Source organism: Pan paniscus, chromosome 20 (assembly GCF_029289425.2).
Source record: "Pan paniscus chromosome 20, NHGRI_mPanPan1-v2.0_pri, whole genome shotgun sequence".
In the NCBI taxonomy this organism is placed as follows: domain Eukaryota; kingdom Metazoa; phylum Chordata; class Mammalia; order Primates; family Hominidae; genus Pan; species Pan paniscus.
This window is the reverse complement of record NC_073269.2, coordinates 41,392,611-41,623,640: the sequence shown is the minus strand read 5'-3', so window position 1 is coordinate 41,623,640 and position 231,030 is coordinate 41,392,611. Positions and strand designations below refer to the sequence as shown.

Sequence of the window (231,030 nt, the reverse complement as noted above, 5' to 3'; positions counted from 1 at the left end):
GAGGCCAGGCGAGGTGGCTCACACCTGTAATCCCAGCACTTTGGGAGGCCAAGGCGGGTGAATCACGAGGTCAGGAGTTCAAGACCAGCCTGGCTAACATGGTGAAACCCCGTCTCTACTAAAAATACAAACATTAGCTGGGTGTGGTGGCGAGCGCCTGTAATCTGAGCTACTTGGGAGGCTGAGGCAGGAGAATCGCTTGAACCTGGGAGGCGGAGGTTGCAGTGAGCCAAGATTGCGCCACTGCACTCCAGTGACAGTGCGAGACTCCGTGTCAAAAAAAAAAAAAAAGAAAATTTAATTTTATTGGCTGCCTTGGTTTCTTGAAGCTGCAGTATGAATCAGTACAAATGAATACCTGCCTGCCTGCCATCTTTCTTTCCTTCCTTCCTCCCTTCTTCCCTCCCTCCCTTTCTTCTTTCTTTCTCCATTCCCCCTTTTGCCTTCTCTTTATTGAAGAAACTGGATCATTTATCCTATAGGGTGTCACACATTTTGAATTTAACTAATTACATCCTTTTTGTTTCACTTGTTTCTGACTGCCTCCTGCCCCTTTCCCATATGCTTGTAGTGAGAGCTAAGGCTAGATGAGATTTAGGTTTAATTTGGTAAAAGCACACTTCATAGATAATATTGTATGGTATCATATCCCTTGTATCCTATTGGATCCCATCAGAAGCACAAGATGTCTGGTTGCCTTCCTTTGGCATCAGGATTGATCAGTGGTGTCATCCTGGTCTACCTATTTTAAGAAGCCCAATCAACCTTTCCCCTAATAGTTTTAGTAGCCCTTGATCATCATTACCTGTATCCATCACTAGATTAATTAATAGCAAATAGTGGTTTTTGAATTCTAGTATTTTCTCTGAAGTTATTAGTTGTGATTCTTCCATAAATAACCTCTTCATCAGAAATTTGGTTACTTAGGCTGGGCACAGTGGCTCACACCTATAATCCCAGCACTTTGGGAGGCTGAGGCAGGCAGATTACCTGAAGTCAGAAGTTTGAGACCAGCCTGGCCAACATGGCAAAACCCCGCCTCTAATAAAAATACAAAAATTAGCCTGGCATGGTGGCGCACACCTGTAATCCCAGCTACTCAGGAGGCTGAAGCATGAGAATCACTTGAACCCAGGAGGCGGAGGTTGCAGTGAGCCAAAATCTCACCATTGCACTCCAGCCTGGGTGACAGCACAAGACCCTGTCTCAAAAAAAAAAAAAAAAAAAAAAAAAGTTGGTTACTTGTTCACATATAAGAAAAATAGAGAACATGCTTCTTTTATTTTATATATAAAAATTTTTTCAAAATAATGAGTGGGTTCCTAGTACTCTTCAAAGGTGATTTCAATGAGGTATATGAGTATCAACATGAACTTACACATTCAGGCGTATTTGATGTGCTTCAAACCACTGTGGTTCTTTTTGCTGCTCAACATGTCCCACCTTTGGTGAGTGACAGCCCTTCAGACTGGCTCCTGAGTTCCTTTGACTTGGCCACAGTAGTCTTGGAGGACTTCTTTGCTTCCTGGCACAAAATATCCTGGACACATTTTGCACATTTCTTGCCCCAGACCTGGAATCAGCTGTTTTCACAAAAGTCCCTAGTTCTTAGTCAGAAATGGCACTTAGAGACCACAGTCTGTATACTAGTGCTGCTCAGTGTTACTGGGGTGTCATTATATTTAGACCTTTTCAGGGGACTTAACTAGGGAAATACATATTTTTTAGAAAGAGAAAAATCATGACTTTATTCTGATATTTCCAATTCATGTGAAAGACTACAGGGTGTTTACTTGAGTTTATATTTGTTATCTTTTTTCATTTACACTAAAAATCTTGGTCCCCAATGACATTACATCACTACTTATTTGCTTTAGTATATAATTCAAAAAATATAAGGTAGAATCTCAAAAATTTAAACGGTCTATTTTATCAAAATAAAAATGCCAGTGTTATTACTAACAATGGGACTACTGTATGAAGTTGAAGATTTTGTTAAGTTCAGTTGAAGGTGGGGGCTGGGAACTGTGATGAGGAGAGAGAGGAGGAGCAGACACACTAAGGACTGCATTGGAAAGCCAATGTGGAAAGGCTGGGAAACAGCAGCCAGGGGCAGGAGGAAAGCTGGGAGAGTAAAGGGACTCTGGAGGCCAAGAGAGGAGTTGTGTGAGAGATGGATTGCAAGGTTCAAGATCATAAAGCTGCCAAACTTCCAAATTTGAAAACTTACTGCAACACCAGTAAAACTACCATCTGTGCATGTTTTTCTTCTGGGGCCAGCCAAATTAAATCTAATGTTCACTTAGTTTGGGAAAAAAAATTTACTGAGACAGGGGAAACTAATCCCAGGTGAAGATTTGGGAGGCAGAGGCAATAGAATCACTTGAGGCCAGGAGTTGGAGAGCAGCCTGACCAACATGGTAAAGCTCCGACTCTACAAAAAATACAAATATTAGCCAGACATGGTGGTGGGTGCCTGTAATCCCAGCTATTCAGGAGGCTGAGACATGAGAATTGTTTGAATCCAGGAGGCAGAGGTTGCAGTGAGCTGAGTTCATGCCACTGCACTTCAGCCTGGGAAACAGCCAGATTCTGTCTCAAAAAAAGAAAGAAAGAAAGAAAAAGAAAAAGAAAAGCACCTAAGAGAATCCAGCCATTTCAGATATGGCAATGTGGTCAGGCGCGGTGGCTCATGCCTGTAATCCTAGCACTTTGGGAGGCCGAGGCAGGCAGATCACTTGAGGTCAGGAGTTCGAGACCAGTCTGGCCAACATGATGAAACCCTGTCCCTACTAAAAGTACAAAAATGAGCTGGGCGTGGTGGTGCGTACCTGTAATCCTAGCTACTGGGGAAGCTGAGGCATGAGAATGGCTTGAACCTGGGAGGCGGAGGTTGCAGTGAGCTGAGATCATGCCACTGCACTCCAACTTGGGCAACAGAATGAGACTGCATCTCAAAAAAAAAAAAAAAGAAAACAAGAACAGATATGACAATGTGTCACAAGCCTTTCTATTAAGCTACTGTAGGAATGACACATGGAGAGTTAAATACAAAGCAGGTCTGGAGAGAAGCCAGATATAACCCAATTAAACATGGAAATTTAGTGCATAAAAAGGTGGCATCTCAAAAGTGTAAGGGCTTTGCTTTATAAATTGAGTAACCCACGCAGTGAAATGCACAGGCCTTAAGACTACAACTACATGAGCTCTGACAAATCTCTACACCTGCATCACCGCTGCTGCTCTCGACACAGCACATTCCCATCAGCTAGGACATTTCTGTGTCTCCTCCTCAGTTGATCCCTGCCACCCACCTTCCCTCAGAGGCAACTGCCACTCTGACTGGGAATTTCAGTAAGTGCTACTAGGATATATGTAAAATAAGACAAAATTGGATCCATGTGCTAGGATAAATTCCAAATGGCTGATTTACATGTAAAAAAAGAAACTATACAAACTAGAAGGCAATCTCATCTTTTAATACATTCCTCATCCCCAACCTATACTGTCCCCCTCAATGGCCCTTATTGCAGCACATCCTGGCTCAGGGCCTTTGCATGTGCTGTTGCCTCGAGCTGCAAGCCCTTACTCAGCCACCCCCGTTGCTCCTGCTCACCCCTTGACGGAGCACGACCTGGGCAGTGTGGCCCTCAATTCAAATCACACATCCCACCCCCTGCTGGATTTCCCACACAGCAGTTAACTTGCAGCATACTACATATGTATTTTCCTTATCTTGTAAACTCTGTCTCCCTGCCCTAGAACTCAACTGCTGGAAGACAGGGTTTTCTGTTTCTTTTGTTCAGTGTGGACTCCCCAGCGCCTAGAGGAAGTGCTCAATTACTTTTTGCTGAGAATGAAAGTGATGAAGGGGTTTCAGGGGGTGCTTTAGCGGGATGAAAGGACAGGGTCCAGGAGCTGAGTGGGGCAGCAGAACAGCACATGAGGGGACTGCAGGTGCGGGTGGGGACGACTGCCGAGGAATCCTGGCGCTGCTTTCTTCCAAATGTCCTGGGGGAGGTGAGGTGTTGGGGTGAACAGTGTCAAGTTCTCGGCTTCCGTTTGAAGCCTCTCTTCAGCTGCACAGCTTCTGCAGGGCCCCCTGGGCCTGAACCCAGCGCAGCCGCCACTGGGGCAGGGACAGGCCCTGGCAGAGCTCCTCAGAGAGGGCGGCCTGGCCTGGTTGCTCCCACCTGGGGAATGGCATGGCGTCAACGAGGAAAGGACTGACCCTCCAGACCCTCCCTGCAAAACCATGGCCTGCTCCTTCTCATCAGGCCCCCAGCTTGAGTCCTGACTTTTCTGTTTCCCACCCGCGGCACGTTCCCCTCACCAGTCCCCCACGATCCCCTGCAGCTCAGGGATTCGCTCCAGCGCCTGTTTCAGTAGCTTCTCCAGCCTCTTCAGAGCCTGCCCCAGGTTCTCTTTCTGCTGTTTTTCCTGGGATGCCTGGATCTGCAGCAGCTCTGAGGGTGAGAAAGCCAGGAGGCAGCTTTGAGTCCTCTGGCTCACTGGTACCTTACAGCAATGAGTCCCCAATTCTCCAGTCCCCTAGTCTTGACCTCAGCAGCTCCCGCAAACCAATGATGAGTCTGTCTCCTTCTCTTCCCAGCCTGGAAGTCCCCTTCTGAGGGACTGCCCTTGAGATGAGGACCTGTCCCTCCTCCCAGGTCCTCATCTCAAGGGCAGCCCACCACCCCCAGCCCCGTCCAGGCCTCCTTCTGGATGCCTTCCTCCCTCCCCGTGAAAGCCCATCAATCTCCATGGCCTGTCCGCTCAGTCTCCTGAGCATTTCTTCCTCTCCTCTGCTCCAGGCCTCAGTCTCCTGCTCTGGTTCACCCTCCGCACTACACCACAGTGATCTTCCTGAAGCCTAAATTTGATGCTCTCCCTCCTGTCTAGAACCCTCCAAGGTTCTCCAGTGCCCCCAAGGCAGAGTCCAAGCCCTTCAGCAGGTATTTGAGTTTCATGATGTGGCAAAGCCTGGCCGATTCCCAGGGCCCACAGTAGAGAGTATCTTTCCTCCTGGAGGCCCCTCCAACACTCTCGCCCCAAGGCTTCCTCCTCCGCCTGCTCTAGCTTCACCCTAGCGGTGCTTTCCTCTGGGACTGGGACTGGGCCTACCTCTCCATGTGCACAGAACAGGCCCAGCTCAGCAAGTGCAGTCGAGCAGCGTGATCAGACAAGCTGGGCCTGAATCCTGACCCCATCCCATCCCTGCCCTGTGACCTTGATCACGACACTGGCTCTTTGTTCAGCTCCGTCTGCTGTCAGGTGGAATTACTGGGGCAGGGGACCGATGGGAGAACTCTGGGGATGGGACCCTTAGGGCTTGCTGAGAGGCTGAAGCTGGTGAGGGTGGGGGGATTAGGGTGATGGAGAAATTCAGGATGACTCCTGGGTTTCTGGGTGCAGCACTTGGATGAGGAGGGTGAGATAATTTAACAAGGAAGGAAACCAAGAAGAAGAGGAACAAAATTGTTTTTTGGAGTAGAGAGAACCAGGAGTTCCATGATAGATGTGTACAGTTCAAGATGCCCATGATTACAAGAAATATAAAATTAGCTGGGCGTGGGGTGCATGCCTGTGGTCCCAGCTACTCGGGAGGCTGAGGCAGGAGGATGGCTTGAGCCCAGGAGGTTGAGGCTGCAGTAAGCCAGGATGGCACCACTGCACTCCAGCCTGGGTGACAGAATGAGACCTTGTCTCAAAAAAAACAAAAGCAAAAACAAAAAACACATGAGGTGGGCAGAGGGTGTGGTAGGCAGAGGCTGAGGTGGGCAGAGGCCGTGTGGGGTCTGGGGCTGCTCTCATTGCTCCTGCACACTGCTCCCTCCCCTTGTGAAGAAGTGGAGGGCAGGGAGCCCCAAACTCAGAGGCTTGAACCGTCTCTTCCTCCAGTGCTGCTGGCACTGCCGGTTCATTTCTCATCAATTCTCCTCTTCCATGTATTTATCCTTTCATTCTTTACTTCCATCTGGGGAAACCCCTGGGGTGGGGACCTTTCTCCTCACTCCCCATCAAGCCATCTGGGCTGGCACCTGGTAGACACCCAGTATTTGGTGAGTGAATCCAGGAATGAATGACTTCTCTGACCTTCAGTTTCCTCATCTGTAAACTGGGGTTCTTAAAAGTCCCTTTCCTCATCGTCATGACTCCAAGAGACTGTGTGTGTACACAGACAATGATGCTAATCACATTGGAGACACAGGGTGCTTACTGCATAGCAGGCAGTGTTCAGTGCCCTGTGTGGGTCCCCTGCCTCAATCTGCCCAGCACCTCGGTGAGATATTGCTTCATGCTTACTCCACTGAGGAGGAAGCTAAGGCACGGGGAGGCCACACAGCTAGGAAGAGACAGCGGAGAGGATTCCCAGGCTTTGAACTGCTGAGGTATACTATGTGACGGTGATGAATGAACACGTGGAAAGTCGACGGCAGTGTAGCTTAGTGGTTGGGAGCACAGACCCATTTCAGACCACCTGGATTCAAATTCCAGCTTTGCCATTTGGGCAACCTACTAACCTCTGCGTCTCAGTTCCCTTCTCTGTAGAATGGAGAGAACAGCAGCACTTACCTTATGGGACTGCCGTGCAGATGAAACAAGGGAGAATGTTTAAAGCCCTTAGCACACAATGGGCACTGCGTAAACAACGGGGTTGCTGGTAAGGACTCGTGGAGGCTGCTGGTAGTGGGAATGGGCGGGGAGGCTGGATGGGGTGGCAGGGCAGACCTACCCTGGGTGGGAGGGCCTGGCGGCAGGCTGGTCTTCATGTGGAGTAGATCCCAGCACCAGAGGCTCCGCTGGTCCTGCAGGAACAGAAGGTCCTGGCGAAGAGAGGCAGCCGCCGGCAGGAGCAGCTCCGAGGCCTGGAGGAGGAGGGAAGGACGGTCACCTGGGGCGGGGCTGGGGAGACAAGTCACAGGAGACGGGCACTCACCTTCCCTGGAGGCAGCCCCAGCTTGTGGCTCAGCGCTATGAAGCTGGAGCCCCTTGGGGACGCGGGGTGCAGCTGGTGGATGGATGGGAGGACCGTGGGCAGGGGCTTCAACCTACGGGCAGGGAGAAGTCTGGGTTGGGTGGGGACTGAGAGGAGGCCTTGGGTTCTGGAGGCTCTCGGGGCCCAGGAACTTCAAGGTGGGTCTGGGGACTAGGATGCCAAGACCAGGGCTGCTGACCCAAGGGTGAGGTCTGGCAGCCTGGGAACACTGGGGGTCTGGGGTTATCTTTTTTGAGGAGGTTCAGGGAGTGACAGTCACCCATGGCAGGGGATGCAGGGCAGGGGTGGGGCAGCCCCAGTCTCACTCTCCCGGCCTGTGCCGCAGCAGCGTGCCCAACAGAATGTGGGGCAAATGCCGGACTTCCTCCTCCAGACAGCGCAGCAGCTCCCGGCTCTGTGGTGCCACTGCCTCAGATGTAGGGACCACCTTTCTCTGGACCAGAGCTAGCACCTGTGGGGAAGGGGAGGGGTGGGTGGGGCATCACAAGTCCACCCAGCCCCATCCTGGCAGATCCAGCCCTACCCAGACCTCACCCCAACTGCCATCTCACCTCCCCTGGGCTCCGGCACAGGCGGGTCTTGCTGGCCGAGTTTCCCTTGATGAGCAGGCGGACCTGTTCCTGGGTCTCCTCCTGAGGAACCAGGATACCCTGAGACCCACTCCTCCCAGCTCCCAGCCTCAGTGCGCCTCTCTGCTTAGGTCCTGCTTCTGCCCGGGAGTCTCACCTGGGCTCTTGCCTAGGAGGCCCAGTTCTTAATTTTTAAGTGACAGCATTCTTTTTTTTTAAGTGATAGCATCTTGCTCTGTCACCCAGCCTGGAGTGCAGTGGTGTGATCATACCTCACTTCAGCCTTGAACTCCTGGGCTCAGATCCTCCCACCTCAGCCTCCCAAAGTGCTGGAACCACAGGCATGTGCTACCACACTGGGCTCAGGCCCAGTTCTTAGCCATAGTTTTCAAGCCTCCCCTCTGGCCCTCCACAAGGCCCTGGGCCTAGCCTCTCACCACCAGCTGGCGCCAGTGCAGGATCCGCTGCTGTTTGGCCTGTAGCTCCCTCAGCAGGAGCTGCCGATGCCCGGCTGCATCCTGCAGCTCCTGGCTCTGATCGTGCAGGGCCTTGAGCTCCGTCCACAGGCCACAGCGCCGAAGCCCCAGTATCAGCACCTGCCTGCAGGGCAAGTGGAGGAGAGCAAAGGAGAGAAGGGTGACTGAGCCACACAAGGGACCATAAACCAGGGAGAGACACTGCAGGGAGAGGAGGCAGAGATAGGAGCCACAGAGGCTGAAAAAGTCCAATGGGCTGAGACACTCAGAAGCGAGATGGCCTAGAGACCTCTGCTCGGAGAGCCCCCCACCTCTCACTGGATCCCAGGACGCGTCTCTCCACCTCCTCCACCAGGCCCTGGAGGCGCTGGGTCAAGACTTGCCGCTCCTTCAGGAGGGCGCTCCGCTGGGAGACCAGCACACCCACAGTCCGCCAGCCCTCCTGCAAGCGGGGTACAGAATCAGGGTACACCCAGGGCATGATCCATGGGTGAGGGGATTAAGGAAGTCTTGGAATGTGGTGGGGAGGCGAGCCCTGGGGTCACCTGGATGAGATGAACCATGGACGGCAGGGTCTGGCTGGAGTCTGACTGGTCCGGGGCCTGGGGTCTGGGGTGGGGGAAGAGCTGCTGAGGGAGCCGTGCTGTGGCCTTGCCTTGGTACTCGAGGGTGGCCAGTATCAGTCCTGCCACCCCACCAGGCAGTGGGTTTCAGTTCTACCCCATCAGCAGGTGGCTGGGCCAGGTCCTGAGGCTGTCCCAGCTCACCCACTCACATGGCCTTCCCCAACTGTGAGAATACCCTGCCCCACACCTGGATATCTCTGTATCGCCAAGCCCATCCCCACTGCACAGGGATCGAATCTCTGCCTCCCGCTCTGCAGCCAGGTGCTCCAAGGCAGCCAGGACGTGGCCTGGGGGGTGATTTGTCAGCAGCGTCTAGGGGGAGGGAGGGTGAAGTCAGGGCAGGATCGGGGCAGGGCTGTGAGCTGAGACCCCATGGGAATAGGGCTGTCATCAAGAGTTAGGTCCTGGCACCCTAAGTTTTGATCATGGGGCGGGAGGGTGTGGCTTTCCTGAGAGCCCTGCCCTCTCACCTCCACTGAGCTCAGCCACTGCTGGTACGAAGTGCCAAAGTGGTCATCATGAGGGGTTCTGTGGGGTTGGGTAAGCGGACAGAGAACGTTACAAGACACGTCAATTATCCTCTAGTTATCACCACCACCCTATAAGGTAGGGGCTGTCATCTTCCCTATGCCTGTTAGACTTGAGTTCCCCAATTATACCAACCTGCTGGCTTTGGGGCCTTTACATGGGTTGTTCATCTGGGACACTCTCTGGACCCTTCACCCCAGCTAAGCCTCCTCACCAGAGAACCTCTCCCCTCCCTGCCTTCTTAGCTGGGAAAGGCACTGCCTCTGGGTGCCCAGAGCCTCTCAGGCCTCCTCACTCCCGCAACAGCCCTGACCACCTGGCTGTCACTGTTTGTGATGAGAGACTGTCTCCTTCTATTCCCAGCCTGGAAGTCCCCTTCTACAGAACGTAGCCCAGAAGCTCAGTGTCTGAGGAATTAATAAATAAGAGACCCCCACTTAAAACCCAGGTTCTTTGCAGGGTCTCTGGGAGCTAGGGACACTCACGGGAGGCTGCCCCTCTTGGCCTGGGGAAGCAGGAGGTTCTGCAGGAACTGGGCCCGGAGGGTGCAGGCTGTTCGGACATCACGCTAGGGAGAAGAGGAGGAAGGGACCTGAGGGGGACCCTGGCATCTGCCTGACTCCAGGCTCCCTGCCCCTTCTCCCATGACCAGGACTCTTACCAGGACCACGGGCTCCAGGCCCAGAGCTGCCGACGTGAGGGATCCAAAGGTCACATCTACTTTGGCTTTCCTGGAGGGAGAAGTGCAGCTGGGGCTGGGGTCCCCGGGAGAACAGATGTCTGTGCCCCATCTCCTCTCACTGCCAGCAAGGCCGGTCAGAGGAATCACTAAGCCTAGATCTCAGGAGCTGTCTCCAGATTAGGCCACTGTCACCTCCCAGCTGGAATATTGCATTAGCCTCCCCACTGCTTTTGCTCCACGAGACTGTTTGCCACCCAGAAGTCAGTGATTCTGTTAAAACTGTAGGAAGATCATGTCCCTGCTCAGATCTGTCCAAAATAAGGTAATGTTTCCCCAGCGCATTCAGAATAACAATGGGCCCAGCGTGGTGGCTCATGCCTGTACCCCAGCGCTTTGGGAGGCTGAGGTAGGTGGATCACTTGAGGTCAGGAGTTCAAGGCCAGCCTGGACAACATGGTGAAACCCCATCTCTACTAAAAATACAAAAATTAGTCGAGCACAGTGGCATGCGCCTATAATCCCAGCTACTGGGGAGGCTGAGGCAGGAGAATCGCTTGAACCCCAGAGGCAGAGGTTGCAGTGAGCCAAGATCATGCCACTGCACTCCAGCCTGGGCAACAGAGCCAGACTCTGTCTCAAAAAAACAAAACAAAACAAAACAAAAAAACCAAACCCAGAATAACAATGGTTAACAGGCACTTCTCTAAGCACTTCACATGATTTATTCCACCTAACGATCATGCCTACCCTATAAGCTTGGTATTAATATTATCCCCATTCCACAGATCTTAGAATCTGAGGCACATAGAAAGAAGTTAAATACCTTGCCCAAGGTCACCCAATTTTTTTTTTTTTTAAACAGAGTTTTGCTCTTGTCACCCAGGCTGGAGTGCAGTGGTGCAATCTAGGCTCACTGCAACCTCCTTTTCCTGGGTTCAAGTGATTCTCCTGCCTCAGCTTCCTGAGTAGCTGGGACTACAGGCATGTGCCACCACACTCGACTAATTTTTGTATCTTTTAGTAGGGACGGGGTTTCACTATGTTGGCCAGGCTGGTCTCGAACTCCTGACCTCAAGTAATCCGCCTGCCTCGGCCTCCCAAAGTGCTGGGATTACAGGTGTGGGCCACCATGCCCAGCCTAAGGTCACCCAATTTTAAGTGGCCAAGCCAGGGCATGAACCAGTGTCAGGGTAAAATCGCAACGCATCATCCACAGTTCTCTGTCCACTCCTTCGACCTCACCTCCTCAGGTTCTCGGTCTTGCCTGAGAAACTCGAGCTGACATTGGCCTCCTGGCTGCTCTTCCTGCATGCTGAGCACACCACCTCTGCTCTTGCTATTCCTTCTCCACAGAAATTCCTCTTCCAACTCAATGTCCCCTCCTCAGAGGCCTTCGCTGACCACCCTCGCTAGGGCAGCATCTCCCTCTCCCTTCTATGATAGGCTTTTCTTCACAGCACTCATCTCTACCAGAAATGATAGGGTCTGTTTGGTTCCTACTTTACTATCTGTCTTCTCTGTGTCACAGCATAAGCTCCAGGAGGGCAGGGACATGTTCTCTGTTTGTGGCTGTTTCCCCAGGGCTGGTGTTCTAGGTATACAGGTGGTATCATTCTAGGCACTGAAAATACAGGTGACTGAGATGACAAAACCTCCTGGCCTCATGGACATTCCATCCTAATGGTTCCAGAATTCTGGAACCCAAGAAGGGATCAGGGCAGAGCCCTGAGGTCTCTAAGAGAATGTCTGGCCACCCAGCCTGGTGAGGGTGGGTCCCTGAGGCCCACCTCTCCATGTCCTGCAGGCGCCTCAGTTGATTCTGCAGCCGCTGCATGGGATCTCGGAGCCTATGCTGCTGTCTTTGCATGGCCCCAGCTTGGGCCCGGAGGAGGAGAGCTCGACGCTGGGTGTCTTGAGTGTGCTGACGTGCCTGCTCCATGGCCGTGTCTGTGGGAGGAACAGGGGTGGCCATCAGCACCTTTCCCGCCCCACATTCTGGTGCCCATCTTCTGGCCCCATGGCTCACCCTGAGCCTCAGTATCTCGCTCCATCAGCTCCAGGCTCTGGTCGAGTTCCTGGATTTCTGCCCGCAGGCGGGTCACAGCAGCTTCCAGCTCTAACTTCTGACGGACCTGGGAGGATCAGATTCAGGGTCAGATGGTCTGATCGGGGCTCAGCCTGGCCTGTCTTTTGGGGGTACCAGGCTCCTCAACTGGTGGCAGAGGGTTTTTGCTCAGCAGTTTCTGTGTCTGACACAGAAGCATTAGGGTATTGGCTCCCTCCCTCCTTCCTCCTAGGATTGTCTTACCCACACTTCCAGCCTGTTTCCTGTCTGTGCTGGTGACAACCACATCTTTGTCCCAGTACTGAGCTCTTCCCGGAGCCCTGCACCTAGAAGTCCCAAGGCCTCCTGGAAGCCTCCCCTTAGGTGTCATATGAGCCCCTTGCACCCATTGGGTCCCACACTGGCCTCAGCATCTCTCCCATACCTGTCCCATCATCTCTTCTCACCAGCTTTGATGCCACATATCCATGTCCCACCTCTCTGCGCCCAGCTAATTAATGCTCTTTATTTTTTTTTTCTTTTTTTGAGATAGAGTCTCGCTCTATTGCCCAGGCTGGAGTGCAGTGGTGCGATCTCAGCTCACTGCAACCTCTGCCTCCCAGGTTCAAGCGATTCTCCTGCCTCAGCCTCCCAAGTAGCTAGGATTACAGGCGTGTGCCACCACGCCTGGCTAATTTTTTATTTTTATTAGAGACAGGGCTTCACCATGTTGGCCAGGCTGGTCTCGAACTCCTGACCTCAGGTGATCCGCCTCCCAAACCACATCTTTGTCCCAGTACTGATCTCTTCCTGGAGCCCTCAGGTGATCTCATCACCTGAGATGAGGCCTCAGGTGAGCCTCCCAAAGTGCTGGGATTACAGGTGTGAGCCACTGCACCTGGCTGAGCTAATGCTGTCTCCACTGGACTTTAAGCCCTATGAAGATGGAGATCAAGGCTGTCTTGTGACCCATTGTCCCCAGCATCACCCAGCACCTGGTTGGGCTTAGAGCAGAAGATCTACAAGTCATTTTTCGGATGAAAGAGAATCTTGTAGCATATGCTTCTCACCTGTGGACTGTCCTGGTGGCCATACCTAGGAAAACGAGGCCAGAGTCAGCGGATGAGTGGGGCTTCCAGGGGGGAGGGCAATAGGTGTGATGCTGTGGTGGGGACAGGGCTAAATGGGAGTGGGGAAGACAGGAGGGGATAGCTTTAAGAAGCAGTTACCAGAGTAAGTTTCCCCGGATCTTCTTGACAGTCCTACAGTGCAGAGGCAGAAAGAGGGGTTACTATGGGCCTCACCTGTGCCCCCTCCCCTGCTCTAGCCCAGCTTACCTCTGACTGTGCACATGCTGCAAGATGTAGGCCCAGATGTCAGCCCCCTGGCCCAGACACAACCTGTGGGGACAGTGTGTAAGCATATGCCTGGGGCAGCACACAGGGTGTGGGATCCTCATTCCTAGGGTGATGGTGGTAGGGAGTTTTTACTAGGGAGTTCTCACTTCTTGAGGAGGGAAGGCCCAAACTTTTTTTTTTTTTTTTTTTTTAAGAGACAGTCTCGCTCTGTCGCAGTGGTACGATCATAGCTCCTTGCAGCCTCAACCTCCTGGGCTCATGCGATCCTCCCACCTCAGCCTCCAGAGTAGCTAGGACTACAGGCAGGCACCACTACACCCGGCTAATTGGTAAAACATTTTTTTTGTAGGGACTGGATGTTTGCACGAAGTGTGGTGTTATTCTCATTCCCTGGGAAGGCGGGTGGTGGGGGAGAGCGGGAGAGGCGGGTGCTCCCTTTCTCCTGGGAGAGGGTTATCCCGTCACATCCAGAGGTGGAGGTGGGGGATGTACTGCCAGGAAGTGCCATCCCATGACCAGACGTGGGGCATCACTCCTACAGCTTCAATCCCCGATGGGGTGGCCACGGCTAACTCCTGAGTGTCCTTCTTGGTTAGGTTAAGGGGGGGAGGGGAGGTGCTGCGGGGACAGCCTCACTCTGGAGATCCTATTTCCATAAGGAGCGAGGTCTTAGCTAACTCGTGGAGGAATCTCACCAGTGCTAGGGACCTCACTCTGGGGAGCCTCCCAGGGTAGGGAGCCCTCAGTAACTCGGGTCACTCTCGATGGGGAATGGGGGGGGTCGAGTCCTCAATGAGGGGTGGAGTTCTCACTCCCGGAGACTCAATCTCCAGGGTGGGGAGTCCTCACTCCAGGAGCGGTCCTCACCTGCGCAGCGTCGATTCCGGGGCCCGGGCCGCCACGGGCACCCCCATCTCTTCGACCGCCCAGCAACCCAGTTCCCGCGCTTCCTGCGCTAGCTCCATGACAGCGCCGCGGCGGCGACACCGCCTCCCTCAGCCTCTTCAAGTGTGGCGCCCGCCTCTGACGTCACGGGCGCGCCAACAGTGACGTCATCGGTTGCCGGGCAGACAGCGGGCTCCGGCGCTGCATAGTAATCTTAGCGCGGTCAGGCTGGGTCTTGCAGCGCTCACTCTTCCCAGGTGGGTCTCCTTGAGTGGAAATGAAAAGGGCGTGGAGAGACTGCAGCCCCGCCCGCCTTCCCTCGTTCTCCCGCTCACTACCAGCTAAACCGAAAGAGGCAAAACAGTCCTTGATGCTTCCATTTATTTTCTTTTTCTTCTTTTAACTAAACACTTTTATTTTAATAGAGATGGGATCTCACTTGTTGCCCAGGCTAGTCTCAGCTTCTGGGCTCTTGAACTCCTGGGCTCAAGCGATCCTCCTGCCTCGGCTTCCCAAAATGTTGGGATTACAGGCGTGAGCCACCACGCTCACCCCCTTTATTTTCTTGACAAAATGGGACTTGCGTCCTAGGAGGACTGGAACCAGGCAATGAGATCCTGGACTTACTGCTCTTTGATTTCAGAAACAGGTGTCTCATGTCTGAGTGGAGGGTAGGGGCAGAGAGCATGACCCTAACATTTCCCTGGCATGCGTTTTCCCATTCATTCGTGCTTACCATTCCATAAACTCAGGGAGCTGACCCTGTGCTGGGTGATGCTGGGGACACCATGGTGACCACGACAGCCCTGGTCCCTATTGTACGGAGCTCACAGTTGAGTGGGGAGACAGACGCACCACCAGGTAGGGATGGTAAAAATAAGCAGCAGGGGTGGGGTCAATTTGGGACACAGCAGGTGTGAGAGGTCTGCGGGATGCCCCAGAAAGTAGTAGGGCTGGAGTTCTGGAGAGCCCACTGGGCCAAGACAGAGAGCTGGATGCGCTGTGGGCGTCAGTATGAGACCCAGAGGAGAGGAAGACAGGCCCTGAGGAATGGCAGCATTTAGGGACCTTTCACTCAATGTGTTTGCCTAGGCCACCACTTTGTCCTTGGTGTCTGGTTCAGAGCCTGGCTTTCGAAATAGTTGTTGAATTAGGCCAGGCATGGTGGCTCATGCCTGTAATCCCAGCAATGGGGAGGCTGAGGTGGACGAATCATTTGAGGTCAGGAGTTCGAGACCAGCCTGGCCAACATGGTGAAACTCTGTGTCTACTAAAAATACAAAAATTAGCTGGGCATGGTGGCTTGCGCCTGTAGTCCCAGCTACTCAGGAGGCTGAGGCAGGAGAATCACTTGAACCCAGGAGGTAGAGGTTGCAGTGAGCCAAGGTCATGCCACTGCATTCCAGCCTGGGTGACAGAGCAAGACTCTGTCTCAAAAATAAATAAATAAATAGTTTTTGAGTCAGCAAATGGGGGAAAGATGGTGGGGTGAGACTAGAGCTGGGTACCCAGGGAGGAGGCTGGAGCAGGATGAGGGGTAGAGGGTGAGGACAGGGCTGGGCCAGAGTGGGGCTGTGGGGCAGGGAGGAGGAGGCTGAGTAAATGGGTCATAAGTTTGATGAACTGCAGGGAGGGAGGGGATTCAGGGTGACGCTCAGGACTCTGGCCTGGGGATTGGATGGGGTGGACTTTGAAACAGGGACCTCTGAGGAAGAGCTGTTTTGGGAGAAATGCTGAGGACAGTGTGGAGTCTCGGGAGTGTGAGAAGCCAGGGAGACATCCAAGGGGCAGCTCAGGTCTCTGACCTAGGGGACAATGATCACCACTGAGATAGGTTTGCAGGAGAAGCTGAAGCCAGCTTCAAACACCTCTCGAGGATTGAGAGGCAGAAGAAAGTGCCATGGGCTGATGCGATCCAGGTGGGCTTCCTGGAGGAAGGATTGCCAGCTGTGACTTCTGGATGTCTGGTTTCTCAACAGCCGCCATTTCCCCCAAATATGCCCATTCTTCTGCCTGTGTAGAGATTTTTTTGCTATTTAAAAAAAAAATCAATTAGACACCACATCTGCCATGGGTCTATGAGCTTTTCAGGGGGCTCCGAACATTTTTTTTTTTTTTTTTTTGAGACGGAGTCTCGCTCTGTCGCCCAGGCTGGAGTGCAGTGGCGCGATCTCGGCTCACTGCAAGCTCCGCCTCCCGGGTTCACGCCATTCTCCTGCCTCAGCCTCCCGAGTAGCTGGGACTACGGGCGCCCGCTACCACGCCCGGCTAATTTTTTGTATTTTTAGTAGAGACGGGGTTTCACCGTGTTAGCCAGGATGGTCTCGATCTCCTGACCTCGTGATCCACCCGCCTCGGCCTCCCAAAGTGCTGGGATTACAGGCGTGAGCCACCGCGCCCGGCCGGCTCTGAACATTTTTGAGACCTTTAAAACATATTAAGAGAATGAGGTTGGGTGCAGTGGCCTGTGCCTATAATCCCATCACTTTGGCAGGCTGAGGCGGGAGGATTGCTCGAGCCTAGGAGTTTGAAACCAGTCTGGGCAACATAGAGAGACCTCATCTCTAAAAAAAAAAAATTTTTTTAAAGTTAGGTGGGTGTGGTGGCACATGCTCGTGGTCCCAGTTACTTGGGAGGCTGAGGCTGATGTGGGAAGACTGCTTGAGCCAAGGAGTTCAGAGGCTACAGTGAGCTAGGATTCTGCCACTGCACTCCAGCCTGGGCAACAGAGCAAGACCCTGTCTAAAAAAAAAACAAAGAATGAAAAGATGAGTCACAGACTAGGAGAAAATATTTGCAAAACACTTAGAAAGGAATATCTGAAATACATAAATAACTCTTAAAACAACAATAATTGGTTGACCACAGTGGCTCACACCTATAATTCCAGCACTTTGGGAGACCCGGGTGGGAGGATTGTTTGAGCTCAGGAGTTTGAGACCAGCCTGGGCAATACAGCAAGACCCCATCTTTACACAAGAAAAAGAAATTAGCTAGGCATGGTGGTGTCTGCCTGTAGTCCCAGGTTCTCGGGAGGCTGAGGCGGGAGGATGGCTTGAGTGCAGAAGTTTGAGGCTGCAGTGAGCTGTGATTATGCCACTGCACTCCAGCCTGGGTGACACAGCAAGACCTTGTCTCAAAAAACAAAGCAGGAAAAAAAACAAAACAAAAAAACAAACAAACAAAAAGCAGGCCGGGCACGGTGGCTCATGCCTGTAATCCCAGCACTTTGGGAGGCCGAGGCAGGTGGATTACTTGAGGTCAGGAGTTGGAGACCAGCCTGGCCAACATGGTGAAACCCTGTCTTTACTAAAAATACAAAAATTAGCTGAGTATGGTGGCGGGCACCTGTAATCACAGCTATTCAGAAGGCTGAGGCATGAGAATCGCTTGAACCTGGGAGGCAGAGGTTGCAGTAAGCCAAGATCGCGCCACCGCAACCCCAGCCTGGGCAACAGAGTGAGACTCAGTCTCAAAGAAAAGAAAAAACAAAACGAAACAAAGAAAAGAAACCAGCTATGTAAGCATTCTACTTTTAAAGGGTATGAGCTCTTCTTTTCCACACACTTTATGAACTGGCATACTTTTGTTACTTTTTTGGTTCATTACCAGCATGTTAGTAAGCTTTGGCAGAAACATAAGATCAGTTTTCCTAAGAAACTGTTTTTAACCTATTGGCTATCCACATTTTTTTTTTTTTAGACAGAGCCTTGCTCTGTTGCCCAGGCTGGAGGGCGGTGGTGCAATCTCGGCTCACTGCAACCTCTACCTCCCAGGTTCAAGCAATTCTTCTGCCTCAGCCTCCCGAGTAGCTGGGATGACAGGCGTGTGCCACTACGCCTGGCTAATTTTTGTACTTTTAGTAGAGATGCAGTTTCACCATGTTGGCCAGGCTGGTCTCAAACTCTTGATCTCAGGTGATCTGCCTGCCTTGGCCTCCCAAAGTGTTGGGATTATAGGTGTGAGCCACCACACCTGGCCTGGCTATCTACATTCTATTTCATGTATGATGTGGTTGTATATTTATACGTTTGAACCAATGGTAGTAGGTTATCAGAACATATTAGTGCCACTAAGTTGGTATACAACCCCCACTGCTAAATTTGACTGGCTTAAAAAAATGTGTGATGGGCAATGTATTAACCCATTTTCATACTGCTATGAAGAAATACCCAAGAATGGGTAATTTATAAAGAAAACGAGGTTTAATGGACTCACAGTGGAGCATAGGTACGTCTTACATGGCTGCAGGCAAGAAAGCATGTGCGTGGAACTGCCCTTTATAAAAATCAGATCTCATGAGACTTATTCAAGATCACGAGAACGGCATGGGAAAAACCCACCCCCATGCTGGGGGTCCTTCCCACGACACGTGAGGATTATGGGAGCTACAGTTCAAGATGAGATTTGGGTGGCGACACAGCCAAACCGTATCGGGCAAAGAGTGTGGTCATGGTGGGCTGTTGTGGGTCTTGGGTGCCTGGCATCTGAGTTCTCTCTCTCTGTCTGGGAGGCCATCATCTCTCCAGATAAAACTCTCCTCACACTCTCAAGGGAGATGGCAGTCACAGAATCTCACAGCCTCCCTTGTAGCCAGGGCTCCAGCCCAGCCTATCTGGTTTTTCTTTTCTTTTTCTTTTTTTTTTTTTTTTGGAGATGGAGTTTCACTCTGTTGCCAAGGCTGGAGTACAGTGGCGCAATCTCAGCTCACTGCAACCTCCGCCTCCTGGGTTCAAGCAATTCTCCTGCCTCAGCCTCTCTAGTAGCTGGGACTACAGGCATGTGCCACCATGCCCAGCTGATTTTTGTATTTTTAGTAGACACAGGATTTCGCCATGTTGGCCAGGCTGGTCTTGAACTCCTGACCTTAAGTGATCCACCCGCCTCGGCCTCCCAAAGTGCTGGGATTACAGATGTGGGCCACCGTGCCTGCCCTGTTTTAACCTAGTTGTTCCTACACCTGATTCATTCTTATTTCTTTTTTCGGTAAGTGGACACATTTTATCGAAAGACTCAAATACCTCTTAAATTATCAAGAATATAATTGCAGACCAGAAAACAATAAAGATTGGATAATAAAGACTTGTAAAAAAAATAATGGCCACTTCCACTTCTAAAAATGGAGGAATAGGGACCAGATGAAATATCCTGAAACAATGTAAAAATGGGACAAAGTGTAGGCAACATTAGACTTGAAGACATTGGTTCTTAGGCAACAAAAGACCATGGTCTCTTAGAAAAGGAAAATGAGGTGAGCCCTAAGATTGCCCTAGCTTACTGCCTGGAAAAAGTTTCCAGGCCTAGGGCAAGGAGGGGGGACCTGGTTGGAGCCCGCAGTCTCACCAGGTTGGGGTAATGGAGCTAAGAGTCCAGAGAAGCTGAGGCAGGGTTCACAGGGCAGGGTACTGGAGAGGAGGGAACAGTACAGGGAGAGAACTCCAGAGATCTGCAGAGGATCCCCTCAAGTGGTCAGTGGAGTGCTGACAAATACATAAATAGATGTGGGTGAGGAAATTATCTGAGGGTGGAGAAAGTGCCATCAGAAAATATTAGAGGGAACAATCTCCAGAGCCCACAGAGGGCCACGGAAAGTGGATGTTCATAATCCTGTGGGCACTGGGTAGAGGAGCTGGCCTCAGCAGCAGCAAAAGGTGAGCGCTAGACCAGCAGTCCCCAACCTTTTGCGCATCAGGGACTGGTTTCATGGAAGACAATTTTTCCACAGTCTGGGGGATGGAGGGTGGGAGCAGTGGATGGTTTCGGGATGAAACTGTTCCACTTCAGGTCGTGAGGCATTATATTCTCTGTCTCTCTCTCTCTCTTTTTTTTTCTTCCCTGTTTTTTTTTTTTTGAGGTGAAGTCTCCCTCTTTCACCCAGGCTGGAGTGCAGTGGCCCGATCTCGGCTCAGCACAATCTTTGCCTCCGGGGTTCAAGCGATTCTACTGCCTCAGCCTCCTGAGTAGCTGGGATTACAGGCGCCCGCTACCATGCCCAGCTAATTTTTGTATTTTTAGTAGAGACGGGGTTTCACCATGTTGGCCAGGCTGGTCTTGAACTCCTGACCTTAAGTGATCAGCCCATCTCAGCCTCCCAAAGTGCTAGGATTACAGGTGTGAGCCACCATGCCCCACCTAAGCATTAGATTCTCATAAGGAGTGCGCAATCTAGATCCTTCATATGCACAGTTCACAATAGGGTTTGCGCTCCTGTAAGAATCTAATGCCGCTCCTGATCTGGCAGGAGGTGGAGCTCAGGCAGTGATGCTCACCCATGCGCCACTCACCTCCTGCTGTGCAGCCTGGTTTCTAACAGGCCATGGACTTGTATTGGTTCACGGCTTGGGGTTTGGAGACCCCTGCCCCTGCCCTAGATGAAATACTTCTCTGATGCTGACTAACCAACCATGCTTAAAAGCAAGGCCCAAAAGGATCAAGCTATTATTTAGCTGCATTCCAGAACAAAATTCAAGAATATTTATAGAGATTTAAAAAATCCAGCATCCAACACTGTAAAATTAACAATATCTGACATCAGTAAAAAATTATAAGGCAATGGCCGGGCGCGGTGGCTCATGCCTGTAATCCCAGCACTTTGGGCGGTTGAGGTGGGAGGAATGTTTGAGGCTAGGAATTTGAGACCAACCTGGGCACCACAGCAAGACCTTGTCTCTATTAAAAATTAAAAAAAATTAGCCAGGCATGGTGGTGCACGCTTGTAGTCCCATCTACTTGGGGGGTTGAAACAGGAGGATCAGTTGAGCCTGGGAGGTTGAGGCTTCAGTGAGCTATGATGGCACCACTGCACTCCAGACTGGGTGACCCTGTCTCAAAGCCAAAACAAAACCAAACCAAAATAAAATAATCATCTGTATTCATGTTTCATAATATCCTCAATGGGTTTGTGCCTTTTTGGTACAGCTGTTAAGCAGCTCAAGTAAGTCGTGGGCTTTATCCGCTTAATGTAAGTGGCCGCTCTTGACTCTGGTTCCCAGGAAGACCTTCAACCTGGCCCCAGCCAAAAAGGCTACAAGCTGGCCCCCAAGAACTCACACAGCTTTTCCCAGTTCAGATGGCCCCAGGATAGCATGCCCACCAGCTTCCAGGAATCACTGTGGTTACTGTGCCCAGGTGCCTGAACCTCACAGTGCTGTGCATGGGGAGAAGCCTCTGCTGGGTGCTGACCTACCAGACAAGGATGGGCCAATTTAGGTAAATGGGAATGAGGAAGGAATGCCCAGCCCCAGAAAACCTCCCTCGAAGTTCAGATGACCATAGGAAACTCCCTGATAATGCAACTGCTGTGCCTGTCACCTGCGTCTCAGTAGCTCACTGCAGGCACCTGGTCTCACTTCCTCCAGTCTGGCACAGCTTGTTACATCACCCAAGACAATGAAGGAAAAAGTGACCCCTTCAGAGGAAGGCCCTGAGCACTTAGGGTGCTTTCTGCCCCAGGGACCCAGGGTGAATCCCACGAAAGCCAGTTGTCTGGTTAGTGATAACAGCATAGTGCAGGTGGACAGTCCCAATGTCCCATTGTTATGCTGGTGCTCAGCAGATGGTGAAGAACCTCCAGGCATGCCCCACAGCGGTCTGTGCTGCCTGCTTCCTGGCTGGGGTAGGACACACCTCTGTGACTTCCTTTCCTGCTATGTCTCTGCCCATCCTGCCCCAAACACACATGTAGATATGACCGGGTCTCAGACTGCAAAGTCAAGAGAGAGGAGGAAGTTCTCAGTAACATGCAAGGCGTGCCCTACCGCCATGATTTGGAAAGTTTCACCAGTCTCTGCTTTGAGAAGACTTGATCTGTCCCTGTGATTTGGTCACAATTGCCTTTGGACTGAGACGCCACCAAAGGACAATGGATGGCCTGCACCCCCAGGAGCAGTCACCCGGGGTGCCTGTCTGGGCGAGTCTCATTCTCATTGCTACCTGGGCTTTCTCGTTTGTTTGTTTGTTTGTTTGTTTGTGAGATGGGATCTCACTCTGTTGCCCAGGCTGGAGCCATGGCCCGATCACGGCTCATCACATGCTGGAACTCCTGGGCTTAAGTGATCCTCCTGCCTCAGCCTCCTTAGTAGCTGGGACTTGAGCCAATTCTCCCAGCTAGATTTTTTCAGTTTTAATTTTTTGTAGAGATGGGGTCTTGCTATGTTGCCCAGGCTGGTCTCAAACTTCTGGCCTCAAGCAGTCCTCTCACCTTGGCCTCCCAAAGCACTGGGATTACAGGCATGAGCCATTATACCTGGCCACTTTCTGCTTTTATTTATTTATTTTTTTTGTGACAGAGTCTCCCTCTGTCGCCCAGGCTGGAGTGCAGTGGCACAATCTCGGCTCACTGCAACCTCTACCTCTTGGGTTCAAGCAATTCTCTGCCTCAGCCTCCCAAGTAGCTAGGATTACAGGCATGCACCATCATACCCGGCTAATTTTTGTATTTTTAGTAGAGATGGGGTTTCACCATGTTGGCCAGGCTGGTCTCAAACTCCTGACCTCAAGTGATCCACTTGCCTCAGCCTCCCAAAGTGCTGGGATTACAGGTGTGAGCCACTGCACCTGGCCTCACTTTCTGCTTCTTATGCTCAATGTCTCCTTGTTTTGGAGACATGTCACCATTTGTCCTTTTCTTGGTTCCTTTCTCATGGTGCCTGTTCTGTTGGCCTTGGTGGGAGGTACTGGTGCCTTCCTGCTCTTCTTAGATCCTGAAGGAGCAGAGCCCCTGTGGCCTCTTGGTCTTCTTCTGTCAGCATCTCTCTCCCTTTGCTTTATCTGAAATCTCTTTTCTGTTTTTCTGGATAATTTCAGGATGCTTTTCGGAACCCATCCACCATCTGAGAGATAACAAGAAGCTTCTCTAGGACTTGTGATTTTGGTTTCAGCAGCTCCTTCCACGTTTGAGAAGAGTCTTCTCATTTCTTACTCATAGAACATCCCATCAGACATTTCTCCTGATCCACATAGTAATTCAGGGATCCAGGCTTCTTCCACAAGGTGATTCAACCATCTTCTATGGGCTCAGAGTCTTTTGAATCCAGGCAGAAGAGAGAATAAGGAACTCGCACCTGCTTCTTGAAAGTCTTCACCCTAAAGTGATATACATCACTTCTGCTCTCAGTCCATTGAACAGAACTTGTCTTATGTCTTCAACTAGCTGCAAGGGCCTCTGGGAAATGTAGTCCTGGTCTAGGCAGTCAATAAACATCCTGCTGCTGGCCACAGAAGGCCTTTCTAAGATGTTCTTTGAGCTGAGACGTGAGAGCCAAAGTGTGAGAGCTACTTGAAAACTGTGAAAATGGAGTTACCAAAGTGGGAACAGCAAGTGGAAAGACCCTGATGCTGGAATGTGCTCAAAGGAACAGTAAGAAATGAGCTTCTGGCTGGGCGTGATGGCTCACGCCTGTAATCCCAGCACTTTGGGAGGCTGAGGCAGGTGGATCACCTGAGGTTAGGAGTTTGAGACTAGCCTGACCAACATGGAGAAACCCCGTCTCTACTAAAAATACAAAAAAATCAGCCAGGTGTGGTGGTGCATGCCTGTAATCTCAGCTACTTGGGAGGCTGGGGCAGGAGAATCACTTGAACCCAGGGGGCAGGGGTTGTCGTGAGCTGAGATCGTGCCATTGCACTCCAGCCTGGGCAACAAAAGTGAAACTCGGTCTCAAAAAAAAAAAAAAAAGAGCTTTTATTTTGTGAGCTACTGAAATGGTGGGGTTTATTTGTTATAGCAGCTAGCATGACTCTAAATAATATACCTTGTAGACATCATTGCCCACTAGCTCAGTGTATCTCAAACTACTTGTAACTATGGAGAAGGATCATTTGTTTGATGTTTCCAATCTGTCATGGACCAATCCTTTTGGTCTCTACCCTGTTCAACAAGAAAGTCCATTGATCCTATACTTGGATGTCATGGATATGTCAAATTGCTGTGTTTCTAAACACTTGCTGGCAATTTCCGTACTTATCTGGTGGCAGACCATTGCAGAGACCAGCTTGGTTGGGAAGCCCCTAACCCACTGGTGCTAGAGCAATTAAAGACACACACACAGAAATATAGAGGTGTGAAGTGGGAAATCAGGGGTCTCACAGCCTTCAGAGCTGAGAGCCCTGAACAGAGATTTACCCACATATTTAGTAACAGCAAACCAGTCATTAGCATTGTTTCTATAGATATTAAATTAAAAGTATCCCTTATGGGAAACGAAGGGATGGGCCGAATTAAAGGAATAGGTTGGGCTAGTTAACTGCAGCAGGAACACGTCCTTAAGACAGATCGCTCATGCTATTGTTTGTGGCTTAAGAATGCCTTTAAGTGGTTTTCCACCCTGGGCGGGCCAGGTGTTCCTTGCCCTCATTCCCGTAAACCCACAACCTTCCAGCTTGGGCGTTAGGGCCATTATGAACATGTCACAGTGTTGTGGAGATTTTGTTTGTGGCCAGTCTTGGGGTCAGTTTATGGCCAGATTTTGGGGGGCTTGCTCCCAACACCATAATAGTTGCTGGACCAGTCCTGGCACCACTTTAGCTTCTTATTCTGTTTTATTTTTCTCTATAGCATTTACCATTCCCTGTAATTATCTTGTTTATTTTTGGGTATACTTGTTTATAGTTTTCTTTCCCACTAGAATGTAAGCTCCATCAGAGAAGAAGTTGGCCTTACTTCTCTTGCTCTGTTGTGTTCCTAGTTCCCAAGACAATGCCTGGGACACAGTAGGTGCTCAGAAAGTATTTGTTAAATAATGAGTATTTGTTAAATAAAAATCATGGCTGGGAACAGTGGCTCACGCCTATAATCCCAGCACTTTGGGAGGCTGAGGCAGACAGATTGGTTGAGCTCAGGAGTTTGAGACCAGTCTGGGCAACATGGCAAAACCCTGTCTCTACAAAAAATATAAAAATTCGCTGGGCATGGTGGCATGCACCTGTAGTCCTAGCTACTCAGGAGGCTGAGGCATGAGAATCACTTGAACCTGGGAGGCAGAAGTTGCAGTGAGCTGAGATTGTGCCACTGCATTCCAGTCTGGGTGACATAGTGTGACCCTGTCTCAAAAAAAAAATTTAATAAAATGAAATAAAAATAACAAGGAGGGTGGGGGGAAGGAGGCAATCCATATCTGTTACAGAAGCTCTCTACAATCAGAACCTGACCAGAACTCTAACCAGTTTGCTAACAGCCATTGAGATCCCCTCAAGAGCTGTGGTTTTTTGATAGACCATGGTAGCTCAGATTAGATGTCAACTGAAGAATCATGAGGTTTTGATATGGTTTGGCTGTCCCCACCCAAATCTCATCTTGAATTGTAGTTCCCAAAATCCCCATGTGTTGTGGGAGGGACCTAGTGGGAGGTAATTGAATCATGGGGGTGGTTACCCCCGTGCTGCTGTTCTTGAGATAGTGAGTTCTCAGGAGATCTGATGGTTTTATAAGGGGCTTTTCCCTCTTTGCTTGGCACTTCTCCTTCCTGCTGCCATCTGAGGAAGGACGTTTTTGCTTTCTTTTCCACCATGATTTTAAGTTCCCTGAGGCCTCCCCAACCCTGCGGAACTGTGAGTCAATTAAACCTCTTTCCTTTATAAATTACCCAGTCTTGGGAAGTTCTTTTCAGCAGCGTGAGAACAGACTAATACAGGTTTACAAATTTGGAAAGGAGAGCTTTATTTCTCATAAAGAGTCGCAGCCTGCAGCCGGGCCATCTCACAGGCCGAGAAGTGTAGCCTCCGGTAGAAGCTGAGAGCAGGCACCTCCAGTAAGGGAAGGATAAGGTCAGAGTTAATGCTGAATGGCTTGGCTCAGTATACATATTCAACAGGTTATAGGAGGAGCTGTGAATATTCATGAAGGGAAGGTACAGCACATGTGTAGTAACATCCCATATTCACTTTTTTTTTTTTTTTGAGATGGAGTCTTACTCTGTCACGCAGGCTGTAGTGTAGTGGTGCGATCTCAGCTCACTGCAACCTCTCTTTCCCAGGGTTCAAGCAATTCTCCTGCCTCAGCCTCATGAGTAGCTGGGATTACAGGCACCCGTCACCACGCCTGGCTAATTTTTTTAATTTTTAGTAGAGACGGGGTTTCATCATGTTGGCCAGGCTGGTCTCAAACTCCTGACCTCAGGTGATCTGCCCACCTTGGCCTCCCAAAGTGCTGGGATTACAGGCGTGAGCCACCGTGCCAGGCCCCATGTTCACTTTGGAGTGGAGACTTAACACTTAAATGTATTACAATTAGGCCCTATACATCAAAAGGTGATGCAGAGGACACAAAGGCCCTTTGTGTGCAGCCTCTGTAGACTGGCCAGAGCCACACCCCGTGGTTAGGTGGCCTCTGATCAGGAAGGAATGCTGGTCAGTTGTTATGTTGAAACCACAAAAGGGAGGAGCAGCCATGTATTTCAGGCCATTGGTTGAAATTAGCAGTGAATGAGTCTTTCAATAGGGCTGGTTTCTGTTTAACCCTTAGGGAAGAAAGCTTCATGGCAGTCAGCAAGGGAGGAGGTAGAATGAGGTGTGCCCAACCACCCGTTCAGTCACGGCTAGGAACTCAGCTTTTAGTGTTTCTCTGTAGGCCCCTTGGCCAAGACAGTGTCCATTCAGCCAGTTGGGGGACTTAGGATTTTATTTTTGTCACGTGCGTCTGTGTGAAGAGACCATCAAACAGGCTTTGTGTGAACAATAAAAGTTTTTTAATCACCTGGGTGCAGGTGGACTGAGTCCGAAAAAGGAGTCAGCAAAGGGAGATAGGAGTGGGGCAGTTTTATAGGATTTGGGTAGGTAGTGGAAAATTACAGTTAAAGGGGGTTGTTCTCTTGCAGGCAGGGGCGGGGGTCACAAGGTGCTCGGTGGGGAGCTCCGGAGACTTATTGTCCAGGAGAAGGAATGTCACAAGGTAATGTCATCAGTTAAGGCAGGAACTGGCCATTTTCACTTGTTTTTGTGGTTCTTCAGTTGCCTCAGGCCATCTGGATGCAGGCTTGGGCTCAGACACCTGACAATTTTTATTTCTCACAGGTCTCTTATTTACAGCCTCCTGACAAGGATTCTTTGCTTGGCCAAACTTTAGTCAGGCTTCTGAACCTGGGCCGGGAACAGTGGCTCATGCCTGTAATCCCAGGACTTTGGGAGGCTGAGGCAGGTGGATCACCTGATCTCAGGAGTTTGAGACCAGCCTGGCCAACATGGAGAAACCCCATCTCTACTAAAAATATAAAAATTAGCCGGGCGGCCAGGCGTGGTGGCTCATGCCTGTAATCCCTACACTTTGGGAGGCCAAGGCAGGTGGATCACCTGGGGTCAGGAGTTTAAGACCAGCCTGGCCAACATGATGAAATCCCATCTCTACTAAAAATAAAAAAATTAGCCAGGCGTGGCGGCAGGCGCATGTAATCCCAGCTACTCAGGAGGTGGAGGCAGGAGAATCACTTGAACCTGGGAGGCAGAGGTTGCAGTGAGCCGAGATCGGGCCACTGCACTCCAGCCTGAGAGAGCGAGACCCCGTCTCAAAAAAAAAAAAGAAAAAAAAAAGAAAGGCTAGGCACAGTGGCTCACCCCTGTAATCCCAGCACTTTCAGAGGCCGAGGCGGGCATATCACGAAGTCAGGAGTTTAAGACCAGCCTCACCAACATGGTGAAACCCTATCTCTATTAAAACTATAAAAAAAAAATTAGCTGGGCGAGGTGGTGAGCACCTGTAATCCTAGCTACTCAGGAGGCTGAGGCAGGAAAATGGCTTGAATACGGGAGGCGGAGGCTGTAGTGAGCCAAGATTGCACCACTGCATTCCAGCCTGGGTGACAGAGTGAGACTCTGTCTCAAAAAAAAAAAAAAAAAGATATCTGAACCTTCTCCTAGGCCCATCTGTGCACTTCTTTGTAAAATCCAGCTGTAGCAAAAGAACCCTTCTATGTCAGTTTAGCTAGAAACCCTCATCCTCTGTATCTGATAAACCTTGGCATCTGATCAGGTTCCTCATCCTCCACCATCCCCCTGGTGATGTCTGGTCACCCTGGCCTGTCTTCAACTAGAATCCTATTAGGTTGGTTTAGTCAGAATCCCCCTTACCCTCAATGTTTTCTGTTACTAATTTTCCATCCACTGACCCCTACCCTGCTCCTTGGCTAGGACTTCCCACTTGCTCATGCTGTATTCAGTGTTGAGCCCCATCTTTCTCCCCCAGTGCGAGCCCCTGTCTCGGTGTTCCCTCTGCATATTGCAATGGTCCTGAATAAAGTCTGCCTTACTGTCTTTTTTTTTTTTTTTGAGATGGAGTCAGTCTTGCTCTGTCCCACAGGTTGGAGTGCAGTGGCACGATCTCGACCCACTGCAACCTCTGCCTCCCAGGTTCAAGTGATTCTCATGCCTCAGCCTCCTGAGTAGCTGGCATTACAGGTGCCCACCACCACGCCTGGCTAATTTTGTATTTTTAGTAGAGACAAGGTTTCACCATGTTGGCCAGGCTGGTCTCGAACTCCCGAGCTCAAGTGATCCGCCCGCCTCGGCCTCCCAAAGTGCTGAGATTACAGGCATGAGCCACTGTGCCTGGCCCGCCTTACTGTCTGTAACGAGTGTCATTAAACAAGTGTTTCTTTAGTAACCCTTCCCAAGTTTTCTTCCATTATATATTGGACCACTCCGATTGTCACTGTCTGGTGGCATGTCTGTCTCTCACCCCAATTTGTATGTTCTGAGGGGGTTGAGTTGAATTTGAAGTAGTCACTGCTACGTCTCCAGAGTCAGGTAGCACAGCCAAGGCCCTTGGTGGGCAGAACTAGACTTGCGATGTGAATACATGAATCTGGGCAGGCTGTCCTCGAGCAATGGGGTCCTCCTCTCTCTCCCATGTCCCCCACGCCATAGCAGGGTCCCGGAGTTGGTCTTGAGTTCTGGTCGAGTGGGCTGCTGGCGCTACCACTTCCTTCCCTTCAAGCTGCTGACCCAGGCTGGCAACACTTGTGTGATACTGTGAAATATATATTTGGTCTAGGTCCCATTTTGTGGCCCAGAGCTCCTAAAACCCTTGGAATCGCTGGAGTGATAATAGTGTTTTGTTTTGTTTTTTGACGGAGTCTCGCTGTGTTGCCCAGGCTGGAGTGCAGTGGCATGATCTCGGCTCTCTGCAACCTCCACCTCCTGGGTTCAAGCGATTCTCCTGCCTCAGCCTCCTGAGTAGCTGGGATTATAGGCGTGTGCCATCACACCTGTCTAATTTTTGTATTTTTAGTAGAGACGGGGTTTTGCCATGTTGGCCAGGCTGGTCTCAAACTCCTGGCTTCAAGCGATCTTCCTGCCTCAGCCGCCCAAAGTGCTGGGATTACAGGCCTGAGCTACTGCACCTGGCCAGCTGGAACAAATTAATCAGGCTTGAGGAGAGGGGTCATGGGAACACCTGATTTATAGCTTGTCAGTCACAAGTCTAGGTGACAACTTACCACTTGTGGCTGACATCCAAATTTGGGGTCAGTCTTGTGGGACTGAGCCTTCAACCTGTGGGATCTGATGCCATCTCCAGGTAGATAGTGTCAGAATTGAATTAAATTACAGGACACCCAGTTGGTGTCTGCTGGAGAATCTGGTTGATTGGTAGGTGGGGAAAATACCCCTGCCCCTGGCTCTAACATTTGGTGTTAGAAGTGTTACGCTGAGGCCCGGTACGGTGGCTCACACCTGTAATCCCAGCACTTTGGGAAGCTAAGGTGAGTGGATCACCTGAGGTCAGGAGTTTGAGACCAGCCTGGCCAACACGGTGAAACCCCGTCTCTACTAAAAATACAAAATTAGCTGGGCATGGTGGTACGCACCTGTAATCCCAGCTACTCTGGAGGCTGAGGCAGAAGAATCACTTAAACCTTGGGGGCAGAGGTTGCAGTGAGCCGACATCGTGGCACTGCACTCCAGCCTGGACAGAGGAAGACTCTGTCAAAAAAAAAAAAAGAAGTGTTACTTTGAGGGGCATGTAAGAATAGGAAGAACACTTTGCATTTTGTTTTTCTAATCTTAGATAGCTTGGCACTCCAGACATTGAGGAACAGGTGTTCCATTCAGCCCAAATAGATGCTTAGAGCCAGGGTAAATTGCACTGTGGTGTATATTTGGTGGTTTGTTCAAGAGCTGGGAAGCAGTTTACAATCTAAGTAAGTATATCAGGTAGGTGTACAAGATGGTACCTAAGATTCCCACAGTGATGCTCGCGATGGCCCAGTAGTAGGCTTGTTTGGAGGTCTTGGCTGCCAGCTCATAGTCACTGGATTTATTGTAGTTCTTTGTCTACAATACAAACTTTGTCTGAGTTTTAGGAGAGAGGGAACAGGGAAAGATGAGTATAAACGAGTTATTGCGTGGCCGGGCATGGTGGCTCATGCCTGTAATCCCAGCACTTTGGGAAGCTGAGGTGGGCAGATCACCTGAGGTCAGGTGTTCAAGACCAGCCTGGCCAACATGGTGAAACCCAGCTCCAGCAAAAATACGAAAATTAGCCAGGCGTGGTGGTGGGCGCCTCTAATCCCAGCTACTCAGGAAGCTGAGGCAGGATAATTGTTTGAACCTGCGAGACGGAGATTGCGGTGAGCTGAGATCGCACCACTGCACTCCAGCTTGGGTGACAGAGCGAGACTCTGTTTCAAAAAAAAAACAAAAACAGTTATTGGGTGAGGGTGGGCTGTGGAACTGTAAGGACTCAGGGTGGGGGTCTGAACCCACAGGAAGTGCTGGTGTTGCTCAGGCTCCTAGTTCAGAAGGGAGAACAAGGAAGAAGTTGAGTCAGGGTCAGGGGCAAGATGGAGAGGGAGGGTGAAGGATTGGCATGATGCAGGTGCCCACCAGGCAAGAAAAGATCACGGCTGGGATGGCTAGGGGAAGGCAACAGAAGAGGCCCAGGATGGACAGGCAGAGGTAGTTGCTGGATTCATCCTCATCAGACATCAGTTCAAACACCTGGGGGGCAGAGAGTTGGTTATGTCTCACTATGGCTTCTGAACTCTAACAATCCTTTCTCACTCTCTCCCTACTTACCCTAACACATCTCTCCTTGGCAGCTATACGATCTTCATTGACCCCATTTAAAATTCTCATTGACTTTCTCTAACCCCCACCATGTCTCCTCTAACCTCTCTCTATCCCTTTTATTTTTTTATTTTTTATTTTATTTATTTATTTTTTTGAGACGGAATCTCGCTCTGTCATCCAGGCTAGAGTGCAGTGGTGCGATCTCGGCTCACTGCAAGCTCTGCCTCCCAGGTTCATGCCATTCTCCTGCCTCAGCCTCCCTAGTAGCTGGGACTACAGGCGCCCGCTACCACGCCCGGCTAATTTTTTTGTATTTTTAGTAGAGATGGGGTTTTACCGTGTTAGCCAGGATGGTCTCGATCTCCTGACCTCGTGATCCACCCGCCTTGGCCTCCCAAAGTGCTGGGATTATAGGCGTGAACCACCATGCCTGGCCTCATGTCTTCTCTTTTTAGACCATATAGGGTAACTTCCTGATGTTGCCATGGCATTTGTAAGCTGCCATGGCACTGGTGGGAGTATCTCTTAGCATGCTAATGCATTCTAATTAGTGTATAATGAGCAGTGGGGATGACCAGAGGTTACTCTCATCGCCACTTTTTGTTTTTGGTGGGTTTTAGCTGGCTTCTTTACTGTAACCTGTTTTATCAGCAAGGTCTTTATGATCTGTATTTTGTGCCAACCTCCTATCTCATCATGTGACTTAGAATGCCTTAACCGTCTGGGAATGCAGCCCAGTAGACGTCAGCCTCATTTTACTCAGCCCCTTTCAAGATGGAGTTGCTCTGGTTCACATGCCTCTGACGCTAGCAAATGCTTTCAATTTGATTCGAAGACTCAATGTCTGTTTTTGGGTTACATGAAACTATTTTATTTTTTCCCATTGTTCCTTTTGCTATTTTCAGAGCTGGTTTCTCTTTCGTGCTTTCTTGAAACTCTCTTGGTTTCTGCCATTGGCCTTCACATAGCTCCCTGTTTCTTCTCTACCAGCCCCCAAAAGCCACGGCTCCTGGATCTCAGGGGTCCTGGTGGGGCCCAGGCAGGAGAGGAGCATCCAAGTATGCAGGAGCACACAGCCAATGGCTGTGCGAAATGTGGTAAGAGCCCCACCAGAAAAACAGCGAAGGAGCCAGACTGGAGTTAAAACTCAAGGAAAGTGTTCCCTGTTCACTCCATCCATGCCAATATCTATTATTTTTTGATTTTTTGATTATGGCCATTCTTGCAGGAATAAGGTGGTATCGCATTGTGGTTTTGATTTGCATTTCCCTGATTGCTGGTGGGAATGTAAACTAGTACAACTATGGAAAACAGTGTGGAGATTCCTTAAAGAACTAAAAGTAGAACTACCATTTGATCCAGCAATCCCACTACTGGGTATCTACTCAAAGGAAAAGAAGTCATTATATGAAAAAGATACTTGTACACACATGTTTATAGCAGCACAAATGTACACACGTTTATAGCAGCACAATTTGCAATTGCAAAAATGTGGAGCCAACCCAGATGCCCATCAATGAATGAGTGGATAAAGAAACTTTATATATATATATATATATATATATATATATATATATATATATATATATGGTGGAATACTACTCAGCCATAAAAAGGAATGAATTAATGGCATTCACAGCAACCTGGATGGGATTAGAGACTATTATTCTATCTGAGTTATGGTCTTGTCTGCCTTAGTTACCATGTGGCCCTCAGGGGCCAGCCTGGGCCTAATGTACAGTAGCCTCCTAATAGTGATAAATCTGCCCATTACACTTATATTCAATCTGGATGTGAGATCCACACACTATATATTGAACCCATCAGGCGTTCAAACTGGCAACAACAACAAAAAGGAGGAATGGCCGGGCACAGTGATTCAAGCCTGTAATCCCAACATTTTGGGAGGCCGAGGCAGGAGGATTGCTTGAGGCCAGGAGTTCAAGACCAGACTGGGCAACATAGTGAGACCTCTACAAAAAATAAATAAATAGGCCGGGCGCAGTGGCTCATGCCTGTAATTCCAGCACTTTGGGAGGCTGAGAAAACAGTCGGGGTGTGTGAGTTTTGGGGGCAAGGAGGGGTAGGGAGAGTTTAGAGGAGGAAAGTGCAACAGCCAGAGGGGAGCAGGGAGGGGGTTGTGAGAGGCTAGAGGAGGGTGGCATGGGTGTTCCAGAGCCAGCAAGGCTACTCTACAGGAGCACGGGGCTGTGGTGGGTTCTGGCTTGGGGCGCTGTCTCCTGGCTTGGGACAGTGTCAACTTTCAGTACCTTTCTAGCCAGAGGGGTTGGTTTGGGTGGTCTCAATTGCTTGGGGACTCAGATGTCCCCTTCCCGGACCCCATGACCCCTGTCTGCAGATTCCACTCACCCAGCATCTCCTCCTCAGGCCAAGGCCCATGGCTACTGCAATGAGCCCCAGGGACTTGAAGTCCCTGGTCACCCCAATGCAGCCACTCATCCCCATGCAGCCCTTCATCCCAGTGCAGCTGCTCGCCCCAATGCAACCAGTCACCCTGATGCCCTTGTGTCCTCCAGAAAGAGACTATTTACTGCTCGCCGTCGTATCCTTCTTCTGTGTCCTGCTGGCAATCCCCGCTCTGGTGTTCTCCCTCAGGGTGGGCACCACCCAGCTACCAACTCTCTTTGTCCCCAGATCTTCTTTCTCTTTCCTGCCGATGCCCTGCTTCTCCCCAGGGACCTCTTCGTGTTTCTCGGGGATTTGCCTCCTCCCTCTTCACCATCTGCTTGCCCTTGCACCTCTCCAGGGCCACCTCTCTGCTCCTCCCTCTGTATTCTGCCTAGATCTACTCCCTCATCCTGGCTCCCTGGTTTCTTCCTTTTTCCTCTGGGAGACTGAGCCCTGCCCTGACCTCCATCATGCCACCATCCTGATCTTGCCCTCTTCACCTCTCCCCAGGGATTTTCTTCCCCCTCCCCATCTTGGAAACATTCACACCAGCTTGCCTTTACCCCCACAGACCCAGGAAGCCAACTTCCTTGGGAATCAGAGAAAAGCATAGATCAATTCCAGACTACTTTTGGGCTTCAGCATCACCAGCATCCTGGTGGGCTGCATTGTGATCATTTGCTCCATTGTGATCAAAAGCTTGAAACAGAAAATATGAAAGCCTGCCTCTCTCAGTGAGTAATGGACTGTTCCCCCTGGAGCATTTGAACTAGGACATCAGTAACTGCCTGCATTGGAGGAAGTCCCCCCTCCTGTCCAGGAGACAGGATTGCTCAGTTATTACTCCTGCCTTATATTAAGGTTGGAAATAGTAAGATAAAAAGAATAGGAGGGTTTGGAAGCACTGATCCGACAGGAAAGGCTGCATATTAGGCAAGTCAGGTCTCAGAAAACAGACCTGTGTGTAAGGCCATTATTCAAGGAAAACAGTTTGAAGGGTTAGTAGACACTGAAGCAGATGTCTCTATCATTGCTTTCAATCAGTGGCCAAAAAATTGGCCTAAACAAAAGGCTGTTATAGGACTTATCGGCGTAGGCACAGCCTCAGAAGTGTATCAAAGTACTAAGATTTTACATTGTTTAGGGCCAGATAATCAAGAAAGTACTGTTCAGCCAATGACTACTTCGATTCCTCTTAATCTGTGGGGTCGAGATTTATTACAACAATGGGGTGTGGAAATCACTATGCCTGCTCCATTATACAGCCCCACAAATCAAAAAATCACGACTGAGATGGGATATATACCAGGAAAGGGACTAGGAAAAAATGAAAATGGCATTAAAGTCCCAGTTGAGACTAAAAGAAATCAAGAAAGAGAAGGAATAGGGTATCCTTTTTAGGGGCAACCCACCTCTTCATCTGGCACCCAGCATGGGGCACAAATCCACAACCCTGAGATTAAGAGTCTTATGCTCTACCGACTGAGCTAGCTGGGCTTCTTGCCCATTTAAAGTTTGAGAATAGGTTGAGATCGTTTCGGCCCCAAGACCTCTAAGGCACTCGCATTCCATTGACTGCTGGCGATGGCCGGGTATGGGCCTGACGCTCCAGTGCCATCCATTTTCAGGGCTAGTTGATTCAGCAGGTGAGTTGTTACATGCTCCTTAGCGGATTCTGACTTCCATGGCCACCATCCTGCTGTCTATATCAACCAACACCTTTTCTGGGGTCTGATGAGCGAGTAATCAAAACTCAATATCAATTGACTCAAAGAGCAGAGTTGGTTGCAGTCATTACAGTGTTACAAGATTTTGATCAACCTATCAATATTGTATCAGATTCTGCATATGTAGTACAGGCTACAAGGGATGTTGAGACAGCTCTAATCAAATATAGCATGGATGATCAGTTAAACCAGCTATTCAATTTATTACAACAAACTGTAAGAAAAAGAAATTTCCCATTTTATATTACTCATATTTGAGCACACACTAATTTACCAGGGCCTTTGACTAAAGCAAATGAACAAGCTGACTTACTGGTATCATCTGCATTCATAAAAGCACAAGAACTTCATGCTTTGACTCATGTAAATGCAGCAGGATTAAAAAACAAATTTGATGTCACACGGAAACAGGCAAAAGATACTGTACCACATTGCACCCAGTGTCAAGTCCTACACCTGCCCACTCAAGAGGCAGGAGTTAATCCCAGAGGTCTGTGTCCTAATGCGTTATGGCAAATGGATGTCACACATGTACCTTCATTTGGAAGATTATCATATGTTCATGTAACAGTTGATACTTATTCACATTTCATATGGACAACCTGCCAGACAGGAGAAAGTACTTCTCATGTTAAAAAACATTTATTATCTTGTTTTGCTGTAATGGGAGTTCCAGAAAAAATCAAAACTAACAGTGGACCAGGATATTGTAGTAAAGCTTTCCAAAAATTCTTAAGTCAGTGGAAAATTTCACATACAACAGGAATTCCCTATAATTCCCAAGTACAGGCCATAGTTGAAAGAACTAATAGAACACCCAAAACTCAATTAGTTAAACAAAAAGAAGGGGGAGACAGTAAGGAGTGTACCACTCCTCAGATGCAACTTAATCTAGCACTCTATACTTTAAATTTTTTAAACATTTATAGAAATCAGACTACTACTTCTGCAGAACATCTTACTGGTAAAAAGAACAGCCCACATGAAGGAAAACTGATTTGGTGGAAAGATAATAAAAATAAGACATGGGAAATATGGAAGGTGGTAACGTGGGGGAGAGGTTTTGCTTGCGTTTCACCAGGAGAAAATCAGCTTCCTGTTTGGATACCCACTAGACATTTGAAGTTCTACAATGAACCCATCAGAGATGCAAAGAAAAGCACCTCCACGGAGACGGAGACACTGCAATCGAGCACCGTCATCGAGCACCGTCAACTCAGAAGATGAACAGAATGGTGATGTCAGAAGAACAGATGAAGTTGCCATCCACCAAGAAGGCAGAGCTGCTGACTTGGGCACAATTAAAGAAGCTGACACAGTTAGCTACAAAATATCTAGAGAACACAAAGGTGACACAAACTCCAGAGAGTATGCTGCTTGCAGCTTTGATGTTTGTATCAATGGTGGTAAGTCTCCCCATGCCTGCAGGAGCAGCTGCAGCTAATTATAATTACTGGGCCTATGTGCCTTTCCCGCCCTTAATTCGGGCAGTCACATGGATGGATAATCCTATGGAAGTATATGTTAATAATAGTGTATGGGTACCTGGCCCAACAGATGATCGTTGCCCTGCCAAACCTGAGGAAGAAGGGATGATGATAAATATTTTCACTGGGTATCATTATCCTCCTATTTGCCTGGGGAGAGCACCAGGATGTTTAATGCCTGCAGTCCAAAATTGGTTGGTAGAAGTACCTACCGTCAGTCCCATCAGAAGATTCACTTATCACATGGTAAGCGGGATGTCGCTCAGGCCATAGGTAAATTATTTACAAGACTTTTCTTATCAAAGATCATTAAAATTTAGACCTAAAGGGAAACCTTGCCCCGAGGAAATTTCCAAAGGATCAAAAAATGTAGAAGCTTTAGTTTGGGAAGAATGTGTGGCCAATAGTGCAGTGATATTACAAAACAGTGAATTCCGAACTATTATAGATTGGGCACCTCGAGGTCAATTCTACCACAATTGCACAGGACAAACTCAGTCGTGTTCCAGTGCACAAGTGAGTCCAACTGTTGATAGCGACTTCACAGAAAGTTTAGACGAACATAAGCATAAAAAATTACAGTCTTTCTACCCTTGGAAATGGGGAGAAAAAGGAATCTCTACCCCATGACAAAAAATAATAAGTCCTGTTTCTGGTCCTGAACATCCAGAATTGTGGAGGCTTAGTGTAGCCTCATACTGCATTAGAATTTGGTCTGGAAATCAAACTTTAGAAACGAGATCATAAGCCATTTTATACTATCGACCTAAATTCCAGTCTAACAGTTCCTTTACAAAACTGTGTAAAGTCCCTTTATATGCTAGTTATAGGAAATATAGTTATTAAACCAGACTCTCAAACTATAACCTGTGAAAACTGCAGATTGTTTACTTGCATTGATTCAACTTTTAATTGGCAACACTGTATTCTGCTGGTGAGAGCAAGGGAAGGCGTGTGGATCCTTGTGTCCATGGACCGACCGTGGGAGTCCTCACCATCCGTTCATATTTTGACTGAAGTATTAAAAGGCGTTTTAAATAGATCCAAAAGATTCATTTTTACTTTAATTACAGTGATTATGGGATTAATTGCAGTCACAGCTATGGCTGCTGTGGCAGGAGTTGCATTGCACTCTTCTGTTCAGTCAGTAAACTTTGTTAATGATTGGCAAAAAAATTCTACAAGATTGTGGAATTCACAATCTAGTATTGATCAAAAATTGGCAAACCAAATTAATGATCTTAGACAAACTGTCATTTGGATGGGAGACAGGCTCATGAGCTTAGAACATCGTTTCCGGTTACAGTGTGACTGGAATACGTCAGATTTTTGTATTACACCCCAAGTTTATAATGAGTCTGAGCATCACTGGGACATGGTTAGACGCCATCTACAGGGAAGAGAAGATAATCTCACTTTAGACATTTCCAAATTAAAAGAACAAATTTTCAAAACATCAAAAGCCCATTTAAATTTGGTGCCAGGAACTGAGGCAATTGCAGGAGTTGCTGATGGCCTCGTAAATCTTAACCCTGTCACTTGGGTTAAGACCATTGGAAGTACTACAATTATAAATTTCATATTAATCCTTGTGTGCCTGTTCTGTCTGTTGTTAGTCTGCAGGTGTACCCAACAGCTCCGAAGAGACAGCGACCATCGAGAAAGAGCCATGATGACGATGGCGGTTTTGTTGAAAAGAAAAGGGGGAAATATGGGGAAAAGAAAGAGAGATCAGATTGTTACTGTGTCTGTGTAGAAAGAAGTAGACACAGGAGACTCCATTTTGTTCTGTACTAAGAAAAATTCTTCTGCCTTGAGATGCTATTAATCTGTAACCCACCCCTTCATCCATCAGCATTTTTAAGAGCAGTAAAGTTTATGAGGAGGTTTCCACTTTCTGATTCATCTGTTGCATGCACGTATGTGTGCCCACATGTTCACATCTCCTGTGTGTCCACGTTGCCAGATACCATGGGACTCTCATATATTCAATGAACATTTATTGGGTAACAGTGCCAGGCACTGTTTTAAGCCTCAGTTGTTCAGCACTGATTCAGGCAGATGAGGTACAATTCAAGATGAGATTTGGGTGGGGACACAGCAAATCATATCAGATGTATACCACTTTTATCTTTTATACTGTACTTTTACTGTATCTTTTCTATGTTCAGATATGTATAGATACACAAATACTTACCATTGTGTTATAAGTTGCCTACAGTATTCAGTACAGTAAGGTGCTGTGCAGGTTTGTAGCCTAGGAGCAACAGGCTATCCCATATAGCCTAGGTGTGCAGTAGGCTCTCCATTTAGGTTTGTGTGAGTACATGCTATGATGTTCAAACAATGATGACATCACCTAACAATGCATTTCTCGGAACTTATCCCCATTGAGTGACTGGATTAAAGCAATGAGTGACTGGATTTAAAATTCAAACTGAGCATTTTTTAGACTGAAAGGGGAGTTCAGAATAACTTGCTAGGACCAGACCTAACTGGAAGCACTGGCAAACCAAGAGGTAGTGCTTCCTGGAGAACAGGGATGGGTTTAGGGAGACAGAAGAAGACAACAGGGGTTGGGCACGGTGGCTCATGCCTGTAATCCCAGTACTTTGGGAGACCAAGGTGGGTGATTTACTTGAGGTCAGGAGTTTGAGACCAGCCTAGCCAACATGGTGAAACCCTGTCTCTATTAAAAATACAAAAATTAGCTGGGCATGGTGGTGCATGCCTGTAATCCCAGCTACTCAAGAAGCTGAGGTAGGAGGATCCCAACCTAGGAGGTGGAGGTTGTCGTGAGCTGAGATCACACCGCTGCACTCCAGCCTGGGTGACAGAGTGAGACTCCATCTCAAAAAAAAAAAAAAAAAAAAAAAAAAAAGCAGCCAACAGGATACTTTGAGGGCTAGCAAGGGTATCATAGAGGTCAGTGGGGGCATTGCAGGGTTCTTTTCCCACAACAAAGGCCAAGTTCACTGTGGGTTGAGTGTTCCCAGCACATTCCTGTTGATGGGGTTGATTCTGTTGGTCCCCATTCCTTGGCATCTGCTGATCCTTCTCAGTCCTTCTGCAGACCCTGCCCCTCCCTCCACCAGGGTTCATGCCTGTGTGACTGACCTCCGGAGCCCAGAGGTCAAAGTCATGGAGATGACCATCTACAAAATGCCTTTAAGTGTTCCTGTGAATGACTGCCTGCCTCTCTGCATCTTTTTCATCTTTTGTTTCTTCCTGCTAGGAATACTTGCCATTGTGCCATCCTGCTTGGTGGGTGGAGAGTGACCCTCTGTCCCCCATGGTGAAACATCCCCTGACCCACCTTATACCCCTTTCCATGGATGCCTCGGAAGCTTCCCCTCTTCTCTAGATACCAGCACCAACCCCTTCTCCATCCCACCCTTCCTGCTGCCCTGGGACTTGTCCCCACTTTGTTCACAGTCCTGCCAACCCCACTTCTTCCCAAGGTCTCCCAGCATGCTCTCCTACCTGGGTGTGCCCAGGACCCCTGCACTGTCTTCCTGCATTGCCTCCTCTCCTCTGCTGAATCCTCCCTCCCCCAACCCTGATCATGGCCTTCAGTTTCACTCCAGGTGGCCCTTCTGCAATTTCACCCCTTCTTAGAAAAACACCCCCATCGGCCTGTCTTCATCTCCATAGGCACGGATAGTGAGCCGTTTGGAAAACGAGGTCAGCACAAACAGAAATTCCAGGCTAGCTTTGGGCTTCAGCATCAGGGTCATCGTTCTGAGCTTGTTAATGATCCTGCAGGTTCTTGTGACAGCAGACAGCCCAGAAGCAGGAGACTCACGAGCCAGAAGCCCTCTTGCAATCGCCCTGTACCCTTCACAGTTCTAGGAACCACAAGGCCTCCTTGCTCCCCTGGGAATCTTTGAGCTTGGATTTGGACATCAGCGCTCTGCCCTTGCCCCATCCCATGGAGGAAGTCTCTCCACCAGTACCCTTATTTTTTTTATTTTTATTTTTTTTTTGAGCTGGAGTCTCATTCTGTCGCCCAGGCTGGAGTGCAGTGGCACAATCTCGGCTCACTGCCACCTCCGCCTCCCAGGTTCCAGTGATTCTCCTGCCTCAGCCTCCCGAGTATCTGGGATTATAGGCGTCCGCCACCATGCCTGGCTGATTTTTGTATTTTTAGCAGAGACGGGGTTTCACCATATTGGCCAGGCTGGTCTCAAACTCCTGATCTCAGGTGATCTGCCCACCTCGGCCTCACAAAGTGCTGGGATTACAGGCGTGAGCCACCGTGCCCGGCCCTGAATATGATTTTTTAAAATCCCAGAGCAAGTACAGCCTGGAAATTTCCTGAAGAAGTGAAGGGCTCTGCACCCAGCCCAGGATGGCTGACCTTTCCAATCTGCACAAAGATGGGAGAGGGACAGAACGCAGGGACCTGGCTGCCAGCTTAGCTGGGCTGGGGGCCAACTCCTTGACTCCTAGACAATTTTTTCAATTCTGACCACCTGCCCCTGCATCTGGCCTGGAGAGGCGGGAGAAGCAAGGTCCCTGCATGCCCAGCCCCTTGCTTTCATCCTCCCAGGGTCGAGGGGGCGGGGTGACCTGCTCAGGAGGTGAAGGGCATTGCTGGGCCCATTATCTTATCAGGGAGACGCAAACACTGTACCCAAAGTCACAGTCACAATGACTCCTGTCACTTGGCAAACATTCCCCAAGGCCAGCCCGGGCCAGGCAATGCAGGGCACACAGTGGTGACTGAGACATCCTGGGTCCTGCCCTCATGGATCTGGAGGGGGAGATGAAATGTCACCAAAGCATGACAGCCCAGAGCGGTCAGGGCTGTGATGGAGGAATTATAGGGTCAGAGTCGTCAGGACTGGGATGGGGGAAGCACAGGCAGGGAGGTGGGGGCTGTGATGGGGACCCCAGGGGTCTGTGGAAGCCCAGGGAGGTGCCTGACTCAGCCTGGTGGGTAGTCCAAGGCTTCCCGGAGGAAGGATCATCTGTGCTTAACAGGAAAGGTGAGGAGTGGTTAAACATGGGGAGGAGGTAGGGTGCACACTTCAGGTAGAGGAAATTGCATGTGCCGAGGTTTTGAAATGATCCTTTGGAAAAGCAGAAGGCCTGGGCGGGCAGGATCCCAAAGCATGAAAGGGAAAAGTAGAACATGGGAAGGAGGAGGAATAGCCAGGGGTCTGATCCCATCAAGGTTTACAGGGCGCTGGGTTCTTAAGAGTGTGTATGGCTACAATTCTAGGACATTATTGTTCAAATTCCCCTTCAAACCCAAGTAATGTTCACCATCCACATTTTTTTTTTTTTTTTTTTTGAGACGGAGTTTTGTTCTGTCGCCCAGGCTGGAGTGCAGTGGTGCAATCTCGGCTCACTGCAACCTGCGCCTCCCAGATTCAAGAGGTTCTCCTGCCTCAGCCTCCCAAGTTGCTGGGACTACAGGCACCCGCCACTGCACTTGGCAAATTTTTTAATTTTTTTTGAGACGCAGTCTCACTCTGTCACCCAGGCTGGAGTGCAATGGCGCAATCTTGGCTCACTGCAACCTCCACCTCCCAGGTTCAAGCGATTCTCTTGCCACAGCCTCCTGAGTAGCTGGGATTACAGGCATGCGCCACCATGCCCAGCTGATTTTTGTATTTTTAGTAGAGACGGGGTTTTACCCTGTTGGTCAGGCTGGTCTTGAACTCCTGACCTCGTGATCCACCCACCTTGGCTTCCCAAAGTGCTGGGATTACAGGCATGAGCCACTGCGCCCGGCCAGATTTTTGTATTTTTAGTAGAGGCAGGGTTTCACCATGCTGGCCAGGCTGGTCTCGAACTCCTGACCTCCAGTGATATGCCTGCCTCAGCCTCCTAGTGCTGGGATTACAGGTATGAGCCACTGCTCCTGGACCACCGTCCATTTAATAGTCTGTCCTCTGCCCCTCTTTCTCAAGAAAAGAAAATTTTTTTCAATTCTGACCACTAATTGTTCTCAAAAAAGTTTCCAACGTTCTGTGTGCCCCAGGCTCAGAGAAACTTGCACTACTGTGGACCATGTCACACTTGCAACATTCTTGTGAGAAGTTTCTTTGCCCCTGAGTTGTGCTAGGGGTTGTCCATCCGCCTGAAATGGCATCGTGCGGTCCACCCAGGCTGCATTCCAGGGTGCCAAAGACTTGGAACACTTCCCAACTTATCCAGATCCTGCCTGTGGACTAAGGCCTCTGTGTTCACCTCCCAGAGACAGGGGTTAGTATTGCTTAGACACACGGTGAAATAATAAATGACCCAAGCAAAGACCTTCCCCACAAAAACACACAACTTGCATACCATCTGAAGACTGCAAAATTAGGGGAGTAGGTAAAAGTATTTACCCATGAACCTAGCTGAGCAGGGGATGGTCAGAATGGACAAGGGTGGCTGGGCGTGGTGGCTCACACCTGTTATCCCAGCATTTTGGGAGGCTGAAGTGGGCAGATTACTTGAGGTAAGAAGTTGGAGACCAGCCTGGCCAACATGGCAAAACCCCATCTCTACTAAAAATACAAAAATTAGCTGGGCATGGTGGTACGTGCCTGTAGTCCCAGCTACTTGGGAGGCTGAGGCAGGAGAATCGCTTGAACCTAGGAGGTGGAGGTTGCAGTAAGCCAAGATCATGCCACTGCACTTCAGCCTAGGTGACAGAGCCAGACTCCGTCTCAAAAAAAAAAAAAAAAAAAAAAAAAAGGACAAGGCCTTGGGACTGGCACAGGCATCCACTTTAAGGGGTTGGGTGTGGGAGGTCTGGAGTCTTAGGGGAAGTGCTGGGGGCTCAGGCAGTGGCTGTATTTCTTTCAATTACTTTAACTACCAGGGCAGCTGGGTACCAGCCCTGGCTGTGGCACTGTTTTGAGTAAAAATTAAAGAGGGCATAGAATGGTTTCCTGATCACTCCCTAAGGCTCTTGAGACCCCTCCCCACCATGTCCACCCTGCTGTAGACAAGTTACAGACTCCAAAATGGGGCATGGCCTGACACGATGATGCTCTGGGGCAGGGGACGGGGGGGACACACATCCCTTCTGTGTTCCTGCCAGCACACAACCCGAACCTAATCACGAAGAACCAGCAGCAAAGCCACACTGAGCGAAGTCTACAAAATCACTGAATCATACTCTTCCAAAATGCCCAGGTCATGAAAGACAAGGAAAGATGGAGGAATTGTTACGCAATGGAGGAAGCCAAAATGTGAGGTGTGGTCCCGGACTGGATCCCCGACTAGGAAAAGGACATTAGTGGGAAAACTGGGGAAATTCAAATAAATGCTCCAAATCATGGGTGTCCAATCTTTTGGCTTCCCTGGGCCACATTGGAAGAAGAATTGTCCTGGGTCACACATAAAATACATTAACACTATCAATAGCTGATGAGCTAAAAAAAAAAAAAAAAAATCGCAAACAAATCTCATAATGTTTTAAGAAAGTTTACGAATTTGTATTGGGCAGCATTCAAAGCAGTCCTGGGCCACGTGTGGCCTGCAGGCCATGGGTTGGACAAGCTTGCTCTAGATTATTTACTAGTGTTTTATTAATGTTAATTTCCTGAATTTGATTATTAGACTGTGATTATGTAAGAAAATGTCCTTATTCATAGAAGACACATGCCTAAGTATGGATAAAGGGGATCCTGTCTCCAACTTGCTTCCAAATGATTCAGCCAAAAATTTAAAAAATTCTGGCCAGGCATGGTGGCTCACACCTGTAATCCCAGCACTTTGGGAGGCCAAGGCGGGTGGATCACTTGAGACCAGGAGTTCTAGACCATCCTGGCCAACATGGTGAAACCCCGTCTCTACTAAAAATACAGAAATTAGCTGGGCATGGTGGCGGGTGCCTGTAATCCCAGCTGCTTGGGAGGCTGAGGCACAAGAATTGTTTGAATCCAGGAGACAGAGGTTGCAGTGAGCCGAGATCATGACACTGCACTACAGCCTGGGCGATAAAGGCTCTGTCTCAAAAAGAAAAAAAAAAAAATCTATCAATCATCTATCATTTATGTATCCATCTATCTGTCTAACATCTCTTATCTATCTATTTTTCTCTTTTTTTTTTTTTATTTTGAGACAGAGTCTCACTCTGTCACCCAGGCTGGAGTGCAGTGGCATGATCTCGGCTCACTGCAACTTTCACCTCCCAGGTTCAAGTGATTCTCCTGCCTCGGCCTCCCTGGTAGCTGGGATTACAGGCACACACCACCACATCCAGCTAATTTTTGTATTTTTAGTAGAGACAGGGTTTCACCATGTTGACCAGGCTGGTCTCGAACTCCTGACCTCATGATCCGTCCACCTCAGCCTTCCAGAGTGCTGGGATTACAGATGTGAGTCACAGTGCCCGGCCCAGTCCTCCTTCTAATGAACACCAAACAAATAAAAAGAAAACACAGTGTCAGGTTGGAGTAAGAGGTGTAAATACAGTGGGGTAAAGGAACAGAACGCAGTGTGCAGTATTACAGAAGGGACTCTCTGAAGAGGTGACATTTGAGCTGAGACCTGAAAGAGGTGAGAAAGCCAGTGCAGACATCTAAGGAAGGGGGCCCAGGCACAAGGAGCTGTAAGTACCAAGGTCCTGAAGCAGGAACGACCTTGGTCTGTGCAAAGTGTAGCAGAGAGGCCAGTGCCCCTGGAAACCTAGCAGCAACAGAGGCAGGACAGGTGACCAGGGCCAGATGTTGCAGGAAGGAGTGCAGAGTTTATTCTGAGTGGGAAGGGAAGGCTTTGGAGGGTTGTAAGCAGGGGGTGACACAAGCTGTTTGACACACATGGCTCAGAGCTGACGGGAGCCCAGTGAGCGAGTAGATTCACTACAAGGACAGCATGTGGCCCCACGCCGCCTCTTCTTTGGAGGTTTCTTCTAGCAGGCTGGGGATGACCAGCCGTGTGGGTGCGGGGAGGAGCTCCGGCTGCCCAACAGCTTTGAGTTTCCCAGGTGACCTGCCCCAGTGGAGAAGGACATTGCCAGGGCAGTTATCTTATCAGGTGCACGCTCACCTGCTCCTGGAGACACGCTCACCCCATAACATACCAAGGTCCCCACCATTCCACTGGCCCAGCCCCTCGCTGCTGCTGCCCATGGAGGTCCCTACCTGAGGGATGAGGAGGGAGTCCCCAGGCCTCCTGGCATCTGTCACCAAACACCAAGATCAAGCCAAGACCCTTGGACACATCCTTTCCCCATGTTGCACCTTGGTTTCCCCATCTAGGGTAGGGACGGGGAATGGTTGAGAGCTGTAAAGTCTCTAGCTGGATATGTGAGTCCCTGTGAGCCTCAGTTTCCCCCTCTGCACAACAGGAATGATAGTTCTGCCTGCACAGGGTTTTTTGCAAAGACCCGTGGGTCACACGTGCAGAGCCTGGCATGTGTGTGGTGCTGCTGCAGTGAAGTTTGGGTTTTTCCATTGGTGGTGCCATAGAAGAGCTAGGCTCTGGGGTCAAGCCCGGGCTGGAACCCTGTCCCTAATTCTTAGACGTTGAAATCTTCTGCAAAGTCCCTGATGGGGGCTAAGAAGAGAATATTGCTTTACAGGGCTGCTGTTAGATGCTAAGGAAACCATTCGAGTGACACACAGAGCACACCCAGCCCATAGTGAATAGTCAGAGTTCAGTAAACATTCAGCCACCATAGAGAGTGTTGTAAGCATGGCAGGGCGTGGTGGCTCACGCCTGTAATCCCAGCACTTTGGGAGGCCAAGGCGGGTGGATCACCTGAGGTCAGGAGTTCAAGACCAGCCTGGCCAACATGGTGAAACCCCGTCTCTACTAAAAGTACAAAAATTAGCTGGGTGTGGTGGCGTGTGCCTGTAGTCCCAGCTACTCAAGAGGCTGAGGCAGGAGAATCACTTGAACCCGGGAGGCGGAGGTTGCAGTGAGCTGAGATTGCACCACTGCACTCCAGCCTGGGTGACAGAGTAAGACTCCATCTCAAAAAAAAAAAGAAAAAAAAAAAAGAGTGTAGGAGCACCCTCCTCTTCCAGTTGATCAGGCACCTGCTATTTAGACTGAAAGAGGACACTCTGCAGCCAGCTGATCTGGTTCTCACTCCATTATGTCCTAGCCTGTGATGGAGCCATAGGAGAATGACTCAACCCCTCCATGCCTCAGTTTCCCCATCTGTAAAGGGTCTTGTCCCCTCAAAGGGTTATTGGAAGGTTAAATAAGTTAGCACATGGAAGCCGTCAGCACAATGCCCAGCGCATAATGAGCACCTTATGTTTGCTCTTCTTGTTGCTGCGGCGGTTCCCAGGGGCTCCCTGATCTCAGGACAGGTTGACATAGGGGGATCTGGGCAGGGGAGGGGGGGGCCAGCCCAGGAGGGAATGCCTGAGGTGCCCAGGCCTAGAGGTCACCCCAAGGAGCCTGTAATCAGCTGTGGTCGGGCGGTTCTGCTCCACCCCCCTCCCTCCCTGGGTATATCAGGACTGGTCCGGGCCCAGGCTCTGTTGGGTGGGAGCACAGGCACCGGGCACCATGGGGAAGGCCGTGAGTGGGGCCCAGGGGTCCGGGGTGCAGTGGGGACAGGGGTTGCAGTGGAATCTGAGTTCTCCCTCCCTCCATCCTGTCCATTCCCAGGAGAACTACGAGCTCTACTCGGTGGAGCTGGGTCCTGGCCCTGGCGGGGACATGGCTGCCAAGATGAGCAAGAAGAAGAAGGCGGGTGGCGGGGGTGGCAAGAGGAAGGAGAAGCTGGAGAACATGAAGAAGGAGATGGAGATTGTGAGCTCTGACTGGGGAGGGGAGGGAGCTGGAGGGTAGGCTGGGAACCAGGCAGTGGGCGGGGAGGGGGCCAGGAGAGCCCAGAGCAAGCACCCTGCCCCACCCCACCACACAGAACGACCACCAGCTGTCAGTGGCGGAGCTGGAACAGAAATACCAGACCAGTGCCACCAAGGTGAGCTGGAGACTGGGAGCGTACAGAAAGGGGAGGAGGAGAGAGGGAGGAGAGAGGGAGGGAGAGGGAGATGGAAGGAGGGAGATGGAGAGAGGGAGAGAGAGGGAGAGATGAAGAGAGGAAGATATGGAGAAATAGAGAGAGGGAGGGAGGCAGAAAAGGAAAGAGGGAGGGAGGGAGAGAGGAAAGGATGGAGGGAGGGGAGGAGAGAGGGAGGGAGATGGAGAGAGGGAGAGAGAGGGAGAGGGAGAGAAGGGAGAAAGCATTAGAGAGAAAGGGTGACACACAGAGACGGAGAGAGGAGTAGATGAAAAGAGACAGCAAGACAGAGAAGGCAGAGACAAATAAGGAGAGAGCAGCAGGAGAGAGACACACAGAAAGGGGAGCGAGGAGAGAGAGACAAAGGGAGAGATGAAGGAGGGAGGGAGAGATGGGGTGGGGGCAGGAACCAAGAGACAAAGAGATGAGAAGGAGCAGGACAGACCAAGCTGGGGAAGGGAAACTGAAGCAGGGGGCTTTCCACGGGGTGTGCATGTGGAGGAAAGCCCCCAGGACCGCCTCGCCCTGCCCCTCTGTCCCAGGGCCTCTCTGCGAGCCTGGCTGCTGAGCTGCTGCTGCGGGATGGGCCCAACGCACTGCGGCCACCACGGGGCACCCCAGAGTACGTCAAGTTCGCGAGGCAGCTGGCCGGGGGCCTGCAGTGCCTCATGTGGGTTGCCGCCGCCATCTGCCTCATCGCCTTTGCCATCCAGGCTAGTGAGGGGGACCTCACCACCGATGACAATGTGAGCCATGTTGTGGGGACAGGCTCAGGACATGGGGACCTGGGGATGGAAGACATTGAGCCTGGGACTTGGGACAAGAGGGGCAGAGAAGGATGGGGATAGACGAACACGAAAGGCAGTCTCAAGACAGGGGTCATGGAGGGTGAAGGACATTGGGATATGGATGGGGCAGACCCAAGGACACAGGACACAGGGACACTGGGGTGAATCTCGGGTATGGGGACATAGGTGGGGGCATAAAGAGTATGGCAATGTGATACGTAAGAGATGGGATTTGGAGGCCGGGCGTGTAATCCCATGCCTGTAATCCCAGCACTTTGGGAGGCCGAGGCGGGCAGATCACCTGAGGTCAGGAGTTCGAGACCAGCCTGGCCAACATGGCAAAACCCCATCTCTACTAAAATTACAAAAATTAGCCAGACATGGTGGCGGGCACCTGTAATCCCAGTTACTTGGGAGGCTGAGGCAGGAGAATCATTTGAACCCAGGAGGTGGATGTTGCAGTGAGCCAAGACCATGCCACTGCACTCCAGCCTGGGCGACAGAGCGAGACTGCATCTTAAAAAAAAAAAAAAAAAGAGATGGGACTTGGAAGCAGAGGACATGCAGTGCAGACACAGGACAGACTGAGGCACGGGGAATAGGAGACCCTGGGACTCAGACATAGGACACCAGGGCAGGGACCCAAGCCTCAGGACACAGCACATAGAGAGACACAAAACATGAGACATAGAAGCACAGAGACAGAGAGGAAATGGAGGTGCAGGGCAAGGGACATTGGACATACGGCAGAGATGAGGGCAAGGGACATGGGGACTCAGGGACATGGGACAGAGGCTCGAAAAGTCATGGCCATGGGACACAGGATGGGAACTCGGAGATACACAGACATGGGAGACACGGGACACAGTGACTGGGGAGCTAGAACATGGGGGCCGTGGCCACGGAGGACATAGACCATGACGCACAAGGTCTGCAGCACACGCAGGGACGGGGATGTGAGGATGCAGGGACAAGGGGGCCCAGGGGACACACAGAGGGTGGCAGCAGATTATGGAAAACCCAGGATGTGAAACTGGAGACATGGGGAATACAGGCCATGGGGACAGGAGGAGACATGGGACAGTGGACATGGGGAATGCAAGGCTTGGGGACACAGGAGAAGGGAACATGTCAGACCAAGGCACACAGTGATTTGGGGCACAAGTCACAGATATGGGGACATGGAAGATTGAGGATTCAGGGCCAGAGGATATGAAATATACACAGAAACACAAGACACTGAGAAGACAGGGCAGGCGAGTGTGGGATATGAGGGACATGGGAGGGGGCTAAAGGCTACAGGGAATGGTGCATGGAGCTTCCTAGTAGGTGGGGAAAAGCATGGGGAAAACCAAGAAAACCAGGGCACCAGGGAGCAGGTGGGTGGCCTCAGGCAGGCAGCTTCCGGCCCCTCTGAATAACCCCACCCTTTCCCTGTCCCCAGCTGTACCTGGCAATCGCTCTCATTGCTGTGGTTGTCGTCACCGGCTGCTTTGGCTACTACCAGGAATTCAAGAGCACCAACATCATCGCCAGCTTTAAGAACCTTGTGCCACAGGTGGGTTCCCCAGCACCCAGCCACTCCAGATCCCAGAGACTCCAAACTGCTCCTGTAGCCTCCTTCCATCAGGCCCAACCTGTCCCTCATCTGTGGCCTCCATCTCTCCCCATGGGTCCCAGTTCTCCTCATCCTTTACCTCCCCACATGCAGCAGCTCCCACCCCCACCCCCGTCCACCTCAACTTTGGCGCCCCTGCCCCGCAGCAAGCCACTGTCATCCGCGATGGAGACAAATTCCAGATCAATGCTGACCAGCTGGTGGTGGGCGACCTGGTGGAGATGAAAGGTGGGGACAGAGTGCCTGCCGACATCCGCATCCTGGCGGCCCAGGGCTGCAAGGTGGACAACTCCTCGCTGACAGGGGAGTCTGAGCCACAGACCCGCTCACCCGAGTGCACGCACGAGAGCCCTCTGGAGACCCGCAACATCGCCTTCTTCTCCACCATGTGCCTTGAGGGTCTGTGAAGCCCCCGCCTGCCTGCCCAGTAACCGCTGCCTCCACTGGCCTCTCTCCTGCTATCTTCTAGGACAGGGGGCTTCGGCCTCCCTGTCTCTCCCCCGCATGACTGCCACCTCCCCATGACTGCCACCTCCCCAGGGCACACTGCTTCTCTGTCTCCCACTGTCACTACCCTCTCCCAGGTCACATCCTCCACTGGCAGTGACTGGCTGTCCTTCAGCTCACACGGCAGTGCACACCCCACTGCCGCCCCCTATCCCTGAGTCGCGCCTTGGCCCCCCTGCAGGCACCGCGCAGGGCCTGGTGGTGAACACGGGCGACCGCACCATCATTGGGCGCATCGCATCGCTGGCGTCGGGGGTGGAAAACGAGAAGACACCCATCGCTATCGAGATCGAGCATTTTGTGGACATCATCGCGGGCCTGGCCATTCTCTTCGGTGCCACATTTTTTATCGTGGCCATGTGCATTGGCTACACCTTCCTGCGGGCCATGGTCTTCTTCATGGCCATCGTGGTGGCCTATGTGCCTGAGGGGCTGCTGGCCACTGTCACAGTAAGTGGGGGCAGGCGGGGATGCAGGGAGCTGAGGGGCCTGCTCAACCATCTGTTCTTTCCTCCACATTTCCCCCATCACCTCCCTGCCTGTCTATCTGTCCACTTAGCTCCCATCCATTCTCCTGCCTTCCCATCATCCACTCATTCAGCAAGTCCTTCCCGAGGCAACCCTGGGCCAAGTCCTGTGCCACACATTGAGGGCGCAGAGATGACGAGGCCGGGTCCTTGACTGGAAGAGGCTGATGTCCTGTGCAGGCAGCCAGCATGTCACCAGACCTTCCACAGTCAGCACCCAGCTCCAGACCAGTCCCCAGGGAGGTGCGGGGAAGGTTCCTCTTCTCATTTTGATTGTGTGAAGAGAATTTTCAGAACCTCGGCTGGGACAGCTCAGAGAGGGGCCTCATTACTGTATCTGGCCAGACTGGGGAAGGAGTCCCAAACAAAGCATTGGCTGAACAAAAGCTGGGGCCAAGAAAACACCTGGTGTTTGCAGAAGCACGTTGCACACGCAGCCCCGCGGCTGGGGTAAAGCCTTCCCGGTTCTTTGAGGCGGGGAAGAGGACTGGAAGCCAGGGTGGGTCCCCAGCCTGCGGTGCTCCCCCCTTCCCCAGGTCTGCCTGTCCCTGACAGCCAAGCGCCTGGCCAGTAAGAACTGCGTGGTCAAGAACCTGGAGGCGGTGGAGACATTGGGCTCCACTTCGGTGATCTGCTCGGACAAGACAGGGACTCTCACTCAGAACCGCATGACTGTGTCCCATCTGTGGTTTGACAACCACATCCACACAGCTGACACCACGGAAGACCAGTCAGGTGTGGGGGAGGGAGAGCACAGGCGCCAGGGCAGGATCTGGTGGATGGTGGAGACCTGAAGAGGGATAGGGAGGTAGGGAGGGCTTTGTACGAAGGCGGGGCGGCTCGGCTCCAGGTCTCAAAGGAGACTCGCTACTGGGTCTAGAGGGAAGGGTCATCCGGGGGCTGGGTCCCTCAGGGTTGGGTGGAACCCAATTCCACCCAGGTCTGGGGAGGGGGCCCGCGATATGAGCCTAGGAGGAGGGGGCTCGGTTCTGGTCCGGGAGAGCCGCCGTGCGGGACCCAGCCTGGACGCCTGGTCTGCAGGGCAGACGTTTGACCAGTCCTCGGAGACGTGGCGGGCGCTGTGCCGGGTGCTCACCCTGTGCAACCGCGCCGCCTTCAAGTCCGGCCAGGATGCAGTGCCTGTGCCCAAGGTGAGAGCCAGGGGGCCTCCAGGGAATCCCGGGAGGCTGGTGTAGCCGGCTTCGCCCCTGACCCCGGTCCCCGCTCCCAGCGCATCGTGATTGGAGACGCATCGGAGACGGCGCTGCTCAAGTTCTCGGAGCTGACGCTGGGCAACGCCATGGGCTACCGGGACCGCTTCCCAAAAGTCTGCGAGATACCCTTCAACTCCACCAACAAGTTCCAGGTGCGCAGCCGGCCCCGCCCACGGCCTGGGCCCGCCCACCTCGGGCCCCGCCCCAGGCCACACCCACATCAGCGGGCCACGAGGGGCTTCGCTCCCTGCCCCTTCTCTCCGCAGCCAAACCCCACCCCATCTCCCGCTCCGCCTAAGGCCCCGTCCACCAGAGGCAAGGCCCCGCCCACCACCCAGCCCCGCCCACAGCTTCTCCTCGGCGGGACTGTCCATGGCGAGCACCCAGCTCTCCAAATCCCGCCCCCAGCCCAACTCCGCACCCTAATTCTGTTCATTCCCTGCGTCCAGGACTCCAAATCTGCACCTAGCCCCGCCTTAACGCTTACCTTCTACCAAGGACCCCTCCACACAAGGCCTCCATCTTCCACCTTCACCCTTCCCCGCAGCTCTCAGAGCCCGCACCGAGCTCTCGGCCCCGCCCCTCTCCTCAGCCCCGCCCCGTTCCCCCGTCCACAGCCCCGCCCCTCCCCGCCCACAGCTGTCCATCCATACGCTGGAGGACCCGCGGGACCCGCGACACTTGCTGGTGATGAAGGGCGCCCCCGAGCGCGTGCTGGAGCGCTGCAGCTCCATCCTTATCAAGGGCCAGGAGCTGCCGCTGGACGAGCAGTGGCGCGAGGCCTTCCAGACCGCCTACCTCAGCCTGGGAGGCCTGGGCGAACGCGTGCTCGGTGAGACCCCTGGGCAGGGGAGGAGACTCCAGGTGCGAGGAGGAGCTAGCACAGACCCTGCCCACCACTCCCGGCCCAGCCCTGACCGTCCTCATCCCTGGCTGCTGGCTGATTTGTCTCAGTCCACAGCCTCACCCTTGACTTTCCCTGTACCAGTCCTGACCCCTGTCTGTCCTCACTTTCTACCTTGACCCCAGTCCTCACCTGGACTTTTATCCGTATCCTGACCTCTAACCTCTCCCAATTTTTGTCCTGACGCCTTAAACTTCGCTGCCTCTACCCTAGAAAGCAGATCTGTGGTCCAATTCTGGGCCTTTTACTTGCTGTGTGACCTCTGGCAAGAAATGTACCCTCTCTGAGCCTCAGTTTCCTCATCTGTAAGATGAGAATGGGCCTCACAGGGTGGTTGTGAGGGTAGATTCAGATAATGTGAGTGAAGGGGTCAGCACAAGGTCAGGCATCCATAGGTGTTTGGTGCAAGGGGCCTGGTTATTTTACCCATTTCCTGGCCCTGCTAAGAAAGGGTCTGCCCAGGGCTCATCCCTGACTTCCCCGTTTCCGGTCAGGCTTCTGCCAGCTCTACCTGAATGAGAAGGACTACCCGCCTGGCTATGCCTTCGACGTAGAGGCCATGAACTTTCCATCTAGCGGCCTCTGCTTTGCGGGACTTGTATCCATGATTGACCCACCCCGGGCCACCGTCCCTGATGCTGTGCTCAAGTGTCGCACCGCAGGCATCCGGGTATGCCACTGTGGGGAGGAACAAGTGGAGTGAGGACAGAAGATGGCAGCAGGATTTGGGTTGAAGAACCCCATGACAAACCCACCTGAAACTGGCTTGAACCAAAATGCATTGGTTTATGATACTGAAAAATTCTGGGGAATTAAGCTTCAGGTCTAGCCAGATCCAGGAGCTCAGTGTCATTAGGAATTTTCCTTTCTCCATGTCTCAGCTCTGCTGTTCTCTCTGCTGGCTTTATTTGCAGGCACTCCCTTCACTTGGGGACACACACACCCCTGCTCCAGCAGCTCAAACTTAACTCCCACCTGCTTAGCCACCCCACAAAAAGAGAGTGCCTCTTTTGCAGTAGCACCGGATTGGGTCACTCATTTATCCCTGAGCCTGTCACTGGGGCTGGGGGATGGAAGACCTTGATTGGCCAGGTCTGGGCTTACTTACCCAATCTTAGCCAGGGACCTCACTGCAACTGATGGTCTAGGGGAGAGGAGTGGTTCCCCAAACACAAAACAAGGGTGGGAAAGCCAAGGCCAGGCAGGCAATGCCCAAGCCCTTCCCGTGTCTCTACGGCCCTGTTAGATCAGGGCCTTGTTACCTTTCTAAGCTTGTTCGTTAGCCCTCTTTCCTTGTTCACTCCTCTGCAGTTATGGTGTCCTCCCTGCTGTTCCTCCGACAGTTCGGGCCTGTCCTCACCTCAGGGCCTTTGCACCTGCTGTTCTCTCTGCCAGGAGCACTCTTCTCCCAGCTTTCCACGTGGCTGACTCTCTCACCTCTTACAGGTCTCTGCTCAGATATCACCTTCTCAATAAGCCCTTCCCTGGGTACACTTAAAATCGAGTCACCATTTCCTTCACCAAGCTTAATATGTTTTTTTCCACTTTCTAACACACTATATAATTCGTTTCTTTATTTTCTGTCACCCTCACTAGAATGTCAGCTCCTCAAGGACAGGGATTTTTGTCTCTTTTGTCTCTGCTATATCCCGGGCATGTAGGAGGTGGTCACGCTTGGTCAAGTAAATGAACACGTGTATCAGCAGATGTCTCCCAGGGAGGACAGGGAGATTGGGCTGATCTGAAGGGGTCAGTGATCCACTGGTTCCCCCTACAGGTGATCATGGTAACGGGTGACCACCCCATCACCGCCAAGGCCATTGCAGCCAGTGTGGGCATCATCTCGGAAGGCAGCGAGACAGTGGAGGACATCGCTGCCCGCCTCCGTGTGCCCGTAGACCAGGTTAATCGCAAGTAAGCCCCCCCAGACCTCCCCGGGGTTCTCCCCACATCTGGCACAGACCGAGGTCCCAGCGAGGTCCTCCCATCTCCTCCCCAGCGATGCCCGTGCCTGTGTGATCAATGGCATGCAGCTGAAGGACATGGACCCATCGGAACTGGTCGAGGCCCTGCGCACCCACCCCGAGATGGTGTTTGCGCGCACCAGCCCCCAGCAGAAGCTGGTGATCGTGGAGAGCTGCCAGCGGCTGGTGAGCCCTGCTGATGAGGGTGGGCAGGCGGGCAGACAGGCGGGGCTGGTCTTGGACCGGCCTCTCACTGACCACCCACCCACCACCTGCACCCACTGCCTGCAGGGTGCGATTGTGGCCGTCACGGGGGATGGTGTGAATGACTCCCCAGCTCTGAAGAAGGCAGACATCGGAGTAGCCATGGGCATCGCTGGCTCAGATGCTGCCAAAAATGCAGCTGACATGATCCTGCTGGATGACAACTTTGCCTCCATTGTGACAGGCGTGGAGCAGGGTCCGAGCCACGCCAGGGGGAGGGCAGGCAGTGTGGGCACAGGAGGGAGAGGGCTGTGAGGAGGCTGAGGTGCCCACCCTACCCCACAGGTCGACTGATCTTCGACAACCTGAAGAAGTCTATTGCCTACACATTGACCAAGAACATCCCAGAGCTGACACCCTACCTCATCTACATCACCGTCAGCGTGCCCCTGCCCCTCGGGTGCATCACCATCCTCTTCATCGAACTCTGCACTGACATTGTAAGTCCACAGTCCAGGGTACCCATCCACAGGGTGCCCAGAGACACTTGCCTGCAGATGGACAGGAGGGACAGAGACCACCACAGACACTCTTGGGCACAGAGTGACAGACAAGACCTGTGTGTGCAATGACAGCCAGTGCAGGACACATGGGTGGCAGGCAGGTGGACAGACCTAAATGGACAGACCTATAGCCATGCACACACAGGCGAACACTCAGGTAGGCCCGGGCCGACCCATGCACACACAGGGACTCAGATACAGATACTCAGACAGAGATGGAAACAGAACAGGTATCTGGCCAAACTTGAATCACAGACACGTGCCCCTAAACAGACACGGACAAATAAACGCCCTCAGATAGACCCCATGGCAGACAGACAGAAAAGAACCACAGATACAGTCACGAATGCAGCCAGAGGCGCGGCTGTGTTGACAGGTATTTATTCGGTAACATTTACACGGTGCTTTCTCTGGGCCAGACACACGATCATTTCCTTAATTTTGTACTCATAACCACGCTATGAGATGAGTTTTGTTACTATCACCCCTACTTTACTGATGAGCTCATCGAGGCATAGACAGGTAGAGTGGCTTGTCCCAGGTCACTGGGCAAATAAGTGGCCCGGCTGTGACTTGAGCTTGGGCAGTCACAGGTCCCACAGCCTGTGGTCGTGGTCAGTATGCTCTGCTGCCACTCTAGGCACAAGCAGATGAAGGGGCACGGCGACACTGAGAGACTGAAGATACACAGAGATAGGGAGTGACACAGAAATACACAAGAGCAGATACAGTCACAGAGAATTACACTGGAGACAGGGACAGAGAAACAGAGTGAGGAACAGAGAAAGAGAGGGAGGGAGACAGAGGGAGAAGATAAAAGCAGATGTTCTTACGAAGATGGTCACCAGGATGCCAACACCCAGGGGCCAGTGGGGCCCAGGCTGTCCAGGCTGGTGTGGCTGTGCCGTCCCTGCAGGTCCTGCCTGCTAACCTCAGTCCTGTTCCTGCTTACAAGTGGGGGAAGGGGGACCCAAAGTGGAGGGGACAAGGGCCCAGCCAAACCCTCAGTCCCAGTTCCTTCCACTCCTGGCCAGTTCCCATCTGTGTCCCTGGCATATGAAAAGGCCGAGAGTGACATCATGCACCTGCGTCCACGCAACCCAAAGCGTGACAGATTGGTCAACGAGCCCCTGGCTGCCTACTCCTACTTCCAGATTGGTGGGTGCCCGTGGGCCGGGGAGCCTGGAGGTGGGGGGCTCTGCGCTGGGCTGCTCGCCTGCCCCAGGCCCTGCCTTGGGCTCTGGCTGGTTCTGGACCTCAGTGTCTGCATTTGGTCCTGGGTCTCCGTTGTCCTCCGTGTCCCTCTCTGTTTGTGACAGTCTCTCTGGTTCCGCTGTGTCCCTGCTCTCTCTCTGACCTTGCTCTCCATGACCCTGTCTCTGAGTTGTTGCCTATTTCTGTCTTTTTGGGTCCTGGATGTGTCTTTTCTCTCTGTCCCTGCCTCTGTCTCTCTGTCCCTGCTTCTCTCTCTGCCTCTGTGTCTCTGTCACTGTTTCTGTGTCCCTGGCTCTGTGTCTCCTTGACCTTGTGTATCTGTGTCCCTGTCTCTCTTCCCATGTCCCTGTGTGTCCTTGACCTTTGTGTATCTGTGTCCCTGTTTCTCCATGTCCCTCTCTTCCTGTGTCCCTGTCTCTGTGTCCATCTCTGTCTCCCTGTGTCCCCTTGCCTCTCTCCAGGTGCCATTCAGTCCTTTGCTGGCTTCACTGACTACTTCACGGCAATGGCCCAGGAGGGCTGGTTCCCACTGCTGTGCGTGGGGCTGCGGGCGCAGTGGGAGGACCACCATCTACAAGATCTGCAGGACAGCTACGGCCAGGAGTGGGTGAGCCCTGCCCCACCCCATCCCATCCCTGGGCTCCCTCCTTCCCAGGGCAACTTGCCTTGTGTGTGGCCCACTTGTTCCTCCACGTGTGACTGAGTTCAGCCAGAGCATCCCGGACCCCCAGACTCCCTGCCAGTTCGGGGGGCAAGGGCCTTTCCCACCATCTCCAGCTCCAAACTCCTGCTTCTGATGATTGCAACTGCAGATGGGTGTCTCTGCCCTGACACTAATGCATCATCTCAGATGTGGAACCAGGCCCCTATTCTGCTATTTTACCTACAGCATCACTCCCCCAGGGTATTTGCACATGTGGTCTATTTTAATGAAGGTTTGGAGCACAGTGAGGCTAGATCTGGCCAGCAGATGTATTTAGTTCACCTGTAGAGTTACATACAGATGAGGATACTTCCCTTAAACATTTACTATCATGGTTAAGGTAGACATTGAAGCCAGACTGCCTGGACTTATGGTCTGGTACTGCTTCTCACAAGCTGTGTAACCCTGGGCAGGTTGCTTTGCCTCTCTGTGCCTGTTTTCTCACCTGCAAAGTGGAGAGAATATCAAAGTCTACCTCAGTGGTTTTCAGTTTGCTCCCAGACCAGCAGCATCAGCATCTCCTGGGAACATGTTTGCAGTGCAAATTCTCAGGCTCTATCCCAGCCCTCTGGGAGCCCTTGCTGGGATTCTCATGCATGTTCAAGTTCCAGCACCACTGATTTACCTCCTAGGGTTACCCAGAGGATTAAATGAGCGAATGCACGTGCAACACTCGGCACCTGGAGCAGTCAGTGATCCCCACAGTTAGCTGGTATTAGGAGTTGTGTTGCCAGGCATGGTGGCGCATGCTTGTAATTCCAGCTACTTGGGAGGCTAAGGCAGGAGAATCTCCTGAACCCGGGATTCGGAAGTTGCAGTGAGCTGAGATCGCACCACTGCACTCCAGCCTGGGTGACAGAGCGAGATTCCATCTCAAAAAAAAAAGTAGCTGTGTTGAAGAAATGGGCTGCATAGTGGCTGCCCCCTTTAAATGGGGCATCTGCCCTCTTTTCCCAAAGGCCCGCGGTGACTGCCTCACCTATTTTTGCCATCTGCCTGGTCCCTGGAGTCACTGGACTTTGCAAATCCCATCTGAGGATTTCAATTCCCCTTTCCCAGGCCCTTTCTTTTGGGTGACTCCCCCCTTTCACTATGAAAGCAGTCAGCCCAGCCTACAGTTTTCCCGGCCACTGTCATCCAAGCTCTGCTAGGCTGAGGTTTCTGGGCCCCACGTTCTGGGGTCCTGCACACCTGGCAGACCCTGCCTCTCTCCTTCCCCCCACCCCCACACTCTGATGCAAGGCAGAGAGAGCATTTAGGGGTTCACGGCCCTGGGACCCTATGCCCAGTGGGCTGCAGAGACTCTCCGCCGGGACTCAGGCTGGACTCAGGCTGTTTCCGTTTGCCCCTGGCCTGCAGACATTCGGGCAGCGCCTGTACCAGCAGTACACCTGCTACACCGTGTTCTTCATCAGCATTGAGGTGTGCCAGATCGCCGACGTCCTCATCCGCAAGACGCGCCGCCTCTCTGCCTTCCAGCAAGGCTTCTTCAGGTGTCCCTGGCTGGCCCTCTTCCTGCCCTCCAACCCCTGGTCCCAACTCCCATCAGATCCTGACTGTGGTTTAGAACAGCCGGCAAATGCCAGCGGGTGCCAGTGCCAGATGGTGACATGCCAAAAAACCTTTCTAACTGACCAATAACTCCCCCCACGGCCCCCTCCACATTTCACTAAAGGGGTGGTGCTGAGAGGCCCGGGCCACTCCAGTGTTCAGTGTGTAGAACACCTCCCTGCTGCTGCTGACATCTGACCTACTTTGACCCACAGTATCCTGATTTCCATCATGTCCCCAATTCCTAATGGCCTGTCCCATTCTGCCCACCCCCAGGAATAAGATCCTGGTGATCGCCATCGTGTTCCAGGTCTGCATCGGCTGCTTCCTGTGCTACTGCCCCGGCATGCCCAACATCTTCAACTTCATGCCCATTCGGTGAGAGGCTGTGAGGGGCAAGGACAGGGAGGGGGCTGTAGGGCACAGGCCTGGGATGGCCTTCACCTTGCCATGTGCCTTCAGGTTCCAGTGGTGGCTGGTCCCCCTGCCCTACGGCATCCTCATCTTCGTCTATGATGAGATCCGGAAGCTTGGAGTTCGCTGTTGCCCAGGGAGTGAGTGTGGAGACTGGGGGCCTGGGGGAAGGGGACTGAAACGTTTGAGCAGCTGCACCCACCTTTGATCCTCAACAGTTGGCCTCTAAGCCCTTGACCCTCCATAGCAACCAGCACTGACCTCTGAGCCCCTGGCCCTGCCTAAGTGGCACCCCCAGCACTGAGTCTCCTTTCTCCCTCTCTCTCCCAGGCTGGTGGGACCAGGAACTTTACTATTAGAGGGACGACTGCCTTCAAGCATCCCTGCAACTGCCACAGCAGGTGGGGGCAGGGCTCGTGGGACCCTTTGGACAGCCACCAAGATATCTGAGCAACCAAGAGTCCCAGCCCCACCAGTATCTGCTTCTGCAGCCCACGGCACCCCAAACTTGGAGAGACCTGCCCACTCCCCTCCCCCATTCCCAAGGTTCGCACCTCCTGGAGCAGCAGCGCCTGGGCAGTCCTCTGGGCTGGCCTCGGGAAAGCCCCCACCTGTGGTGGCGGTGGGGCTCTGACAGGGAATACAGCTGGCCTCTTCTGGAGGGTGTTTCTGTCCTTAGGACTCCAGTCCAGGTTGGAGGGCTGCCTGAGGGCCCTTCGTTAAAGACACGCTTGTGTCCTGGGCGATGGTAATAAAACCAACTCATGCTGACTGTGCTGTATCTGGTGCCAGGCACTGTCCTCAGCGTCTCTCATTAGTGCTTGTGATCTCCCACAGTCCTATACATGGGGGCTGTTTATCCAGGGCTGCACCTCCAGTGCCTAGTACACAGCCTGGCACATAGTAGGTCCTCAATAAACCTGCCTTGGGGAAATGATTCCTATTCCTTTGCCCAGGGTCATGGCATCTAAAGGCAAGCTGGGCCGTGGCCATAGGCACCCCCTACCACCTCTGGGCTTTCTCTGTTCTCAGCACCCTTCTCCCTCCTGGAGGCTCCCAGACACAAGGGGGCCCAAGTCATTTCCACATCAAGCATCCCCCACCCCCCACCGGTGTCTCCTTTCTGAGCCTACCTGCTTACTCCTCTGTCCCGGCAATGGCCAGTTCCCGAACAACTCCTGGAGGTCCCCTCCTCACACCCCTCACCTGAAAGGTTAACCCCATCCCCCTACCTCCCACCTCTGCCGCTCCTTTCCCAGCCCCTCTGTTCACCTCTCTTCCTCTTTCTTATGTGGCTTTCTCTGGCTAGGGCCGGGGCTTCTCCTTCCTTGTGACCACAGCCCCCCAGTCCCCCATGGCTTCAGTTGTTTCTGCAGTGAGACCCACCTCTGTCCCCAGCTTCCCCCAGTGTTGGTGACCTACACTGGCCTCTTCATCACCCCCCATACCTGTACCCATGCACTGACCCAATCTGATAGTCCCACTGTCCCATCAGTGTGATCCCTTCTCCCTTGGAAACATGGTGAGCCCTTGGGCTTACAAGCCCCAAACTCCAGTTATCCTGGAACTCTTTGCTCCTCCCTTACCTGTTAGCGCCCCCTGCCGGTAAATAAATACACACAGCCCACTGATCACCAACGCCTGGGCTTGGCTTCTAGTCACTCCCCTAACCCCACCAAGCCCTGCCCTGGTCCAGCCCTGGCCTCGTGGCCTCAGCTTTCCCATTTCAGACAACAGCCATGCAGAGCTTCCTAAAGCCAAATCTGACCCTGTCCTTCCTTTGCCTAGAGTTCTCCTTGGTTCCCAAAGCCTTCTGTGATCTGACCCCTGCCAGCTTCTGTAGTCTTACAAGTCCCCTTGAACTCATTCCAACCAGTTATGTTCCCTTGGGAAAAACAGGCCCCCTCTCTGACCTCAAGACCATTACCTCTGCCTTGCCCCAATCACTCATTCTTTAGGTCTCAGCTCACATGTCCTCTGCTCAGGGGAGCCCGCACTGCTTCCACGGCAGGCCAGGCGGCTCCTCTGGGTCCCCATAACCCGGGGTTTTCCCATCATAACCCCGATCACCTGAAGCCTGGCTCCCCACAGTGTAACCGCCCAGGCTTCACCGTCCTCTGCCAGCTCAGCCCCAGCCACTCCAGTCTCTCTCCCTGAACCCCATGTAAGCTGGGATTATTCCAGTTGGTAATTTTGCAACCTACACTTGTCTCAATATGTGTGAAGAACTATGTGGGGCATGGAAGTGTGGGAGAAAGTGACCTTGTCACAAGTCCACCCAGATAGACTGCCCCATCTACTTCCTTTCTACATCAAAGTCAAGGTGATCAATCACTTCCAGCTCCCAAGAGACCCACGGACCCTGTCTTTACTCCAAACAATGAGGAAGAGTGGCCTAGATGGCAGCTGCCATCTGAGGGCAAATGCTCCCTCTGGAAACACCGAGATGGTCATAGTGAGCTTTCCTAGGCCTAAGCTTAAAAAAAATCATGTGGAACTTCAACAGCCTGGTGGAGGAGGAGGGGCAATGGCGCTATCCTACTCCCTGGGGTACCCCACTGGGAACACCAAGGATGGGGAGCATCTTCCTGAGTCGGGAGGGTGTACATCAAAGTGGAGCTTAAACATGACATTCAAAGCTTCTGACACATCCCCCTCAGAGAGAGGCGGGGAGCCGGCTTCAGTGGACCAAGGAAGGCTGAGGGTGGAGGGGGGCATCCAGGACAATGTCCAAGCTGGGGGCCCCACTGCTCTGCTTCTTGGCTGCAGCTGTCTCTCCACTCCACCCTGAGAAGGCTCAGGCTGGGATCTGATCTGAGGGCCACAGAACTGAGGAGCTCACAGTCACAACTCTCCCCCCAGCCCCATGCTGACCCCATGGCTTGAACGATGTTAAGAATCTGGCTGGACAAATTATTCTAGGGAGCAGTTTCAGAAAAGCTGGTTTTGCTGGTTGGGTAAAACCAAAGGCCAAGCAATTGGACTGTCCACTGTGTAACAAGGGGCCGCAAGCGGCTGCAAGTGGGAGGATGACCTGGTTAGACGGGTTTCAGATAGATCCCCTGGCTGCCATACAGAGGATGGATTGGAGGGGGACACTGGGGCCAGGAGCCTCAGAGGCAACCAGCCCGGGAAGGGCCCATGTGAGGAGGCCCAGGTTGGGGCTGTGAGGAGAGGAAGAGCCCCCCAAGGGCCTTCTCTTGGATTCTAGCTCCCCTCTATCACCTGTTCCCTGAGGGCCCTGGCCTCTGCCACTGCTCAAAGATCATCCAAACCTTCTGTCTACTCCTGGCAAACCAGGAGCCTGAGGAACAAGACATGGGACAATTCAGTGACTGGCTAGCTTCTGGCTTGTCTCCCTGGCTCCTGAGACAGAACCAGGACCTCTGAGACCCAGGTGGACACGGTATTGGGAGACAGTTCCCAAGAGAGAGAAATGGAGGCAGCAACAACTTTCCAAATACTGTTTACTTCACTAAAACCTGGAGCGAGGCAGGGAAAAGGTACATCAATGTTTGAGACACCCAGCCTAGGAGTGCACATTGACAACGGCGACATACAGGGCCAAAGTGCTGAGGGCCAGCAGCCCCGTTACCACTGCTCGGGCCAGTAGAGCTGTCCAACTGCCCAGCGAGCAGAGGTGGACGAAGGTCCTGCAGGAAAATGTCACAATAAGGGAGGGAGACTAGATAACCCACCCCACTTTGGACCCAGCCCTAAACCCCACCCAACTCACTCCATAACGAAGGCCTTGTAGACACTGAGGAACATCAGCAGGAGGACAGCTGGCCGGAAGGTGTGGTACAGATCATAGCGTGTTATCATCCAGACCTGAGCAGACGCGACGATGTAATGGACCTGGAGGGAGGCAGAAAGTCGGGGCCAGGCCTCGGGGAGGAGTATGGCCGCCAGCAGAAATGTGTATGTGGGAAAGCACGACTGCCTACCAGACTGATGTTGGAGTCTATGCTCATCTGGATGTACTTCCAGTCAAACTCAATGCCCCGGGCTCCGACCCATAGGGGAATGCAGCTGAGGAAGGCAAAGGATGGGATTCTCCAGTACTCAGACACCTTCAGCACCAGGCTTTGAGCCCCTGCCCTCCAGCACCCCCGTGGAACCCAGGTGTCCCTTCTCAGGGGTCTGGGCTCCAGGCTGCTGTACGCACCGGGACATAATAAGCTCGGCAGTGGCCCAGCCCAGGGCAGCAACCATGATCTTGTACTCCCCCTTGCCGGCATTCCGGGACATGACAAGGTTTAGACCTATCAGGTCTGCCACATCCACGCTGGCCTTCATGAACTCCTGCGGGTCAGGTTGAGGCTTAAGTAAGCACAGGGGGACAGGGAGCCCCATTCCTGAACTCCCTGCCCTTCCCTGGCCCCTCTCACCCCAATGAAGTCATAGATGCCGCCTTCCCAGGTGGGAAAGAAAGTGGCCAAGAACAGCATCTGAGAACAGAAAGTAGAAAGAGGTCACTTCAAGGTGAGGGGATCAAGATAAACCACGTGGGATTTGTGGGAAGTTCGTGGGTATGAGGAGGGCAGGACAGGTTCTGGGGGCCCATCTGGAAGAGGAACCACCAGATGGTGGCAAAATTACAGGAATCGGGGAGATAGAGGATAGGTCCCCGGGTCCCCGAGGGGGCTGGAAGTTTGAGTTCTGGGTGATCACAGGGCATCTGAGTCAGGTCTGAAGGTGCTGCTCCTTGGGCAGTGTTAGCAGCACGTACGGAATCAGTGATCACTCTTAACCGCACCAAAAAAAACCTGTTAGCCAACCACACTACTGAGGTTTTCTCAGTTTTACTAAGTGCTACGCAAAAGTTGCTTCTAGGTCTCTTCTCAGGTCGTGCCCTCTTTAAAGTCCATCCTCTCTAGGTATCCTGACGCCTCCCAATGCGAAGTCCCGAGGGCGGTCCCACCGTGGGGCGGCGGGGGCGCGGATAGGCAACGGGGGCGGGTCCCTGGGTCTGCAGAGCCTGGGGGCCAGAACACGTGGCTTCCCGGTGGCCCTCACCTTGCAGAGTTGGACAAAGAGGTAGGTGACTCCAGCCTGGACGCATTTCCAGAAGGCGTTGTACTCGGACCTGGAGAAGCGGGAGGTGAGGGTCGGCCCGGGCCCCGCGCCCTCTCCGCCCCGCGCCCTTCCCGCACTCACAGGCCGCTGCACTTGTAGGTGATGAAGTAGGGGAAGTAGGCAAGAGCGAAGCAGTTCCCGAAGTGAAACAGGGTCATGACGCCGGCCGCCCGGTCCCGCCCGCGCGGGGATCGCGAGGCGGCGTCTCCGGGAGCGGGCCTCCGGCTCTGCCGGCACTTTCGCCACGGCCAGGGCCTGGCACCCACCTGACTGGCGGGGGCCCGCGCGCGACCTTCTGGGAGCGGTAGTCCCGGAGCGGGGCGTCGCGCCCAGTGACGTCAGAGCGCCCGTGGCCGGCCCTGGTTCCCACCGCTGCCGGCCCAGAGCTTTGGGGAGTGACTTCCAGCCATGCGGGGCCTCTACCGCTGCCATCGCGGTCCCGGTCTCCTGAAGTGGAACCCGGCTTGGAGTCGAGCGCGACCCCTCGCCCGTGGGCGCAGGCGATCGAGTAAGGGTGGGGCGGGCCTCAAACCCGGATCAGAACCCGCCCTGACCGGCGCAGAGATACGGGACGCAGCCGTGAGCACTGTTTTTTATTTCACCATGGACCCATCGGCGTGGGGCGCCCGCCCCGGGTGCCCTTCCTCCCTCGGGCAGCCAGATGCTGGAACGGGAGGCACATGTTCCGGCCCCGGCCCCTGGGAAGGAAAGAAAGGACCTTCCCCTTTCACTTGTCTCGGCTGAACATGTAGCGGAGGAGGTCGACCACCCGGTGACTGTAGCCATATTCATTGTCGTACCTGTGGAGGAGGGGTCGGGAGGTTCAAGGGGGTTCCTTCTGACCACTCCTTAGTTCCCCTCCCTCTGAGTCTCCAGCTCCTTCCCCCTTACCATGAAATGAGCTTCACGAAATTGTCATTGAGCGCAATGCCGGCCTTAGCATCGAAGATGGACGAGTGGGTATCACCGAGGAAGTCCATAGAGACGACCTGGAAGTCAGAATTTCAAAGATAAGTGTGTCCGGCAGAGCAAGGACCTCCGGGAGCTGAGGCCCCGACTCTTAGCTCTATCGCCCATCCATGCATTCATCTATAATATTTGACGTAGCCCTACTGTGTCCAGTCTCTGGACTGGAGGGTATGACCAAGTGCAGGGTATGACCAAGGCACTGTGTCAGGGTCTGGCCAAAGGGCACAGGTCACAAACACCCTCATGCTGTACCAGTACATCCCTTTCCTAGGAATAATGCAAGCATTTGGAATGGGCCAGCATGGAGGGCCTCTCTGAGGGGTGGCCATGAGCCTGGGTCTAGATGACTAGAAAGATCTGACCAGCTGGGGCCCTCAGCACAGTGTCTGAGGTAGAAGGAGCTGCAGGAATGGAGGACCTGAGGGTTTTAGCCCTAGTGTCATGAAAGGCCACAGGAGTGTTTTCAATCCTGAAAACGGGTGATGCAATGTGATTGTATTAAAACAAAAGATCCCGGTGACTGTGGGAAAGTGGACCTGCAGGAGTTAATGCAGGGAGACAACACCAAGGTGGACGTATAGGGGTCCACCATGACCATGGCATCCACTCCTCACAGAGAAGGCATCTGGCCATGGCCTGGCCCTGAGCTAGTATTGAAAAAAATGGGAGCTGTTGTCTTTTGTTCACTAAGCATGTATTAGTCACCTGCTGTATGCCAGGTTGGAGCCACAAAAGTGAAAATGCAGCCCCTAAATCCCTGTTTTCTTGGAATGCACACACCACTGGGGCCAACATTGACTAAGAAATGAAATTTCAGATGAGGAATATGGCCACAAAAACAACATCTTTTGATGGGGTGCCTTGCTGAAGAGGGAGGTTCCTCCAGAGACTTGGAGGAAGTAAGGACAGACTGTATGGTCACCTGGCAAGGGAAGCATTCCAGACTAAAGGAACAGCAAGTGCAAAGGCCCTGAGGCAGGGAGATCTCCCTTCCTGCCCTGCAGTTTCTGTCTTGGCACATTGAGAGTAGCTCCCTGGCAAGTGGAAATCATGTCCTTTCCCAGAGGGCTCCTCCCAGGGTCTCCTCTCCTCAGCCCCTACCTCATCCTCGGTGTAGGCAAGGATGCCAGCCATGGGCCCCTTGGCTGCTGCTTTTACAGCCTCCTTGATGGCTGAGTAGGGGGCAGGCTGGGCGAGGCGGCAGGTCAGGTCCACGACAGACACATCCGGGGTTGGTACCCGGAACGCCATCCCTGTCAGCTTCCTGGAGAATCCCCCATGAGGAACAGGAGTCAGGACTTAGGGACGTTGCCCTCCATTCCCCCTTGCCCTGTGGCTGGGCCAGGCCCCTGCTTTCCTCTTAAGGACTGAGGGCCAGGCCAGTCCAGTCCTCCCGGCGTATGCCCCCACCCTGGTTGCAGCTTCTTTTCCTCATACCCTTTGAGCTCTGGGATGACTTTGGTCACAGCTTTTGCAGCCCCAGTGGAGGCTGGGATGATGTTCTGGTGGGCACCCCGCCCATCTCGCCAGGCCTTCCTTGATGGCCCGTCCACCGTCTTCTGGGTGGCCGTGTAGGAATGGATTGTGGTCTTGGGGAAGAGAAGGACCAAAATGAGGCCTTCATGCTCCTAAGCTCCCATGCCTCTTTTTTCCAGGACTAAGTTGGTGGCCTAGGTGTGGAGGCTGGTGGGGCCACCACCACAGACCACAGGAGGGGATGTGTGCAGGCCAGGGTCCAGCCTTGCCTGAGGGTTGCACAGTGTTTTAAATGACTTCTGCACTGGCGGGCCTCTCCTCCCGAAACCAGTCTCTCCCTCTTAACTCCATACAGTAAGCAAGGCCCGGTAAGAAGTTGGGTTTCCCTGCCATCCTTCCTGCCCCAGCCCCTCATCCTCAACTCACCATCAACCCTTCCACGATCCCAAATTGCTCGTGGATGACTTTGGCGAGGGGAGCCAAACAGTTGGTGGTGCAGGACGCGTTGCTGAAACAGCCAAGGTGTGCACGGACACTGTGAGGTGAGTCGCAGAGCCACCCCTCCACCCTTACCCCTCTTGGGGTATGCACGCAGACTTGGTTTTATGAAACGTCAGGATGAGGGTGAGACGGATCTGTGGGGACGCTGTCAGACTGAAGGAGGCACTGAGGTGCAGCTGGGGAGGCTCCCCAAGCTTGTCCTCTGGAAGTCATGCGTTTTTAGCAGATAGTTTCGGGAAGGAGAAGCAGAAGCCAAGCGACCAGGAATCCAGTGGGGCTGAGGGTGGGGAGGACGAGTCTACCCTCCCTTCCACACATTGCAGGATGTCACTGCCCACATTACCTCACAATGTTCATGGAGCCAGGGTTATAGTCATTTTCATTCACACCCATGACGAACGTTGGTGCGTCCGGTGAGGGCGCGGAGATGACCACACGTTGAGCACCTGCCGAGATGTGGTCCTGGGGAGGAAGCGCAGGTGTCAGGGGCTTCTGGCACCATCATCCCCCCAGCTAGCCCTGGACACCTCTCCCCAGCTTACCGAAGCTGCCTGTATGGAGAGGTACACGCCTGTGGACTCCACCACGTAGGGGCTCCCGACAGCCCTCCAGGGGATCTGTTTGGGCTCTTTGCTGTGGGGAAGTGGCAGGGCTGAGTCAGTCTCCCCTGCTTGAGCCCCACCTTCATAGTCCATGGCTTTCACCATTTGACAGGCTGAGCAGGTACCGGCCCACCTGCAACCACCTGCGTCCCCTACCCCACACACCTACTTGCTCCAGATGGGCTCCACCCCGCTGGCCTAGCTTTTCACCACTGCCCCACTTCACACCACTTTCCCTTTGCTGATTGCACCACCCCTGTTATGCCTGGGTACAGGTGGTGACCTCCCCAACTCAGCCCTCAACCTCCTCAGAGGCGCCAACGCTGACTGCTGTCAGCCAGCCCAGACCCTTTCTCCATATGCTGCCCGGGACGTGGACTCTGACTGTGAGGCCTGCCCGGCTGCTTTCTGCTTCCCAGCCCTGACAACCTCGCCACGAACCCTCCTAGACCCTCAGCTCCTACAATAGGAAGCTGGCTGCCAAAGGCCAGGAGAGTCCCTGAAGACAGACACTGCATTAAAGAAAAAGCTCCTGGAGGACTCCTGAAGCCTGAGGCAGCCTTGGGGCGGCAGTGGCTCATGGTTTACATTAGAAAGGTAAGGGAGGTTTCTGGTTTCCTGTTTTATAAATTTATGTTTTTACTTGGTATTTTGACAAACATTTGTATTTGAAGCACATTAAACATCTAGTATTGCCGTTTTTCTACTTGGCTTTAGCAAACAAGCATTAAGTGAATAAACTGTTCCACTTTCTTCCTTCCCAGGTTTATCATGAGTAACCAGGTGCTTTGCTTCTGTGATTCTCGGCCAGTGTAGGTCTGTTTCCTTTGCCATTGAGCCTGCTCCTCTCAATGGGGGTTCAATCAATGTTTGTGGGGTTTGTTTGTTTTGAGACAGGGTCTTCCTCTGTCGCCCAGGCTGGAGTGCAGTGGTGCAATCAGAGCTCACCGCAGCCTTGATCTTCCTGGCTCCGGCCATCCTCCTGCCTTGGCCTCCCGAGTAGCTGGGAATACAGGCGCACGCCACCATGCCCAGCTAATTTTTTAATTTTTTTGTAGAGATGGGGTCTCACTTTTGTTGCCCAGGGTGCTTTAGAACCCCTGGGCTCAAGTGATCCTTGGCCTCCCACAGTGCTGGGATTACAGGTGTGAGCCACCGTGCCTGGCCTCATGGGTTTTCTTTGTTTGTTTTGTTTTGTTTTGTTTTTGAGACAGAGTCTCACTCTGTCACTCAGGCTGGAGTGCAGTGGCACGATTTTGGCTCACTGCAACCTCCACCTTCCGGGTTCAAGCGATTCTCCTGCCTCTGCCTCCTGAGTAGTTGGGGTTACAGGCATGCGCTACCACACCTGGCTAGTTTTTTATTGTTGTTGTTTTTTGTATTTTTAGTGGTGACGGGGTTTTGCTCTGTTGGCCAGGCTGGTCTCAAACTCCTGACCTCAGGTGATCCCCACTGCAGCCTCCCAAAGTGCTGGGATGACAGGCATGAGCCGCTGCACCTGGCCTCGTGTTTTTTTTTTTTTAGTTAGCCATTTTATACATCTTTACTGAACACCTGTCCTGTGCCCATATTCTAAGTGCCTTACCTGTATTAAACTCATGTAACCTTCACAACCCAATGAGGAGTGCTACCGCTGTCATTTTTTGCATTTTTTTACTGCTGTCAGGGCAGAGGGGAGGGGAGTGAGAGGGAGAGCCTGCTGGAGTGCAGGTGGCTGGTCCCACCTCAGGTCTGCACTCCTGTTTCCACTGCCTGAATGAGTGAATGAATGGGCTGCCCTGCAAAGCCATCACACATGGTTATCCTCTTCCTGTCTCCTGCTCTGTCCACTTTCCATCATCTGGCCCAACTAGCTCTTCTCAGATACCCCCCATTTCCTGCCTTCCAAATTAGGGACACTTGTGATTCCTCTGCAACAATTGCTGAGTTGGCCTGAGGCAAAGACTGTGCCCCCAGAAGACCCTCCCCAAGGCTCCTGCCCACCAGGCTGTTTTGAGGATTCCATTCATTCATTCAAAGGAAGTTCTGAATGGCTACCAGGGCCTGTACCTGCTAATGCCAGAGCAACAGTGGTGGTACCAGTTGACAGAGCCCTCCGTGGAAGGCCATGGCCTTGTGGGAAGTGCCCGTTTAAGTGTCCACAAACACATGTTCACTCCATTCGTGCTCCCAGCTACCGCTGTGGTGGGTTTGCTCATCATCCCCATCAGATACAGCGGGGAACTGAGGCTCAGGCAAGTTTGGTTCCTTGTCCAAGGTCACCCAGCTAGCTAGCGGAGGTGCAGGGCAGAGTGCAGGCACACAGCCTGGCTTGTGCAGCCCAACAGTGCGGGGATGGAGAGGGGGCTGGAGGGGCGGGGAACTGCATTGCACAAGTGACCAGAGAAGGCAACACCTGAGTCGGGGCCGTGGACAGAGGGGGCAGCTAGGCGGGGAAGAGGGATGACTCCAAGTGGCGGTAATGGTGGTGGCCACGTTGAAGTCTGCGTGATAACTATTGGCGCTGGAGTTGTTTCTAGTGTCATGATTTCAAACTTGGGTTAAGCAGCTTTCTTCAATTTTCACTGACTCTCCAGTCTCTGCCCCCTGCCCACAAACTTCCTGCACCCATTCCTGCCCCTTTATCACTCACCCTACCCCCAGTAAGTACAAGGAGAAGGGCTGAGATTAGATCTGTGGGGAGGGGCGCTGGGGAGGCTGCAGACCCTGCCTGGGCCCGGACAGGGTTCACTAGTGTGCCTGTGTGTGCATGTGTGTGGGCCTGTGGGTGTGTGTGTGTGTGTAAAAGCCCCAGGCAGCCACAGAGCCAGGAGTTGCTAATAGTTTACATTAGAAAGGTGAATGTCAGCCAAAAATAAAATTCTAAGCTCCCCCAACTAACTGAATGTAGCCCTTCTCTCCGCCCAGGGCATTCTAAAGTAAAACTGAAACACTGGTTCAGGCCATGATGGGAACGGATGTTCGGATGTTCGCACAAGCCTCATTATACCTTCCTCCCTTTGGAATTCAGGCATAGTTGACCAGCAGTGGTCAATGGGAGCTGAATAGGTGTGAGTTGAAGGGGAATCAAGAGTTGAGTTCTGGACATGTTGATATGCCCACGAGAAAACATGCAAATTGTGCGTCAAAGCAAAATGCAGTGGCTCCTGCCTGTAATCCCAGCACTCTGGGAGGCCAAGGTGGGAGGATTGCTTGGGGCCAGGAGTTTGAGACCAGCCTGGGCCAGATGGCAAGACCTCGTCTCTACAAAAAATTTGCCAGGTGTGGTGGCTGGTGCCAACTACTTGGGAGGCCGAGGTGGGAGGATCACTTGAGCCCGGGAGGTCAAGGCTGCGGTGAGCTATGATTACACCACTGCACTCCAGACTGGGCAAGAGAGTGATACCCCGTCCCTAAAAAAAATAAAAAGAAAAAGCATTCTTCAGTACAGTGAGGCATCTTTTTAGATTAGTGCTTCTTAATCATTTTAGGGGTGAAGGACCTGAGACTCCCCTCTTCAAATTAGTACCTAGAGGCATGCACATGCATTCCAGCCCCCATGTGAGAGGCTGGAATCCCATTTTAGCCACCTCCACATCCCCTGCCTCAATATGTCACAGCCGTGCATCAGACAGATGCTTTCCTTACCACTGGTAGACAGAGATCTCATGGTTGTCCACGACCAGTTGTCCATTCCTGAATTCCACACTTCCCTTGTATCGGCCGTGGGTGGAGTCATACTTAAACATGTACACCTGTGGGGGATGGAATGGCTCCTAGTCTTGGGGTGGCAGGGTGAGGATCCCTAGAGAGTCCCCTCTTTGGTGAAGGTCTCGCATTACAGCTGAGAGCCTTCCATACAGCTTCCCTGAGTCCCTTTCCCACCCCAGTCCCACCCTGCTGTTCCTGCCCTCTGCCAGCTACTGACCATGTATTCCGGGTCAATGAATGGATCATTCACAGCCACCACCTTAACACCCTTCTCCATGCAGGCGCGCAGGACCAGGCGACCGATGCGTCCAAATCTGGCCAGGGACAGACAGGAAGGGATGGGAGAGAAGGGGGTAATGGAGAGGAGGCTCCCTCAAGGAGCCTGGTTCCGAATCCTTAATCCAGGGGAAGAAGGCAACAACCTCTGTGCCGGCCATGGGCATCTCTTGCCAAGATGACCTCACCAGCCCCTTTAACTGCTTTTTCAGCTCCCTCTCCCAATCCATTCCCTAACCCATGTATACATATACATATACATATATATATACATATATATATATATATTTTTTTTTTTTTTTGAGATGGAATCTAGCTCTTTTGCCCAGGCTGGAGTGCAGTGGCGCTATCTGGGCTCATTGCAACCTCTGCCTCCTGGGTTCAAGTGATTCTCCTGCCTCAGCCTCCCAAGTAGCTGGGACTACAGGCGCGTACCACCACACCTGCCTAATTTTTGTATTTTTAATAGAGACGGGGTTTCGCCATGTTGGCCAGGCTGGTCTCGAACTCCTGACCTCAAGTTGATAGACCCGCCTTGGCCTCCCAAAGTGCTGGGATTACAGGCGTGAGCCACTGCGCCTGGCTCCTAACCCCTATGCTTAACCTTGTAGCTGGATGGATCTTTTATTTTTTCATTAAACAATTAAAACAATTTTTTTTTGTAGAGACAGAGTCTCGCTATGTTGCCTACGCTGGTCTCAAACTCCTGGTCTCAAAGGATTCTCCCACCTCGGCCTCCCAAAGTGCTGGGTTTACAGGTGTGAGAGCCTGGATGGATCTTTTAAAACTTCAAGACAGATTACGTCTCTTGGCATGAAAACATCCACGACTGTCCATCAGTAAAACAAGATCCACACTCCTTACCGTGGTGTAGCAGCCCCCTCCGGGCTTCTCGGGCCGGCCTCCCTCCTTTTCCCTTTGCTTGGTGGACACCAGCCACTCTGACTTCCTGGCTGTCCCTGAACATACTGAGCTCGCCTCTGCCCCAGAATCATTGCTTGTCCCGCTGCCTGGAAGACTCCTTCCCCAGCAAGGTGCCCTGGGAGCTGGCTGCGTCTCATCACTCTGGTCCCGCTCCAATGACACCTTCTCTCCAAGGCCTTCCCTGATCACTGGCAAAGGCTGCCCTCTCCAGCCTGACTTTTCCACTGGATTCTACACTGTTCCCAGCACACTCTACTGAACAATCTAATTTCTTTATTTGATTACTGTCTTCCCCACCAGAATGCTGCTGAGCATGGGGCCCTGTCTGCCTTGCTCCGGGCTATTTCTCCAGGGTCGTCGGAATGAAAGCATTGATGGGGGGAAATGTGGAGGTGTCCCCAGTTAGCAGCCAGAGGAGGGGCTGGGCTCTAAGGCTTCAGACTGATCAGGGGCTGGAGTAGACTCACCCATTGATGCCCACAGTCAGCTCCCGGGCCACAGACACCATCTTAGGAGGAGGAGTAGCAGGGCGAGGAGGCAGTGGTGGCGGTGGTGGCTTTATTTCCTCCCTGACTGGTGTGGGCTCTGGTTGTGGCTGGGGCTCTACTTCAGCCTTAGGCTCAGGTGGGGGCGGTGCTCTGGTCACTATGCGGGGGAAGGGAGGGAATGGGTTGCATGACCACCAAAGTGAAAGAGAACAAACTGTCTTTGCTGCCCAGAATCTGTTGCTGGCTCCTGGCCCCTCGTGACCAACCATTTAGCCCAGTGTTTCCCAAACCCACTTTCTCTACAGAATGAACTTGTTTAAAATGTCAATCCCAAGGGCTCTTTCCTGGAGATTCTAATTCACTGGGTATGTACTTTCGTTGTTTTTTTTTTCCCGAGACAGAGTATTGCTCTGTCACCCAGGCTGGAGTGCAGTGGACTGATCTTGGCTCACTGCAACCTCCGCCTCCTGGGTTCAAGCGATTCTCCTGCCTCAGCCTCACGAGTAGCTGGGATTATAGGCACCCGCCAAGGTGCCTGGCTAATTTTTGTATTTTTAATAGAGACAGGGTTTCACCATGTTGGCCAGGCTGGTCTCGAACTCCTGACCTTAGGTGATCCACCCGCCTCAGCCTCCCAAAGTGCTGGGATTACAGGCGTGAGCCACTGCGCCTGGCTGGGGTATGTACTTTCAACATAGATCGCTTGGGGTGACATTCTCTGTGCCTCAGTTTCCTCCTCTGTAAGGGGAGATAATAGTACTTTTCTTAGAGGGTTGTTGTGAGGATTAAATGAGGTGATACATGGATTGCTTATGACCAAGCCGAGGAAATGTTTGACATGCATTAGTATTTTGTAGATTGTTCCCCGAATTTGTCCAATAATTGATTTAGCCCAATGGCCCCCAAACTGTTCCATGATAGGAGTCGTCGGAGTGGCCAGGCGTGGTGGCTCACACTTGTAATCCTGGCACTTTGGGAGGCCAAGGTGGGTGGATCACTTGAGGTCAGGAGTTCAAGACCAGCTTGGCCAACATGGAGAAACCTGTTCTCTACTAAAAATACTGTAATCCCAGCTCCTCAGGGGGCTGAGGCAAGAGAATCTCTTGAACCTGGGAGGCGGAGGGTGCAGTGAGCTGAGATTGCGCCACTGCACTCCAGCCTGGGCGACAGAGTGAGACTCTGTCTCCAAAAAAAAAAAAAAAAAAAAAAAAAAAAATCACCTGAGGAGGGCTCTTCCTAGAAAAATCGGACTCAGTAGGTCTGTATGGAGGCCCAGAAATCCTGTTTTTAATAAGCACTCCAGGCCGGGAGCGGTGGCTCACGCCTGTAATCCCAGCACTTTGGGAGGCCGAGGCAGGCAGATCACCTGAGGTTGGGAGTTTGAGACCAGTCTGACCAACATGCAGAAACCCCGTCTCTACTAAAAATACAAAAAAATTAGCCAGGCGTGGTGGCACATGCTTGTAATCCCAGCTACTCAGGAGGCTGAAGCAGGAGAATCGCTTGAACCCGGGAGGCGGAGGTTGCGGTGAGCCGAGATTGTACCATTGCACTCCAGCCTGGGCAACAAGAGCGAAACTCCATCTCCCAAAAAAAATAAAAAATAAAATATAAAATAAGCACTCCAGGCATTTCTTATCCTCAGGGAAGCTTAGAGAGTACCGTGTATCATACTCTGTGAAACCCATGGAAGCTCACACTGGCTCCCACCTCTCCACACACACTCCTGCTCCCAGACTGCACTTAAAAACACCTGCGCCTGGAGGTAGCAGCCGCCTGAGCTACAGAGGAGGGCTTGAGAAGAGGGGAGAAGTGGAGACTCAGGGGACCTGGTGGCAGAGAGTTTCAGGCTGGAAAGTCAAGCCTGGCTCGGTCCACACAGACCTGCTGCTCTGTGGACTTGAGCAAGTTAATGAACCTCTCGGGGCTGATCCCCCACCTGGGGGCTGCTGTGAGGGCACAGTGAGATCTCGAGGCCCACACATAGGAGCTGATTTTAATAGAGGAGGGAAGTCTGATCCTACACAGATTCCTGAGGAAAGGGAGACAGCAGGGGGTGGAGAAGGGCTGGAAGGGGGTAGTGGGAGTCCAAGTTTTTGGCACCAAATCAAAGGCACCTGGGAGGTGGTGGGGCTGGGAGCCGGGGGCCAGCTGGCCTGTCTGTCTCCCTGACCTCTCCCTGTTGCCACAGACCTTGTGGCCTGAGGCTGGACTATAGGTGTTTCCAGTGGCCGTCCAAGTTCATGAAGGTTTATTGGTGAACCTGAGGATGTTTGCATCCTTGGGGGTTGTTTCTGCTATGGGAGAAAGGGGATTTGTCCACCTGGTTCAGGTGGGAATCTGAGCCCAATGGGTGACCCTTCCGAAGAAAACTCAGATGGTCCTCCTCTCCCAGCACTCCCAGCCTTGCACTCTCTTCCCCTCCACTGTAGGGGTGGGGTCCCCGGTTGGAGAAAAGCCTGGGGGCTAGCTGGGTGCTGCCCCCAGCTCCTCACTGCATCCTCCCACTGAATCCCGAGAGGCATGCGCTATAAACCCACTTTACAGAGGGGAAAATGAAGCCTGAGGCCACGGAGCAGTGATGCGCAGGGCAGGGGTTCAAGTCTCATGAGGCTGGTAAGCCTGTCTGCTCCTGTGTCTTCCAGGGTCTCCTGGACCCAAGCCCCAGCCCCACCTACCCCTGCGGCCCCCGCCCTTGGGAAGTGAGGGAACAGTGTGGGAATGGAGGCAGCCCACCGGAAGACCTGGTTCCTCCGGCTAGAGTGAGTGAGTGAGAGTGTGTGTGTGTGTGCGCGCGGGCGCGCCGCCCTTGTTGAGAGACTAAGGAAGTAGTTTGCCCTCTCTTAACCTCTGTTGGCCGCTCTGTAAACTGCGGGCACACTCTGGCCTTCTCAGGTGGTGGTAAGGCTTCCCTGAGCTCTCGCCTGCGAAGTGGTCAGCACGTCCCCGGCAAGGTTGCAAGTGTCCTTGTTTTGTGCATCACAGGGAGGGCAAAGCTCACCTCACGCGAAGCGCCATGAACATCACTTTTACATGGAAGCCCAGCACCCCTGGGTTCTCCCTAAGCCCCTCCTAAGCCCGCCCACTTCCCGCCACTTTCAGGCTGCAGCCTCCGATGGCCCTCGTTTCTGCTCTTTCTACCGCGTGATAGCGGCGCGAAGCCCACCCAGCCCTGGGGGCGGAGGCCCGGGCTCCCCGCCATGGCTGTAAACCCCACTCTACCAGCACACTGGCGGGTGTGGAGGGAGGGAGAGCGGCTGATCCCCTGGTCCCTAGATGGTGCACACGCCAGGAAGGGCGGTAGGGATACGGCACAGGTGTGAGGGTGCAGACGCTCCCCACTACCCTTTCCACCCCTCCCCCGCGCCCTCCGCTGCCTCCCTCACCCGGGCACGGCTGTCGCAGCAACTGGACAACGGTGACATTGGTGAGGACGATGTCGCGCTTCGACATGGCCTCTTATAAGGTTATCATTGGCCTGGACCTGCTGTGATGTTACCGAGGTGCGTGCGGAGCGCCAGGGCTGTGGGTCCTGGGCTAATTGCCCTGATGTCACAGCACCCAGTGACGTCACAGTACCCAGTGACGTCGCCGAGGGGCGGCGCCCAAGCCAGAGGCCTGATACCACCGCATCCCATCCCCGTAGAGGCATGGGACGTCAGCACGCTATGCATCACCGTTCCACGGCCACGCACTGCCGTCTGGAATGGAATCCCACTTTTTAAAATTATCATTTGTTTATTTATTTTGAGACGCGGTGTCACTCTTTCTCCTAGGCTGGAGTGCAGTGGTGCAATCATGGCTCACTGCAGCCTTGAACTCCCGGGCTCAAGCGATCCTCCCGCCTCGGCCTCCTGAGTAGCTGGGACTACATGTGCAGCCACCACTGCAGGCTATTTTTACTTTTTATTTTTTTGTAGAGAGAGGGTCTCACTCTTTTGCTCAGGCTGGTCTAGAACCCTTGGGCATAAGCGATCCTCCCACCTCGGCCTTCCAAAATGCCGGGATTACAGGAGCGAGCCACCACACCCGGCCTGGAATCCCACCTTTTACACTGTTCCTGAAAGCCCTTTCCTCTTCTCTGTCTCTTGAAGCACACAGGTTCCATGCTGTCCCTTGGCTTCTCTGGTGGAGTGACTCTTGCTGCCTCCGTATGCCTGGAAGGCCCACCCAGGGCTTCCCTTGGCTGCCTCTTGGTTTCCCACCCTTTAAGAGAGGCTTTCTACACTCTGCATCTAAGTTCCCTCCTTTCTCTGTCACTGTCAGCCGTCACCCCCTTCCCCCCAATTTCTGCCCATCTTCCAGGAAGCCTTGTCTGACTTCTCCATTCTGAGTTATGCTTCAGTGTGCAAAATTTCTCTAGGGCTACACTGTCTATGTTTTTATTTTCCTTAGAGCACATGTCTCTCTAAAAATTGTTTGTTTTTTTGCCAACTGTCTCTGTCCACCAGACTGTAAGCTCTGAGAGGACAGGGACGTCATCTATGTCACTTCTGTATCCCATTGACAAGAAAAGTGTTTGGCACTTGAAAGGTGTTTGTGGGCTGGACGCAGTGGCTTATGCCTGTAATCCCAACACTTTGGGAGGCTGAGGTGGGAGGATCATTTGAGTCCAGGAGTTTGAGAGCAACATGGGCAATGTGGCAAAACCCTGTATCTACAAAAAATTTTAAAAGTAGCCAGGTGTGGTGGTGCACGCCTGTTGTCCCAATTATTAGGGAGGCTGAGGTGGGAGGATCACTTGAGCCTAGGAGGTCAAGGCTGCAGTGAGCTATGATGGTGTCACTGCACTCCAGCTGGGCGATAGAGCAAGACCCTGTCTGAAAAAGGCGTTAGCCCAATAAACTATACCTGAATGAATAAATGTCAATTCCTCAGGTTTCATCTGATCGCTAATCTTTTCTTTTTTTTTTTTTTTGAGACAGAGTTTTGTTCTTGTTGCCTAGGCTGGAGTGCAATGGTGCGATCTCAGCTGACTGCAACCTCTGCCTCCTGGGTTCAAGCGATTCTTCCGCCTCAGCCTCCTGAGTAGCTGGGACTACAGGCATGCGCCACTACACCTGGCTAATTTTTTTTTTTTTTTGTATTTTTGGTAGAGACGGGGTTTCACCATGTTGGCCAGGCTGATCTCAAACTCCTGACCTCAGGTGATCCATCTGCCTCAGTGTGGGATTACAGGCGTGAGCCACCTCGCCCGGCCCTGATCGCCAATCTTATCAAACTCTCCACGTTATATCTTCTCGCAGCACCCATTCTTTTCCTTGTAGCTTTTCATGTAGTTTGTCATGATCTATTGATTGGTTTATTTGTTCGATGTCTCCCCCTTGGGCTCCAAGCCCCTCACAGGGCTCCTGTTCTTGTTTGTTTGTTCACGACTGTGCCTCCAGCACTTAGAACAATACAAAGCAGGTTTTTAGTAAACGTCTGACAAAGAACAAGTGGACAAACAGCTCCCTCCCCTGCAGCCCCGGGGTAGGGGTTTGCTTGCACCTCAGTGACTCACAGGCAGGCACCATCACCTGCACAGCAGGTTGACACGCAGCTGTGACCAAGGTTCAGGGGGAGTGGGGGTTTGTGCCAGGAAGGAGTCACCATCCCAGAGAGGGATGGATGCAAGAAGGGGCAGAATGACATAACCTCTTCCTTCCGCCAACATCCATGAGAAATTCATTTGCCAAACACCTGCCATGGGACCAGGGCAGGGTGAGCCTCTCCTGCTTTGATGGCCTGGGAGAAGAAAGTAAACCAAGTGTACAGGTGAGGAGGTTTTAATGAACCGAGACCAAAACACAGATGATTAATTAAACAAAGGGAGCTACATTTTGGTGTACAATCAAGGAGGTGAAAAATATAACCTCAACAAAACCAGGATTAAAAAGGGGCTGATTCTGGCTGGGTGCAGTGGCTCACACTTGTAATCCCAGCACTTTGGGAGGCCGAGGCAGGTAGACCACCTGAGGTCAGGAGTTTGAGACCAGCCTGGCCAACATGGTGAAACTCCATCTCTACTAAAAATACAAAAATTAGCCAGGTGTAGTGGCATGCATCTGTAATCCTAGCTACTCGGGAGGCTGAGGCAGGCGAATCACTTGAACCTGGGAGGCGGAGGTTGCAGTCAGCCAAGATTGCCACTGCACTCCAACCTGGGCAACAGAGTGATACTTCATAAAAAAAATAAATAAAATAAAGAAAGGACAACTCCAGGCCATTCTCAGTTATGGAGCCAGATGCTGAAGTCCTGAATCAAATCGTGCCACATGGGAATAGAGAGACAGAGGAGAGGGACTGAGGCTGGCAGAAGATGAAAGGATGGGGTGGAGAGGGATAGAGAAGATGGAACACAGTTCAGGCCAGGCACAGTGGCTCATGCCTGTAATCCCTGCCCTTGGGGAGGCCGAGGTGGGCGGATCACCTGAGGTCAGGGGTTCGAGACCAGCCTGGCCAACATGGTGAAACCCTGTCTCTACTGAAAGTACAAAAATTAGCTGGGCATCATGGCAGGTGCCCGGCTAATCCCAGCTACTTGGGAGGCTGAGGCAGGAGAATCACTTAAACCCAGGAGGCGGAGGTTGCAGTGAGCCGAGATCATGCCACTGCATGCCAGCCTGGGGGATAGAGTGAGACTCTCCCTCCAAAAACACAAAAAGAAGATGGAACACAGTTCAAAGTGGGAGAAACCCCACCTCTTGATCTCTGGGTGGGTTAGGATTCTGACACTCATCACCCACTCTTCTCTGCCCAGCCACCTCCTGGTATGGGAAACTCCATCATTTCGGCCCTGGACCAGGGCAGAAAAACCACACCTGAGTTTGCCCAGGAATTTGGCTTTGTCCCTGGAGTGTGAAACCGGGAAACAGATTTGATGAGCTCAAGCTTGGAGAGGTGGCACACTTAGTCACCCTCTATAGGCAGAGCCCAGAGAAGGCAGAAGCTTCTGGATATCTGTCCTGGGATGCCTGTCTTTGGGTGGAGTCAAGTGTCCAGGAGCTGGAGAGGAACCCCAGGTCCTCTGAGGGGAGTGGGCCTTGGCACCCTTGTTTGAGCAAAGCCTGAAAACACGTGCAGATTCTCGCCACACCTGGGCACCCACACACATAGCTCTGCCACCTCCAGCTGCTCACACCCTGCACATTCCTTCCTGCCTGGCCTTCCCACCAGCAATCCCACCTCCACCCCTCTCTCAGTCTCTCCCCTTGGCACCAAAACCCAAATATCTTTCACCCCTGCACCCACCATACCCACCCACTGGCTCTCGTTCTGGTCTTAGCCTCCCTCCCAACTGGCTTCTAGATGCATCTGCTACCCCAAGCCTGCCCACCACCACCTGCCCTTCCTTCCGATGCCCTTTTCACGCCTGAGGCCAGACTCTCAGCTGTTTCCCCTCCAACCCGAGCCAATATGTCAACACTTGGGGCTTCAGGTTGGGGCTTAGGAGGCCCCATGTGGGGAGGGCAGGAAGGATGAGGGCCTGGCCCCAGCCCAGGTTCTGGCTCACAGGCTCCTGCTGCCCTGGGTCTTCGGCCCCTCCCGTGGCTGCCTCAACCGGCTTTTCAGGAGACACTGCGTCCTGTTCCAGCTCATGGCAATCAGCCCCCTGCCCTTGCCCAAGGGCTGGGAGGCAGGAGGTCTGGGTTCTGCGACAGGAATGGGATCCTGCCTCCAAAATCTGCGACACTCCACAAGGGACTCTATGCTGCCCTGGCGACCCAGGCGCCCTTCCCTCCAGCACCCTGTGAGACCCAGACTCGGGCTCGGAGTCTCTTTCCTCGGCCTGTTCGAATCCATCCATTTGTCCAGTCAATAAATATTTACTGAACCCCAGGCAGTGTTCAAGAAGCTAGGAATACAGCAGTGACCAACACGACCAATTTACATTGCTAGTAGGTGAGACAGGCAATAAAAAATAAAGGTAATTTCAGATTTTTTTTTTTCTGTGAAAACAAAAGGGTGATACTACAGAGTATAATTAATGCCATGTTATGGTCAGGAGAGGTTTTCTTGCGAAGTTGGCATTTAAGTCAAGTACGGATGAGGAGGAGCCAGCCACGTGAAGATCTGGGTTCTGCATTCCAGGCAGAGAGAGGAGCATGTACAAAGGCCCTGCAGCAGGAATGAGCTTGGTGTGTTTGTGGAACAGGGAGAAGGCCTGTGTGGCTGGAATGGAATGAGTGAGGGCAGGGGCTGGCCCACAAGAATGAGGTCTGATGACTCCTTCAACCCATCTAGTGTTCTCCCCTCTCCAGACGGTGCCTCCCATCATTCTAGCCCCTCACTGCCTGGGGAGCTGGAGGCTTAGATGCCTGAGAGGAGTGAGGTGTTGAAGAATTGCCTGCATCCAAGGGATGGAGCGTGGTGGAAGGTGGGTTTGAGAGAGAGGAGGCCTGGACAGTGGGTGAGGAATGAAAGAGGAGGTGGTTGGAAGGGCAGACACCCATCTCTGGGGTGGAGGGCAAGGAGCAAAGATGCCAGAGTTCTTCTCCATCCATGACTCACCCTCTCTTCCTCCTCCTCTCCATTGCTCAACTCCAAATCTCCCTGGGAAACACCTCCTTGACTGAAGACCAACTCAGTGCCTCACAGGGGTAATTGAGTCATGAGGGGTGGAGAAGAGAGCGAGAGCGAGAGAGGATAAATAGCAGCGTGGCTTCCCTGGCTCCTCTCTGCATCCTCCCCGACCTTCCCAGCAATATGCATCTTGCACGTCTGGTTGGCTCCTGCTCCCTCCTTCTGCTACTGGGGGCCCTGTCTGGATGGGCGGCCAGCGATGACCCCATTGAGAAGGTCATTGAAGGGATCAACCGAGGGCTGAGCAATGCAGAGAGAGAGGTGGGCAAGGCCCTGGATGGCATCAACAGTGGAATCACGCATGCCGGAAGGGAAGTGGAGAAGGTTTTCAACGGACTTAGCAACATGGGGAGCCACACCGGCAAGGAGTTGGACAAAGGCGTCCAGGGGCTCAACCACGGCATGGACAAGGTTGCCCATGAGATCAACCATGGTATTGGACAAGCAGGAAAGGAAGCAGAGAAGCTTGGCCATGGGGTCAACAACGCTGCTGGACAGGTTGGGAAGGAGGCAGACAAACTGATCCATCATGGGGTCCATCACGGGGCCAACCAGGCGGGAAGTGAGGCAGGGAAGTTTGGCCAGGGAGTCGACCATGCTGCAGGGCAGGCCGGAAATGAGGCTGGGAGGTTTGGCCAGGGAGTCCACCATGCTGCAGGGCAGGCTGGAAATGAGGCTGGGAGGTTTGGTCAGGGAGTCCACCATGCTGCAGGGCAGGCCGGAAATGAGGCTGGGAGATTTGGCCAGGGGGTCCACCATGGTCTCAGTGAGGGCTGGAAGGAGACAGAGAAGTTTGGCCAGGGGGTCCACCATACTGCTGGTCAGGTTGGGAAGGAGGCAGAGAAGTTTGGCCAGGGGGTCCACCATACTGCTGGTCAGGTTGGGAAGGAGGCAGAGAAGTTTGGCCAGGGGGCCCACCATGCTGCGGGGCAGGCCGGAAATGAGGCTGGGAGGTTTGGCCAGGGGGTCCACCATGGTCTCAGTGAGGGCTGGAAGGAGACAGAGAAGTTTGGCCAGGGGGTCCACCATGCTGCCAGTCAGTTTGGGAAGGAAACAGAGAAGCTCGGCCATGGGGTCCACCATGGGGTTAATGAGGCCTGGAAGGAAGCAGAGAAGTTTGGCCAGGGCGTCCACCATGCTGCCTCGCAGGTGGGGAAGGAGGAAGACAGAGTGGTCCAAGGCCTCCATCATGGCGTTAGTCAGGCTGGAAGGGAGGCGGGGCAGTTTGGCCACGACATTCACCACACAGCAGGGCAGGCTGGGAAAGAGGGAGACATAGCAGTTCATGGTGTCCAACCTGGGGTCCACGAGGCTGGGAAGGAGGCAGGGCAGTTTGGCCAGGGAGTTCACCATACCCTTGAACAGGCCGGGAAGGAAGCAGACAAAGCAGTCCAAGGGTTCCACACTGGGGTCCACCAGGCTGGGAAGGAAGCAGAGAAACTTGGCCAAGGGGTCAACCATGCTGCTGACCAGGCTGGAAAGGAAGTGGAGAAGCTTGGCCAAGGTGCCCACCATGCTGCTGGCCAGGCCGGGAAGGAGCTGCAGAATGCTCATAATGGGGTCAACCAAGCCAGCAAGGAGGCCAACCAGCTGCTGAATGTAGGTGAACAGGGATGGGGAGATGGGGGATGGGGGGTTGGGGGAGGGAAAGGTTAAACCCCTGGGACATTTGGCGGGGGGGGGGCGGTCCGCATAGCCTTCGTTTGGTGAAAGAAGCTTGGGCAGCTATATCACTGTGTTCCTCCCCCTTCCCCATCTCCCTTACAAAGGAGCTGGTGGCAGCTGGTCAGATGGGGTGAGCCACCTTATCTGCAAAGCACATATCAGACAGGGTGGCGGGCACCCTGTCCCACCTTCTGGGAGCTGCCCTCCTGGTTAAGGGGGCCTCAAGTGGGGCCCGTGAAGCCCTTCCTGGGGAATGGGAAACAGTTCCTGAGATCAAGATCTAGTATAGTGCAAAGGGACTGAGTGTTGAGAAAACCTGGTTAGGAGAGTGAGCATGAGGAATAGCTTTTGGAGATGAGCCTTGGCCTGTGTAATCTTTGTAACTACCCTCTGATGTGGTCAAGATGAGGCTGCTGACGCCCTGATTCTCAGATAAGGAAACAAAGGCTCAGAGAGGTTAGGGGACGTGCCAAAGTCCTGTGGCTAGTGCCCAGCTTTGGCGGAGGGCAGGCCAGGGTTCTCTTCCCCTACACTGCCCAGCCAGGAGAGGTTTTCTGGAAGGTTTCTCTTACCCATTTATGTAGAAGGAACAGAGGCCAGGTTCAGTGGCTCATGCCTGTTAACCCCAGCACTTTGGGAGGCCAAGGCAGGCGGATCACTTGAGCTCAGGAGTTCAAGAGCAGCCTGGCCAACATGGTGAAACCCTATCTCTACTAAAAATACAAAAATTAGCCGGGTGTGGTGGCTGGCGCCTCTAATCCCAGCTACTCAGAAGGCTGAGGCAGGAGAATCCCTTGAACCCGAGAAGCGGGGTTTGCAGTGAGCTGAGATTGCACCATTGCACTCCAGCCTGGGCAACAGAGTGAGACTCTGTCTCAAAAAAAATAATAATAAAATAAAATATGTAGAGGGAACAGAGACTGGAGGCAGGCAAATAGCACCACTCACAACAGAACAGGCACCAAGAAGGGAGCGTGGGGAGCAGGAGAGGGTGGACTTCTGTGCGCCCTCACTCTCCAGGCTCCATGAGGGGTCCTGGATCTGCAAGATGTGACTGGCTCAGACGTCAAAGTCCAGAGCCACATCTGCCGCCAGACAGAGCCAGGGATGGGTGGGTGGGGAGGAACAGTGCAGCAGAGGAGCGGGCACGGCAGGCTGCAGGGTGCCGCGAGCAGAGGACGGTGCACTGTGGGATTTGGGGCTGGCAACAGCAGCCGGGGTTGGGGGCACTGCTGGGGTGCATGGCTGAGTGTCTGGGGCCGGGTTAAGGACAAGGATCAGCGGAGTTAGGGATGCAGCTAGACAGGGCATAGAAGGGTAGATTTGAGGTCAGGGCTGAGGTTAAACTAGGTCCTGATATTGTTTGTCACGGGTCTTCTACCTTCCCTTTCTACCAGCCCCTCCTCCATGACTGAGGGCACTTCATTAAGGAAATTAAAAAGGGCTTTGGGGAGGAAAAGGCAGCAGGAGGCAGAATGCCCATGAGAGCATGGGCTTTGGGTTTTCTTTGGGGACAGTGAGGAGGCAGTGGGTTAAGCTGTGCCTCCCACCGCAGCCCCAGTCACCCTGGAGGGGACCAGGTCCCTGGGGAAAAGGAACTGGGAGACCCTCCCCAGTTGAGGGGTTGTAACAAGAGTCTGGGCTTTGTCCACAGGGCAACCATCAAGGCGGATCTTCTGGCCATCAAGGAGGGGCCACAACCACGCCGTTAGCCTCTGGGGTAAGCGCGGACTCTGGGGTAGGGGAGAGGAGGCCCCTGGGAGTTCCCTAGCATGGCTGTGGGTCAGACGCTGGAGACTGACCTTCTTGTCCTTGGAATTGCAGGCCTCGGTCAACACGCCTTTCATCAACCTTCCCGCCCTGTGGAGGGTGAGTGCCCCATGGTGTCTCTTTTCTGCTCTGCGTCCTGATAGATACGCTCACCCCGACCCCTTCCCGGTGTCTGTTTGGACAGCTCCCCGGGCGGGCGGGCAGACCTGCAGCCTCTGCAAGGACCCTCCAACATGATACCCAGTCCTGGGCTTCCCTCTCTCCACCCACTCCCTCCCCTTTGCACCCTGCCCTCATCTTTTGGGTGCCTTTCATTTCCACCAAGGCAAACACAAGCTGGCAGAAGAGACCTCCCAGGCCCTGGTGCCCCTGGGAGCCAGGGAGGGAGGAGGGGCTGCTGACTCTTCTCATTCCCTCTCTCTCCTTGTCCTCATTCCTCGATTCCCATTTGCTGACTGGCTTCCCTCCTGTCCCCACCCTCCTGCAAATGCCTTTGCTTCATGCTGGGAGGGGGAGCCTGTGTCTTTGTCCTCTCCCTGGTGCAAGGTCACCCCAGTGCAGAGGCTCCTGTGGAATCCTGGTTCCCAGTTGGGGCTCAAACTAAACTCCTGACTCTCTTTCTTTATTTTAATTTTTTGAGACGGAGTCTCACTCTATCTCCCAGGCTGGAGTGCAGTGGTGCAATCTCAGCTCGCTGCAACCTCCGTCTTCTGGGTTCAAGTGATTCTCCTATCTCAGTCTCCTGAGTGGCTGGGATTACAGGTGTGCGCCAACATGCCCAGCTAATTTTTGTATTTTTAGTACAGACAGGGGTTTCACCATATTGGCCAGGCTGGTCTCGAACTCCTGATCTCAAGTGATCCCCTCCTTCCTCAGCCTCCCAAAGTGCTGGGATTACAGGCGTAAGCCACTGCACCCAGCCTCTTTTTGCACTTATTATATCTGCTGCCTGAGACCTGGTGCAGGCCAGGGTGAGGGTGTGTCACGGAGGAGGAAGGCCCACCCTTGTGTATCCCGGGCTATGGGGGCGGCAGAGCATCCTCTCAGGCTAAACACACGAGGCTTGTTGGTTCCTGCAGAGGCCCCAGCCTGCGGGGACTGGCTTCCTTGTGTTCTTAAGTTTAGATGCTACCTTCCTGAAACTTCCCCAGAACGTAACTCCAGGGCCAGAGCAGCCAGTCCCCTTGTGCTTCTCCCGAGGGGCGGGGCTGAGGTCTCGGGTCCCGTCATGACTGTGGACCCTACATTCACCCCTGCTCTCCTTCTCTCTTCCAGAGCGTCACCAACACCATGCCCTAAACTGGCATCCGGCCTTGCTGGGAGAATAATGTTGCCGTTGTCACATCAGCTGACATGACCTGGAGGGGTTGGGGGTGGGGGACAGGTTTCTGAAGTCCCTGAAGGGGGTTGTACTGGGATTTGTGAATAAACTTGATACACTATGCTGTCTCATTGTGGTCCCCTGGGCTCCCTAAGGAGGGATGGACAGGGAGGCAGGAGGGCCTTGTCTTTTCTTGTTACTTTGCTGAAGGAGTCGGAGTGTCTGAGGCATAGGGTGGGTTGAGCTGGAGATTTCAGGCTGATTAGCTGTAAGAGGGCAGGTAATGGGGACAAACCACGCTTTGCTGGGGTGCAAAATTCGTGCTGGCTACTGGCAGGAGGACTCATGCAGGGAAAACCACTGCAGGCCACTCGTGGGGACAGACACACCGGGAGAGAATGGTCTGGGCCCAGGAGGTAGCATCCTCAGTCAAGGGGGTGGGGCGCCAAGAGAATAACAACAATAACTTGTATTTATTGTGCAGTTAAGACCTGCCAGGCTGCCTGCCAGGTGCGTTACCTGCGTGACATCATTGACTCCTCCCAACCCCCCAGTTAGGTGAAAGGGACTGTTATTGCCCCATTTTATAGAGAAGCACGTGGGCGCTTGCACACATTAAGAAACATGACCAAGTTTACACAGTCAGTAAGTGGAAGGAGAGAAACAGTGAAGAGCTACAAAGGATATTCTGGAAAAACAGAGGTCTTTGCCCTTTGGCGTCAGCAGAGAAGGAGAATTGGTGAATAAGAAAAGTGAGACACGGGATGGGGCTGGGGATCCTCTCAGGGGAAGGAGGGAGAAGGATGGAAGGCTCAGGTGGAAGACATGCTGGTGACAGGAGCCACCTGAGTAGGGGCACAGAAGGCCCCATTTTCAGATCTGTGGACCATTCAAAGCCCAGAGGAACAATGATTACAATTACTGAGCATAGAGCACTTGCTAGACTCAAGGTACCGTGTCCAGAGTTGTTCATATTCTTTTTTTTTTTTTTTTTGAGACAGAATCTTGCTCTTTCGCCCAGGCCAGAGTGCAGAGATGCGATCATGGCTCACTGCTGCCTCGACCTCCTGGGCTCAAGAAATCCTCCCACCTCAGCCTCTTGAGTAGCTGGAATTACTACAGGTACGCGCCACCACACTTGGCTCATCAAATTTTCTTTTTCTTTCTTTCTTTTTTTTTTTTTTAAGAGATGGGGTCTCACTATATTGCCCAGGCTGTTCTCAAACTCCTGGGCTCAAGGGATTCTCCCACCTCAGCCTCTTGAGTAGCTGGAACTACAGGCACACACCACCACACTTGGCTAATTAAAAATTATTTTTTTGGCCGGGCACAGTGGCTCACGCCTGTAATCCCAGTACTTTGGGAGGCCGAGGCTGGCAGATCATGAGGTCAGGAGTTCGAGACTAGCCTGACCAACATGGTGAAACCCTGTCTCTACTAAAAATACAAAAAAAGAAATTAGCTGGGTGTGGTGGCACGTGCCTGTAATCCCAGCTGCTCAGGAGGTTGAGGCAGGAGAATCACTTGAACCTGGGAAGTGGAGGTTACAGTGAGCCGAGATTGCACCTCTGCACTCCAGCCTGGGTGACAGGGTGAGACCCTGTCTCAAAAAAAAATTTTTTTTTTCTTTTTTTGGTAGAGACAGGGCCTCACTATATTGCCCACGCTGTTCTCAAACTCCTGGGCTCAAGGGATTCTCCCGCCTCGGCCTCCCAAAGTGGTGGGATTACAGGCATGAGCCACTTCATCTGGCCTGTTCATGTTCTTTAACTCTTTAAGTCTCCCACAACCCAAAGGCAGAAGCTCTCTTATCGTCACCGTTGTATGGATGAGGATGCTGCGGCTCAGTGGGACAAGGGCGCCCACAGAGAAAGCAGCAGGCCTGGGTCTGGCTCCTTCTGTCGCCAGCACCTGACTTCTCATGGTTCCCGGTGAAGTCTCTGTAACACTCCCAGGCACTAGCCTGGGTGCTGGGAGACTTGCGTTCCAATCGGGAGCAAGATGCCTGAAGGCCGCCTACTTCCCCTCTAGGGGCCACGATTTCCTCCTGTATAAAGGGAGGCAGGGATTCGACAACTGTTGCTTCCAGCTACAAAATTCCATCAATGGGGGACTGAAAATAATAGACAGTGTTCTTGCCCTTGGGGAATTCACAGCCTTCCTGGGAGGCAAGGCCTATAAACAGAATGTGAATGCAAACACACAAAGCCACGCATCAATAAGAGCTCGATGACCGGCAAGGGGAGGGGCCTGCATTTGTGCAAAAAATGGGACGTTCCTCACTTTATAGTCACTGCGTTTTCCCTTATTTTGTGGAATACCATCATTTCATTACACATGCTCCTTCCCTCCCCCTGCGATATTTTATTTTGAAAACATTTCAAGCATCATGAAAAGATGAAAGAATTTTATAGTGAACACCAGCATTCTCACCACTTAGATTTTACCATACTTGCTTGGTCACACATCTGTCCATTTAGCCCCATATCAAACATTTCTGATGCATTTCAAAGTAAACTGTAAGCATTAAATTTGCTGCATTTTGTCTTATTTATTTTTTGAGACAGAGTCTTGGTCTGTCGTTCAGGCTGGAGTGCAGTGGCAGGGTCATGGCTAACTGCAGCCTCAATCTCCTGGGCTCAAGCAATCCTCTCACCTCAGCCTCCCAAGTAGCTGGGACTACAAGCACACACCACCATGCCTGGCTAATTTTGTAATTTTTTTTTTGTAGAGACGGGGGTCTCATAATGTTGCCCAGGCTGGTCTTGAACTCCTGAGCTCAAGCAATCCTCCTGCCTCAGGCTCCCAAAGTGCTGGGAATACAGGTGTGAGCCACAGCACCCAGCTGCTTGCTGCGCTGATATAAATAGAACCTTCCATTCGTGTCAGATACTGATTGAGGGTCTGCTCTGTGCTGGACATCATTTCACAGGTATTGGGGGAGGCCCTACTTAAAAGAATCCTATAGTGGCGGCTTTTGAAAAGGCAACATTCAAGGGACTCTTTCTTTTGTGAAGTAAAAGCTTTCATTGCCTTTATTTTTATTTAAAAAAATATTTTATATATATATATATATATATTTTTTTTTTTTTTTTGAGACAGAGTCTTGCTCTGTCATCCAGGCTGGATTGCAGTGGGATGATATCGGCTCACTGCAACCTCTGCTTCCCGGGCTCAAGCAATTCTCCTGCCTCAGCCTCCCTTACAGGTTTGCGCCACCACACCCAGCTAATTTTTGTATTTTCAGTAGAGACGGGGTTTCACCATGTTGGCCAGGCTGGTCTCGAACTCCTGACCTCAGTTGATTTGCCCGCCTTGGCCTCCCAAAGTATTGGGATTACAGGTGTGAGCCACCGCACCTGGCCATCACCTGGCTGACTGACTATTTTTTAGGCACATTTTCTTGCTGGGTTTGCTTGGATGGGGGTCCTGAAAATACCGAAGAGATACAAGATAATTGATAGGCACTGAGTCAGTCCTGGGAGGCTTCTGAAAAAGGAGAGCTTTGAGTCGGTTTTGAGGGTAACAGAGGCCTGGCTCTCTCCTGCCTGGAGGTCTTGTGTGCTGTTCCCTCTACTAGGAACACTCTCCATGACCCTCGGCCCCTCATACTGGCTCTTCCCTACCCTTTGCATCTCAGCTACCTTGACCGCTCAACCTGAGCTACGGCCATCCTGTCACTCTCTCTCATAGCCCTGATCTTGTTTTTCCTGTTGGTTATGACAATCTGTAATCATATTACAAATATCGTATCCATTTCCCCCCAGACAAAGAGGTTCAAGCAGTGATGTCAAGGCCAGGCATGAATGTCTGGCAAGGAGCAGAAGGGAAGCCACTGTCTTGAGCAGGTTGGGAAGGGCCATGGAACGAGTGTGAGCAAGACACAGGCTGCTTTGCCTGAGATGGGTGGAGCCAGGCTAGGGAGAAACACGGAGAGGAAGGGCCGGTTTCTGAGGATGTTGAAGAACAGGGAGAGGAGTTTGGGTGTGGCTCTCACCGGGCATCTTTTACAGGGTCTGTGCTAAGCACTTACAGGCATGATTCATTTCATCCCCACAACCATCCGGGAGGCAAGTACCATGATCATTGCCCTCACAGATGTTGAAGAAGAGGTGCACGGAACGGAGCGTGTTGCCTGAGGCCACCCTGCTAGTCAGTGGTGATGGCCAGGCTCTAGTTCAAGGGCACTTCCCTGCTGAACATCTCTAGCAGTGAGGTGGCATGCTGCCCTTGCGACCCCCAGGAAGGGGGAGGGGGCTACATCCAAATGAGTGTTTTTTGTTTGTTTGTTTTTTGACAGAGTCTTGTTCTGTTGCCCAGGCTGGAGTGCAGTGGTGCGATCTTGGCTCACTGCAACCTCCGAATCCCGGGTTCAGGAGATTCTCCTGCCTCAGCCTCCTAAGTAGCTGGGATTACAGGCGCACACCACGCCTGGCTAATTTTTGTATTTTTAGTAGCCATGAGGTTTCACCATGTTGGCCAGGCTGGTCTCGAACTCCTGACTTTAGGTGATCTGCCTGCCTTGGCCTCCCAAAGTGCTGGGATTACAGGTGAGAGCTACCCTCTCCTGGCTCCAAATGAGTGTTCTTTAAAAGTAAGTTTCTGCATCTGGCATTTTTTTTTTTAATTGAGGCAGGGTCTCACCCTGTTGTCCAGGCTGGAGTGCAGTGGCATAATCATGGCTCACTGCAACCTCAGCCTCCTGGATTCAAGCGATCCGTGTGCCTCAGCTTCCCAAGTGGCTGGGACTATGGGCACACGTCACTACACCCTGGCAATTTTTGTATTTTTTGTAGAGACAGAGTCTCACCATGTTGCCCAGCTTGGTCGGGAACTCTTGGGCTCAAGCAATCTTCCCTCCTTGGCCTCCCACGGTTTTGGGATTACAGGCATGAGCCATGCATCTGGCATTTTCAGGATGTGTGCATGTGTGTGTCACAAGATTAAACAACTGCCAAGAAAGCATTCCAGCCACAGCAATGTGACCAGCACTGCCGAGAACATATATTGAGTGCTTCTGAGTGGCAGACACTTCTCTAAGCAATTTACATGTATTACTTCACTTAATCCTCACATTCACCCCTCTTTACAGATGAGAAAACTGTTGCACAGATGGGTTAAGATCATGGTTAGTAAGCGGTGGAGCTAGGGTTTGAATGTAGGCTCTGGGATAGGCACCGTGGAAGAGGTAAGACTGTAGGTGCCAGTTTGAGATCTGGGACCCCCCAGAAGGGAGCAGAGACATCACCCACCCCCAAAGCCTCATCTTCCCACTAGACTGAGTCCAGCCTCCAATCTCCCTCCTCCCTGGTCTCTCTACTCCACAACCCCCAACAATCAGTTCCCTAGGGGAACTCTGTTAGCACCCTTGGCAGCCCAGAACCCTTGGCTGGTTCTACCTCATTCAGAGTAAAAATAAAAGTCAAAGTTGGCCAGGTGTGGTGGCTGACGCCTGTAATCCCAGCACTTTGGGAGGCCTAGGCGGGTGGATCACTTGAGGTCAGGAGTTCCAGACCAGCCTAGACAACATGGTGAAACCCCGTTTCTACTAAAAATACAAAAATTAGCCAGGCGTGGTGGCAGGCGCCTATAATCCCAGCTACTCGGGAGGCTAAGGCAGGAGAATCACTTGTACGCTGGAGGCGGAGGTTGTGGTCAGCTGAGATTGCGCCATTGACCTTCAGCCTGAGCAACAGAGCAAGACCCAGTCTCAAAAAAAAAAAAAAAAAAAAAAAAAAAGCCAGTCTTCATAATAGTCCGCAAGACCCCAGGATCTTTCCCTCTTTGACTTTAGCTTCTCCCATCCCAACACTGCTCCAGCCACAATGGTTCTCAAATACAGTAGGCAGGCTCCTGCCTCCAGGCCTTTGCATGGCTGTTCCCGCTGCTTGGAATCCACTAGCCCCAGCTAATCCCCATGGCTCACTCTTCCACTCCCTGCAGGGGTCAGCTCACAGGCCACATCTCAAAGAGCCTTTCCCGAGTACCCTATTTAAAACACCTCTCTGTCACCTATTGCCCAACTTCCCCCACCATGAATGTAAGTTCTGCAAGGAGAATGCTTTTTTTGAGACAAGGTCTCACTCTGTCACCCAGACTGGAGTGCAGTGGTGTGATCATAGCAGCCTCAACCTCCAGAGCTCAAGCGATCCTCTCACCTCAGCCTCTGGAGTAGCTAGAACTACAGGTGTGCACCACCACATCCAACTACTTTTTCAAAAACATTTTTTATAGTTGGGGTCTCTCTGTGTTGCCCAGGCTGGTCTCGAACTTTTGACCTCAAGTGATCCACTTGCCTCGGCCTCCCAAAGTGCTGGGCTTGCAGGCATGAGCTGGGATTATGAGGTGTCACTCAGCTGGAGAATGGTTTCTAGGCTGTATCCCCAGTGTCTGGAATAGGCGTGTCACGGAGCAGGTAGTCATAAATATTTGCTGAATGAATGATGTGGTGAATTAGAGAGAAGAGCTGAGACCAGAGGGCCTTGGACATGACATAGGCATATCAGATTTGTGGGTGCCATCACGCATAAGAACATGGGTGGCATGGTGATGGAGGAGAGAAAGCTGTTTGGAGTCAGACTGACCTGGCTCAAGTTTTTTGTTGTTGTTGTTGTTGTTTTGAGACGGAGTTTCGCTCTGTTGTCCAGGCTGGAGTGCAATGGTGCAATCTCGGCTCACTGCAACCTCCACTTTCCAGGTTCAAACAATTTTCCTGCTTCAGCCTCCTGAGTAGCTGGGATTATAGGTGCCTGTCACCACACTCGGCTAATTTTTGTATTTTTAGTAGAGAGGGGGTTTTCACCATGTTGGCCAGGCTGGTCTTGAACTCCTGACCTCAGATGATCCACCTGCCTTAGCCTCCCAAAGTGCCTGGCTCAAGTTTTGACAACTCTATTTTACCACAGTCTTTTCACATATGATTTTGTGTGTGATGCTGAGCCACTTGGGCCTCAGTTACCTCATCTGTATAATGGGAATAATATTAACCTCTTGTGGTCATATTGAGGATTCAATGAGATCATGTATGTGAAGGCACCTAATATTTTATTTGGTTCACACTAGTTATTTAATAAGGATGCCCTAGGGCTGATCTGAGGTGGCTCCTCAGGCCCAGCGATGTCTGAGGGGCAATTTTTTCCTAGCAGGTAGAACACAGGCCTGTTGGTGGCATGGGAGAATTGAGGTGATCCATGGACACGGCTTTGAATAACTGAATCACACAGGGAGAAACTTACTTTCTTCTCAATTTTCTTTTAAGCTCTCTGACTATGTTAAAGAGAAAGACTTCATTTTAGTTTTTGAAAAAATTTATTATTAGTGTTATTTTCTTGAGGCCTGGACCTACCTTTGAGAAAGACCCCATGTCCGGCTGTGCTGGTGAGTCAGAACACCTCTTTCATACTTGCTAATCTTCCTTCTTAACAAAAAGGGCACATGGCCGGGCGTGGTGGCTCATGCCTGTAATCCCAGCGCTTTGGGAGGCCGAGGCAGGCAGATCACTTGAGGTCAGGAGTTCGAGACCAGCTTGTCCAACATGGTCAAACCCCGTCTCTACTAAAAATACAAAAATTAACTGGGCATGGTGGTGTGCATCTGCAATCCCAGCTATTTGGGAGGCTGAGGAAGGAGAATTGCTTGAACTCTGGAGGTGGAGGTTGCAGTGAGCCGAGATTGCGCCATTGCACTCCAGCCTGGGCAACAGAGGGAGACTCCATCTCGAAACAAAACAAATAAACAAACAAAAAACAAAGAGAGTGCAGGAGCTGCAGCAAGCATAATGTAATACCACTATTTGCTCATGCCTGTCATCCCAGCACTTTGGGAGGCTAAGGCAGGAGGATCGTATGAGCCCAGGGGTTCGAGATCAGCCTGGGCAACACAACAAGATCTCATCTCCACAAAAATAAAAATTAAAAAATTAGCTGGAGCCTAGGTGTGGTGGCTCATGCCTGTAATCCCAGCACTTTGGGAGGCCGAGGCAGGCAGATCACGAGGTCAGGAGTTCGAGACCAGCCTGGCCAACATGGTGAAACCCTGTCTCTACTAAAAACACAAAAATTAGCTCAGCATGGGATTACAGGCCCAGCATGTGCCTGTAATCCCAGCTACTTGGGAGGCTGAGGCAGGATAATCACTTGAACCTGGGAGGCAGAGGTTGCAGTGAGCCAAGATTGCGCCATTGCACTCCAGCCTGGGCAATAGAGTAAGACTCTGTCTCAAAAAGAAAAAAAAAATTAGCTGGGTGTGGTGGTGTGCATCTATAGTCCCAGCTACTTGGGAGGCTGAGACGGGAGGATTGCTTGAGCCCAGGAGGTCGATGCTGCAGTGAGCTATAATTGTGCCACTGTACTCCAGCCTGGGCAAGACCCTGTCTCTAGAAAAAAAGAACTATCTCCCAGAGTTGTATAATTCTTAAACTGCTTGTGCTTAGTCCAATGCTGGGTACATACAGAACCGCTGATAAGCTGGAGCTGTAATTATTATTATTATTATTATTACCACCATCGCTATTATCATCATTAACGAGTTAGAGATGGAATAACAGGGAAGTAGGAGCTGAGGAGGACAGATGGGGATAGTGTTTACAAGGTAAGAAGTGTTGGATGTTATAAGCTGGGGTGCGGATATTGGGGTGGAGAGAAGAGAGAGACTGACTGAGAGACATTGAGAAAGGCTGATGGAAACTGGCCCCTCCTAACTGGGCGATGAACCCCAGTGATACAAAACAGTGGGAGGCCCTGTGGCCCCTGGGAATAGAGAAGCAGCCACACTTGCTGGGCAGGGGTGAGGCGGGGGGAGGCTCCCAGGTTCTGTATCCCGAGCTGGGACTGGGTAGAGGGCCGTGGTGCTCACGGATGGCTCCTGACCTTGCGCTACCCTCTTCTCGCTTGCCATTGCTGCCCTGGCCCCTGGCCTGGGGGATGGGTGGGGTGAGCTGGCCCAGTCCCGCCCCTCATAGGCGCTTATACTCACACGTGCCCCTCTAGGGCTGCGTAAACAGGATGGGCGCCTGGGTCAGCGGCTCCCTCCCTTGGCCTTCCCTCCCACTCGTTCCCCGGGGGTGGCTGGCGTGCCCGGCTGCCCTGCTCCGCGCCCAGCTTTCTCAGCCGGGAGCAGCCTGAACGCTGAGACACCCTGCTGACCACTCAAAGGGCTACAGCCACCTCCTTCCCCAACACCGAGGGTTCCCCCGGGGGCTCTCCCCAGAACCTCAGAAGCTGACACGCAGCCCCGCGACTGCCAGTCTCTCTCTGCAGGCTGGAAGGGGTGGAGGAACAAGAGGGCAGTCACCTGTAGGTGGCAATGCGGGAGGGGAGAGGGAGAGGAGAGGCTAAGGTGCTGAAACTGAGAAAGGCCGAGGACGGGCAGTGCCTGTCACTCTGGAGCCCCTGAGCCAGGCTGGCTGAGCCTGGGTGGGTCCTGTCCCCTGGGGCTTCCCTGTCCTTACTCCCTTGGTGGGGTTCTGCCAGTAACTCCTCTCTTCTAAGTCTGCCCCCACCCCACCGCCTCCAGGAGCCAACGACAACCTGTCTCCTTGGATGCCCCTGCCCCCACCCAGTGCCCCGAATGCCTGGGGTTGGGAAATGGGAGCACTTTTGCATCACCTCATCCGTTTATCCCTCCCTCCCTCCCTGATGCAGCTCACTCTCTGTTTCGACAGAGACTCTCAGACTCACAATAACAGCTGATTACCCTATCGGTGGCTGGGCCCTGAGTCACTGCGGGGAGGGACCTCAGGTTGCCCAGCCCTGTCACCTTCTCCCAACCTAGAGTATAAGGAGTAGTGACAGGGAGGTGGACTCTGAGAAGCCCGGGCAGTTGAGGACAGGAGAGAGAAGGCTGCAGACCCAGAGGGAGGGAGGACAGGGAGTCCGAAGGAGGAGGAAAGAGGAGGGCACACAGACGCAGAGCAAGGGCAGCAAGGAGGAGACCCTGGTGGGAGGAAGACACTCTGGAGAGAGAGGGGGCTGGGCAGAGATGAAGTTCCAGGGGTCCCTGGCCTGCCTCCTGCTGGCCCTCTGCCTGGGCAGTGGGGAGGCTGGCCCCCTGCAGAGCGGAGGGGAAAGCACTGGGACAAATATTGGGGAGGCCATCGGACATGGCATGGGAGACGCCCTGAGCCAAGGGGTGGGAAAGGCCATTGGCAAAGAGGCCGGAGGGGCAGCCGGCTCTAAAGTCAGTGAGGCCCTTGGCCAAGGGACCAGAGAAGCAGTTGGCACTGGAGTCAGGCAGGTTCCAGGCTTTGGCGCAGCAGATGCTTTGGGCAACAGGGTCGGGGAAGCAGCCCATGCTCTGGGAAACACTGGGCATGAGATTGGCAGACAGGCGGAAGACGTCATTCGACACAGAGCAGATGCTGTCCGCAGCTCCTGGCAGGGGGTGCCTGACCACAGTGGTGCTTGGGTGAGTGGCTGTGGGGCTGCGTGTGGAAATGGGAGGCTGTGGGCTGCTGGGCTGAGATTCTTGGGAAATGGTTGAAAGGATGGATGGATCTCTTACTTGCAGTTCTGGGGCAGCTTCCTTCTATGTTCCGCCCCCATCCTATGCCACCCTGGAGTCCCTCTGCCTGTCTCTCTCCCGGTCTCTCTATGATTTGCCCTGGCTCTTCTCTACCAGGGTCAGAGATGGTCCCACTAAGTGCAGGTATGTTGTTCTTGCAGGAAACTTCTGGAGGCCATGGCATCTTTGGCTCTCAAGGTGGCCTTGGAGGCCAGGGCCAGGGCAATCCTGGAGGTCTGGGGACTCCGTGGGTCCACGGATACCCCGGAAACTCAGCAGGCAGCTTTGGAATCAACCCTCAGGGAGCTCCCTGGGGTCAAGGAGGCAATGGAGGGCCACCAAACTTTGGGACCAACACTCAGGTAAAGTCACCCCCAGACCTGCTACCTGCCACCTCCCTCCCTCCAAGCTCACATGCTCCGCGTGCCTCCCTGGTCCCTCTGGATCCTACTCTCAGTCTCACCCTCTCTGCAGGGAGCTGTGGCCCAGCCTGGCTACGGTGCAGTGAGAGCCAGCAACCAGAATGAAGGGGTAAGAGGAAGGGGCTGGGAACAAATGAAGAAGCCACTGGGTGCAGGCTACGGAGAGCTGGGGAAAGACAAAGAGGAAAGCAAGATGGGGGAGTGGAGGGATTGGGGTGAGAGGAAGAGATGGGGCTGGGCGAGGTGGCTCACGCCTGTAATCCCAGCACTTTGGGAGGCCAAGGCACGTGGATCACCTGAGGTCAGGAGTTCAAGACCAGCCTGGTCAACATGGTGAAACTCTGTCTTCACTAAAAATACAAAAATCAGCCGGTCATGGTGGCATGCGCCTGTAATCGCAGCCACTTGGGAGGCGGAGGCAGGAGAATCACTTGAACCTGGGAGATGGAGGTTGCAGTGAGCCGAGATCGCATCACTGCACTCCAGCCTGAGCAACAGAGTGAGACCCTGTCTCAAAAAAAAAAAAAAAAAAAAAAAAAGGAAGAGACGGGCCTGGGCCTGGGGAGGAGGCAAATGGGAAGGGGAGGTGGGAGAAACACATTAGGAGAAAGGAAGCCAAGCCCTAAAGAATGGGAGAGGCCTGGCCTGTGTCCATGGCCGAGGCCAAAGTCTCCAAACTCACCGTCCCCAAACTCACCATCCCTTTCCCTCGACAGTGCACTAACCCCCCACCATCTGGCTCAGGCGGAGGCTCCAGCAACTCTGGGGTGAGTGGAGAGGGGCAACCCAGGAGTTGTGCACCAGGAGGAATTGGAGAAGTTCTGCTCCCCTTAGACTGGGCATCATGGAATATGGCCTGGGTGGAGAGGGAGGGAGGAGGGGCCCGTCTTGGTGCTCTGTCTTTAATCCCAGCCCTGCTCCCTTCCTGCCCCTCAGGGAGGCAGCGGCTCACAGTCAGGCAGCAGTGGCAGTGGCAGCAGTGGCAGTGGCAGCAATGGTGACAACAACAATGGCAGCAGCAGTGGTGGCAGCAGCAGTGGTGGCAGCAGTGGCAACAGCGGTGGCGGCAACAGCGGTGGCAACAGCAGTGGCAGCAGCAGTGGTGGCAGCAGTGGCAACAGTGGTGGCAGCAGCAGCAACAATGGTGGCAGCAGAGGTGACAGCGGCAGTGAGTCCTCCTGGGTGAGTTTGGCACCTCTGTGGAAGGCTGAGATGGGGTGAGGCCCTAGTGGTCCCTGCCGGGAGAGGGCTCCAAGTTTCTCTGAAAGCTGCCGCTGCCCCAGGATAGGCAGCCTCGCTGATAGTCGTCACCCTGAGGCTCCCTCAGCCTCCTGTTCCCCACCCATGCTGTGCCCCTGATGCGTGCACTATCGTTTCTGCCAGAGCCACCCCACAGCTTCTGACTCTGTATCCCTATTTTCCACTCTGTGATGGTGGGGACGTTATCCCGCCTGTCTAAGCTCTTGCAGTCAAGTCCACTTGGCAAGTCTCAGGAGACCGTTGGGTGGCGGAGAAAGAGGGGGACATGGGAGAATATGACACTTGTCTGGGAAGCTCCCAGGAGAATGGGGGCAGGACTGTGATCCGGGAGACCTACGGACGCTGACAGAGCGACGGGTGCAGACGACATTCACACATGGGGCCCCTGCACGATGGGTGTGAGGGCAGGAAGGGGCGCTGTGACCCCGCAGCTGCCACCCCAGGGCCCCGGGCCTCACTGACTCCAGAGCCGGCAGTCTCTCCAGCCTCCTGGTCAATGGCCTGTCCAACCCCTTGGCTGACGGCCTCTCCCATCCCGTGTCTTGGAGTCGAGCTGGAGAGGGAGCCACATCTGGCTTCCTCGGGGGTCGGGAAAAGTGTCAGACAGGAGGAGGTGCGTGGACACAATAAGCCGAATAACCTGAGCTGCTCTCATGCGCCGCTCCCCGTATGATCCTCCTCTCCCCCATCTAGGGCAGTTCTGGGAATGGTGACCAAGGCAGCTACGGCCGCTCCCAGGTGAGGGCTCTAGGGTCCCTTCCACTTGCTGCCCTCTGGTGGCAGGATCGCGGCTACTGCGCGGCCGGGCTCCAGGGGTTCCCACCCCCGGCCTGCGGTGGGCAGCAGCTCAGGTTCTCCAAATACCCTCGGCCACACCTGGCCTTCTCCATGCTCGGAATAACTTCCTGCAGCGACCAACAGGCTAAAGAGGGGGAAGGTCTGGAGGTTGGAAAGAGGACTGGAATCTGATTGGGGTTCCAACAAATCTGTAACACCGCTGGGAACGACTGGGTCCCCTTTAGGTCCTTTAGGACAGCGTTTGAAATCTTGCTTTCCCCTGCAGGGATCCAGCACCGGCTCCTCCTCCGGCAACCACGGTGGGAGCGGCGGAGGAAATGGACATAAACCCGGGGTGAGTGGCTGGCGTGAATCTCCCACCAACCGCGGGAAGGAAAAGAAGAGCAGCTGGTTTCACTCGCAGGATCGGGGAGCCAAGGCTCCGCGGAGATGGGGCTGGATGGCCGCGGAGGTGGAGCGGAAGCGGCTCGCCCCAGGGTTAAAATGCTGCCATTTTGGGGCTGGGACTGGTCTGGGAGGGGACTGAGGGAAAGTCTCCCCTTTCTCTCCTCGGCAGTGTGAAAAGCCAGGGAATGAAGCCCGCGGGAGCGGGGAATCTGGGATTCAGGTGAGAGCCAAAGTCTCTTAAGTCTCCTGGGGACTGCAGTTCCTGCCCAGGACTGTGCCCGCTCCTCCTAACTCAACTCTGCTCAACCCCCTCCTGCCTTGTCTGCAGGGAACTGACTATTTCGGCAGAAGAAACCAAATGCACTCCTAAAAATGCTAACGATTTCCAAAGTACTAATTAATTGCAAATCTTGCTGTGATATACCTCACCTTATACCACAGATGGGGCTGGGAGAAATTCCATGTAAACCGGTCCTTTTAGAAGCACAATTGTCTTAAGTGTCCTCTATCCAGCCGGGGAACAGACTGTGGTGAACTCTGGGGGATTCAGAGTGCTTCGGAAAAACATTCCCCCCAGTTTTGCTGGAAATGTGGGCTTTATGTCAGCACCTGTGGTGCTGAGAGTTAGTGTCACGGAGATCTTGTGAAAGTGCAGGTTGCTCTAACAGGGCTGGGTCGGGCTGAGCCGGTTAGCCGCGTTGCTAACAAGCTCCTGGGTGAGGCGTTGGTGGGAAAGGACCCACGTGGCCAGGGGCAAGGCCAGACCGGAGGTGCTGGGGCTGAGTAGAGACATCTCTTTTTGGATAATCTATGAGGGATACTAACCTTTTATGGGAACAAACTGGTTTTTTAAAAAAAATTTCTTCCCATTTGTAACCCTCTTTCTAGTTTGTGTTTTTTTCCTTTTTGAGATGGAGTCCCGCTCTGTTACCCAGGCTGGAGGGCAGTGGTGCGATCTGAGCTCACTGGAAACTCCACCTCCTGGGTTCAAGCGATTCTCTTACCTCAGCCTCCCGAGTAGCTGGGATTACAGACGCCAGCCACCACCTCTGGCTATTTTTTTTTTGTATTTTTAGTAGAGACGGGGTTTCACCATGTTGGCCAGGCTGGTCTCAAACTCCTGATCTCAGGTGATCTGTCCGCCTCTGCCTCTCAAAGTGCTGGGATTACAGGCATGAGCTACTGCACCCGGACTTTTCTTGTTTTTTAATATACCGCAGTTTTAAGTATATAAGTAGTCAAAAAGCAGCCATCTTTTCCTCTATGGTTTTTGCTCTTGGTGTACCGCTTTAAGGTAATTTTCTTCTAGCACTATGCATACTCCTGCAATTTCACTTTTTCAATTTAACTGGGATGCATCTGGACTTTGTTTTCCTATATGCTGTCTAGTCCCACCCCTCCATCTAACCAGACTTACCCTGTGCTTTGTATCTGAGCTGTGTCCTCCTTTATGAGGGGAAAACTGGTTAAAAACAGAGAGGAGGAAATTGATGAGCTAGAACTAAAATTTTCCCCCAAAATACTTCACTGATATTCCCAGTCCCATGTATTCAATCACTTCAACCACTGATTTAAAATGCCTCTTGTAAATACCTTAGTATTTTGGGGAGTTTCTGGGAATTCTGTCGGACAGGACTGCTTTATTTATGGTAGCTTTAGAGTTATGTTACAATCTACCTCTTATCTTCACTTACCATTTATCTTTTCCAGTGTTTTCTTACCTATTCTTAGACTTTCATCCTCCTAAAAAAATGTCAGTGTTCGGACCAGTTCCAAAAGAGAGTGCCATTAGGATTCTTAATCATATTAAATCAATACATTAATTTTCGGGGGTGGCCTCAGGATCTTCAGCAGGGGTCTGTGTTTCTTTGTCTCACCCTGCAGGGCTTCAGAGGACAGGGAGTTTCCAGCAACATGAGGGTAAGAGGATGGTAGATGTGGGGTCAGAGACTGTGCCGGTAGTAAGTGGGGTTGAGGTCTGTTCTCCAGGAGCAATACTGGCAGACAGGTGGTCCCACATCCCTGCCAGGTCTACCTGAGAGCTCTGGGAACGAGGAAGTACTGATGGGTCTGGGAATTCGCCATGTTTCACAGCAGATAAAGCAGGACTCCAGAGGAGCCCACCTCTCCCTTAAGAGGGGACCAGCCAGTCTACTCTATGCCGCCTCAGCCCCCACTGGCTCTCCAGCTAGCATCCCCTTTTTTTACTAATGCCAATCAGCCCAGACAGGGTCCTTCAGTTTGAGTCAATTTAGTGTAACAGCCTGGATCACTCCAGCTCCAAAGCCAGGAGAGAATTCGGATGCTTTGCTGGCAAAGCCCTCCCTGATGGATTTTGGGCGGCTTGCAGAAATGAACATAAACAGAGATGGCGATGTTATCTATGCACATCGTAAGTGAGCAGCCACCCGACCCACAGGAGCTTGAAACGAGATCTCAGGGCAGATGGAACTTCCCTCAGAGAAGGACCTCTTTCTCAGGCCTCTGGGAAGTCCTCTGTCATGCTCATGTCTCAGTCCCCCGATTCAGGAATCCCTCACCGACACCCTACTTCCCTGCCCTCTCGTCCCCCTGCCCGCCTGCCTCCCCATCAACTCCTCTCCTTTTTCTCTCTCCCTAGGAAACAAGCAAAGAGGGCAATCGCCTCCTTGGAGGCTCTGGAGACAATTATCGGGTGAGCCTAGGGGCAGACAGGGTTGGCTTTAGGAGAAGGGATGGTGAAGCATGCTAAGATCCTGGGAAGAGAAACAAAAATATCAGTTTCTTCTTGCAAGCTGCTCTGAATCTGTGTCCAGTGACCATCAAGAGACCAAAACAGGGGTCTGGGATCCCCATCTCCATCTTTGGTTCATTCATTCCTTCCTTCCTTTTGATTTGGATCGGAGCCATGTTACTTTCGTAAGGGGAAAAAACAGATAAAAGTAACAGAAGAATGGTCAAGGGGATTTCCATACTTAGGGAGGCAGTGTTGAGAAGGAGAAAGTCACTGAGCTTTGAGGTAGAAGATGAGGTTTCGAAAGCCAGCTCTGGCCAGGCACCAGCATGACTGTAATCCCAGCACTTTGGGAGGCTGAGGTGTGGGGATCATTTGAGTCCAGAAGTTTGAGACCAGCCTGAGCAACATAGGAAGACCCTGTCTCTACTTTTTAAAAAGAAAATAATAGGCCATGTGCAGTGGCTCACACCTGTAATGTGATCCTGTAATGTAATCCTAGGTAGCTAGGATTACATGCCTCAGCCTCCCAAGTAGCTGGGATTACAGGCATGTGCCACCATGCCTGACTAATTTTGTATTTTTAGTAGAGATGGGGTTTCACTATGTTGGCCAGGCTGTTTTCGAACTCCTGACCTCAGGTGATCCACCCGCCTCGGCCTCTCAAAGTGCTGGGATTACAGGCGTGACCCACCATGCCCAGCCTCAAAAAAATTTAAGATATATATTAAAAACACCACCAGCTCTATCATGTCATCTGTGTATCTTCAGGCAAGTCAGCTAACCTCTCCGAGCCTGAGCTTCCTCCAGTAAAATGAGGACAGTGAAGCCTGACTCACGCAGCCTTCAGTTACTGTACAGCTTTCCATGTCACCACCAGACCAAAGTGTTGTGGAGTCCAGACTCTGGAGACAGATGCTACATAAGGCATGGTGCTTGGCGTGCCGTGGGACTACACGTTAGCTAATCTCATTTACTTGAGGTGTTTTGGGGACAGACCAGGATGGAGGCAAGAGTCTGAATATTGAGATTCAGGGGACTGGGTGGGGTTCCATGGGAGCAAGCCATTCTAAGAAGGCTTTCCCAGGTGAATTTTTGGTGCTGTGTAAGGAAGAGAAGGCAGCTTTATAGAGAGGAGGACAGGAAGCCTGGACCGAGGTGGGGATGAAGCAATCCGGGGCAGGTTGACAGGTGGCAGGCATGATAGGAAGCATAAGCCTTGGACATCGGTCCCCCTTTTCCCCACCCAGGGGCAAGGGTCGAGCTGGGGCAGTGGAGGAGGTGACGCTGTTGGTGGAGTCAATACTGTGGTGAGTGGAGGCAACACTCCACCGTGGGCTGGGACCACGGTGTCACGCAATCCTCGCCTCCCCTCCTGCCACTCAGATCTCCCGACTCGGGCTCACAAAGTGGGTTCTTCTCTCATCCCATATCTCCTTGGTTTCATAGAACTCTGAGACGTCTCCTGGGATGTTTAACTTTGACACTTTCTGGAAGGTGAGTTCTGTGAGATGGCTCTGTTCACTCGCATTTGGAAAACCAACCCCTGCCCTTGGCCCCACAGTCTGGGGTCCTCTTTCTAAACCAACAGTCAGCAGTGGCCCTTGACCTCTCTCGGCCAATTACCTTATGACTCAATTTGGCCATTCTTCTTTTTGTTTCCTCCATAGAATTTTAAATCCAAGCTGGGTTTCATCAACTGGGATGCCATAAACAAGGTAAGGGCTGGACATCTTCGTCGGAGAGGGCTATAGGGAAGAAAGCTAAACCTCCGCTCTGTGAGCTGGGGAAACAGTGATGCTGGCCACTGAGGAAGCATTTAGGCCGGTGCTAAAAACAAAAACTAAACACACTGGGGGTGGAGGAGGGAGGACAGAGGAGACCTGAAAAGAGGGGGAGAATCTGGAGCAGCTGAGATTGAGGTTGAGCAGAGGGGACGGGCTTCTTTGCTGTTTCAACATATAGACCCGAGCAGGTCCTGAACCTCACTTTCCCCTTTGAGATGGGGAAGGTTAAGGGGAGAGTAGATTGACTCCTAGAGGGCACATGGAATGAGGAGTGAGGTGGAGCTAAGAGGTCCCAAGAGGAAGGGCACCCAGAGAAAGGAACCAGCACTGGCCGAGAGCCTCAGGGGTGACAGGCATTAGTCTCTCCCGCACAAACAAAAACACAGCTGGGGCGCAGAACCCCTCCCTCCTTCCTCCCTGCCTACCCTTCCCTCTTGCAGGGGAACCCCTGGCCAGGCTGCTTGGATACCTGAGTAGCACAGGCACCTCTAGAGTAGAGGGGGCTGGACTGGAAGGGAGGGGAGGAAGGACAGGTGGACAACCCATGCAGACACACCCCCGGCAGAAGCTGCGATTGGTGATTGGAGGATGGGTTTTTGAGACACTCTATTTTTTTTTTTTTTAAGAGTATGAATTAATTGTCAAAGTTTAAACATGGGGAGACTTCACATAATGATTTGGATTTCTGGTTTCTTTCAAAAACTTTGGTAACACTGGGTTCCATTTCCATGGGGTGGGGTTAGGCTAGAGCTGAGAAACAGCTGCTGCTTGGCCCAGGTGGGGGGTGTTGGGAATGGGTGGGGGGGTCACTCCCTAGTGGCCAGACTGTCCCTACCTGTCACAGTCATTTTAGCCACCTGACTGGCCCCTGTGAGCAGTGGAGTTTCTGGCCTTTAATGTAAAAGAGAGAAGACTGGGCTCAGGAAAATCTAAGTCTGACCTTTTAGGAAGGAGATTGAGGAGACAGGAGAGTACAGATGTTCCCACCCAGCTACAGTGGATTCATGTTCTCTGTTTCTTTTCTTTTTTCTTTTTCTTTCTTTTTCTTTCTTTTTTTTTTTTTTTTTGGTGAGACAGAGTCTCGCTCTGTCACCCAGGTTGGAGTGTAGTGGTTCGATCTCAGCTCAATGCAGCCTCTGCCTCCTGGGTTCAAAATGATTCTCCTGCCTCAGCCGCTCCACTAGCTGGGTTTACAGGTGCCCGCCACCACGCCCGGGTAATGTTTGTATTTTTAGTAGAGATGGGCTTTCACTATGTTGGCCAGGCTGGTCTCGAACTCCTGACCTCCAGTGATCTGCCCACCTTGGCTTCCCAAAATGTTGGGATTACAGGCGTGAGTCACTGCATCTGGCCTCTCTGTTTCACAGAGAACAGTTTCTGGTAGGAGCAAGACTCTTTCCTGGGTCACAGGGAACTTAGGGTCTGATGGGAGAGCCGGGGCACATACAGACACTTCCCAGAGAGCCAGGACAGACACCCTGCCAGTTTTGCCCATCTAGGGCGGCAGTCGAGGGAGTGATCGCAGTGAGGCAGGATCCATCTGGGCCAGCTCCTCAAGGGGCAGATCTCCTAGAAAGCAGGGCAGGGCAGAGGTGGGCAGGGGAGAGAATGGAGCCCCATTCTTCACAGTGGGGTGAGGGAGCTGAGGACTTCAGCCAGAGTGAGGAGGGAGCAGAGGGGAACGCAGTGTAATGTTCCTGACGATGCAGGGGGTTCTTAAGCCCAAGCCAGGATATCTGGGTTTGTTTGGATAGCAGTGGTGGGCAAAAAGGTCCCTGTAGGTTTCTGGAGCAGGGGTCTCTTATACCCTTGTGCTGGCTCACGATGCCCTGGAATTCCTATTTCTCAAGCTCTCTCTTAGAACCTATTTCTGGCCAGGCGCGGTGGCTCACGCCTGTAATCCTAGCACTTTGGGAGGCCAAGGCTGGCAGATCACTTGAGGTCAGGAGTCTGAAACCAGCCTGGCCAGTGTGGTGAAACCCCATCTCTACTAAAAATACAAAAATTAGCCAGGCGTGGTGGTGTGCGCCTGTAGTCCCAGCTACTTGGGAGGCTGAGGCAGGAGAATCGCTTGAACCTGGGAGGTGGAGGTTGCGGTGAGCTGATATCGTGCCACTGCACTCCAGCCTGGGCGACAGAGCGAGACTCCATCTCAAAAAAAAAAAAAAAAAAAAACCTGTTTCTTTGCCCAGGACCAGAGAAGCTCTCGCATCCCGTGACCTCCAGACAAGGAGCCACCAGATTGGATGGGAGCCCCCACACTCCCTCCTTAAAACACCACCCTCTCATCACTAATCTCAGCCCTTGCCCTTGAAATAAACCTTAGCTTCCCCACACTCCTGGCCTCTGCTCCTTTCTTACGTCTCTGCTGTTGTCCAGGGTGGTGTGGAAGGGGTGGCTGCAGCCCCACAGCTTCGGGAAACGGGCTGGAGGAGGCCCGGCAGGTGGAAAGGGGACACTCTGAGGCAGGTCCTAGTCTTGAGGTTTTGCTAGAATTAGGTTCTGCTGGAGGCTGGGGAACTTGGGATAGAAAACATTGTATGCTCTGGGACAGGGAGAGTTGGTTAGTACCTCTCTCTCTCCCTGTGTTTCCCAAAATGGTTTCCTGGTGTCCCTAAAGACTCTCAGCTCCTCCCATCCCCAACCTTAGTCACAATGACATTCTGAAGGCTGAGATAGGGCAGTAGCAGGAGGAGGGGTGGGTGAGTGGGCCCAGGCTCTCTGCTAACCTGCTCCCCGCCTTTCATCCACAGAACCAGGTCCCGCCCCCCAGCACCCGAGCCCTCCTCTACTTCAGCCGACTCTGGGAGGTAGGAGAATTCTTGCTGTTTGAAGAACTGGGGGCCTGGCCCTCCTGACTCTCCCCAAGCCTCCCTCAAGGCAGCCACCCTCTGCTCCAACCACCTGTTTCAAAACTCCCCCCCTTTTTTTTTTGAGACAGAGTCTCGCTCTATCACCCAGGCTGAAGTACAGTGGCGCTATCTCGGCTGACTGCAAACTCCTGCCTCCCAGGTTCACTCCATTCTCCTGCCTCAGCCTCCCGAGTAGCTGGGACTACAGGCGCCTGCCACCGTGCCCGGCTAATTTTTTTTTGTATTTTTAGTAGAGACGGGGTTTATACCATGTTAGCCAGGATAGTCTCAATCTCTTGACCTCATGATCCACCTGCCTCGGCCTCCCAAAATGCTGGGATTACAGGCGTGAGCCACCGCGCCCAGCCAACTCCCCCTCTTCATTTTTGAGACAGCTCATCCAAATCTTATCACCCAAATCTTATCACCAATACTATCTCAAGTGCTGACACCCTCAATCTCCCACGTGCTTACCTTCCTCCAACCCCAAACCACACCCAAAAGCTCCTTCCTACCCGAGATCTGGAAACCCCCCCAATTTGCTGCATAGACCACCCCGTGGGTTCTGCCTCCCCGGCCCACTCTGCCCTCCTTCTCCCTGCAGGATTTCAAACAGAACACTCCTTTCCTCAACTGGAAAGCAATTATTGAGGTAAGGGGGGCAGGACTTCTCAGCTCTGGGACACAGGGTTCGGGGCCCTGGGCGAGCCACTGACCCAGGTGTCTGTCCCAGTTTCTTCCCCTCCCTTCCCACTTTCCCAGGCTTTGTGCAATCCCGAGTGGGGGCGGGGTGAGAGGGAGAAGCCATGAGTCACTGAGGAGCAGGGTGGGAGGACCTCCCTAGCATAAAAGCCGAGGCCGAGGGCTGGGGCCTCCACAGGCACATGAACATGAAGCCGGCCACTGCCTCTGCTCTGCTCCTGCTCCTGCTGGGCCTGGCCTGGACCCAGGGGAGCCACGGCTGGGTGGGTACCGCAGGGTGCGCAGGTGCGGGGAGACCGTGTTCAGGGGAAGAAGGGGCCTAGGCTGGGGCATGGGGAGGACAGCTGAGGTGGAACGGGAGGGCGGTGTGCAGGGGTCAGGTCCCTGTCTAGTGGAGGCAGCTGCTGAGGGTCTGAAGACCTGGGTCAGGGAGGTTGGGGAGAACCTCTGGGCGGTGCCAAAGACCACACTCCAATTCTGCATGGCCAGTAGCCTTTGAGAAACAGGACCCGTGGGCACTGAGACAAGGGCTGCCTGCTCCCGTGTCTACGTGTGCCAAGTATATGAGGCCGGACAGGTGGGGCCCTGCAAAGGGGGAGGTCGAGGCGCTCCAGCTAAGTGCGGTCATGCATGCGTGTGTGAACAGGGTGGCGTGTTGTCTGATGTTTCACGAAGAACCAGGATGCTGATCTCTAATTGTAACTAATTTAATTTTTAAGTAGACCAAGCAAAAAATATCTGGAGGCCCATGGTCAAGCAGTTTGTGACCTCAGGGTTAGGGCTTGCAGTGGGGTTTAGGTTCAAGGTCAGGTATGGATAAGGTAGAATTAATGCTGGAGTCAGGACTTCACTGTCACTCTGTGTGTGTCTGTGGCAGGGCGGACGGTCCAAGTGGAGAAGCCGTGATGGCAGGAACTGAACCTCTTTTCAACGCTTAGAGTTTCTCCTCCTGCGCTGGGGCTGGGGGGGGCGGGGGTTGTCCGGTGCATCTGCAGTGTCTTAAGTTGCTTTATCTGTTTTCTTGTATTTCTCTTCTTTTGCTTCCTGTGGTCCAGAGCTAACCTAAGCACGCAGCTTCTGCAGATAACAACCCCTCCTTCAAGCACCCGGTGGGGCATGGCGTCGGTGTGCAGGGACTAAGGGCCTAAGGGCGTAGGAGCAGGACTTGGTGCAGGCAGAAGGCGGGCTGGGCTGCGGTGCCTGCGTCTGCCCCGGAGGAGCCTGCATGGCTGCAGCTCACTTGTTCTAGCTCAGTCTTAGGCTGGGGCTGCCAACTCTCCCACGGCATGGGTGGGGAAGGTGTTGCCAAACCTGGTTCTCTCCCTGGCTCCCAATGCTGAGTGTGGATATCTGTCTTCTATCTATCTGGGCCATCAGCTCCTCCAGGCTCACTGCCTTCTCTATAGGTAGCACGTGGAAAGGGGTGGGGTGAGGGAGAAACTGGAGCTCTGAAAGCCTGGCAATGCCCGTACGACTGCGGAGGCACGAACTGTGGCCCCTTCTTCCTTTCAGGGTGCGGACGCGTCATCACTGCAGAAACGTGCAGGCAGAGCCGATCAGGTGAGTCTCTGTCCTCAGGTTACCCTGCAGGGTCCTTGGTCCCCCTTGGCCTTGCTCCCGGGTCTGGGCAATCTGAAATTCTCTTTCACTCCTCCATTCAATGGCTTTCTCAGCCGGGTGCAGGATGGCAGGAGGTGGCAGCTGTAACTTCCAAGGTGAGACATCTACCATGGACCTGCTGGGTTACGTCCTGGCACTTCTTTTCTTGGTCTCCTACCCTCACCTCCCAAGTAACACTTGAAGAGTTGGGAGAGGTCTTGAGGGCAGGAGGAGGAGTAGGAGGAGGAGGCGGTGGCCATTTGGGCTAGGACAGTAAAGGCAGGTGAGGGTGGGGGCCCTGGCTGGCTGAAGGAGATTGTATAAAAGAAAACATGTGACACAAGGAGGGGAGAAGGCAGGTGTTTTAGGAAAGGTCTGGTCCAGGCAGGAAGGTGGGATGTTTATTCCAGAGCAAAATGGCCTTCGTCCGTCTGTTCTAACCGCCATGCCCACTTCTTCCACAGAACTACAATTACAACCAGCATGCGTATCCCACTGCCTATGGTGGGCAGTACTCAGTCAAGACCCCTGCAAAGGTGAGACCGGCAACCGCCCTGTCTTCCCGCTGGGGGCTCTGCATGAGGGATGGGGAGAGAGGCTTTCACTGCCGGGGTCCTCTGGGTTGGTTGCCTGAGGCCGGATCCCACTATCTTTGAGTCCAGGCCTCCCCACCCCTTTGCAAGGGAGACTCGGGTTCCCTGAGACAGTTTGGAAGTGGAGGGCAGGAGGGTTCAATGCGCCTCACACCCACCCAGTCAGAAAAGGTTAAAAAGGAGCAGCAGCAACAGAGAAAACTGAGAACCAACACCCTCTCCAAGAAGAATATAGGCTTTAAAAAATCATGACACCTGCAAAACACGCAAGCAGCTCTTCCTCACAGGTTCCCTCTCTGTGGACCTTTTTTTCGGGGGAAGATGGAATGGAGGGCGAGGAAAGCAGACTAGCACTTAGGGGAGGCTGGCCTGGGGATGCCTGGTTGGCGGTGAAATGAATGCTTTATTCCACAAAGGAAATGAAAAGAAAAAATACGTGAGAATTTGGTTTCATCCCGTTGCAAAGAAGGCAATCTCATAACATCAGTAAATGAATATGCTAAGTACAAATTTGGCTGACAAAGCAACAGCAGGCTGTGTATTTCCATCTCTCATGACAATAAAGTCCCCGCCCTTGGGGAGAGGACCTTCCACTGAGAGACGAGAAACTACAGGCCGGTGAGAGGAGGGACATGCAGCTTCTACTGCCTGTGGCTTCCACTCTGCTGAGTTATCTGTGGCTTCCACTCTGCCGGGTTGTCTGTGGTCAATGTCTCCCTACCTGGCAGGCCAAAGCGAGGCCTATCCTCTTTTGACCCCCTTGGTCAGTACGTGCCCAGGAACCATGTTCAATATCATCTTGGATCAAGTGCACTCAGGATGATAAATGTGCTGTGAAACCAACTCCACAGCCTGAATGTCCACAGTCAGACTGGAAAACCTTGGTGATAGCCCTGGTGTGAGCCTGCCCTTGCTGCTGGGCCCTTCATGAGCGCAGAGGCCATGGCAGAGTACAGGGAGGCCATGAGCCCCACATCACTTTCCTTTGATCTTTTTGCAGGGGGGAGTCTCACCTTCTTCCTCGGTGAGTATGGGGGCCTGATCTTCATCTGGCTGGAGAGAGAAGGGGCCTGAGGCCAGAGGGTATGGAAGGGACCCTGTGGTGGCCACTCAGACTTTCTCTTTTTCCGGCAGGCTTCCCGGGTGCAACCTGGCCTGCTGCAGTGGGTGAAGTTTTGGTAGGTGAGTGTCAGAGTGAGCCGACCCAGGCCACATCCTGGGAGTGGAGGCACAGTCACCCGGGGCAGGGCCAGGATCTTGGTATATCCTCAGATCTCAGTGGGCAGCGACATGAAGTCAGGTATGCTCTGGGTGCGTGCTCTAAAGGTGTTAAGGAAGAGGGGACCTCATGGTGGGGTGTGGAGAAAGACCCATAATAAAGTGATCTAGGGCTGGGTGCAGTGGCTCATGCCTGTACTCTCTGTGCTTTGGGAGGCTGGGGTGGGAGGATCACTTGAGTCTGGGAGTTTGAGACCAGACTGGGCAATATAGCAAGACCCCATCTCTAAAAGAACAAAACAAACCAAACCAAAACAAAACAAACCAAACCAAAACAAAACAAACCATTCCAGCCTGGGAAACATGGCAAAACCCCGTCTACTAAAAATACAAAAAATTAGCCAGGTGAGGTGGTGCATGATTGTAAACCCAGCTACTCTGGAGGCTGAGGTGAGAGAATCACCTGAGCTTGGGAGGTTGAGGCTGCTGTGAATTGCGATTGCACCGCTGCACTCCAGCCTGGGCAATCACAGTGAGACCTTGTCTCAAAACAAACAAACAAACAAATGAAAAACATTAGCCAGGCATGGTGACACATGCCTGTAGTTCTAGCTACTTGGAAGGCAGAGGCAGGAAGATCACTTGAGCCCAGGAGTTCAAAACTGCAGTGAGCTATGATCACACCATTGCACTCCAGTCTGGGCCACAGAGGGAGGCCCTGTCTGGAAAGAAAGAGAGAAAGAGAGAGAGAGAAAGAGGGAAAGAAAGCAAGCAAGAGAGAAAGAAGAAAGAAAATGACCTAGGACCCTCGGAAAGCACCTTAAGGTGGGACCACATAGGCACAGCTCTGAGAAGATGGTGTTCTAGATGGAGCACAGGGACCGGGATAGAGATGTTACAGGGGAACTGTGGAGGAAAGAGCCTCCTGGTGGAAGGGTTCAGAGGTGGGACGCAGCGAGGCTGCATGGGCGAGAGGTGATAGCTTAGCTCGGCAGAACCACAAACTCTGTTTTAGGCGGAGCAAAAGTGAGGGGCACCACAGGCGAACAGGTAGGACAGCAAAAGAATGGTGGGTGCCCAGACACTGGGTGAAAAGATGCCCCGTTTCCGCAGGTTTAGGAGTGGCCACGTGCTACCATTTGATTTTCTTTCTTCTAGGCAATTTCTTGCAACCACCACCGAGGCCCCGAAAAGCACTGGTCGTCAGGGAGCTCCTCCCCTTGGCCCCCAGCCTGTGCCAGCCCTGGCCCGGCTGCCACACCTCTGTTTCCTAGGCTGGGGACCCAGCTTGTCTCTCCTTGTTTCTTCCCACTGCACTGTGGTGCTTCAGTGGCCACCAGCCTCGTCAGATACACCAGCATCTTTCTGTACCTCCTCCCTTTGGTGACCTGAAGTCACTGTGACAGTTCTCCAGGAAGGAGGAGCTTCCTACTTTTGAGTTTCTCTGTGGAAATAAAACATGAATCTTGTTTCCCTACGACTTTCTCAAATTTTATTCTTTAATGCTATGTTGATGGCCTGGCTCAGGGAGGATGGAAGAGTGATTCAGGGGCAGCTAATCTGCCTTCTGCCTGAAACTGGTATAAAGCACAGAGGCTGAGAGAGATGAGACCTGGGTTTTATTTCTGACAAGAAGCCTGCATTGTGCCTCAGTTTCCTCATCTGTAAAAAAATAATCATTGCCCAACCTCTATCTGAATACCATTCTTTTTTTTAGAGACTGAATCTCACTCTGTGGCCCAGGCTAGAGTGCAGTGGCACGATCTCGGCTCACTGCAACCTCCGCCTCCTGGGTTCATGCAATTCTCCTGCTTCAGCCTCCTGAATAGCTAGGATTACACGCATGCACCACCACACCTGGCTAATTTTTGTATCTTTAGTACAAATGGGGTTTCACCATGTTGGCCAGGGTGTTCTCGAACTCCTGACCTCAGGTGATCTACCCGCCTCGGCCTCCCAAAGTTGCTGGGATTACAGGCGTAAGCCACCATGCCCGGCTTGAATACTGTTCTTCTTCTTTTTTTTTCTTGAGACGGAGTCTCAGCTCTGTCACCCAGGCTGGAGAGCAGTGGCGCGATCTCCGCTCACTGCAAGCTCCGCCTCCCAGGTTCACATCATTCTCCTGCCTCAGCCTCCCGAGTAGCTGGGACTACAGGCGCCCGCCACCACGCCCGGCTAATTTTTTGTATTTTTTAGTAGAGACGGGTTTCACCGTGTTAGCCAGGATGATCTCCATCTCCTGACCTCGTGATCCGCCCGCCTCGCCCTCCCAAAGTGCTGGGATTACAGGCGTGAGCCACTGCGCCCGGCCTGAATACTGTTCTTTTTGCACTTGAAGCAGCCACAGGTGTTTTGTTGGCCTGAAAAAGCGACAATGGAAATATTCAAGTCAGGAGCAGGGGGAAAGAGGTTGTTCAAAACGGGAGGTCAGTCCCAGAAGGTCAGGGAGAGGGCAGGAAACAGGAGCGAGGTGCTGATAGAGACTGTGCTTCTCCACATGGACAGGCTGCCGTGGGGATGGGGGCGTGGTTGGGGAGACGCGCTTAGGAAGTTGGGGGCACTGGATCTAACCCAGGGCCTTATCACAGGCACTGACTGCCCTGTGTTTCCAGGATACAGAGGGAGGGAGGCAGAACACTTCCACCCCATCACTGTACCAATGAAACAGGAGAGGCTGCGGCGCAGGCTGAGCCAGGCTTATCCCACGCTGAAGAGCCCTTGGGACTGGGCTGGGGGGTCTGCAGTAGGAGCCCCTAAGTCCCACCAAGCTGGTCCAACATGCCCAGATTAAGGATCCCCCACCCCTTTGTCCCCCTGGCATCCCTGCAGGGGACAAGAAGTAAAAGGTGGACAGGAGGCGCCCTGCCAGCCTAAGTGACTCCCTCCAGGTTTGAGTTCCCTGAGGGCATGGCCCCCATCTGCCTAGGTCACTCTCCACCCACAGGACAGGCACAGGGCCTCAAACAGTGCATGTATACGTGAAAGAAACCCGGCCCAAAACTGACTTGAGGAGACCAAGCTGACCCAATCGGCCTGCCTGGGAGGGCCGCTTCTCTGCTCGGCCTCCCTTCTCTCCTGTGTCCTGAAATCCTGATGCTGGTTTGCACTTGTCCTCCGGAATTCAACGCCATAGGAGGGCCTTGCAGTACCTCATAGAGGCCACAGGGGGGAGAGCGCGGGGCCCTCCCAGGGAGGACGCTCCGTCCTCGCTGCACAGAGAGCTTCCCGGAGCGTGGGTGGGGGTGGAAACCCGTGGGGAGCTGAAGTCTCCTCAGCCCAGTCACTGAGGCACTGGGGGAGACGCGGAGGTGAGCAACACGGTTCTTGGCTCGTGAGATGTTCTTGGCCCAAAGAGCTGAAAGCGGCTCTTGAAAGCTTAGAGTGACACCCGAGGCAGGCTAAGGTCCCCTGGCATGAGGGGCCCTCCAGTGAAGGGTGGGTACCCCTTTCTCCCTTCAGGGCTCCTCCAGTGACCTCCTGAATCCCCAACTTCCATCTTATTCTTTAGATCCCGTTCTTCCACAACGCCCAAGAAGGAGCCCCTGCTCGGAACCTACCACCAGCTTCTCATTAGCCCTGGAATAAAATCCCCATTCCTCACTACGGCTCTATGCGATGGGCCTGGCCTCCCTCTCTAACGTCCCTCTGGGCCTACTGGCACAGGCCATCAGGGGACATGGGCGGCTGTTACCAAGGTCTTCAGAAAGCCAGAGCTTCATCTGCTTTTAGGACTAATTTCAAGTGTCCCTCCCTGGGCCACCTTTTAAAATTTGTATTTTAATAGAGACGGGGTCTTGCCATGTTGCCCAGGCTGGTCTGGAACTCCTGGGCTTGAGTGATCCTCCTGCCTCAGCCTCCTAAAGTGCTGGGACTACAGGTGCGAGCCACCGCACTCGGCCCTCAGGCCATCGACCAAGGAAACCCTGTCAGCATCATATGGCCCCGTTTTCTTCGCAGCACCTGTCCTTCTCTGAAGTCATCTTGTTTGCGTATCTATTTTTTGTTACATTATGATGTCTCCTTCGCTAGGACATGGGATCTGTAGGGCAGGTCTTTTGTCCATCTACAGCCCCCAGTACCAAGAGCCAAATAAATATTTACAAATTAGCCAATGGAGAGAGGGATTGGAATTAAGTGGGACCAATCCAGGAAGACTTCCTGGGAGAGGTTTAAGCACCGGGCACATAGGGTGGGCGGCAAAGGAAGAAACCACACCTGCTGGTGGATGAGGCTGCTTTCTTGGTTGTGACAACACCGACGGAGGGAGGAAGGGATGGGACAGGGATGCCCTGAGTTCTGCCCCCTAATACTCCACATCCCAGTCGCCTCTCTCTCCCAGGATTCCTGGCTTCCCACCTAGTGTTCGCCAAGGCCCCAAAAACCCAGTGTCTATCTCTTGGAATCCCCACTCCCTCCCTAGACCCAGGAGGCTGGCTGCCAGGCCCTAGGTGTGTCTCACAATGGGGCAATCCAGGCTGGGCCTCGCCTCCTACCCACACTCAAGTTCTGGCAGATTTGGGGTGGGGTGGGGGCAGGCCTGTGGGAAAACAGAGGCTTACTGGTATTCTCAGTGAGGGAGCTAGGAAGTCAAGCCGACCTGGAGATGTGATGTTGCAGAGCCAGTCTCTGCGGCTGCCTGACTCCATTAACCCTCCGTGATTCACCCAAAGCTGAGCTGCATATCGGGCAGATTTTCCTGCCGCCCATCACCTGAACTGCTGGGACCCTCTCCCAGGGAGAACCCGCTGCCCCTCTCTTTCCCCATCTGCCCAACCCAACTCAGGGAACACAAACTACTCAGGCAGCGTAGATGGAGGAAAAGGGAGGAGTTTGGAGAGAGACACTGGCTTCTAAAGCTGGCGCTTACAGCAAAAATCACGTCAAGATGGAACTAGCTGGGCGCCATGGCTCACTCCTGTGATCCCAGCACTTTGGGAGGCCGAGGCGGGAGGATCACTTGAGGTCAGGAATTTGAGACGATCCTGGCCAACATGGTGAAACCCCGTCTCTGCTAAAAATACAAAAATTAGCTGGGTGTGGTGGCGCACGCCTGTCATCCCAGCTACTCGGGAGACTGAGACAGGAGAATCACTCCTCCTGGGAGGTGGAGGTTGCAGTGAGCCGAGATCATACCACTGCACTCTAGCCTGGGCAACAGAGCAAGACTCTGTCTCAAAAACAAAAAACAGCAAACAAACAAAACCCCAAAAAACAACCCTCAGAAGGTGCCAGGAAGATGCCAAGTGGAAACAAATCATGAGTCCAACACAGACAGCTTTTTTTCCAGCATAGGAACAGAATTTCTTTGGTTGAGCACACAAAGTAGTTGGCCTGTGTTTACAGGCATGATACAAAAAGTACCTATTTTTAAACAGAATGTTGAACACTAGATCCAGAAACGGAAGCCTATCTGTAAACACATACTTGGTGTGGCAAGATGATTATACTACTGGAGGCATCTGGAAACTGAGGCAATCACAGGTTCATTCGGGGGCTGATGCCACTAACCTTAGTTCTTCGTTTTCATTTTGTCAAGAGTGTGCAGTTTGATTCATTTAAATGAATGCACCTATGCTTGGGGCTGCCACCTCTGATGGTGCGGGCTATGCACCACAATGGACACTGTAAAGGGGACCTGTGGGGGTTCGATGCAGTCTGCCCCCCACTCTCAGGACATGGGTCTAATTCACACAGGGTGTTACATGTGCTGTAACATAGCCTGTCCAGCATAGAGAGGAGCAATATAGGTTCAGGCTCTGGAAGCCCAGCGTTCTAATGCTGGTCCTGTCACATTCTGGCTGTGTGACCTGGGGTGAGTTATTTAACCTCTATATGCTGTGGTTCCCCCGCCTATAGAATGTGAGTAATTATAGTACCCACCTGTGTCAGAATCACTGGGACATTTCAATGAGATCACGTATTTGGAGCTCTTAGTACAAGGTCTGCCATATAGTAAGCCTCAGTAACTCAGCTAACATTGTTATCAATACCAACAGGTGGAGAGAAAAACATAGGGAGGGCAATTTATTGTCAAAGGAAAATCACAGATTAGACTCTAGAGCCAAACAGAAGACAGCATTGGATTGACCGATGCTCTAGATCACCCAGGCCAAAACTGGCACTGGGTCCCCTCACCCACCTGTCAAATCGTAGCTGGTTATACAACATCAGTTCTCTTTTGTCTGATTCTTCACTCCCTGGAGTCGACCCTATGCAGATGGAATGGTGGCTAATGAGCTTTTTCAGTCACTGTTCATTAATTAGCAAGGATTCATTACACAGAACTTGTGTCCTCCAGAAAACCTTTTGGGAGGTGCTCCACCCACCTCAGTCATTCTCTAACTCGTCCCCTCCAGGAGCACCAACTCTGTGACATCCACTACTGTGTGGCCATCTGGGCTAAGGGAGTGTTCTCTAAGCAGTGTTCCCTCAGGTAGCTCTGCAAAGGGGAAGCTGCCATTATAAAATCAGAGGAGGCTGAAGAGGATGTCTGGGACTGGGGTGTGGGGGCAGCGTGAGGATGGAGCTGAGGTGCCCAGCTTCTGGGGTTCATAAAGGTTGTTCATGGATGCCGTCCAGCCCTCCCACCCAGGGCCACCGCCACCGTGCATTGCATCAGGTTGTGTTGATAAGGTCTTGCTTTGCCCTGACAGCGCCGGTCCATGTCCCAGCCCCTCCCTGTTACAGCAGGAGCCGGTTTGGCCACCTGAACCTCACTGTGGAGAAGGCTGCTTGACTAGGACATTGTGTCACAGTGAGGTGATCCAGCTTCCAAACTGGGGGTGGGGCAGGGTGGGTTAGGGCAATGACATGGAATGGGCACTCCAAGTTCAGGGTACCTGGATCCCATCTCCAACTGGGCACCCTAAGAGCTGTTTTTTGTTTCCCTGTTCCTTGCCATCTTAGCTCAAGACAGTCATTTCTCTGAAGACCCAAGAGTAAAAGATGGGCAGTTGGAAAATGGAAGGGTTTAGCCCCATGAAAGGAAAATGTACACTGTGGCAGAATGATGCTTGAATACTAAGTCTAACATATCGTATCTGACCAATGCTGACTCCACCTGGGTTCTGTGTGAGCCATGGTTCTAGGGGGATGTAAAGCTGATCAAGATACAGCTCCTGACCTCAAGGAACTTGATGTTCTAAAAGGGAAACAAGGCGAGAACATGACTTACTTAGATACAATGCCAGAGACATACAAACGAATGAATATGGGAATTCTGTGAAAGGAAAGGTGTGGAGAGAAGGACTGGGCATTGCAGGAAAAATCTGGGAAGCTTCATCCAAGATGAGTGTTGGGTTCTGAGAACTGGAGATGAGAGAAGGCCATGTTAGGAATAAGGAACAGCATGGCCGGATGCTTTGAAGAGGGAAAAAGAAGGATATAGTTGGTAAGGGGTCTAATTTGGCCAGAATGTGAGGTATGTACAAAGCTAGTAAAGGAAGAAGTTATAAAGGTGGGTTGAGTTCAGAGCATGGACCACCTTCAATGCCAAGCTAAAGAGTTTACATAGATTTTGGTAGGGTGGAAGAAAAGGCCTGAATGAGCATGGAGCGCAGGCTCACACCTATAATCCCAGCACTTTGGGAGGTCAAGGCAGGCAGACCACTTGAGTCCAGGAGTTTGAGGCCAGCTTGGGCAACATGGCGAGACATCTTCATCTCTACAAGAAAAAAAAAAAAAAAAAAAAGCTGCAACATCTCTACAAGAAAATAAAAAAGTTAGCTAGGTGAGGTGATGCGTGCCTCTAGTCCCAGCTGCTAGGGAGACTGAGGTGGGAGGATTGCTTGAGCCTGGGAGGTCAAGGCTGCAGTGAGCTGTGATCACACCACTGCACTCCAGTCTGGGCAACGAGTGAGAGCCTGTCAAAAAAAAAAAAAGAAAAAAAAAAGCCTGAATTCTAAGAGAGGAATGAGGGATATAACGAAAAGAGACAAAGACAAAAGGAGAGGTTGCTTGGGTACCACTGCCAATCCCTTGGAGGGACAGGTCCAACCTGTCTCTGTCCCAGCCCCATCTGCATGAAGAGACCCATTGCAGTGTTACCTTCCACGTGCCTGGGGCAGAATGCGAATTGAGAAATCCGAGGCAAATGAGGAACAGTCCATGCCTCCCCCTCCCAGAGCCCCGGGGGTGGGCGACAGGATCTGGGGGTGAGTCAGTGGGGTGGGGACCCCATTTCTGTGCTCATCTGCCTCCTTGGCAATATAAAGAGCAAGCACTGAGGCCCCGCCTCAGAGCACCCCAAACTTGACGCCATGAAGATCCCGGTCCTTCCTGCCGTGGTGCTCTTCTCCCTCCTGGTGCTCCACTCTGCCCAGGGAGCCACCCTGGGTGGTCCTGAGGTGAGCACGTCACCTGCATTTTTATTCTTATACATGTTTCCCACCTACCCCTCCATCTCTCTACCTCCTGTCCATTCCTGGATAAGTGGCTCTTAGTTTTGGATTCTGATGGGGGCTGAAGAAACTGGGGCTCTGAGGAAGGGAGGAGGGAACAGAGCATCCCTGGGGAGACATTTGGGACAGAGATGCTCCTCTTTCTGGAAGAGATGGTGAAGTGTGTTGGGGAGGCTCGTGTACTGAACCTTGGGACTGAGTGGGTGGTCTGGGTTCAGACGATCTCCACCATGGGCTCTCAGAGTGTTCACCCATTCCGTTCCAGCTGCACACATGCCTGGGGACGTGCAGGGGAAGAGGGGGAACTGGAGAACGGCAATGTGAGGCAGAGCAGCTCCAAACCCAGGCCTGCATCCACATGGGCAGCAGGCGGAGAGGGTGGAGCAAAGCAAAAAACTAGCTAGTTCTGCCTGCAGCTGACTTAACTCAAAGAGGAGTGGGGCTGGGGTGTTCTGGAGACACCCCTGCTTAGCTCCTCTTTGCTTCATTTGTGCCCCTGGGAGTGGTGCCCAGGTGACGGGTGGCTCCCTGCTGTATCTGGAGCATAGGCCACAGTGAGAATCTTTACCATCCAGTCCTCAGCCAGAGAGGAATCCTGATGCCTACTCCGGATTTAAAAGTCTAAGACAGGGGCACAGGCTCAGCTGCTAAGGACCAAGCCAGTGGTGTCACTGAGCTGGGGGGCTGTCAGGGCCTGAGGTGAAATGGGGCCAACCTTCCCAGTCTGAAAGGGCAGCTTTCACCCCACCTGACGCCATGGAGTGGGAAGATGTGCCTAGAGTTTTAAATTTTTCAGGGGAAACTAGAAATCTGGATGAATTTATGAATTCTTACTAATTCAAAATGTCTAATTCAAACCAAAAAAAAAAAAAATGAGCCAAATTTTTATGAGATCTAAGCATCTGGATCCAGCCTGCGGGCTCCGTGTTGGGCTCTGTCATGGGGAGGACACGATGGGACACATCGTGATGAGGCCTGGGGTGGGGTCCCCATGGAGGGGGATAATGGAACCTCCAACAGTGGTGGCAATAAATCCACAAAGCAAAGCAACCTCGATCAGTGAGAGGCAGGCGGGTCACCTCAGCAGCTGGGCTCCCACCTGCAGGCAAATCTTTCCCATCCAGCTATACGGACTGAGCGTGGGTGTCTCCAGAACACCCCACCTCTTAGACTTAAGTCAACTGCAGGACAGCACTAGCTAGCTTTTCCGGAGAGGAATGCTCGGCTCCAGGCTTTCTGCCTGCTGCCCATGGTGACACTGCTTACATGTACCGTTCTCCAATTCCCCCTCCTCACCCTGCACATCCGCCAACCATGTGCGCGACTGGAACGGAGACCATGGTGGGGAACGGGTTGCGTTCTTTCGGGGACTGGGCTGTGGATGAAGGCAGAGCTGGCAGACAGGGATGTGGGCAAGGGCCCTGGCATCACGTGACCGCCTGCCTCCTTTTCTCCCTCTCCTTTTCCAGGAAGAAAGCACCATTGAGAATTATGCGTCACGACCCGAGGTAAGCCGTCTGTTTTCCCCGGCCTCCAGCCATGAGTCTGTCCTCTCTCTCTTTTTGCTTCTTAGCAACTTTCCTAACACCCTGCGTTTCTGCCTAGGCCTTTAACACCCCGTTCCTGAACATCGACAAATTGCGATCTGTGAGTACGCTTCTCTGGTGCTACCCCCACGAATACCCTCATCACAGAGGGGATAAACGCCTTGGTAGAGAGCTTGCAAAGCTGCCACGGTTCCTTCACCTTCTCCAGAGGGCTGGGGGCTAAGCTCTGGCCTCCCCTGGAGCTGACCTGCTTCTGCTGTCTCTCTTCCTCCTCAGGCTTTTAAGGCTGATGAGTTCCTGAACTGGCACGCCCTCTTTGAGGTGAGTGCTCCGGCGCCCCTTGCCCTCCTCGGTTGTCTGCAGTCATCCCAGGGTAGTGGCCACACATTTTGGCTTTAAATGTATGGGTTGGTTCCTGATCTCTGGGAGGGAGTGACTGTCCTGCCTGGATGCTGCCCCATGGGCTGTCAACGGAAGAAAGCTTCCCCCGGCGCCAGTCCTGGCTACCCGTGTTTTCCTAAGATGGCGGTGGAGGAGCAGGGCCCCAAGGACAATTGCAGAAGAGGAAGAGGCTAATCGGTCAAGATTTTATTTGAATCCCCTCATCCTCTATGGAAAAACTGAGGCCCACCCGCACTTAGAAGGCAAAGTCAGCGACAGAGCTGGGGCCCGCGTCTCCTGACTCTGCTCTGACTTCTCACATGGCCTCATGCGAACGCCTTCAGCTCCCTCAGCCTCCGCTTCCTCTGTGATGTGGGGATGATGCCAATTCCCACCATAAAAGGTTGCTGTAAAAACCCACTGAAATCATGCTTGTAGAGCAGCCCATGCAAGGCAGACACAGACTAAGGCCTCAGGAAATATTAGCTCTTGATAAAGTAATGACAAAATAATGACATTATTGTTACTATGGTTACTGTGGGAGTTCATTAAGGGAATGCTTACCCATCCATGCCCGGCTGACCTGCAACACATCACTCTATTTCTCTTTCTTTCTTTTAGTCTATCAAAAGAAAACTTCCTTTCCTCAACTGGGATGCCTTTCCTAAGGTAAGAGGTGTGGGCATTAGGAGGATATGGAGCTTGGGGGTAAGGGAAGAAGCAGAGGATACGGGAGAGAGAGTGGGGACAGGGAAAGGAGGATCAGCCTTCTCACCAAACTGAAGGGAGGTCTTAGCTACTACATATAGAGGAGAACGGGAACTCACACCGAGGCAGAAATTCCTTTCCATCCATGCCATCCTATACTGGGCACCCAGGGGTTCCCCATCTAACCCCGACCCCTCTCCCTCTAGCTGAAAGGACTGAGGAGTGCAACTCCTGATGCCCAGTGACCATGACCTCCACTGGAAGAGGGGGCTAGCGTGAGCGCTGATTCTCAACCTACCATAACTCTTTCCTGCCTCAGGAACTCCAATAAAACATTTTCCATCCAACAGCTCCTGTATCTGCGTCTCTGTCCTCCTACTGGGCTTTACAAAGGAATTAAGATGGAATGAGCCCCAAGGCTGATAGGTAGAAATCTTGACTTCCAAGAGGAGAGTAAGTAGGGAGACAGGAGGAAATAGAAAGGACACACCAAGATGGCAAGAGACCCCCTTGTGTCTTAGCTCCTTAGTGTTGGCTGGGATCCTTGAGGAGCACGAAGCTATGACTTGCTTAGTAAGATGCTCAGGGAATCTCTAAACCAAAAGGTATCTGAGACAGGTCTCATTCTCTTAAGGGGCAGCTCCTGGACGCAGAAAACTGTCCTGTTGGTTTGAGCAATAAAGACAGCTCAAACCAGTACCAAGCACCGATAGCTTTGTCAGAGGTCAGGACCACCTCCATTCAGAGGCCATTCACGGGTTGCCAATTTGTAACCCAAAAAGTATCTGAGACAGGTCTCAATCAATTGAGAAGTTTATTTTGCCAAGGTTAAGGACAATGCCGGGGAGAAAAAATACAGAATCAGAGGAACAGTCTGTGGTCTGTGCCTTTTTCCAAAGATGATTTTGAGAGCTTCAGTATTTAAAGGGGAAAAGCGGGGAAAGAGGGAGGGAGAGGTCACATCACTGAATCCACATGTTATAAGAGAAAAGGAGCAGGTAGGGGAATAGTCCATTATATATTTGTCTCATGCTCAGTAAATCCAGCACTTTACATAAGATATGGTGAACATAGAATAGCTATCTGTTGAGATAGTTAACCTTTTACCTGTAGCTATCTGTTTAGGAACAAAAGGAAAGGCAGCTTCTGGCATGTCTCAGCTTTCAGCTTGTCTTTTTTCCTTTCGACAGAGTGAATTGGGGTCCCAAGTTTTTATTTTCCTTTCACAAATCAAACCTACTCCCTGACCTGTTGGCATTCCCCCTCTACCTACCTTCTGAAAACCTGATTCCCTTTGTAGTGGCGATTTTGTGTAACAGAGCTATCTGAAATCCAAAGTTCAGGACCCAGCTTAAATCACATGAGCCCATCTGAAATCCTTTTTTTTTTTTTGGAATTAGGTGGGCTCTAAATAAAGAAAACTAGCAGTGTGACCTTGAGTCTTCCTAAGCCTCTGTTTCTTTATCCGTGAAATGAGTATGGAGATAAATAAGAATGATAACCACTGTGTGGTGTTATTATGAAGGTCAAATGACATAAGTATATAAAGCCCCTTGCACACGGCCAGGCATATAGTAGATAGTGTATCTCTACTCCCCCAGTTTCAACCAGAGAGCAGCCGCAATGATCCAGATTCACTCATTCACTCGTGCATGCATCCATCCATCCAGCCATCCACCCACCCATCCACCCATCCACCCACCCACCCATCCCTCCATCCACCCACCCATCCATCCACCCACCCATCCATCCATCCATCCATCCATCCATCCATCCATCCATCCATCCACTGCAAAGATCTTGAAACATGAAATGGATTTAGTTTTGCTTCCTGTAGATGTATTTTCTCTGACCCAATTTGTGTACTTAAAATACTAAACTAGTTGGAATTGTTTCTGGTTTCTCTTGAAAACTGGGAAGATTAGAGAACAGTGGACCTGCAACTGGCTTAAAGCCAAGTAGCAGCTGCCCTCTTTACACAGGACATGGCTTCCAGGGAAGTTTCTACTTGGCAAGCTTCACTTGTTTACATTGCCTTTGGCCTTTATAAGCAACTGCGTTTGTAAACCATCAACTGCAGTTTAACTGAGGAAGTGGACTACAAGGGAAATTAAACTTGGTTCCTACTTTCAAGGCGCTTACAGACCAGGTGAATAAGACATGTAAATGTTCCTGGCTGGGCATGGTGGCTCACACCTGCAATCCCAGCACTTTGGGAGGCCGAGGTGGGTGTATCACTTGAGGTCAGGAGTTCGAGACCAGCCTGGGCAACATGGCAAAACCCCATCTCTACTAAAAACACAAAATTAGGTGGGCAGATCACATGAGGTCAGGAGTTCGAGACCAGCCTAGCCAACATGGTGAAACCCCATCTCTACTAAAAATACAAAACTGAGCTGGGTGTGGTGACGCATGTCTTTAATCCCAGCTACTCAGGAGGCTGAGGCACGAGAATCGCTTGAATCCAGGAGGCGGAGGTTGCAGTGAGCCAAAATTGTACCACTACACTCCAGCCTCAGTGAGAGAGCAAGACTCTGTCAAAAAAAAAAAAAAAATGTTGCTTATGCTCTTCCTTCCAATACACACAAAGGAGAGGAAAGCTATAAATGGGATAACCAACAGAGAAGAAAACTATGGACACTGGTGAAATGCCACAATCAGTTGAAATGCTTAGTGAAGATTGTGCACTCACAAACTAGGTGATAGGAAATGGAGTACAGGAAGAAGAGGGGAGGTGCTTAAGGGACACCCATCGAGTGACTAGGTTTTAGGGGAGGAGTAAAGCATCTCCAGGGGACTAGGAGTCACGATACACAAGTTAAGAGTATCTCTGAGATAAGACGGTAGTTCTCAAAGTGTGGTCCCCAGGCTGGCAGCACCAGGATCCCCTGGGAACTGAAAATAAATGCAAATTCTTGGGCCCCACTTCAGATCTACTAAGTGCGAAACGAGGGGTGGGGCCCAGCAATCTGTGTTTTGACAAGCCCTCTAATCAAGTCTGATTCACTAAAGTCTGAGAACCACTTCAAAAAGGAACGTCAGAGAACTTAAGATTAACCCAGAATCAGGATAGTAGTTGCCCCTTAGATGGAGAGATCCCATGTGATAGGAGAGTGGCACATAGGAGATAAGGGGGGACGGTGCGTGACAGAAGCCACTTCTATATCATGTTTCATTTCTTCTTTAAATATGTACATTTTATACACACCTATGCATGTTGTATTTCACAATAACATATTATTAAAGCCAGAGAACACCAGATCAATTTGCAAGTGCTGACAGAATACACAGTCAAGAAACAATTGGAGTCTAGAGAGACTGCAATCTGAACCAAAAAGAAAAAGACAAAGTGAAGTGTAGACAAGCTGTGCACATGAGTGACAGATGTATGCTAGCTAGATCATGTGAAATTGACAAAATGCACAAACATGGGTCAGGCCATTCAGAGGATTCAAAGAATGGAAGACATAGCACCTATTCTCCATGGGGATGACCTGTACATTTCCCATCAGGTAGAGGAGATAACTCAACACTGGAGACTTGAATCTGCATAAGCAAATCTTATTAAATAACCTTTATTTAATAAAAGGCAGGAAGTAGTCACTCTTCATTTTATACTTTATAAAAACAATAACAAATGCATTTTTTTTTTTTTTGAGATGGAGTTTCACTCTTGCTCAGGCTGGAGTGCAGTGGTGCAATCTCGGCTCACTGCAACCTCTGCCTCCCAGGTTCAAACGATTCTCCTGCCTCAGCCTCCTGAGAAGATGGGATTACATCTTCTACATGGGTGCCCGCCATCATGTCCGGCTAATTTTTGTATTTTTAGTAGAGATGGGGTTTTGCCACGTCGGCCAGGCTGGTCTTGAACTCCTGACTTCAGGTGATCCGCCTGCATTGGCCTCCCAAAGTGCAGGGATTACAGGTGTGAACCACCATGCCTGGCCAACAAATGCATCTTGTGTGGATACTATACCATCTGTTCAACAAGATGTAGAGATATACACTGAGCTAAGAAACAATCTCCAAGATAGAGTAAAATGAAAAAAAGAAAGTGGCAGATCATTATGCTGCCATGTGGTTAAAATAAAGATATGGTACAAAATATATGCTATTATCTGCTATTATCTGGAATAAAACTTGAGAAGTAACAGCGATCACTTTTGGAAAGTTAGATACTTTCACTGTGTACCCTTTTGGATTTTATGAACAAAAACATTTTACCATGTGCAAATTACATATTCAAAAGAATAAATTAAAATCAAAACTTTCTAGTAAAGCAAACAAACACCAAAAAACGCTTTGCACTGTAAAGTGGTAGGGCCTAGTCCATGCAGTGACCTTAACATGTAGGTGCCTCTTAACTGAATGAATGAAACTGATTTCTCACATTTACCACACCCTTTTGCTACTCAGAGTGTGGTCCCTGAGCCAGCGGCATCAGCATCACTTGGTGCTTGCTTGCTAGAAATGCAGAAGCTCTGCTCACCCAGAGCTAATGCATCAGAATTTTAACAAGACCCCTGCCCCTGGATGATTCACATGTGGAATAACGTTTGAGAAGCACGGCCTTGGGCATGATGTTGAACGCTATGCAGAAGGCCTTCAAGGAGTTATGATCCAGTTGATAGTTACGATAAAGGAAGCATACAGGGAGAAGGCACTAGATACCTTAGAACGATATGTTTAAATCTGACAGAAGGGAGGAGATAGTTTTGCACCAGGGTAAGAAAACTGGGGAAAGTAACTTTGAATTTGGCATTCATAAATGAACTTAAAAAAAAAAAAGTCCCTGTCATACTCAGCCAGGATATAAAGGGACTAAAAACCAAAGCCAAACTAAGTGATTACTTTGGGAGGCTTCTGGGAATCAACTCATTTAAAAAACTGGTAAATAAGGGAAATGAATCAAGGATTCATCCTTACTTTCCTCTATGAACTATATACTTCAGGGTAAACAGTTTCTCTCTCTCTCTTTTTTGTTTTTTTTTGTTTGTTTGTTTGTTTGTTTTTTTGAGACAGCATCTTGCTCTTTCACCCAGGCTGGAGTGCAGTGGCATGATCTTGGCTGGAGGCAGCCTTCACCTCCCTGGCTCAAGCAATCCTCCTGCCTCAGCCTCCTGAGTAGTTGGAACTACAGGCACAAGCCACCACACCTCGTATATTTTTAAATTTTTTGTAGGATGGGTGTCTTGCCATGTTGCCCAGGGTGGTCTTCAACTCCTGACCTCAAGTGATCCTCTGGCCTTGGCCTCCCAAAGTGTTGAAATTACAGGCATGCGCCGCCATGCCCAGCTGGCACAATTTTTCTTTATACGAGAATTTGAAGCTAATAAATGCAAAAGAAATAATAGAATATTTTCGTTTTTCAAAATTTAATAAAATAATGAATGTATGCTAGCATCTGTAGGGAAGGAAAAAAACATTTTTTTCTACTGTCTTAGGTTCAGTGGCTGTGGCATGCTAATTACATTAACAAAAGAGGCCAGGCGCAGTGGCTCATGCCTGTAATCCTAGCACTTTGGGGGGCCGAAGCAGGTGGATCACCTGAGGTCAAGAGTTCGAGACCAGCCAGACCAACATGGTGAAACCCCATCTCTACTGAAAATACAAAAATTAGCTGGCATGGTGGCGCATGCCTGTAGTCCCAGCTACTCAGGAGGCTGAGACAGGAGAATTGCTTGAACCTGGGAGGCAGAAGTAGCATTAAGCCGAGATCACACAACTGTACTCCAGCCTGGGTGACAGAGTGAGACTCCATCTTAAAAAAAAAAAATTAACAAAAGATAGATTAGCAGGAGAAAAGGCTTATTATGCATGCATCCAGGAGCTTCACAGAAAAGAAGTGAAAACCTAAAGAAGTGGCCAGGCTTGAGGCTCATATACCATTTTAACAAAGGGTGATAAATCGTGGAAAAGTAAGCTGGGCATGGTGGCTCATGCCTGCAATCCCAGCACTTTGGGAGGCTGAGGAAAGCGGATCACTTGAGGTCAGGAGTTCGAGACCAGCCTGGCCAACATGGTGAAACCCCATCTCTACTAAAAATACCAAAACATTAGCCAGGTGTGGTGGTGCACACCTGTAATCCCAACTACCCAGGAGCTGAGGCATGAAAATCCCTTGAACCTGGGAGGTAGAGGTTGCAGTGAGCCCAGATCGTGCCACTGTACTCCAGCATGGGCGACAGAGTGAGACTCTGTCTAAAATAAAAAAAAAAAAATGTGGAAAAGTGACAAAACGATGAAAAAGGGATTTGGACATCCAGGTGACGTAAATTGTGGGAAGGTAAGTAAAATATACAGGGGAAATTAATGGAAGATAAAGGGTTATTTAGCAAGATTTGCTTATGCAGATTCAAGTCTCCAGCGTTGAGTTATCTCCTCTACCTGATGGGAAATGTATACCCTGATTTAGGCAGAAAGGGAGAGGACAGAGAGTTCCTCTTCTGTCTGCTGCTTCTTAATTGCCTTCTACTCAAAATAATCCTTATGCTAAAGCAGCATACTTTGGAGTGGCACATGCGAATCCCTTCACATTAATGACTGCCAAACCCGGCAGGTGAAATGCTGATGGGGAACTTTATGGTGGTGGATCAGGCTCACAACCAGTGAACCCATGGATCTATCCAACACCCAGAGAGAGAAGAGACAAGCTTCTGCAGACCTTATGCAACAGAAAGCACAGGGCCCCACATAGGAAGCATTCTTGCCAAAAATCAACTCCAAACCTGATTAAAACTCTAGACTCTAGATCTAACTACCAGTTTGCAGGGGGATGAAAAGGCACAGAGGAACACAGTAAAGGATTCTACAGGAAAGACGTTAATAACTCCCCCCAACCTTGGCATTTCCTGTGAGAAATTCTAGAAAACTGATAATCCAGTTTCTTCAACGAAAACACTGTAGAAAAGTCGGGCATGGTGGCTCATGCCTGTAATCCCAGCACTTTGGGAGACTGAGGTGGGCAGATCACCTGAGGTCAGGAGTTCGAGACCAGCCTGACCAACATGGAGAAACCCTGTCTCTACTAAAAATACAAAATTAGCCAGGTGTGGTGGTACATGCCTGTAATCCCAGCTACTTGGGAGGCTGAGGCAGGAGAATTGCTTGAACCCAGGAGGAGGCGGAGGTTGCAGTGAGCCGAGATTGCGCCATTGCACTCCAGCCTGGGCAACAAGAGCGAAACTCCGTCCAAAAAAAAAAAAAAAAAAAAAAAAAAACCACTGTAGAAAAAAAGAGAAAGGGGAAAAAAAGATAAAAATTGATGAGGCCGGGCATGGTGGCTCACGCCTGTATTCCCACCACTTCGGGAGGCCGAGGGGGGTGGATCACCTGAGGTCAAGAGTTCAAGACCAGCTTGGCCTACATGGTGAAGCCCTGTCTCTACTAAAAATACAAAAATTAGTCGGGCGTGGGGGTGCACGCCTGTTATTCCCAGCTATTCGGGAGGATGAGGCAGGAGAATGTCTTGAACCTGGGAGGCAGAGGTTGCAGTGAGCCAAGATTGTGCCACTGCATGCCAGCCTGGGTGACAGAATGAGACTCAGTCTCAAAAAAAAGTTGATTGAAGGGACCCATCACTTAAATGCAACATATGAATCTTGTCTATATCCTAATTTGAACAAACCAACTGGGAGAGAAAAAGATTTAGGAGACAATGAAGGAAACCTGAACACGGACATATTGATAATAAGAAATTATCATCTTTGGTCTGGGCATGGCGGCTCACGCCTGTAATCTCAGCTCTTTGATTTGGGAGGCCGAGCTGGGTGGATTGCTTGAGTCCAAGAGTTCAAGACCAGCCTGGGCAACATAGTGAGATTCCGTCTCTAAAAAAATAATTAAAAAAAAGAAACAATCAAAAAATAAATAAAAAGAAATTATATTTTTAGATGTGAAAATATTATTGTAGTTATGTTAAAAAAGAGTCTTTACCTTGCAGATACCTAATGATGAATCTATGTTTGAAGTAATAAACTCTTTAGGATTTGCTTCAAAATAATCCAGTGTGGGGAACAGGTTGGGGTACACAGGAAATAAGGTAGGTAATTACCTAATAAAAAACGAGGTTCATTATACTAGCTTTTTATTTTTGCAAATTTTGAAATATTCTACAATAACAGTTTCTTAAAATATTCAAAAAATTTCAAGAGTATGCTTTTAGAGGAGGGAGGGGGGAAGAGGGCCCTCCAGTGGGCAGAGCACGAAGAACTGGTAGTGCGGGATTCTGGACTGGGAACGCTGTCATTCAGCCTGGCTATCCTGTAGGCGTGGAGGCCTGGAAATGCAGGTTGGGTCAGATGATGGGGGGCTGGAAAATTTCCACTCAATCCCGTCATCAGTAAAGACAGTCCCGAAGGTGGTAACAACCACAGCCACAATTCAATAGCAGCCATTCTTAATTTGGTTCTTATCATGCGCCAGGCTTTATGCCAAGTGCTTTGCATATATTATCTCAGTTGATCCGCAAAACAAACCTATTAGGTTGGCATCATTATCCCCATCTTACAAACAAAGAAATTGAATCTCAGAGAGATAAGTACAGTCATGCTCTGTATAATGACGTTTCGGTCAACAACAGACGGCATAAACAACAGTGGTCCCAAAAGATTATATCATATTTGTACTGTACCTTTTCTATGTTTAGAAACACAAATGCTTATTGTGTTACAGTTGCCTGCAGCATTCAGTCCAGTGACATGCTGGGCAGGTTTGCAGCCTAAGAGCCATAAGCTATACCACACAGCCTAGGTGTGGAGTAGGCGATACTATAAAGGTTTGTGTAAGTGCACTCTGCTGTTCTTCATTTCTCAAAATGTATCTCCATCATTAAGTGATGATGGAGACTGTAAGCTGTTCAAGCTCACACAGCCAGGACCCGGCAGAGCCAGGATTGCAGGGATACCTGCATTATCCCTGCTTTAACTGGTGTAATTTGGCCTTCACTTGCTTCATAACCTACTGTTTCATTTAAGACTTTGCTTGAAAAAAAAAATGCTTCCATTCCTTAAAAAATGTTTGGAAACCACTGCTAAGTATCCGCTGGAGGCATTTAAGGTGGTACAACTTAGCGGTTAGAATATGAGTTATAAAATCAGTCAGACCTGATTTCAAATTCTGTTCCTACCACTTTACTAGCTACGTGACCTCTGGGTGGCTACTCTGTCAGGGCCAAAGTTTCATCATTTGTAAAGTGGGAATAATAGCAATACTTCACGAGGGTTAAGAAAATCTCAGTAAATGTTAGCCTAGTTTTTTTATGTTAATAAAAGGTAGCTGTTATTATTATGCTATAAAACTCCACTTAGATAATGACTCAGATAGAGTCATACTTAGAGAAATAATATTTGCAACTGTATTCACTTGCTCTCTTCTGACAGATGAGGAAACTGAGGCCCATAAAGATGAAGTGACTTTCCCAAGAGCACCCACAGAAGAAATAGCAGAGCCAGGCTTTCAACTCAGGTTCTATTAGACTTCAGAGCCCTAGAATTTTTAACTATTTTAGTTTCTTGTGTTGGCTGGGTGCAGTGGTTCACATCTATAATCCTAGTGCTTTGGGAGGCCAAGGCAGGTGGATCATTTGAGGCCAAGAGTTCAAGACCAGCCTCTGCAAGATAGTGAGACCCCTGTTTCTCCAAAAAATCATTAAAAAATTAGCCAGGCATGGTGGTGCATGCTTGTAGCCCCAGCTACTTGGGAGGCTGAGGTGAGAGGATCACTTAGCCCAAGGAGTTCAAGGCTACAATGAGCTATGATGGCAACACTACACTCCAGTCTGAACCAGACCCTGGCTTAAAAAAAAAACAAAAAAAGCCGGGGGGGTGGGGAGGGGCAGGGGTGGGCATGGTGGCTCATGCCTGTAATCCCAGCACTTTGGGAGGCTGAGGCAGGTGGATCACGAGGTCAGGTGTCCAAGACCAGCCTGGCCAACATAGTGAAACCCTGTGTCTACTAAAAATACAAAAAATTAGCTGGGCGTGGTGGCAGGCACCTGTAATCGCAGCTACTCAGGAGGCTGAGGCAGGAGAATCGCTTGAACCCGGTGGAGGTTGCAGTGAGCTGAGAGCCAAGATCATGCTACTGAACTCCAGCCTGGGCGATAGAGCGAGACTCTGTCTCAAAAAAAAAAAACAATGGATGTGTAAAATAGGGTGGACCGCATGGTGGAATGGTAGCTGTCCAGCAATAAAATAAGAGCGCAGGCCGGGTGTGGTGGCTCACACCTGAAATCCCAGCACTTTGGGAGGCTGAGGTGGGCAGATCAAGAGGTCAGGAGTTCAAGACCAGCCTGACCAACATGGTAAAACCCTGTCTCTACTAAAAATACAAAAATTAGCTGGGCGTGGTGGCATGTGTCTGTAATCTCAGCTACTCAGGGGGCTAATGTAGGAGAATGGCATGAACCCAGGAGGCGGAGGTTTCAGTGAGCCGAGATTACACCACTGCACTCCAGCCTGGGCAACAGAGCAAGGCTCCGTCTTAAATAATAAAAAAAAACAACAACTGAGGGATGTGTACACAGGAGTTTGTTAATATGGTTTCTCATATCTTTATGTGTGTTTGAAATACTTCATGGCATAATATTTTATTTTATTTTATTTTATTTATTTTTGACACTGAATCTCACACTGTCACTCAGGCCAGAGTGCAGGGACACAAACATAGCTCACTGTAGCTTCGACCTCCTGGGCTCAAGCAATCCTCCTGCCTCAGCCTTCTGTGTAGCTGGGACTTCAAGTGCACACCAACACGCCTGACTAATTTTTAAAATTTTTTGTAGAGATGGGGTCTCACTATATTGTCCAGGCTGGCCCTGAACTCCTGGGCTCAACTCATCCTCCTGCCTCAGCCTTCCAAAGTGTTGGGATTATAGTAGTGAGCCACCATGCCCAGCCTAACATAATATTTTAAGGCAACCACAATAAAGACACCTTAACTTCAATCTGTCCAAAGCCATTCAGCTGTGAAGGACAAGGTTGAGAATTCTGGTGGCTGACGGGGTGCTCTTCATGTTACCTCCTAAACACAGTCCCTCCTGAGAGCCTGATTTACTTCATTACAAACCCCAACAATGGTGGCACTGTGGAGGCGGCCCGAGAACTTCAACAGGGTGAAATGGCCTCAGATGCTCCTGAGAAATGAGCACAGCACCCCGCCCTTGATGACTATCATCCCATTAAGACCTCCCACTACATTTTCTGACACCCAACAGACCAACCGACCACAACATTCCTGGGTTCTCCTCCCCTAAATCAGTGACAACCCAAACAAACAAAAATCCCCAGGCCTCTCCCATGGAAAGACGCCTCATTTCCCTCACCTGCACCTGAGTCTCCTTCCCAGGATGGTGACCTGAGGTAATGCTCCTTAGCGCCCCCTACAGCAAGTGACCGCTTTTGTATTTACCCTCCTACTGAGCCTCTATCACCCCTCCCCGAAAGCCCTTTTTATGTTAAATCAGTTCATGCTCTCTCTCTATTCTCTACTCTCTACCCTCCCATGATTTCCCATTACTTCGTAATAAAACCCCATAGATTTTACTATGGGCTTCATCTCCTACCTCTGCCTCCCATCTTGATCACTTTGCTCCAGCCCTCCGCACCCCATTCCAGCCTCCTCAAGGGCTCTTCAAAAGGCCATGTGCCCTCTGCCTGCATGACTCATTCCCTTCTTCCCTTGCTCCCTCACTTCATCCAGGTCTCTGTGGCAATGACACCTTCTCCAAGAGGCCTTGCCAGTCTGATTATTCAACCTAATCTTGCTTTATTTGTTGTTCTAGCCAGAAACCCTCGCACATTATGAAAAAACCTCACTCCCCATACAGAACACCCCTCATCACTCATTCCCGATGTAGCATCAGGGATGGAGCCTGGATGTCCCTCCAGCACTGGTGATCTGATGAGAAAATCTCTCAGGACGTCCAGTTATCACAGATTCCTCTTGTGGCTTATTCTCAGGGTCATCCTGCTTACTAATTCCTAACAGAACATCTGGGGCCCCTCTCCAATAGGGGCAGAAACTAGGAAGACTTTCAATTTTCACTCCTTAAGTTATCTCGAAATGAGATTTTTCAGAGTCACAGAGGTAGGCTAACTGGATTGGGACCACGAAGTGTCATTCACTGTACAACTTAAAAACTGTGTCTCATTGGCCGGGTGCAGTGGCTCACACCTGTAATCCCAGCACTTTGGGAGGCCGAGGTGGGTGGATCACCTGAGGTCAGGAGTTCGACACCAGCCTGGCCAACATGAGGAAACCCTGTCTCTACTAAAAACACAAAAATTAGCTCAGCATGGTGGCACGTGCCTGGAGCTACTCAGGAGGCTGAGATAGGAGAATCGCTTGAATCCAAGAGGCGGAGGTTGCAGTGAGCCGAGATCGTGCCACTACACTCCAATGTGGGCGACAGAGCAAGACGCCATCTCAAAAAAAAAAAATTGTCTCTCATTAACAGGTCACCTCGTTATTTCTTATAAATCCGATCATCTGCACAACTGTATTGACCTGAGTATATTTTTGTATCATTCATTCAATGTAAATATTTACAACACAGCACAATTTTTGGAAAAAATTTTGCTGTTGCATCTGTTCATTTCTCAGCATTTCATTCTCAGTATTCAGTTTCTCAATGAAACCTCCCAAGACCTTACTGGACTTCAGAGAAGCCTTGTCCAGCTGCCTTTCCAAGAAGACCCTGCCTAGGAATAAAATTTCCTCTCCTTGAGGCCCAAATTCACAGTTCTTACTATTTGTGGATAAGTCAATTTTCAGTTCCAACTTGATTTCCAGTTCAATGCTGACTCCTCTGGTCCTCTTGGCTCCATGGTGTGGGCAGGATCCCGAGCTTCAAAATTTGCATCCATCACTCTTCTCAGCAGGAACACCTCAGCCCCAACTTCTGCTTCCCTTCTGTCCTCATGCACTTCCAGTCGGGGCTAACGTGCGCATGCGTCCTGGTTCTGGACGCTCTTTTTTTTTTTGAGATGGAATTTCACTCTTGTTGCCCAGGCTGGAGTGCAATGGTGCAATCTCAGCTCCCGGGTTCAAGCGATTCTCCTGCCTCAGCCTCCTGAGTAGCTGGGATTACAGGCATGCACCACCACGCCTGGCTAATTTTGTATTTTTAGTAGAGACAGGGTTTTTCCATGTTGGTCAGGCTGGTCTCGAACTCCTGACCTCAAGTGATCCACTCACCTCGGCCTCCCAAAGTGTTGGGATTACAGGCATGAGCCACCGCTCCTGGCCCGGACGCTCTCTTTTTACCATCCACTTCTTCTAACACGCTCCCTGAGGTGCCTCAGCCCCTGGGAGGCATTCCTGGCCTTTTGTCACACCTGTTTTGTTTGAGCCACTGCACTGATAGGCACCTTGAGGCCTCGCGGGAGGACGGCCCTCCCTTCTCTGTGTGCAGGCCCTGAAGGGCGCACCACATGGAGACAGGTACAGAAAAGGCGGGAAAGCCGAGATGCAGTGTCTGGGGCTTTGAGGCTGGGTCTTGAAGGGCAAGCCCTTGAGTCCCCGAATAGCGACGAAGCCGCTGAGCTTCTCAGAACCCAGAAAAGGTATAGAGGAGGAGCTCACATGCACACATACGCACCCCAATCCATCCATCTGTCATCTATTCATATCTTTATTAATCAATTACATGTTGGGATGATAATCCTCTGAACATGTTGGTTTAAATAAAATATATTAATTTCATCTGTTTATTTTTACTTCTTTTAATTTGATTATTAGACAATTAAAACTTTTTAAATGGCGCCTGGAGCTACTTGGGAGGCTGAGGCAGGAGAATCGCTTGAATCCAAGAAGCTTGGATTTTTAAAAAAATAGCTTACATTACATTTCTTTCTTTTAATTTTTTAAAGTTATTTTAATTTTTTTTATTTTTTTGAGACAGAGTTTCGCTCTTGACACCCAGGCTGGAGTGCAATGGTACAATCTCTGCTCACTGCAACCTCCGCCTCCTGGGTTCAAGTGATTCTCCTGTCTCAGCCTCCTGAGTAGCTGGGATTACGAGCGCCAGCCACCATGCCCAGCTAATGTTTGTATTTTTAGTAAAGATGGGGTTTCACCATGTTGGTCAGGCTGGTCTCAAACTCCTGACTTCAGGTGATCCACCTGCTTTGGCTTCCCAGATTGCTGGGATTACAGGCGTGAGCCGCCACCCCTGGCCCCTTTTAATTTTTGTAGAGACAGAGTCTTGCTATGTTGTCCAGGCTGATCTCGAACTGGTGACCTCAAGGGTCATTCTTGCCTCAACCTCCCAAATTGCTGGGATTACAGGCATGAGCCACTGTGCCTGGCCTTGGCTTATATTGTATATCTATTGGACAATGTTGGGGTTGATAAAAAGGATTCATTGCAAAGCTCCTAACCCAGTGACTGGCTCATAATAGATATCTGATGGATTCTCTAAACATATTTTTACAGATTGCTTCCCTGTGAAAAGGTTTCTGCCCCATGGAGCTCAGCCTTAACTTGGGAGACACACAACAGTTGAGTGAACAAGCAAAGGTACTTTCAGATTATGATAAATAAGTGCCATAAAGGAAATAAAACAGCAGGAATTGGCAGCATTTAATTCAGGTGGCCGAGAGGGCCCCTCTGAGCTGGTGGTCTTTGAACTGAGCCCTGAATGACTGACAAAAGGAGCAGGCTCTGGATGGCTTGGGCAGGGCTCAAGGTTGTGGGAACAACCCCTGCAAAAGCTCTAAGGCAGCAATGAGACTTCTATGATTGAGGTAGGGAGAAGAGGTCTTGTGCTTGGGAAAAGAGTAGTTGGAAATGTACCTGCAGAGGTCAAGGTGTGGTGGGTGGCAGGTCACAGGGGCCTTGTAGGCCATGGTCACTGGTATTTGAAATGTGACAGGAAACTTTTGCAGCTGTCTCCACCCAGTTTCCGGTAGACTTAAGCCCTAAGACTCTAAGGCATCCATTGCATGTAATGAATTAAGTTATCTCCTACTGTAGTAAGTAATGGTATTAGCTAGTAGCATCCTTGGGAAAATCAAGAAAACAATCACTCAAACCATTCTCTGCAGAGCTTAATTGTCTCCCAAAACCCTAAGAAAGGTTGCAGGAGAGATATTTAGCAAAAGAGTTGAAAAAGATCACTCTGCCTGCAATGTAGAGAGTGGATGGGGTGGGGGCAAGAGGCAGGAATGGAGGGAGGGTGTTCAGTAGGAAGTCTTTCAAACTGGCCTGGAAGAGAGACAGCGGTGGCTTCCGTGGGGCCTGCAGTAGTCAGATAGTGAGAAGTGAACATGTATTTTGAAAACTGAAGCCAACTAGAACCAATGGATTAGATATGGAGGAAGAAGAAGGAGGAGTCAAGGATGGCTACTGAGATTTTGGCCTGAGCCACTGGATGGATGCCGGTGGTTTGGGTTCTAGTCTCAATTCTGCTGGATGACCCTGGGCAAACAAGTGACTTCTCTCTGCTGATGCTCAGTTTCCTCATCTGTAAAACGGGGATTGCCATGGAGATGTGATGAGATTATACATGAAATGCACAGGGCTGCCACATAGCAAGCATGTAAACTGCTGTTATTATCATTGTCATCATTCCTGCGCCGCTAACATACTGATGTAGCTACACGCATGGGCTCAGGAACCAGTCAGGCCTAAGTTGAGTTCCTAAGTTGTTATGTGACCTTAGGGAGGTCACTTCACATTCCTGAGCCTCAGGGTCCTCCTCTGTGAAGGGAGTTAATGAAAATACCCTCCCTCCAGACCCAGTTGTGAGGATTCAGTGACATCTTGGACGTGAAGTGCTTAGCCCTCAGTGTAGCTCACAGTAGTTGGTCAGTTAACAGGACCTAAATGCTAGAGTAATTTGAGTTTTCTTCTCTGTGTATGTTTGGTGAGCAGTGTTGATGAAAAGAGTCAAACTGTAAAATATTTTGAAGAGATTTATTATGAGTGACCATGGCCCCGTGACACAGCCCCCAGGAGGTCCTGAGAACATTTGCCCAAGGTGGTCAGGGTGCAGCTTGGTTTTATAATTTTAGGTAGGCATGAAACATCAATCAAATACATTGTTTTTTTCTTTTGAGACGGAGTCTCGCTCTGTCCCCCAGGCTGGAGTGCAGTGGCGCGATCTCGGCTCACTGCAAGCCTCGCCTCCTAGGTTCACACCATTCTCCTGCCCCAGCGTCCCGAATAGCTGGGACTACAGGCGCCCGCCACCACACCTGGCTAATTTTTTTTTTTTTTTTTGTATTTTTAGTAGAGACGGGGTTTTGCCATGTTAGCCAGGATGATCTCAATCTCCTGACCTCGTGATCTGCCCGCCTCGGCCTCGCAAAGTGCTGGGATTACAGGCGTGAGCCATAATGCCTGGCCTCAAATACATTTAAGAAATTAATTGGTTTGGTCCAGAAAGATGGGACAATTCAAAGTGGGGCAGGGCTTCCAGGCTATAGGTAAATTTAAACATTTGCTGGTTGACAATTGATTGAGTTTGTCTAAAGACCTGGGATTGACAGAAAGGATATGTTCAGGTTAAAAGATTGTGGAGACCAAGGTTCTTTTGAAGTCTTACAGTGGCTGCCCTTAGAGACAATAGATGACAAATGTTTCCTATTCAGATCTTTAAAAGGTGCTAGACTCTTAGTTAATCTCTTCAGGATTGGGAGGGCCTGGAAGAAAAAGATCTAGCTATGTTGATAGAGATTCTTTACAGATGCAAATTTTCCCCACAAAGGACAGCTTTGCAGGCCCATTTCAAAATATGATTTTGGAGTAAAATATTTTGACTTTCTTCTTTATCAAGTAACGTTATGCCACAGTAAGACTGGAAAGTAAGTCACGATATATAGGGTTAAATAAAACCCAACTGATGAGAATTTATGGTTTTTAGGGCATGATTCTCTGGGCCCCTTAGATAGGAATTTGGGCAGGATAAAAAATCAGAGCTTAGTCCTCAGCAGAATCAACTTAAAACCAGGCTTTATGTGTTTATTATGAAATAATATATGCTCATGGGAAAAATGTAAACAGTACAGAATTATGTAAAGCAGAAAATGAGGCCGGGTGCAGGGGCTCATGCCTGTAATCCCAGCATTTTGGGAGGCTGAGGCGAAACAATTGCTTGAGGTCAAGAGTTCCAGGCTGCAGTAAGGTATGATTGTGCCACTGCACTCCAGACTGTTTTTTAGTGACAGTCTCACTCTGTCACTAAAAAACAAATTTTTTATTGAAAAAAAAAAAAAGAAAATTGACCTACCTTCCCTCCTCCCAATTTCCTAAGTAACCATTGTTGACTGTCAAGTAGGCTTTGAGAATTTCACGTACAAGTGTACACATCCATGCTTTCCTAGCAGAGGCTGAGAATTCAGACTCCGGAGTCATACAGATCCAGGTTCTAGTCCTGCCCTGCCACTTATTTGCTGCGAGATATAGGACAAGTTATTCCACAATCACTCTAAGTCTCAGTTCCTTTTTTTGTTTGTTTGTTTTGTTTTTTGGAGACAAAGTCTCACTCTGCTGCCCAGGCTGGAGTGCAGTGACTCGATCTCAACTCGCTGTAGCCTCCATACTCCCACCTTAGTCTTCTGAGTAGCTGGGACCACAGGTACATGCCACCATGCCTGGCTAATCTTTTTTATATTTTGTAGAGACAGGGTTTCACCATGTTGCCCAAGCTGGTCTTGAACTCCTGGGCTCGAGTGATCCTCCCCAAGTGTTGGGATTACAGGTGTGAGCCATGTGCCCGGCCAATTTCCCTTTTTGTAAAAAGAAAAGTCATGGCAATACCTATGTCCCTGTGCTTTGGTAAGAATTCATTGAACGGTGCATGCAGAGAGGTTAGCTCTGTGCTCACATGTATGAAGGTCTCAAAAACACTCAGCTGCTATTATTATATATATATATAGTCATGCACCACATAACAACGTTCTGGTCATTGACAGACTGCGTATATATGCAATGGTGGTCCCATATGATTAGAATGGAGCTGAAAAATTCCTATCACCTACTGACATTGTAGCTGCTGTAACATCATAGCACAATGCATTACCTTTTCTATGTTGAGATACAAAAATACTGTTGTGCTCCAGTTGCCTGCAATATTCAGTATAGTACCACGGTTTGTAGCGTAGGAGCAATAGGCCATACCATTATAGCCTAGGTGTGCAGTAGGCCATCTCATCTAGGTGTGTGTAAGTACACTCTATGATGTTTGCATAATGACAAAATTGCCTGTATTTGTCAGAACATATCCCCATTGTTAAGTGACACATAACTATACTGATTTTAAGATTATAGACAGTACTGTTTTATTTATTCTCTTCTACAACTGCTATTGTAGCTTCATAAGATGTCTCAGACCTCTTTCCGTACCAAGACTCATACTGAAGGCCAGGCGCAGTGGCTCACACCTGTAATTCCAGCACTTTGGGAGGCAGAGGAGGGTGGATCACTTGAGCTCAGGAGTTTGAGACCAGCCTGGCCAACATGGTGAAACCCTGTCTCTACTAAAAATGCAAAAATGAGCTGGGTGTGGTGGCGGGCACCTGTAATCCTAGCTACTTGGTAGGCTGAGGCAGGAGAATCTCTTGAACCTGGGAGGCAGAGGTTGCAGTGAGCCGAGACTGTGCCATTGCACTCCAGCCTGGGCAACAGAGCAAGACTCTGTCTCAAAAAAACAAAAAACAAAGACTCATCTTGATTTAATGCAGGGTTAAAAGACCCCCCCTTGCCAACTTCCTCATCCTTAAGTTTCTGCTTCTGGGCAATTTCCAGTGTCTGGGTGTGGATCACAGAGGCACAGCAGCCTGAGTGGTGCTTGGACCTGCCAGGGTTTGCAGGCGGGTAGTAGCCTTATCTGCCCAGGAGGTGGCAGGCAGAATCTGAGGAGGATGGTAGGTAGCACAATGAGAAAGTGTGGGGTGCTTTACAGCCTTTATCTCTGTGACCTATACCCTTGGGACCTGGTGTGACTTTTGAGTCACATCTTGCTTCCCTGGAAGGGGCCATGCATCCTACTTTCACTTTTCCCTGGGGTCTTAGGGCAGAGTTCAGGCTATCCAGAAACTAAGCTGATCCCAGGAGCTGATGTTATGGTTTTATAGAACCTGCTGTCTAGAATTTTTTATTTTTATTTTTGGTGAGACAGGGTGTCACTCTGTCACCCAGGTTGGAGTGCAGTGGCACAATCTTGGCTCACTGCAACCTCCGCCTCCCAGGCTCAAGTGATCCTCCCACCTTAGCCTCCCGAGTAGCTGGGACCACAGGCTCGCCACCACACCTGGCTAATATTTTGTATTTTTTGGTAGAGATGGGGTTTTGCCATGTGAAACTTCTGAGATCGGGTGGTTCTCCCGCCTCGGCCTCCCAAAGTGCTGGGATCACAGGCATGAGCCATCCAGCCCGGCCTGTCTAGAATATTTTTTAACTGGCTTTGTGATTATATTCTAGGATATTTTTCATTTCATTTTAAAAAAAGGGAATCTATGGTTATGATAAATGGTTATTTTCATCCCACCTCTCTCCCCACTGTATACATACCGCTCTTAGTTCTGGGACTTATTCTCTCTCCTTCCAGGATCTAAGCCCCTTCTCCTTCCTTCTCCATCCAGCTCTTCTTTAAGGTGCTACTGATCTGACAGTTCCACTTTTCTTCTTTTTTCTGCTCCTGTAATATCACAAAACTCAGATGTCTTCTTTGCTCCAAGGACCTTATATGACTTACCCCTGTCTGTACCCGTTTCCCTCTTTATGAAGGAGCTAGTCCTGGATTCTTGGGGACCAAGTCCTTGAGAGGTGACAAGCCTTAACAGTCCTGTCTGCAGAGGAGGTGATGGAAGGGCCCAGATAAATGACAGTGGACATGGGTAAGAGGTCAGGAGCAGCGACGGTGATTTCTTTGGTACAGGATAGTTCCTGTCAGGGATCATTGCTATATTAGGGCCAATAATAATTCTTTTACCATCTGGCCCATGGGCTTTTGTCAGGATCAAATGAGATAAGATTTCTGAAACCATTTTGTACCAGGTGAAGCACTTTATAATCTGTCTGATATCATTAATTAGCAAAATTACCCATACCCCAACCATGCTGTGGTAGGAAGGACACTGCCTGGAAAGTTAGGAGACCTGAGTCTGCTACCACCTCCCTGATGGTGAGTAGTACGTTTCTTTTGCTAGCAAATTGGTTCATTCATTTGTTTAACACTGACTCTGTGTCAAACATGGTTCTGACTGCTGGGGATGGATAGGTGTACAAAATGGGGCCGGGCATAGTGGCTCAGGTCTATGATCCCAGCACTTTGGGAGGCTGAGATGGAAGGATTACTTGAGGCCAGGCAGGGGTTCGAGACTAGCCTGAGCAACATAGCATGACCCTGTCTCTACCAAAAAAAAAAAAAAAAAAAAAAAGCCAGGCTTGATGGTGTGCACCAATAGACCCAGCTACTTGAGAGGTTGAGGCAGGCAGGAGGATCACTTAAGCCCAGGAGTTTGCAGCTGCAGTGAGCCGTGATTGCGACATTGCATTCCTGCCTGGGCAAAAGAGTAAGACCTCATCTCCAAAAAAGAAACAAAAACATGCCGGGCCCGGTGGCTCACGCCTGTAATCCCAGCACTTTGGGAGCCAAGGCAAGCGAATCACCTGAGGTCAGGAGTTTGAGAGCAGCCTGGCCAACATGGCGAACCCCGTCTCTATTAAAAATACAAAAATTACGCAGGTGTGGTGGCGGACCCCTGCAATCCCAGCTATTCAGGAGGCTGAGGCAGGAGAATTGCTTGAACCCAGGAGGCGGAGGTTGCAGTGAGCCGAGATCGTGCCATTGCACTCCAGCCTGGGTGACAAGAGTGAAACTACGTCTCAAAAAAAGAAAAAAAAAAACAAAAAAAAAAAAAACCTAAGCAAAATAACCGAAGTAGATGAGTTATCCTGGAACTTACATTCAAGAGGGGAAGACAGACAATTAGCAGGCAAACAAACAATAACAATAAAGAGGAAATACTTGGGGCTAATAACGGTGGGTGAAATCCATGAATCTCCTTTTGCTGCCTCCTGAAGTCACACTGTAATGACAGTAAAGAGATCTTTTAGAAAGGAGTCCCCGTAAGTACAGGGAGAACATAAGAGGATACAATACCACCAAAATTTTGCCAGCTGGACAGCAGATGAATGAGTGGTAACTGGTGACTGACTTAGCAGACCTGTGAAAGTTGGATCATAAGCCAACAGTGGGAAAAACCAAGATTCAATGAAGTTTCTACTGCAGAATCCACATAAAGCTCATGAACTAGTGGCAACAGGTTCCTCTGGAAATGGGACAAAGGACAAGCTAACATAAGGAAAATAGGCTGAAAGTCTTATTATTCTTAGAGACAGCATCTTGCTTTGTTGCCCAGGCTGGAGTGCAGTGGTGTGATCATAGCTCACTGTAGCCTTGACCTCCTGGGCTAAGTGATCCTCCTGCCTCAGCCTCCCGAGTAGCTGGGACTGCCGAGTAGGCAGGCACCACTATGCCACCATGCCAGGCTATTTAAATTTTTTTTTTTTTGGCCAGGCACAGTGGCTCACGTCTGTAATCCCAGCACTTTGGGAGGCCGAGGCAGGCAGATCACCTGAGGTTGGGAGTGGGAGACCAGCCTGACCAACATGGAGAAATCCCATCTCTACTAAAAATACAAAATTAGCTGGGCATGGTGGTGCATGCCTGTAATCCCAGCTACTTGGGAGGCTAAGGCAGGAGATCGCTTGAACCCGGGAGGCAGAGGTTGCGGTGAGCCGAGATTGCGTCGTCATTGCCCTCCATCCTGGGCAACAAGAGCAAAACTCCCTCTCAAAAAAAAAAAATTTTTTTTTTTTTTTTAGATACAGGGTCTCACTATGTTGCCCAGACTAGTATGGATCTCCTGGGCTCAAGCAGTCTTTCAGCTTTGGCCTCCCAAAGTGCTGAGATTACAGGTGTGAGCCATGGCACTCAACCATTCTTTTCTGGTTTAGACATCATGTCATAGTGCCTTTATATACTTTTTATGTATCTAAAAAAAAAAGTAGTCCCTTCCCTTCTCTTCAATATGAGCAGACAACTAAGAATTACCATATATATGATGACAACTTCTAACATAAAATATAGCAACTGACACCAAAAAAGGCAACTTAGAGGAGGGAGATGAAGATTCCTCAGAGAAATCAGAGTGGACATAGCAATCATGAAACAAGGTCAGCATGCTAAGAAGGAATAAAAACGTGCTCAGAAATGAAAAGTGATAGCAAAAATGAAAAATAGAAGGGCTGGAAGATAAGAAAATCTCACAGAAAGTAAAGCAAAACAATGGGGAGAGAAAAAATGGGAAAAAAGGGAAAATTAGAGGGCCGTGTAAGAAGTGCAGTGTCCCCCAAATAACAGGGATTCCAGAAGGAGAGAATAGAGAAAATGAAGGCAAGGAAACCATCACAAAGTGTTTCAAGAGAATCTTCCCAAATGGAAGGAAATTATTTTGTAGACTGGAAGAGTCCATTGAATGCCCAATGGATGGAATTTTAGATACCTTGTGAGAAAGGTAAGGATCCTGCAGGCTTCCAGAGAGAAAAAGACAGGCCATGGACAAAGGATAGGAGTCAGGATGTCTTGGGAATTTTCAGCATTGCCGCATTGTCTTCAAGTTCTGAAGAAGAATGATTGCCAACCCAGAATATTCCATACATAGCCCAATATCAACTACGCATGAGAGTGGGATAAAGACATTTTCTGACATGCAGGATTTCAAAGCATTTACTTTCTAAAGAAGCTGTGTCAGGGTTGGGCATGGTGGCTCATGCCTGTAATCCCAGCAATTTGGGAGGCCGAGGCAGAAGGATGACTTGAGCCCAGGAGTTTGAGAACAGCCCTGGGCAGGATAGTGAGACCCTCCCCTTTCTATAAACGAACAAACAAAATAGCCAGGTGTGGTGACACCTGTGATCCCAATGCTTTGAGGGGATTGGGCAGGAGGATTGTTTGGGCCCAGGAGATGGAGGCCACAGTGAGCCATGATTGTACCACCACACTCCAGCCTGGGCAACAGAGCGAGACTCTGTCTCCAAAAAAATTAATAAATAATAAAAATAAGTAAATGTGGGATATGATGAGGTTTCTCTTCAAATAGCCGATCAATCCTTTATTCTTTAATTCATAGTATCGCCCCACCCCTTTTTCCTTTTTCTCCTTCTTTTTCCTTTCTGCCTTTGTTCCATGCCCAGACACGCCACAGTACCAGGCGTTATTACTACCAGTTCACATTCTTTTCCTTATTTGGAAAGAAGACTAGCTGTCTAGCTCATTGCAGACACCCCTTCCCCTTTCCCCTCTCTCCCTTACGTGCCCACCTTATCTAAAGAAAGTTCAAATGTTTAGCCAACTGGGACTAGTTTAGATTGTATGGCCCGACTCCGGCCAATGGGGAAAGGGTACAGGGGCAGGACTTGCATTAGGAATAAAGGCTCTCGTGCCCCTTTGTTCAGGTGTGCTCTCATGGCAACTGGCCAAGGAGAAGCACCCCTCTGCGCAAGTAAAATTGCTTGGCTAAGAATCCTTTGTTTGAGTGTTCAATTTCCTTAGGATTTGGAGCGTTATTCCCAACAGTAAATAAAGAAGCTGCTTAAGGATGTAAACCAAGGAAGAGGAAGACAAGAGCAGAGAAGCAAAGAGGCTTTCCACTTAAGAGCTTCAGGTGTGAGCTGGCTGGGCATGGTGGCTCAATGCCCGTAATCCCAGCACTTTGGGAGGCCGAGGTGGGTGGATCACATGGGGCCAGGAGTTCAAGACCAACATGGTGAAACACTGTCTCTACTAAAAATACAAGAAAAATTAGCTGGGCATGAAGGCACGCACCTGTAATCCCAGCTACTCGGGAAGCTGAGGCAAGAGAATTGCTTGAACCCAGGAGGCAGAGGTTGCAGTGAGCCAAGATCAAACCACTGCACTCCAGCCTGGGCAACAGAGCGAGACTCCATCTAAAAGAAAAAAAAAAAAAGAGCTTCAAGCGTGAGCTATACACCTGGCATAAACCACCACCCAGGCAGACTGGAACAGGTCAGAAAGTTCCAAGGCACATTTCTTCAGGGAGATGAAATCTGTATCCTCCTAAAACCCCTGAAGTTCTTGAGAGGAGACAAGAACATTGACAAAGAGTTTGGGGTTGAATTCGTGGTAAACATGTAGACTAAACACATGAAAAAATAAGGTGATTATTAATTCCAGGGGATTTGGGAGGAAAGTTGTGCAGGATAAAAAAGGAACTGGCTGGGCGCGGTGGCTCACACCTGTAATCCCAGCACTTTGGGAGGCCGAGGCAGGCAGATCACTAGGTCAGGAGATCGAGACCATCCTGGCTAACACAGTGAAACTCAGTCTCTACTAAAAATAAAAATTAGTCAGGCTAGGTGGCGGGCACCTGTAATCCCAGCTACTCGGGAGGCTTAGGCAGGGAGAATTGCTTGAACCTGGGAGGCGGAAGTTGCAGTGAGCTGAGATCGTGCCACTGCACTCCAGCCTGGGCGACAGAGTGAGATTCTGTCTCAAGAAAAAAAAAAAAAGGAGCTGTTATTTACTATAGCGCTCCAATGTCAATAACATCGATGTAGTCACGATCATGCAAACACTGAATATTTTCTAACATAGTGACAACGGGAGCAGATCGGGAAGACAGGGTGGGAAGGGTGTTGTACATATTGGGAAAAGAATAAGAGCATAGTCTTCATCTGCCACAGAATAATTTAACAGATGAAACCTGATATTGAGAAATGAAGAAATACAGTAAAATAAGCAAGCCCCTTAAAGGCATGGAGGGATAAATATTTTGCTGACAAGAGGTAGCAGCAGCTGCCTCCAGGAAGCAGTAAGTGACTGTGGTGGAGAGAGAGGGGAAGGAAGTTGTTTTTCACAGTCAACCATTTGATGCGTTAAGGGATGTGCAAGTCTAACGGATAAAAATAACAAGTAGACAAAAATAGATGCTATCAGCTAACGATACACCCTGCGAAGTCAGCAACTAGGGATTATGTGAATGTGTCAAAAGGGAAGCCACTTAGGAGTGGTGGAGGGGGAAGTCCTTTGAGGAAATAACATTTGAGTCACAGGCAGCCTCAAAGAGGGGAAATTCAGCTGGATGAGTACCTGGGGAACGAGGGCTCCACGAAAAGGGAACCACAAGGAGAAGGAGCTTAGTGAGCTGTCGGTAACAAAAAAGGAAGAGTGAAGGGAGCTGGAGGAGGGCTTGGAGGAAGGGAGTAGGGATGAGCTGGGTTGGGTGAGAGCCAAGTGCCAGATGCTTCAGGGGCCTTGCTGGCCTTGGGGAAGGCATGGGATTTTACTCTGAGGATCATGAGAAGTATCTGGAGGCCTTCAAGCAGAAGAATGGAATTACATTTTTAAAACATTTCCATGGTTAAACATGTATTTGGCATCTCCAGTGCGAGACACTTTTCTAAGTGCTTTGGAGGTACAATATGAAATTCGTTTCATCTTCATAATAACATGATGATGTAGGTGCTGTTAGCCCTATTTTTTTCTTCTTTTATTTCTTACTTATATATTTTTTGAGTCAGGGTCTCACTCTGTCATTCAGGCTGGAGTACAGTGGCTCACTGCAGCCTCCACCTCCTGGGTTCGAACAGTCCTCCCTCCTCAGCCTCCCAAGTAGCTGGGACTACAGGTGTGTGCCACCATGCCCGGCTAATTTATTTTATTTAATAATTTCATTTTTTTCTTTTTCTTTTTTAAAATCAACTACATGCATTTATTTATTTATTTATTTATTTATTTATTTATTTAGAGATGGGGTCTTACTCTGTTGCCCAGGCTGGTCTCAAACGCCTGGTCTCAAGTGATCCTTCTACCTTGGCCTCCCAAGGTGTTAGGATTACACGTGTGAGCCACTGCACCTGGCCTTTTTTTTTTTTTAAATCTTGGGAGAGGCCAGGCTCAGTGGCTCACGCCTGTAATCCCAGCACTTTGGGAGGCTGAGGCGGGTGGATCACTTGAGGTCAGGAGTTCAAGACCAACCTGGCCAACATGGTGAAAGCCCGTCTCTACTAAAAATACAAAAATTAGCTGGGAGTGGTGGCGCATGCCTGTAATCCCAGCTACTCAGGAGGGCGAGGCACAAGAATTGCTTGAACCGGGGAGGCGGAGGTTGCAGTGAGCTGAGATGACGCCACTCTACTCCAGCCTGGGCGACAGAGCGAGACTCCGTCTCAAAGAAAAAAAAAAAATTCTCGTGAGAAAACGAAAGCACAGCAAAGTTCAGTTGCACAGCGCTAGGACAGGATTCAAACTCAGTACACCCTGCTGCCCCTTCCTGGAGAGCCCTCAGCTTGTCCCCTAGAGGACCAGGACTAAATTCACTGCTTCTCAACCCTCACTCTACTTCACAAGCAACTGGAGAGCTTTAGAAAATACAATGCCCAAACACACCGGCAGTTTTGGAAACTCCTCCAGTGGCTTTGGAGCGCAGCCAGGGTTGAGAAGTGGACCCAGGCTGGAGGCCTGCTCGCATCCCCCGAGCTCTATGCTTCTGTCCTCACACCTTCATTTCTGTTGCAGGCCAGTGGACCCGGGACAACATGGGACGGCTCTTGGTGACTCCTTGGCCTCCCATCACTTTCTTGGAGCCCAGGCCCCTTCTTCTCCCCAGCCACGACTCCTCCTAGAAGCCAGGTTTCTTGCTGGTCTCTACTCTGCTCTCAGCACCAGGCATCTTACCCCACCCCCGATGCCTTTCCTTTCTCAGAACCTCGATGGAGGTCAGTCTCCATCGTTCTCCCCAACTTTCTATACCAAACAACTGCACACCGCATGAGTCACGATTCCTGCCCTCTTTTCTCTTCCTCAGTGAAGTAAAGATTGAGAGAGAGTGTGCCTGTGGTTTTGAGAGGGAGTCGGGAATCGTGGAGGAGGGGCCAGAACACCATCTCACTGAGGACTTGCGTGTGTCACTTTGCATCGCTGAGCCCCAGCTTTTCTTGTTGTTAAGTAGGGAGAGGATATCTGTTGTGCTTCTTTTTTTTTTTTGATTTGGAGTCTCTCTCTGTTGCAAGACTGGAGTGCAGTGGTGCGATCTCGTCTTACTGCAACCTCTGCCTCCCAGGTTCAAGTGATTCTCCTGCCCCTGAGTAGCTGGGATTATAGGTGTGTGCCACCACGCCTCGCTAATTTTTTTGTATTTTTAGTAGAGACGGGGTTTTACCATGTTGGTCAGGCTGGTCTTGAACTCCTGACCTCGTGATCCGCCCGCCTCAGCCTCCCAAAGTGCTGGGATTACAGGCATGAGCCACCGTGCCCAGCCTGTTGTGCTTCTTAAAAGCCTTTGAGACTCCCTGGGATCTGACGCTTTCTGACTTTTCAGCTGTCACTAAGCTGCAGCCACCCTGGCGTTTCTTTTCCTGGCACAAATTCAGCCTGTTCAGGCCTTGCACAGGCCTGGAGCCCTTTGCTTGGGACATTATTCCCCCAGTTCTTGGCATACAAGATTCCTCCTTGCCATTCTAGTCCCAGCTCAAATATCACCTTTGCATGGCCTTCTCAAGCTCAAGCTGTGTGTTCAAAAGTAACCACCTACTCCCTTCCTGGGAGTCATGTTCTATCCCAGCTCGATTCTATCGTCTTTACAGCACGTAGCACCAGTGCAAAGGATCCTGCTTATGGGTCTTGCTCTCCCTGTCTGCCCAGCAATGGGAGCTGCTTGAGGGCAGGAATCTTACCCTTTTTGTTCACTGCTGTATCCTTAGCACCTAAAACAGGGCCTGACACATGGTAGGCCTCCATAAATGTTGGCGGATGAATGAAGGCTACGCCGTGGAAACTCAAATGGTGTAATGTTTGCCATGGCACTTTAGAAATTCTCAACTGCAGCCCACATGGGTGAGCTTTTTATTTAAAATAGCTAGATTTGGGAGCAGTGTGTTTACTTTCCTAACTCTGTTTTCTCGAGGCTGGTCGTAGCTCGGACTGACAGATGGCAGAGGACAATGTTTGGGGAGAGGGAACCGGGGTTAGTATGTAGCTTGGACAACCCCTCCTTGGGTAAGCTGCTGGTGGCCAGCTGGCCGTGGCCAGCGTTTGCAGAGTCGGCTCCCCTCCCGCACTGCTTGACCTCGCATCTACTTTCCCAGACCTTTGAAACTTTGCCAAGTGGGTTACTGGATGACCGCTTCTGAAGGCTTAGAGATCTTTGGCCCAATTTCCTGATTGGATGTGCAATTTGTAGATGAGAAATGTCCTCATTTCCTGTGATTAGAGATAAATAATGAAAAGGAAAAAAAAAAAGTGGGGCAAAAGCACTTATCCACAGGAGGCAGGGCAAGGTGAAAAGAAGAACTAGCACAGACCCAGCGCTGAGAGGCAGGACGTTTAAGGGAGTGAGGCTGGAATCATGGCTGTGTGTTTCCTCCAGACCCTCTCCATGCCCACTGCCCCCCCTCCTCCTTTTCCAACCATAGTATTCATCACCAAGCCACACTGCACCTGAGCTCTGGTTGTGCGGGCTGATGAGAAGTTCTGAGGAAGGGGCCCAGGAGCATCTTTTCCAGAAAGGGGAAGTGAAATAATGCCAGGTTCCCTTTTCCTGCTGCTCAGGCCCCCAGGTTGGGCCAGGTCAGATCCCTCCACCCCTGTTTCCTGGTAGTGGCACTAGGCTGCCGTCTGTGTTATTCATTAACCAGGCACTAATATTTCTGTTTACCCATCTGTCATCCTGCTTTGGGGCAGGGGGTTCAGAGGAGCTGTGCAATCATACAGCCACCCGGATGCTTTGGAGCAGGCCCAGCCAGCCACATTTAACTAGTGTTTACTGTATAGGAAGCACTGTGCAAGAGGCTTGCATGAAGCGTTGGTGGGGAAAGAGAAAGTTTTCTCAAGGAAGATGTGATCTGGCTGCCATTTGAGCAGATGTACTGTGAGTTGCATGCAGGGATATGTCTGAGCTCATTACATTATAATAAGAGCCCATTATTAGCATCTCTTGCCAAACCCATGTTCAAGATCTTCATATTGGTAGCAATGATCCCTGGTGGGAGTGTATGTGCCACAGAAATTTGCAAATGCAATAGATCAGGGCTTCCTACCCTTCCCCTATCTATCTATCTATCTATCTATCTATCTATCTATCTATCTATCTAATCTATTATCTGTCTACCTATTACCTACCTGTATCTATCTATCTATCTATCTATCTATCTATCTATCTATCTATCTATCTATCTATCATCTATCTAGTCTATTATCTGTCTACCTACTACCTACCTGTGCCTATCTATCTATCTATCTATCTATCTATCTATCTATCTATCTAATCTATTATCTGTCTACCTACTAGCTACCTGTGTATATCTATCTATCTATCTATCTATCTATCTATCTATCTATCTATCATCTATCTAGTCTATTATCTGTCTACCTACTACCTACCTGTGCCTATCTATCTATCTATCTATCTATCTATCTATCTATCTAATCTATTATCTGTCTACCTACTACCTACCTGTGTATCTTTATCTCTCTGTCTCTGTCTCTCTCTGTCTCTCTCTCTCTTTCTCTATCTCTCTAATCTATTATCTGTCTGCCTATCTACTTATCTGTCTATGTAATCTGTCTGTCCTGTCGGTTCTGTTTTCTGGAGAACCCTGACCAATATCCCTACTGATTCTGAAGTCCTGGGGAAGTGAGGACAGTCATCTATGGTTCAGCAAATGCTTCAGGTAGTTCCAATATTTGCTTACATTTAAAACCCCTGTTTGAGCCCTTCACTGGCCTTCTCTCTGGCCTTGAGAGATGCTAAGGTTTTCTCTCTCCTCAGAGCCTTTGCATCAGCAATTTCTGTTTCCAGAATGTTCCTGGGGGCCTTTGTATGTCAACTCCCTTTCATTGTTCAGGGCTCAGCTGAACGTCACTAACTTAGGAGATTCAACTTCCGAATGAAGAAACAGGCCGGTGTGTCAAGTGGCTTGTTCCCAGGTGATGCAGCAGCTGCTGGCTCAGAGGCCACATATTGAGAACCTCTGGGCTGGAATACTATCAATGGGGACAGAGTGAAAGAAGATGAGGTTGAGGAGCTGAGCAGGGGCTTCCAGGTCACAGAAAGGAATTTGTATTCTAAGAGCCTCTAGAAGTCATTCGAGGATTTGAAGCAAGATATTGGAATGATCTGATTTCCATTTTAAGAAGATCATTCTGGCAGCTGTGCCTACCTGAAGGGACCTGAAGGGGAATGTTTGTTAGGATCAAGGAGACCATGTGCATGAGAGTTAAGAAACCATAGACTTCTATGCAAACACGCAGGGTTTTCATCGGGCTAGCAGCTGCCTGAAAAGACCGTGCAAAGTATTTTAGGTCACTAAAACGAGTTTGAATGAGCTTCTAAGAGCTTCTGGAAGCCAGGTGAAGGTTTGAAGCAAGAGAGTAGAATGATCTTCTAAACCTCCTCAACCTGCCCTTATAGTTTCTCCCATGACCTTGTTTCAGTTCCTTTGTAACTACTTTCCATTTGCCATACTCTGAAATCACCTTGCTCGTCTATTTGTTTACCTGTTTTTAAACTATTTTCCCCTACCAGAATGGAAGTCCCAACAGGGAAGATACTTGTCTTTTGTACGCTCTGTATCCCTAGACCCTAGAAAAGTATCTGGCCTGGAGTTGGTAATGAATACATATTTGTTGAACAGGTGATCGACTGATTTCCCAGTGAAGAAATGGGCTGCTATGTCAGGTAACTTGATGAAGGTCAAATGCTTGTAAGTGAGCAGCTACAGCTTCACTTTGAAAGTCTTAGACCACGTCCAGTGATCGATCTTCTTATAACCCCATGACAACAAAATGACTTTTTTTTTTTTTAGACGGAGTCTCGCTCTGTCACTCAGGCTGGAGTGCAGTGGTGCAATCTCGGCTCACTGCAACCTCCGACTCCCGGGTTCAAGCGATTCTCCTGCCTCAGCCTCCCGAGTAGCTGGGATTACAGGCGCGTGCCACCACAACTGGCTAATTTTTGTATTTTTGGTAGAGATGGGGTTTCACTGTGTTGGTCAGGCTGGTCTCGAACTCCTGACCTCATGATCTGCCTGCCTTGGACTCCCAAAGTGCTGGGATTACAGGTGTGAGCCACCGTGCCCAGCAAAATGACTTCATTTTGTACTTTCCTGGTTAGTAAGAGAAGTCGTGCCCCTAAAGAACCTGAGAATCACCATGTTGGCCAGGCTTGTCTCAAACTCCTGACCTCAGACAATCTGCCCACCTCGGCCTCCCAAAGTGCTGGGATTACAGGCATGAGCCACATCTCTACTGAAAATATAAAAATTAGCTGGGCTTGGTGGTGCACACCTGTAGTCCCAGCTGCTCAGGAGGCCGAGGCAGGAGAATCGCTTGAACCTCAGAGGTAGAGGTTGCAGTGAGCTGAGATCATGCCATTGCACTCCCGCCATTGCACTCCAGCCTGAGTGATAGAGCAAGACTCCATCTCAAAAAAAAAAAAAAAAAAAAAAAAGGAAAAGAAAAAAGAACCTGGGAATTGTAGAGTTGGAAGTGGTCATTAAACTGGTTCAGCCCTCATTTGTGTGAGTTTCCTCAGTGTCCTAGGATAGATGTTTGCTACCTTCTTGAATATTCCTGGAAATTGGGGAGTGATTTCTTTGCTGAGATAGTCAGTTCCATTGAAATGGCCATAACTATTTGAAAGGTATCTCTGTGCCTCTTCCACCTGTGGTCTTTGTTCTGTCCTGTGTGGCTCATAGAGTGTATCTTCTAGCCAGGGATGGTGGTGGACGCCTGTAATCCCAGCTACTCAGGAGGCTGAGGCATGAGAATTGCTTGAACCTGGGAAGTGGAGGTTGCAGTGAGCCAAGATTGCACCACTGCACTCCAGCCTGGGCAACAGAGCGAGACTCTGCCTCAAAAAAAAAAAAAAAGATCTTGTCCCAGCCAGTGTTCTCTTACTTCCTTCTCATGTGTCAGTGAAAACAGCCTGCACTTTAGGCTCAGAAAGACCTGGATTCAAACTCCCTGCCACCTATTGGCCTTGAAAAGTGACCTTAACCCTCTCAGGCCCCTTCTTGGCACAGTGCCTGGTATTTAATTTGCTCTATTATTACGGCTATTACTATTGTTATACAGTCTTAAATCTCCAAAACATTTTGGTTAATTTTTCTGGGCTTGATTCATTGAGCTAGTGTCCTTTTTTTTTTTGGAAACAGAGTTTTGCTCTTGTTGCCGCCCAGGCTGGAGTGCAGTGGCACGATCTTGGCTCACTGCAACCTCCGCCTCCCGGGTTCAAACAATTCTCCTGCCGCAGCCTCCCGAGTAGCTGGGATTACAGGCGCCTGCCACCACGCCCGGCTAATTTTTTGTATTTTTAGTAGAGACGGGGTTTCACCATGTTGGGCAGGCTGATCTCGAACTCCTGACTTCAGGTGGTCCACCTGCCTCAGCCTTCCAAAGTGCTGGGATTACAGGCGTGAGCCACTGCGCCCGGCTGAGTTATTGTCCTTCTTAGAAATGCGTTGCTCAGGCTGGATGTAGTGACTCACGCCTGTAATCCCAGCACTTCAGGAGGCCGAGGCGGGTGGATCACTTGAAGTCAGGAGTTCAAGACCAGCCTGGACAACATAGCGAAACCCCGTCTCTACTAAAAATACAAAAATTAGCCAGGTGTGGTGGCATGCACCTGTAATCCCAGCTACTCGGGAGGCTGAGGCAGGAGAATTGCTTGAACCTGGGAAGTGGAGGTTGCAGTGAGCTGAGATTGTGCGACTGCACTCCAGCCTGGGTGACAGAGTGAAACTCCATCTCAAAAAAAAAAAAAAAAATACAAGAGAATGTGTTGCTCAGTTCTGAACCTGCTGCTGATTAGACCTAAGTGGAATGGGGGTTATGGAGGTAGGAGGAGGGACTTGACCCCAGGGGTGGTGTTTGGACATTGGACCAAATTGAGGACTAGCTAAAACAAGGAAAGGGTGAAGCAGCTTTTCATAAAGCATGCCTGCCAGAGTGCCATGTTTACTGTGGCCATGGCAACACCTGGGCGTTACCACCCCTTTCCATGGCAATGACCTGACAACCCAAAAGTTACTACCCTTTCCTTAGAAATTTCTGTGTTAACTGTCCCTTAATTTGTGTGCAATTAAAAGTAGGCAAAAATATGACTGCAAAACTGCCCTGAGCTGCTACTCTCTGCCTGTGGGGTAGCCCTGCTCTGCAGGAGCAGTCACGGAGCTGCAACAGGGCTGGAGCTGTAACAGGGCTGCTTCAACAAAGCTGTTTTCTTTCACCACTGGCTAGCCCTTGAATTCTTTCCTGGGCAAAACCAAGAACCCTCATGGGCCAAGCCCCACTTAGCACACCTGCTCTGCCTCAGTATCATCAACTTGTCTAGACATTATTTCTTTTCTTTTTATTTTTGAGACAGAGTTTTGCTCTTGTCGCCCAGGCTGGAGTGCAATGGCGTGATCTCGGCTCACTGCAACCTCCGCCTCCCAGGTTCAAGCAATTCTCCTGCCTCAGCCTCCCAAATAGCTGGGATTACAGGCACCCGCCACCATGCCCAGCTAATTTTTTGTATTTTTAGTAGAGATGGGGTTTCACCGTGCTGGCCAGGCTGGTCTCGAACTCCTGACCTCATGATCTGCCCATCTTGGCCTCCCAAAGTGCTGGGATTACAGGCGTGAACCACTGTGCCTGGCCAACATGATTTCTTTTCATGTAATCCAATCAAATTAGCTTTTGTGGCAGCTGTAATACATCACAGACTCATAGTTCATGTACAGTCAGCTGAGAATCTCAGATTTTTAAAAACATATTACTGCCATGCTATCCGTAGTTGACTACCTACTATGTTATTTCTATTTTTTTTTTTTTGAGACAGTCTCTCTCTGTTGCCTAGGCTGGAGTGCAGTGGCACGTTCTCAGCTCACTGCAACCTCTGCCTTCCAGGTTCAAGCGATTCCCGTGCCTCAGCTTCCCGAGTAGCTGGGATTACAGGTGCCTGCCACCGTGCCTGGCTAATTTTTTGTATTTTTAGTAGAGATGGGATTTCACCATGTTGGCTAGGCTGATCTCGAACTCCTGATCTCAAGTGATCTGCCCATCTCGGCCTCCCAAAGTGCTGGGATTACAGGCATGAGCCACCATGCCCAGCATTATTTCCACTATTTTTAATGTTTACTTATTATATTTCTAATAAGTGAGGGTACATCTGTGTACATGGATTTATATCTTAGAACTACTTAATATTCTATGATTTCTCAGCAATTTTATTCATAGAGTCTTATTTTAATCCACAGAATAATCTTGGGAGGTATCTAGTATCCTAATCACTATGATTTAGAAATAGAGGCTGGAGGAGGTGGCTTGCTTCAGGCCATCCATTTAGTAAGTGGAATGGACACTGAATTCAGGGTTCTTATGGCACCTGTCCAGTCTTCTTTTGAAGGAGGAAAATAGAAAATGAGCTTTCAGTTCAGTGGGACTAATAAGGAAAGGTTTTCTGGAGAAAGTGAATATCGAGTGGATTTTTGTAAGTGAAGAAGAGGCAAGCACCAGAAGATGGGGGAGGGCCAGGCGTGGTGGCTCACATCTGTAATCCCAACACTTTGGGAGGCCAAGGCAGGAGAATCACTTGAGGCCAGGAATTCAAGACCAGCCTGGGCAACACCCCATCTCTACACAAAATAAAATAAAATAATTAGCTGAGTGTGGTGGTGTGCACCTGTAGTCCCATCTACTTGGGAGGCTGAAGCGGGAGGGTGACTTGAGCCCAGGAGTTCGAGGTTGCAGTGAGCCATGATTGTGCCACTGCACTCCAGCTTGGGCAACAGAGTGAGACCCCAACTCTAAAAACAAACAAACAAACCAACAAAAAAACAGGTAGAAGAATGTGGGATTGAGGTGAGGGGGTGTGAATAAGCAGGCAAGGTTTTTGAAGAACAAGTTCTTGGACAGATTCGGCTTCTGAGATAAGACAGCTGGCCACCTGGGGTGCTTTTTTGAAAAGCTCACTTGCTGGGGCCCCACCTGCAGAGATTCTGTCAGTAGGTTGGAGGTGGCTCTCTGTATTATTTTCACACCTCCACATGTAATTCTGATGTACAGCCTGGGTTGCAAACTACTAGGTTAGGGGCTGGAGGTCATTTAACTAGAGAGAATGGTCTAGGAGTCCTTATTGTGGAAAAATGAGCTAGGCAGGTAGAACTGGAAGGGGAGAGAGAGCACAAAGCAAAGAAAAGAATGGTACAATATGAGTTCCTTGGGGGAAGCACTTTTTTTTTTTTTTTTTTTTGGAGACAGAGTCTCGCTCTGTTGCCCAGGCTGGAGTGCAGTGGCGCGATCTCGGCTCACTGCAACCTCCGCCTCCCGGGTTCAAGTGATTCTCCTGCCTCAGCCTCCTGAGTAGCTGGGATTACAGGCACGCACCACCATGCCCGGCTAATTTTTTTTGCCTTTTTAGTAGAGATGGGGTTTTACCATGTTAGCCAGGCTGGTCTCGAACTTCTGACCTCAGGCGATCCTCCCGCCTTGGCCTCCCAAACTGCTGGGATTACAGGCGTGAGCCACTGTGCCCAGCTGGAAGCATCTTTTTAAATTAAATTTTTAAAATTGAGAGACAGGGCCTCACTGTGTTGCCCAGGTGGGTCTCCAACTCCTGGGCTCAAGCGATCCTCCCACCTCAGCCTCCCAAAGTGCTGGGATTACAGTCATGAGCCCCTGCACCTGGCCAAGGAAACATTTTGATGATAGGAAAGCTCTGCAGGTTTCTGAGCAGGAGGGTGACATGTTTTAAGGCCCTGTGGCAGACAGATGACTGTGAGTCGGAATCACCCTGCATCCTTTCTAAGTCCGGACTCTATTCATCCCTTGAAAGATGATTCTGTCAGTGCTCTCACTTCCTTTGCCCACACCACCTCTTTATCTTAAGATGTTTCTGTGGTTTCAGATGCATCACTTTTCCCCTTTGCTGCTGAATCTGGTTCTCTCTCCTATTTTTGCCCTCCCTGTGCTTGCAGCAGTGTTACAAAAATTGTGGACATTCACTTCAGAGTTTTATCATCTTTATTTTCAATTTGCTAGACCAGGTTGCTTTCCCCTGTATGAGGGAGTGCCAATCTCTGATTGCTGGGTACCAAACCACATCCTGGCCTGTGTGGGGTACCATGGAGGAAGGAGATAAGACCCAGACCCCTGGCAGCTCCCAGTTTAGCAGGGGAGACAAGATAACACATGAAAACAAACAGAGCACATCAAAAAGGCAACAGGTCAAACCGATGCAGGGAAACCCCTATCATTAAAGGTCTAAGCCCTGAGGCCTCCCTGCTCATCTCCAGGCTCAGAACCTTTCTGAGTCTTCTTTGACCTCATTTAGTATTTCTCTTCCATCTCTCTCTTGTTGGTTTATCTCCAGGATCAACTGCTAGAGCAGTGTCTAGGTGTTGCTTTGAAGCTTGTATCGAGATTTCTCTAGGACTCTCTGCTTCAGCCTGGCCATCCCCAATTACCAACCACATCACAAGGACTGGACTTGTGTTAGCTACGCTGCTTCTCCAGCCTGAAGAGAAGGTGCTTCTTTTTTTTTTTTTTTTTTTAGATGGAGTCTTGCTGTGTCGCTAGGCTGGAGTGCAGTGGCGTGATCTCAGTTCACTGCAACCTCCAACTCCCGGGTTCAAGGGTTCTCCTGCCTCAGCCTCCAGAGTAGCTGGGATTATAGGCATGTGCCACCATGCCCAGCTAATTTTTTTGTATTTTTAGTAGAGACGGGGTTTTCCCATGTTGGCCAGGATGTTCTCAATCTCCCGACCTCAAGTGATCCACCTGCCTCAGCCTCCCAAAGTTCTGGGATTATAGGCATGAGCCACCACACCCGGCAGGTGCTTCTATACCTAACTACTTCTTTGTGCATCTCTGACTTATGCTCCTTTGAGTAGGACAATTCAGTCAGGAAGGGATACCAAGCTGGTGAAAGGCATTTTTTTCAAAGTCCCAGTCCTGGGCTGGGTCTAAGGATTTCTGAATCTGGATGGGAGCCTTCCTGCTCTGCCTCTCCCAGGCTTCCCAGCTCCTGTGTAACCCAGGCGACCTCTGAAGGTCCAGGGAAACTGCTACTCTGTAGTGAAGTCCGAACTTGGCATCCCTTCTCCTTGACCCACACCCCTGTCCTCATTTGTCCCCTCTGCTGTGTCTTTGCCTCTGCGTCCCAACAGGGAGGAGCCCTGATTCCGCAGCACCTGCAGCCCTCTCCCAAATGCCCTGCGCACCACCGAAGAAGAGAAATAGAAGAGCAGGGGGTCCAGACTGGCGTTGAGTGAACTGAACACCACTGCTATTGACCGCCACCAGGGGCTTTTTCTCTGGTGATACCCCACCAGGTGGGACACGTTGTAAGGTCCGAAGCACACCAGGAAATTGAGCAGTGTCACCACAGCCAGCCCCACGGCTCGGCGCCGCCTCTGGGCCCCCACATGGGGCTGGGAGAGCATGATCCACACAAAACGCCAGTAGCAGAAGATGGTGACTGCCATGGGGATGAAGAAGAGCACCAGGCACAGCTCCAGCCGCACGGGCAGCACCACGTCCAACTGGTTATCGGTGAAGTTCTCGTAGCAGGTAATTTCATTGCCACTTCTGACCTGCTCAGTCGTGTTCAAGTATTGAACGATGATCACGATGGTGCAGTGACCAAAGGACATAACCCAGGCCACCAGAGCTGCAATCACTCCATACAGAGGCCGGCGGGAGAGCTTGTACTGCACGGGGAAAGCCACTCCCAGGTAGCGCTCGATGCTGATGCCCGCCAGGAGCCACGTGCTGCAGTAGATGCTGCTGTAGAAGCCAAAACTCGTGAGGGCGCAGACGACCTTGGGCAGGTACCAGCGGAAGTTCGACGCAGCCTCGATGATCTTGAAGGGCAGCAGCAGCAGCAGGAGGAGGTCGGCCAGCGTCAGGCTCAGCAGGAGGATGTGCACAGGTGCAGGCTGGGGCTGGCGGACCCGCCCCACAAAGGCCCGCAGGGCCAGGAGGTTGGCAGGGAGGCCAGTGAGGAAGATGATGATGTAAGCCATGAGGATCAAGGAGCTCTTCCAGTCCGGCAGCATCCTGGAGGGGAACAAAAAAGGGCGGGGTCAGGGAGGTCTCACTCACAGCCCGCGCAGCCAGCTCTCCTTCAGGATGCGGGCATCCTCCCCGGCACCGTCCCCTTCCCAGGACTGTGCTTTCTGATGCCACCACGGCTTGCTCACACCACCTGCTCGAACTACCCAGAGCAATTATTGACTTTGCCTGGGGCGGGATATTAAGCAGTAGTGATTATGTTTGCCATCATGTGTCTCTGGAGGAGACCAACTCGTGGCTTCCCAAGGGAATTCCCCCTCCAGTTTCCCTAGCCTTTCTCCTCCTGTCCTCACAGATACAGGAAGTTACTGTTACCAGTTTCTAACTTTACTCAAGTCCCTTTCTCAGACAGAGACCTGCAGGAGAGAAAGGCATCAGTGCCGGGAGAGAGCTGTAAGATGCGCGTCAGGATAAAGAGGCTGTGGCGCCCCAGGCGCCGATACCCAGTGCCAGCTCTCCAAAGGACCCAAGTGCCCAGCCACCAGCCCAGCTTCCTACTTCCCTTCGTCTGTTTGGCAGAGCACAGATTCTCCCCCACCTTGTCCTCCCCTGTCCAACACCAAACTCTGGGACTCTCTAGAAAAGGGGAAGCTGGGGCTGGGCGCGGTGGCTCACTTCTGCAATCCCAGCACTTTGGGAGGCCGAGGCGGGCAGATCACCTGAAGTCAGGAGTTCGAGACAAGCCTGGCCAACGTGGTGAAACCCCATCTCCACTAAAAAAAAAAAAAAAAAAAAAAAAAAATTAGCCGGGTGAGGTGGCGGGCACCTGTAATCTCAGCTACTTGGTAGGCTGAGGCAGGAGAATCGCTTGAACCTGGGAAGCAGAGGTTGCAGTGAGTCAAGATTGCGCCATTGCACTCCACCCTGGGCAGTAAGAGCAAAAACTCCGTCTGAAAAAAAAAAAAGAGAAGAAAAGGGGAAGCTGGGAGGCTTAGAGGAGGGTGGAGGGGAAGGATGAACCAGCACTAGCCTTAGGAGGAAGGCTTGTCCCTAGAAGACCTTAGAGAAATATTCAGAAAAGCCCACAGGCCTTCACTGGCCCTTGAGCCTGGCATTCTGACCATAAATAGAACTCGTCTTCTTCACGGGGTAACTCAGTTTCCACTTGGGGTGTCACCCTTGCTGGCCCCCAACCCAGGTCCTGTCCCTCTGTCCACTCTCCAGCCTTGATTTCCTTGCTGTTTCCTTGCTCCTCACACTAGCTCCTGTCTCTGGGTATGAGTCTTCCGTTTGGTTCTGACATCCTTCCTCCAGTCTCCCAGAACCTTCCCCTCAAACCTGATCCTGGCCTCTCTTCCCAGAGCACAAGCACTACACTAGCTGCCTTGCCTTGTGTTGTTCCGGATAGGTGGCTTCTTGGGATTGGTTCTGAAGGGAGGTCTGCAAGCTTCCAGGAGAGAGGAACAGAGCTTTAGCCCCTGCTTCTGTCCATGCCATGCGGGAAAAAATGGTGAGGAACCTGGCTGGTAGTAAGCATTTATACTAACACCAGCCACGTGACCAGAGAAAGGAAGGTCAGTCTTTAAGCACTATTTCCTCTCAAACCCAAAGGAAAGGCCCAGCATCTTTATTCTCTCCCTAGAGAATCCTCACTCTTGACTTCCAAATTCAGATTTTTCTGTCCTTAATTCCTGATTAAAAAAAAAAAATTCCCAGGCATTTTTCTTTTTTTACTTCCCAAGTCAGATTATTTTCTTTTCTCTTTCTTAGGCCGTTTCTTCTGTCATTCTGCTCATTCTCAGAAATGAGCTTTCCTCCTTCCTTTTTATTTTTCCTCTTTTTTTTTGTTTTTTTTTTTTTTGAGGCTGAATCTCGCTCTGTTGTCTAGGCTGGAGTGCAGTGGCGCCATCTCAGCTCACTGCAACCTCTGCCTTCCGGGTCCAAGCGATTCTCCTGCCTCAGCCTCCCTGGGATTACAGGCACCTGCCACTACGCCCAGCTAATTTCTGTATTTTTAGTAAAGACAGGGTTTCACCATGTTGGCTGGTCTTGCACTCCTGACCTCAAGTGATCCGCCTGCCTTGGCCTCCCAAAGTGCTGCGATTACAGGGGTGAGTCACTGCACCCGGCTCTCCTTCCTTTTCTTCTTCAATTTTTTTACTTTCTCTATGGTCTCCTGCCCTCTGCCGCCAACACATTTCTTTTGACCGTCTCAGCTGAAACAGGCTGGTCCTGGCCTGCATCTTGTTGTGATGGAAATGGTGTGGGAGTTATAGTCATGCAGATATGGGCTCAAATCCAGGTCCCTTCATTACAACCTTGGGGCAGATCCGTTTTCTGAAGTCTAGTTTGCTGTAGTCAAGTGAGCATGCGAATTCTGACATCCTAGGACTTCTGCGAGGATTCAGTGAGGTTGTGTATATAAAGCACTTAGTAGATGCCCGTAAGTGCTGCCTCGTCTCAAGCCTGTAACACACCTTCACAGAGAGTGAGCCACTTGGTGCAGCCTCCAGAGGCTCAGGGCATGGATGTGCTGTCTCTCTTGGGAAAGTGTCAGGAATTCAGGAGGCCCGAGTTCACGTGCCCATGTGGCTTTTCGTCAGGGCGTGGCACTCAGGCTCCATTCCTTTCCCTGATAAAGTCTCACTGTTTCCCCCTCTCTGACCTTGGTAGCCCCAGGTTAGGAGCTCCTGAAGGTCCCTTTGAAATACACACCTAATGCAGCAAGGATCGTCAGAACATGTTTTCCTCTTGAACTAGGGAGGAAGTCTCAGAAAGAAGTCTCTGTTCTGCCATCTGTGGCCTGATTCCTGCTCACAGAATCCCCATGCTTTCCCTAGGACATACCTACTTCCTATTGTTTGCCATTCATTCAGTCATTCAGTCAGTCATTTATTCTTTTTGTGGTCTATAACCCCAGGGTCTAGATATTTTGATATTTAGCTTTTCTTTCTCGTCCACTCTACTCTCCTCTGAAGGCGTTCTAGTTCTTTATTTCCTTCCCCCAGCACACGTCGCTTCTCAGATCAACAGGAGAACTAAGAAAGAGACCGTTCTCTGTTGTTGCCACCAAATTTATTTGTGTCATTTCGCTTTTATGATTTCCTATAAACATGCACGAGGATCTGGATTTAATTGCAGAATCCAGGAAACTCATTGGAAAACAAGTGTTGAGGAGTGGGACTGCCTCTCTGTCTCTGCCCGTTCTTCTCCCCCCACCTCCTGCCTTTCGCCGTCACTGTCGTGAGTCCCCCTGTGGAAGATGCCCCAACGAAACCCCCTCTCTGGGTTCACAGCAGTTATGAAAGTTCACAGCAGTTATGAAGGGAGCATCACCAAGGAGGCTTTCAGTCTCACAGTTCATGATGTCCACCTACGTCACAGGAAAAGGAAACCCAACCTCTCAGACCGAGTTCAAGGGGGTAAACTTTCACAAGAGCAATATCCTTCACAGTTCCTTCCAAGTTCAGTTTTCTCTCATCGTCTTTATAATGCGGCCTGTCATCACGGGAAGTTGGACCCTTATCTAAAGTTCTGTGTAATCACTTCCACATTCTTAATTCTCACTCGCCCCTCAGTCCACCCTAATCTGGGTTCTGTGCCTATTTTCCATGGGATTTTCTCTTCCCGATGTTAGCAGTGACCTCCATGTTCCTAAATTCAGTGGACTTAAGCTTTTCTTATTTTATTAGCATTCAACACAATTTCCACGCCCTTCTGGAAACATCCTCTTTTCACAAATTCTGATACGTTACGCTGCTGGCTTCCCTCTCTTTCCTTTGGTCACTTCTCGTACCCCTTTGCTAGCTCACCATTCCCCTACTCATCCCCGAAATGGTGACTTCCTTCAAGCTTGGCTCCAGGTTCTTTCCTGTTCTCGCCTGTGCTCTCCTTCTAGTCGACTGCAACTGTTTCCGTAGTTCCAGTTACCACCTTCATGACACCCCTGGTTTGAATCTTCACCCTAGGTTTCTGTGAGCTTCACATGTACACACTCAACTGCCTAGTTGACACTGCCATTGGGTGTCTCACAGGTGTCCCAAATCAACCAAATCAAATGTGTCCAGACCTGGCCTCAGATCTTCCTTCTTCCACCCTTCCCTGTCTTGGGGCGTAAGATCTCTTCCCATCACATCTCCTGCACCATCATCTTAGAGTCAGTCTTTTTTTTTTTTCTTTTTAATTTCGAGACTGAATCTCGCTCTGTCGCCCAGGCTGGAGTGCAGTGGCGCATGATCTCGGCTCACTGCCACCTCTGCCTCCCAGATTCAAGCAATTCTCATGCCTCAGCCTCCCGAGTAGCTGGGATTACAGGCATGTGCCACCATGCTCGGCTAATTTTTGTATTTTTAGTAGAAATGGGGTTTCACCATGTTAGTCAGGCTGGTCTCGAACTCCTGACCTCAAGTGATTCGCCCGCCTTGGCCTCCCAAAGTGCAGGGATTATAGGCGTGAGCCACTGAGCCTGACTAGAGTCAGTCTTAAAGTGAATCTCAATACTATCTTCTTCCTTATCCCTAGAATGCAGTCTGATGTACTCCCCAAATACTTAGGGATTCCAAATATGAATCCATCCATCCGTCTCCATCTCCATCATCCCATCTCAGTGCCATCATCCCTACCAGGATTTCAGCAGGGCCCTGACTCACTTCCTCTCATCCATCCGCTTTCCTGGCAGTCAGTTCTCCATACTGTATTAGTGGAATCGTTTTAAAAATGTCAATCCAATTATACGACCTTCTTGTCCTTTCAGAGACTTCTCACTGCTTTTAGGAGAAATATCAACATCCTTAAAAAGGCCTGCCTAGCATGGCCCTTGCCAGCTTCCACTCACATCACTCTTCTCTCTCTTTGCTGTCTGGGCAGGGCCATTTTCCACTTCTGTGAATGTGTCATGTTTTCCATCTGCCATGGGGAGCTTGAACCAGCCCCTGCCTGGTATGTCTTTATTTCTTGTTACCCATTCCAACTTTCACAGTTAATTTGTAGCTTTCTTTCAGATAACCACTTACTTCCTTAAGAAATCCCTGTCTGGCTGGGCACAATGGTTCACACCTGTAATCACAGCACTTTGGGAGGCCGAGGCAGGTGGATTACCTGAGGTAAGGAGTTCGAGACCAGCCTGGCCAACATGGCGAAATCCCGTCTCTACTAAATATACAAAAATTAGCCGGGCATAGTGGCGCACGCCTGTAATCCCAGCTAGTCAGGAGGCTGAAGCAGGAGAATCACTTGAACCCAGGAGGCGGAGGTTGCAGTGAGCCAAGATTGCGCCACTGCATTCCAGCCTGGGCGACAGAGCAAGACTCTGTCTCAAAAAAAAAAAAAAAAAAAAAAAAAAAAAAGGCCCTGACCTCCTAGATTTCGATTCCCCTCTTATAGGTAAAGCATCTTTTCTATTGCTGAATAGTATTCTGTTTTAAGGATATTTCCTATTTTATTTATCCATTCATCTGTTGATGGATATTTGGTTGGTTTGGGTTTTTTTAAAAAAGTTTTTGTCTAGTATGAATACAGCTGTTAAGAACATTCTTGTGTGGAAATGTTTTCAGTGCTGTTGGGCAAATACCTGGCAGTGTATTGGCCAGGTGGTATGGTAAAACGTTTTATTAACTTTTAAAGAAACTACCAGTTTTCCAAAGTAGCTGTGCCATGTTGCATTCCCACCAGCAGCCTACGAGCATTTCAGTTGCTCCACATCCTCACCAACACTTGACAATTGTTAGTTTTTAATTGTAGGCATTCTAATAAGTATGCCATGGTATTTTTGTGTGTGTGTGTGAGACAGAGTCTCGATCTGTCGCCCAGGCTGGAGTGCAGTGGCGCCATCTCCACTCACTGCAAACTTCACCTCCTGGGCTCAAGCCATTCTCGTGCCTCAGCCCCCTGAGTAGCTGGGATTACAGGCACGTGCCACCACACCTGGCTAATTTTTGTATTTTTAATACAGATGGGGTTTTGCCATGTTGGCCAGACTGGTCTTGAACTCCTGACCTCAGGTGATCTGCCCGCCTCAGCTGCCCAAAGTGCTGGGATTACAGGTGTGGACCACCATACCCGGCCTTTGTTGTGGTCTTAATTTATACTTTCTTGATGATTATTGGTGTTAAGCATTTTTTCAAGTACTTATGAGCCATTTGTATATCTTCTTTCGTGGAATGTCTGTTTAAATATTTTGCTCATTTAAAAAATTTTAGGCTGGGCATGGTGGCTCACACCTGTAATCCTAGCATTTTTGGAGGCTGAAGTGGGTGGATTGCTTGAGGTCAGGAGTTTCAGACCAGCCTGGCCAACATAGTGAAACCTCATCTCTACTAAAAATACAAAATTTAGCTGGGCGTGGTGGCGGGCGCCTGTAATCCCAGCTACTAGGGAGGCTGAGGCAGGAGGATCGCTTGAACCCAGGAGGCAGAGGTTGCAGTGAGCCAAGATCGTACTACTGCACTCCAGCCTGGGCAACAGAGTGAAACTCTGTCTCAAAAAAAAAAAAAAAAAAAAAAGAAAAGAAAAATTGGATTATTTTCATATAGTTGAGTTCTGAGAGTTCTTTATTATATTCTGGGTACTAGTCATTTGTCAGATGTATATATTACCAATATTTTCTGCCATTCTGTGACTTTTCTCTTCTTTTAATTTTTTTTTTTTTTTTGGAGACAGAGTTTCACTTTGTTGCCCAGGCTGGAGTGCAGTGGCTCCATCACAGCTCATTGCAGCCTTGACCTCCCAGGCTCAGGTGACCTTTCCGCCTCAGCCCTCCAAGTAGCTGGGACTGCAGGCACCTGCCACCATGCCTGACTAATTTTTCTATTTTTTGTACAGATGAGGTTTTGCCATTTTGTCCAAGCTGGCATCGACCTCCTGAGCTCAAGCAGTCTGCCCACCTCGGCCTCCCAAAGTGCTGGGATTACAGGCATGAGCCACTGTGCCTGGCCTTCATTTTCTTAATTGTCTCTTGAAAAGCAAAAAAGTGTTACATTTTGACAAGGTCTAATTTATCTGGTTTTTCTTCTATGGTTTGTGCTTTTATGTCCTAAGAAGCTTTAACTCCGTATCCAATTATTCCAGATTTTTCTTTCCCTGTTGAATTGCCGCGGCACCTGTACTAAAAACCCATTGGTTGTATGTGTGTGTGGTACTATTTCTGGACTCTCTATTCTTCTGAGAGACTCTGTGTCTTGCCTTTCATCATTTGCACATGGTATTTTTAAAATTTATTTATTTTTATTATTTTTTAAAATTTTTATTTTTAGATGGAGTCTTGCTCTGTCTCCCAGGCTACAGTGTTGTGGCGTGATCTCGGCTCACTGAACCCTCCTCCTTCTGGGTTCCAGCAATTCTTCTGTCTCAGCCTCCTGAGTAGCTGGGATTACAGGCGCTTGCCACCACCCCTGGCTAATTTTTGTATTTGTATTAGAGACAGGTTTTCGCCATGTTGGCCAGGCAAGTCTTCAACTCCTGACCTCAAGTGATCCACGTGCCCCGGCCGCCCGAAGTGCTGGGATTACAGGCACGAGCCACTGTGCCCAGCCTGCACACAGTCTTGATTACTATAGTTTCATAATAAGTCTTGAAATAGAGTAAGTCCTCCAACTTCCTTCTTCTTTTCTAAATTTGCTGTGGCTATTCTGGGTCATTTGCATGTTCATATAAATATTAAAATCAATTTCTACAGAAAAGCCTGCTGGAATTTTGAATGGGCTCACACTGAATCCATAGATCAATTTGGGATCATTGACACTGGACATCTCTCTCCATTTATTTAGGTCTTTAATTCCTCTCAGCAATGCTTTCTAGTTGTCAGCATAGAGGTTTTGCATGATTCTAAATATTTTGGAGGCAGCTGTAAATTTAATTTTTTTAGAGTTTATTTTCTCATTGTTTGTTGCTCTCATAGCATCTTTTACTATTCCTTCCTATGTCCCACGTCTCAGTTTATTATAATGTGTTCATTAGCATGAGGATTTGCATTAAGATGGATGTGAAGTCTACCTCCCCTTATGAGACTGTCCACAAAGCAGGGAACACAGCTGCTTTGCTCACCATTGCATCCTCAGGGCCTGGCGTGCAGCCTGGAACATGTTAGGCCCTTAGTAACAATTTCCTGGATGACAGTGGAGGATAGATGGATGAGAGTGGCTTCAGAATGGAGATAAGTCCATTTCAAAAGCTCAGAGGATGCTTGTCCTCAGATGCCTCATTTATCTTTTTCTGGGACCTGTTAAGACATCCTGGACGTGTAATCACTTGACAGCTGTCTTGTGGTTTAAGGGACTTGCAGCAAAAGCCACAGGGCCTTTTTCCTCATGGTCAGCACTGATGATCCAGGCTATATACCTTTTTTTTTTTTTTTTTTTTTGAGACGGAGTCTTGCTCTGTCATCCAGGCTGGAGCATAGTGGCGCGATCTTGGCTCATTGCAACCTCTGCCTCCTGGGTTTAATTGATTTTCCCATCTCAGCCTCTTGAGTAGCTGGGATTACAGGTGTCTGTCACCATGCCCTGCTAATTTTTGTATTTTTAGTAGAGACGGGGTTTCAGCATGTTGGCCAGGCTGGTCTTGAACTCCTGACCTCAGGTGAACCGCCTGCCTCGGCCTCCCAAAATGCTGGGATTACAGGCGTCAGCCTCTGCGCCTGGACCCATCTGTATTTTTCAACCATGATATTTCCAATGCTTGGCACAGATCCTGGCACATCCTAGGGGGTGGATATATATTTGTTGAATGAGTGAATGAATGAAACAATTGCCAGCCTCCCAAATGCTGGGATTACAGGTGTGAGCCACTGCACCCGGCCTTAAGACTCCATTTTTGAGCAGTGGGAAGTCACTTAGGGCCATAAGAGGGGAATGATGTGATGTGATGTATGATTCTAGAAGATCAAGCCTGCTACTGTGTGAAGAATGCTCCCTAGAAGGACAGAACTGGAAGCAGAGGGATCCGCTAGGAGGGTGTTGCAGTCGCCAGGGGTTGAGGGGATTGAGGATGGCATGGATAAGGGAGAATGTGCACCCGGGGCAGAGAGGATCACTTAGGATTTGAGATATGTAACTTTGTTTTATTATTATTATTTCTAAATGTTTTTATTATTTTTATTTTTGGTAGAGATGGGGTCTTGTTATGTTGCCCAGGCTGGTCTCAAACTCCTGGCCTCAAGCCATACTCTCACCTTGGCTTCCCAAAGTGCTGGGATTACAGGTGTGAACCACCATGTCTGGGCTGATTATTATTATTTTTAGAGGTGGGGGTCTCGCTCTGTCACTTCAGGCTGGAGTGCGTGGTGTGATCATAGCTCACTCCAGCCTCGACCTCCTGGGCTCCAGCGGTCCTCCCACCTCGGCCTCCCAAGTAGCTGAGACTATGGGCTTGGCCACCACACTTGGCTAATTTGCTATTTTTTGTAGAGACAGGGTCTTGCTGTGTTTCTCAGGCTGGTCTCAAACACCTGGCCTCAAGCGATTCTCCTGCTTTGGCCTCCCTAAGTGCTGGAATTACAGGTGTGGGCCATTGCACCCAGTGTGCAATTTTAAATAAATGACAATTAATAAGGAAGTACAGGATGCCAGAGAGAAATGGAACTCTCCTAGGGATGAAGAGGGAAGGTGAATCTAGATCAGCACGTGCGGATGGACTTTGAGACGTAATGGCTTCTGTGCCAGTGCAGTTCACCTGAGTTCATTTGCGTATCACCCTTTCTGAGCCCTGCAGAGGCCTCACCAGAGGAGCTCACCCACTGTGAAGGTAACAGTTTATGCCCACCCCTCTCCGTGCATCTTCTCTTTTAGTTGTCTATTATGCAGCCTCCCCTGTCACTCCAGTCGTGGGGTCCTTCACTTCCACAGTCCCTACAGAACCCATCCCCGGGCTGGTGCATTGCTGAAGAAGAAAATTAAAAGGAGCGTCTCAAGGCTAGCTTCTTGGGAGAACTCTGCAGACTCTGTCTCTGTGGCCTTGGTGGTGGGCCTCTGTGGTTGTTCCCACCCACTGCCGGTAGCCATACCCCAACCTCTCTCTGCAGAGACCTCTCCTTCCTCCACTCTCCGTCCACCTGAGTTCTGTTTATTAGACTTCACTCCTGGCCAATCACACCAGCTGTGGTGGCCAAATGATGGTCCCCCCAAAAGAGACCCATATCCTAATCCCTGGAACCACGGCCAAAAGGGACTTTGCAGTTGGGATTAAGAAGCTTGAGATGGGGAGGTCATCTTGGACTATCTGAGATGGCCCTAAACATAATCACAAAAAGAAGGAGGCAGAACTGGGCGCATTGGCTCACACCTGTGTTCCCAGCACTTTGGGAGGCCGAGGCAGGCAGATCACTTGAGGCCAGGAGTTCGAGACCAGCCTGGCCAATATGGCAAAACCCCGTCTCATCTCTATTAAAAATCCAAAAACTTAGCCAGGCATGGTGGTGTGCATCTGTAATCCTGTAATCCCAGCTACTCCAGAGTCTGAGGCAGGAGAATCACTTGAACACGGGAAGTGGAGGCTGCAGTGAGCAGAGATCGTGCCACTGCACTCCAGCCTGGCAACAGAGTGAGACTCTGTCTCAAAAAAAAAAAAAAAAAAAAAAAAAAAGAATCTTTAGATGGGGAGATAATCTTGGACTATCTGAGATGGTCCTAAATGTAATCACAAAAAGAAAGAGGTAGAGGGAGAAATCAGACAGAAGGGGAGAAGATGCTGTGATCACGGAGGACTGGAGTGATGTAGCTGCAAGCCAGCACCCACCAGAAGCTGGAAGAGGCAAAGAATGGATTTTCTCAAGAGCCTCCGGAGAAATGGAATCCTGCTGAACACCTGTGTTCCATCCCAGCCGGATCTGGCTGGAGTCACCCCTAAAAGCTGTGGCAAGGGAGTTTCTGCCGAGGAGTTCCCCAAACCATCCCAAGATGGGGCCAGATGGGTTCCCAAAGCAAGAAGCACCAAATGCTAGGGTGATTAGTGCAAAGCATTTCGGAGGGGAATTTGCAGAGTGGGCTGCAGCATCCTCAAGACGAACAGTGAGAGAAAAGGGAGGGGGCAAGGGAAGGGTTTGCATGAGGGTTTAAGGAATTTGGCCCAGGGCCAGGGCTGGTTTCTTTCAGTGTCTAAACACCTTTATCAGTGCCTGGGAATGTTCAAGCCCTGGCTTGGGTTCAAGTCTGCAGAGAAAACACGCAGCTGGCTGGGTCGCAGGTTGGTCAAGGCACTCTGTTTCTTGGTCAGGACAGAGAAAAAAGGAGGGAAAATTAGGAGACCCTGCACCTTGATTTCAGCCCCGTGACACTGGTTTTGGACTTCTGGTCTTCAGTACTGTGAGAGAATAAATTTCTGTTATGTTAAGCCACCAAGTTTTTGGCAATTCATTACAACAGACAGAGGACTTAGCAGACATAGCAGCCAACATTTATTGTATGGTATGACATTGTGTATCAAGTGCCATGCAAAAAGCTTTGCAAAGATGAACTCATGTAAATCTTAAAACATCCCAGGAAGTTACACACTCATCCCCTTTAATGGACGAGGAAGCTGAAGTATGTAGAGAAAGAAGTGATTTGCCTGGAGTCATGCATCTGGTGGACGGAGGAACTGAACTCTGAACTAGAAAGTCCATGGGCTTTTTTTATTTTTTATTTTTTTAGACAGGGTCTCGCTCTGTTGCCCAGGCTGGAGTGCAGGGGCACAATCATGGCTTACTGAAATCTCTGCCTCCCACGCTCAAGTGATTCTCCTGCCTCAGCCTCTGGAGTAGCTGGAATTACAGGTGCACGCCAGCATGCCTGGCTAATTTTTTTTTTTTTTTTTTTTTAGACAGGGTCTCACTCTGTCACCCAGGCTGGAGTACAGTGGCACTATCTTGGCTCACTGAAACCTGCGACTTCAGAAATCCTCCCACCTCAGCCTCCCGAGTAGCTGGGATTACAAGATTACAGTGCGCCACCATGCCCGGCTAATGCTTGTATTTTTTGTAGAGACGGCGTTTCACCATGTGCCCAGGCTGGTCTTGAACTTTTGGACTCAAGCGATCTGCACACCTAGGCCTTCCAGAGTGTGGGGATTACAGGCGTGAGCCCCCGCGTCCAGCTGGAGTCCAGGGTCTTTACCACCGCACTACACTCGCCACTGTACTGTGAGGGCCCAGGTTAGACCCAACTTCTTTGGCAGCCCCTGGAAGTCCTATGCATCCCACAGAGGAGGACATGGGGGACAGGTCAGGGTGTGAGATGGTGTCACCTGCTTCCTGCAGGGTGTGTCTGTGTGGTTACCAGGCTTCTTGCCAGTGGCCTTCACTCTTTCCCTGAAACCATGAAGGAATAACCTTCAACCCCAGACTCCCAAGACCCAGGCAACTCCCAGCCTTCCACATGTCCTTGTTCCTGCCATAGCCCCAGATCCCAGATGCTGCAATCTGTCGTCAGTCCCCACTCCCTGTCTCTAAACATTCTGGATACACAGGAAGTAGAGGGAAGATTCTATTTACTGTTTCTGTCTACCGTTTACCAAGTTGTTTGCTTTCATGGTTTCCATGAATGCTTATAAGACTCTGGATTTGATTGTGAAACAGAATGAAGAGCTTGGGAGAAGGAATGTTTATTCCAGGAATCCTGGAGAGTTCGCCTGACCTTTTCCTCCTTCCCCGAGCCCCCTTCTCCATCTGCTGTCCGTGCCGAGGTGACCACTGGACTAGACACAGGACTAAAAAGCCCTCCCCCTGCCGCTTCCGGGCCAGACCCCTGGGTAGCTAGCGTGGCTTCACACCACCCTTGATAAGGGCCAGAAGGCAGCTGGTCGTTTCCTTGGGCTGACTTTCAGTGCTGACCCTGAGCCAGGGAGGAGAGGCAGCAGAGTGTCTGGAGGCGGAAACTTGCAGTCAGGTGCTGGCTGATCCTGCAAAAGGCACACCAGATGGGGGGCAAAACTAGTTGCTCTGTGTTCCTTTCCCCAGCCCAACCTTGTCTCTGTTTTCCTCCATTACCTGCTTCTGCCACATACATGACTCATCTTCCCCTAAGAGTTGTGGTATCGCTGGAGTCACCAGGGTTTCTGTCTACTTTGCAGAATCTTAGGAAACTTAAATTAGACGGCAGATTTTCAGGAAGTGCAGGGAGGATATCAGAAACTCCCGGGTGTCACACCAGGGGAGATGGCAGCACGTTTCAAAATGCTTGGAAATTTTCCAAGAGAGAGAGAAAAGCCCTGGTTTTCTTAATGCAAACCAGAAAGTAAAGTTTCTGTTTATCAGAAGTGGGAAGTGGTTAAAAATAGATTGAGAAACAGTGATGCAGTGGACATAACACTCTAAGACCCGCTCTTGGTAAAGTTTACGTGAACTGAGATCCTCTTCACGTTGAGCCATCTTCCCTGAGCCTTTTCCACTGCCAGAAGAATTCAGATTCCATAGGAAGCAGGGAAGACTGCTCTCAGGAGAAGGTGGGAGGGGAGAATGTAGTCTTAATTTTGGGAATGTCTTGGGGATTCCTTCCCCCACTTTTTTTTTCCTTGAGCCCTTGCTACTTGATGATATGAAGCCACAGTGAATTAGCACCCAGAAGCCTTCCCTTCTGTCTCTAGAAGTCTTTGCCATTTATGAAGATAAAACCCTTATATCTCATTTGAGGACTGTCAAATATGCCCAAATAACAGAGACTTAAACACATAGAGATTTATTTTTCTCATGGGACGTGAAGGAATTAGGGAACCCATGTCCAGGGCTGCTGCTCAGGATCACTCATCCATCCACAGCCTGGGGTCCTCTGGCTGTCTGTTTCACTATCCCCAGATCTTGGCTTTCGCTTCATGGTCCTAAGAAGCATCTACATTCTGAGAGAAAAACAGGGGGCAGGGAGGACAGAGAGCAAAAGATGTATGAGAGATGGATCTATCCCTTTTTCAAGCAGGAAAATGACAACTTTTCTAGATGCAGTGGCTCACGCCTGTAATTCCAGCACTTTGAGAGGCCGAGGCAAGAGGATCGCTTGAGGCCAGGGGTTCGAGACCTGCCTGGGCAACAGAGTAAGACCCCCTATCTCTACAAAAAATAAAAAAAAAATCTAGCTGGGTGTGGTGGTGCACTCTTGTAGTTCCAGCTACTTGGGAGGCTGAGGTGGGAGGATCGCTTGAGCCTGGGAATGGGAGGCTGCAGTGAGCTGTGATGGCACCACTGTACTCCAGCCTGGGCCACACAGCGAGACCTTGTCTCTAAAGAAGGAAAAAGGAAAATGATAGCTTTTCTGGAAGCCCTACCCAGCAGATGTGTACTTATTTCCAACTGGCTGACATTGTATCTCATGGCAATTCCTAGCCGCAAGAGAGTTTGGGCAAATGAGTATTAATTGGGCACTTCCCGAACCTAACAAAATTGGGACTCTGTTGGCAAGGAAAAAGGGGAGAGTTCCAAAATTATACAGATCTTGAATAGCAAATATGGGGAGCAAAACCAATTATAAGCCTAAAATATCTATGGTAGCCATAGGAAGATGTGGGATTTCAGAGGGGGCTTTTATCAATTGTGTTATTAACAGGTAACATACATACAAAAAGGTGAGCTCATCTTAGGGATACAGCTGGATGCATGTTAACATATCTGTACATTTGTGTATGACCACCCAGGTTGAGATGCAGGCCATTTTCAGCACCCTAGAGGCCCTTTTGTTCCCTCTCAGTCAGCAAACCTTCCACTCCTAAGATAACCACTTTTCCAGCTTCTACCTCTTTTTTTTATTTATTTATTTTATTTTATTTATTTATTTATTTTTGTGAGACAGCGTCTCTGTAGAGTAAGTGCTCATATGAGCACTCCCAGGCTGGAGTGCAGTGGTGCGATCTTGGCTCACTACATCCTCTGCCTCCCGGTTTCAAGCAATTCTTCTGCTTCTGCCTCCCGAGTAGCTGGGGTTACAGGCGCATGCCAACACACCCAGCTAATTTTTATATTTTTAGTAGAGATGGGGTTTCGCCATGTTGGACAGGCTGATCTCAAACTCCTGACCTCAGGTGATCCGCCCACCTCCGCCTCCCAAAGTGCTGGGATTACAGGCATGAGCCACCATGCTCAGCCTTGTTTCTATTTTCTTTGACACAAGCACTGTTTATCTTCCAGTGTAAGAACGCAATCAACCATAGCACTGTGGGATAGCAGCCAGGAGGCTGGCTGTATCCTGCTGCAGCAGCCACCACACATGGAGCGTGGAGGGACAGCCACCCTGTTGTGTAGCTCTGACCAGCTGTGTCCTTCAGTGCAGGTCCAGCCAAGAGCCGTGGGCCACAGATGACGCTGGTGGGGAAGCAGAGGGCAGACTAGGCAGAGGCAAGGCTTTCATGTGCCCTGAGCTGTCAGAGATGGGCCAGGGCCTTCAGCTTCCTCGATAGGGCAGAAGTGACCACGCTGGCTCCATTCAGCAAAGGACGTGGACGGAGTTGCCGGGCTTGTCTGAGAGGAGGAGAAATGTGGAATTGAGTGAGGCTCTCTAAGAAGGTTCTGCTGGAGTTGAGAAAAATTAGGGTGAGGCACCTCCCCGATTTTATGTCCTTTTTCCTGGGTCCAGCCTCCTGAACAGCTACCATTCGCTTCTGTGAGACACCTGTCGGTGCCTCCTTTTCCAGCCCTTAATGGAACGGTGAGTGAGGTTCCCTGACTGGGGTGGAGTCTGCTTGTGAGTTTCCCCATCCCATGTCTCTCTGACTCCTGCTCCAACTCCTTACTTCGCCAGTTCCTCTCCCAGCCACCTCAGACTTCCCATACCACCCTCCCTGGACAGGAAGCGTTTTTACAGGAGTTTGAAGCTTCAGGAGTGCCCTCCGGCCACATGAAGACAAGGCGCTAACAAACATGGCGTTCTGCAAGTTGCACCATCACCAACTCCTGTCACTCTCACAGAGGTCTCTTGGGCTCTTCTGAGAAGGGTGAATGAACTTGGTTGGAGGGAAGAGAGGGGTTTGGTGGCTCTTAGTAAAATTGCTTCACACAGTGACCTTTGGCAGTTTAGGATAATAACCTGTGCAGAGAGAGGGTCTCCTGTCCTGAAGTCACAGCCCGGATCTCCAGGCTGGCTCTGCTGCCTCTGAATGATTTGTGGGTCACACACGCCGACAGCGTCGCCAAGGGCTGACATCAGCCTGCTTGAGCCACGGAAACTGAATGGGCAAGGATGAGTTCCCCAGCACAGAGGGAGGCATCCTCTGTCAAGAGCATCTGCGCATGTGCTGTGCAGTCTCCAGTCTGCACTGTGAGGTTAGTACTTCCTCTCTCTAGAAAGTGTAATGGGGGCCAGGCATGATGGCCCACGCCTGGAATCCTAGCACTTTGCGAGGCTGAGGTGGGCAGATTGCCTGAGCTCAGGAGTTTGAGACCACCCTGGGCAACATGGTGAAACCCTGTCTGTACTAAAATACAAAAAAATTTAGCTGGGTGTGGTGGCGGGCATGTGTAATCCCAGTGACTCAGGAGGCTGAGGCGGGAGAATCGCCTGAACCCGGGAGGCAAAGGTTGCAGTGAGCCGAGATCGCGCCACTGTACTCTAGCCTGGGCAAAAGAGCGAGACTCTGGCTCAAAAGAAAGCATAACAGCATACTCATAACTGACAGTGACGTTGTAAGAGCTTACCTTGTATCCTCTCATTTCTTTGTTTACTTAAACTTCCAAAGCCTAGTTTTTTCAGTATTACCAGGAATCATGGACTTACATTTCTTGCCTCTTGGTGTGTTGCCACATCCCAGCAGTGTGTCTCAACGGCTTTTGAGAACTGCTTCGAGAGGGGACCAGATGCGCAGAGACAAGCTTCCAGCCTGGCTAGGGACGGACCCTCTGGGGATGCTCCTCTCTGGCCGGGCAGCAGTAGAAGCACCTGCCTCCATCCACATCCGGACGCCATTCCCTTTTCTTCACCGCTGCTTCCCATCAGATGGTCCCCAGGAGTGGCAACCTCCCACTTGGTCTCGCAGGAGTCCCAGTGCTTCTCAGGTGTGTGTGCCACATCCCTCTTCTCTGAACACACAGTGGTCAGGGTGCCTGCACAGGGAAGGGCACCACAGTCCACCCTGGGAAAGGTCTTCAGTCTTCGGGAAAGAGCCTGTAAGCACCTTGACTGCTCTTCTTCTCTAGGGCAGAGAGCTTTCTTATCCACAGGGGTCCTTTGTCAGAGAGAGGGAGCGCACTTGGTGAGCTCTTTCAGAGGCAGCAGAGCCCTCTGCCTCTCCCCAAATCCCTGCTCCTACAAGTCGAATTAATCTCTCCTAGAAATCCAAGTCCTAACTTCCTCCAGGCGTCTTTTTACATCCACTGTTTGCATAGCCCACCCTTTCTTCTTTGGAGGATCCCCTCAGGTAACTTCCATCTCCTCCTCAGTGTGTCTTACCCCTTCCTTCTGTTCTTTCTTCACCTCCCTCCCTCTCCACCTCCACACTGGACTATATCAAATTCCTGTTCATTTTTTAGCATGGCCCAGTCAAAGCAGGTTAATCTCTCAGTCAGCAGAAGACATTTAACAAAAATTGGGGCCGCTAAATCACAAAAATATTCTCTAAGTCCAGGGCCAGCCCAGAAAAAATGCCCCAAGTCCAGGCAGCTCCCCCGAGTCTGCCGCTGTCTGGAAAATCCGGCTCAGCTCTTGCTCCTGCACATCCTCTCCTTTCCAGTGCTCTGTGTCTGGTCCCTGTGCCACCTCCTCTCCTTTCTCCAGTGTCTTCTATCTGAATTCCATGGGCCCAAGACAGCCCCAGCCTTCTCAAAGTCACCTGCATGTCTCTTGGATTAGGCAGCTGAGTGCAAGGTAACAACCAGATCATGCATTTTCATCTCTCCATGGATGGTTGGGGATACAGCAACACAAGACAGGTATTGTGGCTGGGTGTGTTGGCTCATGCCTATGATCCCAGCACTTGGTGGGAGACCAAGGCAGGTGGATTGCTTGAGCTCAGGAGTTCAACACCAGCCTGGGTAACGTGGTGACACCTGATCTCTACAAAAAAATACAAAAATTAGCCAGATGTGGTAGTGCATGCCTTTAGTTCCAGCTACTCAGGAAGCTGAGGTCAGAGGATCACTTGAGCCCAGGAGATCAAAGCTGCAGTGAGCCTAGATTGTGCCACTGCACTCCAGCCTGTGGGACAGAGTGAGACTCTGATTATTATTATTTTTTTTTAAAGGAAGACATGGTTCTTGCCTTCATGAAATTGACATTGTAGTTGTGGGGAGGGGTGAGACACTAGTATAGTCTCTACAGTAATATAGGAGGTAATGTGGGGCACGCTTTCGGAAGGAAATAGAATTGGATGATAGAATAAACTGTGCTGGGGGCAGCAGGGAAATGTCCTTGAAGGGGTGACATTTGAGCCGAGGCCTGAAGGTGCTCTCCATGGAAGAGCTGGGGGAGGAACACTCGGGGCAGATGGGACATTTTTTGCAAAGGCCCTGAGGCGATACGAAGCTTGGTGTGATGGAGAAACCGAAAGGAGGCCAGTGTGGCTGGGGGGGTGGGGTGGGAATGAGCGTGAGGGAAGTGATGGGAAACCAGGTCAGAGACGTGACAGCTGGGGGTGGAGGGGGTGGAGGGAAAGCACATCATGCAGGGCCTTGTTGTCCAAGGTAAGGATTTGGATTTTATTCCCAAAGTCATAGGAAACTCTTGAAGGGTATAAGGCAGAGGAGTAAGTGATCTGATGTATGGGTTTCATTTCTTTTATTATGTTTTATTTTCTTTCTTTATTTTTGTATGATGTGTGGGTTTTAAGGATTCCTCTGGCTTCCTGTTTGTGTGCGAGTGTCTTGCCCCACTGTCTGTCAAAACTTTCTTCTTTCCCTGCCATTAGGGAAGGCCTCATGATTCAGCAGCTGCTCATTTCTCTTTCTCTCTCTCTCTCTCTCTCTTCTGGCTTCACTGTCCTCCTGCAGTTGAATCCAAAGCTCATACCAATCTCTGCACAACAGCCAATAAATCAAGAGACAAGATATTGGGGGAAGGAAAAATGACATTATTTCAGAAAGCCAGCAGACTGAGGAGACAGCAGACCTAGTGTCCTGAGAACCATCTTAAGTAATAGAATTTGGGGCTCCTTTTACATTAGGGAAGGGGGAAGAGAGTGGGGTTTAAGATCAAGAGGTGACCGATGATCGCGGACATCTGGGTGGCAGTGAGTGTCCGAGGAGGGGCATTGTGCAACTTCTTTGTCCTGCTGAGGTCACAATGTTCCTATAAATCTTTAATAAGACGTAGCTGCTAGTGTGTACGCCCTCCTTATCTCCTTGGGGGTGAGTGTTGGGAAGGGACTATTGTCATCCTTGCTTTAAAGTTAAACTGTAAACTAAATTCTTCCCATGATTAGCTTGGCTGATGTGCAGGAATGACAAAGGCCATTAGCTTGTGAGGTTAGAAGCAGGGTGGAGTCAGCTATGTCAGATTCTGCTGTTACACTCCATGCAGACCCACTTTCTAGATGAGGAGGGGGAGCATAAGGGTCCTTTGCGTCTCTTGACTGTCCTCACATCATCTGCTTTTATTATTTTCTGTAAATGTTTATCATGTCCTGGATTTGAGTGAATACCACAAGCTTCCTGGCAAGGAGATGTTGATAAAAATGAGTGCGGCTTTCCCCTTGAGTTTTGTCTCGCCTGGCCTCCTGCCCACTCTTGACTAGATGGAAGGGACCACAGGCTCTGAGGATGATCGAGGAATCTCCACTTGGGGAAGAAGTCAAGCCACACGCGGTCTCGTGATCCTTAGACCCCTTCAGCGTCCTCCTCTCCACTCTGGTCACCTAGGGAGCATTCCTACCCTGCCCCTCTCCAGGTGTTCAGCCTGGGTAGGCGGGAGAAGGAGGAGGCGTTTCAGGTATGGGAGTACGAACCTGGAGCAAGGCTGCGTTCCTCCTGCTTTCTGCCAGCTGGACTCACCTTCCCCCTTTTACAGCCTTCCCGTCTGATCTGGCATGAGGAACGTCAGGCTTCCATGACGCACCCCGCCCCTGTCACGTGCACATCTTTCCTGGGGTTAACGGGGGATCGTGCTGAAGACAGACTGTCTGGTGCTGCGGAGTATTCAGAAGCCTTACGTTGGCCAGTGTTTGTTCCCAACCCTGCTGAGCCACCCCGTCTAGTATCTCTGAAGAGTGGAGGGTGAAGGGGGTATTTGGGAAGAGAGAGTGTGGGATGGGATGGGGTAAGTACATTGACAAAGCATGTTTCATGTTATTTTATATTTGAAGAACAAAACCAAAAACAGTTGTTTGCATGGCATGAAGTGGTGAACGTTAGCTTTTGGTTTATTTTTACGAAAGATTGAGAGGTACCAAGAAGGGAAGATGGCGGGCCAAGTCCAGCTGTCAGTGGGGGCTGTCCCCAACATTTATTTAGGCTGAGCTTCAAGCCCCTCTCCACGTCGCTAGTTCTTTCACAATTCCACCGCAGTCCAGCGCCCTCTTCCATTAGTAGAGCTGTCCATAACCCATATGGGAATGCATGTAGGAGCTAAACACGCAGGTTTTGAGGTTAGACTACTGGGATTCACATCTCAGTTCCCATCCCATTGCTAGCTCTGGGTTCCCTGGCAAGTGACTTAACCTGTAGCTAAGCCATTAAACTCATGATTTCAGGGGTTAAAAGCGTGGACTCTGGAGCTGGCCCTGTGGGCTGGAGTCCTGGCAGCTACTTGTTGGCTGTGTCACCTTGGGCAAGGGCACTCATCTTCTCTGGGCCTCAGTTTCCTCATTTGTAGAACGAGGAGACTAATATACCTACCTTGTAGGTTTGCTGTGAGGATTGAAATGAATATGTATATGTTTGTGTGTATGTGTGTTACACATCTCTACACAACCACATGTTGTGTGTATACATATATTTATAGTTGTCTATAAACATACGTACTGGGCTGGGGACAGTGACTTATGCCTGTAATCCCAGCACTTTGGGAAGCCGAGGTGGGCAGATCGCTTGAGCCCAGGAGTTCCAGACCAACCTGGGCAATAGGGCAAAATCTCGCCCTTACAAAATATACAAACGAATTAGCTGGGTGTGGTGGCATGTACCTATATTTCCAGCCACTTTTGAGGCTGAGGTGGGAGGATTGATTGAACCCAGGAGGTTGAGGCTGAAGTGAGCTGTGATTGTGTCACTGCACTCCAGCCTGGACGACAGAGCCAGACTCTGTCTCAAAAAATCCCATATGTACGTATGTATGTATATGCCTGGTACCTAGCAAGTACTTAGAATTGCTGGCTGTTACTATTATTAATATTTATTTTTGTTTAGGGTAAGGCTAAATTATATGTGAGAAAAATAAGTCAATAATAAAAAAAAACCCAGTGACTCTGCCAGGTGTGGTGGCTCTGCCAGGTGTGGTGGCTCTGCCAGGTGTGGTGGCTCACGCCTGTAATCCCAGCACTTTGGGAGGCTGAGCTGAGTGCATCACCTGAGGTCAGGAGTTCGAGACCAGCCTGGCCAACATGGCGAAACTCTGTCTCCACAAAAAAATACAAAAAATTAGCTGGGTGTGGTGGCAGGCACTCCATATCAAAAAAAAAAAAAAAAAAAAAAAAAAAAAAAGAGCAAGTTTGCTGTCTCTGCTCTCTCTGTTGAGTTGGGATGTGCATCTTCTCCTGCCCTCAGACATCAGTTCTCAGGCCTTCAGATTTGGACGGAATTACACCACCAGCTCTCCTGGTTCCCCACCTTGCAGACAGATGGGACTTCTCAGCCTCCATAATCACATGAGCCAATTCCCACAATAATCCTCCCTCTCTCTCAGAATAAATGAGGTAACATATGTGAGAACACTTTGCAAAATGGCAGAATACTCCTCGATTGTAAATTGTGTGAGAAACAAACTCTGCCAGGTGCCGTGGCTCATACCTATAATCCCAGCACTTTGGGAGGCCAAGGCAGGTGGATCACCTGAGGTCAGGAGTTTGAGACCAGCCTGACTAACATGGTGAAACCCATCTCTACTAAAAATACAAAAATTAGCCGGGTGTGGTGGCAGATGCCTGTAATCCCATCTACTCGGGAGGCTGAGGCAGGAGAATCGCTTGAACCCAGTAGGTGGAAGCTGTAGTGAGCCAAGATCACGCCACTGCACTGGAGCCTCGGTGGTGGGGTTTGAGGGGGTGGTTAAGGAGGCCCTGACTGATAGGCGCCTGGCAGCTAGATGAAAGGGGAAAAAAAAAAAGAAAAAGAAAAAGAAACAAACTCACTCGTCCAAACCAAAGAATGGACTTAGGGATGGGAGAACAGCAGAAGCGAGACCTTAATGGCTGCCTTGCAAGATGGGGTGTCTGGCATGCAGGCACACCTGCAGCGATTTCAACAAGCAATTTATTCCCGAGTGCACAAGTCCCTCCCCTAGTTCCTCACTGGCTGAGTACTATTGGGTTACAATCTTTCTGCATGTCACCTATTGGTATTTGGGTTAAGGCTTTCAGTATGTTCTTTAGGGTCTTTCTGCTGCATTTTATTGCAGCCCATAATGCATTGTAACTGTCTCAGGACTCTTCAAACATTTGAGTTATGGCCATAGTGACTGGACTTAGCTGATAAGAAAGAGTACAATTATTTATGTTGCAAGTTAGCCTAAACTAAATTCTTTTTTTTTTTTTTTTTTTGAGACGGAGTTTTACTCTTGTTGCCCAGGCTGGAATGAAGTGGTGTGATCTCGGCTCACTGCAACCTCTGCCCGCCCGGTTCAAGCGATTCTCCTGCCTCAGCCTCCCGAGTAGCTGGGATTACAGGTGCCCGGCTAATTTTTGGATTTTTAGCAGAGATGGGGTTTCACCATGTTGGCCCGGCTGGTCTTGAACTCCTGACCACAGGTGATCTGCCCGCCTTGGCCTCCCAAAGTGCTGGGATTGCAGGCATGAGCCACTGCGCCTGGCCCAACTAAATTCTTTGGAGGGGTGGGAGGGGATGGTTAAGGAAGTCCTGACTGATAGGCGCCTGGAAGCTAGATGAAAGGGAAAGCAAGAAGCGGGATGGGCAGGAGGGGGTGGGGGTGGGGGGGTGACTTAGTACATTCTGCTTCTTTATCTCTTTGTAGCCTGTTTAAACCTATATTAAGGCACTTAGAGTTGAAAATGGACCACCACACATAGGTTATTTTCTACAGTTGTACCAGACAACTGAACTCTTTTTTTTTTTTGAGACCGGGTCTCACTCTGTCATCCAGGCCGGTGTGCAATGGCTCCATCACGGCTCACTACAGCCTTGACCTCCCAGGCTCAAGCAATCCTTCCACCTCAGCCTCCCAGGTAGCTGGGACTACAGGCGCACACCACTATGCCTGGCTTAGTTTTATATTTTTTGCGGAGTTGAGGTTTTGCCATGTTGCCCAGGCTGGTCTTGAACTCCTGGGCTCAAGCAATCTGCCCGGCTTGGCCTCCCAAAGTGCTGGGATTATAGGCATGAGCCATTGTGCCTGGCCTCAACTGAACTCTATACAGGAGCAGTTCTTTTTTTTTTAAGATGGAGTCTCAGTCTGTCGCCCAGGCTGGAGTACAATGGCGTGATTTCGGCTCACTGCACCCTCTGCCTCTCAGGTTCAAGCAATTCTCCTGCCTCAGCCTCCTGAGTAGCTGGGACTACAGGCGTGTGCCACCATGGCTGGCTAATTTTTGTATTTTTAGGAGAGAGGAGGTTTCACCATGTTGGCCAGGCTGGCCTTGAACTCCTGACCTCGAGCGATACTCTTGGCTCGGCCTCCCAAAGTGCTAGGACTACAGGTGTGAGCCACCATGTCCAGCCTAGGAGCAGTTCTTAACTTCTTTCCAGTGACCACACAAGGGACAGGTTATGTCCACATGCTGGATAGACTCCAAAGCAATCTAGCTGCAACTTCTCCCATCCTGCTCCTGCTCAAGAGAGGGAATGTTGACAGCCTCTGAGTCAGAAGTTCCAAGGGGCAGAAGAGATGCCTCTGTGCCTGTGGGCATACCTTAGCTGTTCCCAGCTCCCCAGCTCCAGCCCAGGAGAGCATCATGCAGTCTCTCCATTAGAAGCTCTGCACTCCCATTCCCTTTCTGTGATCTTTGCCTTCCCTGGTTCTGTCTGTCCCTTGGGAGTGAGCCCCTTGCCTTGCCCCCAACAGTGTGGCACTCTCTCGATTCCTTCTCCACCAACATCCTTTCCCGGAGTATAGGCAGCTGCCTGGAAACCTTGCTCTACTCTCATTTTTTGTTGGGGAGTGGAGTAGTAACCTCCAAACAGAAATCTTCTTGCTCCTTACTGAAGTTGCAGAGTCGGAGCTGGCTGTACCTCCTCTGGCTGTGCTCTAGGGACAGGCTTTCACACTAAGATGGGCTGTGTCCATTGGAAAGTTGGTAGGTGATTACCTCTATGAAAAAAAAAACCTGAAAAATTCCACCTTTTCTCCAGAACTGATTTCACAAATCTAACGTATGGATTCCCAAATGCAGACCTTGGCTGCTTCCCCAGTATTCCTTTGACTTCTACATTTAGGTACCTGGAGAGGCATCTCTTGAGGCCATGTAGAGTGGCAGGCAAGGGCATGGACTGGGATGCAGACTGCCTGGATTCCAGCCTTGCTGGGCTCCCTCCAGCTGTGTGTGCTTGGACAAGTCCTGTAGTCTCCTGGGCTGTGGTTTCCTTCCCTCTAAATGGAGGAAATGATAGTGCCCACCTCATGGGCTTTTGTGAAGACTGAATGGGTTGATGTATCTAAAACTTTTGGGCAGCTGAGTGCGGTGGCTCACGTCTGTAATCCCAGCACTTTGGGAGGCCAAGGCGGGCAGATCACCTGAGGTCAGGAGTTGGAGACCAGCTCGGCCAACATGGTGAAACCCTGTCTCTACTAAAAATACAAAAATTGGCGACAGAGTGAGACTCCATCTCAAAAAAAAAAAAAAAAAAAAGCTGGGCGTGGTGAGGGGGCTCCTTTAATTCCAGCTACTTGGGAGGCTGAGGCAGGAGAATCACTCGAACCTGGGAGGCGGAGGCTTCAGTGAGCCAAGATCATGCCACTGCACTCCAGCCTGGGTGACAGAGCGAGACCGTTGCAAAAGTAAATAAATAAATGTCTTGGGTCAGGATCTGGGACACAGTCAGCGCTGTGTGTTTTGTGTTTGTCCTTCCTCGTGGTAGCCTGGATTCCTTGATATCCCAGTAGGTCCACTCCTTCATCACACCTGGGACTACTCTCGTATTTGTTCCCTCCTATCCTGAGTCCTAGTGGGTTTTCATTTGCACTCCAGGGTTCAGCTGCAGACCCACCAGGTGAAGACCCACCAGGTATGTGTATGGGCAGTGGGATCACTTGGCTTGGACCCCAGATCTTTTCTTCTGCTTGGAAAAGGTTTACTAGTTCGGCTTCATCCAGGTGTGGTTCCAGGGGAATTGATGGCCTGCTGACCTCCACGTTCTCTTTCCCAGCACACCTTGCCCTGCTTCTGGGCCATGTCTCTCCAGTGCACCTGCAGGAGACCTCTGTGGATGCACCGTGTCTCCTAACACTGTCTCCAGCCCACACTGAGCTTGTCTTGCGTGGAAATCTTTGTCTCTGCTGTTGCCTTTGCCTGGAGCGTCCTTGCCCCACACCCTCTCACAGCTGCCTCTCTGTCATCTTTCCAGTGTCTGTCCTCAGAGAGCCCTTCCTGGCCACTCCATCTAAAGAAGTCCTGGGCCAGGTGTGGTGGCCCACACCTGTAATCTCAGAACTTTGGGAGACGGAGGTGGGAAGATCACTTGAGGCCAGGAGTTCAAGACCAATCTGGGCAACATACGGAAACCCCCATGCCTATAACAATAAAAAAGGAAAAAAAGGGGTGGTGGTGCACACTTAGAATCTCAGCTATTCTGGTGGCTAAGGCTTGAGCCTAGGAGTTCGAGGCTGCAGTGAGCCAAGATCGCACCACTGCGCTCCAGCCTGGGCAACAGAGTGAGACCCTGTATCAAAAAATAAATAAAAATAGGTCAGGTGCAGTGGCTCACTCATGCCTGTAATCCCAGCACTTTGGGAGGCTGAGGCGGGCAGATCACCTGAGGTCAGGAGTTCAAGACCAGCTTGGCCAACATGGTGAAACCCCATCTCTACAAAAATACAGATAGTCGGGCATGGTGGCGGGTGCTTAGAGTCCCAGCTACTCGGGAGACTGAGGCAGGAGAATCACTTGAACCTGGGAGGTGGAGGTTGCAGTGAGCCGAGATCGCACCATTGCACTCTAGCCTGGGCGACAGAGTGAGACTGTGTCTCAAAAATAAATAAATAAATAAATAAATAAATATAAAAAAGGAATTCCCCTCTTCTTATTACACTAATCAATTTGTTTTCTTCGCCATGCTTCACCAAAATCTGAAATTGTTCTATTTATTCACCTTTTGTCAACAATTCCTGGTAAGAGGTGCTACTCAAGTCACAGAATTGGTTTTAGGTTGCTCCAGTAAAAACTTTTTGCTGTCTTTAGCAAAAACAGCTGTGCACATAGACATGCTTTCAGGTTAAACCAACATGTATGTTTTTAATTTGCTACCCCTTGCCACCTCTTGGCCTAGAAACAGGGAGGAGGAAGCCACGCTTTCATTATTATTAACTATCTCGGGCCTTTTATTAGTTTGATCAAGTAATAATCATCTAAAGTGCATCTCCTTTGTGGGGAGCCCAAATTCCAGGCTGGAAAAGGTCCAACCGCTGTTCCTCCAACACCGGTGCTTTTCCAGAACGCGAACTTCATGAGAGCTGCCGCTTCCTGTCTTGTTCACCAAAACATTCTCAGCAGCTGGAACAAGTCCTGGCCGGGAGCAGTTGATGAAGGAGTGAATGACAGGCAAATTGGGATGCAAGCAGGTGTCCATGTCTTTGGACAAGGGAGTGTCTTTTTTTCCCCAAATCCCTGCAACGAGAGCCTAATAGAGTGCTTTAGAGCACAGGAAACCTTTGAAATAGCGCCGAACTGTTGACGGAAATGTAAATTAATACAGTTATTATGGAAAACAGTATGGAGTTTCCTCAGAAAAGTAAAAATAGCACTGCCATATGATCCAGAAATCCCCCTGCTGGGTGTAAATCCAAAGGAATTGAAATCAGTATGTCAAAGAGATGCCGGCACACCCATGTCCATTGCAGTGTTATTCACAATGGCCAAGATGAGGAAGCAACCTAGATATCCATCATCAGGTCAATCGCTAAAGAAAATGTGGGCCAGGCGCGGTGGCTTACACCTGTAATCCCAGCACTTTGGGAACCTGAGGCAGGCAGATCACTTGAGGTCAGGAGTTGGAGACCAGCCTGGCCAACATGGTGAAACCCCATCTCTACTAAAAATACAAAAATTAGACGGGTGTGGTGGCGGGCACCTGTAATCCCAGGTACTTGGGAGGCTGAGGTGGTAGCATCACTTGAACTCAGAAGGTGGAGGTTGCAGTGAGCCAAGATCGTGCCACTGCACTCCAGCTTGGGCAACAGAGCAAAAACTCCATCTCAAAAGAGAAAAGAAAAGAAAATGTGGTGTAGATACACAGTGGAATACTAGTCAGCCTTGAAAAAGAAAGAAACCCTGTCATTTGTGGCAGCATAGATGAGCCTGGAGGTCCTTCTGCTAAGCGACATAAGCCAGGCACAGAAAGACAAGTGCTGCATGATCTCACTTACGTGGAGAATCTTAAAAAGCCGATCTAGAAGCAGATCTCATGGCGAGAAGTATGCTGGTTACCAGAGGCTGGGGGAAGGGGCTGGATGGGGAAAGGGAAGATGCTGACTGAAGACTTCAAAGTTTCAGTTAGGAGGAATCAGCTTTAGTGATCAATTGCACATAATGGTGTTTATAATAAATAATAATGTAATGTATATTTCAAAGCCGTGAAAAGAGATTTTAAATGTTTACACTGCAAGAAAAGGATGAGTATGTGAGGTGATGGATGTGTTTAATTGGCCTGATTTAATCATTCCACGTTGTAAACATGGATCAAAACATCATATTGTATCCCATACATAGATACAATTATTATTTGTTAAGTAAAATGGAACTGTGCTGAGCCCACAGTAAGTACTCCACAATGTTTCCTGCTCCCCTAGGACCCAGGCAGAAGCACCAGCAGCTTCAATTCCCCTCCAGGATCCCGGTATTCAATCCTTTAGTGTTCCTGTCACCACACCCCACTGCTGTAGTGCAGAAAGTGCACAGGGGAGTGGAGACTGGCAGATTCAGTCGTCGTGGGGCCAGGACCATGGTGCGAGGTGCAGGCGAGCACAGGGAAAGCCCTGTTCCTGGGCCAGAGTCCAGCCGGTAGCCGCTGCCCCAGGAGAAGCCAGACTGACGAAGGCACAGACCACGAGCCACTGTGGGAGCTGGAGCAGCCTGGCCATCTCGCATAGTGGCAGTTGCCACAGCAGGTGGAGCAGGGCAGCATTCTTCCCAGGCTACACACATGGCCAAGAGGCTGGCAGAGGGACCAATGGCACAGACAGGATGCAGCTGCAGAGGACTGTCCGCCTGGAGACCTTGGATGCTCTCCTGATTGTATCTGTCGGGTTTCCCACTACAGACAGCAGACTCTCCTCTTGTCAGGTTAAGCGGAAAAGGAATTTTGTTCTTATTTATTTTATTTATTTTTTATTTTTTTTTGAGATGGAGTCTTGCTCTATCGCCCAGGCTGGAGAGCAGTGGTGCGATCTTGGCTCACTGCAATCTCTGCCTTCCAGGTTCAAGCATTCTCCCACCTCAGCCTCTCAAGTAGCTGGGATTATAGGCGCCCACCATCACACCCGGCTAATTTTTGTATTTTTAGTAGAGACAGGGTTTCATCATGTTGGCCAGGCTGGTCTCGAACTCCTGACCTCAGGTGATCTGCCTGCCTTGGCCTCCCAAAGTGCTGGGATTACAGGTGTGAGCTTACCATGCCCGGCCTATTTATTTTATTTTAAAATTATTTTTATAGAGATGGGATCTCACTATGTTGCCCAGGCTGATCTCAAACTCCTGGCCTCCAGCGATCCTCTCACTTGGAGCCATCCTCCCATCTCAGCCTCCCCAGACACTGTGATTACAGGCGTGAGCCATCCCACCCAGCCTAGGAATTTTGTTTTTAAAGGGTATTAGGTAGCTTGTGGAATCTCCAGGCCAGCCAGAACACCAGGCTTGGAGGGTATGCCTGGATGATACCCTTGCAGACACCACCGCCTCCACCACTGGCACACACTCTGCGGTTCACACGCTGGGCACTGCTGCCACACCCTCGGCACCTCTCTCTGCTGCCCTGGCAGCTGGCTGTGTGCTGCCAGCTCCCTAGAGTGGCCTCCGGGCCTAACGTCACAGCTGTGCCGCACTGCCCCCACCTGGGCTTGCTAATTGGCTGGACTTTGGTCACATGCCTGTGCCCTAGATGGGAGCCGACTCTGAGAAAGCAAGTTTCTGCTTCTCCCTTGGGCAGGCGTAGATTCACAGGCAGGGAGTTCAGAGGTTCTGGGTGGCCAAAAACAATGACGTAAGTCCTTGAGAGAAGACGTGTGGTCAGAGCCAGGTGCAGTGGCTCAGGCCTGTCATACCAGCACTTTGGGAGGCCGAGGTGGGCAGATCATTTGAGGTCAGGAAGTCGAGACCAGCCTGGCCAACATGGTGAAACCCCGTCTCTACTAAAAATACAAATATTAGCTGGGCATGGTGGTGCACACCTGTAATCCCAGCTACTCAGGAGGCTCAGGCAGGAGAATTGTTTGAACCGCGGAGGCTGCAGTGAGCCAAGATCATGCCATTGCACTCTGGCCTGGGTGACAGACCGAGACTTTGTCTCAAAAAAAAAAAAAAAAGGCATTAGAAACTAACTTCATCAGATTGTTTTATGACTGAGGAGTGATAATACGTGTGGAAACTTTCAAAACTGCAGAATGCACTTCTGATTGAAATAGTTGTTAAGCAGGCATCTGATTTATTGGTGCAGAGAGGGCCGTCGCCAGCATACTGGGGTGAAGTGCCATGCCTGGCCCATGGGCTGTGACTGTAACCCTTGCACGTCAGAATGTGCCTTGAATCTTCTCTGATTCATTTTTTAAAATCATAAAAGATACAATTCAGAAATGCCTTTATTCTTTTTCTTTTTTGAGATGTAGTCTTGCTCCATCTCCCAGGCTAGAGCGCAGTGGTGTGATCTTGACTCACTGCAACCTCTGCCTCCCGGGTTCAAGTGAGTCTCCTGCCTCAGCCTCCCAAGTAGCTGGGATTACAGGTGTGTGCCACCGCGCCTGGCTAATTCTTGTATTTTTAGGAGAGATGGGGTTTTGCCAGGCTGGTCTCCAACTCCTGACCTCAAGTGATCTGCCCGCCTCGGCCTCCCAAAGTACTGGGATTACAGGCGTGAGCCACTGTGCCCGGCCCTGGAAATGCCCCTATTCTTTATTATTATATTCTTTATCTTTTATTACTATTAACAAATTACCTAAAAAAATTTGCATTCATTGCTTCCAGGTAACAAAAAACCTTGCTTCAGCTAATTGTGCAAAAATGAGAATTTATTAGCTATGAAATTGAAGAGTTGAAAGTGGCTTCAGGAATGGTGAGATCCATATGCCGAAATGAAACTTTCAGCCACCTGTCTCCATGACTCAGCTCTGCTTCTCTATGCTGGCTTTGCTCTCAGGCAAATTCCTCCTGCGTGGTGGCGGGAAGCTCCAGGATTACCTTCTACCTTCCTAACCACCCTGTGGAAAGAGAAAGCTGCTTTCTGAATTAGTCTAGAAGAGTCTAGAAAAGATTGACTCTAGATGGACTGAGCTTGCCAAGTCTGGGTTGCATGCCCTGCAGTGATAATGGAGCCAACCTCCCCTTCTCCCCCTGTCCCCCTCCCCACATCCCACAGACCAAGAGTAGAGGGGGAGTGGTTAACTAGAGGAAAATTGGGATGCTGCTACCAGAAGAAGGAGGGATGAATTCTAGGCAGGCAGCGCCCAGGTACCACTCATAGTAGGTCACTACACAGAGTGTGAGGACTGTCATATCACAGACGAGTTGAATGCCAGGGCATTGCTCCACTCTGAAGAGAAATCCAGGGAGAATAAGTAATGAGGGGAGCAGATCTGGATCCCAGTCCCACTGCTGGCAATTCCCAGCTCTGTGACTTTGAGAAAATGATATAGCATTCTGTGCTCAGGGCAATTCTCTGCTCTGTAGAGGATACCTGGTTCTGCTTGGTGCCTTCCCATTTCAACCTCTGTCATCCCTCCACCAATTTCTCTTCTAGTTTTTGTTCAGTTTTCTTGATCTTTTGCTATTCTGGTTTCCCTCCCGCACTGGAAATGAAGGTGAGAAAACCTTGTTCCCCAGCAAGGTGAACCTGCAGTCACCTGGGTCTCTCATCCTTTTCCTTTCCCAGGTGAGAGCTTAGGGTGTCATCTCCCAGGACGTGCTGGGAGTATTTTAGGTATCTAGCTTCATCCTGTTTCTAAGCAGGCAGCTCTTGGTGATCAGCCTTAAGTGGACTTTTACCAACTTGTTGAATAAGGTGCATAGATACAGCCACCTCTGCCATTTCGGGATCCCCCAGGAACCAAGAACTTTTACACTTGAGCTTGCTATGTGTCAGGAAGAGGAAGGTCAAGAGTTGAGCTGTTTCTCAGGCCGCTTAGCCCTCTGTGTTTCCCCTGAAAGTCTGTTCCCACAAATCTCATTGATCCTTTCTAGATCTCAAGCCCTGATTATTCTTTCAGACTTTGTTCTGCTTTCATAATTCATTCAGGCATTCTGTTTCATTTCCTCTCTTGGTGGATTATTCCAAAGGAGCTTGTCCACTGCCAGTTTCTCCTATGCTTCCATCCCTGCCTCCGGCTACTCTCCTTGTTTGGTCAGTTTTCCCTATTCAGGGTCAAAGTGGAATAGGTTATTTTTGTTTGCTTGTTTCTTGAGACAGGGTCTCACCCTCTTGCTCAGGCTGGAGTGCAGCGGCACAATCATGGCTCACTGTAGCCTTGACCTCCTGGCCTTAAGCAATCCTCACACCCCAGCCTCCCAAAGGGCTGGGATTACAGGCGTGAGCCCCTGTGCCTAGCTGGAATTGGTTATTTTTTTTAGCTCAGCCTCACAAAACCTCCCTAGAATCCCTGGACACATGAGCACCTAAGAAAGTGGGGCCACTTATTAAAATGTCCGCAGAGGGCCAGGGCTCCTCACGCAGCCCATCATTCTCTGCAGGCAGGAGCTCTGATTCTGTCTCACACTCTGGCCTCATGTCTTGGTGTCCCATCCCCTACCTCTGCACTATTCCTGGCTTCTTTTCACTTGTGCTTTCCTTAAACCACATAGACCTAAGTGGCTCTAGTTCCCTCGGAAGCCATTTGACACAGACACATGAGCACAAGACAGACAGACCACGCTCCATCTCTCTGCAGGAACCATGTCTTATCTTGGCCCATGTCACATGACCCAGAGCCAACAGAGGCTTCATTCTCATCCCCATGAACCAGGGAGCTTGGCCACCACCCCACATCCTCCCTCAAGATCCCAGCATCTTATTTTCCCCTTCCCTCTATCTCCAATCTGCACTCTCCTCCAAGACCAAGATTTCCTAGCCTTCCATTCACTGTTTCTCTCCTGCATGCATGTGCTTTCTCTTCATATGGTGGGATTGGGGGAGATACCCCTCTGTGCTGAATGTAATTGCATCATTTAAACTTCAGCTTTGTTGGAAGCTGAACAAATGTTTCTTATGATTAGGCATAATAGAAGCCTGTCAGTAACAATATGAACCTCTGATCAATTAAGCAGCTGACCAATTGTTGCCACCTCCTCGTGCTCTTGTTACCCAATAAATAAGGGGGCTGCCTTTGCTCACTAGAAGCGGGGAGCTCTCTTCTTCCCCATGCTAGCCTTTACTTAAAGCAGTTTCTTTTTTTCCTTGGTTTTCATTTCTACGTTCCTCCCTTCCTTCAGTCTTGTAAGGATGGTCTCAAGTGCTAACAGTAGTAACTGCTGTAATGACGGTCTCGAGCAGTAAGAGTAGTAACTGCTGTAGTGATGGTCTCAAGTAGTAACCTTGGAAGTCAGCCACAATGCTTTTCTTGAATGTTCACGACAATCTGAATTCAGTTAAGAAAGGCAAGGAGTGGAGAGGTGGGGCACTCCTTTACCCCTGGAGTCCTGGGGAGAGTGTCTGTCCTGGATACATCTGGCACTTGTGCCAATCTGCTAGGTTCCTGTGAGGGTCTCGGGTCCTTCTTTGAACTCCCTTTCCTCTGGGCAGGTCGTGCATGCCTGGGTCACTCCCCACCACTTATTACCTAGGGTCAGGCTGCAGGGCTGCAGGGCTGGGGTGGGGAGAAGAGCTGGTGGGAAGGCTGGTGAGCCTTCTTGCAGAAAGAGCTGGATTTACGCCATCACGTTGAAGAGGACCTTGGCAGCTTTTACTGAAATGGAGAATGCAAATGCTGTGCCTACCAGTGGAAGAACTCTTCCACGTGTGCGCGAAGAGACACACACAGGGATGTTCAAAGCAGCATTGTCATGCTGGCAAAGAATGGGAAGTGATTTAAATGTCTATCAATAGTAGAATGGAAAAAATAAAACTCGTCTTATTAATATGATGGACTGCTAGAGCAGACAAAAGAAATCAATGAGATATGTAAGGTTTAGTGATGGAGGCCAGATAGCAAAGGGATGATTTGGGGTAGAAAGTAGCTAGTTGCAGAATGACTTGTACTATGGGTATTTATGGATATTTGAAAAAACGCAAAAGAATACTAAACAGTGTTTAGGTGCAAAGTATATTTGCAAGGTACAATTTAAAATCATGGACAGGAAGGATGCACTTAAAGTCCAATATGACGCTGCCTCTGATGAAGAAGGTAGGAGATTCAGTGAGAGAGAAGCATAATGGGAACATTAACCACAAAAATCTAAAGAAATACGACTCAGTGTTGGCTGGTGCAGTGGCTCACGCCTGTAATCCCAACACTTCGGGAGGCCGGGGTGGGCTGATCAACTTGAGGAGGTCAGGAGTTTGAGACCAGCCTGGCCAACATGGTGAAACCCCATTTCTACTAAAAATACAAAAATTAGCCAGGTGTGATGGTGTACACTTGTAATCCCAGCTACTCAGGAGGTTGAAGAGGGAGGATCACTTGAACCCGGGAGGCGGAGGTTGCAGTGAGCTGAGATCATGCCACTGCACCCCAGCCTGGACAACAGAGCGAGACACTCTAAATAAATGTCTCACAAAACTCAATAGTAAAACAAAACACAATCAAGCAATTCAATTAGAAAATGGGCAAAAGGCTAATCTTTAGAACAAGGACGAGCATAAAGCAATGAATATACAGGCTTGTGCAGAGCAATTACATTATGTCCATCTCAGCTTCAAACTTGCTTTAAGCTAAGGAAGGAGAATATTTGGTTTTCAAATCTAAAAATCCCCAGAGTAGATCTGCTTTAGGACATCAAATGCCTGAATGTGTGGTTTTTCTCTGTTTCACCTTCCTTTAAGTTGACTTCAGGCTTAGGCAGCCTCTCTTCACAATGGCCCCCAGAAGAGAGGGACCAGCCTTCAAGTTCAAGATCAGTAGAAGAGAGGTTCTTTCTCCTGGTGGTTAAAAGAGAAGGGCTGGCCAGATGCAGTGGTTCATGCCTATAATCCCAGCACTTTGGGAGGCCAAGGTGGGTGGATCATGAGGTCAAGAGATGGAGACCATCCTGGCCAACATGGTGAATCCCCGTCTCTACTAAAAATACAAAAATTAGCTGGGCGGGGTGGTGCGCGCCTCTAGTCCTAGCTACTCAGGAGGCTGAGGCAGGAGAATTGCTTGAACCTGGGAGGCAGAGGTTGCAGTGAGCCAAGATTAACGCCACTGCACTCCAGCCTGGTGAGACTCTGTCTCAAAAAAAAAAAAAAAAAAGGCTGGATCCACAGTGGATGCACTCTGTCACCCAGGCTGGAGTGTGCAGTGGCATGGTCTTGGCTCACTGCAACCTCCACCTCCCGTGTTCAAGTGATTCTTCTGCCTCAGCCTCCCAAGTAGCTGGGATTACAGGTGTGCACCACCACACCCAGCTAATTTTTGTATTTTTAGTAGAGACGGGGTTTCGCCAAGTTAGCCTGGCTGGTCTCAAACTCCTGACCTCAACTGATTCGCCTGCCTCAGCCTTCCCATGTGCTGGGATTACAGATGTGAGCCACCATGCCCAGCCTGGGTTCATCTTTCATTGGTCTGGATTGAGTCATGCACCCAAGTGTGAACCATCACTGTGGTCAGAGGGTGAACTGTAGATGATCAGGATCCTGGTTTCACACCTGCCCCTGGAGCAGGAGCTGGGGGTAAAGTCAGCTCCACCAAACCACATGGCAGAGGACAAGGGAGAGATGCTGCTAAGAAGGCCAAACCAATCAGTGCCATCTCTGATTGCTGGTTCATTTTTGAAAAGAGACTGTAGAGAATGTTATGATAAAATTGCAATCCTCAGGGTCCAACAATCAGTACACTCTTCTACCCCTTCCTCTTGTGTTTTTTTTTTTTTGGTTGTTGTTTGCTTTAGACGGAGTGTCTGCTCTTGTTGCCCAGGTTGGAGTGCAATGGCATGATTTTGGCTCACTACAGCCTCCGCCTCTTGGATTCAAGTGATTTTCCTGTCTCAGCCTCTCAAGTAGCTGGGATTACAGCTGCACACCACCACGCCCAGCTAATTTTTATATTGTTAGTAGAGATGGGGTTTTGCCATGTTGGCCAGGCTGGTCTTGAACTCCTGGCCTCAGGTGATCCGCCTGCCTCAGCCTCCCAAAGTGCTGGAATTACAGGCATGAACCACCATGCCCGGCACACCCCTCTTATCACTGTGTCCCACACCTAGGAGCAGGACTTCCCCAAGGTCATTGAGAGTAACATTGTAAATGGTGGCATCTTGAGCCCATCTTTAGGAGAAAGGTCTTCCATAAGTTTACAGAAATCAAGTGACCTAACGTCACATCACAGTCCCTTTCCGGTGGACACTCACTCTCCCCACCATTAACCTGAAAACCGGAGAGGGCTGAAGGAGCCTTGCTGGTAACCTTCAAACTTCCATTCCTCGCTCAACACAATGCCTCAGGAACCATTTATTTACCGGGAGGTGCAACGGAACTAGTTGAATCGCCCTAGCTTATATTAACTAGATGCTATCAAGTAGTCTAACAGTAAAATTGAGGCTTTCACAAAGGCTTTGTGAATTCCCCCGTTCAAAATAAAACACACTCAGCCTGTTCATAACTTTTGCCCTGAAAATCTTTCTTTAATCTTTGCTGACAGGAATTAAATATGCACTTTCCCTAGGATGACATAGGACAAATATAATTAGTATTATGCTTTCCTTCTCCCCCAGTTCCTATAGCCTCTAAGATTGGAAATCCTACATATAGTTTGGGTTAATATTCCACCTAATTGTAGATGAAGTAATCCTTCCCCATAAAACAAGAAGAAAAACTCCAATTTAAACAATCCTTAGGCCGGGCGCGGTGGCTCAAACCTGTAATTCTAGCACTTTGAGAGGCTGAGGTGGATGAATCACTTGAGGCCAGGAGTTCAAGACCAGCCTGGCCAACATGGTGAAACCCCATCTCTACTAAAAATACAAACATTTGCCAGGTGTGGTGGCGCATGCCTGTAATCCCAGCTACTCGGGAAGCTGAGGCATGAGAATTGCTTGAGCCTGGGAGGCGGAGGTTGCAGTGAGCCAAGCTCATGCCACTGCACTGCAGCAGTCTGGGTTACAGAGAGAGACTCTGTCTCAAAAAAAAAAGCATCTTTAGAACAGGAACTAACATAACATGGTGAACACAGGTCTGTGCGGCGCAATTACATCCCATCCCTCTGAGCCGGCTTTGTTACTTCTTTATCTCCTCGTGGAATAGTTCTGATTGTTAAGTCTCATATTTAATACCTCAACAAGCTTTGCATTTTATCAGGCAAACTTTAAACTCACTTTGAGAGGTTAAGTGGCATTAGACTTTATGAAATTTCGAATCATTAAACACACATCAGGTAGCAGAAGGTTTTATATGTGCACAATTGCACTTAGCAGAGTAAGCCTGTCTGTCATCTCACCAGGTCAGCAATTCTCAAACTTGTGGATCTCAAGGTCAGTTTATACTCTTGAAAATTACTGAAGGGATGGGTGTGGTGGCTCACCCCTCTAATCCCAACACTTTGGGAGGCTGAGGCAGGTGGATTGCTTTAAGCTTAGGAGTTTGAGACCAACCCGGGCAACATGGCAAAACCCCGTCTCCACAAAAAATACAAGAATTAGCTGAGCATGGTGGCGTGCACCTGTAGTTCCAGCTACTTGGGAGGCTGAGGTGGGAGGGTTGCTTGAGCCTGGGAAGACGAGGCTGCAGTGAGTTGTGTTCATGCCACTGCACTCACCCTGGGTGGCAGAGTGAGACACTGTCTCAAAAAAAAAAAAGAAAAAAAAAAGGAAAGAAAAGCAAAAAAGAAAATTCCTGCCAGGCGTGGTGGCTCATATCTATAATCCTAGGACTTTGGGAGACTGAGGTGGGCAGATCATGAGGTCAGGAGTGCGAGACCAGCCTGACCAACATGGTGAAACCCTGTCTCTACTAAAAATACAAAAATTAGCCGGGCACGGTGGCTTGTGCCTGTAATCTCAGCTACTTGGGAGGCTGAGGCAGGAGAATCACTTGAAGCCAGGAGGCAGAGGTTGCGGTGAGCCGAGATCACACCACTGCACTCCAGCCTTGGCAACAAGAGTGAAACTGCGTATCAAAAAAAACAAAAACAAAAACAAAAAAAAACAACAAAGTTAAAACAGAAAAATTTAAAAATGTGTATTAACTTATCTTATAATAATAATAACCATAAAACCATTACATGTTAATATAAATGACGCGTTCCTAGAAAAAACAACTATATCTTCAAAAAATTCGTGACAGTGGCATTGTTTTACATTTTTGCAGATCTCTTTAATGCCTGGCTTAATAGAAGACAGCTGTATTTTCCTATCTGGTCTGCATTCATTCCGTCATGATATCACGTCACGTAGCTCTCAAAACCTCCACTGTGCACATTATTTGTGAGATAATGAAGGTGAAGAGAGCAATCAGCATCTTAATAGCATTATGAATAGTTTTGACCTCACAGACAGTTCTTTGAAAACTGCTGCCCTAGATTCACATAGTTCGAAGCCAGTTGGGTTGGGTTTTCCTTGATGTGTGGTATTAAAGGGAAGAAGGAAGGGAAGGAGGGAGTAACTCATTGAGGAACTCCTAACATCTTACAATGTTTAAAATAACCACTAAATAATGGAAACAGAACATACAGTTTCCAAGTCAGTGGAGGAATAAATGAAATGAGAAAGAAAAGAAATAAACGAACTGAATCTCAAAAGAAGGCTAGAGAGAAGAAAAAAAGAAATATTAAAAGGTGAGGGATGGCTTGGCAAGGTGGCTCACACCTGTAATACCAGCACTTTGGGAGGCCGAGGTGGTTGGATCACCTAAGGTCAGGAGTTCAAGACCAGCTTGGTCAACATGGTGAAACCCCGTCTTTACTAAAAATGCCAAAATTAGCCAGGCATAGTGGCACACACCTGTAATCCAAGCTACTTGGGAGGCTGAGGCACGAGAATTGCTTGAACCCGGGAGGTGGAGGTTGCAGTGAGCTGAGATCATGCCGTTGACTTCAGCCTGGGCAACAGAGTGAGACTGTGTCTGAAAATAAAATAAAATAAAATAAAATAAAATAAAATAAAAGATGAGGGAAATAAAAAGCACAAAATAATATGGTAGACTTTTTGCTTTTTCTTAAATAGGTGTGTTCACTCTGTGATATTTGTGATAGTTTATTTGGCCTGTACACTTATTATTTGGCCATGCATGGTGATATGGTTTGGCTGTGTCCCCACCTAAATCTCATCTTGAATTGCAGTTCCCATAATCCCAAGTGTCATGGGAGGAACCAGGTGGGAGGTAATTGAATCATGGGGTGGGTTACCCTCATGCTGTTCTCCTGATAGTGAGTGAGTTCTCACGAGATCTAATGGTTTTATCAGATGGCTTCTCCCATTTTGCTCTGCACTTCTTGCTGCTGCCATGTGAAGAAGGACCTGTTTGCTTTCCCTTCCACCATGATTCTATGTTTTCTGAGGCTTGCCCAGCCCCGTGGAACTGTGAGTCAATTAAACCTCTCTTCTTTGTAAATTACCCAGTCTCGGGTATGTCTTTACTAGCAGTGTGAGAATGGACTAATACACACCGTATGCATGTATATTTCAATATATGTGCACATACTTCACTAAAAGTATTTAAAATAAGATGACAGAGATAAATTCAAATATATTGGAAATTATTATTTTATAACTATAAATGGACAAAACGATACAGTTAAAAGACAAATATTGTCCAGTTGTCAGACCAGATTACAAAAAAATCCAACCACTCCATACGCTGCTTAGGAAAAGCACATTTAAAACATAAAGATATAGCAAGGTTGAATGTAGAAGGATGGACAGAGATGGACTGGCAAATAATAAGCAAAAACCAAGTTGATGTGGCTCTGTTAATATCAGACAAAATCAATGTTAAGGCAGAAAGAATTTTGAAAGCTTCAATTCACCAGGGAGACAGAACTACAAGGAGAAATAGGCAAATTTACCATGATAGAAGGAGCATGTAATGCACCTCTTCATATAACTGATAGATTAAATAGATGAAAATGTATATAAAGGTTATGAAGATTTGAACATCATAAATTAACAAGTTCGATCTAAGGTATATACAGAGAACATAGCACCCAACAATTACAGAATCTATCTTCTTTTCATTACTGGAATACTAGAATACTGTTTATATTCTAAGCCAAAAAACAATTCTCAGCAAATTTCAAAGAACTGATACCATTGAAACAATACTCTCTAGTTAGAAATGAATAACAAAAGGATAAAGGGGGGGAAAATTCTGTGTTTGAAAATTAAGGTACATTTCCAAAGTCAAGAGTCAAAGAAAAAAATCACATGGAATTTGGAGCCTATTTAGAACTCAAAATAATGAGAATGCTGCAAATCAAAACTTGTGACATCCCACTAAAGCTGTTCTTAGAAGGAAATCTATCCAACACACTAAATGCTTGCATTAGCAAAGAAGAAAGGCTAAAATGAACGAGCATCCAAGTTAACATGTTAGAAAAGGAGCAACAGAGAAGACTCAATAAAGTAAAAGGAAGGGAACAATAAAGATAAGATTAGAAATCAATGCAACAAGAAAACAAAGATAAATGCTGGAGAGGATCTTGGTTTTCTGAAAAGACAAATTAATGGGTCTCTTGGCGAGACTGAGAAAGGAAAAAAGAAGGCACAAACACAGTAGGATGTAACCACTCAAAAGTATCATGACCTGTTTCTTCCCACCACGTGGACTCTGCTCCGAAGGACGGTTGCTTTTCTTGCCCGGTTTGTCCACCTGTGCCAGCCACTGCCTTGTTTCGGGTGCCAGTCCTTTGAGTCCACGTGCAGGCTCCTGCCTTGCTCCCCAGACTTGCCTGTGCTGGGTTGTTCAGATCCAGCATGAGGAACCCCCCTTTCTGAATCGGGGTCAAGGATAGAATTAAGAGCTCTGCAGCAGATAAGTCAATGCTACTGTCTTCTAGATATAGAGTAGGGAAGATAAAGAATTCCAAGACTCTGATATTACAAGATAAAAAGGCTTGTGGCTTACCATGAGGCAGTACCAGCCATAATGAAGAAAATGTCATAGGCTGGGTGTGGTGGCTGATGCTTGTAATCTCAGCACTTGGGGAGGCCCAGGAGGGAAGATCGCTTGAAGGCAGAAGTTGTTGAACATCCTGGCCAACATAGTGAAACCCTGTCTCTATAAAAAATAAACAATTAGCCGGCCATGGTGGCGTGCACCTGGAGTCCCAGCTACTCAGGAGGCTGAGGCAGGAGGATGGCTTGAACCCATGAGTTAGAAGCTGCAGTGTGATGTGATCACACCACTGCATTCCAGCCTGGGTGACAGAGGGAAACCCTTTCTCTAAAACCAACCAACCAAACAAACAAACAAACCAAAACAAAAGGAAAGAAAAGAAAATGGAAAATATCATAGACCCCAAGGAACAAAATGAAAACACTCACTCAGTGGCGAGTTGGGTTTGAGCTATCTACTACTCTCCTTGACCTCTGAAACTGGGCACAGGAGAACTCACCTTAGTTCTGTTTCATTGTTCCTCTTTTTGAGCCCTCCTTCCCCAAAAGGTTACCCCAAGCTGGCGCCTCTAATCTCCTGTGAAGGTGACATTGGCCGTCCCTAAGATCCACATCTTCTCTCTGCAGCCGGCTCTCCAGAGCTTTCACCACCACCCAGACAGTGAGACCCCCGCCGTGCTGCCACCTCTGTGGCCCTCTGTCAAAGGCTTTGCGCACGGTGGAGGAAGAGAAACAGAAAATCAAGGGGTTAGGCTGGGCATGGTGGCTCACGCCTGTAATTGCAACACTTTGGGAGGACAAGGTGGGCAGGTCACTTGCGGTCAGGAGTTTGAGACCAGCCTGAGTAGAGGTTGAAACCTCGTCTCTACTAAAAATACAAAAATTAGCCGGGTGTGGTGGTGGGTGCCTGTAATCCCAGCTACCCGGGAGGCTGAGGCAGGAGAACGCAGGAGGCGGAGGTTGCAGTGAGCCAAGATCACACCACTGCACTCCAGCCTGGGTGACAGAGCGAGACTCCATCTCAAAAACAAAACAAAACAAAATAAAAACAAAAACAAAGAAAATCAAGGGGTCAATGCAGCATCGAGAGCACTGAACAACACTGCGCCTGCCCACCAATTTGACTCTTCGACTGGGGGAACCCACCACGGGAGACAAAGCATAGGGTCCAAGCAGACCAGGAAGTTGAAGAGGGTCACAGCAGCCAGTCTCTTGGCTCTTCAGCACCTCCAGGTCCCCACTTGGGGCCAGGAAAGCATGATCTGCACAAAGTGCCAGTGGCAGAAGGTGGTGACCGCCATGGGGGTGAAGAAGAGCTCCAAGCACAGCTCCAGCTGCAGCACCACGGCCAGCTGCTCTTGGGGGACGTTCTCATGGCAGATACGGAGCCCTCTGGCATATCTCATCGTCTTCTTGGTAAAAACTAGACAATGAGCCAGGCACGGTGGCTCATGCCTCCCAGCACTTTGGGAGGCTGAGGCAGGCAGATCACTTTAGGTCAGGAGTTCGAGACCAACCTGGCTAACATGGTGAAACCCCGACTCTACTAAAAATACAAAAATTAGTCGGGAGTGGTGGTACATGCCTGTAGTCTCAGCTACTCGGGAGGCTGAGGTAGGAGAATCACTTGAACCTGGGAGGCAGAGGTTGCAGTGAGCCAAGATAGCGCCACTGCACTCCAGTCTGGACGACACAGCAAGACTCCATCTCAAGAAAAAAAAAAAAAGAAAGAGTAAGCTTAAATCTCCTCGAAGTGATCATTGAAAGGTAAACATTTAAAATAAAACTTGTGGCTGAGAGCAGTGGCTCACACCTGTAATCCCAACACTTTGGGAAGCCAAGACAGGAGGATTGCTTGAGTCAAGGAGTTCAAGACCAGCCTGGGCAACACAGTGAGAGCCTTTCTCTACAAAACGTTAAAAAATTAGCTGGGCATGGCGGTGTGCACCTGTAGTCCTCGTTACTCTGGAGGCTGAGGCAGGAGGATCACTTGAGCCCAGGGGCTTCAAGGTTACAGTGAACCATGGTGGCATCACTGCAAACCAGCCTGGGCGACAGAACAAGACCCTGTCTCAAAAAAAAAAAAAAGTTTAAAAATGAATAAAATAATGAGGCCTTAACCTATGACAGATAACATATCACCTGCTGGCCCATCTGTACATCTCATTCTGCATTCGAGAACTTCAGAAGTAGAGGACCAGATGAATGGGAGTGGCCCTGCCGCCAGGGGGCTGAGCTCCACCGCTTTTGTCCTGCTCCTCCTCGCCAGGCCCTGACCATCTCTCCACTGACTTGTCCTGGCCCCTTTTCCATTTCTGTGGCCTCTTCCCTCTCCTCCTTGGAGAGTAGCCTGTCCTCTGCTCCCTGCATGCTCTCCTTCCATCCTGTCTCTTCCTGGGGTTATGATCCCAGCAACCTCTTCCCTGAGCCCAGGCGAGGTCAGGTCCCTTGCCTTTTCCTGCAGGTAGATGGGTGGGTTTTCAAAGATGTCTGGTTTCAGAAGCCGGTGGCCTCTTGTCTAACTGGACCACCTTTTCCTTTTCCACCAACGGCAGGCTTTTATACCTGGAAGAGTCATGTGGTCAAAAAGAGGAAAGTCAGTGGTTGAGCTCTTTCTAAAGCAGCTTGACCTTCTGGATCTCCCACCAGATTTTGTCCCCAACAGACTTATTTCACCCAGAGTCCAATTTTTTTTTTTGAGGCAGAGTCTTGCTCTATCACCCAGGCTGGACTTCAGTGGTGCGATCTCAGCTCACTGCAACCTCTGCCTCCCTAGTTCAAGTGATTCTCCTGCCCCAGCCTTCCAAGTAGTGGGATTACAGGTGTGCAACACCACGCCCGACTAATTTTTGTATTTTTTGTAGACAGGGTTTCACCATGTTGGCCAGGCTAGTCTCGAACTCCGAACCTCAAGTGATCCGCCTGCCTTGCCTCCCAAAGTGCTGGGATTACAGGCGTGAGCCACTGTGCTCAGCCCAGAATCCAAATTTGAACAGTTTTTTCAGGCTTCCTCCTCCCCCTACATTCCAAGAGGTTGAATTCTGTTTCCTTCCCATGGGCAATTATCCCACACGACTACACACACATCCATCTCTCACTTCTGCTTTTTCTTTCTTTCTTTCTTATTTTGTTGTTGTTGTTTTGAGACAGGGTCCCACTCTGTTGCCCAGGCTAGAGTTCAGTGGTGCAATCACGGCACACTGCAGCCTTCACCTTTCGGGCTCAAGCGATCCTCACACCTCAGCCTCCCGAGAAGCTGGGCCAGAGGTGCACACCACTGCATCTGGCTAATTTTTTGTATTTTTGGCAGAGACGGGGTTTCACCATGTTACCAAGAGTTGTCGAACTCTTGAGCTCAGGCAGTCCACCCGCTTTGGCCTCCCAAAGTGCTAGGATTACAAGTGTGAGCCACCATGCCCAGCCCCAAGTTTGTTTTTAGAAAAAAAAACCTAGCACTGTCCCTTGCCTATAACAGACACTCAAATCCTTGTGGAATGTAAGGATGGAGGTTGGATGTGCCTGTGAGTACTTGCTAGCTGATGACACAAGCAAAGAATGTGTCAGAACCTGCGCCTTTTGTCTTCTGTCCTTTATCTGCATTCTGTTGCCCGGGTTACTGGTATGGGGACATCTTTGGTGCTGAGGTCTAGGTTCCAATGAGTCAAAGGGAGAATTCAAACTAAGTTGTTTGGCAGCACCCCAAGACTGTGCTGACCTCACACACAGCTGTATCACAGGAGTGGGTGGTGCAACATCTCAAATCCAATTCAGCTGAGCAATGGTTCGGGCTGAGTCACACCATGTATGAATCGGGGGGCGGGGGTATGTGGCTCCTCTCCAACAAGCCACACTGTCTGCTTCCCTGTCACAAAACACATGGAGCACTCTGTGCGAGGTACTGTTCTAGGAGCTGGAGACAAGAGTGAACAGGATGAACAGAAAACAAGTAGACAAACCAACAAGGCAATTTTACAGGAAGAAAGGAAGTAGGCCAGGCAAGGTGGCTCACGTCTGTGATCTCAACGCTTTGGGAGGCCCAGGCAGGAGGACTGCTTGAGGCCAGGAGTTCAAAACCAGCCTGGTCAACATAGCGATACCCCATCTCTACAAAAAGTGAAATAAAAAGTCAGGCATGGTGGCTCACACCGCTCACACCTATAATCCCAGCTACTTAGGAGGCTGAGGCAGGAGGAGGATTGCTTAAGGCTGGGTGTTTGAGATCAGCCTGGGCAACATAGTGAGACCCCCTGTCTCTACAAAAAAGGATAAAAATAAAAAATTAGCCAGGCATGGTGGTGCACACCTGTAGTCCTAGATACTCAGGAGGCTGAGGCGGGAGGATCACTTGAGCCTAGGGGTTGGAAATTAAAATGAACTATGATGGCACCACTCCAATCCAGTGGTCCTGTCTGGGGGAAAATAAAGGGAAAGAAAATAAATCGGCTAGGCGTGGTGGTTCATGCCTGTAACCCCAGCACTTTGGGAAGCTGAGGCGGGCACATCACTTGAGGTCAGGAGTTTGAGACCAGCCTGGCCAACATGGTGAAACTCTGTCTCTACTAAAAATACAAAAATTAGCCAGGTATGGTGGTGGGCACTGGTAATCCCAGCTACTCAGGAGACTGGGGCAGGAGAATCACCTTAACCTCGGAGGCAGAGATTGCAGTCAGCCGAGATCGTGCCGCTGCACTCCAGCCTGGGCGACAGAGGAAGACTCTGCCTCAAAAAAAAAAAAAAAAAAAAAAGACCAAAAATCAAACAACAACAACAACAACAACAACAACAACAAAAAGCAAGCAGGGAAATTGAGAGAGAGAGAGAGAGAGATGGGCAGGGCCTGTCAGGAAAGGCCTGGGACATTTGAATGGGTGAGAAGGAGCCACTATCTGAAGAGCGTTCCAGGTAGGGGCACCAGCGGGAACTTAGCCTGAACCATGGCTCGGTTGAGTTGGACTTGAGATGTCGCACCGCCCACTCCCATGATGCAGCTGTACGTAAGGTCAACACAGCCTTGGGATGCTGCAAAACAGCTTAGTCCGAATTCTCCTTTTTTTTTTTTTTTTTTTTTGAGACAGAGTCTCACTCTGTTGCCCAGGCTGGAGTGCAGAGGCGATCTCGGCTCACTGCAACCTCCACCTCCCGGGTTCACGCCATTCTCCTGACTCAGCCTCCTGAGTAGCTGGGATTACAGGCACTCACCACCACACCTGGCTAATTTTTGTATTTTTAGTAGAGATGAGGTTTCACCATATTGGTCAGGCTGGTCTCAAACTCCTGAGCTCAGGTGATCAACCCACCTTGGCCTCCCAAAGTGTTGGAATTACAGGCGTGAGCCACTGTGCCCGGCCTGAATTCTCCCTTTGACCTCATGGAACCTAGGCCTCAGCACCAAGGATGTCTGAAGCTCTGAAGCTCTGAGGTGGGAGAAACTGCTGTGTTGGAAGGACGGAAAGGAGGCTGGAGGAGGGGCCCTGGCTGCTCTGCCTGTGGCCACAGGGAGAGTGCACTGGAGCCAGCTGTAAAGTGCTGACTTTAGTTAGGAGCTGTTTGCCCTCAGCTGATGGTTACCTCATCCGTTGATCATATCGTCCTCTCCTGATCTGTGATACGTTCTGATAAGCTGCTGCAGCCAGTCAGAATCTGACAGCCCCCTTCTGGTTCCATGCCCTTGTGGTATCTTGACAACAGAAACCCACATTGAGCCACACTGTCCTTGTCAGCATCCCACAATGACAGATAGGGTAAAGGTCAGATATGGGGCACCCAAAACAGAATGGGAAGCATTTTAAGATGAAAGGGGGCCAAATGTGGTGGCTCATGCCGGAAATCCCAGCACTTTGGGAGGCTAAAGCAGAAGGATTGCTTGAATTCAATTGTTTGAGACCAGCCTGGGCAACATAGCGGTAGCCCATCGCTACAAAAAATTTAAAAATTAGCTAAGTGTGCTGGTGCATGCTTGTATTTGCAACTACTCAGGAAGCTGAAGTGGGAGGACTGCCTAAGCCCAGGAGTTCCAGGCTATAGTGAGCTGCAATCACGCCATTGCACTCTAGCCTGGGCGACAGAGCCAGACTCCATTTCTTTAAAAAAAAAAAAAAAAATGCTGGGCCCGGTGGCTCATGCCAAAGTGCTGTAATCCCAGCACTTTGGGAGGCTGAGGCGGCAGATCACTTGAGGTCAGGAGTTCCAGACCAGCCTTGCCAACACGCTGAAACCCCATGTCTGCTAAAAATATAAAGATTAGCCAGGTGTGATGGCTGGCACCTGTAATCCCATCTACTCAGCAGGCTGAGGCAGAAGAATTGCTCGAACCCAGGAGGCGGAGGTTGCAGTGAGCTGAGATTGCACCACTGCACTCCAGCCTGGGTGACAGAGCGAGCGACTCAGTCTCAAAAAGAAAAAAGAAAAAAAAAAAAGCAAGGGAATGCAGATGTCTCCAGCTATATGGGCACCTGGGCACCTGGTCACCAGCATGCACCAACAGGGGAAGTGGAGGGAAAGGAGGAGTGTGGGCCTAGCCAGGGGACAGGATTTGAGTTAGCCACTGCCCTCATTTGCCTGTAGGCTGGCCCTTCCTTACAGTTCAACCTGCTGCAGCCCAGCTGTACCTGTTTTGAAACCACCCTGACAGGCTAACATCAGGAAACCCTATCTGCTGGGAAAGGGAAGTTTCCCAGATGCCTCCCCTCCACCAGCTGCTGCCCCTACAGGCCCATGGTGCCAACATCTTGGGAATAGGGCCCCAATTACACAGACTCTGCCACCCCATCCTTCCAGTTGCTCAGGCCCTGAGAGATCTCTGATTCTTCTCTTTACCCCATCAGCAAATCCTTTCCACCCTGTCTTCAGAATAGCTCCCCAATCCAGCCACTTTTTAGCACAGCCCTGGTCCAGGCTCTCAGCACTTTCTCAGCTGTGTCTCTGCAGCATCTGCTCTCTGGTTCCCTACTTCACACCACGCAGCAGCCAGAATGATCTTATAAAAACATAAGCAGGGCTGGGTGCAGTGGCTCACACCTGTAATCCCAAAACTTTGGGAGGCCAAGGCGGGAGGATCACTTGAGCCCAGGAGTTCAAGACCAGCCTGGGCAACATAGTGAAACCCTGTCTCAACAAAAAATAAAAAATTAACCAGGTGTGGTGGCACATGCCTGTAGTCCCAGCTACTGAAGAGGCTGAGGTGGGAGGATCACTTGAGCCCAGGAGATTGAGGCTGCAGTGAGTCGTGATTACACCACTGTACTCCTGCCTGGGTGACAGAGTGAGACCCTGTCTCAAAATAGATAAATAAATAAAAACATAAGTAGGCTACGTCCCTTCCCTACTCAGAACCCCACAGAGGCTCCCCACCTCTCTGATCAAAGCTAGAGTCCTCCCAGAACTTGCAAGTTCTGCTCCACGGGCCTTCTGTCTGCAGCACTCTCTGGTCTCATCTGCTCCTCTTTTCTCCCATCTCCCTGTGACTCTGGGGACTGCGATTCTCTGGGGATTTCTCTGGGGACTGCGATTTGATGACATCTTTCAAAATGAAACACCCCGGCCGGGGATGGTGGCTCACGCCTGTAATTCCAGAACTTAGGGAGGCTGAGGTGGGCAGATCACTCGAGGTCAGGAGTTCAAGACCAGTCTGGCCAACATGGCAAAACCTCGTCTCTACTAAAAATACAAAAATTAGCCAGACGTGGTGGGGCACACCTGAAATCCCAGCTACTCAGGAGGCTGAGGCAGGAGAATCGCTGGAACCTGGGAGAAGGAAGTTGCAGTGAGCTGAGATTCCACCACTGCATTCCAGCCTGAGTGACAGAGAGAGACTCCGTGTCAAAAAAATAGAGAAAAAAAAGGAAACAAAACAAAAGAAAACAAAAAAACCAAAATGAAACATTCCATATTATTTGATCCAAGAAGCTGATATCTACAGATTTACTGTATGGATATACTTTTCTGTTTTTTTTTTGTTTGTTGTTTGTTTTGTGATAATAAAAAATTGGGAGCAACCTGTCTATCAGTAAAGGCTCTGGGTAAATAAAGATCATGGAGCATCCACATGGTAGGAATCCCACACACCTGTTACAAAGAACGAGGCAGGTCCACATATGCCAATGTAGATCAGGCCCTAACATGTACTGTTCAGCGGAAAAAAGCAAGGCATGAGGATGGCCATGTGTCTCCACACCCATTCAGCGAGGACTTCCTGAGTAGCCCCCATCACAGCACTCGCCGGTGCTGGGGATTCAGCGGTAGACAAGGCCTGGCTCCATGGAGCTGACCATTGCAGCAAGACGGGCCAGAGATTGATGAATAGTGATTACTTAAAACTCACAGAATTTATACATGTAGAAAAGGAGAGGAGACTCTGATTTTCTTTTTCTCTTTCTTTCTCTTCTGTTCTCCCCTTCTTTCTTTCTCTCTCCCTCCCCTTCTTCCTTCCTTTCTTCCTTCCTTCCTGTCTTTTCTTTCCCGTCCTTCCCTCCCTTCCTCCCTCCCTCCTTCTCTTCCTTCCTTCCTTTCTCTCCCTTTCTTTCTTTTCTTTCTCTTTCTTTCTTTCTTTCTTTCTTTCTTTCTTTCTTTCTTTCTTTCTTTCTTTCTTCCTTCCTTCCTTCCTTCCTTCCTTTCTTTCTTTCTTTTCCCTCTTCTTTCTCTCTCTCTCTTTCTTTTCTTTTCTTTTCTCTCTCTCTTTCTCTTCCTTCCTTCCTTCCTTCCCTCCTTCCTTCTTTTTTCTTTCCTTTGTTTCACAGGATCTCACTGTGTTGCCCAGGCTGGAGTACAGTGGCATAATCATAGCTCACTGCAGCCACAACCTCCTAGGCTCAGGTGGTCCTCCCACCTCAGCCTCCTGAGTAGCTGAGACTACAGGCACACAGCACCATGCCTGACGAAGACTTTCTTTCTTATAAAGGGTTACAGCCTGCAAGGTGGCAGTCCCACAGGCTGGGAAGTGTGCCTTCGGCCAAGACCAGAGACAGGTACTTCGAAGGAAGAGGGTTTGGGGTAGGAGTTTTATACTGAATGGGTTGGCTAAACGTACATATTCAACAGATTACAGGAGAAGCTATGAATATTCATGAGGTAGTCATGACACATGCATATTGAACAAATATGCATGTAACATACAACCTATGTTGGCCAGGTGTAGTAGCTCACGCCTGTAATCCCAGCACTTTGGGAAGCCAAGGCGGGCAGATCACTTGAGGCCAGGAGTTTAGGACCAGCCTGGCCAACATGGCTAAACCCGTCTCTACTAAAATTTAGCCAGGCGTAGGGGTGCGCCTGTAGTCCCAGCTGCTTGGGAGGCTGAGGCATGAGAATCACTTGAACTTGGGAGGCAGAGGACGCAATGAGCAGAGATAACGCCACTGCACTCCAGCCTGGGCGACAAAATGAGACTCTGTCTCAAAAAACAAACAAACAAATAAACAAAAAACCAACCTATGTTCACCTTGGAGTGGAGACTTAGCATTTAAATGTTATTACAATTAGGCCCTAAATATCAAAAGGTATTTTCAAGACAGGAAGGCAACCTGTGTGCAACCTCTGTAAACCAGCCAGGACCAGTCCCTGTTCTTCTTACCAGGAGAAAGTGGCTGAAATCAGTCTCTTCTCCAATCAAAGCTGTAGTTGTGGCTGGTGGAACAGAGGCTGGAGGTCAGTTATCCAGCATCTGCAGGAGCTTCCAAATGTTTCAACACTGCTTATCCTGAGGCCAGTGCTTGTTTATCTGCTAGAGAAAAAGAAAAGCCTCGTGGCAGTTAGAGCATAAGTTATTCTTTAAGTGTAGAGGTGCGTGACTTACTACTTGCCTGGCATGACCTTAGTTCTATTTATAATTTGGTATCTTACTTCCATAAAGGGTCCATTCTGTCAGTCTTATGATCTCTATTTTAACATGAATGCTGGTCAGTGTCTGAACTGTAAAAGGTAAAGACGTATAATGAGGCATGTCTGACCTCCCATCCTATCATGGCCAGGAACTCAAGTTTTAAGGTTTTTCTGGGGTCCCCTTGGCCAAGAGGGAGTCTGTTCAGTCACTGGGGGGGGCTTAGGAATTTTTTTTTTTTTTTTGAGAGACAGAGTCTTGCTATGTCACCCAGGCTGGAGTGCAGTGGTGTGATCTCAGCTCACTGCACCCTCTGCCTCCCGGGTTCAAGCCATCCTCCCACGTCAGCCTCCAGAGTAACTGGGACTACAGGTGTGCTCCACCACGCCCAGCTAATTTTTGTATTTTTAGTAGAGACAGGGTTTGGCCATGTTGGCCAGGCAGGTCTTGAACTCCTGGCCTCAAGTGATCTGCCCGCCTCGAACTCCCAAAGTGCTGGGATTACAGGCATGAGCCACCACGCCCGGCCAGAATTTTAAGTTTACAACAGTTACATTACCATAAAGCCTGGGGCTGTGGGCTGGAGTCGGGTAGGAAGCCTCAGATTGGGAGAACAGAGGAAGGAAGGCGGCGCAGGCAGCCCAGGAAGGCCCCTCAGAGGAGGTGGTATTTAAGGAGAGAACTCCAGCAGGAGAGTCGGAGGCTCTAGGGACATTCTAGGCAGAGGTACAGCAAGTCATGAGATGAGCCATGGGGTGTCAGAGGAGGCCGGGGAGGCCAGAGAGGCTGCAAGGGGACAGGGTGGGGGAGAGCCGTGGGAATGAGGCAGGGGCAGGCGACTGGGTCCAGATCACGTAGGGCTTTGTTGCCACAGTAGGATATAGAATGATATCCGGAGAATGATGGGAAGCCCCTGGAGGGCAGAGGTTGTGCCGTAATCTGTGTCACATTTCCGAAGGACCCATCTGGATGCTGAGTGAGGAAAAGACTTGGGGAAGGGTCACCCATGAACCTATTCTCTGCGGCTGTCTCTGGGAAGGGGCTCTGGGTGTTGGCGCGGGAGGGAAACTCACCTTTCCCCGTATATCCTTTTCTGCTGTTGAAGAAATTTTCTAAGTATGTGAGTATGCGTGTGAATGTTTAATGTTACTCAAAAAATAAATTAAAAGCAAGAGGCAAGCGGCATGGCCCACTCTGTCCAGCCACAGCCCTTTCTTCTGTTGAGCTGTTGAGTGTATGGGACCCAAATAGACATAAAAAAGAAAAAGGGACCAGGTGCTGTGGCTCACACCTATAATCCTGGCACTTTGGGAAGCTGAAGTGGGAGAATGATTTGAGCCCATGAGTTTGAGACCAGCCTGGGCAACACAGCAAGAACCCTGTCTCTACAAAATAAAAATTAAAAAGCTGGGCGTGATGGCATGTGCCTGTAGTCCCAGTTACTTGGGAGGAGGAGGCAGGAGGATCACTTGAGCCCAGAAGTAGAGGCTGCAGTGAGCTACAATTGCACAACTGCACTCCAGCCCAGGCTACTGACTGTCTCAAAAAATAAAAATTAAAATTAAAAATTAAAAAAAGAAAAAAATGTAAAAAAGCAAACCTTTTTTTTTTCTTTGATAGAGTCACTGTCACCAGGCTGGAGTGCAGTGGTGCAATCTCGGCTCATTGCAACCTCCACCTCCTGGGTTTAAGAGATTTTCCTGCCTCAGCCTCCCGAGTAGCTGAGCCTACAGGTGGCTGCCACCATGCCTGGCTAATTTTTGTATTTTTAGAAGAGACAGGGTTTCACTATGTTGGCCAGGCTGGTCTCGAACTCCTGACCTCAAGTGATCCACCTGCCGCGGTCTACCAAAGTGCTGGGATTACAAGCGTGAGCCACCACGCCCAGCCGAGAAAACAAGTTTTTTAAAAGGGAAAAGGGTATAGCCACCAGGCGCAAGGCAACTGGATCTCTGAGCCACACCCCCGCCCACTCTTGGCATTATCCAGCACCTGAGATTTTGCCAGTCACATGGATATCAAGTAGCGTCTCCATGCCGTTTTAGTGTAGTCTCATTTTTCTGATTACTAATGGTTTGCACATCTCTCAACAGAACGCAGGCTTCCTTGCTCATCATCATTGTGTGCTGGACTCGTGTCTCAGCAATCGCTGTTAATTGCAGCAACAGAGACCAACTCTGGCTCATTTAGGGATTTAATGATAAGATATTGGGTAGCTCGGAGATGTGCCAGGAAGGCTGGAAAACCAGGCTTCTAGAATCAAGGAAGCTGCACAGCCAGGGCCACATTAAAAGTCATGCCATTAACTCAGTCCAGGAAGGACGTGGGAGTCCCCCCGCCACCGCACACTAGGACCTAGAGCCACATTCTGTCTGCCACCACTACTGCCACTGCCAGAAATAATTTTCTGCTTTTCCTCCTTTGTGCCATTAGCCTCAGATTCAGAATTTGGGGCAGGTGCACCTGATTGGCTAAACGCAGGCATCAGGGATGCTTGGAAAACAAGGTCCCTGCATCAGTAGCTTCTCTAGTGGGAGATGGGCTCTGCCTCCTCACAAGGCTCATACTTGGCCAGTTCCCTAAACACAGAAGGGGTTCAGAAGCCAGGAAACCAAAAGATGGCCACTGTCCCCTCAGGGCCTTTCAGAGGTCAGGACAGCCTACACCACTTCCATTTTTTGTTTCCCAGTATATGAAAAAAATGATGCAATACCAAAACCGTGAGATTTATATATTTGTGTCCTCATTTGAGGTGACCAAAACCATGCTGTTGGCTGGTTGCAGTGGTTCACGCCTATAATCCCAGCACTCTGGGAGGCCGAGGTGGGCGGATCACCTGAGGTCAGCAGTTCGAGACCAGCCTAGCCAAGATGGCAAAACCCTGTCTCTACCAAAAATACAACAATTAGCCGGGCGTGGTGGCTCACACCTGTAATCTTAGCTACTCGGGAGGCTGATGCAGGAGAATTGCTTCAACCCGGGAGGCAGAGGTTGCAGTGATCACGCCACTGCACTTCAGCCTGGGCGACAGAGTGGGACTCTATCTCAAAAAAAATAAAAATAAAAAAAATAACAGAGCAACATTCTTAATGTGAAATAAGTAATGTATTGTTCACAAAATAGTTTTAGCATGTTATTTGTTTGTTTGTTTTTGACAGAATTCAGCACAGTGGAGAGCTAGAAATAGGCCACAGGTTTAAAGTTGGGTGCTGTCAAGACAGCCCTGTGACTGTATGTTTACCTTCATTCAGTATTCATGACAGAATAGTGATTATGAGGCCGGGGCCAGATGGCCCAGGACTGCGATTCAGCGTTGCTGTGAGTACAGGACTTGTCCTTGGGCAGCGGCCCCTCCCAGCACAAGCAGCCTGGTCCCTTCCGCCGGCCCAGAGCTGCACTGGATGTCGTGCAGATGCTGAATGCCAAAGAGGTCAATTACAGCACAGCACCCTCCTTCTTAGAGAAAACACTCCTGCTTTCAATGCCTGAGGCTTGGGAACGGTTTAAGCACCTCGCTCCTCCGCAGCCCCGGGGATGGGCACTTAGAAGCCTGAGCATGTTAAATCATTTATTTATTCCCATGATTCCAGCCACCCTCACAGTGACCCTGGAGGTCTCCAGGCAGCTTGAATCCCTGTGCTCCCTTATCTGCTCTCACTTGGTCAGAATCAAGGTGCTGAATGGTTTCCCATTATTATTTCTCTAATTTTAAAAAGTTGCATTATAATGTGTGAATATACCCTTTAAAAATACCCAACGGTACGAAAGTAAAATGTGAAATGCCGTTTCACTTCTCCCTGACACTTCTCCATTCCCAGAGGAAACCTCTATTTTGTTTATGTCCATATATGTGCGTATACAAATATTTGGTTTAAAAATGCATACACGGGGCCGGGTGTAGTGCCTCACGCTTGTAATCCTAGCACTTTGGGAGGCCAAGGCAGGCAGATCACTTGAGCCCAGGAGTTCGAGACCAGCCTGGGCAATATAGTGAAACCCCGTCTCTACTAAAAATACAAAAAATTAGCCGGTGTGGTGGTGCGCACCCATAATCCCAGCTACTCGGGAGTCTGAGGCAGGAGAATTGCTTGAACCCAGGAGGCAGAGGTTGTAGTAAGCCGAGATCGCGCCATTGCACTCCCGCCTGGGCGACAGAGTGAGACTCCGTTTCAAAAAAAAAAAAAAGCATAACTGGGGCTGGGCCCGGTGACTCGCGCCTGTAATCCCAGCACTCTGGGAGGCTGAGGCAGGCGGATCACCTGAGGTCAGGAGTTCGAGACCAGCCTGGCCAAGATGGTGAAACCCTGTCTCTACTAAAAATACAAAAATAAGCCAGGCATGGTGGCAGGCGTCTGTAGTCCCAGCTACTCGTGAGGCTGAGGCAGGAGAATCACTTGAACCCAGGAGGCGGAGGTTGCAGTGGGCCGAGATTGCACCACTGCACTCCAGCCTGGGTGACAGAGCAAGACTCCATCTCAAAAAAAGAAAAGACAAAGCATAAATGGAATCATACTCCATATATTTTTTTGAAATTTTATTTCTCACCTTACAATATGCTTTAGTGATCTTTTCATGGCAGCCTATACCAATCTAGAGTCTTGCTAATGGCTACATGGTATTTTGTTTCAGGACTGTCTTATAATTTATGTAACCATTTGGGATTAATTTACATAGTTTACAGTTCTTTTGGTATAACAAACAGTGCCTCTGCAAATTTATCTATTATCTATCTATCTATCTATCTATCTATCTATCATCTTTCTATCTATCTAGCTAGCTAGCTATCTGAACAGGTGTGAGTATTTTGGTTAGATGAATCTTTAGATCTATAATTTATGTAATTGCTAGGTCAAAGAGGTATGCCTTGAAATTGTTGATAGATATTTGCATATTACCTTCCTGATAGTGTTTGGTAATTTACATTTCCACCAGCTGTACATGGCAGAACCCCTTCCCCTGCACGTTCTCCAACATTGGGTGTTTGAATCTTTAATGTTTTTCCTCATTATGGGTAAGGATGGGTAAAAATGATGAAATCTTGTTTTAGATTACATTTGGAGGATTCTTCCTACTTAAGTGATCCAGGTCCATTTCAAACCACTGTAGGAAGGATGGACTATTCAGTAAATCATGTTGGGATAGCTGCCTATCCACTGGGAAGAATTACAGCCAGGTAACAAGAATAAAAGGCAGGTGCATTCAAGATCAAAAATGTTTTTAAAAATAATAAATGTTGTGTAGGTATTGTGTAATTTTAAAAGTCTTATAAATTAGGAGGCTTTTTCCCGGTATGACATAACGTAGAAGTCATCAAAAAATGATGAGAAATTTGAGCACATAAAAAGAGATAACCTATGAAAAACATTACAATCAACAAAGTAAAAGGCCACTATCCTTCTACTTATATACCTGATATGGGGTTTGTAAGCCAATATTCAAAGAACTCCTGTAAGTCAAATAGGAACAAAGCAAGTATTGGGAGAAACACAAATGACTCTACACAATATGTAAATATTGTCTATCTCATTTTTAATCTGGGAGATTAATATGAAAATAATACAGAGTATGACGGTTAATTTTATATGTTGGCTTGGCCAAGCCACAGTGCCCAGATATTTGGTGAAACATTATTCTGGGTGTTGCTGTGAGGGTGTTTTTGGATGAGATTGACATTTACATTGGTGGACTCTGAGCAAAGCAGATTGCCCTCCAAAATGTGGGGGACTCCTCCAGTCACTGAAGGCCTGAACAGCACAAAAGGCTGACCTCCACATGCAAAACAGAATTCTCCTGCACGCTGGATTCAGACTTTGTCTGCAGCAGTGGGTCTTCCTGGCTCACCAGCAGGCTCTCTTTAGACTCAACCATAACTTCTTCCTGAGCCTCGAGTCAGCCATCTTCCTCCGTCAGATTTTGGGCTCATCAAGCATTCACAATCACATGAGCCAATTCCTTAAATAAATCTCTTTATACACACACGTAGACATGCAGACAGACACACACACACAAAAACACACACACAGAAACACACAGACACACACACGGAGACACACAGTAACACACAGACACACACACGGAGACACACAGTAACACACAGACACACACATGGACACACAGACATGCACACAGAAACACAGAGACACACACAGACACAGAGAGACATACACACACACACAGAGACACACAGACCCACAAAAACACAGAGACACACAGAAACACATACAGACATGCATACAGAAACACACACACAGAGCCACAAACATACATGCACACAGACACACACAGAGACATACAGACACACACATGGAGACACATATACAGACACACACAAAAACACACACAGAGAGAAACACACACACAGACATGCACACAGAGACACACATAGAGACACACATAGAGACACACATACAAAAACATATACAGACAGAGACACACGGAGGTACACACACACAGAGACACACACAGACATGCACAGAGACACACACACAGATACATACACAGACACACACACAGACACACACCGCAGAGACACACATAGACACACACACAGACACATGCACAGAGACACAGACACACAGACACACACACAGACACACATACACACACTCTATTGGTTCTGTTTCTCTGGAAATCCCAGACTAATACTTAAGTTTCTAAATTCTAAATATCATCTCAAAAAATTAAAATACAATATTTTCTCTTGTCAGCAGAGTTATGGGGTCTCTTACAGACTGTTGGGGAAGAAAGGGTTGACTCAGCCGGGGAAGGTGATTCATCGATATTTATCAAAGCTTTACATGTATATATCATTTAATTCAACAGTACGACTTGTAGGAAATGCACAGTGCACGTGCCTTTATGTAAAAGGATGTTTCTCATAGCATTATTTATAATAGTAGAAAATTAGAGATATTTAAAAAAAATCATTCATTCATTTATTCACCATCAAATGCCCAGTCTGTGCTAGGCACGGTTTTAGGCACCCACTGGGTATATAGTGACAAAGAAAACTGACGTGGTGACTGCTGTCATGGGCTTCTCAGTCTAGTAGGAGTCATGTTAAACAAATGAACACACACATACAAACATCAAACCATGAGAGCGCAGTGTGAGATAATATCAGAAGGGGGCTACTTGATATTGGATGATCAGGGAAAGCCTCTCTAAGGCGTGACATTGGACAGAAACTTGGAAGAAGTGGGGAACCAGCCAGGTAAAGAGTGGAGGGCATGGTGCATGCAGACATTCAGAGCTTGGCCTGCTCAAGGGACAGAGAGAAGTCCAGGCCAGAAGAGCAATGTCAGTGACACTTCTCTGGGGATGGCCCCAGAGAAGCTTGGAGAGAGAGGCAGGGCCTCAAAGGCTGTGAGGAGGAGACCAGAATGGAAAGCCATTGAAAAGTTTTATTCAGGGCAATGACAGGATCCAATTTATATTCCTCATGAAACTGGCCTGATTGTCCCATAGATGCTTCTTTTGGATCAACGTAGAAATTCACCCTTTTTTTTTTTTTTTAAGATGGAGTCTTTCTCTGTTGCCCAGGCTGGAGTGCAGTGGTGCGATCTTGGCTCACTACAACCTCTGCTTCCCAGGTTCAAGCAATTCTCCTGCCTCAGTCTCCTGAGTAGCTGGGACTACAGGCGCATGCCACTAAACCCGGCTAATTTTTTGTATTTTTAGTAGAGACAGGGTTTCACTGTGTTAGCCAGGATGGCCTTGATCTCCTGACCTCGTGATCCACCCACCTCGGGCTCCCAAAGTGCTGGGATTACAGGCATGAGCCACTGTGCCTGGCCCCCTCCTGGTCTTAAAGTTTGAAGCCCGCATTTGTCTTATCTGAGTTCTTGCCACAGGAAACTGACCCTCAGGCCTCCCAGGTAATATCAACGAATTGAAACTCACCAGATCACTGCATCCAGACAATGAGATGCCAGACCCCTCATCCCTCCTGATTTCCTTATCCCTCCCTAATTCCTTTGACCAGCTCCTCTTCCTTACCTCTCCCTAACTCTGGTTTTCCCACGTGTAGTTACATTTCTTCCCTGCTATATAACCCCCTGATTTTAGTTGACTAGGGAGATGGATTTGAGACTGATCCCCATTTTCCTTGGCTAAAGCACTCAATTAAAGCCTTCTTCCCAGGCAGTACTCATTGTCTTGATGATTGGCTTTCTGTGCAGTGAGCAACGGGACCTAGACTGGAGCCCTGGCATTTCAGTAACAGATTTTGGTTCCCTCACTGGGAACACATTGCTTGTGGCTCAGCTGCTGCAGACTGGGGCTGTCTGACCTTTTTTTGGCTGGAGGTGGGTTTCCATCTTTTTCTCTTTGGCCCTGCTGCTGCCAGCCCCAAATGTATTGCTGATTGCCTAGGAAGAACAGCCTTTGAAATTTGACATCTGTGTCTGGATGGATGAGTGTCTTTTCTGGGTTCCAGACAGCAGGAAGGGCTCCTCTCAATTTGGGAATTTTCTAAGGAATTTCCATTTGCAGGTTGAATAAGCCCAAATGATGGAGAGAGGAAAGCACCATGACTGTTTCAGTTTGGACACTCTTGGGGCTTGTTAGTGAGAACTAAGCTCTGATTTTTAAAATCTTGCCCAAATTCCTGTCTAAGAGGTCTAGAGAAGTCATGCTCTACAAACCATAAATTCTCATCAGATTTTTTTTTTTTTTTTTTTTTTTGAGACAGTCTTACTCTGTTGCCCAGGCTGGAGTGCAATGGTGAGATCTCAGCTCACTGCAACCTCTGCCTCCTGGGTTCAAGCAATTCTCCTGCCTCAGCCTCACGAGTAGCTGGAATTACAGGTGCCTGCCACTACGCCCTGCCAATTTTTGTATTTTTAGTAGAGACGGGGTTTCACCATAATGGCCAGGCTGGTCTCGAACTCCTGACCTCAGGTGATCTGCCTGCCTCAGCCTCCAAAAGTGCAGGGATTACAAGCGTGAGCCACCATGCCCAGCCCAGATGGGTTTTATTTAACTCTATATATTGTGACTTACTTTCCAATCTTACTCTGGTATAACATTACACGACAAAGAAGAAAGTCATAATATTTTACCCCAAAACATGTTTCTTTGCCATATTTTGAAATGGCCCTGCAAAGTTGTCCTTTGTGGGGGGGAAATGTGCATCTGTAAAGAATCTCTATTAACATAGCTAGATCTTTTTCTTTCAGGCCCTCCCAATCCTGAAGAGATTAACTAAGAGTCTAGCACCTTTTAAAGGTCTGAATAGGAAACATTTTTCAACTATTGTTTCTAAGGGCAGCCACTGTAAGACTTCAAAAGAACCTTGGTCTCCACAATCTCTTAACCTGAACATTTCCTTTCTATGATCCCAGGTCTTTAGACAAACTCAACCAATTGTCAACCAGAAAATGTTTAAATTTACCTATAGCCTGGAAGCCCCGCCCCGCTTTGAGTTGTATCGCCTTTCTGGGCCAAACAAATGTATATCTTAAATGTATTTGATTGATGTCTCATGCCTCCTTAAAATGTATAAAACCAAGCTGCACCCCAAGGACCTTGGGCACATGTTCTCAGGACCTCCTGGGGACTGTGTCATGGGCCATGGTCAGTCATATTTGGCTCAGAATAAGTCTCTTCAAATATTTTACAGAGTTGGACTCTTTTTGTTGACATTAGTAATTGTGTGTGTGCACAACTGCGTCTGGACATGTGAGTGATTTCTGGTGGGTACCAGATGGCTTCTCTTGATTTGGGAAACTCAGAAGATATTTCTGTTTGCAGATGGAACAAGATCAACTTTTGCACTCTGACAACCCACTGACCCCACCCGAACCCATGACTCATGACTCAACTGGTTCTGTGGTTCCCACCCAGAGGCAGACTCAGTGCACGAGGACCATTTTCCACACCCCTACAGTTTTACCCCCAACCAATTAGCGGAACCCACTCCCTAGGCTTCTGCCCACCAAAGGTTTGGTTTGGCCTTTAAAAACCAACTGAGAGAGGAAGGCACCCCAGCTGTTTTAGTTTGGACACACTTGGGGCTTGTTTGTTGCTGTAGCAGTTGAATTGCTTTTGATAATTGTTTGTTTATGTGTGTGTGTGTCAATATAGTTGTGAGAAACCAGAATTTGATCAATGGATATTCTTTTGCAATGCTCTGGCCGCTCCATGGGTCTCATTTTGCTGTTGAATGGGAAAGTGGGATGGAGTTCCATGTATCCAGGTTTTTATGTTGCTGTTCAAAGCCGGGTTGGGCTATAATTGCATGAAGGATTTTTCATGCCCACTGCACAGAAAAAAACAATTCACTGAGACCATGATACTGCAGTAGAGAAAGAATTTAATTAACACAGAGCTAGCCAAACAGAAAGACTGGAGTTATTACTCAAATCAGTCTCCCTGAGGATTCAGAAGCTAGGGTTTTTATGGATTATTTGGTGGCAGAGGTCTAGGAGATGGGTGCTGCTGATTAGTTGGGGATAAAACTGTAAGGGTGTAGAAAATTGTTCTTGTGCACTGAGTCTGCCTCTGGGTGGGATCCACAGGACCAGTTGAGTCATGAGTCATGGGTTCAGGTGGGGTCAGTTGGTTGCCAGAGTGCCAAAGTCTGAAAAACATCTCAAAAGACCAATCAGGTTCTACAATAGCGATGTTGTCTATAGGAGCAATCGGTGAAGTCACGAATCTTGTGATCTCTGGCCACAAACTCCTGAGCAGTAAGAGATTATTGAAACTATGCCTACATTTTAACAGAATCCAGGCCCCTCCCATAATCCTAATGTTGTGGCCTTTCATTAGTTTTATAAACGTGGCTTCAGTCACTGAGCAAGGAGGGTATAGTTTTAGGGAAAGATTGTTATCATCCTTGCTTCAAAGTTAAACTATAAATTCCTCCAATGGTTAGCTTGGCTTATGCCCAGGAATAATGAGGACAGCCAGCCTGTAAGGCTAGAAGCAAGACGGAGTCAGTCATGCTAGACTTCTCTCACTGTCATCATCTTTGCAAAGGTGGTTTCAAGGCCTTATTAGTACATGATGTTCTTCTGTGGTACTGTTTGGCCTCAGTGTTCTTTGGAGTCTAGGGAGGTTGGGCCTTTAAAAATCAAACTATAGCCTGGGCGTGGTGGCTCATGCTTGTAATCCCAGCACTCTGGGAGGCTGAGGTGGGCAGATCACTTGAGGTCAGGAATTTGAGACCAGCCTGGCCAACATGGTGAAACCCTGTCTCTATTACAAATACAAAAATTAGCTGGATGTGGTTGTAGGCGCCTGTAATCCCAGCTACTTGGGAGGCTAAAGCATGAGAATTGTTTGAATCTGGGAGGTGGAGGTTTCAGTGAGCCGAGATCATGCCACCGCACTTCAGCCTGGGCAACAAAGTGAGACTCCATCTCAATAAATAAATAAATAAAAATAAAACTATAGGTCAGGCACAGTGGTGCATGCCTATAATCTCAGCGTTTTGAGAGGCCAAAGCAGGAGGATAACTTGAGCTTAGGAGTTTGCAGCCAGGCTAGACGACATAGGAAGATCCTTTCTGTACAAAAAAATTAAAATATTAGCCGGGCAAGGTGGCATGCGCTTGTAGTCCCAGATATACAGGAGGCTGAGGTGGGAGGACAGCTTGAGCTTGGGAGGTCAGGGCTGCAGTGGGCTGTGGCTGTGATTGCACTACTGCACTCCAGCCTGGGCAGCAGAGCAAGACCCTGTCTCAAAAAATAAAAATAAAATAAAAATAAAACTATCATAGAAAGTGCTTTACTCAAAATTTTGGTTCATAGCCTTCAATGAATTACCTATCAGGGAAAACAAAGTTTACCTGTGTGAGTATGTTTATAAACTGGTGAATTCGTATTGCTATCTCATGGCAAGAATCCCTAGGAAAAGCTATTGGATCTTTTCAAGTACATATGTTCCTGGATGTTATATGTTGTTTTTGCAGGGTACCAAAATTGGCCAGTAAATAAAGGAGCACTCATAAATTAAGTGTATGGGTCCAAGCATTTTTCAAGTTTACGTGACTTAGGTAAACGTTTAATAAATAAGCTGGCTTTAAGATAATCGGTAAAATAAAAATAGAAATGTCTTCTGAATTGTCAGCATACATTTTTGTCTGGGTTTTATCTTTGTCTCTGCTAGATATTTTAAGGTGTCAGAGTTTGGCACAAAAGATTATAAGATTGTAAATCTAGCCAAGAACAAAATGATCTTTGTGTGATTTTTTGATAGGTAAGACTAATTTAATGTTGATGGTTTAAAAAAAGCAGAGGAATCTTCTGAGTTACGGGTGAAAATACCCATGTGTTTAACTTGAAATTTCTTACTTAGGTGAACACCTGATATTCACAGGTTATAAAAATGGTTAATGAAGAAATAATGACTAGCTTTGTTTAATATCCCAATTTTCATTAGTAAGCTGGATAAATTGCTAAAAATGAATGAAATGTAAATGGGATAAATGCAGTAGGGAAATTTTTCATGTAATTTAAAATCTTGAAATTATATTGGGTGTTTATTGGATGTCTGGGACATTTCCAATTCAGAAAGGGTTATGATGTAGGCAAACATGTTTTTAAAAATTGTAGAATTGTCTTGCCAATGCTAACATCTGTTAGGCAGTTCAGGATTTCTTGCTTCCTAGGTTTTCACTAAAATTTAAGATTACTAAGAATAAGAATTCTAGTTAACATATAATTCTGTATGTAAAATGTGCCAAAGAAGATGCGTTCTTATTGAGAATAAGAAAAATTTTGTCTAATTCAGAAGTTATCTAGAGGTTGATTCACATTATGGGCTTGGAAAGGTTATTTATGAAACAAGGTAGAAAGCAAAGGGGAGAGAGATGTGAAGACAGTTATGGATATAAAGATGTGTTTTTGGTAAGGAAGGTTATAAAGAAAATACTTTTGTAGGAGAAAGGATCTTGCATTGTAAATTTCTGTCCTAAAGTAAAATGAGGGGTTATTTAAAATATAAAAAATTTAGGACAGGCGGGGCCCAGTGACTCATGCCTGTAATTCCAGCACTTTGGGAGGCTGAGGCAGGCAGATCACCTGAGGTCAGGAGTTTGAGACCAGCCTGGCCAACATGGTGAAACCCCATCTGTACTAAAAATACAAAAATTAGCTGGGCGAAGTGGCACACACCTGCAATGTCAGCTCTTTGGGAGGCTGAGGCAGGAGAATTGCTTGAATCCGGGAGGCAGAGATTGCAGTGAGCCAAGATCGTGCCACTGCATTCCAGCCTGGGCAACAGAGCAAGACTCTGTCTCAATAAATAAATAAATAAATAAATAAAATTAGGACACAACAGGAAGTCCAAGCATGTCATAGATGGTCTATGTAAGTCATACATAGTTTTTTATTTTTTTCTGTTTCTCTGAGTGTCTGTGTTCATGAACATACAGAAAAAACAGGAAGTTGAAAAAGTTTAGTTAATAAGATATTTTTGACTGGGCGCAGTGGCTCATGCCTGTAATCCCAGCAATTTGGGAGGCTGAGGCAAGTGGATCACCTGAGGTCAGGAGTTCAAGGCCAGCCTGGCCACATGGTAAAAACCCATCTCTACTAAAAATACAAAAATTAGCAGGGCGTGATGGTGGGCACCTGTAGTCCCAGCTACTTTAGGGAGGCTGAGGCAGGAGAATTGCTTGAACCTGGGAGGCAGAGGTTGCAGTGAGCCAAGATCATGCTGCTGCACTCCAGCCTGGATGATAGAGCAAGACTCTGTCTCAAAAAAATAAAATAAAATAAAAATAAAATATTATTTAAAACATGGTGGAAAATTACAGAAATTTGACTAGTTAACATTGTTCATAGTTAAAGCTCTTAGTTGTGATGAAGTTAAAATAAGAAATATTGTGAAGAAATACATTGACAGTTTGGCAATTGTTTTTAATGTAGTTAAGCATGAAGCCAGATTTAGCATGCAGCCCAATTTCACATAAATGCTTGCATTGGTTTGTTTCACTCTGTATTTGCTATTTTGCATAGACGGTACTAGCACTAAGGGACTTACTGGTCATGTGCCTCAGGTGAATTTCTTTTTCTTTTTGTTTTTTAGAGACACAGTTTCACTCTGTCACCCAGGCTGGAGTGCAGTGGCATGATCTTGGCTCACTGCTACCTCTGCCTCCTGGGTTCAAGTGATTCTCCTGCCTCAGCCTCCGGAGTAGCTGGGATTATAGGTGCACACCACCATGCCCAGCTAATTTTTATATTTTTAGTGGAGATGGGGTTTTGCCATGTTGGCCAGGCTGGTCTCAAACTCCTGGCCTCAAGTGATCTGCCCTCCTCAGCCTCCCAAAGTGCTGGGATTACAAGTGTGAGCCACTACACCCGGCCTCAAGTTAATTTCTTAATTGCATAGAATGTATAGTGGTGTTGGTGGATTTAAAGACATTAATTTGTGTACCAGGAACAAAATATCCATGGTGTTTTTGTTTGTTTGTTTATAGGCTCTGGGTAACACTGTAGCTTCCAAGGTGAAGTAAATAGGAGGTCGAGTGTGGTGGCTCATGCTTGTAATTACAGTACTTTTGGAGGCTGAGATGGGAGGATCAGTTGAGCCTAAGAGTTTGAGATCAGCCTCTGCAACATAGTGACATCCTGTCTCTACAAAAAATTTAAAAATTAGCCAGGCATGGTGGCATGGATGAAGCTCAGTTACATTGTGCTGAATGAAAGAAGTCAGCTAGCCGGGTGCGGTGGCTCATGCCTGTAATCCCAGCACTTTGGGAGGCCGAGGTGGGCATATCACCTGAGGTCAGGAGTTTGAGACCAGCCTGGCCAACATGGTGAAACCCTGTCTCTACTAAAAATACAAAAATTAGCCAGGCATGATGGCGCATGCCTATAATTCCAGTTACTCGGGAGGCTGAGGCAGAAGAATTGCTTGAACCCGGGAGGCAGAGGTTGCAGTGAGCTGAGATCGCACCATTGCACTCCTGCCTGGGCACTGCAGTGAGATTCTGTCTCAAAAAAAAAAATAAATAAATAAAATAAAAAGAAGCCAGCTCAAAAGGTTACACACTGTAGGATTCTGTTTATGTGACATTCTTTTTTTTTTTTTCTCATTAAACTTTTTTAATGGGTCTCAAAATTCTGTGACAAATTTTTGGTCAAGTTGCTTCCATTAAAAAGCACTGATTTTAAACACTAATAAATTAAAACTGCCACATGCAAAAGAGAAAACCAAAGTGGTCCACAAAACATTCTCCTTTCCTTCTGAAAGTTTTACTATGCATTGTTATCATTAACCAATCTTTTACTACTAAACTTAAATGGCCAACTGAAACAAACAGTTCTAAGACCATTCTTCCACCACTGCTTAATACCAGGGTGGCAGGTATTAGGGATAATATTCATTTAGCCTTCTGAGCTTTCTGGGGATACTTGGTGACCTTGCCAGCTCCAGCTGCCTTCTTGTCTGCTGCTTTGATGACACCCACTGCAACTGTCTGTCTCATATCACAAGCAGCAAAGCAACCCAGAGGTGGATAGTCTGAGAAGCTCTCAACACACATGGGCTTACCAGGAACCATATCAATGATGGCAACATCACCAGATTTCAAGAATTTAGGGCCGTCTTCCAGCTTTTTACCAGAAGAGCGATCAATCTTTTCCTTCAGCTCAGCAAACTTGCATGCAATGTGAGCCATGTGGCAATCTAGTACAGGGGCATAGCCAGCACTGACTTGGCCTGGATGGTTCAGGATAGATCACCTGAGCAGTGAGTCCACCTGCTTCCATTGGTGGGTCATTTTTGCAGTTACCAGCATTGTTACTACAATGAATATCCTTGATAGACACATTCTTGACGTGGAAGCCCACATTGTCCCCAGAAAAAGCTTCACTCAAAGCTTCATGGTGTATTTCGACAGATTTTACTTCAGTTGTAGTGTTGACTGGAGCAAAGGTGATCACCACACCAGGTTTGAGAACAACAGTCTCCACTTGGCCATCAGGAACAGTACCAATACCACCAATTTTGTAGACATCCTGGAGAAGCAGGGCTTGTCAGTTGGACGAGTTGGTGGTAGGATGCAGTCCAGAGCCTCAAGCAGTGTGGTTCCACTGGCATTGCCATCCTTACGGGTGACTTTCCATCCCTTGAACCAAGACATGTTAGCACTTGGCTCCAGCATGTTGTCACTATTCCAACCAGAAATTGGCACAAATGCTACTGTGTCAGGGTTGTAGCCAGTTTTCTTAATGTAGTGCTGACTTCCTTAATGATTTCCTCATATCTCTTCTGGTTGTAGGGTGGCTCAATAAAATCCATTTTGTTAACACCAGTGATTAGTTATTTCACACCCAATGTGTAAGCCAGAAGGGCATGCTCTCAGGTCTGCCAATTCTTGGAGATACCAGCTTCAAATTCACCAACACCAGCAGCAACAACCAGGACAGCACAGTCAGCCTGAGATGTCCCTGTAAAGATGTTTGTGATGAAGTCTCTGTGTCCTGGGATATACCAGGACGAGTCACAGACAAAACTCCTCAGACACCAGATTAAAGAAGGAAGAAGTTTTTATTCGGCAGGGAGCGTCGGCAGACTCGTGTCTTAAGAGCCAAACTCCCCAAAAAAGAAATTCCTAGCCCTTTTAAGGGCTTACAACTCTAAGGGGTCCATGTGAAAGGGTCATAATAGATCAAGTAAGCATGAGGAACGTGACTGGGGGCTACATACATCAGCTAACAGAACAAAAAGTTTTACAGTGCTTTCTCATACAATGTCTGGAATTTACAGATAACACCAGTAGTTTTGGTCAGGGGTTAATATTATTATTATTATTTTAACCACCAGGGCCAGGTGGTGGCGCCAAAGTCGTCTAGCTATTTATCTTACTTCTGTTTCTTTCCAACTTTTTGCTTTCTCCCTTTTCTCCTGTCTTATAAACTAGGGAAAAGGGAAGGTTGGGTAGAAGCTGGGAAGGACAACAGGAGAAGTGGTGGTCTCATTCCTTAGGGGCATTAATGATAGTCATTCAGTACTTGCTGGTCTCAAATTTCCACAAGGAGGTATCAATGGTGATACCACATTCACGCTCAGCTTTCAGTTTATCCAAGACCCAGGCTTACTTGAAGGAGCCCTTTCCCATCTCAGCAGCCTTCTTCTCAAATTTCTTAATGCTTCTTTTGTTGATGCCACCACATTTGTAGATCAGATGGCCAGTAGAGGTGGACTTGCCCGAATCTATGTGTCCAATGACGACAATGTTGATATGAGTCTTCTCCTTTCCCATTTTGGCTTTTAGGGGTAGTTTCCATGACACCTGTGTTCTGTTGGCAAACCTGTTGCGAAAAGCTATGTGACATTCTTGAGAAGATAAAACCCTAATGATAGCAGATCTGTGTTTCGTAGTGGCTAGGGGTGAAGGGAAGATGTGACTATCGTTGCTCTTTATCTTGATTTTGTTGGTGGTTACGGGAATCTCTCTGTCTGTTTGATTCACAGAACTGTACACCTTTTCCTGAAAACATTCATTTTATTGTATGATCATTTTAAAAATTAAAAAAAGAATCAAATCTCTAAAAAAAGAAAGAATGGGCTGGGCATGGTGGCTCATGCCTGTAATCCCAGCAATTTGGGAGGCTGAGGCTGGCAGATTGCTTTAGCCCAGGAGTTCAAGACCAGCCTGGACAACATGGCGAAGCCCCATCTCTAGTAAAAATACAAAAGTTAGCCAGGCATAGTGGTGCATGCCTGTAATCACAGCTACTCAGGAGGCTGAAGCAGGAAAATCGCTTGAAACAGGAGGTGGAGGTTGCAGTGAGCTAAGATTGTGCCACTGCCCTCCAGCCTGGGTGACAGAGTGACTCTGTTTAAAAAAAAAAAAAAGGAATGAATGAATGAATTAATGAATGACATCTGGGTTTCTGATGTGGGCAGACCGTGGGTGGTATTGCCATTTATAGAGGTGGAGTAGGCTGGGTGGTGGGGCCAGATTAGGAAGACGAAGTAAGGAGTTAGGTTTGGTCTTGAAAGTCTAGAAGTTGAGATGTCTCTCTATACAGTTGGATACACAAGGGTCTGGTGCTGGAGATGTGGGAGTCATGAATGTTAACAGCCATTGTGATGGATCAGAATGCCTGCAGACAGGAGAGAGAAAACGAACAAAGGCAGGCAGGGTCCGAGCCTGAGGAACACCTGCCTTCAGTGCCAGTTGGGAGGGGGAGTTGGGAGGAGAAGGAAGGAGAGCCAGCATCAGTCCTCGGAGCTTCCCTCCCTGCCTTGCCTGTGGCCTCCAAGATCTTTTTGTGGATGAGGGTGACAGCTTTCAGAGAACAGCTGTAGGGGCAGGGAGGGACTGCAAAATAAGAACGAGGGATGAGGAAGAACGTCTTCCGACGTTCTTGTCAACTGCCTGTCTTGGGTTATGAGTAAAAGTATGAGCCGTGCTTACGTGCAGAATCACCCTTCCTCATGCTCCTTCCCCTTCCCTCCCGACCTCTGAGCCCTCCTCTGCCTCCACTGCTGCAGAGGTCACAGGCTGGAAACCTAGAAAGCAGTCCACAACCCTCAGGCCTGATTCACTTTCCCCACATAGATACTTAAACATTTTGAATTTGTTATCAGTTTTTTAAAAATGTAAGATTTCAAAAACAGCAATAACAATTGGATTTTCAGCTTGGAAAATTGGAAGGTATGACAGAGCTGCCCCCACAGCCCCACGTGGTGACAGGAGGTGAAATGAACCATTGCACTGTCCAGTTGCCGCCCTTTCCACCACGCCCTGCAGATCTCCAGCACCAAGATAAAAGCTGGTTGCCACGTATCATTTGTTTGCACATGGTTTCTACACTTTTATGTAACCTGGGTTATCATCCAGCAGTCACAGCCTCTGCAGAGCAGCCCAGCAAAAGCAGAGACTTGCTTGGCTGGAGGAAACTTAGCAAGATTGATATTAGGTACACAAACACTACAAGCCAGGAGGTGAGGTGACACCATTTTTTAAAAACAACATTATTGAGGCTTCATTGACACACCATAAAATGCACCCACTGGACGGAGAGAGTTCAATAAGTTTTGACTTCTTGTGTGACCCTCACCGCAATCAAGTGATCTAACATTTCCATCACCTGAAAATGTCCCTCTGATATCTTCCCAGTCAACACCCTCCTCTCTCCCATCCCCAGCCCCTGGCAACTACTGGTCTGCTTTTTGTCAGAGGCTACATTGTGAATCAAAAGGTTAGCTGGAAAAGCTGTAAGCAGAAGGGTTCACTGCAGAGTGAACAAACAGACCAGCAAGTGTGGGCCAGGGAAGAAGTCTGCAGGCCTGCAACGGCTGGGGATGCCTGGCAGTGCTCCTGCAAGTCATTGGATTGTTCACCAAAGGAGACACAAACAAGGAGTTATTTTTATGGAGGCTTTAAGAGAGCATTCTAGACTGTTTAAAAAAAAGATGAGAGTAATGCTCTAAGCATAGAGAACCACTGGAAATTATCAAGGCTAGGTGCACTGGCTCATCCCTGTCACGCCAGCACTTTGGGAGGCCAAGGTGGGAGGATCGCTTGAGCCCAGGAGTTCCAGACCAGTCTGGGCCACATA

At 49.8% G+C, this 231,030-nt stretch overlaps 8 protein-coding genes, 1 long non-coding RNA gene and 2 pseudogenes across 65 annotated transcripts; 5 read left to right on the top strand and 6 right to left on the bottom strand.

Moving 5' to 3' along the window:
• Positions 1-3,458: 3,458 nt before the first annotated feature.
• HAUS5 (HAUS augmin like complex subunit 5) lies at positions 3,459-14,286 on the bottom strand. The gene is made up of 19 exons (XM_034944618.3): positions 14,151-14,286; positions 13,263-13,325; positions 13,155-13,187; positions 12,996-13,020; positions 11,908-12,013; positions 11,669-11,828; positions 9,861-9,930; positions 9,685-9,767; positions 9,142-9,199; positions 8,859-8,983; positions 8,591-8,654; positions 8,357-8,487; positions 8,007-8,169; positions 7,552-7,632; positions 7,306-7,451; positions 6,941-7,052; positions 6,737-6,869; positions 4,334-4,466; positions 3,459-4,193 (listed from the first exon to the last, which is right to left on the bottom strand). The coding sequence occupies exons 1-19, from the start codon at positions 14,246-14,248 to the stop codon at positions 4,076-4,078; spliced, it is 1,902 nt and encodes a 633-aa protein (XP_034800509.2). The 5' UTR covers positions 14,249-14,286; the 3' UTR covers positions 3,459-4,075.
• Positions 14,287-46,267: 31,981 nt separating this feature from the next.
• ATP4A (ATPase H+/K+ transporting subunit alpha) lies at positions 46,268-60,834 on the top strand. 2 transcript variants are annotated; one of them, XM_034944617.4, is made up of 21 exons: positions 46,268-47,505; positions 47,621-47,680; positions 48,262-48,465; positions 49,952-50,065; positions 50,272-50,524; positions 50,814-51,082; positions 51,696-51,894; positions 52,201-52,310; positions 52,391-52,525; positions 53,013-53,205; positions 53,772-53,947; positions 55,055-55,191; positions 55,277-55,427; positions 55,533-55,701; positions 55,791-55,945; positions 57,043-57,166; positions 57,685-57,830; positions 59,286-59,419; positions 59,754-59,855; positions 59,940-60,031; positions 60,222-60,834. In XM_034944617.4, exons 1-21 carry the CDS (start codon positions 47,260-47,262, stop codon positions 60,248-60,250), a joined length of 3,198 nt encoding a protein of 1,065 aa, XP_034800508.1. In that variant the 5' UTR covers positions 46,268-47,259; the 3' UTR covers positions 60,251-60,834. The 2 variants fall into 2 exon arrangements, with proteins under 2 accessions (XP_034800508.1, XP_034800506.1); XM_034944615.3 differs by having other exon boundaries at positions 55,277-55,701; positions 60,222-60,667.
• A 2,507-nt stretch (positions 60,835-63,341) lies between these two features.
• Positions 63,342-65,437, bottom strand: TMEM147 (transmembrane protein 147). The gene is made up of 7 exons (XM_003816126.6): positions 65,052-65,437; positions 64,911-64,980; positions 64,283-64,342; positions 64,060-64,196; positions 63,839-63,923; positions 63,628-63,749; positions 63,342-63,544 (listed from the first exon to the last, which is right to left on the bottom strand). The coding sequence occupies exons 1-7, from the start codon at positions 65,126-65,128 to the stop codon at positions 63,421-63,423; spliced, it is 675 nt and encodes a 224-aa protein (XP_003816174.1). The 5' UTR covers positions 65,129-65,437; the 3' UTR covers positions 63,342-63,420.
• A 71-nt stretch (positions 65,438-65,508) lies between these two features.
• On the top strand, positions 65,509-70,136 carry LOC134729559 (uncharacterized). The gene is made up of 2 exons (XR_010110775.1): positions 65,509-69,115; positions 69,283-70,136. It is a non-coding gene; the product is annotated as an uncharacterized LOC134729559 (long non-coding RNA).
• Positions 65,543-78,359, bottom strand: GAPDHS (glyceraldehyde-3-phosphate dehydrogenase, spermatogenic). Its single transcript, XM_003816111.5, has 11 exons — positions 77,283-78,359; positions 73,876-74,053; positions 72,426-72,522; positions 72,146-72,252; positions 68,459-68,549; positions 68,260-68,378; positions 67,842-67,923; positions 67,377-67,528; positions 67,041-67,203; positions 65,862-65,959; positions 65,543-65,770 (listed from the first exon to the last, which is right to left on the bottom strand). Exons 1-11 carry the CDS (start codon positions 77,347-77,349, stop codon positions 65,698-65,700), a joined length of 1,227 nt encoding a protein of 408 aa, XP_003816159.1. The 5' UTR covers positions 77,350-78,359; the 3' UTR covers positions 65,543-65,697.
• A 3,608-nt stretch (positions 78,360-81,967) lies between these two features.
• On the top strand, positions 81,968-87,338 carry SBSN (suprabasin). Of its 5 annotated transcripts, XM_063599551.1 has the most exons (6): positions 82,126-82,255; positions 82,457-82,959; positions 83,827-84,060; positions 85,781-85,846; positions 85,951-85,995; positions 87,172-87,338. In XM_063599551.1, exons 2-6 carry the CDS (start codon positions 82,585-82,587, stop codon positions 87,193-87,195), a joined length of 744 nt encoding a protein of 247 aa, XP_063455621.1. In that variant the 5' UTR covers positions 82,126-82,255; positions 82,457-82,584; the 3' UTR covers positions 87,196-87,338. The 5 variants fall into 5 exon arrangements, with proteins under 5 accessions (XP_063455620.1, XP_024782415.4, XP_063455621.1 ...); XM_063599550.1 differs by having other exon boundaries at positions 81,968-82,255; positions 82,457-84,060; XM_063599552.1 differs by having other exon boundaries at positions 82,143-82,959.
• An 8,883-nt stretch (positions 87,339-96,221) lies between these two features.
• On the top strand, positions 96,222-113,525 carry DMKN (dermokine). Of its 50 annotated transcripts, XM_063600137.1 has the most exons (22): positions 96,905-97,621; positions 97,879-98,079; positions 98,192-98,248; positions 98,856-98,906; positions 99,076-99,321; positions 100,093-100,137; positions 100,463-100,531; positions 100,754-100,804; positions 102,469-102,504; positions 103,205-103,258; positions 104,548-104,607; positions 104,747-104,794; positions 104,968-105,015; positions 107,838-107,894; positions 108,541-108,588; positions 110,151-110,198; positions 110,312-110,353; positions 110,702-110,773; positions 111,831-111,854; positions 111,965-112,012; positions 113,064-113,098; positions 113,207-113,525. In XM_063600137.1, exons 1-20 carry the CDS (start codon positions 97,196-97,198, stop codon positions 112,010-112,012), a joined length of 1,731 nt encoding a protein of 576 aa, XP_063456207.1. In that variant the 5' UTR covers positions 96,905-97,195; the 3' UTR covers positions 113,064-113,098; positions 113,207-113,525. The 50 variants fall into 50 exon arrangements, with proteins under 50 accessions (XP_063456210.1, XP_063456225.1, XP_063456218.1 ...); XM_063600136.1 differs by lacking the exon at positions 113,064-113,098 and having other exon boundaries at positions 96,906-97,621; XM_063600140.1 differs by lacking the exons at positions 100,093-100,137; positions 113,064-113,098 and having other exon boundaries at positions 96,222-97,621.
• Positions 113,526-115,245: 1,720 nt separating this feature from the next.
• On the top strand, positions 115,246-173,514 carry KRTDAP (keratinocyte differentiation associated protein). Of its 3 annotated transcripts, XR_008955034.2 has the most exons (9): positions 115,246-115,356; positions 121,917-121,955; positions 122,053-122,094; positions 122,271-122,315; positions 122,997-123,044; positions 131,026-131,124; positions 132,464-132,548; positions 137,520-137,603; positions 170,694-173,514. XR_008955034.2 is itself a non-coding variant. In XM_003816153.5 (6 exons), exons 1-6 carry the CDS (start codon positions 120,307-120,309, stop codon positions 123,326-123,328), a joined length of 300 nt encoding a protein of 99 aa, XP_003816201.1. In that variant the 5' UTR covers positions 119,014-120,306; the 3' UTR covers positions 123,329-123,424. The 3 variants fall into 3 exon arrangements, 2 of the variants coding, with proteins under 2 accessions (XP_003816201.1, XP_063456205.1); XM_003816153.5 differs by lacking the exons at positions 115,246-115,356; positions 131,026-131,124; positions 132,464-132,548; positions 137,520-137,603; positions 170,694-173,514 and adding exons at positions 119,014-120,393; positions 123,290-123,424; XM_063600135.1 differs by lacking the exons at positions 115,246-115,356; positions 122,053-122,094; positions 131,026-131,124; ... (1 more) ...; positions 137,520-137,603; positions 170,694-173,514 and adding exons at positions 119,014-120,393; positions 123,290-123,424.
• FFAR2 (free fatty acid receptor 2) lies at positions 157,709-165,761 on the bottom strand. Its single transcript, XM_055103005.2, has one exon. The coding sequence runs from the start codon at positions 161,151-161,153 to the stop codon at positions 160,161-160,163; it is 993 nt and encodes a 330-aa protein (XP_054958980.1). The 5' UTR covers positions 161,154-165,761; the 3' UTR covers positions 157,709-160,160.
• Positions 173,515-197,975: 24,461 nt separating the features above from the next.
• On the bottom strand, positions 197,976-205,138 carry LOC129394677 (uncharacterized; annotated as a pseudogene).
• Positions 205,139-226,819: 21,681 nt separating this feature from the next.
• Positions 226,820-228,737, bottom strand: LOC100978019 (putative elongation factor 1-alpha-like 3; annotated as a pseudogene).
• Between the last annotated feature and the right edge of the window lie 2,293 nt (positions 228,738-231,030).

Bases quoted from the DNA above. Each gene is read 5' to 3' on its own strand.
- HAUS5 (XM_034944618.3), bottom strand. From the start codon at position 14,248: ATGGAGCTAGCGCAGGAAGCGCGGGAACTGGGTTGCTGGGCGGTCGAA. The intron at 8,984-9,141 runs GTGAGAGGGCAG...CCCTCCCCCTAG, and splicing joins AGTGGCTGAGCTCAGTGGAG to ACGCTGCTGACAAATCACCC. The intron at 7,452-7,551 runs GTGAGATGGCAG...CCTTCCCCACAG, and splicing joins TGTGCCGGAGCCCAGGGGAG to GTGCTAGCTCTGGTCCAGAG.
- ATP4A (XM_034944615.3), top strand. From the start codon at position 47,260: ATGGGGAAGGCCGTGAGTGGGGCCCAGGGGTCCGGGGTGCAGTGGGGA. The intron at 47,506-47,620 runs GTGAGCTCTGAC...CCCACCACACAG, and splicing joins TGAAGAAGGAGATGGAGATT to AACGACCACCAGCTGTCAGT. The intron at 52,526-53,012 runs GTGCGCAGCCGG...CCCCGCCCACAG, and splicing joins ACTCCACCAACAAGTTCCAG to CTGTCCATCCATACGCTGGA.
- TMEM147 (XM_003816126.6), bottom strand. From the start codon at position 65,128: ATGACCCTGTTTCACTTCGGGAACTGCTTCGCTCTTGCCTACTTCCCC. The intron at 64,197-64,282 runs GTGAGAGGGGCC...CCTGACCCGCAG, and splicing joins GCATCTATGACTTCATTGGG to GAGTTCATGAAGGCCAGCGT. The intron at 63,545-63,627 runs GTGAGTTGGGTG...ATTTTCCTGCAG, and splicing joins TACAAGGCCTTCGTTATGGA to GACCTTCGTCCACCTCTGCT.
- GAPDHS (XM_003816111.5), bottom strand. From the start codon at position 77,349: ATGTCGAAGCGCGACATCGTCCTCACCAATGTCACCGTTGTCCAGTTG. The intron at 67,204-67,376 runs GTATGAGGAAAA...GGGATTCTCCAG, and splicing joins GTCATCCCAGAGCTCAAAGG to GAAGCTGACAGGGATGGCGT. The intron at 65,960-67,040 runs GTAGGGGCTGAG...TCTGACTTCCAG, and splicing joins TTGCCTACACCGAGGATGAG to GTCGTCTCTATGGACTTCCT.
- SBSN (XM_063599550.1), top strand. From the start codon at position 82,585: ATGCATCTTGCACGTCTGGTTGGCTCCTGCTCCCTCCTTCTGCTACTG. The intron at 85,847-85,950 runs GTAAGCGCGGAC...TTGGAATTGCAG, and splicing joins CCACGCCGTTAGCCTCTGGG to GCCTCGGTCAACACGCCTTT. The intron at 85,996-87,171 runs GTGAGTGCCCCA...TCTCTCTTCCAG, and splicing joins ACCTTCCCGCCCTGTGGAGG to AGCGTCACCAACACCATGCC.
- DMKN (XM_063600137.1), top strand. From the start codon at position 97,196: ATGAAGTTCCAGGGGTCCCTGGCCTGCCTCCTGCTGGCCCTCTGCCTG. The intron at 97,622-97,878 runs GTGAGTGGCTGT...TTGTTCTTGCAG, and splicing joins CTGACCACAGTGGTGCTTGG to GAAACTTCTGGAGGCCATGG. The intron at 99,322-100,092 runs GTGAGTTTGGCA...TCCCCCATCTAG, and splicing joins GCGGCAGTGAGTCCTCCTGG to GGCAGTTCTGGGAATGGTGA.
- KRTDAP (XM_003816153.5), top strand. From the start codon at position 120,307: ATGAAGATCCCGGTCCTTCCTGCCGTGGTGCTCTTCTCCCTCCTGGTG. The intron at 120,394-121,916 runs GTGAGCACGTCA...CTCCTTTTCCAG, and splicing joins CCACCCTGGGTGGTCCTGAG to GAAGAAAGCACCATTGAGAA. The intron at 122,316-122,996 runs GTGAGTGCTCCG...TCTTTCTTTTAG, and splicing joins ACTGGCACGCCCTCTTTGAG to TCTATCAAAAGAAAACTTCC.
- FFAR2 (XM_055103005.2), bottom strand. From the start codon at position 161,153: ATGCTGCCGGACTGGAAGAGCTCCTTGATCCTCATGGCTTACATCATC.